General features: G+C 38.5%; 2 protein-coding genes and 2 long non-coding RNA genes across 8 annotated transcripts; all 4 read left to right on the forward strand.

Moving 5' to 3' along the window:
* The first annotated feature begins 9745 nt into the window (after nt 1-9745).
* LOC128651621 (uncharacterized) lies at nt 9746-119996 on the forward strand. 2 transcript variants are annotated; one of them, XR_008401140.1, is made up of 3 exons: nt 9746-9881; nt 119645-119806; nt 119884-119996. It is a non-coding gene; the product is annotated as an uncharacterized LOC128651621 (long non-coding RNA). The 2 variants fall into 2 exon arrangements; XR_008401141.1 differs by lacking the exon at nt 9746-9881 and adding an exon at nt 10510-10565.
* LOC128651623 (uncharacterized) lies at nt 111369-111693 on the forward strand. The gene is made up of 2 exons (XR_008401142.1): nt 111369-111503; nt 111581-111693. It is a non-coding gene; the product is annotated as an uncharacterized LOC128651623 (long non-coding RNA).
* A 23148-nt stretch (nt 119997-143144) lies between the features above and the next one.
* Nucleotides 143145-186788, forward strand: DDX3X (DEAD-box helicase 3 X-linked). 4 transcript variants are annotated; one of them, XM_053706486.1, is made up of 19 exons: nt 143145-143430; nt 152465-152516; nt 154169-154216; nt 156861-156926; nt 157455-157571; nt 165546-165672; nt 166237-166395; nt 166476-166575; nt 167244-167379; nt 167466-167551; nt 167644-167742; nt 167828-167988; nt 175109-175253; nt 175893-176037; nt 176267-176448; nt 182251-182368; nt 182558-182714; nt 183981-184099; nt 184300-186788. In XM_053706486.1, exons 1-19 carry the CDS (start codon nt 143386-143388, stop codon nt 184380-184382), a joined length of 2145 nt encoding a protein of 714 aa, XP_053562461.1. In that variant the 5' UTR covers nt 143145-143385; the 3' UTR covers nt 184383-186788. The 4 variants fall into 4 exon arrangements, with proteins under 4 accessions (XP_053562461.1, XP_053562460.1, XP_053562463.1 ...); XM_053706485.1 differs by having other exon boundaries at nt 143146-143430; nt 154166-154216; XM_053706488.1 differs by lacking the exon at nt 156861-156926 and having other exon boundaries at nt 143146-143430.
* Nucleotides 186789-202515: 15727 nt separating this feature from the next.
* On the forward strand, nt 202516-203169 carry LOC128651624 (calcium load-activated calcium channel). The gene has a single exon (XM_053704630.1). It carries the CDS (start codon nt 202585-202587, stop codon nt 203149-203151), a length of 567 nt encoding a protein of 188 aa, XP_053560605.1. The 5' UTR covers nt 202516-202584; the 3' UTR covers nt 203152-203169.
* The last annotated feature ends 85189 nt before the right edge of the window (nt 203170-288358 follow it).

A 288358-nucleotide genomic window follows, 5' to 3' on the forward strand; every position in this document is an offset into this window, starting at 1 on the left:
ATCCCTTCATCACATATATTAACAGCAGATCAGTGCATTAGATATAATGGAAATGTAACATAGGCTATTATGGTATAACTTATTTCTCAGTAACATGGTTATTATCACAACCAAAGTAGTTATTCTAATAACAAGTCCCTCTCAAGTCCATAGATATGTTCTAATAGTAATGGGCGTCCCATATTTGCATGAGCATCTGAGGGTTTGATATCTTGTACAATAGTCCAAGAGTTCCCTTCCTACTGTAGGGCAATTTTCATTCCATTTCCATTATCCTTAAATATTATGATGAAGTGTCCTAATTTAGACTTAATTCAAACTAGAACTTCTGTCCAATTTGGCACCTCCGTCTTCCAGTATTTGGCTATGGTTATATGAGTAGCAGTGCGCAGAAAGTATTTATATGTGAATTAAATCTATGAATTAGCTCGTGTAGCAATGCCTGTGCCGGGGTGAGTGAGATCCGCTCATCTAATGTGGTACTTAATAGTTTCGAAAGGTCTTGCCATATGGTTTGAACTCTGGGACATTCCCACCACATGTGGATATAAGATCCTAGTATGTTGCATCCCCTATAGCAATTTCTAGAGCTACCCTTTACTAATTCCAGTCTTTCATGTCAAAAATTGCATTCAATATCTGCTACCATTTTAATACCATAGGAAATTTAGATCTAGTCTTTGCCGCTTGAATGGCAACATACAGTCTTGAAATTGCTTTTGTTGGTCTTTGAGATGCCACACATAAGCTTTCTAACGTTGTTCTACATTCACCTGTGTCCGCTGTCCCCAAATACTCCCAGATAGCTGAGGCCTATTGGAAATATATAAAAACCAGTGCATTGGGATGGGATCTAACTTTTGCTGGAGTTGTGTAAAAGTCAATAATTTGCCATTAGTCATCATGTCCACTACTCTATATAGCCCCTTATTCTCTCATTTCTGTATGGGTTGTTTAAATTCTTCATGGACTAAATATTTTAAGAGCATTATTAGTGTCCTTTTAGGAAAGAGCGTTCACATTTCTAGTGTTTGTGACCATTGCTATATGGTAAGTGTGGTAATCCTATTCTGATAATGTTTATCTTTGTGTAGTGTGCCTTTTCTCCAGATGATATTGTCCGGAGTTTCAAATCCCCCCAGTTCTGCTTCTAATGCGGGCCATAGTGTATCTCCCTGTCTCCTACTTAGTATAGAGTTATGTGCCTGTCTTGCAGCTGTATAGTAATCGAGCAGGTTTGGTACTCCTACCCCTCCCAGCTGTCTATGCCGAGTGAGTAATTGATGTGGGATTCTCGCTTGCTTATTATCTCTCAAAAATCTATGTATATCTGCTTGGAGAGTATCCAAATCTTGAGAGTTAATTTTGATTAGGAGGACCCTGAACAAATATAGGAGCTTAGTTAAAACAGTCATTTTGATTGATGACAATCTCCCATACCAAGAAAACCCAAATTTCTTCCACTTCGTTAAATCAGATCGTATTGTTTTAAATAAGGGGATATAGTTAGAAGCGAATAATTTTGAGGAGTGAGTTGTTAGTTTAATCCATAAATATTTTAGTCCTTCTGACACCTATTGGAAGTCAAAATTTGCCTCAATAAGTTTAATAGTATGTTTAGTTATAGCTATCGGAAGGGCTTCACATTTTTTGACATTTATTTTATAACCTGAAATCTCAGAGAACAATTGAAGTGCTTTGTATAAATGGGGGAGCGAGAGCAATGGTTTCGAGATAGTTAGCAACACGTCGTCTGCAAACAAGGTGATTTTATGGTGAATCTTTCCTTTCTCCAAACCAAATATCTCTGATGAGTTACGTATATATGCTGCTAACGGTTCTATACACATTGCAAAAATTAAAGGCGACAAAGGGCACCCTTGTCTAGTATCATTACAAATGTGTATAGTCTTAGATTGGTGTCCAATGACTCTGAGTTGGGCCGTAGGCGAGGAGTATAGATTTTTAATAGCTTCTAAAAATCGCCCTTCAAATCCTAGCCTATCCATTAATGATAGCATGTACTTCCAATCAACTCTATCGAATGCCTTCTTCACATCCAAAGATAGGATCAGAGAAGGCATTCTGCGATCATGAAGAAAATCTATTACTGAGATCATTCTACCTATATTATCAGGGGCCTCCCTATCTTGATCTGGGTGTATAATGGTGGGTAGAATATGTTTTAAACAATTAGCAAGAATTTTAGTAACAATTTTGAGGTCTTGGTTGATAAGGGAGATTAGCCTATAAATGGCGCAAAATTTAGGATTTTCCCCGTTTCGGGATTACCACTATCCTAGCTTGAAGGAGTTCTTTACCCTCCATAATATGATTATTATAGGTTTATTATAGGTAGTGTACATCCCCTTCACTCTCCATCTGTCAGACTGCACATGTCCTCAAAATTAATTGTCCATATTTGATCTTAATCTAGCTCCTCTGGTCTGTAAGAAGATTTGTTAAGCGATTGTTCCCCACATGTGGGGTTTTATTGTTGGGCCTTAAATTGTCACTTCTCCCCAGGGCAAGTGTCCCCAATGGACGATGATGGGAAATGGAAGAAGGATATGACCCGCTGGCACCAGGGTCAGCGGGAAATGGAGAGGATCGTGCTCAATTTACCTACAATATGGCCTCATATTTTTGTTACTACAAAAGTCCCAGTCAACACCAGTGTTCTAGTATCAGAGTATGGACAGACCTGATACGCACTCACACCATCTGTGCACTTTAGGTGAGTTGAGATAAAAGACCTCTTATCTAAGTTTCTTATAAAAGCTTGGGGTTCATGTAGATCACTTTTTTTGTAAATAATTGGGCTTACAGAATGGTATTAGAGGAGGGCCTCTCTATTTCCATGTGTTAAATGTAGTGGCCACCCCCCATGGAGGTCTGCACCTCACGGAGACCTTCAAGCTCAGTGCAACTATCGTGTAGGGTAAATAAGATGTTACCTCACCACTTTTCTTCTGTCGTCTGGTAGGTTTCAACTGCCAATGATTGTACGGGTTCTCCGATGTTAGCTCCGGCCTCAATTCTCTTCTCCTTGCTATGGTGCTTATTAGGCCTCAAAATGGTGGATCTTCCCGCCGCCCGGTATGTGACGTTATATCGGGTCCTCCCGCTATCTGTTGTATCTTCAGATGGGGCAATGCTCACTAAGAGGTGGGCCCACCTAGCAAGTTTCTTCACCAGGACAGCACCAATTTTGCAGCTGTAACAGGGCTTTGGCTCTCTGTGAAGCTATCCGGTGATCCGAGTTCAGCTTACAGATATTTTATCCCCTCTACTGCCATATAAGCACAATTCCATACCAGTAGCTAGTGGGGTGCACTGGAACAAAAACTGCCAGTTCTAGGACTGTTTTAAAGACTTCTAGCTACGGAGCTCAGCCAGAGTGCGTCTTTCTCCTTCACAGGCTAGCTCCGCCCCATCCCACCTATTATATTTTAGAAGATACATTTAAAGTCAAATTTTTATGAAAGGACTTAAAAGGATTTTGAAACTTTTAGCATTCCTAGTATCATCTTATATCATACATGTAATTTGAAATGAACTCTGTAGTTAATTAGATAGATATTTTTGGTGTCTGATCTTATTCCATTTACTATACATATTGTATACTTGTGGATATCACTTTAATATTCAGTGCATGGACTTATGTTTATGATCAATATTAATAGGACATCTTGTTGGTTTATTACATTTATATCCTGATTTGCCGTTAGCCTTAGCCAGTTTAGCCACTTATCAGTTTTTATTTATTTAAATGGAGTTATATTGTAATTTTAATTTAAAGTTAGGGGGTGTTAGGTTTAGGGGTTAATAGTTTAATTTAGTGTTTTGCAATGTTGGGGCCGGCGGTTTAGGGGTTAATAGTTTTATTTAGTGGCAGAGATGTGGGAGGCTGGAGGTTTAGGGGTTAATAACTGTTTTTAGTGGCGGCGATTTCAGGGAGCGGCGTAAAAGGGGTTAATAACTTTATTATAGTGGCGGCGATGTTGGGGAGCGGTGGAATAGGGGTTAATAACTTTTATTAGTGGCGGCGATGTCGGGGAGCGGCGGAATAGGGGTTAATAACTTTTATTAGTGGCGGCGATGTCAGGAAGCGGCAGAATAGGGGTTAATAACTTTTATTAGTGGCAGCGATGTCGGGAGTGGCAGATTAGGGGTTAATAACTTTATTTAGGTGGCGGCAATGTCAAGGCAGCATGTTAGGGGTGTTTAGACTCGGGGTTTATGTTAGGGTGTTAGGTTTAAACGTAACTTTTTTTCCCCATAGACATTAATGGGGTTGCGTTACGGCGATCGCCATTCCTCACTTCAGGTGTAAGTTTAGTTTAGTTTGATGTCTATGAGGGAACGCGTGCACAAGCACGTCAAAGCAGCCCTTGGATTTTATGCGGTATGGAGCTTAACGCCACCATATCGCACACACAAGGAGGCTTTTCAGAAACTCATAATGGCAGCGTTATACTCGTAATCTAGGTGTATATGAGCACACTGTTTATATTAGAACAAGGGAGTTATTTGAAGGTTCTTCGTATTATTATTTATTTGTATAGCGCCACAAAATTCAGTAGCACTGGATTTTGTATTCTAAAACAGATATTAGTTTGAAACAAAATATGGATCAAGGAACCTTCAAATATTAGTCATGAAAAATATATATAACTGTACTATTTGCTATATATTTAAATAAATATAATTACAGACAATTTGATTATAATTAAAAATCGACATGTAATGAAAATAAAGCATTTATTATTATTCTTATTTATTTATAAATCGCCAACAGATTCCGCAGCGCTGTCCATAGGTACAAAGATAAAAGTACAACAGTGATACAATATAATACAATATAAGACAACGGACAAAATTAAACAAATACAGGGGGAATTGAGGGTCCTGTTCCCGTGGGATCTTACAATCTAGATTTAATAACCAAAAGTTAAAACAGCATCATTTACCTTGGCCAGTCTCTGCTGGCTGAGGTCCCAGGTCACCTGCAGGTGAAGCACTGGCTTCTTGCCTGGAGCCTGTGGGTGTCTCCTCTCTGTTTGGTGATCCAGATGAGGCTGGAAGTTTTACAAGTGACCCTGTTGCAGGTGAAGAAAGGATATTCAGATTCAGTAACCTGCATAAAGTCACCTCATAAATAGTGATGTCGCGAATAGTTCGCCGGCGAATAGTTCCCGGCGAACATAGCTTGTTCGCGTTTACCGTGGCGGGCGAACATATGCGATGTTCGGTCCGCCCCCTATTCGTCATCATTGAGTAAAACTTTGACCCTGTACCTCACAGTCAGCAGACACATTCCAGCCAATCAGCAGACCCTCCCTCCCAGACCCTCCCACCTCCTGGACAGCATGCATTTTAGATTCATTCGGAAGCTGCATTCTTAGTGAGAGGAGGTACAGTGTAGCTGCTGCTGATATAATAGGGAAATCGATAGCTAGGCTAGTGTATTCAGTGTCCACTACAGTCCTGGAGGACTCATCTGATCTCTGTGTGATATACCTTTAAATTTGCACATCACAAGTACTTCCTTCCTATTTAAGGAAACACTCTAGCCTCATTCTGGGCCTGAAAATTGAAGTTGTTTCTTCACAGTTCACTTTGTCTCCTGTGAAATAACTTTGCTCTTAGACTTTACTAAGTCTTTCAGGTCCTTAAGCTCATTTCTTACTATATGCGCTGCATATTCTGTTGCTGCCTTTACTCTCTACCGGAACCAGCCTCCCAGATTACTACGCTTACCGGAACTTCTTACTACAGACGCCGAAGTCGCGCTCACACTGAGCGGTCACCGGAGCTCAATCTGCCTGCCTGTCAGCTCCTCTTAGCTCTCTCATACCCACGCTGCCTCAACCTCCCTGGTTACAAGCTAAGTACCGCTCTCCACGCACAAATACTTACCTTGTTATTTTTGCATCAATCCTATATACGATTGCCTTTTTGTATATTAACCTGTCATCTGGAAAAGTACTTTTGATACGTAATTGGGATATATGAGAGTGTGTTTAGACTGTATATATTTTATTGATTGCTTGTGTGAGTGCGTGAAAACCTTGCTTATACATAAAAGCAACAACTTTACCCTGGATATTATTGAACTGCCATTTGAGTGATTTAACCCATTTATTACTCTCAATTTCTCTGTGGTTCTCCTTGTTATATCATTCTTATATCAGTGCCTATCCACATTTTCTTATGTGTTATTGCAAGATATAATTTCATGTATATTAAATCAATTACTAAACTAATGCCTCACCTTATATAACAAGTTGAACAAGTGATTTCTTCTTGCTTATTATAAGAAAAGAGCAACAAAACCTTTATTTTTGTCATAGATTTGTATTCACCATTTAAAGTGATTGTGAATATCACAGAATTTTCAGGCCAATAAAATATAGGACATAACCACTAATAATAAATATGGATCCCAGTGAAATAAAGAATGAAATCACTAATATCAATCAAAAATTGGAATACTTAGCAAGGGCTTTAACTGAATTACAAACAGAAAACAAGGCACTTAAAACACTAGTAAAAGAATGTTTACCTGTGAAAAGTTTAGAAACACCTGAACCACATATTAATTACCCACAAACCTTCACTGGTAAACGAAGTGAATATAGAGATTTTAAAAATGCTTGTAATTTACTTTTCTCACTTAGGCCTAAGACTTATCATTCTGAAAGAATCAAACTGTGCACCACTATCTCTTTCCTCCAGGAGAAGCCCCGCTCATGGGCTAATAGATTTTTTGAGAATAACCATCCAATACTTGATTCTTTGGAAGAATTTTTTCTAGCAATGACATCCTTATATGAGGACTCTCACACTTAGATCACCGCAGAAACAAAACTAAGATCTTTGAAACAAGGAAAAAGGAACGTAGAAGAATACATCACTGAGTTCCAAATGTGGATTGATGATTCTAAGTGGAATGAAATAAGCTTAAAGAATCAATTCAGATTGGGACTTTCTGAAGCGTTAAAAGATGAGTTGTCCCGCTTGGAGATGCCTGAATCTTTAAACGGTCTCATAAAATTGAGCACAACTCTGGATCGTAGACTACGCGAAAGGAAGGCTGAAAGGGCTTCTTTTGATGGAACACAGCGACGTTCATATCATTACACTCCAACCCAGGAAAAGGGTACATCAAATCAAACTCCAATGGAAATTGGAGCTATAAGGGGACCCCTTACACCCGAAGAAAAGGCCAGACGTAAATCTGAAAACCTTTGTTTATATTGTGGGCAAAAGGAACATTCCGTCTCAAACTGCCCAAATCTTCTAAGACAAAAAAAGGGTAAGGTGCATATAAAACATAATATTTTACTCCTTGCTCAAAACCCTCAACTGACTGTTGATCTTTCTTTACAGTGGGATCAGAAAAACATACGATCTAAAGCGTTGATCGATTCTGGGGCAGCCGGAAATTATATTGATATTTCTTTTGTTAAATTAAATAAAATCCCTATTGTTTGCAAGGCACAACCAGTATCTGTTAAACTCATTGACGGCACACACATACAAAATGGTCCCATTACACATCAAACAATACCACTTTTAGTGACTACTGATAAAGGCCATACTGAATATCTGTCCTTTGATTTAATCACTATCCATATGCATACTCTTATTCTAGGATTTTCTTGGCTAAACAAACATAATCCCAGCATTGACTGGTCAAGCACACAGGTAACTTTAGAATCACCATTCTGTTTAAATACCTGTTATCCTTTTCAGCTAATCTCTACCATAGAAAAAGAACTACCAGAAATTTATCAGGATCTGGCAGAGGTGTTTGACTTAAAAGAAGCAGAAAATCTCCCTCCTCATAGGGAGTTTGACTGCCCTATTGATATAATACCAGGGTCTCAAATACCTCACGGTAAAATATACCCATTATCACAAGAAGAGTTAACTTATTTACGCTCTTATCTCGACGACAACCTCCGAAAGGGTTTTATATCACATTCAACATCACCAGCATCAGCTGGAATGTTTCTAGTACGTAATAAAGACGGTACTATAAGACCTATCATTGATTATAGAGCTTTAAATGAAATAACTATTAAAAACAGATACCCTCTACCACTTATACCTGAATTACTAGAACGATTGAATGAAGCAACTATCTATTCCAAACTTGACCTTAAGGGGGCTTATAACCTCATACGTATGAAAGAAGGTCACAAATGGAAAACTGCCTTTAGAACCCGCTACGGGCTTTTCCAATATAATGTGATGCCGTTTGGTCTGAGCAATGCTCCCGCAACCTTTCAGCATTTTATTAATGAAATATTCCATGATCTCATGGACATTTGTGTTATCATATACTTAGATGACATCTTGATATATTCCAAAACTCCCTCTGAACACGAAAAGCACGTAAGATGGGTACTTACTCGTCTAAAGGAACACAAATTATACGCAAAGTTAGAAAAATGCGTGTTCCATGTTTCTAAGATAAAATTCTTAGGTTATATACTCACTCCTAATAAAATACAAATGGATCCTGAAAAGATTTCTGCTATTATTGATTGGCCTATTCCCACCACTGTAAAATCACTGCAACGCTTCATTGGTTTTGCCAATTTTTACCGAAAGTTTATTAAAAAAATTTCTTCAATAGTCAGACCACTAACCCAATTAACCAGTGTTAATCAAAAATTCAAGTGGTCTGACAAAGCACAAGAAACCTTTGATACTCTTAAAGAACTATTCACTACTGCTCCAATACTTTCGCTCCCCAATTTTGAAGCTCAATTCCAACTCGAAGTGGATGCCTCAAACACTGGCATAGGAGCAGTACTTTCTCAAAAGCAAGGTGATGATGGTGAAATTCACCCAATCGCTTTTTTCTCCAGAACATTAACTAGTGCTGAAGTTAACTATAGTGTGGGTGATAAGGAACTTCTGGCTATAAAGAGTGCTCTAGAACAATGGAGACACCTCTTAGAAGGATCAAAACTTCCCTTCATAATATTTACTGACCATAAGAACCTTGAATACTTGAAGAAGAACAAAACTTTGACAGCCAGACAAGCAAGATGGTCTTTATTCTTAGACCGCTTTAACTTCATCATCACCTACAAACCAGGAACTCAAAATACGAAAGCTGATGCTTTATCTAGAATATCAGAAACTTCACCCCATGATCCACCTAATTATACTATCTCACCTGAAAAGTTCATTGGTGTCCTCACACCTATAGAACAAGAAGTACATAATGCCTTAAAAGAAGATACAATACCTCACCAGTATTGTTCCAAAGACCCTCAAACCGGCCTATACTATCATAACAATCAATTATATGTACCCGAGAGTATCAGATCATCAGTCCTCTCACATACCCATGATGATATCATTTCTGGACATCCGGGAATCCAAAAAACCATTGACCTCACCAGACGTAATTTCTGGTGGCCAGCAATGTTCCCTCTAAGGTGCGCGGCAGCGCGGGCGCGCACCTTCCCTCTCTGTGTAGCGCAGGCAGTACATAAGGCCGCGCAAAACACAGGAGGAATGTAGAAAGTTTTTTGTTTTTTTTATTTCAGCACTGCTAGCCTCCAGGAAACGGCATGACAGAGGCACTCTTAAAAGAAAAGGTCCCTCAGGTGAAGCACAGCTTGATTTGTTTCCTGTGTGCTACACTGAGGGGGAGGACCTAAGCTGAATGACAGCTGTGTGTGTAAATCACACAGTGCTGTCAGAGAGCGGGAGAGAACAAACACGGAGGGCAGCAGGCACTTTCAGGGAAAGTTCAAAAGAATGTCAGTAGATGAAGTGCAGCCCTCCTCCTCCGTATAGCAGATACTGGAAGCAGCCGAGTAGGTGAGGGCTGGAGATCTTCGTCACATGCCGTAAGTTTCACAGTTGGCATGATGGTAGCTTTTGCCTGCAGGTAATTCTGTTTCCCATAATGACTGTAAAGCCCTCAAGTACCATAGAGATCTATACCAGGGCCGGCTTATCAATGGGACCAACAGGGTACCACGGCCCAGACGGCACTTGAAAGGGGGCGGCAGTTCACTCAGTGACTATAATTATTATAGTCTGCCGACTGCCGCTCCTGCCTGCCTTCCCCCTCTGTTAGACTCAGAGGCATAAGTGTGATACACTGTCTGTGCACTATGTATATTCCCCTCTGTCGGGCGGCATAAGTGTTAAACGGTGTGTGAGTGTCACCAGGCCCGGACTGACCATGAAAGAATGAGGGCGGCTGCTGCATCTCATAGTAAATAGTTCTGCACTGTATTTGTGTGGGACCGTGGGACGGAAGGGAGAGCAATGAAGACAGGCTGGGGGAAGTTGTTGAAGTAAGCAGCATGTGCACACAGTGCTCGTTACTTCCCTTAATTTTAAACACTAGCTGCAATTTACTTCCCTTAATTTTAAACACTAGCTGCAATTACTTTCAAAAGCTGTCCGCTCCTTCTCTCCCCCTTCTTCCTGCCCAAGCGCGGTTCTGAAATTCCTCCCTTCCGTTGAGACAGCTCACTGCGTTCAGCCACAGGAGAAGAGACTCTGAGAGCAATGATATAGACGTAAGAGAGGCAGAGGTCAGCAGTAAATAAGGATTTTATTGTTAATGGAACAGTTTGTGTGTATGCTGCAGCTCCTTCACAGCAGGGCACAGCCTTTTAACCCCTTTGCTCCTAGAGCAGATGGGCTGCTTAATGTTTATATTCTCTGTTTAGGAGACTGTTTAAATGTGACATAACAGGGGGAAATCTTTCTATTATTTTGCTCTACTCTCCCTCTTATTTCTTCTTTCCTCATCACTCATCTCTCCTTCACTATCTCACCCTCTCCACTCTTATCTCTCCCCCTGTCTCTTGTCTCTCTGTCTCCCACTTTCCCCTTTCACTTTTTTTTAATCATATTTTTCCTCTTCCTCCATTATTTCAATATTTCTGTTTTTTAATGTGGAAGATAACTGTCACCAGTATAGCTTAAAGTAAAAATATGTTACTTTAAGTGAAGATACAGTGCCATTTAAACTTACAATTCAGAATTAAAATTAATACAATGAATTATTATACAGTAGCACACTACACATTCTAGCTCCTAAATTTTGCTAATTTTGAAGAAATGTGTTGTTTTATTTGTCTGAGCATATATGTATGTGTGTGATAGTCTGTGCATATATATATAGATATGCGTGTGCATATGTGTGTGTAAGTCTGTGCATATGTGTGTGTAAGTCTGTGCATATGTGTGTGCATATGTGTTTGTGTGTAAGTCTGTGCATGTGTGTGTGTGTAAGTCTGTGCATATGTGTGTGTGTAAGTCTGTGCATATGTGTGTGTGTAAGTCTGTGCATATGTGTGTGTAAGTCTGTGCATATGTGTGTGTAAGTCTGTGCATATGTGTGTGTAAGTCTGTGCATATGTGTGTGTAAGTCTGTGCATATGTGTGTGTAAGTCTGTGCATATGTGTGTGTAAGTCTGTGCATATGTGTGTGTAAGTCTGTGCATATGTGTGTGTAAGTCTGTGTATATGTATGTGTAAGTCTGTGCATCTGTGTGTGCATATGTGTTTGTGTGTAAGTCTGTGCATGTGTGTGTGTAAGTCTGCGCATATGTGTGTGTAAGTCTGCGCATATGTGTGTGTAAGTCTGTGCATATGTGTGTGTGTAAGTCTGTGCATATGTGTGTGTAAGTCTGTGCATATGTGTGTGTAAGTCTGTGCATATGTGTGTGTAAGTCTGTGCATATGTGTGTGTAAGTCTGTGCATATGTGTGTGTAAGTCTGTGCATATGTGTGTGTAAGTCTGTGCATATGTGTGTGTAAGTCTGTGTATATGTATGTGTAAGTCTGTGCATCTGTGTGTGCATATGTGTTTGTGTGTAAGTCTGTGCATGTGTGTGTGTAAGTCTGCGCATATGTGTGTGTAAGTCTGCGCATATGTGTGTGTAAGTCTGCGCATATGTGTGTGTGTAAGTCTGTGCATGTGTGTGTGTAAGTCTGCGCATATGTGTGTGTAAGTCTGCGCATATGTGTGTGTAAGTCTGTGCATATGTGTGTGTAAGTCTGTGCATATGTGTGTGTAAGTCTGTGCATATGTGTGTGTAAGTCTGTGCATATGTGTGTGTAAGTCTGTGTATATGTGTGTGTAAGTCTGTGTATATGTATGTGTAAGTCTGTGCATCTGTGTGTGCATATGTGTTTGTGTGTAAGTCTGTGCATGTGTGTGTGTAAGTCTGCGCATATGTGTGTGTGTGTGTGTGTGTGTAAGTCTGTGCATATGTGTAAGTCTGTGCATATATGTGTGTGTGTGTGTAAGTCTGTGCATATGTGTAAGTCTGTGCGCGTGTGTGTGTGAAAGTCTGTGCATATGTGTGTGTGTGTGTAAGTCTGTGCATATATATATGTACGTGTGTGTGCATATGTGTGTGAATGTAATATATGTGTGTGTGTGTGTGTGTGTAAGTCTGTGCATATATATGTGTTTAAAGGGACACTCTAGTCAAAATTAAACTTTCATGATTCAGATAGGGCATGCAATTTTAAACAACTTTCCAATTGACTTTTATCATTAAATTTGCTTTGTTCCCTTGGTGGTATTTTTGAAAAGCTAAGCCTAGCTAGGCTCAAACTGATTTTAAACCGTTGAAAACCGCCTCTTAGCTCAGAGCATTTTGAAAATTTTTCACAGTTAGACAGAACTAATTCATGTGTGTCATATAGATAACATTGTGCTCACTCCCGTGTCTGTCAAAAGCACTGAGATAAGGGGCAGTCTGCAGAGGCTTAGATACAAGGTAATCACAGAGGTAGAGATTGGTAGAAGTGTATGTGTGTGTGTGGGGGGGGGCATGGCGCGGGGGGCGGGGCTTCGCTTCGTCGGGGGGGGGGGAGGCGTAATTTTGACCTTGGACCCAGGCAGCACAATGTCTTGAGCCAGCCCTGATCTATACAATAGTTGAATTACAGGTCATATTCCTGGCTTCTCCAATTTAAAGCAGCCTTTGTTATCCACTCTATTTACTAATAAATAATACTAATAGCCCAGTGCAGCAAAGACAAAGAGTTCATCTTACTATTCTTCTGTGTTAACATGTTAGCCTTTATCACCATACTCCCATTCTAAGAGCATGGCTGTCAGTCAAACTTATAACATGCAGATCACTATTTAACCCCTTGGCTACCAGAGAGGATTGCAGTGTATTCCTATACAATGCACTGTAGCCCTTTTTGGCAGGCATGGGGTTAAATTATGCCCACAAGCTGGTCTAGGCATCTCAGGAGATTATGCAGGAGACTGAGGCTTGTCTGTGTCACAAACCAGTTTTTATATACAGTTTGAGCAATAATGTCTGTAGTACTGTGTAATGCTATTGCTGCTTTTACATGAGGATCTATTTAATCAGTGTTGCTTAGCTATATGTGTGTCTGTATATGTATGCATGTGTGTGTGTGTGTATATATATATATATATATATATATATATATATGTATATGTATGTATATATATATATATATATATATATATATATATATATATATATATATATATATGTGTGTGTGTGTGTATGTATATATATATATATAATATACTCAATGCCGCACACAAGCCCTATCAAACCCGCACATAGAAAAAAATAATTGCACACACAGAAAAAAAATTAGAGGGAACATTGGTGGCCAGGCATGAATAAATACATCTATGAATATGTATCCGGGTGTGAGAATTGTGCTTGAAACAAATTAGTTCACAAAAGACCAATTGGTTTACTCACACCTCTGCCTATTCCGGATAAACCATGGAGTACCATAGCAATGGATTTCATTGTTGAATTACCTCTTTCACAACAAAATAACACGATCATGGTAATAGTGGATCATTTAACCAGACTAGCACATTTCATCCCTCTCAAGGGATTACCCACAGCTATAACAACTGCTAGAGTTTTTCTTGACCAAGTAGTTAGATTACATGGACTACCGACCAACATAGTTACAGACAGGGGAACCCAGTTTACATCCTCTTTCTGGAGATCTCTATGTAAACTGTTAAAGATTGACCATCGTTATACGACTGCTTTCCATCCCCAGACAAATGGAATAACAGAGAGACTGAATCAGACCATAGAGCAATTCTTACGTTGTTATATATCACATCTTCAAGATGACTGGTCAGTTTATCTCCCCATGGCTGAATTCACATATAACAATTCATTAAGCGCCTCTATCAAAACCTCCCCCTTTCATGCGACATATGGTTTTCACCCTAACACTATATCTCTTTCTAGTAAAGCAGTAAATTCCCCTGTAGCTACAGAATTTACATCCAATCTCCAAGAAAGACTAAAAGTCCTGAAGTTACATCTGAAGGAAGCAAAAAACTATCAAAAAAGATATTATGATCTAACTCATAGACAAGGCCCTAATTACAAGATTGGGGACTTAGTACTCTTTTCAACTAGGAATCTCAAACTTCATGTTCCAAGCAAAAAACTTGCTAATCAGTTTTTGGGTCCTTTCCCAATCGAACAAGTGATCAATTCCAATGTGGTAAAACTTAAATTGCCTACAGATTATAAAATTCATCCATCTTTTCATATCTCTTTGTTGAAACCATATCCTGTCAAAGTTCGCACTTCTGACTCACCCCCACCTCCTGTTATGGTGGATAACCAGGAGGAATTTGAGGTAGAATCCATACTTGACTCTAGGATAAATAGACATAAATTGGAATATCTCATTAAATGGAAAGGTTACGGCCCAGAAGATAACTCCTGGCTCATTCATTCAGCTGTTCATTTACCCCAGTTGGTCAGGGCTTTCCATAGGAAATACCCCCTCAAACCGCATCTGGAATCCCCAGGGGTGATTCCCTGAGGGGGGGACATGTGATATACCTTTAAATTTGCACATCACAAGTACTTCCTTCCTATTTAAGGAAACACTCTAGCCTCATTCTGGGCCTGAAAATTGAAGTTGTTTCTTCACAGTTCACTTTGTCTCCTGTGAAATAACTTTGCTCTTAGACTTTACTAAGTCTTTCAGGTCCTTAAGCTCATTTCTTACTATATGCGCTGCATATTCTGTTGCTGCCTTTACTCTCTACCGGAACCAGCCTCCCAGATTACTACGCTTACCGGAACTTCTTACTACAGACGCCGAAGTCGCGCTCACACTGAGCGGTCACCGGAGCTCAATCTTCCTGCCTGTCAGCTCCTCTTAGCTCTCTCATACCCACGCTGCCTCAACCTCCCTGGTTACAAGCTAAGTACCGCTCTCCACGCACAAATACTTACCTTGTTATTTTTGCATCAATCCTATATACAATTGCCTTTTTGTATATTAACCTGTCATCTGGAAAAGTACTTTTGATACGTAATTGGGATATATGAGAGTGTGTTTAGACTGTATATATTTTATTGATTGCTTGTGTGAGTGCGTGAAAACCTTGCTTATACATAAAAGCAACAACTTTACCCTGGATATTATTGAACTGCCATTTGAGTGATTTAACCCATTTATTACTCTCAATTTCTCTGTGGTTCTCCTTGTTATATCATTCTTATATCAGTGCCTATCCACATTTTCTTATGTGTTATTGCAAGATATAATTTCATGTATATTAAATCAATTACTAAACTAATGCCTCACCTTATATAACAAGTTGAACAAGTGATTTCTTCTTGCTTATTATAAGAAAAGAGCAACAAAACCTTTATTTTTGTCATAGATTTGTATTCACCATTTAAAGTGATTGTGAATATCACACTCTGCTGTAAGGACAGCACCCCAAAAAGCCCTTTTTAGGACTAGAACATCAGTCTGCTTTTTTTTTTCCGCTGTGTAATCTAATTGCAGTTGCCTGCCTGCCAGCATGTGTGTCAGGCTCACAGCGTATACTGTGCCCACTTGCCCAGTGCCACCACTCATATCTGGTGTAACAGTAGTGTACATTTAAAAACAACAACACTTTTTTGACTGTGAAATAATAGCAGTCAGTTTCCTCCAGTGTCACACCAGTGCAACTCATATCTGGTGTAACAGTAGTGTACATTAACCCCTTAATGACTACAGCACTTTTCCATTTTCTGTCCGTTTGGGACCAGGGCTATTTTTTACATTTCTGCTGTGTTTGTGTTTAGCTGTAATTTTCCTCTTACTCGTTTACTGGCCATTAAATGGACTTTCTAAAGATACCATTATTTTCATCATATCCTATAATTTACTGTAATTTTTTTTTATAAAATATGAGGAAAAAATGGAAAAAAACACACTTTTTCTAACTTTAACCCCCAAAATCTGTTACTCATCTACAACCACCAAAAAACACCCATGCTAAATAGTTTCTAAATTTTGTCCTGAGTTTAGAAATTTCCAAACCATTTTTTTTTTAAAATTAGCGCTAGTTACATTGGAACACTGATATCTGTCAGGAATCCCTGAATAGCCATTGACATGTATATATTTTTTTTTAGAAGATATCCCAAAGTATTGATCTAGGCCCATTTTGGTATATTTCATACCACCATTTCACCACCAAATGCGATCAAATAAAAAAAATTGTTCACTTTTTTCACAAATTTTTTCACAAACTTTAGGTTTCTCACTGAAATTATTTACAAATAGCTTGTGCAATTATGGCATAAATGGTTGTACATTTTTCTCTGGGATCCCCTTTGTTCAGAAATAGCAGACATATATGGCTTTGACGTTGCTTTTTGATAATTAGAAGGCTGCTAAATGCCACTGCGCACCACACGTGTATTATGTCCAGCAGTGAAGGGGTTAATTCGGGAGCATGTAGGGAGCTTTTTGGGGTAATTTTAGCTTTAGTGTAGTGTAGTAGACAACCCAAAGTATTGATCTAGGCCCATCTTGGTATATTTCATGCAACCATTTCACCGCCAAATGCGATCAAATAAAAAATTTTTTAAAATTTTTCCAAATTTTAGGTTTCTCACTGAAATCATTTACAAACATTTTGTGCAATTATGGCACAAATGGTTGTAAATGCTTCTCTGGGATCCCCTTTTTTCAGAAATAGCAGACAAATATGGCTTTGGCATTGCTTTTTGGTAATTCGAAGGCCGCTAAATGCCGCTGCGCACCACACGTGTATTATGCTCAGCAGTGCAGAGGTTAATTAGGGAGCTTGTAGGGTTAATTTTAGCTTTAGTGTAGTGTAGTAGACAACCCCAAGTATTGATCTAGGCCCATTTTGGTATATTTCATGCCACCATTTCACCGCCAAATGCGATCAAATTAAACAAAATAGTCAACTTTTTCCCAAACTTTAGGTTTCTCACTGAAATTATTTACAAACAGCTTGTGCAATTATGGCACAAATGGTTGTAAATGCTTCTCTGGGATCCCCTTTGTTCAGAAATAGCAGACATATATGGCTTCGGCGTTGCTTTTTGGTAGTTAGAAGGCCACTAAATGCAACTGCGCACAACACATGAATTATGCCCAGCAGTGAAGGGGTTAATTAGGTAGCTTGTAGGGAGCTTGCAGGGTTAATTTTAGCTTTAGTGTAGAGATCAGCTTCCCAACTGACACATCAGACCTCCTGATCCCTCCCAAAGAGCTCTCTTCCCTCCCCCACCCCACAATTGTCCCCGCCATCTTAAGTACTGGCAGAAAGTCTGCCAGTACTAAAATAAAAGATATCTTTTTTTTTAATATATATTTTTTAGCATATTTACATATGCTGTTGTGTAGGATCCCCCCCTTAGCCCCCAACCTCCCTGATTCCCCCCAAAACAGCTTCCTAACCCTCCCCCTCTGCCTTATTGGGGGCCATATTGGGTACTGACAGCTGTCTGCCAGTACCCAGTTTGCAAATAAAATGTTTTTTTTTTATTTTTATTTCATTTTTCTGTAGTGTAGCTTCCCCCCCCCAAGACCAATCCCCCACCTGCTCCCAGATCACTTAGATTTCCAAGTACTAAATATTTTGCACCCCTTTCTCCCACTTATAAAAACATTTTTTTCTGTAGTGTAGAGGTTCCCACCCGCTCCTTCACCCTGCACGCGTCCGTCCACCTCCTCCCGTGCACGCGCACACGCCCCTGGCGATCCCGCCCCCGATCCCTCTCTGACAAGGACCGCATCGATGGCCGCCCACCCGCCTCCCACTTCAGCTCCCACCCACCAACGAATACGGCCATCGATGCCCGGTGCAGAGAGGGCCACAGAGTGGCTCTCTCTGCACCGGAGGGGTAAAATTTGTTATTGCAGGATGCCTCGATATCGAGGCATCCTGCAATAACCGGAAAGCAGCTGGAAGCGATCAGGATCGCTTCCAGCTGCTTTCCAAACCGAGGACGTACGCCATACGTCCTCAGGCGTTAACTGTATTTTTTCTGAGGACGTATGGCGTACGTCCTCGGTCATTAAGGGGTTAAAAAAAAAACTAGAAATTTGACTGTGAAATAATAGCAGTCAGTTTCCTTCACACGTGTGCGTTTCAGGGCCTGCCAGGGCACAGTGTCACACCAGTGCAACTCATATCTGGTGTAACAGTAGTGTACATTTAAAAAAAAAAAAATACAATTTTGACTGTAATAGATTGAATAGCAGTTAGTTGTCTGCAAGCGTGTGTGTCAGGCCTACAGCGTCTACTCTGCCAACTTCTGCCATTGCACAGTGCCACTCATATCTGTTGTCACAGTAGCTTGCACGCATAGTACCACTAATCAAAAAAAAAATGACAGGTAGAGGCAGGCCACCCCGCAGGGGCCGTCGTGGTCGTGGTGCTGTTATTCCCTTTGGCCTTAGAATAATGCAGTGCGGTGCGATAAACGGGGAGTTTGGTCTGTCACTGTGAAGCGGGCGTAACCCTTACAATACCTGATCGATACAACATCATACCTGATGTTTTAAAGCACGTTATTCCAAACAATTTAGGAATGTTAGGTGATTTATGCCCTTTATGGATTAAAACCAGACTCTTCATCAACTATGTAATTTTCCATGGGAGTTTTGCCATGAATCCCCCTCCGGCATGCCACAGTCCAGGTGTTAGTCCCCTTGAAACAACTTTTCCATCACTATTATGGCCAGAAAGAGTCCCTGTGGGTTTTAAAATTCGCCTGCCTATTGAAGTCTATGGCGGTTCGCCCGTTCGCGAACATTTATGACTTTATGCTGGACTTTAACTTAAAGGGACATTATACACTAGATTTTTCTATGCATAAATATTTTGCAGATGATCTATTTATATAGCCTATACAGCTCCTTTTTTTAAAACAAAATGTATAGTGTTGCTTACTTTTAAATAACATTCCACTGATTTTTAGACTCCTAACCAAGCCCCAAAGTTTTAGGAGAATACTGATATATACCTACTCCAGCTTGCTCTTGTTTGTGTAAAGGTTCTTTTCGTATGCAGAGGAAGGGGGAAGGGATGTCTGCTTAATTTTTGCTATAGAACAACTTGCAGTGAGTGTTCCAGATAGCCTTTTTAACAGTGCTAAACTGGGAGCTTCTAGGTAAGTTTTTAAATGGTTTTCATGGTATATACTGTCCCTTTAATGTCTGACTTGACCTACAAAAGTGTAATCTGGTTGACTGCCACAAAATTAACAGCTGCAGTGACAGATTCCCAGATTTTGTCCCTCACTGCTTGCTAACCTCCTCGGCTCACCAAACAGACAGAAGTAATTGGGCTACAGGGTGAAGACCAGTACCTAACTTTTATGGTTGGTGAACATGGAGCCAACTATTTTCTTGGCAGAGACCTGACAAAGATGAATATGTGATGTGTTATTTTATATGCACAGCACTTGTTCATGGGACAGGGAATATCAGTTTATAATTAACTGAGGTATTGCATTCATTTTTTTGTAACAATTTTCTTTTTAAAAAATTATCGGCTAGATTACGAGTAGTGCGTTAGGCTCAAAAAGCAGCGTTAGTCGGTCCTAACGCTGCTTTTTAACGCCCGCTGGTATTATGAGTCTTGCAGGTACAGGTGTACCGCTCAGTTTTTTGGCCAGACTTGGAAATACCGCAAATCCACTTACGTAAATTGCGTATCCTCTTTTTTCAATGGGACTTGCATAGCGCCGGTATTACGAGTCTGCCAAAAAGTGAGCGTTAGACCCTCTCCTGTCAAGACTGGTACCGCATTTTAAAGTCAGTAGTTAAGAGTTTTACACTACAACGCTGTAGCATAAAACTCTTAACTAAAGTGCTAAAAAGTACACTAACACCCATAAACTACCTATTAACACCTAAACCGAGGCCCTCCCACATCGCAAACATTAAAAGAAAAATTTTAACTCCTAATCTGCCGAACCGGACATCGCCGCCACTATAATAAATGTATTAACCCCTAAACCGCCACACTCCAGCCTCCCAAACACTAGTTAAATATTATTAACCCCTAATCTGCTGTCCCTAACATCACCGCCACCTACCTACATTTATTAACCCCTAATCTGCCGCCCCCAACGTCGCCGCCACTATATTAAAGTTATTAACCCCTAAATCTAAGTCTAACCCTAACACCCCCTAACTTAAATATAATTAAAATAAATCTAACAAAAAATTCCTATCATTAACTAAATTATTCCTATTTAAAACTAAATACTTACCTGTAAAATAAACCCTAAGATAGCTACAATATAACTAATAGTTACATTGTAGCTAGCTTAGGGTTTATTTTTATTTTACAGGCAAGCTTGTATTTATTTTAACTAGGTAGAATAGTTATTAAATAGTTATTAACTATTTAATAACTACCTAGTTAAAATAAAGACAAATTTACCTGTAAAATAAAACCTAACCTAAGTTACACTAACACCTAACACTACACTATAATTAAATAAATTAACTAAATTAAATACAATTACCTAAATTAAATTATCTAAAGTACAACCCCCCCCCACTAAATTACAGAAAATAATAAACAAATTACAGAAATTTAAACTAATTACACCTAATCTAATAGCCCTATTAAAATAAAAAAGCCCCCCCAAAATAAAAAAAAATCCTAGTCTAAACTAAACTACCCATAGCCTTTAAAAGGACCTTTTGCGGGGCATTGCCCCAAAGTAATCAGCTCTTTTACCTGTAAAAAAAAATACAAACAACCCCCCCAACAGTAAAACCCACCACCCACACAACCAACCCCCCAAATAAAATACTAGCTAAAAAACCTAAGCTCCCCATTGCCCTGAAAAGGGCATTTGTATGGGTATTGCCCTTAAAAAGGCAGTTAGCTCTTTTGCAAGCCCAAACCCCTAATCTAAAAAATAAACCCACCCAATACACCCTTAAAAAAAACCTAACACTAACCCCCTGAAGATTGACTTACTGAGAGACGTCTTCATCCAAGCTGGGCGAAGTGGTCCTCCAGACGGGCAGAAGTCTTCATCCAAGCCGGGCAGAAGTGGTCCTCCAGACGGGCAGAAGTCTTCATCCAGATGGCATCTTCTATCTTCATCCATCCGGCGAGGAGCGGCTCCATCTTCAAGACATCCAACGCGGAGCATCCTCTTCTTCTGATGACTAAAACAAAATGAAGGTACCTTTAAGTGATGTCATCCAAGATGGCGTCCCTTAGATTCCGATTGGCTGATAGAATTCTATCAGCCAATTGGAATTAAGGTTGAAAAAATCCTATTGGCTGATGCAATCAGCCAATAGGATTGAAGTTCAATCCTATTGGCTGATCCAATCAGCCAATATGATTGAGCTTGCATTCTATTGGCTGATTGGAACAACTAGTTAAAATAAATACAAACTTGCCTGTAAAATAAAAAAAAATCCTAAAATAGCTACAATGTAACTATTAGTTATATTGTAGCTAGCTTAGGGTTTATTTTACAGGTAAGTATTTAGTTTTAAATAGGAATAATTTAGTTAATGATAGTAATATTTATTTTGATTTATTTAAATTATATTTAAGTTAGGGGGTGTTAGGTTTAGGGTTAGACTTAGGTTTAGGGGTTAATAACTTTAATATAGTGGCGGCGGCGGCGTTGGGGGTGGCAGATTAGGGGTTAATAAATGTAGGTAGGTGGCGGCGATGTTAGGGATGGCAGATAAGGGGTTAATAATATTTAACTAATGTTTGCGAGGCGGGAGTGTGGCGCTTTAGGGGTTAATATGTTTATTATAGTGGCGGCGACGTTGGGGGCGGCAGATTAGGGGTTAATAAGTATAGGTAGGTGGCAGCAAGATTGGGGGCGGCAGAGTAGGGGTTAATAAATATAATGTAGGATTCAGCGATGTTGGGGGCAGCAGATTAGGGGTTCATAAGTGTAGGTAGGTGGCGGCGACATTGGGGGCGGCAGAGTAGAGATTAATAAATATAATGTATGGTTCGGCGATGTTGAGGGCAGCAGATTAGGGGTTCATAAGTATAATGTAGGTGGTGGCGGTGTCCGGATCGGCAGATTAGAGGTTAATAATTATAATTTAAGTGTCGGCGATGTCGGGGGCAGCAGATTAGGGGTTAATAAGTGTAAGATTAGGCGTGTTTAGACTCTGGGTTCATGTTAGGGTGTTAGGTGTAGACATAAATTTTATTTCCCCATAGGAATCAATGGGGCTGCGTTAAGGAGTTTTACGCTGCTTTTTTGCAGGTGCTAGACTTTTTTTCAGCCGGCTCTCCCTGTTGATTCCTATGGGGAAATCGTGCACGATCACGTTACACCAGCTCACCGCTGACTTAAGCAGCGCTGGTATTGGAGTGCAGTAAACTCGTAATATGGGCCTATATTTTGTTATACAAGTTTGACTTCAGGGGCGTGACCTTATTGTCATTGTCCTGAATGAATACATCTCTAGGACTGCTAACAGGATGTAGTGTATAATGTTACACTGTACATGTAATCAATTTTTACATATTGTAAAAGACAAAGTACACTGACAATGTAATCTATGGGTGGGAAGACATGGGTGTGAAACACATATTGCATTTGTGTGCTTTTTTCAGTAAATAAAGTTATGTCCAAATAACAGTCACCTAGATTACAAGTTTTGTGCTAAACGGTGCGAAACTAACGGCAAAAAAATTGCGTTATTACACTCTCCATAGCGCTGCCATTACTAGTTACTGAAAAGCCTCCTTGTGCTGTGCGTTAAGCTCCATACCATACAAGAGCCAAGGGCTGAGTTTACGTGCTCGTGCACGCTTTCCCCCATAAACATTAATGGGGAGAAAGTGTTAGAAAAAAAAACGCTCACGGAATGGAGATTGCCGTAACGCAACCCCAATGATGTCTATGGGGGAAAGAAAGTTATGTTTAACCCTAACACCCTAACATAAACCCCTAGTCTAAATACCCCTAATCTTCCGCTCCCCGACATCGCCGACACTAATACAATTTATTAACCCCTATTCCGCCACTCCCCAACATCGCTGATACTAATAAAAGTTATTAACCCCTAATCCGCCACTCCCCAACACTAATAAAAATTATTAACCCCTAATCCGCCGCTCCCCAACATTGTCGACACTAATAAAAATTATTAACCCCTAATCCGCCACTCCCCAACATTGTCGACACTAATAAAAATTATTAACCAGTATTCCACCACTCCCTGACATCGCCGACACTAATAAAAATTTTAACCCCAATTCCGCCGCTCCCTGACACCTAAATAAACCTATTAACCCCTAAACCTCCAGCCCCCAACATTGTAAGTACTAAACTAAACCTATTAATCCCTAAACTGCCGGGCCCCCACATAGCAAAACACTAATTAAACTATAAACCCCTAAACCTAACACCCCCCTAACTTTAAATTAAAAGTTACAATATAACTAACTATCTTTAAAAAAAATAAAAACTTACCTGTGAAAAAAAAACTAAGTTTAAACTATAAATGAACCTATCATTACTATTCTAATAAAAAAAACAACTATCAATTAAAAAAATTACGGCTAGATTTAGAGTTTTGTCGGTAACGACCCGCGTAGCTAACGCTGGCTTTTTTCTGGCCGCACCTTTTAAATAACTCTGGTATTGAGAGTTCACAGAATGGCTGTGTTAGGCTCCAAAAAGGGAGCGTACAGGCATATTTAACGCCACTGCAACTCTCGATACCAGAGTTGCTTACGGACGCGGCCAGCTTCAAAAACGTGCTCGTGCACGACTCCCCCATAGAAAACAATGGGGCTGTTTGAGCTTAAAAAAAACCTAACACCTGCAAAAAAGCAGCGTTCAGCTCCTAACGCAGCCCCATTGTTGTCTATGGGGAAACACTTCCTACGTCTGCACCTAACACCCTAACATGTACCCCGAGTCTAAAACCCCCTAACCTTACACTTATTAACCCCTATTCTGCCGCCCCCGCTATCGCTGACACCTGCATATTATTTTTAACCCCTAATCTGCCGCTCCGTAAACCGCCGCTACTTACATTATCCCTATGTACCCCTAATCTGCTGCCCCTAACACCGCCGACCCCTATATTATATTTATTAACCCCTAATCTGCCCCCCACAACGTTGCCTCCACCTGCCTACACTTATTAACCCCTAATCTGCCGAGCAGACCGCACCGCTATTATAATAAAGTTATTAACCCCTAATTCGCCTCACTAACCCTATAATAAATAGTATTAACCCCTAATCTGCCCTCCCTAACATCGCCGACACCTAACTTCAAACATTAACCCCTAATCTGCCGACTGGAGCTCACCGCTATTCTAATAAATGTATTAACCCCTAAAGCTAAGTCTAACCCTAACACTAACACCCCCCTAAGTTAAATATAATTTAAATCTAACTAAATAAATTAACTCTTATTAAATAAATTATTCCTATTTAAAGCTAAATACTTACCTGTAAAATAAATCCTAATATAGCTACAATATAAATTATATTTATATTATAGCTATTTTAGGATTTATATTTATTTTACAGGTAACTTTGTATTTATTTTAACCAGGTACAATAGCTAAAATAGTTAAAATAATTACAAAATTACCTGTAAAATAAATCCTAACCTAAGTTACAATTAAACCTAACACTACACTATCAACAAATTAATTAAATAAAATACCTACAATTACCTACAATTAAACCTAACACTACACTATCAATAAATTAATTAAATACAATATCTACAAATAAATACAATTAAATAAACTAACTAAAGTACAAAAAATAAAAAAGAACTAAGTTACAAAAAATAAAAAAATATTTACAAACATCAGAAAAATATTACAACAATTTTAAACTAATTACACCTACTCTAAGCCCCCTAATAAAATAACAAAGACCCCCAAAATAAAAAAATGCCCTACCCTATTCTAAATTACTAAAGTTCAAAGCTCTTTTACCTTACCAGCCCAGCAGAAAGCTCTTAACTACTGACTTTTTTCTGCGGCTGGAGTTTTGTCGTTAGATTTCTAACGCTCACTTCAGCCATGACTCTAAATACCGGAGTTAGAAAGATCCCATTGAAAAGATAGGATACGCAATTGACGTAAGGGGATCTGCGGTATGGAAAAGTCGCGGATAAAAAGTGAGCGTTAGACCCTTTCCTGACTGACTCCAAATACCGGCGGTAGCTTAAAACCAGCGTTAGGAGCCTCTAACGCTGGTTTTCACGGCTACCGCCAAACTCTAAATCTAGGCCTTAGAAATTTAAAAAACCTAACACTATGAAAAAAAAAAAAAATCTAACATTACAAAAAATAATAAACACTAAATTACGAAAAATAAAAAACTCTAAGATTATAGAAAATAATAAACAAAATTATCAAAAATAAAAACAATTACACCTAATCTAATAGCCCTATGAAAATAAAAAAGCCCCCCAAAATAAAAACACCCACTAACCTAAAATAAACTACCAAAAGCCCTTAAAAAGGCCTTTTGTAGGGCAGTGCCCTAAGTTAAACAGCTCTTTTACCTTAAAAATTACTAAGCCCCCCTAAAATAAACCCCCCATCCAACCAACCCCCCAAAATAAAAATGGCATTTGTATGGGCATTCCCCCTAAAAGAGCATTTAGCTCTTTTACAATTGCCCAAAGCCCTAATCTAAAAAAAAAAAACACCCCAAAAAATGAAACAAAAAACCTAACACTAACCCCATAAAATCTACTCACGGTTTATGAAGTCCAGACATCCATCTTAATCCAGGGGGTGAGAAGTCTTCATCCAGGCGGCGACACCTTCATCTATCTGGGGGGAATCTTCTATCTTCATCCAGGTGGTGCCATTTCAAAATGCATTCCTATAGGCTGATTTGATTCTTCAAATTCAAATTGTCACGCCGCTCCCTTATTGCCGTTAAGGACTACCCTGTCTATCGTGAGTACTGCTTACCTCATTTCTTAAACTCACTTTGTTGTGGGATATTTCCTTATCCTTCCACTTGACGCCAGGATAAGAAGACTACTGGCCAAGTTGGGTCTGATAGGGAAATATCCCACGGGCATTACATTATACTTGGGCCAGGGACCCAAATGAGGTAGCAAGAGCAGTCTCTCTTCAGGGACAGACCCTGGGAACCCATGCCATACACTTGCAGAATTTGGATTCTAAACTAGAGACTATAACCGCTATGCTCTCCTCACTGGTTGCAGAGAAAAATGCTGCTCCTGTTGCCACACAGCTGGTCCATGCTGCAAGTGCTGCAACCTCCTCCACTGTTGCTGGTAGTATACCACAAATACCGTTGCCTGACAAGTATGATGGTACTACCGACTGTAGAGGTTTTCTCAGCCAGTGCAGGCTGCACTTCTGCAATGACCCTCACATCTTCCAGTCTCATCAGTCAAAGGTCACTTTTATCATTTCTTTATTGAAAGAAAAGGCCCTAGCCTGGGTCTCTCCCCTTTTGGAACAGAGTGCTCAGTTCCTGAACAATGCATATACCTTCATTTCTACATTATCTTCCGTATTTGGGACCTCTGGCTGCAGTTCTGCTGCAGAATACTCTCTCTTGGATCTCTGCTAGAGCAATAGATCTGTGGCACATTACGCCATAGAGTTTTGCACCTTGGCACATGAGACCAGTTGGGATGGCAGTGCTCTCAAAGCAGCCTTCAGGAGAGGCCTGCATGAGCGCATCAAGGATGAGCTCACTTATCGTAGTGTTCTATCTTCCCTGGATGAATTCATAACACTTTGCATCTGTCTGGATTCTCTCTTTCAGGAGAGACAAGCTGAGTGAGAGAGAACTTGCAGAATCCTTCCCTCTCGTTCTCCTACCCATCTAGTCACTAGACTATCCTCTACCCCTTCAGCACCACCAGGTACCTCTAAAGAAGAACCCATGGATCTCTCTTCCCTTAAGCCCTCTGAATCTGAAAGACAGAGAAGAAGGAGATTAAGACTGTGTTACTATTGTGGTTCTAATTCACACCAACTCAAGAATCGTTATATACTGTCGGGAAAAGCCAACGCTTAGAGGATAACAGTGGGGTACCTCTAAGCCTGGCTACTACTTATTCCCCTCACTCTTCTCGGATCCTGGTACCTGTTACCCTTACCTTTCTTCAGAATTCTGTCCACGCTCTAGCCTTTGGATTCGGTCTACGCTCAAGCCTTTATTGATTCAGGGGCAGCTGGAAATTTCCTAGGTCACCGCTTCATGATTCACGCAGGGTTGCCTCTTCTTCAGAAAAAACAACGTCTTAAAATAACCACTCTGGATGGCACTCCCCTTGGATCATGTTTAATCCATTTCGAATCAGCACCCCTAACCATGACTGTGAGAGTCCTACATACCGAACAGTTGCAGTTCGATGTCATTCATTCTCCTGCACAACCAGTTATCGTTGGTCTTCCTTGGCTACGTTAACACAATCCTCAATTCGATTGGACTGAGGGACAGTTGGCCTCCTGGGGTAAATCCTGTTTTCACTCCTGCCTGGCTAAGGTTACTCCGCTGCATCACATCCCTATAGACAGCCTTCTGACCCCTTCTAATCTTCCCTCAGTATATGCAGAATTTATGGATGTCTTTGAAAAGAAAGCAGCTGATGTGCTGCCACCTCACCGTCCTTACGACTGCAAAATTTACCTCTTTCCTGGAGCCCCACTTCCTAAAGGGAGAACTTATCCACTCTCCAAAGCTAAAACCAAGGCCATGGAGGAATATATCCAAGAGAGCCTAGCTAAAAACTTTATTCGCCCTCCTCTCCTGCCAGGGCTAGCTTCTTTTTTGTCAGTAAAAAGGATGGTGGTCTCAGACCCTGTATCGACTACAGAGCCCTAAACAACATTACAATCAAGAACCGTTATCCTATTCCTTTGATCACTGAATTATATGATTTTCCAAAATGCTTGCTACTTTACAAAGTTAGATCTACATGGGGCGTACAATCTCATTCTTATCTTCCCAGGACATGAGTGGAAGACTGCCTTCCAACACGAGATCATGGCATTACGAATACCTTGTATTGCCTTTTGGGTTTTGCAATGCCCCTGCTGTCTTCCAAGCATTCGTCAATGATGTCTTCCTTGGCCTCCTTAATCGCACTGTCATCGTCTATTTGGATGACATCTTCATAGTCTCCTCCACCCTTGAGGAGCATCATGAGCATGTGAAACAGGTACTTCTTTACCTCAGAAACAATTCCAGGTCCAATTCATTGGATATGTCATCTCAAAGGAGGGTTTTGCCATGGATCCTACAAAGCTAACCACAGTTCTGGAATGGCCTCAAAGAACTACAGAGATTCTTGGGGTTTTCCAACTATTATTGCAAGTTTATAAAGAACTTCTCCCAAATCATTGCTCCACTCACTGAGCTGACTAAACAAAACAGAGACTGCAAGAATTGGCCTCCTGTAGCTGTGGATGCTTTCTCTCAACTAAAAAAGGTAATTTGTTTTGCTCCTGTGCTCCGCCATCCTGATCCTGACCTACAGTGCACTCTAGAGGTTGATGCCTCCGAGATAGGAGCTGGTGCTGTCTTAACCCAAAAGGACCCTTTAACCTCCAAGTTGCACTCTGTAGCCTTTTTTTTCCAAACGATTTACTCCTGCAGAGAGGAATTATGATGTGGGTAATCGTGATTCGTGAACTCTTAGCCATTAAAATGGCCCTGACTGAATGGCTAGAGGGTACCGCCAACCCCATTCAGATTCCCACTGACCACAAGAATCTGACGTACCAAGAGACTGCTCATCAACGAAATCCTCGTTTTAACTTCAGAGTCTCTTATCTTCCTGGGACCAAGAACAAAAAGGCTGATGCTCTTTCCCGTCAGTTTCCTCAGTCTAATGATGCTTCTGAAGCACCTATCGAACACATCATTCCTCCGTCCTGTGTGCTTGCTCACCTTAACACCTCTTTTCTTCAAAGACTGCAACGTGCCCAGTCTAGAAAACCTCCTGAAGCCCCTCTGGCTCCTGATATCTTCTTTGTACCTCCCAACCTTTGCACTTCCATGCTATCCTGGGCTCATGACAGCAAACTATCAGGACATCCTGATATGACAAGAACCTTTAAACTTCTTTTCAGACATGTATGGTGGCCTATGAAGTCTGACTCTCAGGATTATGTTAAGGCCTGTCAGACTTACGCTGATAATAAGACTCCCAGTTCCTTGCCCCATGGCCTACTCCAACCATTGTCTACTCCCAAACAACCCTGGACACACATAGCAATGGATTTTGTTGTGGACCTCCCCCCTTCTGACCATCATATAGTAATCTGGGTCGTGGTGGATCGATTTTCCAGACTTGCTCATTTCATACCCTTGACCAAGTTGCCATCTGTCCAAGAATTGTCAACCCTTTTTCTGTTACATGTGGTATAACTTTATGGGATACCTGTGAATATTGTTTCTGACAGAGGTCCTCAATTCATCTCTACTTTTTGGAGAGCTTTTTGCAAGTTGATTGGAACCACTGTTTCCTTGTCCTCTGGTTACCATCCCCAAACTAATGGGCTAACGGAGAGAATGAATCAAGATCTCAAGACTTATCTCAGAACCTATGTCAATTCTCTACATACCAATTGGTCTGAATTGTTGCCCCTGGCCAAGCTGGCAAAGAACACTCACTGGCACTCCTCTCTACGATGTTCTCCATTTCAAGCCGCTGCAGGCTATCAACCTTGTGTCTTTCCTCTTTCTGCTCAGCATACAGGGGCTCCTGCTGCAGAACGTCGCTTTACTGACCTCACTACTCATTGGCAACGTATTTGCTCTCAGTTACGTTCAGCTGTCTCCAGATACAAGAGGTTTGCTGATCATCATGGAGCTATCGTTCGTGCCTTTTCAGTAGGTGAATGCGTCTGGGTATCTACCCAACATGTTCGTTTACGTCAACCCTGTCATAAATTAGGGCCTAGGTATATCGGCCCATACAAGGTCCTTAAAAGACTTTCTCCTGTTGCCTACACAGTGGCTTTGCCTAGAACCCTGCACATACACCCAGTTTTCCATATATAACTGATCAAACCTACATCACGAACAGATAGACCATCTCCTCCTCCACTCTTGCTTTATGGTGAACTAGAATATGAGGTTGCTAAAATCCTAGACTCCTGACTCAGGCGTAGGCAACTTCAATACATAGTGCATTGGAAGGGTTACTCTGTGGCGGATCGCTCCTGCATTCCAGCCCTTGATGTGCATGCTCCATCTTTGGTCTCCAGGTTTCACTCTGCTCATCCCTCCAAGCCACGTTGGGGTACCCTTTGTGAAGGGGGCTGTGTCATGCTGCTCTGTCTTGGCAGCAGCTTTGCCTCCCCTAACACTGGCCTCTGATGCCGCTCTCCTGTTTGATGTTCTTGGCGCGAACCTGCGCCTATCTAAGTACCTCTCACTTTATGCACTTTGCCCAAGTATAGGTGTTACTGTGTGTGCTCCTGGGTGCTTATATTTTTCTACTTGATCTTCTGATTGCCTTATCATTACTGAACTCTGCCTGATTGCCTTTTTGTTGCTGACCTCTGCCTGTTCCTGACCATTCTACTGGTTAACCCCTGAACTGCTGGATTGCCTTTCTGTTGCCGAACTCTGCCTGTCTCTGACCATTCTCTGCCTTATCCTTATTGCCGTGAAGGACTACCCTGTCTACCTTGATTACTGCTTCCCTCATTTCTTAAACTCACTTTGATCTGGGATATTTCCTTATCCTTCCACTTGATGCTGGGATAAGAATACTACTGACCAAGTTTGGTCTGATAGGGAAATATCCCATGAACATTACACAAATCAGCTAATAGGATCATAGCTTCTGAAATCCTATTGGCAGATCAAAACAACCAATAGGATGAGAGCTACTGAAATCCTAATGGCTGTTCAAATCAGCCAATAGGATTTCAGTAGCTCTGATCCTATTGGCTGTTTTGAACAGCCAATACAATCTCAGAAGCTCTCATCCTATTGGCTGATTTGAATTTGAAGAATCAAATCAGCCAAAAGGAATGCAGGGTACGCCATTCTGAAACGGCTACCTTGCATTCAACTTCAGTGTACAGCGGTGACCGTATGAAGAGGACACTCCGCGCAGGATGTCTTCAACATCCAGGATAGCTCCGCCCTGCGCCGCCGGGCTGAAGATAGATGATGTTCCCGAGATGGATGAAGGTGTCGCCACCTGGATAAAGACTTCTCGCTGCCTGGATGAAGATGGATGTCCAGACTTCAGGAACCATGAGTAGATTTTATGGGGTTAGTGTTTTTCTTTGTTTTTTTTTTAGATTAGGGCTTTGGGCAATTGTAAAAGAGCTGAATGCCCTTTTAAGGGCAGTAAAATAGCTGAATGCCCTTTTAAGGGCAATGCCCATACAAATGCCCCTTTAGGGGCAATGGGTAGCTTAGGATTTTTAAGAGTTAGGTTTTTTATTTTGGGGGGTTGGTTGGGTGGGGGGTTTACTTTTAGGGGGGACTTAGTAATTTTTAAGGTAAAAGAGCTGTTTAACTTAGGGTAATGCCCTACAAAAGGTCCTGTTAAGGGCTATTGGTAGTTTATTGTAGGTTAGGGGGTGTTTTTATTTTGGTTTTATATGGTTATTAGATTTAATTGTTTTTATTTTTGATAATTTAGTTTATTGTTTTTTCCCCCGTACTTTAATTGTTTATTATATTTTGTAATTTTAGATTTTTTTAATTTATTCGCAGTGTTAGTTTAGTTATGTTAGGTTAATTTATAGTTTAAACTTAGTTTTTTTATTTCAGTATAATATAATAGGATTAGGGAAAGTGAGGGGATTTGTGACATTTAAGCCAAGTGTAGAATTATACACTAAGAGATATAAATATGTTTAAATTACACTTTATTAAACATATATGCAAAGAAAACATTACCATAAGTGTGATGCTGAAAATAGTTTAGAGAAATGGGTATATTGACTTCCAAACTCTTATTAGACTCTTTGTCCAGCATCCACCTATAATTAGAAAGGTGCTACAAATGGCTATTTAGAAAAGTGGGAAAAGGTCACTTCCAGATTCCTAGAACTCAGCAGCCATATATATGTAACATCTCATAAGTTAAAAAATGTATAGAGGGCTTATGGGCCTGGTAGGTGTGTGTCCAATTAGTTAAGTTAGGGATAGGGCTCATGAGCTTGAAATCACAAAATCATACTTATGAACTTGCACCAGTATTCACACTGACTGCAAAAATAAGCTATGTGCTCAAAGGCGTCCTCCTATCTGCGTACTGCTTTGATCTAACAAAGTCAGCCGATTTCTAGCTATAGTCCCTAAACAGTTAACTGCATATTAGCACAACATTCATACAAAGCAATCACATTCATGGGTGCAGACAAGTGGATAATAGCTAAAAGTTCCTCTCAATACCAAAGCTAAACCATGCATGCAGGTGTCTGCTAGAGATACTAAATATATCGTGGTATGATCGATCTTAATATTGTTTATAAATGGTCATCCACCATATTACTAAATAGCACTACAAAACGTTTAAGCACTATATATTAGCCCCTTTATAGGGACTCAACAAAGTATAAAAGGGTCAAAAAGTGGTTTCGATATAAAGTATCTCTTGCGGTAATTATTCAAAAGGAACCGCTGGTGTATTGCTGTATGTATATAGTTGTGGACACGCTGAGTGCCAAGCCCCGCCCGCCGACGCGTTTCCGTCACTAAGAAGTCACATTGTAGTGACGGAAACGTGTCGGCGGGCGGGGCTTGGTACTCAGCGTGTCCACAACTATACATACAGCAATACACCAGCAGTTCCTTTTGAATAATTACCACAAGAGATACTTTATATCGAAACCATAACAACAAAATAGAGGGGGCGCTAAAGGTGCAGGGGTAACTCAGTGCAAAAAATGAATCACTATGCATGGATAATACAGAACAATTCAAATATCACAAGGACCAAACAAAAAAAAATTAAAATAAAAATGAAAAATATATATATGAAATAAAAAAACCTTGAATCCTTGAATAAAGGATAATACAGAGATCAAAGTCTTTCTTTGAAATGTATGACCGGATGACCAGAGAAAATGGGATATACAGTGTTCATATGTGGGCTGCCTCCTCCTCACCGACTGGTCCGGGTATAGCTGAAAAAGTACAAGAAGACAGAGGGGCGCCTCATGTGTGGTATAGTCAGATGGTATGATACAGAACAAACAGAATGGAGCCAAATGAGTACTCACATACTATTGAAGCACACCTATGTGCTGGTAAAGACAAGCTGCAATTTCAGATAGGTGTGACAGCTCACCCTCCAGGCAAAACTGTGTAGCTGGTGAGAGATTAAAAAACAAACAAAGAAAGCACTACATGTGCAGACCATTAAAGGTATAACCGGCAATATCTCTTAGATGATACAAATGGGTACTCACATACTCCTGTAGCACACTTATGTGCTGGTAGAGGCAGGCTGTAACTTTATGACAGGTGTAGCAGCTCACCCTAGATGTAGATTCTTGGTTGTGCAGGGGTGTAGATCCCAGTGAGCAATCAGCAAAGGCAGAAGGTAGGAAAAGAACTCCACTCAGAGTACATTTAAAATAAAATGTAGCTATTTATTAAAAACAAAGATAAAAAAACAACACAGCAGTTGTTTATGATGAGTGGATAAAAGGGTATACAGTGGCACCCCTCAAATGCAACGCGTTTCTCGGTTAGAACCGTTTCATCAGGACCTACACCCCTGCACAACCAAGAATCTACATCTAGGGTGAGCTGCTACACCTGTCATAAAGTTACAGCCTGCCTCTACCAGCACATAAGTGTGCTACAGGAGTATGTGAGTACCCATCTGTATCATCTAAGAGATATTGCCGGTTATACCTTTAATGGTCTGCACATGTAGTGCTTTCTTTGTTTGTTTTTTAATCTCTCACCAGCTACACAGTTTTGCCTGGAGGGTGAGCTGTCACACCTATCTGAAATTGCAGCTTGTCTCTACCAGCACATAGGTGTGCTTCAATAGTATGTGAGTACTCATTTGGCTCCATTCTGTTTGTTCTGTATCATACCATCTGACTATACCACACATGAGGCACCCCTCTGTCTTCTTGTACTTTTTTTATATCAAAACCACTTTTTGACCCTTTGATACTTTGTTGAGTCCCTATTAAGGGGCTAATATATAGTGCTTAAACGTTTTGTAGTGCTATTTAGTAATATGGTGGATGACCATTTATAAACAATATTTAGTATCTCTAGCAGACACCTGCATGCATGGTTTAGCTTTGGTATTGAGAGGAACTTTTAGCTATTATCCACTTGTCTGCACCCATGAATGTGATTGCTTTGTATGAATGTTGTGCTAATATGCAGTTAACTGTTTAGGGACTATAGCTAGAAATCGGCTGACTTTGTTAGATCAAAGCAGTACGCAGATAGGAGGACGCCTTTGAGCGCATAGCTTATTTTTGCAGTCAGTGTGAATACTCGTGCGAGTTCATAAGTATGATTTTGTGATTTCAAGCTCATGAGCCCTATCCCTAACTTAACTAATTGGACACACACCTACCAGGCCCATAAGCCCTCTATACATTTTTTAACTTATGAGATGTTACATATATATGGCTGCTGAGTTCTAGGAATCTGGAAGTGACCTTTTCCCACTTTTCTAAATAGCCATTTGTAGCACCTTTTTAATTATAGGTGAATGCTGGACAAAGAGTCTAATAAGAGTTTGGAAGTCAATATACCCATTTCTCTAAACTATTTTCAGCATCACACTTATGGTAATGTTTTCTTTGTATATATGTTTAATAAAGTGTAATTTAAACCTATTTATATTTTTTTTATTTCAGGTAAGTTTTTATTTTTTTAAAGATAGTTATATTGTAATTTTAATTTAACATTGGGGGGGGTGTTAGGTTTAGGGGTTAATAGTTTAATTTAGTGTTTTGCGATGTGGGGGGCCAGCGGTTTAGGGGTTAATAGGTTTAGTTTAGTAGTTACGATGTGGGGACTGGAGGTTTAGGGGTTAATACTTTATTATAGTGTTGGCAATGTGGGGGGCCGGCGGTTTAGGGGTTAATAGGTTTATTTAGGTGCCGGCGATGTCGGGAAGTGGCGGATTAGGGGTTAATAACTTTTATTAGTATCAGCAATGTCGGGGGCATCAAATTAGGGGTTAATAGGTTTATTTAATAGTCGTGATGTGGGTGGGCGGCAGATTAGGGGTTAATAAGTTTAATATAGAATTTTTGATGCAGAAGGGCGGCGGTTTAGGGGTTAATAGGTAGTTTATGGGTGTTAGAGTACTTTGTAACAGTTTACTTATGAGTTTTGTGAAACATTTTTGTTACACAAAATCCATAACTACTGCTCTCAGATGGCGGTATGGATTGTGTCAGTATAGGCTGTAACGCAAGCATTTTCGCCGGACCGCACAACCTGTAATACGGCGCTATGGAAAATCCTGCACTCAAACGTAATTTTTTTGAGTGCAGAATGGACGTGGCGTTACAGGCTAAAATGCTTGCGGTATAGCTATACCGCCGCGACTCGTAATATGCGTTTCTCGCCATTCCAGCATAATGGCCAATTTTTCTGCATTGAAAGCCGTACCACAAAACTCGTAATCTAGCCGAGTGTGTTTAATAAATGTCCAAAAACAATGTTCCATGTGTAATATATATTACTTAATTTGTATTTTAAATAATTTATCTATCTATCTATCTATCTATCTATCTATCTGTCTGTCTATATTTCCATCTACTTGCAGGTGTGTAACTAATTCATATACAAATAGATCTTAATATTTGTACATATGTATGGATCATGTGTAAAACATGTACACTAACAAGAGATTAAATACATTTGAATGGTTAATTTATTTGATATATAATGTGATGATATCATTATTCGGCCACATTCTGACATATTTGCAAACAGTTTTCAACTGAATTAGCAGCCTGTGACACTGGTTTAACAGAGCTTTTGACTATGGTAAAATATTCACGTGATAATGAAAGTCCTCTTGAAAAAGTTTTGCCGTAGCGAAACGAAACGCGTTATGGTTTTGTGTCCCAAGGAGGCATCCGTATTTTCCTTTGCGCATGCTCAGTGCTGGAAAGCGGACGCCAAGGGACAAGTACCGTAGTGTTTATTGTGGTATGTTTTAATTGTTTCTATCATTATTGGTTTTTACAACCGATTTGTTATATTGACTTTGACTGACATTCATCTGGACATACACTTCTAATAAGTGGTTAAGGGGGCACTAACCAAAAAGGCACCGTAAGAAGCAGTTAAAAGCTTATACGCCTGTCACCTGTTACCTCCACATTACAAACTTTGCAACTTTGAAGTGTAACAGAGATCGGTTCGGAGAAGGACATATCTTTTTACTATACATGCACTTTTATATTTTATATTCTGTGAGTATATTTCTGTAGTAGGGGCTAATAAATTGTGTTTGTAATACACTTGAGTTGGGCTTTGCGCCTGTTCCCTTTTTTATCTTCTATCCTGCTTGAGTGCACAGGTTACAATGAACTTGTAATATGAAGGTGTTTCAGTTTTGCGGTCGTCATTAAAAGCATAGGGAGCTTTAATTACTGCAAATTCGCACACGCAAAGTTGCAATATTTTTTTTTAGCTCGCTACTTGTAATATGGGTTTTAGCTGTAAAAATATCCCTAGGTATACAACAAATTTTCTGACAGTTTTAGAGCGCTAATTGCCTTAGAATTAAGATTTTTGCGCTAATCCGGTTGCACTCATATTACAAGTTGAAAGTAAATTGTTTTCGCTCTAGTGGTAACCTGACAAGTGCAAAAATCTAAAGTTAGAATATTGCATGCGCGTTCACATATTCCCTCATAGAAGTCAATGTTGAAAAAAAACTACCACCCCACTCACACGCAAACACAATCACATGTTCTCAGTTCCGCTAATCCAACATGAAAATATAAATATTTCATATTCCAATGTTCTTCCAATGTTATAAATAAATATTTCTACATATATCTGATGCTATTTTGCACAAATATATATTTATAACTAAATATATACAGTATGTGTGTGTATATATATATATATATATATATAAAAGATTATATATAGGTATAGAAATGTATAGATATATATAGGGATATCTATTAATAAGTACATAGAACATATTCTCCTATGTGCAGAACATTGGAATGTGAAATACTTACAGTAAATACATAGTTAAAAACTTTTATTAAATATGAATATTGCAGAAATATGTTTTTTCGTGTTTTCATTTACTTAAAGGGACACTGAACCCAAATTTTTTATTTTGTGATTCAGATAGAGCATGCAATTTTAAGCAACTTTCTAATTTACTCCTATTATCAATTTTTCTTCATTCTCGTGCTATCTTTATTTGAAAAAGGAGGCATCTAAGCTATTTTTTGGTTAAGAGCTTTGGACAGCACTTGTTTATTGGTGGGTAAATTTATCCACCAATCATCAAGAACAACCCAGGTTGTTCACCAAAAATGGGCCGGCAACTAAACTTACATTCTTGTATTTTAAATAAAGATACCAAGAGAATGAAGAAAATTTGATAATAGGAGTAAATTAGAAAGTTGCATGATTCAGATAGAGCATGCAGCTCTATCTGAATCATGAAAGAAAAAAATGTGGGTTCAGTGTCTCTTTAACTGCAGAGGGCTCTAATGCACTTATATATATATATATATATATATATATATATATACACTGTGTGCACAATTATTAGGCATCAGGTGATGTGTATTTGTGTAACGAGGGAGGGTGTGGCCTTAGGAGATCAACACCCGATATCAAGGCGTGCATAATAATTAGGCATCTTCTTTTCCTCAGGCAAAATGGGCCACAAAAGAGATTTAACTGACTTTGAAAAGTCAAACATTTTAAAAAGTCTTTCAGAGGGATGCAGCACTCTTGAAATTGGTAAGATCTTGGGACGTGATCACAGAACCTTCAATCGTTTTGTTGCAAATAGTCAACAGAGTCGCAAGAAATGTGTTGAGAAAAAAAGACGCAAATTAACTGCCAAAGATTTGAGAAGAATCAAACGTGAAGCTACCAGGAACCCATTATCCTCCAGTGCTGTCATATTCCAGAACTGCAACCTACCTGGAGTGCATAGAAGTACAAGGTGTTCAGTGCTCAGAGACATAGCCAAGGTAAGGAAGGCTGAAACCCGGCCACCACTGAACAAGATACATAAGTTGAAATGTCAAGACTGGACCAAGAAATATCTGAAGACAGATTTTTTTAAAGGTTTTATGGACTGATGAGATGACAGTGACTCTTTACAGACCAGATAGAAAGGACTGAATCAGTAACAGGCACAGAGCTCTACTTTGACTCAGACACCAGCAAGGTGGAGGTGGTGTACTGGTATGGGCTGGTATTATTAAAGATGAGCTAGTTGGAACTTTTTGGGTTGAAGATGGACTCAGAATAGAAGACACTTACTTTAAGCAGTGGTACATGAAAAAGTCTGCATCTTACAAGAAGACCATGATATTTATGCAGGACAATGCTCCATTGCATGCATCAAAGTACTCCACTGCGTGGCTAGCCAGTAAAGGCCTTAAAGATGAAAGAATAATGACATGGCCCCCTTCATCACCTGACCTAAACCCTATTGAGAACATGTGGGCCCTTCTTAAATGGGAGATTTACAGTGAAGCAAAATAGTACACCTCTCTGAACAGTGTCTGGGAGGCTGTGGTTGCTGCTGCACAAAAAGTTGATTGTCAACAGTTCAAGAAACGGACAGACTCCATGGATGGAAGGTTTATGACTGTTATTGAAAAGAAGGGTGGCTATATTGGTCATTGATTTTTTTTTTTTTTTTTGGAAATGTCAGAAATGTTTATTTGTAAATTTTGAGTTTGTTTATTATTCTTACTTTAACAGATTTTTCATTTAGTTGCATAATAATTCTGCACACTAATAGCTGCCCAATAATTGTGCACCTATAGATATTCTTCTAAGAAAGCCAAAACCTCACTTTTACTTTCTTAAATATTTAGGTTTGAGATTTATTAACATTTTGGATTAGAGTACTGTAGTTGTTCAATAATGAAATTAATCCTTAAAAATACAATTTGTCTAATAATTGTGCACACAGTGCATGTCTATATATGTGTACATATATATTTATGTGTATATATAAATACATATATACACATATAAATACATATGTACACACACACACACATATATATACAGGGAGTGCAGAATTATTAGGCAAGTTGTATTTTTGAGGATTCATTTTATTATTGAACAACAACCATGTTCTCAATGAACCCAAAAAACTCATTAATATCAAAGCTGAATAGTTTTGGAAGTAGTTTTTAGTTTGTTTTTAGTTTTAGCTATTTTAGGGGGATATCTGTGTGTGCAGGTGACTATTACTGTGCATAATTATTAGGCAACTTAACAAAAAACAAATATATACCCATTTCAATTATTTATTTTTACCAGTGAAACCAATATAACATCTCAACATTCACAAATATACATTTCTGACATTCAAAAACAAAACAAAAACAAATCAGTGACCAATATAGCCACCTTTCTTTGCAAGGACACTCAAAAGCCTGCCATCCATGGATTCTGTCAGTGTTTTGATCTGTTCACCATCAACATTGCGTGCAGCAGCAACCACAGCCTCCCAGACACTCTTCAGAGAGGTGTACTGTTTTCCCTCCTTGTAAATCTCACATTTGATGATGGACCACAGGTTCTCAATGGGGTTCAGATCAGGTGAACAAGGAGGCCATGTCATTAGATTTTCTTCTTTTATACCCTTTCTTGCCAGCCACGCTGTGGAGTACTTGGACACGTGTGATGGAGCATTGTCCTGCATGAAAATCATGTTTTTCTTGAAGGATGCAGACTTCTTCCTGTACCACTGCTTGAAGAAGGTGTCTTCCAGAAACTGGCAGTAGGACTGGGAGTTGAGCTTGACTCCATCCTCAACCCGAAAAGGCCCCACAAGCTCATCTTTGATGATACCAGCCCAAACCAGTACTCCACCTCCACCTTGCTGGCTTCTGAGTCGGACTGGAGCTCTCTGCCCTTTACCAATCCAGCCACGGGCCCATCCATCTGGCCCATCAAGACTCACTCTCATTTCCTCAGTCCATAAAACCTTAGAAAAATCAGTCTTGAGATATTTCTTGGCCCAGTCTTGACGTTTCAGCTTGTGTGTCTTGTTCAGTGGTGGTCGTCTTTCAACTTTTCTTACCTTGGCCATGTCTCTGAGTATTGCACACCTTGTGCTTTTGGGCACTCCAGTGATGTTGCAGCTCTGAAATATGGCCAAACTGGTGGCAAGTGGCATCTTGGCAGCTGCACGCTTGACTTTTCTCAGTTCATGGGCAGTTATTTTGCGCCTTGGTTTTTCCACACGCTTCTTGCGACCCTGTTGACTATTTTGAATGAAACGCTTGATTGTTCGATGATCACGCTTCAGAAGCTTTGCAATTTTAAGAGTGCTGCATCCCTCTGCAAGATATCTCACTATTTTTTACTTTTCTGAGCCTGTCAAGTCCTTCTTTTGACCCATTTTGCCAAAGGAAAGGAAGTTGCCTAATAATTATGCACACCTGATATAGGGTGTTGATGTCATTAGACCACACCCCTTCTCATTACAGAGATGCACATCACCTAATATGCTTAATTGGTAGTAGGCTTTCGAGCCTATACAGCTTGGAGTAAGACAACATGCATAAAGAGGATGATGTGGTCAAAATACTAATTTGCCTAATAATTATGCACTCCCTGTATATATATATATATATATATATATATATATATATATATATATATATATATGGCATGCAGGAGACAGCACTCTCTAGTCTTAGTAAACAAGTACATTTATTTAGTGACGTTTCGCAGAATGCTCCCCTTCATCAGACCAATGTTACATACAGTGAAACAAACATTTATACCCTCACATAGGACCCTCCCACAGTATAAAAACCACCAAAAACTGTTGCCTAGGCAACCAGTTCATGGTAAACAACACAGTGCAATTCTACACTAAACTAAAATCAGTGAAATTGTACAATAAAAAGACAAAGAGTAACATATATATACAGAGTGGCACATATTTGTCTAATACAGCTTGTACCATAGGCATGATCTAGATATTTATCTTCATATCTAAAAGAGGTGTAAGGCAAGCAACTGCAGCAAAGAGTTGTAATACATTTTAAAATATTGCAACAAAATATCAGGCAAATATGTGACATTGTATCCTAGCCGGATAACAACCATGTTAAACATATGGTAGCAAATATTAGATCCTTAGAACAGCATAATACGACCAGCTGCTCATATCTAAATATGAATGTAAATGCATATGTACTGTAAGTAATCGGTGGAACACATGTAGCAGTAGTCTAGAGCACAAAGAGTACATCAAGTATCCTATGCACACCAACGTCCATGCTGGTGGGTATATCAGCACATAACTATCGCTCAAATGACACTGTACTGCAATAACAATTTTAGGCATATGGACAGTAGTTCAATGATAAATCCAGTGGGGGGTCCCACATAGGGATACCTTTCCAAACACATTGTCACTATTTCCATGCCCAATTCATGTGGGATGATCGTGTAAAGGCTTGCCACATCCAAGCTGGCCAGTACGTCCCCCGGTTGCACATCAGTCAATTTGGTCAGGTAGGTAATCAGTGCTGATGAGTCCCGTATATAAGACCTCATATTTAATACCATTGGCTGTAATATGGAGTCAATGTAAGTTGCCAGGGGCTGGAGTAGTGACCCACGGGCTTAGACAATTGGTCGTCCCGGGGGTTGGTTAAGCTGCTTATGGATTTTCGGTAGTGTGTACAATATTGGTCTGATAGGATATTCAGTAGTCAGCCAGTCTCGTAGGGTGGAATTGATCCAATTCATCTGTGCCGCATGCTCTATCAATGTATCAATTTGTGATTTGTAGGTTAGAGTAGGGTCACAGGGGAGAGCTTTATAGGTGGTGACATCAGCCAGTTGGTTCTAAATATCCCTCTTGTAGTCCTGGTAATCCTGTAGGACTATTGCTCTGCCTTTGTCCGTTGGGTGTATAACAATAGAAGTGTCAGCCATCAGCGTGTGTATAGCCTCCCAATCACTGGAAGTGATATTGTTTCTAAATCTTGTGGGGCTACCCTCACCCAATATTTGTTGAACAATTCTTGTATACGTTTGGATACTGGGGTTGGTAGTAGGTGGATCGAAGGTACTGGGTTTCTTGAAGAGATGTTTAGTGTCACCCAGAGTCTTTCCTTGGAAAAAATCACCCAATTTAAGCTGTCTCTGAAAGCGCATGTTGTCAATGTATATAGTAAAGTCATTAGCCACAGTAGTGGGGACAAACAACAGTCCTTTTCTAAGCACCCTATGTTCATTCAGAATGTGTTTGCTAAGGTTGACTGTCACATCCTCCTCCGCCTGCGTTGGAACGGAGGTCCTCTTCCATACCCGCCCCTCCGGGTATGTGGTCTTCGTCTCTGCCCCTGGAGCGGGTAGTAATCCCTAAAAAAGGCTGTGCACTGTTGTGTGGTATATATGCCCTCACTTTGACCATTGCCCTACATGCTATTGCTAACATTATGTGTATAGGGGCTTGCCGCTCACAACCTATCCTGCGGTTATATTGCGTAGCTGGGGGAGGCGCTTCACATGCGATACGCATGCGCATTGAAGCTAGGTCTGTGTGATACCACTTAGTGGCTCCTGCACTCCACGGTCTGTAACCCTATTAACCAGGGGTCATTTGTTGCTGCTGGATGCAGGTTCAAATATTTACTAAAGGTAATTTTTTCAGGGGTTGCGATATGGGTGTTAGTATGGAAGGCCTCTAGGTGTGATTTGATAAATTCTAGCCACAGTTTGAGCACGTACTACATTTTCTGTACAATCACCCCTGATGACTATGTTATTGCAGTACAGTGTAATTTGAGCAATAGTTATGTGCTGATATACCCACCAGCATGGACGTTGGTGTGCATAGGACACTTGATGTACTCTTTGGGCTCTAGACTACTGCTACATGTGTTCAACGGATTACTTACAGTACATATGCATTTACATTCATATTTAGATATGAGCAGCTGGTTGTAGTATGCTGTTCTGCGGATCTAATATTTGCTACCATATGTTTAACATGGTTTTTATCCGGCTAGGATACAATGTCCCAGATTTGCCTGATATTTTGTTGCAATGTTTTAAAATGTATTACAACTCTTTGCTGTAGTTGCTTGCCTTACACCTCTTTTAGATATGAAGATAAATATCTAGATCATGCCTATGGTACAAGCTGTATTAGACAAATAAGTGCCACTCTGTATATATATATGTTACTCTTTGTCTTTTTATTGTACAATTTCACTGATTTTATTTAGTGTAGAATTGCACTGTGTTGTTTACCATGAACTGGTTGCCTAGGCAACAGTTTTTGGTGGTTTTTATACTGTGGGAGGGTCCTATGTGAGGGTATAAATGTTTGTTTCACTGTATGTAACATTGGTCTGATGAAGGGGAGCATTCCGCGAAACGTCACTAAATAAATTTACTTGTTTACTAAGCCAAGAGAGTGCTGTCTCCTGCTTGCCATATCTTGCTCTTATTCTAGCATGGTTATGTGTGTGTGTGTATATATATATATATATATATATATACACACACACATAACCATCTTTGGTCATGTAAATGCCCTTTGCCTGTTTTTTTTTTTTCTAACACCCGAGATCTAATATATTTGAGCCCTTATAACTTTTGTGAGCAATATCTTTTTCAAATAATTTTTATTAGACAGTGTTATTATGAGTGTACTTTGTAATGTATTTTTTAATGCATTTTATGCAACTTTTATGTTTCGCAAAACAGTTAACCAGAGCTCTGAATTCACGTTAAAGGGACAGTCTAGTGAAAAATTAAACTTTCATGATTCAGATAGGGCATTCAATTTAAAACGATTTTCGAATTTACTTTTATCATCAAATTTGCTTTGTTCTCTTGGTATTATTTGTTGAAAGCTAAATCTAGGTAGGCTCATGTGTTAATTTCTAAGCCGTTGAACTGCCTCTTATCTCAGTGCATTTTGACAGTTTGTGACAGTTAGACACTGCTAGTTCAGGTTTGACATATAGATAACATTGTGCTCACTCCTGTGGAGTTATTTAAGAGTCAGCAGTGATTGGCTAAACTATGTTGACGCTGTGGACTCTTCTTGTCATTGGAAAGAAAAGGGCAGTCTGCAGAGACTTAGAAACGAGGTAATCACTAAGGTAAAAAGTGCATTAATTTAACAGTGGTGTTTATGCAAAACTGGGGAATAGGTAAAGGGATTATCAGACCAAATCTTTTTAAACAATACAAATTCTGGAGTAGACTGTCCCTTTAATGATTCTAGTGTAATTCGCGATTTCGCTCACACGGTCGTGTTTACGCTCAACTTGTAATACAAGCGGCAAGCCCGATGAGCGCAAAACCTTGCGTTAAATACCATATTGCAAACAATTGCGTTTAACTTGTAATCTAGACCTTAATATCTAAGGTAAAAAAAAAATTTGAGGCTATGTTAGAGATAATTTCAAGTTACATTTTTAAAGGGAAAATAAAGTAAAAATTAAACTTCCCTGATTCAGGTAGAGCATGTCATCTTGACACACTCTTAAATTAACTTCTACTATCAAAATGTACTTTGTTCTTAGGGTATCCTTTTTTAAAAAGCATATCCTTTGCAGTAACAATGCACTTTTAGGAGCTAGTTGATGGTTGGTGGCTTTTACACGATTGACTTATCATTGACTGACCAGATGTGTTCAGTTAGCTTCCATTAGTAAATGAATCCTTTTATGGGGGTTAAACAAATAAGGGTTGATTCCAACCCCTTGTTTGATATTATTATTTTTTTATACATACTGTAAAAAATTCTAAATAATCCATAGAATATATAGTATATAGTATGTATAATAATTTAAAAAAAAGTTATTAATATTTTTAAGATTTTATATTTAATATTTCAATTACGCTCATTGAAGTTAGCAATTCTTCATGTGCGCTAACCCAACACTGTGTTAGATCTAAATCGTGAACCCTAATGCGTGTTGTGCATATTTTACATTCCTATGTTCTTCACAATAATGTAATGTTTATTGTTAAATATCTCTCTCTCTCTCTCTTCCTCCCTCTCTCTCTCTCTCTCTCTCTCTCTATATATATATATATATATATATATTTGATTTTGTTAATGCACCAATTAGCAGCAGCTCCCACTAGTGTATGATAAGTGCGTATTCATTTTTTTTTTTAGGATCATACATTGAATGTCCTATAGAATACAAGACCAAGCTTCAAATAAATACAGAATACAAAAACAGGTTTGAGATAAGATAATTGATACAATATGGACATATGAAACCTCCATTTTACGATTTAATGATTTTAAATAAATGACTAGTTTACAGGCCACTCATGGGCCTAGTGATGTAGGTGGAACTCTGAGACTATGGTAGTCATATCTGAGGTCCTGTCGGACCTACTAATGCAGAATAGGGGTGAGAGTATCTGGGTAAATATTAAAGCAAGGTACAATAGCAAAAATTAGAATAATATGTAACCTTATATATATAGCTCATCAGCGGGTAAGCACCGCTAGACGCAATATTGCGCCCGATATGTAGGCAGTCACAAAGATTTGGGGTTGGGGTGTGAGGTGGCGCCAACGGCTAACTGTTTCAGTAAATTATTGACCTGTTCCAATACAGTTATAATAAACCATTAGTCATATAAATGCATTATAACTACAAGTGGCTGATTTAAAGATCGCAATAATAAGATCGCAATAACAGAAGATAGCGGTAAAAATATGTATTTTTAATATCAGATATTAGTACATAGACAAATATAAAATAGTTTTGTATATATTTAAAAAATGCGTGAACGTTCACTATTAATTGCATACATCTAAATTTTATAAAAAAGTTCATAGACACTTAGCTCTGAAATCGATTTAAAAAAATAAAAATAAAAAATGAAATAAACAATGAAAAAAAGTTTTTGTTAGAGAAAAAAATTTGATATTTGATGAAAAAACAAGCAGGTTTCTATGCTACAAAAATTGATGTGTGGCTATAAAACGGCAATGGATACAAAAAAACATTCCAATTTGTAAATAATATAAACTAAGGAATAAGAGTTATTTTGTAGCACTCGCTGTATCGCTGTTATACTTGCAAATTGTTATTTTTGGTATTCCAAAAGTTCTTTTGTTCTTTGTAGAGTGACAAGTTCCTGTAAGAAAGTATAGTGTCCCTTTAAAGCTATATATGGAGATCCGTTCTTTTAAACTAGTATTTACTTCTAATATTAGATACCAGTGCTAAATGTTATTGTTCAGCATTTTAATCCCTTAAATTATGAGGAGATATTCCGTTAATATTCTATGCAGTTGAATTACATTCTTACCCTTTTATTTCAGGCTTAGCTTATACATTGATTGCATGTCACACTTCTTACCGGACAGGAATGGATGTTTGTGAAACAGTTGATCCGTTTTAGGGTTGCTGTATTTGTCACTGTTCGACCGGGCTCGCCCTAATAGTGGCAGCGTCTTTGGACTCGTACCGGGTGCAGTGAACCTGTTTCGGTGTAGGGAATAACTTTTTCCTTCTTTTATTTTCTGTGTTCACTACAGACCACCTCATAATGGCCTCTTCTCATGAACAAAAATCTTTTACCTCCTAACGCCAACTGTGGAACGTGTCTGCTCACAGGTGTGGCGATCCTGGGAGTATCGGATGTCTTTCTAACTGGCCAGTTAGTTCCGGGTTGTTTGCTGGAGCTGTATGCTGGAGCTAGGTCTCTTCATCATGTAGGCAGTCACAGTCCAGTTTCAGGTAAATGTGTGAAGAAGAAAGGCATACGATACACACTCCAAGTGGCCCCTGTTACCAGCTACAGACTTATAATTTGGTAAACTATACAAACCACTTATAAACTAGATCGATAAGCACAGCCTCATCACTTTAAATTTTGCCTAGTATGACCATGTCAAAGTATACAGTTAGGGCGGGACTGTCCTATGCATTATCGGAGGAGCGAAGATAAGGAAGGTAGAGAGAACAATTAAATAATTACTAAGGACAACCGTAGGATTGTGCTATATACTGGGCAAACGTGTCTCTAAAAGTGCAGTCCTGCTTATGTTATAGGTCTTAAGCTATTAAGTAGTTTACGGGGTGGTAGTGTTGTACAGCTTTGGGAGAGCTAAGGTATATTCTAGTCGTGCATGGTAGCCATCATGGGGGCATCTCTACTCAGAGAAAACATGTGCTGTAGCAAGTTTCAGGCATTGACAACTATGTAGGCGAGAAAGAACTTTCTAAACAAGGTTTATGATCAACATTTAAACACCAAATGAACTTAGGAATATGAGCATAACTGTAGGATGTTTAGGAGACAAAATGCTTACAATACAGCAAACAAAAAGGCACAAGAAATATAACTACGCATTTTTAACTAACATCCTGAGAAGAGATAACCTTCTAGCGCACAAAAAAGCATTCTGGGTTATATGAGTTTTATGGCAGAAAGTGAAAGTAGTCCCAAGCCAGCTAAACAGTGTCTCCAGTATGGTAAGAGCCCATCTCAAGCACTCTGCTGCTTTATGTCATTAACTAATACAACAGTGTTATTTCACTTCTAGGGGGAATAAAGTTTATATGCCCTGCAAAAGACAAACTTTTAGTCCAAGCGATTCCTAGCTTCAATGCTCAGTATAGCATTAAAGGGATACAAAACACAATTTTTTTCTTTCATTATTCAGATGCATGCAATTTTAATCAACTTTCTAATTTATTCCTATTATCTATTTTTGTTCGTTCTCTTGCTATCTTTATTTGAAAAAGCAGGAATGAAAGGTTATGAGCCAGCCCGTTTTTGGTTCAGCACCTTGGTAGAACTTGCTGATTGGTTTGCTACATTTAGTAACCAATCAGCAAGCGCTACCCAGGTGCTGAAATAAAAATGGGCCGGCTCTTAAGCTTACATTCCTGCTTGTTCAAATAAAGATAGCATGAGAATGAAGAAAAATTGATAATAGGAGTAAATTATAAAGTTGCTTAAAATTGCATGCTCTATCTGAATTGTGAAAGAAAAAAATTGGGTTTAGTATCCCTTTAAGGGCTATTTCCATGTTAGCCAATCCCACGTCTGGGGCTACAAGAAACAGAGTCACAAGAAGCAGAGTCCGGTAGGTCTTGGAGTTGATGCGGTGGACTCAGAGAAGCCTGTCTGCAAGTGGCAGCAGTTGTGGAATAAAGGGAAATGTGGAGTCGCCATTTCACTCGTCCCCTGACAGTGTTCATTTTCCTAAGGAGCCTTGTATAGTGCTTTCCATGCAGGGCTATAGGAGTAGGTACCGGCTTCACCGGGATTGCTGCCTGATCTGTACACTGTAAATTGTCGGGACTCTGAACAGGGAATGCCTCTTCCAAACTGTCTCCACTAAGGTAGCGTGGTCAGTAGGCTTGCATAGGCAGTGTTGATGAGGCTTCACTCCTCGCCCTCTCCACTGCATGTACCGCTATGTCGCCTAGGTTACTTGGCCCTCGGAGCTCTCGAAGGAGGTCGTCGAATTGGTCATGCAACTTTCTCTCCAGAGCCACCAGTTTGCCTCTGATAATAGCGACGACAGTCCGTGCATCCATACCAGGAGTGGGGGTGTAGAGGAGTGTGCGTATTCATTTTTTACAAGGGATACTAAGAGAACGAAGCACATTTGAAAATAGAAGTGAATTTAAAAGTTTCTTAAAATGACAGGCTCTATCTGAATCATACAATTTTAATTTTGACTTTACTATCACTTACGACCGCTGCTTCTTAACTTAAGTTTCAGGCGGACCTGAAACTTCAGGGGTAGATTGCATCATCCGCTGCTTGATAACTCTACCCCATAAAGTTAAATACATCTGTACACACACACACACACATATATATATATATATATATATATATATATATATATGAGACAAAAAGCGGAAATATATAAAGGCGCTAGGCTGAGGGGGTAAAAAGATATATGTGTACACAAGATAGTATACCTATATCATACTAGAAGGCAATATTCCCCTTAGAGCAAAGAACCAACCATATAGCAGCTGTCCCTTTAAGAGGAGTGTGAAAGCTGCACCAAATAAGAAAAAGAAATCCTCAGTTAGCGCAGCACTTCCCCTCCTCAAAATTATGAAGAAAACAAGAGCATGTGAAAAGGGACTAAGTAGCGCTGGTTGTATAGAAATATAAATAACACAATCAATATGTGTGAAAAAATAGCGTGGAAGATGACAAAGTACACAGCAAATAAATCAGCATAGGGTATATAGAATAATGTTCTCTAAACGTCCCAAATGCTTAAACACTTATGTGATATATATGGATGGTTAGAGAGTTCCAGACTTGAGGTATGTGTGAAGTGCAGACTTACAAGAAAGAACCTCAATTGTATGAGGTAAGTGATCAGCACATCAGGGAATCCCTCTCAGTGGATTTGACTTGGCCCCTTGGGATATTGGAGAAACTTCATACAGCAGGCTTGCCTTTTTCCTTTTTCCTTCTGCTTTCTTGAGTATGGGTGAAACTTCAGGAAGTTAATATACCTTTTCCCTCGGCCTCTTTCAGTATGGATCCTCTCAGGATGGTGTAGAAATTCCGGCTTAATGTATAGGGCCTTCAAACAGCAGGCAGCTGCTCCTCTTTTCGGCAGTGAGGAAGTGATGTTTCACCCATACTCAAGAAAGCAGAAGGAAAAAGGAAAAAGGCAAGCCTGCTGTATGAAGTTTCTCCAATATCCCAAGGGGCCAAGTCAAATCCACTGAGAGGGATTCCCTGATGTGCTGATCACTTACCTCATACGATTGAGGTTCTTTCTTGTAAGTCTGCACTTCACACATACCTCAAGTCTGGAACTCTCTAACCATCCATATATATCACATAAGTGTTTAAGCATTTGGGACGTTTAGAGAACATTATTCTATATACCCTATGCTGATTTATTTGCTGTGTACTTTGTCATCTTCCACGCTATTTTTTCACACATATTGATTGTGTTATTTATATTTCTATACAACCAGCGCTACTTAGTCCCTTTTCACGTGCCCTTGTTTTCTTTATATTTATATATATATATATATATTTATATATATATATATATATATATATATATATATATATATATATATACAGTATACAACAACATTTTAAATTAGGGGGAGATAAAAGGTGAGTTTAAAATCCTCCACTACGCACAAAATCTAGAAAAAATAACTCATTGTGTAGTTCATTAACAAATCTAGACAGGCCCAGAGGCTTGTTTTCCCACTGAAAACCTCTGAATTACACTGTTTCCAATGCAGCAAAGGATTCTGGGTAAGATATGCAAAGTAAGTACACAACACACCTTTTTACTTCAGTCTGCTTTTCAGCAGGTTCCCTTTACGCCAAAGTATTGCTGTTCACACAGCTTATAAACTTAGCTAGGGTTAGTGCAGTGATTCATAACCATCACAGGACAGACTGTTTCATGGTTTTTGCCACTCATCAGCTGGGAGAAAGTTAGAATCACTGCTGGGTGAAGTTGATTCCGGGTAGAATACAACAACATTTTAAATTATATATATATGCATACATACACATATTTAGACATGTCATATACCATATACCTTTTAACCCTTATAAATTTTAAAGATAATGTTTATATGAGTGTAACTATAATTTTGTATTTATGTTGTGTTTTATGCAACTTTTTTAACGCACTAACCTTCACACAAGGATTTCAGTCGCGCTAACTGGACGAGCGTAAAATGCGATTGTGCTCTCACAATCACATTTACTTTTAACTTGTAGTACATGCACTATTTCTGACGTGCACAAATAAACAATATAGTTTGCACACAACATTCTATTTTGGGACATCTGTTTTCTGTAACTACCTGTGCAGTATACCTTGGTTACCAATAATCAAGATGGAACCTCAAGATGTTAAATCCTAATCATGAAGATGTTATTGCCGATAGAAATCTAATTTAAAAAGAAATAACTATAAAATTGCAATCACAAAATTGCGAGTATGAAATAAAAACATACATTCTAAGAACATAATTGCTCCATTACTCCATTTCTAGATGTTGCATTTGTGATTTTGGTTTTCTCATATTTCCTGCAGATCTTATTAGCTGTATACAATATAACATATTTGTCTATAAAATACATATGTAACCTTCTATCATGCCCAATATACTATAGTGATGGATATAGGTTTAATGAATCAACACCATATATTTGTATATACATCTAAAATGGCGTCTGTGGCCATTTTAAAATGTATTGCACATGGGTAACTTAATAAAATTATTCCACATTGTCTTGGAATACTCCCAAACATGCAAAAAAGCCAGTTTTGCATTTTATCAAGTCCCTTTAGGAGAAAATGGAACTGAAAACTTGTTGAAAAGTATTGAGAAAATGAATTGTGATCGCCGAAGTGGGCGCTGTCTTTGATTCATATAGGTGACTTTTCCGATATCAAATCCAATATATTTTCCAATATGAAAATGGTGTTATTGTTTACATTGCGACTGTTCCAATGGAAAAAAAAAAGATTTTTTTGTGTGGGATATAGTGCATTTCCATCTTAAAGTACTTTTTTTTTTTTTTTTAAATCAACACGTTTGGAATCAACCCCATAGTTACTGTTAGTTACTGTATATTCAAGCAATAGTGCAATAATAAAATGCTCTAAAATATTCAAGCATTTTCTTTTTGCACTTTTATGTCCCTTTAAAGCAGTGTTTCCCAACTTGAGTCCCCAGGACCCTTAAAGGGATAGGAAAGTAAAAATCAAATTTGCATGATTCAGATAGAGCGTGTCATTTTAAGACACTTTTAAATTCACTTCTATTTTCAAATGTGCTTCGTTCTCTTGGTATCCCTTGTTGAAAAAGAATATGCACATATCCTACACTAAGGGAAGATATTTGCTAATTAGTGCCTGCCCACATTTATCTCTTCTGATTGGCTAACTAGATGTATTCATCTAGCTGCCAGTAGTGCAATGCTGTTCCTTCAGCAAAGGATAACAAGAGAATGAAGCAAATTTGATAATAGAAGTAAACTGGAAAGCTATTTAAAATTGTATGTTCTATCCAAATCATAAAAAATAAATGTGGGGGTTTTCTGTCCCTTTAGCAGGCCAAATATGAATTATACCTTAACTAGAGCACATGTAAATTAATCAGCTCACCAATCACCTCATTATTTCACCTGTGCTCTAGTAAAGATATGGGGACCGCATTACCAGAAGAGCGCAAATGTTTGTGTGCTAACGATAAGGGGTATATCATGGGTGTTTGTGCTCATCGGGCTTGTCGCTCGAATTATGAGTTGAAAGTAAATGTTAGAAACATTACCGCGACTTCAGAGGTCTGGTTAACATTTTCGTAAAACTAAAAAGTTGCACAATATACATAAAAAATACATTACACATCATAGTTACACTCAATAACAACATTTAATAAAAAATATTCAAAAAACATATTGCACACAAAAGTTATAAGGGTTCAAAGATTTGAGATCTCAGGTGTTAGAAAAAAAAAAAAGACAGACTAAGGGCTTTAGCATTGAGATACATACATATACATGTCTAAAGATGGATATGTGTGTGTATGTATATATATATATATTTATATGTATTTATATGTGTATTTATGAATTTACAGATGTATATACACATATACTGTATACACATAAATACATATGCACATATATAGACATATATGTTAAGTAGATGAAAACATGTAAAATCATATTTATGCAATATTATTTTTAATAAAGGTTTTAGCTATGTATTTACAGTAAATATTTTACATTCCAATGTTCTTGTACATAGCGTATTATGTTCTAAGTATATATAAATAGATATTCCTATATATATCTATATATATATCTATACCTATATATAATTATATATATATATATATATATATAGGTATAGATATATATTGTACCAAAATACCATCAGATATATATAGAAATGTGTATTTATGAATAAATAGAACATATTCTGCTATGTGAAGAACATTGGAATGTGAAATATAAATATTTTCATGTCAGGTTAGCAGACATGAGAATATGCGATTGGGTTTGCGCGAGACTAAGGTGACTTCTATAGGGGGAATATGTGAACGCACACACGATATTCTAAGTTTGGCTTTTTGTGCACGTCAGGTTAGCACTCAAATGAAAACAGTTTACTTTCAACTCGTAATACGAGCGCAACCCGACGAGTGCAAAAAGCTTACTTCTAGTTCAAGCAGGAGTGCTAATTACCGGTCCACTTGTAATCTGGCCCATAATTAATATCTAGCCTGTTAAGGATCCTGCGTTTGGGAAACACTCCTTTAAAGGGACATGAAACCCATTTTTTCCTATTATTTAGATAGAGCATACAATTTTAAAAACCTTTTTCTAATTTACTTCTATTATCAGATTTTCTTCCTTTTCTTCATTATGTTTGTTGAAAAAAGCTCAGGAGTGTGCATGTGTCTGGAGAAAGTTTTGCAAGAATGTTATGCATTTGCAAGAGCACCAGATGGCAGGACTATTTCCTGTTGTTTAGTGCTCCAGACACCTATCTAGGTATCTCTTTAACAAAGAATGACCTGGGAACGAAGCAAATTTTAGAATAGAAATCTGAAGAAAAAAAAAATTGTATGCTCAGTTTGAGTCACAAAATAAACTTTTCGGGATTCATATCCCTTTATGTATGAAAATATTTTTAAGGAAAGATCATTCTTGAAGTATTTACTTTTTCTTGCATCACTCCTTCTTAGATTTTAAAAGTTGACACAGATAAGCAGTTACAATGCTAGCTACAATATTATTAATCAACTAAACATACATTGGTGTCTTTGTGAATTCTATTATGAAAATGAGCCCAGAAAAAATGATCAAATGTTAAAAAAAAACCCCCGTAAAATCACTACACTGTTGCTTATATACTGTATATAGATTTTAAGATTAAAGGTTCAATTTATCAAGCCATGAAAGCTGCTTTTGAGCCAGTGCAGTGCAGCCACACACATGGGAGTCTTCACACACAAGTTAACAAGCAGTAGTCTGCTTTTAAAGTCATTTACCACCTCAGAAGTGAGGAACTTAAAATATCCCGGAGTGACTAGGTCAGGATTGATTGACAAGTCCTGCATGAGAGCAGGGGGAGGGGCGGCACAAGTAAAAACAAGTGCTATAATAAATGCAGGTGGCAAATGTATGTTCATAACATTCTCAGCTGTCTGAGGGCCACCTAATTTTTTTTTAATATCTAGTGCATTTGCACCCAGTCAGGGTATGTGCTTCACTGACAAACTAAGTTATGTTAGTTTAACTTATCAAACAAATATAAAAAAGCAATGAGTTACAGATATATACTCCCACCTGGAACCAAAATACCATGGTTCAGATAGAGCATATAATTTTAAGCAACTTTCCAATTTACTTCTATTATGAAATTTGCTTCATTCTCTTGGTATCCTCTATAGAAGGAGCTGCAATGCAATACTGGGAACTAGCTGAACATATTGGGGGGCCAATGACAAAAGGCATCTACGATCAGCTAATCAGACATCAAAGTAAATTGAAAAAATGTTTACAAGTTTATGTTATAACTGAATAATTTAGGAAAAAAATTGAAGGGGGGCAAACTTTGCCTGCAAAGTGAGTGGACGTCTCTCCTCAGCTCCACTCCACAAAGTGCAAAAACACTTCTAAAAGCTCACTAGCGAGTGTTTGAGGTTCTACCCTAGTCGAGAAGCCCTAAGAGTGCTTTTGATGATGGGGCAGCTCGGGATCTCTTCCACAGGTGGAGGATCATTTGGACCTACCTGACACACACGTGGCAGCAGCCCTCCCAGCGCTACCATGTTTGGCATCATTGACAGTCGGGCACAGACTTTCTAGTGATCAGCCTGCCTTGATGTGCAAGTTAGAAGGGCTGAATTGAATAAAGTGAGGAGCAATGGAGCCTATCCTAGTTTCAGCCCTCTGACACGCTGCAAGGTGGTCCCCCATGAAAGCACTGGCTCCTTCAAAACTTGTCGCGGATCTGAATCTCGAATCCACAGTGAGTACAGTGAGAGGCTCAATCATCTTTTGCTGTTAGTGGGCTACTGTAAGGAAACCCCGGGAGGACAGATTCATGCTTGTGACTTGGGGACCATTCCGGAGCTGAATCTTGTAAGGAAACATTTATAATAGTTTGAGGAATGAGCTCCAGTGTCTGTAGGCCCCAGGAGTCTAGTAAAGACAAACTCTGAGAAGCCGAGGTGATAATATAAGTTTGACTATCTTTAGATACAAGCAATTTGATTGGGAAACCCCATCTGTATTTCAAATTAGCTGATCTTAAAGTTGTTGTAATTTGGGAATATGTCCTCCTTACTATATATGTTACTGTTGTGAGACTTGGCAACGAAATTATACATACTTTTAATGGATATTGGTAAATGCCTACACAGATATAGCACATTTTGTTACGTTGCAGTCTATGTTTTGCTTTGCGAAAATGAGGGGGTTATGTAATGTATGTTTCATGATGCCATTTTTACTTTGACTTTGTATTTTTAACTTTAATTTTGTATTTTACTTTTTATGACCAGTTTTTAATGGCACATTTATGTGTATATATGCTCCATATTGGTTGTTTATTTATATGTTTCATATAGAGGTAGTAAGGGGAGGAATTAGTGACACTGCACTAATCGACCGGATATATGGAAAGCACTCCAACATGTGGAACACGTGACCGCAACTACCTATGATGTCACTACAATCCTAAACAGACATCTAAATTAAACATACACCTCAATAATATAAAAAAATTCATATGGGATGAAGAAATGTGAATAATTCTGGAAAGTATTAGAAGATGAATATTCTAACAAAGTGTAACACTATAATAATAGTAATACAACTGAATGATAATAATATAATGTGAAGTATAAAGTTCCTATTATAAACCTTGTGAAGGTTATGTGTGATGATCGTTAAGTTAATATCATTGCCAATGGGCTTAAAGGGACAGTCAACACCCGCGGTAACTTAAGGCCATACCATAGATCCGGAATAGAAGATGCAGCTACACCGCATCGATGTTGATGAGCTCTAACGGTATTTGAGTAATCACCGAAAATACATAGGCTTACTCCTTGAAAATATGGCTGCCAAACTCCTCCCCCTCTTTCGTCCCCTTCTCTGATGTTTTCAGATGCTCGTTCATTTTTCAAAGGGTGATGGTTCTGCTTTGATAATGCGCATGCGCATTATCTTCTGCACGCTAGCAAACCGACCGAGGATGTCATTGCGATTGGAGGATTCAATTAAAAAGAAGGTTTATACGTAATAGTGGGGGGAGTTTGGCAGCCATATTTTCAAGGAATAAACCTATGTATTTTCGGTGATTACTCAAATACCGTTAGTGCTCATCAACATCGATGCGGTGTAGCTGCATCTTCTATTCCGGATCTATGGTATGGCCTTAAGTTACTGCAGGTGTTGACTGTCCCTTTAAAGGCTCTTATTATAATCCTATATATAATATGTTTATTTGTAAGAGTCTGATTTTCTTTAGCTACTAAATAAATGTTTTGTTGTTGAATAAAGATAAACCCAGAATTTATTAAGGAAGTAAAGGGTGATCTCAATATTGAACTGTTAATTCACTTGAGTGGTTCACACACTTCAGATATTAAACCCAAAACTGTATGATTTAAAATAGACAATAATTAGTGAATAAGTTAGTGCTGCTGGAGATTAGTAAGGGTTAACACAACACTGGATTGCAAGCTGAGGTTTAATATAGTATTGCAGGTCTCCTTTAGGAAAATTAAATTAAATTAACAGACTCCTGATTTGCTGAAGAGATTATATGCAGAGATAATATGATACGCAGCACAGGTTAATGATAATTGAATTCAGAAGCCAACTGACAGACTTACTGTATTGATGTTAGTAGATTTAGTTAAGCTGCACAGGTGTTTAAGCAGTTAGATAAGTGACAGAAATGTTCAATGAGCAATATAGACAGTTCATGTAATAAGCATCAGAGGGAAGAGATGCAGATGTCGACAGTAAGACTTCCGGTTGGGTGGAGCTGGCGTGTGTCCATCTATCGTGAGGAGCTGCAGGCTATCCCTTCCACCCTGTGTGCACCCTGCTGTTGCTGTCTGGGAGTTTCTGACTCAGTAGTCCAGATACTGGACCTCGGCTTTCAAGGTTACGACGTGGAAGTCTTTCAAGGCCGTATCTGCTCTGTCGGCTAGAGCCTCCTTCCTATCCAAACCCTGAGTATTTGTCTGGATTCCATGTGGAATGAAACTTACACTGGCTCATGCATCCAGCGTGTAAGTCGCCGGGAGTTCGAAGTGTAAAAGGCCATCTGGAGATCGCTCGTTGCAGTCCGCTCCTGCAGCTGCCCGGAGGTGTCTGGAACAGTTAGCATTGTCCGGGAGGTGTGAGCAGTCTATGGCTATGAAAAAACTGGAATCCCAACAGGAGATAAGCAAAACGCAAGTACTTTAAGCTTAGGCTATTTACTGGATGCCATTTGAATTTGCCTAACAGATCTGTTGCTGGGGGCTGGGCTCAGCGGCCAAACATAAATTTTAGAGCCTGAGGCTTGGGACGCTCTCCTGATATAATCTGGAGTAAAAGCCACTGGGGAGAAGCTGATCGCTTTCACGTTACACTGTTATACCCTACAGCCAAGAGACACGGTGCATTAAGCCACTGACGGTGCTTCCAAAGTGTTTACAGTGTTCTTAAAGTATGAGCGTTGGCTGCCTACAGCTGGCTATTATATTTTGTAGTACAAACTGTGCTAAAAAAGTGCATATATTGAATATCAACTTTAATGAGTGCTAGTGTCTCTTGAACTACGAATGCACGTGTTCCCTATTAGCTTGAAGGAGCTTTGTTTTTATATTGGAGACTGCATTTTTTTTTTTTTTCAACAGGGAAGAGCAAAACTGTGTTACAAAGGAACTTTTAACACATTCAGGAGTGCCCGCCTTAAATAATATATATACGAACTTTCAGAGAGTCAAGGGACATGTGGTCTGCTGAAATTTATTTTGCCTCTCTGCATATTATATTTATGCCTTGAGTGGTAGACTGGAAACTATTAAATGGTCTGGGTCTCTGTTTTTCATTTTACCTAACTGTTTAGGTTGGCTTTTGTTTACTTGTATAGTTAAGCTGTTGTTAGGAACGGACCACTGTTCTGATGTTAGATAGTTAAGAGCTTACAAAAGTGATACCGTATGCCGAAAAATTCTCTAGGCCAGTTATATTTATTGAGCCTACAGAATTTTAGATCCTATGGTATAAATTTCAGTAAATTCCCCGGGGTCAGCTCAACTAGACCATCATAATTATAGTTTGCTGCTAACAAATTAAAAGTTGGGGTTAGGACAGCACGATATTATTATACCCTGTTATAGGTCATCTCTCTTTAAATTCTATAGAAGTGTTAAGTAGGAAACCTATATATATATATATATATATATATTTTTTTTTTTTTTCTAATTCGAACAGACGTGATGGTATTTCTGCATTTAAGCACCCTAAGACAGTGAACGCCTGAAGTGAGGGATTACATCGTTTTTCCTAATAGAGTCAACTATGCTATAAATTTCTGCCAGAGAACTTGAATAACTGTTTATATTAATTGTCTTAAATCTGGAATAAGATAGTGATTCTGTCTATTAATTTGAGCAGAAAATTTACAGGAATCCTCATATGCCGATAACTGAGTAAAGAATATAACATAATTGGCAGTTCCTGTAGGAACAGGTGGTGATTCATGGTTGAATAACTCCCCCCCAAAAAAACACACACACTTTTCACATTTTTTACCTGGTTTTGTTTGTTTCCTTTTTTTTCTTCGTATTTTTGCTAAAGCACCCCTTGAGCTCACTGCTTTATATCACATGGAAAGATATATCTCACACACCAAACACAACTCTCCATCCATGTCACCGAAACACAAAGATAAGAAGAATACTAGACTAGACAATGTGATACTAGTATCAGTAATGCACCTGAAATGAACACCTCCACCACCCTGAATACAGAAACACCAAACTTGCTTATTCAGATAGCTGGAATAATTAATCCACAATTTGATGCATTAAAGGCAGAGATGATAACTCTAGCAAATGAAGTTAGACAGTTTAATACCAGAATCGAGGAAGCTGAGGCTAGGATCTCAGATGTTGAGGACAGAGTTTATGGTCAAGATACTCAGATGCTACAGAGGGAAATTTCCTCTCATGATAGACCACCATAAGATTTTATTATTCTCAGATTTCTCAGCAGAAACTCTTACGAAATGTAAAGAAATGTCCCCATACTGTTCAAAATTAATAAACGCAAAATCTGATGCAAGGTTAATGTACCCCGCAAAAATCTCAGTAACAGTTAACGGTGAACTTAAAGTCTTAAAAGAAGTACAATTTTTTTTTTTATGAAAGGATTGAATAATATGTTAGAGCCTGAAGTTTGTTAGTTTATTGTCTGATTTTGTTTGTTTTTTTCCCTGAGAGATTATGGTCAAAGTCGATCAATGTATTAAATATGTATATATGCTTGGGAATACACGTTCTCATGTTTTTAGAGGGGGGTTCCTTTTTTTATCCTCTTCTTCTCTAACCCATGGCTAGTGGTGACATAAAATTATTATCATGGAATGTGGGCGGGATCACCTCCCCAATTAAACGGAAGTCTATTTTAAAACAAGCAAAGATATACTCTTTTTGCAAGAGATTCATCTTAAAGCACCAGAAATTCCCAAATTAAAAACCCAATGGGTTGGTGAAGTGTTAGCGTCCCCAAGTGGGGAAAGGAAGAGAGGGGTGGCCATTCTATTTAATAAGAACTTTTTGTACAAGGTTATACAGAGAGAGGTGGATCCGGAAGGGAGGTTTTTAATATTAAAAATTGAGATTAATAATTTTTCATTAACTCTTTGTAATGAAAATAGATAAAAAAAATTCTGGGATAATCTTAGCTCCAAATTATCTATATATTCACAAGAAAACGTAAATATAGCTGGGGACTAGGCTGGATAGGTTCGACAGGGGTCTTAAGACCATGAGAAGTAAGGAAGTTAAGATATTTCAAAAATTTTGCAATTCCCTTGTGGTCAAAAATATATGGCACCTACAGAACCCTGATTTGAGAACCTACACGTGTGAAAAGCCATAAGACGTTTTCAAGAATTGATTTCTTCCTGATTTCCGATAAGTTGTGCGGGATAGATTTAGCTGCTGATATTTCAGAGATAATATTATCAGATCATGCTATTCTATCCCTGGCCATTAAATCTAGCTTAGGGAAAGATTTGAAGAACTTCTCTAACTTTTTTTTCCCCTAAGCATTTCCTTAGCTTCAAGCTAAGTGGACCAAATTTTATAACTTTAACAAGGCTTATATAAATAAAACAGAAATGTTCTGGGAAACTGTGAAATGTTTCCTAAGAGGAGAAATTAAAGCTCATATTTATTTATTTATTTATTTATTTTATTTATAAAATATTTTACCAGGAAGGATACATTGAGATTTCTCTAGTTTTCAAGTATGTCCTGGGTCCACAAAACATTGCATTGATACAATAGGGTACAATAAAATTCAAAAACAATCATAATACACAATAGATGCAAAAATTTTACATAGAACAGGTAAGAAATATATAATCAACCATGACAGGTGCATTCTGTTTTGAGATATGTAGAGAGGGATCTCTTAAAGGATATTAGGCTTGGGGAAGGTTTGAAAGTATGCGGGAGGTCATTCCATAACTGTGGCGCTCGGTAGGAAAAGGAGGATCGAGCTGCTTTGTTTTTGTATTGAGGCAAGCTAAATAATGTGCTGGTACTGGATCGGAGGTTATAGGAGGTGGGAATAGCCGGGGAGAGCATTCTGCTCAGGTAGGGTGGGAGCTTTCCAGAAAGGCACTTAAACACATGGCAGGAAAGATGGAGGGTGCGTCTGGATTCCAGCGTCAGCCAGTTTAGTTCTTTTAGCATGTCACAATGGTGGGTCTTGTAGTTACATTGTAGCACAAAGCGGCAGAACGAGTTATACAATGTATTAGTTTATTAAGGTGAGTTTGCGGTGCAGGTGCGTATACTACGTCCCCATAATCCATGATAGGCATCAGCATTTGCTGCACAATCTTTTCCTTTACTGTAGGGCTGAGGCAAGATTTGTTTCTGTACAGGGCACCTAATTTTGGATAAAGTTTAGATGCAAGTTTTTCTATGTGGAGGCCAAAAGATAGATTAGGGTCTAAGAACAGTATTCGAAAGAGTGGACTGCAGTAAGCATGCAATTGGATTTTGTTTTGATGTGTAGATGGGAATTTTGTAATTTGTGTAATTTAGGCCCAGTTCCAAAGATCATTGTGACAGTTTTGTCAGTGTTTAGGAAGAGTTTGTTTTTTGAGATCCACTTTTCTACCCCTGTGAACTGGTCTTGGAGCACTGCTTCAAGCTGCGGCAGATCAGATTTGTTTGCATAGATTACCGTGTCATCTGCATACATGTGTACAGTTGAGGATTTGCAGACATAAGGCAAATCATTTATAAATAATGTGAATAGTAGGGGGCCGAGAATGGAACCTTGGGGAACACCACACGTGACTGGGAGAGGGAGGGAGTCACTGTTAGAAACAGAGACATATTGTGATCGATCCGATACATATGATCTAAACCAGGTTAACGGACGATCAGCAATACTAGAGTTTTTTTAGTTTGAGCAGTAGTATGTTGGTAATACTCGCATAATTGCATATGGACGCATTTTTCTAAGATTTTTGACAATATTGGGAGCAATGATATAGGGCAATAGTTAGAAACCAAGGTTAACTCCCCACTTTTATGAATATGCACTACTTTTGCAGTTTTCCAGAGTTTAGGTATGTATCCAGACACCAAGGATTTGTTAATTAGGGTTGTGACAGGCTTAGCAATTGCCGGCGCACTGAGCTTCAACAGCATTGCTGGGATCTGATCAGGTCCAGACTGGTTTTTCATTTTAGATTATTAAGGTGTTTCTTTACGACATTGATGGGTACAGGTCTAAAATTGAACTTCTCTATATTGGGTCTTTGCTGTTTTAGTGGGGCCTGATCCACATTTGTAGCTTCAGGATGCGTGCCATTTATTAGTTTGTCAATCAGGGTGGTGGAGCATCCGACAAAATAATTGTTAAAGGCATTTGCTACTTCTAAGGGGAGTTGCAGGTTTTGGTTATCCACATTGACAGTGGAGGGTTGGGAGTGGATTGGTGGATTTTGTAAGTTATTTATGAGTTTCCAAAACTTTCTAGGGTTAGATATGTTATTGTTCAGATTTTCACAGAAATATTGGGCCTTAGCCAATTTTGTTTGTTTAGTGCATATATTTCGCCATTGTCTATATACACAGTGATCATTCATAGAGCCAGTATGCTTGAACTTTGACCACAATGAATCCCAAAATTGGTACATTTGAATGAGGTCAGCTGTGATCCAATTCAAGTGTGCTCCTTTTATTCTCACCTTACGCAGCGGGGCATGTAAATTCCAAACTTGTAGGAGTTCAGACTGAAAGAATTCAACTGCAGAGTCTAGATCTGGGATTAGGTTTAATCTGTGCCAGGGGAGGTTCTTGATGTCATTTAGAAATGATTGAATATTAAATTTTTTGAAGGACCTGGTGGTTTTAACCTTGGGAGAGGCTTTAGTAGCCTTTATTTTGCGCATGCAGTACACTAAGCAGTGGTCACTGAAATTGTTAGGGAGAACACCTGCCTCCTGGATTCGGTCGGGAGAAGTGGTGAGAATCCAGTCAAGCAGGGTATGATTATGGCTTTTGATGTTTATACGAGTTGGGGAGGAGATTAATTGCGTTAGCTGCAAAGATTTAAACAGCAATCGACAACTGTTATTTTTTGGATTCAGCCAATCAATGTTAAAATCTCCAAAACCCAAAATTTCACTTTTTGGGTTTTGAGCTATGGATTCACTAAGGAGCTGTGCTATGTTCGAAATGGAATGCACAGGGGAGCTAGGTGGGCGGTAGATTCCTGCAACAATGATTGATTTACTGCAAGGGATCTCAATTTTGCCAGAAAGGAAATCAAAGGTGGCAGGAGAGCTAGATTTTTGTATGGGGGTGAACTTTGTGGAATTGTCAACATAAATTACAATGCCGCCTCCTCTCTTTGCTCTGTCAATTCTATGGCATGAATACCCATGTATTGCAATGGCAGAGTGAGGTATTTTTGCAGTTAGCCATGATTCAGAGATCACAATGATTTTTGTCTTGTATTGTAAACACCAAGGCCTAGATTTGGAGTTCGGCGGTAGATGGGTTGTTAACGCCACGCGTGTTTATGTCTAACGCACGTCATTGTTTGACTCCGGTATTTAGAGTTAATATAAGACCATCTAACGATGCTCCTAACGCGTGTATGTCACACGCGTAATACTGCCCGCGTTAGACAGTCTCCCATAGAGATCAATGGGAAAGGCAAAAAATTGCTTTTTTCACCTAACACTCGATCTCGCGAGAATACGTACAGCTCGGTCATATGACGCATACCACATCATGCACAACAATAACACGCCGCAAATGTCACAACAACAATCAATCAACAAAGCACACAAGCATTACACATTCACAAGCGGGGGATGTTTTAATAAAATTTTATACGGGGAATACGCATATACTTTAAGATGCGGAAAATCGCAAAATAACAACAAGGATTAAAAAAGATATACATACACTCGAAACAAAATCGCATTCAATATCACTATATATTATGACAAACATACATATACAACACTTCACGAAGAACACACCATCGCAAAATCACATTTAAAAAGAATACTTTTGGACAATGAAAGCTAAAACGAACACTATGACATCATCGCATTCTACACATTCCACAAATACCAACTCTAAATGAGCATGCGCAAATTCACACACTTAATACACATTGCAATAATATTAATTGCTAATAAAGCACACCTGAACACTATTTACAACGGAAATTGGGACATCATTAAACATTTACACAGGGTATATAAGCACCACACAAGCATGGCTTCTTTGACTGTGTTGCTGTTGGGCCTTTGGAGATTGGAGGTTTAAGAATAGAGAGTTTGAGAATTTTTGAGAGTGAGTTAGTGTTAGCGTGAGAGAGTCAGTTGGTAGTGTTAGCGTGAGAGAGTGAGTGAGTTAGTGGGAGTTAGTGGGAGTGGGAGAGAGTCTGTTAGTGGGAGCGTGAGTGAGTTAGTGGGAGTTATTAGTGAGAGTTGTTAGTGGGAGCGTCAGTTAGTGGTAGTTAGTGAGCGTTAGTGGGAGTGTTTGTTAGTGAGAATTAGAAGTAGTGTGAGTTAGCGAGCGAGTGATTTTTCTGTACACTTAACACATTTACACGCAAACACATTCAATACATACATACACTTATCAATAACACTACATACACTCCATACCCCCTACCCCCTCATACTACACTCCATACCCCATTCCTTGTAGTCCCATTCCCTTTCATCCCATTTACTCTTATCCCATACCCCATAGCCATCCCCTAGTTACATTTAGTTTACATATCCTCCTTTTAGTCTTATTCTTTTCGTTTATTTAAATACTCCTTACCCTCTTTGTTTTTTACATCCCTCTCACACTTTAAGCACCTTTTTTGTCTTTTTAGTTCTTTATTTTGACCCCCTTTAATTTCATCACACTCACTTTTTGTTTGATTATTTGGGGTTTAGTTTAGGGAAGAGATGGAGGCCAGGCAGGGGACAGGTAGAGGGGGGAGTAGAGGGAGGGGGAGAGGAACAGGGCAGGAAGGGGGGCAGGAAGCGGGGGTGGAAGCGGTGGGTGGACCCAGCCACTTGGTTCAAGATGACCAAGTGGCTGGGCCCAGTGGCGGTCAGAGTAGGGCTTCACAGTCCGGGAAACAGAGGGCATCGTCACAGGGGAAGGCCAAGGCGACTAGGGAGGCGAGGTTTACGATGGAGGAGAAGGAGGCCCTCGTAGAGGCCTATATGGCCAGGCATAGGATGCTGCAGCACCAAAAGACCACCCCGACTGACAAGAGGAGGCTCTGGAACGAGATCAGGAATGCAGTCAATGCAGTGGGTGGCCGGAACCGAGATATGGATTCTATCAAACATCGCTACCGGGACTGTAAACTGGAACTGAAAAAAAAGTTAAGCCTGGAGGCCCGACATGCCGCAGGGACCGGTGGCGGCCCTGCCATTGAAATGGAGTACTGCCGATGGGAGGAAATGTTGCGGCCCAGCATCTCCGAGGTGGAAGTAGTCGGTATCGGAGGAATCGATACCGGGAACCTGCCACTCTCATCTGACGGTAAGCTCATTGAACAATAATTTCACATACAAATGTATTTCAAGGGACACTATACGCAAACATTTACTTTCATGATTGAGGTAGCGAATACAATTTGACAAAACATTCAAATGTACTTATATTACCTAATTTGATTCATTCTTGAGATATATTTTAATGAAGAAATAGCCATGCACACGGTAAAACAATCACAGGAGGCAGCTATATTCAGCTAACAATCAGCATCTTATAAGCATATTTAGATATGCTTTTCAGCAAAGAATATCCAGAGAATTAAGCGAATTAGATAAGAAAAGTACATTCGAAAGTTGATACAAAATGTATGCTTCTAAATCATGAAAGATAAAACATTGGGTTTCATGTGTTAAGGATCAGATTAATGCTATAACGTTGTTTACACGCATTCTATTACTTTGCGGTTACATCAGTATCTAGGCTATAGGTTAGGTGTGCATTTAAACAGACTGAAAACAAACGCAAAAACATTCACATTGACCACAGATATCACAAACACGGTTTAGAAAAAGCGGAAATAGTATTGATTGTTTGTTAGATTTCAAAGTGGATTAATGATTCTGCATTTGTAATTGTATCGTAAGCTAAGTCATTTAAACCTTTATTTGCAAATATGCTAATATATACATTTCTTTATTTCTTTTTTTTTTTATATACAGAGTCTGGGGACGAGGCAGCACAGCCTCCTGCATCTCCCCGGGATGAGAGTGGTGGTGAGGAATTTCCACTTCGGAGGGAAGAGGCCCCCCGTGACGAACAGCGCACGGGAGATGATGAAGAGGCCCCAGAAGCACAGGAGGATCCCGCGGAACCCGCGGAACCCGAGGTCCCTCAAAGACCCGCCGTGCACGGGTTCAACAAGCACAACAAGAGGAAATAGCGGAGGTGCGGGTTCTACTGGAGTACATAGACCAGATGCGTACCTCCCGGATAGAAAATATAGAAGGACGCCACAGAATACTTGATGGCCAAAATCAAATTATTCAAGGACAAAATGAAATCATCAACATACTGAATCGAATAGAAGAAGGACAAACCAGAATATTTCAGCTTCACCAAGAAATGTTCACTTTTTTCCGGGAGGCGCATGCTGGTCTACCTCCTGTTGCTGGGCCTCTTGTTGCTGGGCCTCTTGCTGCTGGGCCATCTCCTCCTGCCGGCCCATCTCATCCTCCTCAGCCATCTACTCCTCCTCCTCCTCAGCCATCTACTCATCCTCCTCAGCCATCTACTCCTCCTCAGCCATCTTCTCCTCCTCAGCCATCTTCTCCTCCTCATCCATCTTCTCCTCCTCAGCCATCTACTCCTCACCTTGGTCGTCCCAGTACTCTTCCTTCCACTCCTCCCACAACAGCTCCAAGGAGGACTCTTCGGAGTCGGCAGTTGCCTCTCCCAGAGCCTCAGCCCCGTGGGAAGAGGGGAAGGAAGAGGAAGTAAGTATTTTTTTTCATCTTCACTGCTTTTTTTAATTTAATGTGTAATGGATAGGTATGTGATGATGTGGTTTTCATACACTTGTGGACCACACTCTGTATATAATCGACTTCTATGGGACCGGGTCCATGGAGGCAGATTGTTTGCAGAGTGTGGGTTATAAGTGTGTGAAAACCACATCATCACATACCTATCCTTGTTCATGATATTGATTGGTTTCTGTGATGTGATGTCCAAACTGTTTCCCGAATCGCTAAATAAATTACCATAACAATTATCCATGATGGCATATTACTGTTTGAATGCCAATAACACAGCTTAAAGGGACAGTCAGAAAATTATTGATTACAAAGAAAACACTGTATTACGCATTATAAAGTTTGAAACAACAAAACATGGAGAAATACATGTGTGACTTATGTGCTTACCCTTGTATCTATGACTATGAAAAATGACCACTTATTTGTTGTTCATACATAACAACATTTTAGATATCAATGATCAATACATGGTCAATAATATGCTGTATGAGCACAAGGTTTTACATATACAAATGCTATCCAAATGCCCTCTAGTGCTCAAATTGTATAATGATTACAAGCACTCTTCAAGATTGAAGAAATGAGCACACCAACCTCATAGGTTTAGATAGCAAATTTAAATAAACCCAGACAAATGCTCAATTGTTGAGAAACATTTGATATCCTTGATATTACATAATTGACTTTTAGAATAATGAAAAACATTATATTTTTTCTAAACTGTCCCTTTAACAACATTACATATGCTAACACATATTTGAAGCTTGTTGGTATATCTACATGTACTTTGTAAAAAAATAAATATTGAAATCACATTTATATTGACGTGTTAAATAAAGTCTATTTTCTTTAAGAGACATTATTGTGTTAATATTTTATTGTAAAGACATTTTTTTTTAACAATGAATATGGTTTAAAGTCCTTTTAGGAGTGGGGGGGGGGGTGAAAATATGCTAACAATAATATATTTGAAGATTAAACTATGTGGATCTCATACATGATACAAACAACAACATTTGCATTCAAGGGACAGTATCCTATATTTTTAACATAACTGTATGTAATAGACACTACTACAAACAACAAGATTAACATATACTGATATCAATATTAAAAAGCTTCAAACACTTGAAAATAAAATAGGGTTAGCTATATTGAAAATATAGATGAACCACCATTACAACCGTAAAACAACACAATACCCCATCATTAACATATGAAAAGACCCTTTACACAAACTGGAGAAAGCTGGAGATGGTACTCACATGAAACTCAGAGGCTTTGCGAGGAGTCAGAAATTACTTACATTTTCTTAGACCAGAAGAAAAAATAAACGTATTGGTTAAACAATGGACTATCTAACTAGAGACAAAATCCAAGCTTTTGATTTATAATGTGAGTGTCTAATGAACCTTTAATAAAATATACAACGAAATTACATTTAGAAGAAGTCGGCATCATATATTTAGCATATGATAAAGATAAATGCATATTGATTACTTTATTCAAACACAATAGCGCATATTTATTAATTAGATATATTCAACATTAAACACAACATTAATTTTTCAGAAAAAGGAACATATTGTTGACAAACATATTAAACATGGACTGTAGAGATTTGCACTTGCCTAGAAATATCCTATGCATGAAAACATTTTTCTTTCGTTCGTTGATTCAACCAGACATACAGCAAAAGAGAATGTGGTGGTCTTTATCAGCTACGGGTCAACAATGTAACATGATGCAAATAATACATATTCGCAAGCTTTTTAAAATTGGATGCAGTCACAAACGTTTTTAACGTGCACAAATATTGCGGGACTACGTAATCCAATCAGACGTTTTTTTACCTTTACATGTGCCGTCTTAACATGGCGCTTCCTTGATCACGTAAGAACGCCATCCAATGAAAGGCACATTATTGATCACGTAAGACGGCCCAAAAAAAAAGGCGCATCCTTGATCGCGTCAAAACGCAATCCAATAAAAGGCATATTCCTGATCACGTAAGAACGTCAGTCAATACAAGGAATCATTGGACAGCCTGGCAGGTGACGTCTTAAGCAACATGGCGCATCCGAGATCGGTGAAAAACCGCAGACAATACAAGGACTCAGTGACATCTTGGCATATCACTAAGAAACGTATTTATATTTTAGGAACTAGTATGTGTGTAGATTGCTATCTAGGAATGACAACAAATCCTGAATCATCTTTTCGGACTTGACTGTCCCTTGAACTATAGCTATGGTGTATATCTTTAACATTTAAAAGATACACATGAGAAATACATATGCCATTGATGTTTTAAGATATGTTTGGATTGTTGTTGAATAACAATAGTTATACATGTATTGATTAAACGTGTCATTTATTCAAGTTTAATTATTGTCAGCCTACCTATAGCCATATATGGGAGGAGATGTATTTTGTTAACATATTAGTTAACTAATATTCATCATCTAAATTATTTGCATTACACACAGAGATTTATTTGGTTACACTTTTACAATAATATAGATTTGAAAATGAAATACAGGTGCTGTCAACATTACAATAAGATTGCTTATTAATAAAATTATATGTCCTTGTTCTTGTAAAAAGGACAAAAACGCTTTACAAATGGAAATACATTCATTAACAATTGTGATCAACATCACTTAAAGGGACATTATTTTGTTTTTAAAAAGAGCATACACATAGTCAATACTATTTCAATAAAATGAACACTTTACAGGGATTATATCATTGTATCAATACTCAGATCATTTGGTAAAGGTGCATCAATTCATGCAGAGTTTCTAAATACACACATGGATCTGAACATTTAAATATACATATATACACAAATACCAATCTATATATACATATATAAAGAAATTACTATGCTAATCATAATCAGGCAATGATAAAGCTAAGAGAAAATAATATAAAGACAAATAATAAGATTACATTGGAGATGTTAATCTTAAAGTCATTTACTATTGTCTTACATATATGATTTCATTATAACAAATATATTTGGTAGGTCCCTTTAAGGATCAACAACATAAACTAGAGCTTTCAAAAAATAACAGGAAGAATGAGGACAAAGATTTGTGAAATAAAATGTATTTTATTAGTATGTAAGAAAACATACACAACGTTTATAAATAATCAATATATGAGCCATATGACAAGGTAACACAGTGCATCACAGTCCATGAAGAGAGTTGCCAAGGGCCAGCATAGCCCCATTGGAGACACATGGCAAGGTAACACAGTGCATCACAGTCCATGAAGAGAGTTGCCAAGGGCCAGCATAGCCCCATTGGAGACATATGACAAGGTAACACAGTGCATCACAGTCCATGAAGAGAGTTGCCAAGGGCCAGCATAGCCCCATTGGAGACACATGGCAAGGTAACACAGTGCATCACAGTCCATGAAGAGAGTTGCCAAGGGCCAGCATAGCCCCATTGGAGACACATGGCAAGGTAACACAGTGCATCACAGTCCATGAAGAGAGTTGCCAAGGGCCAGCATAGCCCCATTGGAGACACATGGCAAGGTAACACAGTGCATCACAGTCCATGAAGAGAGTTGCCAAGAGCCAGCATAGCCCCATTGGAGACATATGACAAGGTAACACAGTGCATCACAGTCCATGAAGAGAGTTGCCAAGGGCCAGCATAGCCCCATTGGAGACATATGACAAGGTAACACAGTGCATCACAGTCCATGAAGAGAGTTGCCAAGGGCCAGCATAGCCCCATTGGAGACACATGGCAAGGTAACACAGTGCATCACAGTCCATGAAGAGAGTTGCCAAGGGCCAGCATAGCCCCATTGGAGACACATGGCAAGGTAACACAGTGCATCACAGTCCATGAAGAGAGTTGCCAAGGGCCAGCATAGCCCCATTGGAGACATATGACAAGGTAAAAGAGTGCAACAGGCACAACAATAAACAGAAAAAAAGGCCAAATGGCAACAATAAAAATACAAATTCAACATGTGGACGGAGGATTCTTATCTGCCACCATGGAGCATATCCAGATCCTCCACTTACTGGTCATCCTCTTCATTGTCCTGTGCATGTCCAGCTCCAGATTCAGGCCTTGAACGTAATCGCATAATTTCACGCAGAGTCAAGTCCTGAACCCGGAGCTGGGCCTGCATGGTGTCGTTCATCCCTCTCAGGACAGCTGCGTTCCTCAACACGGCCTGCTCTACTCTTGCTATCCCTTCTAGCATGAGCCATGCTGAGTCACAGCCTAAAATAAAATACAATTAAATATTAAGGATAATTACACAACAGACTAAAAAATTTTAATACATACATTGTCATCATAAAGACAAATAATTCTTTACATCAATTAGTTTACATTTATTCTTTACACATGAATTAGGTTATTCAGACAGACAGAAATCATTAAAGGGACATGTTACTCAAACATGTTGTCCCCTTTAATTGGTTTTAGATGATCCACTTATACAGCTTGAGTGTATCAAATCTTGTTAAAGGATTTACATTGTACTTACATCAGCAATTTAAAAATTAAATTTAGACTGTGGTAGGCACACCTATCCTTAAACATTTTTGCATTGAGGACAAGCTGTGTAAACATAGCAACCAGAAGAAATTACATTCCCACTGGGTTAGACAAGAGATAATGTATCCACATTTGTACATAAATTTTTGGATCCAAGTAGTGGTGTTTGGTATATGTAGTGATATCCAATTAAAGGGACACTGAACCTAAATATTTAATGGACTGATTCAGATAGAGCATGACATGACAAATCTTTATAAATTACACATATTCATTATATGTTTTAATTCTCAAGCTATATTTTGAATGCAAGAATGTTGCTTTTTATGGAAGCCAATATTTGTTTATCAACTTTGTTTGTGCATGCTGGTTGATGGATACATTCATCCAACAATAAAGAAATGATGGCCAGATTTATTTTATTGTTTAAACTAATTATAGGAATTACTTTTTTTCAAAAAATATATCAAGAGAATGACGAATAATTCATAAGAGTATTAAATTATAAATTTGATTAACATTGCATGCTGGATTTGAATCACAATTTAACAAATTTAACTTCACTGTACCTTTAAGTATCTTATAAAGTGTATTTAGAATGATACTTACAGCTGTGCCTGGGAAGGACAATCTGACACCCAGGACAATGAAGGTTGAGGCAGGGGGGAGGGATGGTATTGGCTTGGGGAGGGATGTTAATGGCTTGGGGAGTGGTGAGCTGCCGCTCCGGGGTAGGCCGTACAGCTGGGGAGTGGGGAGTTTGGGTCTGGGCAGCTGTACGGGCCAGAATACGGGGAGAGCGGCGAAGGGGGGTGTATGGGCGTTTTTTGGGAGGGACAGGATATGAAATATGGGAAGGGCTGGCAGTGGTCTGGGCATGGTCAGGAGTTTGGTCATGGGAAGGGCTCTGGGTCTGTGCAGGGGTCTGGCCATGGTCAGGGGTGTGTGCATGGGGAGGGGTCTGTGACTGGGCAGGGGCGGAAACCAGATGACCAGAAGTGGTGGATCCATCTGAAAATGTAAAGAAAATATATTAACATCTCATACATCCTGACATCAAATCAACGCATTTCAAATTGATTATGTTTTCAATATACTTCGAAGTGTGTTTGAATTTGTAAACAATTATGAAATGAGGATATGGTATGTATATAGGCACTCAGATGAATATCAATGACTGTCTGTACAATTTGAACCTTATTATTGTGTTTTGGCATGGAATATGCATGTGACATAATGATGGCATGAATTATAAATTTTTAAAAATAAATATACAAGCAGATTTTCATGCTGCCTGATATAGAAAGGGGGCAGTAGTGTATTTGAACAGACAAATAATATTCCTTTTTAAAGGGCAAAAGCTGTAGACTTTTAATGTCTTCAATAAAATGATTTCCATAAAAGAAACATGTTGGAAACATGATAGATATATTTCACATACCATCAGACTCCAAAGCAGCCTCTTCCTCCTCCGTCCCACATGTGACATCAATCTCTGTAAAACATAACATGTTGTGTACACGTTAAGATCAGATATTATAACATATGTTACTGTTGCTCAAATACGCACATCAATGTTGCATTAAAGATATACACACACAAAGTTATGATTTACATCATTTTGATGGAGCATACAAATGACAATAGATTTGTTATTGTCAATGAATCTGAATTTTAATGTATTGTTTGTATTAATGTTAAATTCATAAAAGCATAGTACATAGAACATTTAAGATTTCTCATGTGTGTATCACTTGATGACTGTTGTCAAAAAATCAAATGGAAACAAACATATGTTATACATCTTATGAATAACAAATGTGTAGACTAATAAAGTTGAAATTATTAATCGTTCAATATGAAAAAAAAATTAATATATAATCAGAAGATAAATATTTTGAATTTTTATAATGTTATGCTTCATCAGAATCATGATCATAATATTGATTAGCAATACACCTTCAATTACATATAAATGAGTCAATGGACTTACCAGGAGACCGCAAAGGCGGCTCTATGTCACTGCTGGATTCCTGTGGGCTCACCACACCAACTCTCTCTATGAATGATATAGATATATATTATTAAACACATTTGGGATATCACTAAATCACATCTGTCTAGAATTTTAACATTAATCAACTTTAAAATGTGAAGAATAGAGCAGTCATTACACCAGAAAATGCTTGATTGAATCAAGGGGATTCTGTAAAAATATCTGTATTGAACATATGTTTAATGTCAGACTACATTAGACATCAAATTCATCTCAGATGCTGCTATTGCATATCTAAATATACCCATTGATCAATGTTCTTAACCCTTTAAGGACACAGCTTTCACTTTGCTCAATTGTTTTATGACGGAATAATTCCGTCATATGTCCTTAAGAAGTTACAAGAATACACACAAACCACATATTGAGGAGCATCTGTTGACAAATCTAAACAAACACATGTGTCACATCGAGCCATTTTTGCAATGTACAGTAATCTTGTTTAGGACACAACACATATTTATCACAATACAAAACAAAATTGATTATTACAAATATGTAATCATGGTGCTGTTAGAGTATGCAGATATCTATAAAGTAACTCCAACAGAGAATGTGATTTATATATCAATAGTTTTTAATAAAAAGAATGTAAAGATGAATGAATCTATTTTGTCTTAAAGGGACACTGACATGATTAATTTAAATAATTGATTTCTATGTTCAAACTGTTCAAAATGATTTAACATTGACTCCTATTATAATTAGAATGTTGCTCGATTTTAATCTTAAAGGCAGATAAGCAATATTGGATTCAATAAATATTGTTTGTTGAAGGTATCCACCAATCATCAATAAAAACCCAGGTTGGTCAACCAAAATTTAGATGCACATAAACGTACTTTCTTTATTTTAAAATACATTTAGCAATAGAATATGTCACATATGATGATAGTATTATATTTTTATGTTTATTAATATTGCATACTGTATCTGAATGACAATATTAATAATTGTAGCTCAGTATCCCTTTAATCTAAAATTAAATTGATTCCACAATGTTGTTGTTAATGAATTATCTACTCCATATGTTGATGTCATGAATGGTATTGAGCATGCAATTCAAATCTAATATGTTATTTAAGGATATCCGAATAATTATTTAATTTTCATCTATTAAATAGACATTACATATAAATATTGAACAATGTGTATTTAGTATGTAATGTTCAGTCCATGTTTCTAAGACAAATGTAAATTAAAAAGAGACATACCATACTGTGACAAGCCCTGGCTTGAGGATCCAGCAGCCACATCCATATCTGTAATATATTAAATGAGGATTGCATATCATTAATACTAATCATGCCATGTTTAAAAACTTTACATTAATAACAAATCAATTGAAAAATATTAATCCTTTGGTAGTCCCATGAGTTAATTGTTTCCTCAATTAAATTAATTATAAATATATCCTGGACTCTTATTTTCAATCAGTTGTGTTGTTTACTGTATCTTTAAGAATATCTGCTTGTTATTACATAATCATCAATTGATGGCCATATGTTATAATTTATTTGTATTATTCTTTTTTTATTAGCTATAATATTTAAAATAAGAATACTGTATTCTTCACTAATCTAAGAATTCCCATTTAATTTTGAACAACATGTATAAAGCAATGCCACTTACAGCAAAGCCATGTTAACGTGGATGAGAAATGCCATTTTCGCGATCATTGCGCAATGATTCCAAGCGGAATTACGCATCCGTCATTTGAACAACATGTATAAAGCAATGCCACTTTCCGCAAACCCATGTTAACGTGGATGAGAAATGCCATTTTCGCGATCATTGCGCAATGATTCCAAGCGGAATTACGCATCCGTCATTTGAACAACATGTATAAAGCAATGCCACTTTCCGCAAACCCATGTTAACGTGGATGAGAAATGCCATTTTCGCGATCATTGCGCAATGATTCCAAGCGGAATTACGCATCCGTCATTTGAACAACATGTATAAAGCAATGCCACTTTCCGCAAACCCATGTTAACGTGGATGAGAAATGCCATTTTCGCGATCATTGCGCAATGATTCCAAGCGGAATTACGCATCCGTCATTTGAACAACATGTATAAAGCAATGCCACTTTCCGCAAACCCATGTTAACGTGGATGAGAAATGCCATTTTCGCGATCATTGCGCAATGATTCCAAGCGGAATTACGCATCCGTCATTTGAACAACATGTATAAAGCAATGCCACTTTCCGCAAACCCATGTTAACGTGGATGAGAAATTACATTTCCGCTCTGTGACGCATATTCTGTAGAGCGCAAGAAACATCATTCCTATTTCATGTGTCAATAATCTAAAATCAGATATCTAAACATCATATGTAGTGTATGTTGTGAGATCTGTATAGGTTTAGTATCTGACTATATACACATTTTTTGATTATAAAAAAAAAAATAAGATATTATATGAAGTTGGATAATTACCTGGTTCAGATTCTCTATCATCTCCTCCCAGGCCACCGGACGGAGAAGCATCTGCCCTGTCCCCCGCATCAGGACTTTCAGATCCCGCAGCTGGGAGGGAAGAAGAGGAGGCCGAGGATGGCGAGGATCTAAATCTTTTGGGGACCCGGAGATTGAGGAGCTCGCATAAAGTCACCTCATAAGGGAGTAGGTACAGTTTCCGCGGGGCCTTTCTTTGGCCCCCTCTTTTACGGGCTTGTACCCAGTCCCTTATGAGGTTTACTTTTTTCGATAAACGCAACCTCATATCTCCGAATCTCCTCATGATCTGATCCTGGGTCCTCTGGACGTCACACACCAATCTAACCGCATTGGTGATAGACTCCCAGAGGGCCTTCTTAACAGGCGCATCTGTCGAGCTCCTCTTGTTCCCAAACAGCTGGGGATAAAAGTCCTTGACGGCGTGGACCAGTGCAGCGCTCTCCTCCTTGGTGAACCTGGGAACTGACATGCCTGCCGAGTTGCGTATATATAATATATATTTAATATATAAAAACAAATACACCAGCAGGCATTAGAGAACTGACAAAGATGGCAACGTGTAATGGACTTTTATATGGTGAAGTAAACATGAGATGCACCATGGGACAATTTATCTGTACATCTGATTGGATAAAAGTTTGAAATATTGTTATAATGTCTGTGAGACCATCCTGACTCAAGTTGTGTTTGTGTGATGAACTCTGATTGGCCGTTCCTTAATGTTTCATATCTTAGTAACTTCCTTACACATACCGCTTGGTGGTGCTGTTACTTCATTTTTCATGTAGACTTATTTGTAACTCATGGGCCTGTCATGCGGATATGTGTGACGCAGATTTAATATCCGTGATCCGTTAAATATTAATGATTAAATACTCTTTAAAATCTAATACTGTCACATTATTAAATGTTGTCGACATTTCTCGGTTTAATAACGGTCTGTTTCTTTAATACAAATACACATTTCATATTGTATGTCTTTATTGTTCTTTAAATAAATTTATGGTGAAGTATTGACATTGCTCTATTAAATGTCTTTATAATGCACATTGATTGTGTGCTATTGCGTGACATTAGACTAATGTTTAAAGATTCTAATCTGGTGTTTCAAGATGCGTTTCCCACGCAATATTTATTAATGTTAAAATTCAGGTTTATAAATATTAAACTACAGCTTTGTTATTCGCAAATAAACCTCGAGCTTGTATTTGTCTGAAGTGCTCATATATGTTATTGTGCAATGGCGTCTTTAGTTTTAAAGAGACATTACAAACAATTGTATCAAATGATCTGTAGAGATAGAAGATTGTTTAGACTTTAAAATGTAAATCATTTTCTCTTAGTATTTATATATCCTCAACAGAAGAAATTTAAATGCACATGGTTGAGACAATCACATAAGGCATCTCTGTGCATCCACCAATCTTCATCTACTGAGCCTATCTCGATATGCTTTTCAAGCAAAGTATGTCAAGATAGGAAGATAAGTAAATACACTCTTTAAATCTCTTAAAGGGACACTGTCCAAACAAATTTAGCATTGGTGATTGAGCATGAAATGTTAATCAACTTTATTATTTAATCCGATTATCAAATGTTAACAGTTATCTTGTTATGTTTCTTTGCAAATCAATAATGATATTTTATATTACGCACAATTGTTTAATAAAAACCTGGGTTGTCCTTGACGATTGTTGCATCAATTATTCCAAACAATCAAGTTCTGTCCAGAGTACTGAAGCAAATAAATTAGCTATTTACTGCCTTATTTTTAAAGTAATGATAGCAACATCACAATGAGCATTCATAATATGAGACAAGTTTTAAAGTTGATTAAAATAGAATACTCATTCAGAATGTATAAATCATTATTTTTTTAACTGTCTACCTTTAAGTATATTTTGAGTTCATGCCCCTTGAAAGAAACATTTCACAATAATGCTTAAAATATCATAAACCTAGGCACCTTCCTTTTGATAAATTAGTCTAACATCTGAGTAAAGCAAATTTAGATTAACTTCTAGATTGTTTTACACACTGACTGAAATATATTTATTAAATGAGGTCTTTTTTAGCCTTCAGCGTAGAGGGACATTAAGCTATATGTTATGTATGCATTTTGTATAATATTCTTATATTTGAACAACTTAATATGTTTTGTTATTCAATCATTATATTGTAATTATATATATTCTTGGATTAAATACATCTCTACATAGGCTATTTTGATGCTGATTGTTGTTTGCATATAGATGCCTAAGATATGTGCATTGTTTTTTTTATTTTAACAAGTATATTTAAAGACTGAATGTAATTCTATAGTACTTTCTAAATATGTTTAAATTCTTGTATGATATTTGTAAAAATCTATACAAAATATACTTTGTGAATGTCCCTTTAAGGACCCAAACATTTTGTATTTTGATTTAACATTGACAAAATAAACAAAAGGGGAATTTACATTCTATATAGATATTTGATGTCTAACCCAAGAGGTAAGATTGTAATAAATACATAATATTACTAAGTATAGTTAAATGACTCCACTAGAAAATTACATAGATTAACCTGGCATCCAATAACTACTTTTTGAAAAATATCAAGTTAAATGACCTACCATTTATAAATGTAATAATTTAAATAATTTTTCTAATAATGTTTTGAGATACCTAAGGAAGATACATGATCTTATACAATTATTTTTACATTCAACAACACTGTCACTTTCATGTAATTGAACCACTTCACCTTATTAAATGTTAAAACAATTAAAATTTTACTACATATCCTAAATAATTTTAATATATACATTTTCAATATAAAAGCATTGAAGAATCTGACTCCCCAATTAATGTTATAAAATATATTTTAATATTCTCGGAAGCATTTTATTTTCTAATATTAATGCATTATTTTATCTTATGCATGTGCTTGTCAAATAGCCAACTACCAGTCATGGGAGTCCAAGTTTTATTTATTTACAGATTATATTGATATTTAGTAGAATCTGTTCAAAATAATGTATTTAATAATAAAATGTTTAGTATTAACATGTAAAAATATATTTAATAGAAAATAATTAAATATTCCTGGAAGTCATCAGATGCCAATCTGAAATGACAAATAATAAAAATGGAACAAAGTTAATACACACGTTGTCAAATATTCATAAAATACATTTAAAATCATATGGTGTCTATGCTCTAACTTTGATCAACATTTTTTAAAGATAATTATTAAATTGATTTAAAATTAATGAAATACATACACCATTATGTTGTTGATTAAAAATTCTATTTAAATATCCAAAATTCAAATTATACATAATAATGTATATCACATTTCAACAATATATGTATGCTGAACATAAATCTAATATTTCATGTCCATTCAAATACCTCTATATCAACTATAATATGTATTCCTTTTTCTGATTGTGATCCCTAAATATCTAATGATGAAATAAGTATGACTAATGTATGTAAGCTAACAATAATCAACATTCTTCATGTGATTCTTAACTAGCATGCACCAACCTGGATAATGCATGGTCTTTGAAAGTCAATTCAGGGTTAAACAGTTGATCTTCAATAGGTGTCTTATTCATCAGTTCATTAAATAGAGGACTGGGAAATACCATCTAAAAAAGTACAATCATCTAAGTGTCTGATTGTGATCCATAAATATCTAATTAACAACTAAATATGACTAATGTATGTAAGCTACTAATATTCTACAGTCTTCACTAGCATGCATTGGTACACCAACCTGGACAATGCATGGTCTTTGAAAGTCAATTCAGGGGTAAACAGTTGATCTTCAATAGGTGTCTTATTCATCAGTTCATTAAATAGAGGACTGGGAAATACCATCTAAAAAAGTACAATCATCTAAGTGTCTGATTGTGATCCATAAATATCTAATTAACAACTAAATATGACTAATGTATGTAAGCTACTAATATTCTACAGTCTTCACTAGCATGCATTGGTACACCAACCTGGACAATGCATGGTCTTTGAAAGTCAATTCAGGGGTAAACAGTTGATCTTCAATAGGTGTCTTATTCATCAGTTCATTAAATAGAGGACTGGGAAATACCATCTAAAAAAGTACAATCATCTAAGTGTCTGATTGTGATCCATAAATATCTAATTAACAACTAAATATGACTAATGTATGTAAGCTACTAATATTCTACAGTCTTCACTAGCATGCATTGGTACACCAACCTGGACAATGCATGGTCTTTGAAAGTCAATTCAGGGGTAAACAGTTGATCTTCAATAGGTGTCTTATTCATCAGTTCATTAAATTGAGGACTGGGAAATGCCATCTAAAAAAGTACAATCATCTAAGTGTCTGATTGTGATCCATAAATATCTAATTAACAACTAAATATGACTAATGTATGTAAGCTACTAATATTCTACAGTCTTCACTAGCATGCATTGGTACACCAACCTGGACAATGCATGGTCTTTGAAAGTCAATTCAGGGGTAAACAGTTGATCTTCAATAGGTGTCTTATTCATCAGTTCATTAAATAGAGGACTGGGAAATACAATCTACAAAATAGAAAATCATCTAAGTGTCTCCAATAGGATGTCTCCACAGCCTTATTCTATCAAATAGTTTGCACTTACCATGTGAACATGTCTTTGTATGGTTTTCAAGGTCAGCAGAATTGAAAGATAATGCCAGACATGATCCCATTGGTATACTTCAATTTCAATCTTGGCTTTTTCCCCACTGTCAGTCTGGGCAATCTTCACTGTCAGGCTTCAAATTGTTCCCTTTCAGTCTTTAGATTAAGTCATCTCCCTAATGGAAGAAATATTTTCCAAAAAATTCATACAAGTGTGTGAATCAGTTCTGTACCCCTCTCCCACCCCCCATTTCATAATAAATATCTATCACTAGCTTACTAAGCCTGTGTATGAACCTGTGTTATTTTCTATCAAGTGTGAAGATGAGTCATATTGAGCAGAACAAACCTCTGTGTGACATTGAACCATAGTCATTCTAGAGTATCCCTTTCTGATTGTGTACATTTTAAGTAATGTGTAAACAAAATTCTATTTTTGAAAATGTATGCCATATGATGTATTTGTGTACAATTCATGCCAGCAACAGTCCATACATTTCTACTTACCATCTGATGTCCTCTTTAAAAACCAGGTGGCAAAGACTCGCTATAGGACCCAATGCCCAGAGCATCACCTATATTATGAAAATTAAAAATTATTCTAACATTTGATCAATACTAACATGTTTGCACAATTCTCTACTTGTCATTTCCATAGAGTTCACATCTATTGAAAATACTCCAGTGTAACTTCTATTCTTTACCGTCTAAAGTGGCGGTTGATGACGTCTGCTCTGACATCAAGTCCCTCGTCCTGGAATTCCCCCTCTAGAACAGGATCATCCTCCTCATCTCTGAGGAGGTCTCTGTCCACCGGGACGGCCTGCAGCATCCCAGCCCGCTGTGCAATATTATGCAGGACGCTACAGGCTACAACGATCTTAGCCACCTTCTTTGGGTTGTACTGGAGTGCTCCTCCAGAACGGTCCAGGCACCTGAATCTCATCTTCAGGAGCCCGAACATCCTTTCAACCACCGCCCTGGTTCTCTTATGAGCCCTATTGTAGCGCTCCTCAGACACATCAGTCGGGCTACGCAAGGGGGTAATGAGCCAAGGCCGGCTCATGTACCCAGAATCACCTATAAATTTTGAACAGAACATAATTCAAACAGAATACTTAAACTAGTATATTGTTGTATAAATTTTTTTTTTTAAAAACGATAATCCATATTAAAAGTTGTCAGAAACATCCAAAAAATAAATTTCTATATTATTCTGTATCTTCCCATTTCAGCTAAGACATGCTACATATGCGTATTGTTCTGAAAACAAACCTTGTGTAAAATGCTAACTACATGGTTACATTGCATTCTCTATCTGAACACTTAAGGTAAGACATGCTACATATCTGCATTTAAATAAAACTAGACATTAGCAGAAAGAGACAATGACAGGGTTAAATTGCATGAGATAATATCTTCCCATTTCAGCTAAGACATGCTACATATGCGTATTGTTCTGAAAACAAACCTTGTGTAAAATGCTAACTACATGGTTACATTGCATTCTCTATCTGAGCACTTAAGGTAAGACATGCTACATATCTGCATTTAAATAAAACTAGACATTAGCGGAAAGAGACAATGACAGGGTTAAATTGCATGAGATAATATCTTCCCATTTCAGCTAAGACATGCTACATATGCGTATTGTTATGAAAACAAACCTTGTGTAAAATGCTAACTACATGGTTACATTGCATTCTCTATCTGAGCACTTAAGGTAAGACATGCTACATATCTGCATTTAAATAAAACTAGACATTAGCGGAAAGAGACAATGACAGGGTTAAATTGCATGAGATAATATCTTCCCATTTCAGCTAAGACATGCTACATATGCGTATTGTTCTGAAAACAAACCTTGTGTAAAATGCTAACTACATGGTTACATTGCATTCTCTACCTGAACACTTAAGGTAAGACATGCTACATATCTGCATTTAAATAAAACTAGACATTAGCAGAAAGAGACAATGACAGGGTTAAATTGCATGAGATAATATCTTCCCATTTCAGCTAAGACATGCTACATATGCGTATTGTTCTGAAAACAAACCTTGTGTAAAATGCTAACTACATGGTTACATTGCATTCTCTATCTGAGCACTTAAGGTAAGACATGCTACATATCTGCATTTAAATAAAACTAGACATTAGCGGAAAGAGACAATGACAGGGTTAAATTGCATGAGATAATATCTTCCCATTTCAGCTAAGACATGCTACATATGCGTATTGTTATGAAAACAAACCTTGTGTAAAATGCTAACTACATGGTTACATTGCATTCTCTATCTGAGCACTTAAGGTAAGACATGCTACATATCTGCATTTAAATAAAACTAGACATTAGCGGAAAGAGACAATGACAGGGTTAAATTGCATGAGATAATATCTTCCCATTTCAGCTAAGACATGCTACATATGCGTATTGTTCTGAAAACAAACCTTGTGTAAAATGCTAACTACATGGTTACATTGCATTCTCTATCTGAGCACTTAAGGTAAGACATGCTACATATCTGCATTTAAATAAAACTAGACATTAGCGGAAAGAGACAATGACAGGGTTAAATTGCATGAGATAATATCTTCCCATTTCAGCTAAGACATGCTACATATGCGTATTGTTCTGAAAACAAACCTTGTGTAAAATGCTAACTACATGGTTACATTGCATTCTCTATCTGAGCACTTAAGGTAAGACATGCTACATATCTGCATTTAAATAAAACTAGACATTAGCGGAAAGAGACAATGACAAGGTTAAATTGCATGAGATAATATCTTCCCATTTCAGCTAAGACATGCTACATATGCGTATTGTTCTGAAAACAAACCTTGTGTAAAATGCTAACTACATGGTTACATTGCATTATCTATCTGAACACTTAAGGTAAGACATGCTACATATCTACATTTAAATAAAATTAAACATTAGCGTTGGTAAATAACAAATGGTTAAATTGCATCCTATAGCTGAACATGACGCTAACAGTTAAAAAATACAGGGGCAATTGTCAAAATAATTAACCATGTTGAGCACAAATACTCACCAACGAGATAACCAGGGGGCATTTGTCTTTCCTCAAACTGGCTCCACAGGGACGACAGAGAGAGGATGCGGGCATCATGACAAGCCCCTCCAAAATTCGCATACACATGCATAATCCTCATCCGTGCGTCACAAACATACTGCACGTTGAGGCTATGAAAATGTTTGCGATTTCTGAAGGGCAAGTCATCAATTGGAGCACGCAGCGCAATGTGGGTACAATCTATGGCTCCCAAGACATTGGGCAATTGAGCAATATCAAAGAATTCCCGCTTCAGGCGCCTCCAATCACCATCATTCTGTGGGAATCCTATGTATTGCTTACTGATACGTACCATGGCGTCCAGAAAGTTATCAAACACCACAGAGAATGTACCTTGAGCCAGGCCATGCATGTACAGTTCTCCGGATTGAAAACTCCCGGAGGCCAGGACGTATAGACAGCTTAGCATCTTACTCATGGGGGGAACAGCAGTCCTTATTTGTATACGTGGCTCCAAATGAGGTTTAAGAAGCTCGTAAAGGCCAATGAGCTGTTCGCGATCGAGCCGATACTTATCAAAAACCTCAAAGTCGCTCATGTTTTCCAAGGTGGGTCTCACCCTTTAGACAGGAGGACCTCGAACCAGACGACCCCTTCGTCTCGGTCTGAGCCGCCGAGGCTGCCTGATTCGACCAACAGCTAGTTCGCCAATAGCAGCACCAGCAGCGTCTACCATGTCATCGTCATCCATCTTTCAAAACAGCGTAACAAGGTAAGCACTTGATCTGATGTGGATCACAAGTGATGCATTGGCCATGTTGTTTGGGGGATTTATAGTACGATTAGTCCAATGGTATTGAGTTTGTAATGATTGCTAATTGTATTCACCTGTTTGTATGTGAGCGGCGCGAATGCTTTCAAAGTGGGCGTTGTATTTTTTTGGCTGAAATGTTGTTTTCCGCCAATAAATCTCAATGTGAAAGTGTCAAATATCACACATACAGTGCATGTTCATATGCGTAATTAATATTTCTTAAACGCGATGTTATAGTAACAAGCACACGTCCAGGCTAACATGAATGAAAGTGCATAGTTGTGTATAATGTGATCGATCAATGTTGCTGCAATATTGTTTGTAAACGATAGAGTAACATCTGCCATCTGTAGTATTGTATATATAAGTGATTGCCGAGCTGTCAATATTGTATGCGTCCCTTTAAAATCGCAATAATAATTCTGAACTTCCCATCTGCCATCTGTAGTATTGTATATATAAGTGATTGCCGAGCTGTCAATATTGTATGCGTCCCTTTCAAATCGCAATAATAATTCAGAACTTCCGGCTGTCATCTGTAGTATTGTGTATATAAGTGATTGCCGAGCTGTCAATATTGTATGCGTCCCATTCAAATCGCAATAATAATTCAGAACTTCCGGCTGTCATCTGTAGTATTGTATATATAAGTGATTGCCGAGCTGTCAATATTGTATGCGTCCCTTTCAAATCGCAATAATAATTCAGAACTTCCGGCTGTCATCTGTAGTATTGTATATATAAGTGATTGCCGAGCTGTCAATATTGTATGCGTCCCATTCAAATGGCACTAATACTGAATAACTTCCGGCTGTCATCTGTAGTATTATATATATAAGTGATTGCCGAGCTGTCAATATTGTATGCGTCCCTTTCAAATCGCACTAATACTGAATAACTTCCGGCTGTCATCTGTAGTATTGTGTATATATAAGTGATTGCCGAGATGTCAATATTGTATGCGTCCCATTCAAATGGCACTAATACTGAATAACTTCCGGCTGTCATCTGTAGTATTGTGTATATAAGTGATTTTATATCTGACAATATTGTATGCGTCCCATAAAAATAGCACGAATACTGAATAACTTCCGGCTGCCATCTGTAGTATTGTATATATAATTGATTTGCGATCTGACAATATTTCTTAATTGTCCCATTGAAATCTCCATAATAATGCTGTTCAAAAGTGTGGTTTACGTATATGTTGTATTGTAGTATTGAGTGTTAAAGTTCCTAAAGGGGCGGTACAGTGGTGAATCTGTGATGTGTATGGTTGAATCTTATAATGACGTCATGATATTATTAACCTGCCTATGTAGTTGTGAAATCCTCATTGTGTTGTTGTATTGTGCTACATTGTTATTGTGTGCTGAATAAAATCTAAATGTGTGCTTTGTGGTTGCGTGATGGGTGATACGTGTTATGTACATGTACGTATATATTGTGATTGTGTCCCACATATGCTGACTTCTATATAGCGGTCTGGCATTGTTGTTCCTTCCCATAAAGTGACATCTGTAATCTGGTGTAATGATGTATTTTTTGTAGGTAATTCCTAATGGTTTATTGTGATGGAATCATGATGTTACAAGTACAGTCAAATCCATATGTTGTGTTTTGTGATTCCTGTAGAGAATGTAATGTGTTTGTCCACCATCATTTGAATGCACATGTATGAGTGAATGTTAAAAGTAATATATGTGCATCCATGAGTGATTATGTGTTAAGCCTATGTAAATATGCAGTTGCTGCAAGCATATGAGTTGAATAACTGAAATGCAATAATAAAGGTAAATGAGAGGTGTTTCCCATTGTGTAGTGTTTGTGAATCCAGAAATGTGTATTGAATTTTATTGTAATTTTAAATGTAATTTTATTGAAATAATAATGTGTTACTAGTGATGTGGATTTGTAGTTGATGTAATCTAAAAGTGTGAAACAATTTTATGGTGTTGTGAATATTTAATAATTAAAAAACATAAGTCCACCATAGGGAAATAGTCATTTCTTAATCTATTTATCATAGCTGGGTCTAACGCATGAAATCATGTCTTTTCTAGCGCTGGTATTTGGAGTTTTTCAGTCTACGCTATTTGCGTGCGTTAGGAAAATGAGGGTTTCGCGTGCACGAGCACGTCTTCCCAATAGAAGTCAATGGAGGCTCTAAAGATTTATAATTTTTTTTTTCTAAGACTGGTTTTCCTCGTAAAGTGAGTGACGTCATGAGCTTGTGTGAAAAAGTAACTAAATCGTGTTCTTTTTGTAATAAATAAATATTTTGTGTATGTCATGTGGTGTATATTGTTAGTATGCATCGATGAGTGTATGTTTGTGATAATGTTATTAGTTAGATGTAGGTATATGAGGGTCTTTTCCCGTATGTCCATGTAAGTCAATGGGAAAATGGATTTGTGTGGATTTTTTTCAAACACCCGAGATCTCGCAACTTTAATCCTTTGTATTTTTCAGAAAACAAAATAAATATGAAAAATAAAGATAGTGTAGTGTTTGTATGAGTGTAAGTGTACTTTGTGTAATATTTGTTTTGTGATTCGTGGATGTTTTTTTTGTCGGTATATGTTTACTACTGGGTCTGAGGTGGCGGTAGAAAGGTGAGCGTTAGGTGTATTTTGAGTGGCGGTAAATAAACTCGAAATACCGGAGTGCGTAAGAAACCCGCGTTAGGAGCCTCTAACGCTGGTTTTCACGGCTACCGCCGAACTCCAAATCTAGGCCCAAGCTTGCAGTGCATCGATTTTTGGTAGTAAGCTGCGGATATTACAGTGCACAAAGGAGAGGCCTTTTTTAGTCGGAAGGCTAGGAATGGAATTTGCTGGGGGACCAGGGTTAGACTCTACATCATTTGCAAGGGCAAGTCACATAGGGAACAGGAATTTGGACATAGTTTTTGTTTGGCTATATAGTGAATGGCATACTTTATAATTTTGTGAGGTGGGGGTAGGAGGGTTATTTTTTATAACTCTCCACCAACACTCAGCAGATAAGTTACAGCAACAGAGCAGGCCATGGTGTATGATAATTTGTTTTCCAGTTTGAGGTTGGTGCTTATTGCGGTAATGAAGTGAACAAAATTGGAGTGAGAAAAGGGTTGTCACGAATATCAGTATGGTCATATTTTGATACATGTTAGTGCTATGAGGTGTGTAGATGAAAATAAAACAAAAATAGTACAATATAAAAAAGAAATATATATATATGTATATATATATATATATATACACACTATCGATGTGGGATATATAGCTATTTGTAGGGAGAGAGGGTATGTATTCTAAAGGGTTAAGTGAATGGAAGGATGTGATGATCAGTGTTTGCAGCTGTCAGTTTTGGAGAATGAAAGTTGTGTGGGAGACTATCTATAAATGGGGGAATGATCCTGGGGTGGGTGGGGTGAGGGGCAGGGTGGGAGGGTAACTATCTTCCAAAGGCTACCTTTAGCAGAGGGCTGTGTCAGCTGAGGTGGGTCTGTGAATGTTCTTAAAAGACTGTGGCAAATATACTTTAAAATTCAGCTGGGGAGAGAGATATATTAGTGTTAGATTGGCCTGCAAAAAAAGTTAAGGGAGGGGGTAGACATTTGAGCTAGGGGTCATACAGGCAAAAAACACAGGGAAAGTTCACAAATTAAAGAGATAAGAGAGGCATCCATTGAGGAAAATAAAACCATTAAACAAGCAAGATATATGGTCCATCAATGTGCTCCAATATGCATTTAAAATAAAGAATAAAAAGAATAGCCAATACATATTACAACACACACATTGGTAATAACAGGAAAGAAATATAATGAGATAACTATCTTCCAAAGGCTACCTTTAGCAGAGGGCTGTGGCAGCTGAGGTGGGTCTGTGAATGTTCTTTAAAGGCTGTAGCAAATATACTTTAAAATTCAGCTTTAGCAGAGGGCTGTGTCAGCTGAGGGGGGTCTGTGAATGTTCTTTAAAGACTGTGGCAAATATACTTTAAAATTCAGCTTTAGCAGAGGGCTGTGTCAGCTGAGGTGGGTCTGTGAATGTTCTTTAAAGACTGTGGCAAATATACTTTAAAATTCAGCTTTAGCAGAGGTGGGTCTATGTGTAAATGGAAATGGAAGAGTAAACATAGGGAAACCCAATTAGCTAATGCCCTTAAGAATAGATATAAAGCCTATATTGCTTCACCAAATAAACAAAATTGGGATAAATATATTAAAGCAAAGACAGAAAGAGATATATTTCTGAAACAAAAAACAACTAATGATGAATTGAGGCAGAAAGCATTATATGGAGGCTACACAGGACATTCTGCTAAATATTTAGCAAGAATTACAAAAAAAATATCCAACAATAGAATCCTGGTGGTCCAAATGGGATCTCAGAGATATACTAATAACTGTGATATCAGAAAAGCTTTTCTACTGTTCTACCAAGAATTATATACAGAAAGAGTGGTTGACCCTGAAAATAAAAATACATTTTGGCAAAACATCAAAACCCCAAAGATATCGCCTGATCAATTAGAGGAATTAAATAAATTTATTTCCTTGGAGGAAATAATTAAGCAAAGTATTAAGAATACTAAATTGAATAAAGCGCCTGGCCCTGACTTTCTGCCCGCTGAATTTTATAGGATTTTGCAGGACCAAATAACCCCTGTCCTGTACAAACTGTTTAATGAATATTATCAGGAAAGTAAAGATTGTTCCTATAACTTTACAGTTTCAAATATTACATTGATATTAAAAAAAGATAAAGACCCAGAAAATCCTACCTCTTTCAGACCTATATCCCTACTTAATGTAGACTATAAGTTGCTAGTATTCATCTAAGCCAAGAGACTACAAAAACACCTAGATACTTTAATTCATCAAGATCAAGTGGGTTTCATGACAGGTCGAAGTTCGGTAAAAAACTTACGTAAAGTTACGCTGATATTGGATTGGCTTTGGAATAATCCTAATTCACAGAAGGTACATTGTAAAAACAATCTAGCACTCCTTACTGTCGACGGTGAAAAGGCGTTCGACTCAATATCCTGGGATCATCTATTTACCTCCTTGGATAAATTTGGATTTAAGGATCAATTTAAGCAATGTGTTCATATGATTTACAAGAATCCCTGTTCCTCGCTAATTATTAACGGTGAAATATCTGAAAGATTCAAGCTAAACAGAGGCACTAGAAAAGGGTGTCCTCTCTCGCCACTCCTTTTTAATCTTTCGTTGGAGCCTCTGGCGATCTATCTAAGACAGGAACTGAAAGGGATTCATATAAGGGAAATATTGTGAACTTATTATTATATGCGGATGAACTCTTGATTTTTCTTAGTAATACCTCTCAGAGTATCCCCCACTTAATTCACATTATAGATATTTATATTTCCATTTCGGGATATAAAGTTAACACAACCAAATCTGAATTACTTTGGATTGTTAAAATGCCTTCTAGTTTAGAGAGTCACCCTTTTAAAGACATTCTGACTTTTAAATATCTAGGAATAAATTTTAGCTCTAATCCATTACAGTGGCTTTTTCGATTATTGTAGAAGGAAGCTGGAACAGTGGATGAACTTACCTCTTTCTTTATCTGCTCAAGTTACCTTAATTAAAATAGTGTTATTTCCAACGTTATTGTATTTGCTCCAAAACCTGCTGTTACTATTACTTAGGAAAGACATAAGCCTGTTCAATCGCTTATGCTCGCACTTTATTTGGCAGGGTAAAAGACCACGAGTATCCCTGATAAAGCTAACATAAAGTAAACAGGACGCTGGGATGGCTTTCCCGAATATTCGTTATTATAATTGGGCCACATTATTTAAATATGTGGCTGACTGGATCACAAAGAGGGAGTATGTCACTGCATGGGAAATAGAATCAGATCTAGTTTTCCCTTTATCTTTAAACGCGATTCTGCATTGCCCTGTATCTAAATTACATGTATGATATCATTTGCGAATATTATAAGAGCATGGCATAAAATGTGCCTAGAAGTGCATACTTTACCAGGCATATCGAGTTATTTACCAATCATTGGTAATCCAGAATTTACTGCTGGCTTACATTCTCTGAGTTTTCAAGAATGGAGCAATCAAGGGCTTGTTTATATCTCTCAAGTGGTAGAACCTTTAACGCAGTATATGAAACCCTTTTCCCAACTAGTAGAGGATTTTGGAATTTCGCATTCTGACTTTTTTGCCTACTTGCAATTACACAATTATGTGCAAACGATCAGAAAGAAACACGGATTGTACTGGTATCTCGTAAACCTATCAGTTACTATTAAGAAAGCAGTAGGCGAAATGTGTGCCAGGCGTTCGCACTGCTTCTCCTATATTTTTATAGAAATAATATTCTTAATCGTAATTTTGTTGGCCTTATCTGGCAATGGTGGTGGCTTTAGGGGGTAATTTAACTTTTCTCTGCTACAATAGGTAGCGAGCTTTTATTTTAGAGTACTATAAATGATTCCTGATATAATTGACATATGGTTTGAGAACCCGTTGTAATAAAATACTAGTTTATCCTCGCTGAATTATCAGCATGTTATAGCCGCTCCAGTAATGTAGGTTTACTTATACACTGAATAGCAGATTAAAAGCACCATTGTTCTTATAGAATCACACTTTATGTATCACTATAGATACTTAATTTCATACTATATAGGAGAAGCGTGTGTTAGAGAACCTTTGTGTTTCCCTTGGGAACACAATTTTTTATACTTTATTCTTCACTCCCTTGATTGTGCTGGATGACTCTGTTCTTCATTCATTTTCATTAATTCTAATATTCTTTACGCTTATGATATTTTGGTATCAGACCTATTTAGAAACAATCGTCACAGCACTGATATGTAGCGATGGTAAAACATATTTTTACCTGACAATAAGAGTATTTTTGGTCTGACATAAATCCAATATTATCTGTAAAGCGTTATATATGTAATTATTGTTTGTGCCTATTTTAAATCATGAACATTAAAAGTTATATTTTATATTTCAGTAGTTAGAGCTGTCCTCTCAGTCCATATTACACCTATGTTAAGTTTCTTATTTTAAGCGTGCCGCATAATACCTTCTTTTCTTTACCTTTATTACTTACTATTAAACTTTATAAGCAAGGGAATTATTCCATTTCTAAATTTTATACAGTCCTGATTCGCCATACAGGACAGCAATACTTGAATGGCCTAGCTAATAAATGCAATAAGTTGTTTCCAGAGGTAACATCAGAGGATATACAGTTAAGTTTTTCATTGACCAAAAAAACAAATACTTCTAATGCATGTAAAGAATCACAATTCAAATTGGCCAATATGACTTATATCACACCACAAAAAACGTCGAGATGGTATTCAAAGGCAAACCAATGTTCCAGATGTAGCTCTGATCAGGCGGACCTCCTCCACTGTTTTTGGTGGTGTCCGAAAATACGACAGTTTTGGTCAAAAATCAAATTTTGGCTCAATAAATTCCTGGACCCTCAGTTTATGCTAAAATTTCGACATATGTTTTTCCTTGTTAAGCCGGATAAAAAGCTTAAGAATATTTCTCTTATTAATACTGCAATTATAGTGGGACATATCCTGATTTTAGGGAAATGGAAGCCCAGATCAACGCCAAGTATTGTAGAGTTTATTAAAAGTATAGAGTCACAGATAATAATAGAACAGTATAACCTTTTAAATTTTAATGACCGTCAGATAGAACTTTTCTTTGCCAAGTGGGTGAAGGTTATTCAAACAATGTCAGTTCAATAAAAAAGACAATTGATATATCCCCTCTCACACTCTACTTTTTTTTTCAATTAAACGTTCTTAATGGTAACTTCCCAACATCCTGGTCTCATGGGTAGGGAGAACAAGTGTTTTTTTGTTTTTTTTTTCTTTTCCCCCCGCTTCCCCCTTCTTGGTCGAAGTGATATCTATCCCCTGGGATTGCATTTCTTTTTTAAGATTGTGATAGGAAATATGTATTGATTAGCTTGATTAAGCTCACTAATATTACAATGTATTATATGTATTTGGATTATCTAAGTTAATGTTTACTAAAATAATGTCTGGGAGAAGTTTGAAAGGACATGCAAATTGACTAGATTCTTGTTATAATCTGTCCCTGTTGTTATTGTTTTATGTTTTTTCTTTCCGTAATAATTACTGCAGTAAAAATCAATAAAAAGAAAAAAAAATAAGCATCAGAGGAAAGCTTTCAATTACAGTCAAATGGAAAGTTAATACTGATAAAAAGCAGTTATACTTGCAGATTCCAGAAGAGTGGATCAGAGAGGTAATGGATTAATTCTGCTTTTCATTTGTGGGTTGAGCTGACTTGTGGCGTCTGCTGTAGTGAACGCAGGACGTTCAGGAGGTATGTGCAGTAGCAGGCCCTGATGGATCCATTGGAACAGCATATCAGACTCCAGAGTTGGTTGCAGTAAGGTGGGCACTCAAGTTACACAAACCAGTGCTCAGACCACTCAGAGTGGCAGTGGCGCGTGACGTAGCTGTTGGAGATGTGTGAGTGAAGATTCTGGTCACGTGATGACCTTGAAGCAGCGGAGTTGCAGCAGGAATGGAAGCTGAAGTAGCTGTTAGTCAGGAAGCTTAAAAATATCCCAATGAAGATAGACATGGCTCTAGTGAGTTCACACAGAGAGGATAAGTCCTAATGCTCAAAGGGACAAAATATTCAAGCAGGGATCTAGGCAGGAAGTAACGTTATATAGCACAGGTGAGAGGAAGGGTTAAGAGAGAGAGATTCGTTACAGTATGGCTCTATGGAAAAACCTAACTAAGATTAATGCTGAAAAGAACATTATGATAATAATAAAAAAAAGAAATGGCAATAACTCTAAGAATATAAGGAATTCTAAATGAATATATAAATATAAAAGTGTCTATACTAATAAGTGAAATCTATATCTTTGCATCTAGGATATTTGAAATAAGGTTTGGTAACTTTTTAAAAAATTGCAATAAATATATAAGATGTGTATATGTGCAGTGTTAAAAAAGAACATTTAATGACTATATGTGTTGGTTGTGAAAATGATGTAAAAAATAATAATAAATAAATAATAAATTACCCTACATGAAAATACTAAATATGAGATAATGTCTGTGAAAGATAAATATAATAAAATAAAATGGTGTAGTGCCTTAAGGTGATATGTGAAAAATGTATAATAAAATATGGTATGAAGATCTAGATAGAATACTCATTCTAAAAAGCGGCCAAATTTATTACTTCATTGAGACCAGAGGGAAACAAAGATTGGAATCTGTAGATCCAAAAAGTTTCCCTCTGTCTTAGTTTAATGAATCTATTCTGGCCCTCTCGTCTGGGAATGGTTTCCAATGGAGTGATGGACATGGAACAGGCTTCAGACTTGTGATGTATGACCCAATGTCTGGATACTGAATGTTTAAGGGAACATTTAATAATGTTCCTCAAATGTTCACTCCATCTCCTCCTAATCTTGCAGCTCATGCGTCCCAAATATTGAATCCCACATTTACAAGTCATCACTTATATGGCATAGCTAGAATCATGTGAGATTAGGAGGAGATGAAGTGAACATTTGAGGAACATTATTAAATGTTCCTTTAAACATTCAGTATCCAGACATTGGGTCATACATCAAAAGTCTGAAGCCTGTTCCATGTCCATAACTCCATTGGAAACGATTCCCAGATGAGAGGGCCAGAATAGATTCATTAAACTGTCAGGGTGCCAGGAATCAGACTGAGATGAGAAGTGCAAAAATAATCACACCTTTATTAATAGCAAAAAATAATAAAAAGTCCACAAGTCAAATAACAAGCCAGGAATCAAAACCAGAGCTGGTATTCAGTCGAGCCGAGTCAGGAGCCAAAGCAGGAGATGAGCTGGAATCAGGAACAAGGAGAACAGCAGAGTCAGGAACAAGCCAGGGATCAGGAACCAGGAGGGACGTCAGACAACCAGGTACACAGGAGCTCTCACAAACAAGTCTGAGACAACGCAAGGGCAAAGCATACTGAACAGAGGCCCTTTAAATAATAAGTGATGAAATCACAATTCTGAGACTGCATCCTGTCTCACACGGATGATGTACACCAGTCTGGCCATAAAAGGAAGTGCAGGAAATGAGCAGCATCACACAGTATGCACCAGAGTCAGCAAGAGAGGTGAGTAAAATGGCTGCCAGCAGCACATGGCAAACAAAGCAGGGAAAAAACCCTGACAGTACCCTACCCTCAACGACCCGGGCAGACGCCTACGATCAGCCTGGAACTTTTGGCTCCAAATAGAACGATGAAGGCAATCCTGAATCTGCACCCACATGGAACGGAGTTGCCGGAGATGCTCCTCCAAAGCCAGAATACCCTGAGACATGAATGAATCGGGCAACAAGGATGGTTGAAACCCATAATTCACCATGAACGGGGATAACTTGGAGGAAGCATTAATAGCACTATTACGAGCAAACTCTGCCCAAGGTAACAGTTCAGACCAATTATTGTGGTGATCTGAGACATAGCAATGGAGGAACTGTTCCAGAGCTTGATTAGACCATTCCGCAGCCCCATTGGATTGAGGGTGATATGCAGAGGAGAAGGAAAGCTGCATCCTCATTTGAGCACAAAAGGAACGCCCAAAATCTGGAGACAAACTGGCTACCCCGGTCCGACACTATTTCCTTGTAAATGGAAAGGATAACAGTATTGCCATTGGAAATAGGGAGCTCGACAATGAAGTCCATGGAAAGATGTGTCCAAGGACGCTCACCATTAGCAATAGGTTGAAGAAGACCCACAGGAAGACGTTGAGGAGTCTTATTCTGTGCACAAACTGAGCAGGAGGCAACATACGCAGCAACATCAGAACGAAGACCTGGCCACCAGAATTGTCGAGTGACAGACCAAATCATTTGGTTCTTGCCTGGGTGACCTGCGGCTTTAGGATAGTGGTAAGTGTGCAAAAGTTTAGTTTGAAGATTCTCAGGAACAAAACACTTACCACTAGGTTTCTCAGGAGGTGCATTGGTTTATTCAGCCAGGATCTCCTCCCCCAAGGGAGAAGTCAAATTATTACGTATGGTAGCCAAAATATGGTCAGGAGGTATAACTGGAGTAGGTACAGACTCCTCCTTGGACAGAGGTGAAAGTTGTCAAGAAAGGGCATCAGCCTTAACATTCTTACTTCCAGGCAGGTAGGAGACCACATAATTAAACCGAGACAAAAATAGCGCCCATCTGGCCTGTCGGGGCGACAAACATTTTGCTTCAGATAGATAAGTTAAATTCTTGTGGTCAGTAAGAATGAGCACTGGCATGCTAGTACCCTCAAGAAGATGCCTCCATTCCTTGAGTGCCAAAATTATGGCCAGTAATTCCCTGTCGCCAATTTCATAATTGCACTCCGCTGGAGACAATTTCTTAGAAAAGAAACCACACGGATGCAAGGAACCGTCAGGCGTAGGACGTTGAGAGAAGAGGGCACCTACTCTAGTCTCAGATGCATCGACTTCAAGAACGAAAGGCAGGACAGGGTTAGGATGAGCCAGAACTGGAGCAGCAGCAAAGGTAGTCTTAAGACTATCAAAGGCCTTAATGGCAGTAGGTGCCCAATGGAGTGGATCATTCTCTTTACAGGTCATGTCTGTGATAGGTTTGACCAAGGAAGAAAAGTTTTTAATAAACTTTCTATAGTAATTGGCGAACCCCAAAAAACGTTGAATAGACCGAAGACCAACTGGGCGAGGCCACTGCAGAACTGCAGATAACTTGTCAGGATCCATGGAGAACCCTGCAACAGAGATAACATGACCTACGAAGGTTACTTGAGTCTGATGGAACTCACATTTCTCGAGTTTACAAAACAGGCCGTTCTCTGAAGAACCCGTATAACATCAGGACGATGAGCCTCAAGTGTGGGTGAGTGTATGAGGATGTCGTCTAAGTACACCACAACACACTGTTGCAACATATCTCGTAGGACATCATTAATCGCATCAGAGAGCCCATGAAAGAAGGCTGCAACAAGGGCTTCATTGTTCCAACCTACCTCTGCGGCAAGCGTACGGAACTCAATGGCATACTGAGCAACAGATCTTGTACCTTGCTGAATGGACATGAGTCGTTTAGCAGCAGAGGAGGAGCGAGCCGGGACATCAAATACCCTTCAAAAGGAGGCCACAAATTCAGGGCAATTTGAAATCACAGGTTTATTAATCTCCCACAAGAGATTAGCCCAGGCAAGAGCTGTGTCAGAGAGTAACAAGATGAGAAATCCCACCTTAGCTCTGTCAGAGGGAAACGCCTGAGGTAACATCTCAAAGTAAATGCCCACCTGGTTCAAAACCCCTCTGCACTGATTAGGATTGCCTCCATATCAATGAGGTAGAGGTGCAGAACTGGACATGCTCCTGGTAGGACTGGGTGCAGCAGTGGAAACAGGATCCAAGTGGTGATCCTGTTCATCTATCCTGGAAATTATGGCAGGTAAAGGTGGATTATTAGCACCATCAGGATTCATGGCCCTTGCGTAATGTCAGGGTGCCAGGAATCAGACTGAGACGAGAAGTGCAAAAATAATCACACCTTTATTAATAGCAAAAAATAATAAAAAGTCCACAAGTCAAATAACAAGCCAGGAATCAAAAACAGAGCTGGTATTCAGACGAGCCAAGTCAGGAGCCAAAGCGAATAGTCAGACGAGCCAAGTCAGGAGCCAAAGCGAGTAGTCAGACGAGCCAGAAATCAGGAACAAGGAGAACAGCAGAGTCAGGAACAAGCCAGGGATCAGGAACTAGGAGGGACGTCAGACAACTAGGTACACAGGAGCTCACAGGCAACAAGGATTTGTGTTAACTGAGACTCAAGCTGTAACCAGACTTGCCAACCTCACTAACTGCACTTCTCACAAAATGTGCAGTTGAAAATGGAAGCTCAAAAAACATACAAAGATTGGAGGTGGCGCCTGCGGCCGTCTGACAATTAATAGATAATTATTAATGTATTCCATAGCTATAGACACAAATCTTATTTAAAAATCTTATTTAAAAATGACACTAATGCAAATTGCTATAATTGTAACAAATAATTAAAAGTTTATTGACACATTAAAACCACTAATTCATATATTCTATTTGAACAATTCCCTGGTACATAAAAAATAAATAATTATCTGGTACATAAAAAATAATTAACCCATTAACAGGAATCGCTTATAATTATTTATTTTTTATGTACCAGGGAATTGTTCAAATAGAATATATGAATTAGTGGTTTTAATCTTTGTATGTTTTTTGAGGTACACAGGAACTCTCACAAACAAGTCTGAGACAACGCAAGGGCAAAGCATACTGAACAGAGGCCCTTTAAATAATAAGTGATGACATCACAATTCTGAGACTGCATCCTGTCTCACACGGATGATGTACACCAGTCTGGCCATAAAAGGAAGTGCAGGAAATGAGCAGCATCACACAGTATGCACCAGAGTCAGCAAGAAAGGTGAGTAAAATGGCTGCCAGCAGCACATGGCAAACAAAGCAGGGAAAAAACCCTGACATAAATTAAGACAGAGGGAAACTTTTTGGATCTAGAGATTCCAATCTTTGTTTCCCTCTGGTCTCAATGAAGTAATAAATTTGGCTGCTTTTTTAGAATGAGTATTCTATTTAGATCTTCATACCATATTTTATTATAATTTTTTCACATATCACTTTAAAGCACTACACCATTTTACTTTCTTATATTTATCTTTCACAGACATAAGCTCATATTTAGTTTTTTCACGTAGGGTAATTTATTATTTATTTATTATTATTATTTTTTACATCATTTTCACAACCAACACATATACAGGTAGAAAAAAAGATAAAAGAAGGCGCCAACATAGTGCGGTTACCAATGGGATGGAACACGCTTAGTAAATAATACCAGGTACTCACAGGATGAAAGACACTTGAGAAGTGTCACAGGTGCCTCCTGGACTCTCAGAGTTGTCCAGCTAACTCCCACTCCACTGTGGTGGTAAGGTTCCGCTTGTCTCTACCGATTAGGATGGCTCCGCTAGTGGTTGTGGCTCCCAGCCAGTATTCCAATAGGACTCTCTTGCGGTTTCCCCAAATCCAGCTATCCAGTTAAAATCCGTGCTCTCCGGTGATACAGCAAGGATAAAAGTGGTTTGTGACGGTGGTAACAAACTACAATATTGCCATTAAAAATATCAGAAAAGAAAGTTCGTGGCAGCAAGCGGTGGATGGTGACAGCTTGCTGCCACGAACTTTCTTTTCTGATATTTTTAATGGCAATATTGTAGTTTGTTACCACCGTCACAAACCACTTTTATCCTTGCTGTATCACCGGAGAGCACGGATTTTAACTGGATAGCTGAATTTGGGGAAACCGCAAGAGAGTCCTATTGGAATACTGGCTGGGAGCCACAACCACTAGCGGAGCCATCCTAATCGGTAGAGACAAGCGGAACCTTACCACCACAGTGGAGTGGGAGTTAGCTGGACAACTCTGAGAGTCCAGGAGGCACCTGTGACACTTCTCAAGTGTCTTTCATCCTGTGAGTACCTGGTATTATTTACTAAGCGTGTTCCATCCCATTGGTAACCGCACTATGTTGGCGCCTTCTTTTATCTTTTTTTCTATATAGTATCCACCCCTGGGTCACCAACAGGGATCTTTTGGAGAAGAGCCTGCCTACTGTGATTTGGACATTACGCCCATCATATATGTAACACTTTGAACTTCGATCATTGGGACTTTTTCACTATAATATTTTACAATTCTATCACATTGCTGTGTTCATTATTTACAGTGCCTTGCAGTTTTATCACCTTATTATTTTGGGGTGTTTGCTGCAAAGACACCACTATATTATGTTATCACTTTTAATATCTAAGAAGAATTTATTTGTTTCTTAAGAATTCATTTGTATCCTAATATAATTTGATTGGGGTATTTTTCTATAACGATTTGTATCGTATAGTTTTATATTTAGATTTTTAACACTGTGATTGTGTCTCACTGTCATACAGACAGTGGATTTTCAGACCATTGGCGCACTAATTATACACTAGCACATATACAGGTAGATTATGAGTTATGCGCGATATAGGGAATTTAATGAACGCAAAAAAAGTTGCGTTATTTAACCATCTATAGTGCAGCCATTACAAGTTTTGAAATAGCCGCCTTGTGCGTGCGATATGGTTGCGTTGAGCTCCATATCGCACAAAATACAAGCGCTGTTTTGACGTGCTCATGCACGCTTTCACCATAGACATCAATGGGGAGAGTGGGTCAGAAAAAAAACTAACACCTGCGATCGCGGAATGAAAAGCACCATAACGCAGCCCCATTAATGTCTATGGGGGAAAAAAAGTTAAGTTTAAACCTCACACCCTAACATAAACCCCACGTCTAAACACCCCTAATTTGCTGCCCCCAGCATCGCCGACACCTACATAATGTTATTAACCCCTAATCTGCCGCTCCCGATATCACTGCCACCGAAATTAAACTATTAACCCCTAATCTGCCGCTCCCGATATTGCCGCCACTATACTAAAGTTATTAACCCCTATTCCCCTGCACCCCAACATCGCCCACACTATAATAAATCTATTAACCCCTATTCTGCCGCTCTCCGACATCACCGCCACTAAATAAACTTATTAACCCCTGAACCTCTGGCCTCCCACATCACTACCACTAAATAAACCTATTAACCCCTAAACTGCCAGCCGCCCACAACGCAACAACCTAATTTAAACTATATTAACCCCTAACCCTAACGTAACCCTAACACCCCCTAACTTTAACATAATTAAAATAGAGCTAAATTAAAGTTACAATTATTAACTAAATAATACCTATTTAAAACTAAATACATACTTACCTGTGAAATAAAACCTAAGCTAGTTACAATATAACTAATAGTTATATTGTAGCTAGCTTAGGTTTTATTTTTATTTCACAGGTAAGTTTTTATTTATTTTAACTAGGTAGACTAGTTAGTAAATAGTTATTAACTATTTACTAACTACTGTACCTAATTAAAATAAATACAAATTTACCTGTGAAATAAAACCTAAGCTGCCTTACACTAAAACCTAATATTAGAAGTATGGGCCAGCACTACTACAAAGGTGCTCGTGAAGACTGGGGTAAAAACTGCCTAACCCCTCCAAGTATCCAAAATTCAAAATGTCCACAGCACCAAATATAGTAAACCTTTCTTTATTCAGACATTTATAAAAAGCAACGTTTCGTGACCCAATGTCACTTAATCATGCTATCATGCTATGATTAAGTGACATTGGGTCACGAAACATTGCTTTTTTATAAATGTCTGAATAAAGAAAGGTTTACTGTATTTGGTGCTGTGGACATTTTGAATTTTTGTTACACTAAAACCTAACATTACAAAAAATAAAAAAAAATACCATTACAAGAGCATTCAGCTCTTTTGCTGCCCATTAAAAATTAAAAAATGTCTATTCTAAAAAAAAAACACCCCAAAACGAAAAAAAAAACATTACACAAAATAACAAACGAATTATCAAAAATAATAAAAAGTATTCCTATTCTAATACCCATTTAAAAAACAAACACCCCCTCCAAAAAAACCTAATCTATAATAAACTACCAATAGTCCTTAAAAGGGCTTTTTGTAGGGCATTGCCCTAAGTTAAACAGCTCTTTTACCTGAATTTTTTTTACAAAGACACACTAACATTACAACCCCCCACCCCCCCAAAATAAAACAAACTATTTTAAAAAAACTAAGATACCCATTGCCCGGAAAAGGGCATTTGTATGGGCATTGTCCTTAAAAGGGCATTTAGCTCTTTTGCATTGCCCTAAAAAGGGCATTTAGCTCTTTTATGAAAAGCCCAAACCCTAAACTAAAAAAAAAAACACCCAAAAAAAGTTTAAAAAATCCTAACACTAACCCCCAAAGATCTACTTACAGTTGCTAAAGTTCTACTTGAAGGATCTTCATCCCGGCGTCTCCATCTTCATCCAGGCGTCTCCATCTTCATCCAGGCGGCTCCATCTTCATCCAGGCGGCATCTTCTATCTTTATTCCAGCAGCGTCTTCTATCTTCATCCCGGCGGCGTGGAGCGGCTCCATCCTGAACACATCCGGCGCGTAGCATCCTCTTCATACGTTCGCCGCCGTATACTGAATCTTCAATGCAAGGTACACAATTCAAAATGTCATCCTTTGCATTCCTATTGGCTGATTTGATTTTGTAAATTCAAATCAGCCAATAGGATGCGAGCTACTGAAATTCTATTGACTAAATCAGCCAATAGAATTTCAGTAACTCTCATCCTATTGCCTGATTTGAACAGCCAATAGGATTTCAGTAGCTCTCATCCTATTGGCTGATTTAAATTTCCAAAATCAAATCAGCCAATAGAAATGCAAGGGACGCCATTCTGAATAGCATACCTTGCATTGAAGATTCAGTATACGGCGGCAACTGTATGAAGAGGATGCTCCGCGCCAGATGTCTTCAGGATGGACCTGCTCCGCGCCGCCGGGATGAAGATAGAAGACGCCGCCGGAATGAAGATGGTGCTGTCTGGATGAAGATGGAGCCGCCGGGATGAAGATCCTTCAAGCGGGACTTCAGCAACTGTAAGTTGATCTTCGGGGGTTAGTGTTAGGATTTTTTAAACTTTTTTTGTGTTTAGGGTTTGGGCTTTTCGTAAAAGAGCTAAATGCTGTTTTCAGGGCAATGGGTAGTTAAGGTTTTTGTTAGAGTTAGGTTTTTTTTATTTTGGGGGGTTGGTTGGGTGGATGGTGGGTTTTACTGTTGGGGGGGTCTTTGTATTTTTTTTACAGGTAAAAGAGCTGTTTAACTTAGGGCAGTGCCCTACAAAAGGCCCTTTTAAGGGCTATTGGTAGTTTATTGTCGGCTAGGTTTTTTTTATTTTGGGTGGGCTTTTTTATTTTTATAGGGCTATTAGATTAGGTGTAATTCTTTTTTGTTTTTGATAATTTCGTTTGTTATTTTTCGTAATTTAGTATTTTTTTTTTTAATTTTTATAGTAGTGTTAGGATTTTTTTAATGTGTATTTTAGTTTTATTTAATTGGTAGTTAGTTTAATTTTAGTTTAATAGTTATATTAGTTTAATTGTTAGTTTAAACTTTTTTTTTTTAATTTGACAGGTAAGTTAATTTAATTTGAGATAGGGAAATTGTAATTTTAATATAAAGTTGGGGGGCGTTAGGTTTAGGGGTTACTAGTTTAAATTAGTTTATTGCGATGTGGAGGCTTTCGGTTTAGGGGTTAATAGTTTAATTTAGTATATTTCTGTCATGTCTCTTTAAATCTTCCTCCACCCATTATCAGATACACCCTATTTAAAGCCAATAGTATCACTCCCAAGTTGCCTGAATATTGAAGTCTGTTAAGTTTACCTGTGCTCTTCAGCTCAAGCCTTACCTTTGTTTTGTAGAGAGTTACTATTTTACTCTCTCTGTGCTTAAAGACTTTGTAATTTGTGTCTTAAACCTTAGTATTGCTTTTTACGGAATTACTCTTCAGTTACTTCTTACCGGATCATCCGCACCTGTGTGCTCAGCTGCTTTACTTTACCTGCACGCTGTTTCCATTACAGAGTACTACAGATAGCTCTCTTACTGCTTTGCCTCCAAGAATCTCACCGTAACATCATAGAGTTTGTAACTCAATAACCGCAAGTATGTTCATGAGTGTGTCTTTGCATAAGTCACAACTAACATTCGGCTAGATTACGAGTTTTGCGGTAAGAGCGGCTCGGTACTAACTTGCAAGTTATTGCCACCGCTCACCTCCCTATAGCGCTGTTATTACAGGTTTTCATAAACCTGGCGTTACCAGGCAATATGTTAGCGTTGAGCAAAATTGAGCTCCTTACCGCACTCCTATACCAGCGCTGTTTTGAGCTGGTTTTATGTGCTCGTGCACGATTTCCCCATAGACATCAATGGGGAGAGCCGGCTAAAAAAAAGCCTAACACCTGCAATAAAGGAGCGTAAAGCTCCGTAATGCAGCCCCATTGATTCCTATGGGGAAAGAAAAGCTATGTTTACACCTAACACCCTAACATAAACCCTGAGTCTAAACACCCCTAATCTGCTGCCCCCGACATCGCAGACACCTACATTACACTTATTAACCCCTGATCTGCCATCCCCGAAAACAGCCGCTACCTACATTAAACTTATTAACCCCTAATCTGCCACCCCAACATCGCTGCCACTATACTAAATTTATAAACCCCTAAACCTAACCCTAAGTCTTATCCTAACAACCACTAACTTTAATATAATTAAAATAAATCTAAATAAAAATTACTATCATTAACTAAATAATTCCTATTTAAAACTAAATACTTACCTGTAAAATAAACCCTAAGCTAGCTACAATATAACTAATAGTTACATTGTATCTATCTTAGGTTTTATTTTTATTTCACAGGTAAGTTTGTATTTATTTTAACTAGGTAGACTAGTTAGTAAATAGTTATTAACTATTTACTAGCTACCTAGCTAAAATAAATACAAATGTACCTGTAAAATAAAAGCTAACCTGAGTTACACTAAAAACTAACCTTACACTACAATTAAATAAATTAAATACAATTAAGTAAATTACAAAAACACACAAACACTAAATTATAAAAAACAAATGATCAAATATTTAAACTAATTACACCTAATCTAATAGCCCTATCAAAATAAAAAAAAAACACTAACCTAAACTGCCAATAGCCCTTAAAAGGGCTTTTTGCAGGGCATTGCCCCAAAGAAATCAGCTATTTTACCTGTAAACAAAAAATACAAACAACCCCCCAACAGTAAAACCCACCCCCCACACAACCAATCTCCCAAATAAAATCCTATCTAAAAAAACCTAAGCTCCCCATTGCCTTGAAAATGGCATTTGGATGGGCATTGCCCTTAAAAGGGCATTTAGCTCTTTCTCCAACATAGGTGTGTCCGGTCCACGGCGTCATCCTTACTTGTGGGATATTCTCTTCCCCAACAGGAAATGGCAAAGAGCCCAGCAAAGCTGGTCACATGATCCCTCCTAGGCTCCGCCTACCCCAGTCATTCTCTTTGCCGTTGTACAGGCAACATCTCCACGGAGATGGCTTAGAGTTTTTTAGTGTTTAACAATTTGGATGTTGTTCGCGCTCTAAAATTCTATTTAGATGCTACAAAGGATTTTAGACAAACATCTTCCCTGTTTGTTGTTTATTCAGGTAAAAGGAGAGGTCAAAAAGCAACTTCTACCTCTCTCTCTTTTTGGATTAAAAGCATCATCAGATTGGCTTACGAGACTGCCGGACGGCAGCCTCCCGAAAGAATCACGGCTCATTCCACTAGGGCTGTGGCTTCCACATGGGCCTTCAAGAACGAGGCTTCTGTTGATCAGATATGTAGGGCAGCGACTTGGTCTTCACTGCACACTTTTACCAAATTTTACAAGTTTGATACTTTTGCTTCTTCTGAGGCTATTTTTGGGAGAAAGGTTTTGCAAGCCGTGGTGCCTTCCATTTAGGTGACCTGATTTGCTCCCTCCCTTCATCCGTGTCCTAAAGCTTTGGTATTGGTTCCCACAAGTAAGGATGACGCCGTGGACCGGACACACCTATGTTGGAGAAAACAGAATTTATGTTTACCTGATAAATTTCTTTCTCCAACGGTGTGTCCGGTCCACGGCCCGCCCTGGTTTTTTAATCAGGTCTGATAATTTATTTTCTTTAACTACAGTCACCACGGTACCATATGGTTTCTCCTATGCTATTATTCCTCCTTAACGTCGGTCGAATGACTGGGGTAGGCGGAGCCTAGGAGGGATCATGTGACCAGCTTTGCTGGGCTCTTTGCCATTTCCTGTTGGGGAAGAGAATATCCCACAAGTAAGGATGACGCCGTGGACCGGACACACCGTTGGAGAAAGAAATTTATCAGGTAAACATAAATTCTGTTTTTTCCGCCCAAACCCTAAGCTAAAAAAGCCCCCACCCAATAAACCCCTTTAAGAAACCTAACACTAACCCCTGAAGATCCACTTATAGTTTTTTAAGACCCGACATCCATCCTTAATGAAGTGGCAGAAGTCCTCATCGAAGCCGGCAGAAGTCTTCATCCAAGCCGGCAGAAGTCTTCATCCAGATGGCATCTTCTAACTTCATCCATCCAGCGCGGAGCGGCTCCATCTTCAAGACATCTGGCGCTGAGCATCCTATTCAATCGACGGCTCTTCCAGAATGAAAGTTCCTTTAAGGGACGCCATCCAATCGGAATTAAAGGGTAAAAAATCCTATTGGCTGATGCAATCGGCCAATAGGATTGAGCATAGAATGCAAGCTCAATCCTATTGGTTGATTGGATCAGCCAATAGGATTGAAGCTCAATCCTATTGGCTGATTGCATCAGCCAATATGATTTTTTACCCTTTAATTCGATTGGCTGATAGAATTCTATCAGCCAATCGGAATTCAAGGGATGCCATCTTGGATTACGTCCCTTAAAGGAACCTTCACATTCTGGAAGAGCCGTCGAATGAAGAGGATGCTCCGCACCAGATGTCTTGAAGATGGAGCCGCTCCGCGCCGGATGGATGAAGATAGAATATGCCGTCTGGATGAAGACTTCTGCCAGCTTGGATGAAGACTTTTGCCCGCATGGATGAAGACTTCTGCCATCTTCGATGAGGACTTCTGCCGCTTTGTTGAGGATGGATGTCTGGTCTTCAAAAACTGTAAGTGGATCTTCGGGGGTTAGTATTAGGTTTTTTTAAGGGTTTATTGGGTGGGTTTTATTTTTAGCTTAGGGTTTTGGCAGAAAAAGAGCTAAATGCCCTTTTAAGGGCAATGCCCATACAAATGCCCTTTTCAGGGCAATGGAGAGCTTAGGTTTTTTTAGGTAGGATTTTATTTGGGGGGTTGGCTGTGTGGGTGGTGGGTTTTACTGTTGGGGGTTGTTTGTATTATTTTTTTACAGGTAAAAGAGGTGATTTATTTAGGGCAATGACCCGCAAAAGGCCCTTTTAAGGGCCATTGGTAGTTTATTGTAGGCTAGGTTCTTTTTATTTTGGGGGGTCTTTTTTATTTTGATAGGGCTATTAGATTAGGTGTAATTAGTTTAAATATTTGATAACTTCTTTTTTATTTTGTGTAATTTAGTGTTTGTTTTTGTAATTTAGTTAATTGTATTTAATTAATGTTATTTATTTAATTGTAGTGTAAGGTTAGGTGTTAGTGTAACTCAGGTTAGGTTTTATTTTACAGGTAAATTTGTATTTATTTTAAATAGGTAGCTAGTAAATAGTTAATAACTATTTACTAACTAGTCTACCTAGTTAAAATAAATACAAACTTGCCTGTAAAATAAAAATAAAACCTTAGATAGATGCAATATAACTATTAGTTATATTGTAGCTAGCTTAAGGTTTATTTTATAGGTAAAAATTTCGTTTTAAATAAGAATTATTTAGGTATTAATTGTAATTTTTATTTAGATTTATTTTAATTATATTAAAGTTAGGGTTAGACTTACGGTTAGGTTTAGGGGTTAATAACTTTAGTATAGTGGCGGCGATGTTAGGGACAGCAGATTAGGGGTTAATAACAGTAATGTAGGTTGCGGCGATGTTAGGGACAGCAGATTAGGGGTTAATTATATTTAACTAGTGCTTATGATGCAGGAGTGCGGCGGTTTAGGGGTTAATATGTAGTTTATGGGTGCTAGTGGCGGCGATGTCCGGAGCAGCAGATTAGGGGTTAATAATTTTATTTTAGTGTTTGCGATGCGGGAGGGCCTCGGTTTAGGGGTTAATATGTAGTTTATGGGTGCTAGTGTATTTTTTAGCACTTTAGTTATGAGTTTTATGTTACGGCGTGGTAGCATAAAACCCATAACTACTGACTTTCAGTTTACGGTATGGATCTTGACGGTATAGGGTGTACCGCTCACTTTTTGGCCTCCCAGGCAAACTCGTAATACCAGCGCTATGGAAGTCCTATTGAAAAAGGACTTTTGGAAAGCTGCGGGAGTTACGTTGCGTTACGGCCAAAAAAGTGTGTGGTGCAGCTAAACCTGCAAGACTCGTAATACCAGCGGTAGTGAAAAAGAGCCTTAACGTTGCTTTTTAACTAATACCGCAAAACTCGTAATCTAGCCGATTGTATCATCATACATTCGCTCACTCACGTAATGAACTAAACCTGTTTTGCTTTCCAGTTCAGTCTGTGTAAAGCTGTATTCAAGTTACTATGTTTTGCCTCTTGTATCTGAACTCATACGTATCAAAGTTATCTAACAGTTTTCCTGCATAAATATTGTGACTGTTACAACTTGCTTACGTATCTTAACCATATGCTCTCTGCAGTTCATCTAAGAAGTTTTAAGTTAATTTAGCCTGATCCTCAGTCTAAACTGTTATACTCGATAAAACTAAATTACTCATCAGACTTGTTACAAAAATATTGGGCATATCGAATTGGTATGTTTCATTATACTTCAATATTCTATAACCTAGAAATTTGCTTAGTAACACCCAGATTTATTGACATTTTATCTGGGATTGCTTAGCTAGCTACAAAACCATATTAACTGAACTATAAATTCTTGTTATGAAGGTGTGGGGGGCTTGCGGTTTAGGGGTTAATAGGTTTCTTATAGTGGCGGCGGTGTAGGGCTTAATAACTTTAGTATAGTGGGGGCGATGTGGGCGGACAGCAGATTAGGGGTTAATTATATTTAGTGTTTTGTATGCGGGAGGGCGGCGGTTTAGGGGTTAATAACTTTATTATAGTGGTGACGATGTCGGGGAGTGGCGGAATAGGGGTTAATACATTTTATTAGTGGCGGTGATGTCGGGAGCGGCAGATTAGGGGCTAATTTTAATATCGTGTTTGCGATGTGGGAGGGCCTCAGTTTAGGGGTTAATAGGTAGTTTATGGGTGTTAGTGTACTTTGTAACAGTTTAGTTATGAGTTTTATGTAACAGTTTTGTTGTGTAAAACTCATAACTACTGCTCTCAGATTGCGGTACGGATCTTGTCGTTATAGGGTGTAACTCAAGCTTTTTAGCCTTAATGAAAAACTTGTAAAGGCTGCGCTATGGAAGTCCCATGATAAAACGTCAGTACAGGCTAAAAGGCTTGCGGTACAGTTATACCGACAAGACGTGTAATGGCTGCGTTGCTGTTTTAATGCTGAAATTGAAATTTTTTTCAGCGTCAAAGACGAGCGCACAACTCGTAATCTACCTGAGAGTCATTAAATGTTCTTTTTTTAACACTGTACATATACACATTTCATATATATTTATTGCAGTTATTCAGAAAGTTAACAAACAATATTTCAAATATCCTAGTGTGAGGATTCCAGTCCAGCTTTTCCTTCCTACCTTGGATTTCCTGTTCACCTGGTTACTCCTCTATTTAAGTCATCATTGCACCTTAAACAGGTGCTTAGTTATTTTGCTCTCAAGCTGAAGCTACGCCTGTCTACTGCATGTCTCTAGACAAATCTCTTTCTGGATTACAACACTGGGTACATATTATATATGAAACTTTCACAAGTTTCATTCCCATAGGATTGAACTCTCCTTGATGCTAAATACCAGTTTCAAGCTACAGCAATCTAGCAGCTAAAGGACTTTACTTGCTGTTAAACAAACTGCTCCTGAAAGCTTGAATACTACAAGCAATACCTGCTACTATGGTTTTGCTCTGACCATCCAGTCTCAGCTAAAATAATTGACTCTAAATGCAAACTGCTCTGTGTTGACATGCACACATCCTTGCTTCCAGAAGTTCACTTGTAGTCATAACCTGCTTACCGGGGGAAGCCTTTCACTCAGGAGTTCAGACAGCATTTCAAAAGAATTTACTCTGCACAGGATTGCCTTCAATACAGTCAGTTCACGCCCCCTTTTTGCATCTGCAAACGGATTGGTTCCACACAAGCCTGTTTTGATCACAGTACACACAGGAGCCAGCTCGAACTACAGCAGCACAACAGCTCTGCTTAGTTGAATGCAAGCACTGCTGCAGGGACACAGACCAAGTATTTAAAGGGCAAGTGTTACTGTGTACTTCTCTATTGAGCCAGGTGCTTTTATATTCCTAGCTACAAATCAAGCAGAGTTTTACTTGTCCTATAATTAAATAAATCTGCAAGAAGCTACCTATCCTAACTCTCAGTTGCAACTTCATATACAAGTATAGCAGCTATCTGAATTTAATTTCTATAAAGGCACTAAGTAAACCTGGGCTATAAAAAAAGATAGTTCAGCATTCAAGGTGATACATATTACACATTTTGTCTGCTAGGTCAGCAGTTGAGATCCTAATCTCTATTGCTATCTACATAGCCTGACATAATAACTAAGCCCATACAATGGATCCAGCTGACCTCCCACAAATTGTATATGGGTTATCTCAAAGGGTGGATCAATTAAGTCAAGGTCTCAGGGACTTACAACTTGAGAATGAGACCCTCAGAAAGGTAATTAAGGATTCTATGTCACCAAGGACCCCTACAACCGATCATGCCCCAGAACCTCTGGTATCACCTCCAGATTTGTTCTATGGGGATAGGAGTCATTACAGACACTTCAAGAATGCTTGCCTGCTTATGTTTCACCTAAAGCCTAGGACCTATCCCACTGATCATGTCAAGGTCTTAAAGGGACATTAAACCCAAACATTTTCTTTCATGATTCAGATGGAGAATACTATTTTAAATAACTTTTTAATTTACTTCTAATTTGCTTCATTCTCTTGATATTCTTTACTGAAAAGCATATCTAGATAGGCTCAGTAGCTTCTGATTGGTGGCTGCACATAGATGCCTCATGTGTTTGGCTCACCCATGTGCATTGCTATTTCTTTAACAAAAGATATCTAAATAATAAAGCAAATTAGATAATAGCAGTAAATTGGAATGTTGTTTAAAATTGTATTTTCCATCTGAATCATGAAAGAACATTTTTGGGTTTAATGTCCCTTTAACTTTGATTTCTTTTCTGAGAGCGGAACCCAGGGTCTGGGCAGATTCTCACATCCCTTAATTCATTCCTCACTACCATGGATGAACTGTACTCAGATTCCGATATCCAACTCACTGCTGAAGCAAAAATGAGGCTTCTTAAACAAGCAAACAGACCTGTAGAATCCTACATAACCGAATTCAAGCTGTATGCTACTGACTCGCAGTGGAATGAAGTGGCGTTAAAGAATCAGTTCAGACTTGGCCTATTAGAGGCTATAAAAGACGAACTCGCCAGGACTGACTTGCCTGATTCCTTGGAAGCAGTGATGAAATTAAGCACTCAAATAGACAGAAGGCTTCGTGAGAGGAAAACCGAACGCCTTCATCTCGATGTGGGTTACAAAAAACCAAATGTTCAGCCTGCTCATCCAACTTCATCCACCTATCCATCTACTTCAACAGAAGCCATGGAGATTGGATTTATTCGTGGACCCCTAACCACTGAAGAACGCCTTAGACGCAAGAATAAAGGCTTGTGTATGTATTGCGGCAAGGCAACTCACACCGTCAGGGACTGCCCCATCCTTGAAAAGAATAAAACCAGTAAGTCTTCATTTCATTTGACTTCTCTAGTTGTTCATGATAAACCTCTTCATTGCACCATGTCTCTCTCATTGCAGTGGGAACGAAAATGCTTGAAGAAAGAAGCCATCGTTGATACGGGGGCTCACTCAAATTATATTGATAAGTCACTAGTTTTCTCCAATAAAATACCACTGATTAAAAAAAATCACCCCTGTGTCTATACGTGTTGTTGATGGGTCTGAATTATCCTCAGGGCCGATCACTCACCACACTGTACCTATACTAGTGACAACTTCCACTTCACATCAATAATACATTTGTTTTGATGTTATTGTCTCTCCCCTTTTCCCAATTGTCTTAAGCTTGCAGTGGCTCCAGCTACATGAACCGTCAGTAGACTGGAAAACACTACAGATCAAATTGGATTCTTCTTACTGCCATCAGAGGTGTTACAGGCATACTCCTATGCTACAACTCTCCGAGTGTCACACAGAACAACCTTCTATACCTGAGGTTTACGGCAAATTCTCAGAAGTCTTCAGCAAAAAGGAAGCTGAGTGTCTTCCTCCCAACCGTTCATATGATTGCCCGATAGACCTTAAACCCGGTACAACTCCACCATGCGGACATCTATAACCCTTGTGCCAACCGGAATTGAAGCACTTAAACTACCTACAAGAAAATCTGAAGAAGGGTTTCACCCGTCCATCAGTCTCCTCGGCAGGCGCCGGGATGTTCTTTGTCAAGAATAAAGACCAATCACTTTGACCGATTATAGACTATCATGAATTGAATAAAATAACTAAGAAGAACAGGTACCCTTTGCCCTTGATCCCTGAATTAATCGAACAACTTCATCAGGCTAAGATCTTTACTATACACAGGTGAGTGAGAGTTCAAGGACTAAAGAGGTAAGGTCTATGCAGGAACACACAGGAAACACTGTGCCGGCGCCTCTCCCGGCACAAACCCAGACTTGCAGACCAGGCTGCCCGTTCCAGGTATATAATAAGCAAAAAACTTTCCTTATAGATTGCTCCCAGACCAGAAATAATCACTGTTTAAGGCACAACACAGACACATGAATCAAGGTAAAGCAAATAGATCATACCTTTATTTTGGCATGTTGGACAAACACTCGACAAATGTAAGCGGTGTGACAACCAGGAGACACAGGTGTGTGGAGTGTGACGTCATCTGACGCGTTTCACGCCCTTCTGGCGCTTTGTCAAAGAACTTCATCAGGCTAAGATCTTTACTAAGCTGGATTTACGGGGAGCCTACAATTTGATTTGCATCAGAGAGGGAGATGAGTGGCTCACGGCATTCAGGACTAGTTATGGTCTTTATGAATACCTTGTTATGCCTTTTGGCTTGACCAATGCACCTGCCACCTTTCAATTTTTTATCAATGACATTTTCCGATATTTACTGGACATCTGTGTTGTTGTTTATCTGGATGACATCCTGATATATTCTACCAATTTAGAAGACCACATAAAACATGTAAGTTGGGTTCTCTCCAGATTACAAGTTCCCCGCCTGTATGCAAAACTAGAGAAATGTCTCTTCCATACAGATGAGATCTCATTTCTTGGGTATTCCATCAGCCCTAGAGGCATACAGATGCAGCAAAACAAAGTAGATGCGGTTGCCCAATGGCCAGAACCTACGACTAAGAAGCAGCTAGATCGCTTCCTAGGATTCAGCAACTACTATAGGAAGTTCATAAAGAATTACTCCACCATTGCTAAACCTCTCATACAGCTTACTAGCACTAGCATTCCCTATAAATGGAACACTCAAGCCAACAATGCTTTCCACCATCTTAAGACAGCTTTCACAACTGCCCCTATACTACGCTTCCTTGATTCTACACTCCAATTCATCCTTGAGGTGGACTCCTCTGACTACGCCTTAGGAGCTGTCCTTTCCCAAAGGAGCAGCTTCACTGAACCACTTCACCCTGTTTCCTATTTTTCAAAAACCTTGTCTGCCCCTGAAAGGAACTATCCCATTGGGGAGAAAGAACTCCTGGCAATCAAGAGGGCTTTTGAGCATTGGAGGCATTTGTTAGAGGGTACAGCGTTACTGTGTACTTCTCTATTGAGCCAGGTGCTTTTATATTCCTAGCTACAAATGAAGCAGAGTTTTACTTGTCCTATAATTAAATAAATCTGCAAGAAGCTACCTATCCTAACTCTCAGTTGCAACTTCATATACAAGTATAGCAGCTATCTGAACTTCATTTCTATAAAAGTCACTAAGTAAACCTGGGCTATAAAATAGATAGTTCAGCATTCAAGGTGATACATATTACACATTTTGTCTGCTAGGTCAGCAGTTGAGATCCTAATCTCTATTGCTATCTACATAGCCTGACACCTAGATGCAAAGCTATAGATTTCACTTATTAGTATAGACACTTTTATTATTATCATAACTTTATTTTCAGCATTATACTTAGTTTTTTCCCTAGAGCCATACACATATATAGTATTATAATAGGAGTCTTTAAGCCCATTAGCACTGATATTCACTTAACGATCATCACACATAACCTTTGATCGCAAGGTTTATTGTCACACTACACTGCCCTGGCTGTTGCCAGGGATGCAGCAGTTCCAGTGAGCGTGCGGCGATGACGTCATCGCCGCAAGTCTCTCCCTCCTCTGAAGCCAGTCCGGATCTCCTGTGGCGCAAATCCTGCGCCTATGTAAGTCTTTCACTTACCATCTTCAATGCCCAAGTATAGGTGCTGCTTAGTGTGTTATATTACTTTATGCTGGACTGTTATATTGTTGCTGAACTCTGCTTGCCTGAACATTCTGCCTGCTTAACCCCTGAACTGCTGGATTGCTATACTGTTGCTGTACTCTGCTTGTCTGACCACTCAGCCTGCTTAATCCCTGAACTGCTGGATTGCTATACTGTTGCTGTACTCTACCTGTCTGACCACTCTGCCTGCTTAACCACGGAACTGTTGGATTGCTATACTGTTACTGAACTCTGCCTGTCTGGTCCTTCTATTGGTTTACCCCTGAACTGTTATACTGCTGGATTTCCTTTTTTTGCTGACTCCTGCCTGTTCCTTCTATTGGTTTACCCCTGAACTGCTATACTGCTAGATTGTCTTCCTGTTGCCACCAAGGACTACCTTGCCTACTGTGAGTACTGCTTACCTCATTTTACAAACTCTCTCTGCTCTGGGATATTTCCTATCATTCCACTTGAAGCCGGGATAAGAAGACTACTGGCCAAGTTTGATCTGATAGAGGAATATCCCACAAGCATTACAGTTTATAATGGGAACTTTATACTTTATTATTATTATCATATTATTACTATTATTATAGTGTTATGCTTTGATGGAATATTCATCTTCTGATCATATCCAAAAGTATTCACATTTCTTCATCCCATATGAATTGTTTCTATTATTGAATCAGATGAGACCTGTAAAGGACAAAAAGAGGCGCCACATTGAGTAGTAAAGTTTAGAGCATCCAGCGATAAGAGGGCCCAGAGCCTCTAGCAATGGCAACTCACCAGAAGCAGTGGCACAACCAGACTGCCGTAAAAAGCAGCACGGGACCCACACAGTCGCCTGTAAGACTCAGAGAGGCGTCAGGAAGCGTCCGACGTGAAGACAGGTGACCAGAAGAGCCAATCAGATGTAGCCAATAAGGGATACAGCCAGGTGGAGAAAGCAGTCTCGATAATATCGAAAACAGGAGCAAAGAATAGTATAAAAGTGTAACTTTATTTATTACACTGAGGATAGCGATGCGTTTCTCAGCAACAGAAACATGCGGTTTCATCAGGCTAGATACACTATCAAAATGCTTGCTCCTTAATAAAACGTTAGTTGACCAATCAGATGACTGGTCGGCTGCCACACCTTCTGTGATGTCACATAACACTCATAACGAGTAAGGCTAAATGGCAAGCATCCGTCGATGGGAGAACTAGCAATCAGAATTAAAATACACAATATACTGAACAATATATAAATATGGCTAATTAGAAACATTATTAAAAATTATTAAAAGTGTAACTACACAAAATTATATAACCATACATCTATGTTTGGCAATATAAACATACATGTATGTGTACATATATATGACAAATAATATGAATAATAAAGAACTCATATATATACATCAATTAATCAAACCCAAAACCAATAAAAATAAAACAATCCAATATTAAGGACTATTAAAAATGATAAAAATGAGAACGATCATTTAACTTCTCAAGGGGACCATATTGGCGATAAGGGACAAAAAGGCTCAACAAGATACTATGTGATAGTAGATCAGATATAACCTAAATAGGAGAGAGAATGAGATATCAAAACTAGATATTAGTACAAATAAAATATATTAGAATTCCATAAAGTGATGTACCAATCATAGTGGCCCATAACCTGAAATCACACAGAGCCAAAGAAGGACCCACATAAAATGGTGTAATCACATTATAACATAATCATATTATGGATTATATATAGGATAGCAAGGAGTGCCTTAGGTATATAAAAGAGTGGATCATAAAAGAACCTAAGATATAATCCATAAAAGATTAATGTAACTAACAGTCAATAGATTGCTGAGAGGAATCGTAATTTATAAATAGGCTGCTAGGTCAATATTGAGATTGAGTCCAGTAGGATGCATGCTTTTTAACACATGTATCCAATAAGTCTCCCTCTGCCTTAATCTAAAAAACTGATTGTAGAGATGCGATTTGGGAAGGAATTCTATTGGTGTAATAGTGTAACAGTTAGTCTTTCCAGGATGTTTAAGGTTACAATGTCTCGGGACACTATGATTTTTATAATTATTCTTGATGTTACGTTGATGTTCGGACCATCTAATGCTCAATCTTCTACAGGTACGCCCAATATATTGGATCCCACTGAAACAGGTGAGAAGGTAGACCACATATTTAGAGGAACATGAGATGTGGCCCAAAATGGAATATTGACGGCCAGTGACACTGGATTTAAAAGTCTTCTTCCTATGTGATATATGATCACATAGTTTACATCTCCCAATATTACATTTATAGCTACCATAAGTGTTTTACTAAGGAGCAAGCATTTTGATAGTGTATCTAGCCTGATGAAACAGCATTTTTCTGTTGCTGAGAAACACATAGCTATACTCAGTGTAATAAATAAAGTTACACTTTTGTACTATCCCTTACTCCTGTTTTCATATTATCGAGACTGCTGTCTCCACCTCTTATTGGCTTCATCCGATTGGCTCTTCTGGTCACCTGTCTTCACGTCGGACGCTTCCTGATGTCTCTCTGAGTCTTACGGGCGACTATGTGGGTCCCGTGCTGCCTTGTACGGCACTCCGGTTGTGCCGCTGCTTCTGGTGAGTTGCCATTGCTAGAGGCTCTGGGCCCTCTTATCGCTGGATGCTCTAAACTTTACTACTCAATGTGGCGCCTCTTTTTGTCCTCTACAGGTCTCATCTGATTCATTTATCTACACAAGAGTGAGGCCTTACTACTGACTTGTCCTTCCATCTGTCTGCTGTCACTAGCACAGCTCTTTGGGAATTTCGACATCTCTCCTCCTGAATTTTTCTATTATTGAGGTGTATGTTTCTTTTAGATGTCTGTTTAGGATTGTAGTGACATCATAGGTAGTTGGGATTACGTGTTCCACATGTTGGAGCGCTTTCCATAGATCCGGTTGGTTTTAGGTGAGAGAGATTCCCTATACTCAGGTTTTAGTGTCATATGCCTGAGGAAATGGTGTGTAAGCCGAGAAACGGTTGCATTAGGGGATAACCAATTTGTTAATACCCTATGACCTTTTTATCTTTTGTCAATTAAATTCCCATTTGCTTTTATACAAACCGCTTGGTCCCTGTTTGGCTACATTTACTGCATTACACACAGGAGTTCCAGTTTGCTAGAGAATAGTGAGCTGAAGCACTGTAATCCTTCAGCCTGTCCCTATAAGCACAATTGAGTGCTTCCACCAAATGTGAGTGCCCTGTATGCATATACTGTGATAGGTGTACCTTTTGTAACTACTGATATACACAGGAGGCGCCCTTTTGTTTGCTTTTTCTGCAGGATCGTAAGACTTTCTCAAGGGTATGCTTGCATTGTTCTGTAGAAGTTATACATTGTGTATAATCTCACAACAGTGGTGAGATTGCGCTATTTCTGCATGTCCCACGAGTGGGCTAGTGCAGAAATAGATGTGCAGAGTGGAAGATGCAGAGAGAGACACTATGTGTTCCTCTCTGGATCAGGTAGAGCTGGTGCTGATCATTGGTGGTGTGGGAGGTTTAGGACAGAGGTGGGTGCCATCACTGGAGGGAGGGGTGGGAACGGGTGGGACGGCTACACTGCAGCAAACATAAATGCTGAGAGCGGGAGGGAGAGGGGGGTCTTAGAGTGGAGAGGGGGAATAGAGGAAAGGGGAGAAGATCTTGCAAGGGGGAGATGGGATAAATGAGGGGGGGGGCATCTACACTACAGATTTTTTTTTTTAATAAATAGAAAGAAAAATTGATATAAAACTGGGTACTGGAAGACAGCTGCCAGTACCTAAGATGGCAGAAATTAGTTCGAGGAGGGAGATTTAGAGAGCATTTTTGGGGGGATAAGAGGGTAATCCTACAATGTACAAAAAAAATAATAATAAAAAATAAAAATAAAATGACTAATCTGCATACTGGCAGATTGTCTGCCAGTACCTAAGATGGGGGTGACCAGTGTGGGGGTGAGGGAGGGAAGAGAGCTGTTTGGGAGGCATCAGGTAGGGATCATGGGGTGGGAAGTGTCAGGTGGGATTATATCTACACTAAATATAAAATTAACCTTACAAACTACCTGATTAACCCCTTCACTGACAGAAATAAAACAAGTGTGGTGTGCAGCTACAATTATTACCAAAAAGCAATGGCAAAAGCCATGCATGTCTGCTATTTCTGAACAAAGAGGATCCCAGAGAAGCTTTTACATTCATTTATGACAGCACAAGCGGTATCTAAAAAATTTCAGTGAGAACCCCAAAGTTTGTAAAAAGTTAACAATTGTTTTAATATGATCACATTTGGTGGTGAAATGGTGGCATGAAATATACCAAAATGGGCCTGGATCAATACTTTGAGTTGTCTACTAAATATATATATATATATATATATATATATAGTTTTGATAGGTAAATAAAAAAAAACAAGACCCTATTTCTGTTTAAATACAGTGATGGCAAAAATGCTAAAAAAAAGCTCTGGTTCCACATCCCCTTTGTTCTGTTCCTCCTTGATTTTCTCCTCTATATTCATTAAATATTTTATTAGTGTTCCTCCTATACTGTCCTCCCCTATTACCCCATTCAGATTTAAACTCCCCTTCATTCAAGTAATTATATCAATTCATATTTCTGACCCTTTTTTATCATAATTAGCCCTTTGCCATCTATTAATGGTGTTCTCATAATTACTTCTTTGTTGTATACTATAATCCCCCTTGTATTGGGAATGTACACTACCCATACCAGATACACTTTCAGATTTTTTTGTTTAGTGACTAATCTCCAGTAATCTTACTGTCTTCCTCTGGTTGGTTATCTGTTGTCGCTATACTTTTCTTATAATGATTCTGGTCCCTTACCATCTTTTTACCTTTAATTCTTTGTAAATCTAATTTCTTTTAAGTTGTTCTATAATCTATTTCTGTATATCTTTGTAGTATTGGTCCTCTTTATATTCTTCCAATCTATTGTTTATTTCATTCAAATTCTCATTTCAGAAGCATTCAAAGAGATATTAAGGGCTTTTTAAATAATTTATATAAGTGCAAATGAAGCCTTTTTCAAATGTACACTCTTTTTCCCATGGGACTATATGTAATGTGACATATCTGTCTAAGTATACTGTTTCAGCCTTTGTTCTATTGATTTAGAATGTAAGTCCTAAAGTAATGATCGAGAATGCTGAATGTTCCACTGTTAGATTCATTTTATAATGGGAAGGGTTTGGGTCTCAGTTCTAGATGTTTTATTGGGTACCTAGGCAAGTATGGTTTGCATGCAAAAAATGTCAGTTTTTAGGCTTCTCTTATTTTTTTCTTATGAGGTGAGAAAGTGCAATTTTTTTTTAACATTCTCCCTCACTTTACAGTTGATTATCTGTGATGGGGGCTAGCCATGGAGATTGGATTTATTCGTGGACCCCTAACCACTGAAGAACGCCTTAGACGCAAGAATAAAGGCTTGTGTATGTATTGCGGCAAGGCAACTCACACCGTCAGGGACTGCCCCATCCTTGAAAAGAATAAAACCAGTAAGTCTTCATTTCATTTGACTTCTCTAGTTGTTCATGATAAACCTCTTCATTGCACCATGTCTCTCTCATTGCAGTGGGAACGAAAATGCTTGAAGAAAGAAGCCATCGTTGATACGGGGGCTCACTCAAATTATATTGATAAGTCACTAGTTTTCTCCAATAAAATACCACTGATTAAAAAAAATCACCCCTGTGTCTATACGTGTTGTTGATGGGTCTGAATTATCCTCAGGGCCGATCACTCACCACACTGTACCTATACTAGTGACAACTTCCACTTCACATCAATAATACATTTGTTTTGATGTTATTGTCTCTCCCCTTTTCCCAATTGTCTTAGGCTTGCAGTGGCTCCAGCTACATGAACCGTCAGTAGACTGGAAAACACTACAGATCAAATTGGATTCTTCTTACTGCCATCAGAGGTGTTACAGGCATACTCCTATGCTACAACTCTCCGAGTGTCACACAGAACAACCTTCTATACCTGAGGTTTACGGCAAATTCTCCGAAGTCTTCAGCAAAAAGGAAGCTGAGTGTCTTCCTCCCAACCGTTCATATGATTGCCCGATAGACCTTAAACCCGGTACAACTCCACCATGCGGACATCTATAACCCTTGTGCCAACCGGAATTGAAGCACTTAAACTACCTACAAGAAAATCTGAAGAAGGGTTTCACCCGTCCATCAGTCTCCTCGGCAGGCGCCGGGATGTTCTTTGTCAAGAATAAAGACCAATCACTTTGACCGATTATAGACTATCATGAATTGAATAAAATAACTAAGAAGAACAGGTACCCTTTGCCCTTGATCCCTGAATTAATCGAACAACTTCATCAGGCTAAGATCTTTACTATACACAGGTGAGTGAGAGTTCAAGGACTAAAGAGGTAAGGTCTATGCAGGAACACACAGGAAACACTGTGCCGGCGCCTCTCCCGGCACAAACCCAGACTTGCAGACCAGGCTGCCCGTTCCAGGTATATAATAAGCAAAAAACTTTCCTTATAGATTGCTCCCAGACCAGAAATAATCACTGTTTAAGGCACAACACAGACACATGAATCAAGGTAAAGCAAATAGATCATACCTTTATTTTGGCATGTTGGACAAACACTCGACAAATGTAAGCGGTGTGACTACCAGGAGACACAGGTGTGTGGAGTGTGACGTCATCTGACGCGTTTCACGCCCTTCTGGCGCTTTGTCAAAGAACTTCATCAGGCTAAGATCTTTACTAAGCTGGATTTACGGGGAGCCTACAATTTGATTTGCATCAGAGAGGGAGATGAGTGGCTCACGGCATTCAGGACTAGTTATGGTCTTTATGAATACCTTGTTATGCCTTTTGGCTTGACCAATGCACCTGCCACCTTTCAATTTTTTATCAATGACATTTTCCGATATTTACTGGACATCTGTGTTGTTGTTTATCTGGATGACATCCTGATATATTCTACCAATTTAGAAGACCACATAAAACATGTAAGTTGGGTTCTCTCCAGATTACAAGTTCCCCGCCTGTATGCAAAACTAGAGAAATGTCTCTTCCATACAGATGAGATCTCATTTCTTGGGTATTCCATCAGCCCTAGAGGCATACAGATGCAGCAAAACAAAGTAGATGCGGTTGCCCAATGGCCAGAACCTACGACTAAGAAGCAGCTAGATCGCTTCCTAGGATTCAGCAACTACTATAGGAAGTTCATAAAGAATTACTCCACCATTGCTAAACCTCTCATACAGCTTACTAGCACTAGCATTCCCTATAAATGGAACACTCAAGCCAACAATGCTTTCCACCATCTTAAGACAGCTTTCACAACTGCCCCTATACTACGCTTCCTTGATTCTACACTCCAATTCATCCTTGAGGTGGACTCCTCTGACTACGCCTTAGGAGCTGTCCTTTCCCAAAGGAGCAGCTTCACTGAACCACTTCACCCTGTTTCCTATTTTTCAAAAACCTTGTCTGCCCCTGAAAGGAACTATCCCATTGGGGAGAAAGAACTCCTGGCAATCAAGAGGGCTTTTGAGCATTGGAGGCATTTGTTAGAGGGTACTGAACTACCGGTTATCATTTATACGGATCACCGTAATCTAGAATACCTCCAAAAGAATAAAACTCTTTCAGGAAGACAGGTGAGATGGAGCCTATACTTTAGTCGCTTTAACTACCAGATTGTTTATCGACCAGGTTCTCGTAATGGGAAGGCAGATGAGTTATCCCGAATAGAGAGATCGGAAGAGGAAGCATCAAAGGACCACTCACCTACCTCAATTATACCACCAGAAAGGTTCTTAGGGTTGCTACCACTCTCAACCAAAGCTTTAAAGGAGGCTCTAAGCATCGATAAAGATCTTCCACAAAACCACCTCAGAAAATGATTTGTACTATAACAATTCTAAATTGTACAGCTCTCATACACTGAGACAGGATCTAATCAAACAACATCACGACCCTCCTCTTCTTGGACATCCAGGTATCCCACAGGACTCTTGAACTGATTAAACGTGACTATTGGTGGCCCAGGATGGATTAATCTGTAAAAGATTACATCAGGAACTGCACTGTGTGCATAACATCTAAAGCAGAGAAAAAAACACCATATGGTTTACTTATGTCTATACCGATTCCAGACAAACCTTGGACCCATATAGGAATGGACTTTCTTGTTGATTTGCCAGCAAGTTCCGGTAAAAACACCATATTAGTTGTCACTGATTTACTAACGAAGATGGCTCATTTTGTACCATTCCATAAATTACCTACCTCTACTGAAACTGCCCAGCTCTTCCTTGATTCTACAGTAAGAATATACGGTCTTCCTTCCATTTTAACTACAGATAGGGGTAGTCAATTTACCTCCCGGTTTTGGAAACATTTCAGTAAAGTCCTTCAAATTGACCACCGCTTATCTACCTCATACCACCCTCAAACCAACGGAAAATCAGAAAGATTGAACCAATGGCTGGAGCAGTATCTTCGGTGCTACTGTGCTTACAGACAACATGACTGGTCGACATTCTTGTCGATGGCGGAATTCTCCTACAACAACATGCTGAATACCTCGTCCAAAATGACACCATTCTTCGCCAACTACGCCTACCACCCAAGGTTTTCATTTGATTATTCAGATTCCATCACCAACCCCTCTGTTGATGATCTTACACAGAACCTTGCTGAAAATTTTCAGGTGATACGAAAAAATATATTGGATGCACAAGCCACACAAAAATGCTTCTAAGACTTAAGGAGTTCTTCTCTGTAAAAGGCACATGTTGAGCAAAAAGAAGCTGCTTCTTGGGTGGTAACTAGCCATAGAACAAGCTATTATGCTATTGTTCGTTCCCAGGTTGAGCGCTTCTCTCTTTTTATTTATGCAAATTATGACACTTGGGGAAGTCTCCCTAAGTGTGATGCGGGAATCCAGACGTGGACCCGTTGCTCAGTGTGCCTAGAGGGATATGGCTGCACCTCACTGACGAGGCCCACAATAGGCCGAAACGTGTGTCTGGGGTTTTGCTGTTTCTCTCGTTCAGAGAGGGATTGCCTGGTATTTCGGTGCTGGACTGTACTGTGAAGTCAGGATCAGACTGATATGCTTCAGGAAAGTTCTCTGTGAAAGGCATATGTTGAGCAAAAAGAGGCTGCTTCTTGGGTGGTAACTAGCCATAGAACAAGCTATTATGCTATTGTTCGTTCCCAGGTTGAGCGCTTCTCTCTTTTTATTTATACAAATTATGACACTTGGGGAAGTCTCCCTAAGTGTGATGCGGGAATCCAGACGTGGACCCGTTGCTCAGTGTGCCTAGAGGGATATGGCTGCACCTCACTGACGAGGCCCACAATAGGCCGAAACGTACGTCTGGGGTTTTGCTGTATCTCTCGTTCAGAGAGGGATTGCCTGGTATTTCGGGGCTGGACTGTGAAGTCAGGATCAGACTGATATGCTTCAGGAAAGTTCTCTGTGAAAGGCACATGTTGAGCAAAAAGAGGCTGCTTCTTGGGTGGTAACTAGCTATAGAACAAGCTATTATTCGTTCCCAGGTTGAGCGCTTCTCTCTTTTTATTTAGACTTAAGGAGGAGACCTGCTCCACAATATGCAATTGGAGACAAGGTCTTGCTTTCCACTAAGTATCTACGCCTGCAAATCCCGTGCAAAAAGCTAGCTGGCCCCTTTCCTATTGTCCGCATTATTAATGACAACGCTGTTGTGCTTGATCTACCGTCTTCGCTTAAAATTCACCCCTCGTTCCATGTTTCCTTATTGAAACCAGCTTCTACTGATGAACATCAAACTGTTCTGCTTCCACCTTTACCTCCAGTTTTGGATGAAGAGACTTTTGAAGTACAAGATATCTTGGATTCCAGGCTCTCACAGGGTGAACTCCAATATTTAGTTCGCTGGAAAGGCTTCAGTCCGGAGGATGATTCCTGGGAACCTTACAACTTGAACGCCCAGAGACTCGTCTCGAGGTTCCATAGACGTTACCCTCATAGACCTAAGCCTCAAGCCATGGGACAGCTTGCTTGAGGGGGGGGGGGGGGGTCTGTGAGGATTCCAGTCCAGCTTTTCCTTCCTACCTTGGATTTCCTGTTCACCTGGTGACTCCCCTATTTAAGTCATCATTGCACCTTAAACAGGTGCTTCACTCAGGAGTTCAGACAGCATTTCAAAAGAATTTACTCTGCACAGGATTGCCTTCAATACAGTCAGTTCACGCCCCCTTTTTGCATCTGCAAACGGATTGGTTCCACACAAGCCTGTTTTGATCACAGTACACACAGGAGCCAGCTCGAACTACAGCAGCACAACAGCTCTGCTTAGTTGAATGCAAGCACTGCTGCAGGGACACAGACCAAGTATTTAAAGGGCAAGCGTTACTGTGTACTTCTCTATTGAGCCAGGTGCTTTTATATTCCTAGCTACAAATGAAGCAGAGTTTTACTTGTCCTATAATTAAATAAATCTGCAAGAAGCTACCTATCCTAACTCTCAGTTGCAACTTCATATACAAGTATAGCAGCTATCTGAACTTCATTTCTATAAAAGTCACTAAGTAAACCTGGGCTATATAATAGATAGTTCAGCATTCAAGGTGATACATATTACACATTTTGTCTGCTAGGTCAGCAGTTGAGATCCTAATCTCTATTGCTATCTACATAGCCTGACACCTAGATGCAAAGCTATAGATTTCACTTATTAGTATAGACACTTTTATTATTATCATAACTTTATTTTCAGCATTATACTTAGTTTTTTCCCTAGAGCCATACACATATATAGTATTATAATAGGAGTCTTTAAGCCCATTAGCACTGATATTCACTTAACGATCATCACACATAACCTTTGATCGCAAGGTTTATTGTCACACTACACTGCCCTGGCTGTTGCCAGGGATGCAGCAGTTCCAGTGAGCGTGCGGCGATGACGTCATCGCCGCAAGTCTCTCCCTCCTCTGAAGCCAGTCCGGATCTCCTGTGGCGCAAATCCTGCGCCTATGTAAGTCTTTCACTTACCATCTTCAATGCCCAAGTATAGGTGCTGCTTAGTGTGTTATATTACTTTATGCTGGACTGTTATATTGTTGCTGAACTCTGCTTGCCTGAACATTCTGCCTGCTTAACCCCTGAACTGCTGGATTGCTATACTGTTGCTGTACTCTGCTTGTCTGACCACTCAGCCTGCTTAATCCCTGAACTGCTGGATTGCTATACTGTTGCTGTACTCTACCTGTCTGACCACTCTGCCTGCTTAACCACGGAACTGTTGGATTGCTATACTGTTACTGAACTCTGCCTGTCTGGTCCTTCTATTGGTTTACCCCTGAACTGTTATACTGCTGGATTTCCTTTTTTTGCTGACTCCTGCCTGTTCCTTCTATTGGTTTACCCCTGAACTGCTATACTGCTAGATTGTCTTCCTGTTGCCACCAAGGACTACCTTGCCTACTGTGAGTACTGCTTACCTCATTTTACAAACTCTCTCTGCTCTGGGATATTTCCTATCATTCCACTTGAAGCCGGGATAAGAAGACTACTGGCCAAGTTTGATCTGATAGAGGAATATCCCACAAGCATTACAGTTTATAATGGGAACTTTATACTTTATTATTATTATCATATTATTACTATTATTATAGTGTTATGCTTTGATGGAATATTCATCTTCTGATCATTTCCAAAAGTATTCACATTTCTTCATCCCATATGAATTGTTTCTATTATTGAATCAGATGAGACCTGTAAAGGACAAAAAGAGGCGCCACATTGAGTAGTAAAGTTTAGAGCATCCAGCGATAAGAGGGCCCAGAGCCTCTAGCAATGGCAACTCACCAGAAGCAGTGGCACAACCAGACTGCCGTAAAAAGCAGCACGGGACCCACACAGTCGCCTGTAAGACTCAGAGAGGCGTCAGGAAGCGTCCGACGTGAAGACAGGTGACCAGAAGAGCCAATCAGATGTAGCCAATAAGGGATACAGCCAGGTGGAGAAAGCAGTCTCGATAATATCGAAAACAGGAGCAAAGAATAGTACAAAAGTGTAACTTTATTTATTACACTGAGGATAGCGATGCGTTTCTCAGCAACAGAAACATGCGGTTTCATCAGGCTAGATACACTATCAAAATGCTTGCTCCTTAATAAAACGTTAGTTGACCAATCAGATGACTGGTCGGCTGCCACACCTTCTGTGATGTCACATAACACTCATAACGAGTAAGGCTAAATGGCAAGCATCCGTCGATGGGAGAACTAGCAATCAGAATTAAAATACACAATATACTGAACAATATATAAATATGGCTAATTAGAAACATTATTAAAAATTATTAAAAGTGTAACTACACAAAATTATATAACCATACATCTATGTTTGGCAATATAAACATACATGTATGTGTACATATATATGACAAATAATATGAATAATAAAGAACTCATATATATACATCAATTAATCAAACCCAAAACCAATAAAAATAAAACAATCCAATATTAAGGACTATTAAAAATGATAAAAATGAGAACGATCATTTAACTTCTCAAGGGGACCATATTGGCGATAAGGGACAAAAAGGCTCAACAAGATACTATGTGATAGTAGATCAGATATAACCTAAATAGGAGAGAGAATGAGATATCAAAACTAGATATTAGTACAAATAAAATATATTAGAATTCCATAAAGTGATGTACCAATCATAGTGGCCCATAACCTGAAATCACACAGAGCCAAAGAAGGACCCACATAAAATGGTGTAATCACATTATAACATAATCATATTATGGATTATATATAGGATAGCAAGGAGTGCCTTAGGTATATAAAAGAGTGGATCATAAAAGAACCTAAGATATAATCCATAAAAGATTAATGTAACTAACAGTCAATAGATTGCTGAGAGGAATCGTAATTTATAAATAGGCTGCTAGGTCAATATTGAGATTGAGTCCAGTAGGATGCATGCTTTTTAACACATGTATCCAATAAGTCTCCCTCTGCCTTAATCTAAAAAACTGATTGTAGAGATGCGATTTGGGAAGGAATTCTATTGGTGTAATAGTGTAACAGTTAGTCTTTCCAGGATGTTTAAGGTTACAATGTCTCGGGACACTATGATTTTTATAATTATTCTTGATGTTACGTTGATGTTCGGACCATCTAATGCTCAATCTTCTACAGGTACGCCCAATATATTGGATCCCACTGAAACAGGTGAGAAGGTAGACCACATATTTAGAGGAACATGAGATGTGGCCCAAAATGGAATATTGACGGCCAGTGACACTGGATTTAAAAGTCTTCTTCCTATGTGATATATGATCACATAGTTTACATCTCCCAATATTACATTTATAGCTACCATAAGTGTTTTACTAAGGAGCAAGCATTTTGATAGTGTATCTAGCCTGATGAAACAGCATTTTTCTGTTGCTGAGAAACACATAGCTATACTCAGTGTAATAAATAAAGTTACACTTTTGTACTATCCCTTACTCCTGTTTTCATATTATCGAGACTGCTGTCTCCACCTCTTATTGGCTTCATCCGATTGGCTCTTCTGGTCACCTGTCTTCACGTCGGACGCTTCCTGATGTCTCTCTGAGTCTTACGGGCGACTATGTGGGTCCCGTGCTGCCTTGTACGGCACTCCGGTTGTGCCGCTGCTTCTGGTGAGTTGCCATTGCTAGAGGCTCTGGGCCCTCTTATCGCTGGATGCTCTAAACTTTACTACTCAATGTGGCGCCTCTTTTTGTCCTCTACAGGTCTCATCTGATTCATTTATCTACACAAGAGTGAGGCCTTACTACTGACTTGTCCTTCCATCTGTCTGCTGTCACTAGCACAGCTCTTTGGGAATTTCGACATCTCTCCTCCTGAATTTTTCTATTATTGAGGTGTATGTTTCTTTTAGATGTCTGTTTAGGATTGTAGTGACATCATAGGTAGTTGGGATTACGTGTTCCACATGTTGGAGCGCTTTCCATAGATCCGGTTGGTTTTAGGTGAGAGAGATTCCCTATACTCAGGTTTTAGTGTCATATGCCTGAGGAAATGGTGTGTAAGCCGAGAAACGGTTGCATTAGGGGATAACCAATTTGTTAATACCCTATGACCTTTTTATCTTTTGTCAATTAAATTCCCATTTGCTTTTATACAAACCGCTTGGTCCCTGTTTGGCTACATTTACTGCATTACACACAGGAGTTCCAGTTTGCTAGAGAATAGTGAGCTGAAGCACTGTAATCCTTCAGCCTGTCCCTATAAACACAATTGAGTGCTTCCACCAAATGTGAGTGCCCTGTATGCATATACTGTGATAGGTGTACCTTTTGTAACTACTGATATACACAGGAGGCGCCCTTTTGTTTGCTTTTTCTGCAGGATCGTAAGACTTTCTCAAGGGTATGCTTGCATTGTTCTGTAGAAGTTATACATTTTGTATAATCTCACAACAGTGGTGAGATTGCGCTATTTCTGCATGTCCCACGAGTGGGCTAGTGCAGAAATAGATGTGCAGAGTGGAAGATGCAGAGAGAGACACTATGTGTTCCTCTCTGGATCAGGTAGAGCTGGTGCTGATCATTGGTGGTGTGGGAGGTTTAGGACAGAGGTGGGTGCCATCACTGGAGGGAGGGGTGGGAACGGGTGGGACGGCTACACTGCAGCAAACATAAATGCTGAGAGCGGGAGGGAGAGGGGGGTCTTAGAGTGGAGAGGGGGAATAGAGGAAAGGGGAGAAGATCTTGCAAGGGGGAGATGGGATAAATGAGGGGGGGGGGGCATCTACACTACAGATTTTTTTTTTAATAAATAGAAAGAAAAACTGATATAAAACTGGGTACTGGAAGACAGCTGCCAGTACCTAAGATGGCAGAAATTAGTTCGAGGAGGGAGATTTAGAGAGCATTTTTGGGGGGATAAGAGGGTAATCCTACAATGTACAAAAAAAATAATAATAAAAAATAAAATGACTAATCTGCATACTGGCAGATTGTCTGCCAGTACCTAAGATGGGGGTGACCAGTGTGGGGGTGAGGGAGGGAAGAGAGCTGTTTGGGAGGCATCAGGTAGGGATCATGGGGTGGGAAGTGTCAGGTGGGATTATATCTACACTAAATATAAAATTAACCTTACAAACTACCTGATTAACCCCTTCACTGACAGAAATAAAACAAGTGTGGTGTGCAGCTACAATTATTACCAAAAAGCAATGGCAAAAGCCATGCATGTCTGCTATTTCTGAACAAAGAGGATCCCAGAGAAGCTTTTACATTCATTTATGACAGCACAAGCGGTATCTAAAAAATTTCAGTGAGAACCCCAAAGTTTGTAAAAAGTTAACAATTGTTTTAATATGATCACATTTGGTGGTGAAATGGTGGCATGAAATATACCAAAATGGGCCTGGATCAATACTTTGAGTTGTCTACTAAATATATATATATATATATATATATATATATATATAGTTTTGATAGGTAAATAAAAAAAACAAGACCCTATTTCTGTTTAAATACAGTGATGGCAAAAATGCTAAAAAAAAGCTCTGGTTCCCCATCCCCTTTGTTCTGTTCCTCCTTGATTTTCTCCTCTATATTCATTAAATATTTTATTAGTGTTCCTCCTATACTGTCCTCCCCTATTACCCCATTCAGATTTAAACTCCCCTTCATTCAAGTAATTATATCAATTCATATTTCTGACCCTTTTTTATCATAATTAGCCCTTCGCCATCTATTAATGGTGTTCTCATAATTACTTCTTTGTTGTATACTATAATCCCCCTTGTATTGGGAATGTACACTACCCATACCAGATACACTTTCAGATTTTTTTGTTTAGTGACTAATCTCCAGTAATCTTACTGTCTTCCTCTGGTTGGTTATCTGTTGTCGCTATACTTTTCTTATAATGATTCTGGTCCCTTACCATCTTTTTACCTTTAATTCTTTGTAAATCTAATTTCTTTTAAGTTGTTCTATAATCTATTTCTGTATATCTTTGTAGTATTGGTCCTCTTTATATTCTTCCAATCTATTGTTTATTTCATTCAAATTCTCATTTCAGAAGCATTTAAAGAGATATTAAGGGCTTTTTAAATAATTTATATAAGTGCAAATGAAGCCTTTTTCAAATGTACACTCTTTTTCCCATGGGACTATATGTAATGTGACATATCTGTCTAAGTATACTGTTTCAGCCTTTGTTCTATTGATTTAGAATGTAAGTCCTAAAGTAATGATCGAGAATGCTGAATGTTCCACTGTTAGATTCATTTTATAATGGGAAGGGTTTGGGTCTCAGTTCTAAATGTTTTATTGGGTACCTAGGCAAGTATGGTTTGCATGCAAAAAATGTCAGTTTTTAGGCTTCTCTTATTTTTTTCTTATGAGGTGAGAAAGTGCAATTTTTTTTTAACATTCTCCCTCACTTTACAGTTGATTATCTGTGATGGGGGCTAGATAGGAACCTGAAATTTCTATAGATATAAGTCCTTCTGACTTCTGCTGTAAAAGTTTTGAGTTTAAGATTCCACTGGTTACAGAGCCAGGTCTAATAGAAATCTGGGGAAAAGCCTACTTTATTCATACATTTTGAGGCTTTAGTCTACTGACAAGGCTAGCCATGGTCACAATGTAAATACATTATTTTAAAGTTGTTATCAGGTAAAGCCAATTAGGGATAGATATGTACCAGGGTTAGAATTGAGAAGTACTGTAAGTAGGGTGCATTTTAAGTTCAGAGGCATTTACATTCTCAGGATAACGTGTCCTTCTGTGGAAAAAATAACTTGCAGGGGTAAATTACAGGTATACCAGGCAAAATAATGTATTTCTTTCATATAGGTGGCGAACGTCCACAAGCTGTTACATATGGGATATACATTCCTACCAGGAGGAGGCCAAACCCCAAAAAGCTTATAAAACCCCTCCCACCTCACTCATACTTTAGTTTTTACTTGCCTCCATTGGAGGTAGTTAAAGCATGATGATGTGCTTGATTTGTTCAGTGAAAGGCGCTTCAGAGCATACTGAAGCCCAGTTCCCCTTAGAGTACAGTGCTCGTCAGAGGGATGTAATTGGAGTACTGCCTTATGATACAATGTTTTAACCTCATAGGAAATCCTTCCTAGGCACTCTGTAAATTCGGTCGCAGGGACTTGTCTTTTGCCTCCCTTTACAGATCGACGTTATACTCCTATTCCATTACCTCTGCTGATATGTTTCAGTACTGGTTTGGATGTCTGCTACTAAAGTATGCTTTGTATTTTTAAATAGACACTCACAGCTATGTTTATGGGCACTTTTAAATGTTTAAAAGTTTAACTATGGGCTAGATTACAAGTGGAGCGCTAAATTATCGTGCACCCGTTCGCAGCCACGCAATAATTAACCAGCCATTACAAGTGGCTGGCTATTGCTACCGCGAGCTCTGGTTAATTTTCTAAAAGTCTCTGATGGCATCAGAATGAGGCTTCCATTGGAGCCTATGGAAGCACGCTCTTGTGAGCTTAAGGCTTCCGTGCAATGTGAATGTGAGGTCGCGTTCACATTGCACCTGACTTGTAATACCAGCGCACATTAGCGTGCGCTGGTTTTACAAAGTGGAGCGCAAATATCTCTTCAGCAAAATATTGTGCTCCATTTATAATCTGACACTTTATATGTATGCATTAAATGGGAGTTTTTGGGCATTTCTTTTAAGTCTAGTACAGACTACAGAGTGTTGTTAACCCTTGCACCCACTGAACTAAATCACAAGCTGGCCTGGTGTGGCTAGATTGTGATATATTAGGGACAGTAGAAGGGGTCTGATAACCCTTTCTATGCCAAACAAGAGACTGGCGCAGGGTTGGATAATCCTGGTCGTCACAAATTGATGGGCAGCGGTGTAGATAATTTTTGTTATTAGATTTTAGTGCTTGTGGATTTGCTAGTGTGAAAATCCCAGTACTAAAAAGAAATTGTAACTCATAATTTCCAAAGGCTAAAACTGCATTATATAGTCACACATTGCAAACAGTCCCCTTCCCTATTCTCTGTTTTTCTTTTCTATTTTATTTTTACTATGGCGTTATATTAGCAACAAAGGAAGGAAATGTTGGCACTGTTATACCAGGAGCGAGATATCCCATCCCGTCGAAAGAACAAAGATGGACTAATACAACTTCTTACCGAATATGATAACAGCCAGACCACACGAGCTGACGTCTCAGGAGAGATGTCTGCAGCTGTGGACAGTGATTCATCAGGATCTGGGGATCCTTTGGACTGTTATTTGCAAACTGTTCTGAAACATATGGGCTCAGTGGATGCAATTTTGCGTATGGAGCTGATTGCAAAATTTTATGAGGGACAGGCTGCGGAGGCTGAGAGACAGGCTGCTGAAAGGCAGGCTGAGAGTATCAGCTACAGCTTGTACGGTTGGAGAGAGGGATGGTCTCACCTGTTGTTAGTGAACCTAGAGACCCACCTGTTCCCAGAGTGCGTGCAGAGAATTTTCCCACTCTGGAAAAAGATGGCGATGTGGATGTAATTCCTGCGTAGCTTCGAGAAAGTTTGCAGACAGTTCCAGCTGCCAAGGGAGCAGTGGGCCAAGTACCTTACCCCTGGTGTGAAAGGTCCCGCACTGGAGGCTTTTGCTGAACTACCCCCAGAGTTTGTAGTATTAATAGAAAAAGGGGTGTCTATCAGAGCTAGACTAAACAGCTTCCTATGGCTCCTAAAGGCAAAGGGTCCCTAGCTGACCCTAAAAAAGGGAAAAAAATGATGATAAATGCTAAGGAGCGCCTAATATACAGGGAGTGCAGAATTATTAGGCAAATGAGTATTTTGACCACATCATCCTCTTTATGCATGTTGTCTTACTCCAAGCTGTATAGGCTCGAAAGCCTACTACCAATTAAGCATATTAGGTGATGTGCATCTCTGTAATGAGAAGGGGTGTGGTCTAATGACATCAACACCCTATATCAGGTGTGCATAATTATTAGGCAACTTCCTTTCCTTTGGCAAAATGGGTCAAAAGAAGGACTTGACAGGCTCAGAAAAGTCAAAAATAGTGAGATATCTTGCAGAGGGATGCAGCACTCTTAAAATTGCAAAGCTTCTGAAGCGTGATCATCGAACAATCAAGCGTTTCATTCAAAATAGTCAACAGGGTCGCAAGAAGCGTGTGGAAAAACCAAGGCGCAAAATAACTGCCCATGAACTGAGAAAAGTCAAGCGTGCAGCTGCCAGGATGCCACTTGCCACCAGTTTGGCCATATTTCAGAGCTGCAACATCACTGGAGTGCCCAAAAGCACAAGGTGTGCAATACTCAGAGACATGGCCAAGGTAAGAAAGGCTGAAAGACGACCACCACTGAACAAGACACACAAGCTGAAACGTCAAGACTGGGCCAAGAAATATCTCAAGACTGATTTTTCTAAGGTTTTATGGACTGATGAAATGAGAGTGAGTCTTGATGGGCCAGATGGATGGGCCCGTGGCTGGATTGGTAAAGGGCAGAGAGCTCCAGTCCGACTCAGACGCCAGCAAGGTGGAGGTGGAGTACTGGTTTGGGCTGGTATCATCAAAGATGAGCTTGTGGGGCCTTTTCGGGTTGAGGATGGAGTCAAGCTCAACTCCCAGTCCTACTGCCAGTTTCTGGAAGACACCTTCTTCAAGCAGTGGTACGGGAAGAAGTCTGCATCCTTCAAGAAAAACATGATTTTCATGCAGGACAATGATCCATCACACGCGTCCAAGTACTCCACAGCGTGGCTGGCAAGAAAGGGTATAAAAGAAGAAAATCTAATGACATGGCCTCCTTGTTCACCTGATCTGAACCCCATTGAGAACCTGTGGTCCATCATCAAATGTGAGATTTACAAGGAGGGAAAACAGTACACCTCTCTGAACAGTGTCTGGGAGGCTGTGGTTGCTGCTGCACGCAATGTTGATGGTGAACAGATCAAAACACTGACAGAATCCATGGATGGCAGGCTTTTGAGTGTCCTTGCAAAGAAAGGTGGCTATATTGGTCACTGATTTGTTTTTGAATGTCAGAAATGTATATTTGTGAATGTTGAGATGTTATATTGGTTTCACTGGTAAAAATAAATAATTGAAATGGGTATATATTTGTTTTTGTTAAGTTGCCTAATAATTATGCACAGTAATAGTCACCTGCACACACAGATATCCCCCTAAAATAGCTATAACTAAAAACAAACTAAAAACTACCTCCAAAACTATTCAGCTTTGATATTAATGAGTTTTGTGGGTTCATTGAGAACATGGTTGTTGTTCAATAATAAAATTAATCCTCAAAAATACAACTTGCCTAATAATTCTGCACTCCCTGTATATTAAGGCAAGGATAGTGTGATTTATTAAACAATAATATTAAATAAATGACAAGTTTTACAAATTAATGATACAATTGTTAAAATTCATGGATCCATGATATTACAAACCAATAAAATGATATATAAATGTATAAAAAATGCACAAACTGATAACAATATTATTGCACAAACAAGTGACAATAAAATAATGACAATGATATTGCACAAACCAATAACAATAGTGCAACTCAAGATAAGAAATGTGGAGATCCTAAAGAATATTTATGAATCAAATATTAAAAACAAGTCCTGAGTCATATGAGAAAAGTTCATCAGATGAGTGAATGGTCCTTGTGTATACCTTGAGAGTTCAAAAAATGTGTGTATACAAAGTAGTTAAAGAATGGTACTTTATGTGAAAAAATATGAGTAAGGTACGTTAAAAATGCAAAAATGAAAAGATGCAAAAATACACAATGCAAAAAAATGACATGAAAAATTAAATGATTGGTGATCAAAAAATATTCCAAAAGTGTACTACCATCTAAACGCGTGTGTGATAGTGAGGATCCTGATTATAAAAAGACTGATTGGTTCCTCAGTGACAAAAGTAATCAAATGATAAGCAAACACAAAGTGGTTGAAATCCGGAATTATCCAAGAATTCTGTCATTCATTCATAATTTCTGAATACCTGTGACATTGTGGAACTGAAGTGTTAGACCTGAAGAGCTGAACTAGGGAAAAACTCCTGTTGTGTCACTTCCTCTTTGATGTACAGCTCACAGAGGAGGAGAACTAAGCTTGAAGGAAGATCCGCAGGTGCAGAGAGAGAAAACTAGATGAGTGTCTCAAATTTCTCACAAGGAATTAGATAATTGATAGTACTCTTACTAAGGTTAGGAGATCTGAGGTGTGCCAGTCGGTGCCCGAACTAATTGGGTCCCCTGTGGATGGGCAGGATATATGGGATAAATGGCAGAAGGAAGATGTGTGCTTGTCTGCACCAGTGTCAGAAGAATTCCAACTTCTGTGTGAGGATGTGAAGTGGCAGACTGACTGTGAGAGAGGGAGGGGGGAGAATGTAGCCCCCCCCTATAACAGAAGTAGCAGAGCCCCAGAATCCAGAGTGTGTGGGGGAGGAGGGTACAGAATCCTCTTTGAGGGACCCCCAGAGTGAGTGTGAAAGATTATGGGTGACAGAGACCCCAGTAACCTCAGATGAGACCTATAAACAGACTGCACAAACTAGGGGACAGAGACTGACACAAACTGCAGACACAGGGGGGAGGAGTACAGAGGAGTGTATTTACACAGCCCCACAGTGCCATTCAGCAGATACACTGATAGGTGTGCAGAATCAGAGTCCCCAGCCAACCTCCTACCAACCCTAACAGAGTGCAGGAGTACAGGAATTCTACTCCAGTGGGAGGGCAAGAGCCCTGGGTAGTTAAGCAGCAACTGACAGCACACAATATGTTTAGAGAGCACACAACAGGTAGCAAGACCCTAGGCTCCACAGACACCTCTGTAACAGGGGATGATGTGTTATTCAGGGATAAGATGCAAGCCTTCTTGGGTGAGGTACCTGCCAAACCCAGAGATGCCATATTCCCACAAAAACAGTTGCAGGATTTTACTGCCAGAGAGGGAGTGTATGAGATGGGCCAAAATGTTCTTGTACTAACACCCATGAGGCAGAACAAACTACAGGCTAGAGTGAATAGTGCGTCATTTTTAAATGGAGGGCATCCTGATGGCAAAACTGCTATGCGCACTTTGTCTGGCAATGGCATTATCACCGCAAGGGGAAGCTCCCTTTGATACGCATTGGGAGTGGCTTGTTGCGTCTCTTATTGGGGGAGGTGTCACGAATACCTTAGGATTTAGCTGCTAAGGGGTTAATTCTGTTTAGCCTGGGAGCTAAAAAAAAGATTTGTTTCCCAAGAAGAACTGTGTGTTTGTGTTTTCTTTGATGTGCCAGAACCCCTCAAAAAGTTTCTAAGACCCCTTTCTCCAAATGTTATTGTGTATGCATTGGGTCATAAATCCAGTCAACTGTCAGCTCCAGGACACACAGTGCCTCAGTCCCAGAAACTAATAAGGTCAATAAAAGGACATTGGTACAATGTAAGATGTGTGTTTAAAACAGATTATGACTGTAAATGAAGGTAAATATGACAACCCTGGCATATTTGATATCAAACTGTTTGCACAATGTAACTAAGAGATTTCCTGCCTGCTTATATGAAAATAGATTTACCTAGCAGAAATTATAATGGGTTCTATAATTTCAGGCAAAGACTTAGTTTATTGAAGGTCATAAGACAGGGGGGGGGGTTCTTAGCCCGCCCAGGAGGGTGTGGTCAGGCAACCTGATCTATGGAAAAAAGGTATAAGGGTCTTGTGTTTTAACACTGAAATTGGTCATTCTTACAAGGGAGGCTGTGACAACACAGTAAGGACTCAATTGCTTCATGCCATCTCTCTGGTAACAGATTCCAAAGACTAGTAAAGTATTCAATCTGTTTTTCTCCTTTTTTATTTTAAAAAACTGTTTGCTGTGTGTAATTTTATTTGTAACAACTTTTTTTTATTAATAATGCATTGTGCATAATATTTTGGCATAATAAATAATTCATTTATTAAGATTTGGCCTTTGTCTAATAATTGAACCACGTTACTGAAAGAGACTGGAATATTAGAACTGTATATTTTAGGCTAAACTGTATTCTAAGAGTTAATGTGTAAGTCTGGGTTTTTCCTTATGATTTTCCCTTTAATAAATCATAAGTGGTGGCAGCATAGTTAGTTTAGTGTGGGTGGCATTAAAGGGGAGTTTGGGGCATTTCTTTTAAGTCTAGTACAGACTAGAGAGTGTTGTTAACCCTTACACCTGTGGCTAGATTGTGATGTAGAAGGGGTCTGATAACCCTTTCTGTGCCAAACAAGTGACTGGCACAGGGTTGGATAACCCTGGTTATCACAACTGGATTCTATTATTTCTACTTTTAATAGAGGTAACGGTGCTTTTCTTCCTCAAGATAAAAAGTTTTAAGGAAAATTTAAAGCTCCTAATGGTTTTTGTTCCTTTAATCAGAATAGAGAACAGAAAACTGACTCCTCGCTTAAACCCTCTGGCTCAGTCTGGAGATCCACTTCAAATTAGAACAAATCCAGACAGAATGAGAAATCTAATACCGCATGAAGGTATGGCCCCCAACCCAATATTGCTGGTAGGTTGCAGATTAAACTTTTTCAGAAAGCTTGGTAACAATCTGTCCAAAATCCCTAGATCCAAAACATTATTTCTCAGGTATATCAAAATGGATTAAAAGACCTCCCACAGAAAGGTTCTTTCTAACCCATATTCCAAAACCTCCAATAAGATCTCAAGCTTTTCTTCGATCTATCTCAGAGGGAGTAATTGTTACTGTTCCTTTGTAGGAACAGGGGATGAGATTTTATTCAAATCTCTTCATTGTACCAAAGGAAGAAAGACTCTTTCAGACCAATTTTGAATCTGAAAAACTCTAAAAAAAGAAAAAAATATTGTAAGAATACGAACTTTCAAAATGGAAACTATAAGGACTATTCTGCCTTTTATTTAACAAGGTTACTTTATGTCCACAATAGATTTATAGAATGCTTACCATCACATCTGAATTCACCCAGAACATTACTATTTCCTGAGATTTTCTTATCTAGAAAAGAATTATCAGTTTGTTGCTTTTCCATTTGGTCTAGCTACAGCTCCAAGAATATTTACCAAGGGTCTAAGTGCCCTTTTATCTGTGATCAGAGCTCAGGGTATTGCAGTATTGTCTTGGTACTAGCTCATTCTTTTCATTTAGCAGAATTTCACACAAACCAACTATTGTTAGTATTTGTTACTATTTTGTTTCCAGATATATTCAGCATACATGACTCTTTCCCTGACAGAGATGAATAAAATTGTTATCAGCTTATCTGAACCTTCCTTCTCTCTCTCATTCCCTTCAGTGGCTCTGTATATGGAAGTACTAGGCCTCATGATTGCAGCTTCGGACGCAATTCCATTTGCTTGATTTCATATGAGACCTCTTCAGCTTTGTATGCTGTGCCAATGGTGCAAGGATTATACTCAGATTTCTCAAGTTATATTATTAGATCCCAGTACACACCTATCCCTGATTTGGTGGTTTATTCGCCAGTCTATTATTCAGGGGGCTTCTTTTGATCGTCCTACCTGGTCTGTGATCACCACAGATGCAAGTCTTTGAGGTTGGGGAGCTGTCTGCACAAGGGAAGCAATATTACAAATCAATGTTTTGGAACTCCATGCACTCTTCAGGGCACTTCAGGCTTGTCCTCTATTAAAAAGGGAGCCTTATCTCCATTTTCAGACAGACAATGTTACGGCAGTAGCTTATTTCAATCATCAAGGGGGAACTTACAATTCTCTAGCCATGATAGAAGTATCTTGAATTCTCTTGGGCAGAAATTAATTCCTGTATCACTGCGATTCATATCCCAGGTGTAGACAACTGGGAGGCAGACTACCTCAGTCATCAGTCCCTACATCCAGGAGAGTGGTCTCTCCACCAAGATGTATTCTGATTGTAAAAAAATAGAACCAACCAGAGATAGAACTGATGGCCTCTCATTTGAACAACAAACTTCTCAGGTACCTTGCGAGGCCTAGGGATCCTCAGGCAGAGGTATTAATTATTAATAAAATTGGAACAGTTATTTGTAATTTGAATAGCCCCAGCATGGCCCCACAGGATTTGGTATGCCGACCTGGTTCAAATGTCCAGTTGCCTGCCGTGGCCTCTTCCTAGAAGGCCAGACCTTCTGTCTCCAGGTCCTTTTGTCCATCCAGATCTAAAGTCTCTAAACTTGATGGCATAGAAATTGAACGCTTAGTTCTCAGTCATAGAAGATTTTCTGATTCAGGCTCGCAAGCCTGTTTCTAGGAAAATTTATTACAGAGTTTGGAAAACTTATAATTCATGGTGTAACAACCATGATTATTCCTGGCATTCTTTTAGAATTCCTAGGATTCTTCAGTTCTTGCAGGATGGTTTAGATAAAGGTGTATCTGCCAGTTTTGTGAAAGGACAAATCTCTGCTCTTTCTGTATTATTTCATAGGAAGATTGCTAACCTTCCTGATGTTCGTTGTTTTTTTTCTAGCCTTTAATACAGATTAAACCTGTTATTAGGCCTATTTATCCTCCTTGGAGTCTTAACCTAGTGTTAAAAGGTTTTTCAGGCTCCTCCTTTTAAGCCTACACATAAATTGGACATTAAACTACTTTTATGGAAAGTGATGTTTCTTTTGGCCATCTCTTCTTCTAGAAGAGTTTTTGAATTGTCTGCTCTCTCTTGTGAGTCTCCTTATCTGATATTCCATCAAGATAAGTTTGTTTTTTTTCACTGAGAAATTAAAATCCATAACCCAAGAAATGTACGTCTTTTATGACAAACTCAATATATATGCACAATGATCAAACTAAGACAACTGCCTGAAGGACTATTGTGCCAAATGCAACTTCTAATGAAGCAAAAACGACAAAATGGTAAAATTTAGTAAAGGTATGCAGAGACGACCAAATGGCTGCTTTGCAAATTTGATCAACTGAAGCCTCATTCTTGAAAGCCCAAGATGTGGCAACCAATCTAGTAGAATTAGCTGTAATTATCTGTGGCAGAGGCTGACATGCCTCCAAATAAGCTTTGTGAATCAAAAGTTTCAACCAAGAGGCTAAATAAATAACAGAGGCCTTCTGGCCTTTCTTAGGGCCAGTAAAAAGAATAAACAGACTAAAAGTCTATATGAAATCCTTAGTAGCATCAGAATAATAGTACAATGCTCAAACAACATTCAAAGAATGTAAAGATCTCTCAGAAGCATTTTTTGGATCAGGACACAATAATTTCCCTACTAATGTGTGTGGAAACTTTAGGTAAAAATTGAAATGTAGTCTGCAAAACAGCTTTTATTTTAATCCCTCCCTTTATTGTTACTTGTGGACTTCCATGTCTTGGGTATTAGAGCCCATATGTAACAGCTTGTGGACTCTTGTCACCTATAATAATTTATGTCTTACTTGATAAATTTATTTTTTATATTATGGTGGCAAGAGTCCACAAGCCCCCATGCATTGGGGTTATTTTTTGTTTAAGCACTTCTTTTTTTCTCTGCTCTGAATTTTGGCTTTTACTCCTATGTAACAGCTCATGGACTCTTGCCACCATGATAGAAATTAATGTATCAGGTAAGACATAAAAATTTTTTTTTTTTAAACTACACTTATTCACATTATTTAAAGGGACAGTCTACCAAAGAATTGTTATTATTTTAAAAGATAGATAATCCCTTTATTACCCATTCCCCAGTTTTGCATAACCAACAGTTATATTAACATACTTTTTACCTCTGTGATTACCTTGTATCTAGGAACCTTCTTCCAGCCCCCTGATCACATGACTGTTTCTTATCTATTGTCTTAAATTTAGCATTGTTTTGTGCTAAATCTTAAATAGCCCCCTGTGCCTGAACACAGTGTTATCTATATGACCCACGTGTACTTTCTGTCTCTTTGTGTTGAAAAGAGATTTAAAAAGCATGTGATAAGAGGCAGCCCTCAAAAGCTTAGAAATTAGCATATGAGCCTACCTAGGTTTAGTTTAAACTAAGAATACCCAGAGAAAAAAGCAAATTGGAAAGATTATTAAAATTAAAAGTCCTATCTGAATAATGAAAGTTTAATTTATACTAGACTGTCCCTTTAATATTGAGTGTGGCAGAAAGAACATGGATAGCTTAAAGTTAGAAATAACATATTCTGAATACTTTTGTAGATTAACACAATGGGCTCGATTTGATTACATACAGAAGGTTACTGAAGGACTGATGTTTCACTTTATGAATGTGGCCTTTTAAGCTTTTGGCTGCTAAGCCATTTCTCACCTGGGTGCTAATATTTTATTTTATTTATTTAAAATTTTTGGAAAAAAAAAAAGGTTAGGCGATTACCTATCCAACAGTTGGTCTTGGGGGTCTGTAGCTGCTTAGATGCCTGAGATACAGGCTTCTAAGCAGCATGCCCCCTCTTCCTATACTTAACATTGTTAAGTATAAATAAAGTTGCGTGGTGACGCCATCACGTAATAGCGCGTGTCGTCCCCGCGCATCACGTGAAGCCCTAGCGATGCCTGTCACTCTACAGGCACGATCGCCGGGGTAGGAGCAGTAAGGAGCTCCCAGATCTCCCTCAAGGTGGGAGAGTGTTCATGACGGCTCTGAGCCGTCATTAGCACCAGAGTGAGAAACTCTGTGACGGCTCAGAGCCGTCATTAGCACTCAAAGGGTTAAAGATATTCCATAACATTTCAACAAAGAGATGACATTTTCTTGTGAATACACATATTGAGTGGATCATGTCTGCCAGACTTTGATAAATCGCCCCCGTGTTTCAAGAAAGTGTTCCCCAAGGAATCACAGGTCCTGTTCCCTGGAAACCTCCACCACGGCTTCTAGTTACCAAAAATAGGTAATCACCAATACTCACACACAGCACAAAAAGAAAAGAAAAGTGCTGCTAAAAAAAATCATCTTTAATTCCACATCTTAAAAGCCAAGGAGCATACTTCCTCAATGAATCAGACTGCCCTGATAATGAAAAAAGCTGTATGTGAATCCACTGCAGAAACATCAGCTATATAAAGTTTTAATAAACGGTTACAAGGACATTAAAGATACATGAATTGTATAGAACATTACATTTTAAATAATTCAGGAGCTGAGGAGCATACACGTGTTTTTAACCACCTGGCAGCAGTGTTTGCCACAATATTTACAGTTATATTTTACATGGTTGCAAACACTGCTGCCATAGGTTAAGACATGCAAACTCCTTAGCGCTTATCAGTCTGCCTTGGATTACACTTCTACAAAGGATACTGAAAAAACAAAGCACATTTGATATAAACTGTTACGCGCTATCTGAATTATGAATGTTCCATTTCAACTGTACTGTCCCTTTAACATAAGACAAAAAATACTGTTAATAAAGATATGCGGTTTAAATGGATTCTGATCTCCTTATTCACACAAGCACCAGATGCTTTGAAAATGTTGTCATCGGTTGACATAAACCAAAGCAGAAAATATTTTTTTGCTTTTCCTTCCCCTAGCCACGCGCGCATTACAAAATCACCAACAGTCTACCTAGCGGTTTATCCTTATATGACGTCATGGGAGTTTCGTCATGATGCTGTCTCCCCTTCATGAAGAAAACTGCAAGGAGAGAACGTGCCGGAGTAATCCCATAATTCTACATTCAAGAACAATGCCTAACGGAAAAGATTACAACAACCGTATAGAACGCGAAGACACTTCACCGCGCGCCCTGGCCCAAACCTCCTCCCCTCTGCACTAGCAACGTCATACGTGCGTAATGACGTTTTGCCACACCGTCCCTATATAAGAAGACGGCCCGGTTATCTCGGGCGTTCAGTTGGGAGTATCTTCTCTTACTGATCGCGTCGTTTGTAATTATCTTAGGTATAGGCAGAGAAGAAATAATAATTTTAGTGAATACATTTCTACATTTGATTTGTAACAACACAGTACAAAAAAAACCAGAAGTTTAAAACGCAGATACACCCGCAGTTTGTCAGCGTAGTAACTAAGCCTGTTTCCTGACCGAGAGAATCCGGCCTTTTATTCTTTAGTTATGAGTCATGTGGCCGTCGAAAATGTCCTCAGCCTAGACCAGCAGGTAAGTTTTTGTTTTTTCTTCAGAGGTACCAACTCTTTATGTGGTATGTTGTTTTTGAGAGTCTAAAGGCCGCGCGTTGGCATGTCTCACTGGAGACAATGGAGGCCTAATGTGCTAGTGTGCGCAGTTACATAACACGACGATGCCATGTCTCTTGTTTGTCCTTCCTTCATGCCATCACTTGGCAAGAAAGCGAGAGCGGCGTCACAAACCGGATGAGGCCTAGCTAATGCTGACATCCTCCGTTTTATTTCCTAGTTTCGTATGATCGTGGCTAGTTGCGTCACACGGGGCGTGTAGTGTAGGATGAGTTGATTAATTACCGAGATGTCTTTGTTATAGTGAGATGTTACAATGGATGCGTCTTCACTGGTTCTACGTACTGTTTTGTCAACAATTTTCTAACCGATCTCTGCTATGCGGATAAATCTAGGCCTGGTTGCTGCAGCCTCACAATGGCGGCCTTTGTGAGAGGATGGGGAGGGGACACGTAGCCGGCTTGTTAGTCTGAATAACTGGCCTTTTTCTTCAACATCTTAGAATTCTTAAACTGGCATTGCGACATTCTGATACATTTCAGCTCGATTTATTGCTTTCTGGTTATGCAGTGACTAATCTCTTTCAATGAAGTTAGGTTTTTATTTCCCTCACACAAATAAAAGTTGATGTAATAATACTATTGTTAGACTAATACTGTCGACTATTTTGTATTTGGATAGCAGCCCTTTCGTGACACTCGCAGAGCACTGCCCAACCAATGTTTAATTCGGTAAACTCGTGTATCGGTTTACATAACAAATCAAAGTGGTATTATTGTAATGTCTTAACGATTAGTACTGCAATGTTTAATCGCGTGCGGTTTCCAGGGATATGTTACACATTTTAACGCTGTCACATTAGTTAGCTCCTAAAAAGAAGTTTTACTCCTAATGGAGTAGTCAAGTCAAAATTAAACTTTCATGATTCATATAGGGCAAGCGACTTTAAACACCCTTTCTATATTGCTTTTAGCAAATTTTCTTTGTTTTCTTGGTATTCTTTGTTGAAAGCTAAACACACCTAGACTCAAACTAATTTAACAGTTGAAGGGTGCTGTTTTATCTCAAAGTATTTTGAGATAAGGGGCAGTCTGCAGAGGTTTATATACAAGGTAATCACATAGGTAAAAATTATAATACAATATGTGTTTATGAAAAACTGGGGAAAGGGCAAAGTTAGTTTTATCTTTTTAAACAAAACCATTTCAAGTAGACAACCTTTAAGAGAACATCAAGTGGAACCAACTAAGGGCGCCATGTACTAAATGGCGGGCGGACAGCTTCTCAACTAGCGAAGCTGTCTGTCCGCCTAAGCTACACATGGGCAGCGGATCTGTTGATCCGCTTGCCCGTATGTATCATTACACACTGATCGGAGTGCGTAATGCTCGCCCCTTCAATCGCGCGACCAATAACGTGACTGAAGGTGCTGTCAATCACAGAGAGTGAGCGTGCTCTTGGTGATTTTGCCTCGCCAGTTAAGAGGTGGCGTAGGAAGCAGCGGTCTAATGACCGCTGCTTCTTACACTGCGGGAAGCAGGCTCGCATATGCAAACCTGCCCCGCAAAGGCTCCGGAGCAGCTTTTGCTGCTTTGTACATGGAGCCCTAAATGTTGCTTTTTGGCAGGTACTATTTCAACTGCTCATTTGAAAAAGCCATGGTTCCACAAGTCTGAAAGGAAAAATGTTGTTTAATCATCAGAGTAAAAGGGAACAAAAAACACTTTTTTTTTTTTTTTTTTTTTTTTTTTTAGTAACTCATAATCTGAGTAAAATATCCCTTTGTGGTCTCAGATTACAAAGCACTTAAACAAACTTTTGTTTAGTGGTTCAATTTTTGTTTGATGTAATGTTAGAAATATTAAACACATTTTCTTTTGCAATTCAGACAAAGCAAACCATTTTAAAACATTTCCATTTTACTTCTATTATCAAATTTGCTTTGTGTTAAAGATACCTAGGTACTGGTAGGCATCTGGTGCACTACATGGGAGGAAATACTGCTGTCATCTAGAGATCTTGCAAATGGATAACCCTTTTGCAAAACTGCGGCTATATAGTAACCTGGAAATGGGCCGGCTTCTAAGCGTATGTCACTGCTTATCAACAAGATACCAAGAGAACAAAGAAAAATTGATAATAGGAATAAATTAGAAAGTTGTTTAACCTTTTAATGCTGTTAGGGCGTTTTGTATTCTGTCTGAATTTTGCTGAACTTTAGCGCTGAAGGGCGGAATAGAACGTCCTAACAGCTTAGCTTCCCCGATGGGATTGCGGTTTGGAGGGCGTGCCTAGCATCATAGGGACACCCCCCTGATGTGATCCCATTATTGAATTATCATGATCACATGCACGATCACAATATAGTTGTTCCGATGTAGACACGTTAACCCCAGTACGAAAGTGTTTAAAATTTTATTCTCTGTTTGAATACAAAGAAAATCTTTGAGTTTCATATCTACATACATATTCTGTTTTCATCAATGCATACCAAAAGAACAAATACATTTGAAAATAGAAGTGAATTAACATGTTTTAAGATTACGTTATATATCTGATAATTGCAACTTAATTTTGACTTTCCTGTCATTTTTTTAAAATGTAAATATATAATCAAGATAGTTTTAACACATGCCCTTGAAAGTACCTTTTTGAAAAGGTATGGTTTAAGGGACACTGAACCCAATTTTTTTTTCATTCGTGATTCAGATAGAGCATGCAACTTTCTAATTTACTCCTATTTTTCTTCGTTCTCTTGCTATCTTTATTTGAAAAAGGCATCTAAGCTTTTTTTTTTTTTAGTTCAGTACTTTGGATAGCACTTTTATTGGTGGGCCCCAAGGCAGAACATACAGTGATCTGAGATGTCATCGCAGAAAATGCAGCATGTCTGCAGAAAGAATGGGACACCTGCATGAACTGTCAGCGATTTAACTTTGCAGCACTGATCCACATTAGGCCGTTCTTTTCAAACAGAGATGGGCTCTGGCTGCATTGTGTACATTTTTCTTAACAGTGCATTCAGAGCAAAGTGCTGTTTGAAGTGAACAGTCAAATATGCAGTAGAGCTGCAAAGCAGCAGTGTATTGATTGTTGACATTAGGATGAGTAATGCACCTTTTTTAATTCTACACTTCTATGTTAGCCAAAGAGAAAAAGGAAACAAATTTATTCAAGGGACATTTTATAAAAAAATTTTTTGTCTGCAGCTAATTTGCAATGCAATTTTCAACTACTGCACTATATTATAAAACTTTAAAAATGGCTTTATTCTCCAGTTAACCAACACATTGCAATTGTACTGGTGCTTTAGTGTAACTGCCTAATTTACAATTGAATTTTATTTAAAAATGACCCGCAGAAACATTTTCACTAATAAAATCTCATCGCAGAAAGTGAAAAAATGTTCTGCCTCTGGGTTGGTGGGTGACTTTATCCACTAATCGTCAAGAATAACCCAGGTTGTTCACCAAAAATGGGCCGGCATCTAAAGTTACATTCTTGCATTTCAAATAAACATATCAAGAGAATTAAAGTTTAATATGAGTAAATTAGAAAGTTGCTTAAAATGTCATGCTATATCTGAATCGCAAAAACATTTGGGTTCCATGTCACTTTTTAAATTCAGACTAGAGATCCAATTTTATATATTGCTATTAAAGGACCAATCAACACATTAGATTTGCATAATCAACAAATGCAAGATAACAAGACAATGCAATAGCACTTAGTCTGAACTTCAAATAAGTAGATTTTTTTTATAACAAATTTCAGTTATGTATATTTCCACTCCCCTTGTACCATGTGATAGCAATCAGCCAATCACAAAGGCATATACGTATAGTCTGTGAATTCTTGCACATGCTCAGTAGGATCTGGTGACTCAAAAATTGTAAATATAAAAGACTGTGCACATTTTTTTTTAATGGAAGTAAATTGGAAAGTTGTTTAAAATTACAAGCTGTATCTGAATCATGAAAATTTAATCTGAGTGTCCCTTTAAGCAGTTTGGATGGGGACCTTTTACTGTAAGGATAGTAAGAATATTGATTTCCAATTAATTTGTTACACACAGATTGGGGGGCTAGGATACAATAATCTGTGTAAGGTGTTATAGGGACACTGAACCCAAATGTTTTCTTTCATGATTCAGATAGAGCATGCAACTTTCTAATTTACTCCTATTATCATTTTTTTCTTCGTTCTCTTGCTTTCTTTATTAGAAAAAGAAGGCATCTAAGTTATATTTTTGGTTCAGGACCATGGAAAGCACTTGTTTATTGGTGGGTGAATTTATCCACCAATCGGCAAGGACACAGTGTGTTCACCAAAAATGGGCTGGCATCTAAACTTACATTCTTGCATTTCAAATAAAGATACCAAGAGAATGAAGAAAATTTGATAATAGGAGTAAATTAGAAAGTTGCTTAAAATTGCACGCTCTATCTGAACCACAAAAGAAAAACATGGGTTCAGTGTCCCTTTAAAGTTGTAGCTCGGATACAATGATCTGTGTTAAAGGTGTAGCATATTTATTGCATATCACTTAAAAACCATATACATATACAGCACTATGAAGTTGCGTATAGTAGTTAGTAAAAACAGTTATGGAGATTTTAAAGGCAATTTTCAAACTGTTGAGAATTACTTAGACAGTTAAAAAGCAAAATACACCTTTAAAAAATGTTTTTAAGTGATATGCAATAAATATGCTGCACCTTTAACACCTCTTACACAGATTATTGTATCCTAGCTCCCAATAGGTGAGGCGCTCTGGTTAAATTTCATATACTATTACTTCAGAATTTTAGTTGACCGCTAGATATATCTATCGCATATAGGATTAACTACACAGGCGCTAGGTTTACAGATTTTGTTTTTTTAAAAATACTATTAAAAAGTTTGCACATTCATTAATTTTACATTGAAGCGTGTGTTTGTTTTTTTTTCTTTTCTAATACCAGACCGGCAATCCTCCGCCTGAAGCTCCTCTGTACTTAGCATTACAATGACCAGACCGGCTTTCTCCAATCAATTCGAGCATCGATATGCTAAGTATAGCAGGAGAGGCGGGTGGAGGATCACCGGTCTGGTTTTCGTAAAGAAAAAGGTAAGTATTTTTTGAATGCTTCAATGTAGATTTTAATGAATTATCGGTTATTTGTAGAGCGCCAACAGGTTCCGCAGCGCTATAAGGAATGAAAGTTCACTTGTTTTTAATAGTATTTTTAAAAACCAGGCACTTATTCATTCAATTTTACATTCACTTTAAGTGCATGGCAGTGATTATGTCTACATGCCCAAGGGCCAAGTGTATTCATCAAGGGATGGTTACTATTTTTCAGAAGGAAAATGGCCAAAATGTAAGTATTCACTGTGTAAACTTTGTGTAGTTTAAGGGTGCTGCACTTCAGCTTCTCTTGGGACAGTGGGAAAAAATATTTTTAGAGTTGGAGAAATGGAAGTGAATATGCAACTTATGATTCTGGGCATGCAATTAGTTTGAATTGTCTTCTGTTGTCAAATCCTGTCTTTTTAGCCTTTGAAACATATCTCCTTTCTGGAGCACTACAGAACAGTGTCCATTACAATGTTTTATTTAGTGATCAAGTTACAAATACTCTGAGTACACTTCAGTAATGCAGGAAAAGTGTGGCAAACAATGTCTGCTGCTTGCTGCAAAGGCAGACAGATTCTCTAGCTGGGTACCTTCCAAATAAGTGATCTATAATGTAATAATTTTAAAGAAATCTAAACAGTGTCATTTTACGTTAACTGTGTGCTTATCACCTTTTAGCTCTATGAATCAGTCTGCAGCATTCCTTCATCACTGTTCAGCACATACATGTTTTGATCCAAGTGAAAATTACTGTCCAAACGAGCAAGGAGTATGCATGGACAAACTTCAGTGACATCTACTGGCCAGTTACCTTACCTGCTGATTCACTAATGCACGATTGTCATCCAGTGGTTTTATTATTTTGTTTTAAGATATTACCTACAAATTTTCATTTCTATATATCTATATATCTATCTCTATCCATCCATACCTAAGTTACAGGTGATGGGTTTTCGAAACGCTAGGATTTACCAGTGCAGCAAATAAAAGGGACTTTCAGTCACAAAGTATAAATTACTTCATGGCATGCTGAAAGTTCCTTTATTTGGCTGCCATGGCATGCTGAAAGTTCCTTTATTTGGCTGCAGCGTTCGCCACGCCTCAGGTCGCACTCAGCAGAACACTTTCAATGAGCTGACGTTTTCACCTCTTAGCCAATAGCCGTGCGGACCAACTGGCATTATGCCGGATAGCTAGCACACTATTGGCTAAGATCATCTCAGTGGGAAAAATAGCGTTCTGTTGTGAGTGGCCGGAGGCGCTGAGTACGTTGAACACTGTAGACAAAGGAACTTTAAAGGGACACTCAGGTTTTATTAAATTTTCATGATTCAGATACAGCCTATAATTTTAAACAACTTTACAATTTACTTCCATTAAAAAAAAATGTGCAGTCTTTAATATTTCCTTTTTTTTTTGTCACTAGCTCATACTGAGCATGTGCAAGAACTCAGACTATACGTATATGCATTTGTGATTAACTGATTGCTATCACATGGTACAGGGGGAGTGGAAATATACATAACTTTAAAATGTGTTAGAAAAGAATCTACTACTCATTTAAAATTCAGAGTAAATGCTATTGTATTGTCTTATCTTGCATTTGTTGATTATGCAAATCTGCTGTTTACTGGACCTTTAACCCCTTAACGCCCAACAACATATGGGGTACGTCCTGCAAAAAAATGCAGTTAACGACCAAGGACGTACCCCATACGTCGTTGGTCTTTGAAAGCAGTGGAAGCGATCCTGATCGCTTCCAGCTGCTTTCATGTTATTGCAGTGATGCCTCGATATTGAGGCATCCTGCAATAACTGTTTTTAGCCATCCGATGCAGAGAGCCACTCTGTGGCCCTCTCTGCATCGGCTATCGATGGCCGTTATCGTTGGTGGGTGGGAGCTCATCCAGGGAGGCGGGTGGGCAGTCATTGGTGGAGGAGGGGGTAGGGATCTTGTGCGGGTGCGTACACGGGGTCGCACGTGCATGTGAGATCTATGAAAACCGCATCAATATGCTGTAGATTGGGAGGGTGGGATTTTAAAATTAAGGCATCTGGGAGAGGGTGGGGGGTTGGATGTTGAGGGGGGGCAGCTACACTACAGAAATAAAGAAAATATTTAATAAAATAAAAAAATTAAAATACATTATTATTTTTCAAACTGGGTTTCAAACCCCCAAAAAACTTATTTTAGTACTGGCAGACTTTCTGCCAGTACTTAAGATTGCGGGGACAATTGTGGGGGAGGGAAGGGAGCTGTTTGGGAGCGATCAGGGGGTGGGATGTGTCAGATGGGAGGCTGATCTCTACACTAAAGCTAAAATTAACCCTGCAAGCTCACTACAAGCTACCTGATTAACTCCTTCACTGCTAGACATAATATACGTGTGATGCGCAGCGGCATTTAGCAACCTTCTAACTACCAAAAAGCAACGCCAAAGCCATATTTGTCTGCTATTTCTGAACAAAGGGGATCCCAGAGAAGCATTTACAACAATTTGTGCCATAATTGCACAAGCTGTTTGTAAATAATTTCAGTGAGAAACCTAAAATTGTGAAATATTTAAAGTTTTTTTTTTTTTATTTATTTGATCGCATTTGGCGGTGAAATGGTGGCATGAAATATACCAAAATGGGCCTAGATCAATACTTTGGGATGTCTTCTAAAAATGTATGTATATGTGTGTATATATATATATATGTGTATATATGTGTGTATGTATATATATATGTATGTATGTGTGTGTGTATGTATATATGTATGTGTATGTATATATATATATATATATATATATATATATATAATGTGTGTGTGTGTGTGTGTTAAAGGATATTCAGGGATTCCTGACAGATATCAGTGTCCCAATGTAACTAGCGCTAATTGTGAAAAAAGTGGTTTGGATATAGCAAAGTGCTACTTGTATTTATTGCCCTATAACTTGCAAAGAACATGTAAACATTGGGTATTTCTAAACTCAGGACAAAATTTAGAAACTATTTAGCATGGGTGTTTTTTGGTGGTTGTAGATGTGGAACAGATTTTGGGGGTTTAAAGTTTGAAAAAATTGTTTCTTCCTCATATTTTATAAAAAAAATTTAATAGTAAATTATAAGATATGATGAAAATAATGGTATCTTTAGAAAGTGTATTTAATGGCGAGAAAAATGGTTTATAATGTGTGTGGGTACAGTAAATGAGTAAGAGGAAAATTACAGCTAAACACAAACACCGCAGAAATGTAAAAATAGCCTTGGTTCCAAACGGTCAACAAATGAAAAAGTGCTCTGGTCACTAAGGGGTTAAGCATGAAAGTCCTGTTATATGTTGCACTAGTAAATTATAGCATTTTAAAAACGGGATTTACCATCACTTAAATTTGCAGGTTTCACTGTACAGCATCTATCTTAAAGGCAATTGTGGAGTTGATATGTGCTTTTGAATGCTTTACAAGGGTCCGAATGCAGAAGTAGGTGGCCGCTCGTGCCATTCAAATCCTTTTTAGAGACAGATTTATTCTTGTGAGATGACTACACTGAAGATCTGTGAAAATCCTGATCTTAGTGTGATGATCTTTCACAAGAATAAATCTGGCACCAGGGCTGTCTACTTCCACATTCAGAGCCTTACAAAGGATCCGAATGCACATACCTGAAGTTTAGTAAGGAAATCCATTATTGTCGGTTGTGGTAGTTTAAAGCAGTGCTGCTGGATGAATCGTATAAAAAGATTTAAGTGCTAATGCTTGAACACTTTCTCTTTGCTGAAATGATTAGAAATGCAGCCCTCTGCACCTCCTGAAAAATACAACACACTTAAACTAAATTTTTAGTGTTTGCTGTGCAATAAACTTATACATACATGTCATTCTTTTTGCAGTTTGCTGGCCTAGACTTGGATTCTGCTGACTCTCAAAGTGGTTCATCAACTAGTAAGTAATTGCTAAACACTGGAGCAGCTATCTCCATGAAGAATAAGCACATATATTGTGTTTCTAAAGGGACTTTCTTGATCAAAGATGGATGTTAGAAACACCACATGCTCAAGATAACACAATATCTATGATTGGAGCATACACTAGTCTCCTTATTTGCTCAACAACAGTATCCTCAACTATAAAGGCTCAGTTGCACAATTTTAAAGGGACAGCTGCCCCCCCATTTAATGTTCCATTTGTTCATTTTACCTGCTGGAGTGTATTAAATTGTTCATCTTTATTTTGCCATTTGAAATGGTTACTTTTGCCTGTTGTATCCATATCTAATGAAGATTTCATTACTTAAAGGGACAGTCTACACCAGAATTGTTATTGTTTTAAAAGATAATCCCTTTATTACCCATTCCCCAGTTTTGCATAACCAACAGTTATAATATACTTTTAACCTCTGTGATTATCTTGTATCTAAGCCTCTGCAAACTGCCCCTTTATTTCAGTTCTTTTGACAGACTTGCAGTTTAGCAATCGTTGCCTGCTCCTAGATAACTTCAGGTGCACGAGCACAGTGTTATCTATATGAAATACATGAACTAACACCCTCTAGTGGTGAAAAACTGTTAAAATGCATTCTGAAAAGAGGTGGCCTTCAAGGTCTAAGAAATTAGCATATGAACCTCCTAGGTTAAGCTTTGAACTAAGAATACCAAGAGAACAAAGCAAAATTGGTGATAAAAGTAAATGGGAAAATTGTTTAAAATTAAATGCTCTATCAGAATCATGACAGTTTTATTTTGGCCTAGACTGTCCCTTTTTAAAGGATATGAAACCCAAACAAATTTTTTCTTTTATGATTCAGGAAAATCACTATTTTTGAAGTTTACATTTTTTTTTATTTGTTTTAAATTTGCCTTCTTTCCCATGGTTTTCTTTGTTGAACAGATACCTAGGTAGGTATCTGGATAGCTACATGTGGCAGGAAATGGTACTGCCATCTAGTGCTCTAGCATAAAAATGACATTCTTGCTAAACTGCTGCCATATAGTGCTCCTAAGCTTACGTCCCTGCTTTTCAATAAGATACCAAGTGAAGGAAGAATATTTGCTAATTAGAAGTAAATTAGAAAGTTGTTTAAAATCGCCTGCTCTATCAGTCATAAAATATGGTTTTATGTCCCTTTTTTTAAAAAAAGTATATGAAACCCCAATTGTGTTTCAATTAAAAACAATTTAAAAAACGTTTCCAATTTACTTAGCAAATTTGCTGGTTCCCGTGGTATTTTTTGTTGAAGTTTTACCTATAGCGGTGTCTGGAACACTACATGGCAGAAAATAGGCCAAAACTGCTGTTATATAGTCCTCTAGACATGTATCTGCTCCTGAGCTTACAACCCTGCTTTTCAACAAGATGCTGGGAAAAACAATGTCTTTAGCCTAGACAGCCTTTTATTCTACAAAAATAATCATAAAGGATATATTTCCCATACATTTAAAACTATGCAGCAAGTCAAGTCATTGAATGCAGAGAAAATAATTACTTTGCCCTAGAAAGTGTGATCTACATATTCAAAGTAAAATGCTCTGTTGGAATAATCTAGAATTGTTTGAAATGTTTTTTGTGCATTGATGGACATTTTGTCTTCTTAGAAGGACGTTACATTCCCCCTCATTTAAGAAACAAAGAAGCTTCAAGAAATGGTGAGTTGGGTTTTTTTTTTTTTTTTTTTTTTTTTTTTTTTTTCTCTTTCTCAAATTACATTTGTCGTTTAATGTGACCCTAAAGAGTTCTTTGTAGGCAATTCCCTAACTATACATCTACCAGGCACATTTGCATAAACTTATATAGAGGAAAAAAAGTAATTTTTGATCTCCACACCTGTGCGTTCATAATAATTAGAATTGTTTGCTAGCACAAATGTGTCTTTTCTTTCTGATCATATAACGCATGCACACATTGTTGCTGTGCCAATGGAGTGTGCACATGATCTGTCTAGTAAAATTCCATTAAAGTGGAATTGCATAATCAGCAAATGCTTAAAGGGACATTATACACCCATATTTTCTTTGCAGCATTGTATGGGGCATGTACCGATCATAGTGTAGCTGTTTCTATCTATGAAAAATAAAGGCTAGTATAGTTTATATTAATCCGATCTTTACTGTTTTGGGGTTACTTTCCAAGCCCTTGCTTTTTAGAGGAATACGTTCGGCCGCACTTCCATATGCGCGCGACCGAGACCCGTTAATGAAGAGCGCATGCTAAATGGCGGTGACGTCAGCTCACCTGAAGCACTGCACGGCGTCCATAAGCGCTGCCGTGTATAATTCCTAATTTTTGCGCTGCACTGATTGTGGGACCTGACTCTGTCAACTGGCTTTGAACACAAGCCAAGCACCAGATGCTGTTTCCCAACCCAGATTGACTCACTGACATACAACGAACGATACATGTCCCATACAATGATGGCAATACAATTTGGGTGTATGACTTTGCAGCTCTTATTTTTTGAAGCTGATACTGATTGAATCCCAGATTGACTGACCCGCTGTGACAGAAGCTGTTTAGGGTAATGCATGTGAATGAAGTGCAGTTTTTTCATATGTACACCTACTTTTCATATGCAGAGTGTGTACATATGAAAAAACTGCACTTCATTCACATGCATTACCCTAAACAGCTTCTGTCACAGCGGGTCAGTCAATCTGGGGTTCAATCAGTATCAGCTTAAAAAAATAAGAGCTGCAAAGACACACTCAAATTGTATTGCTATCATTGTATGTTATGTCAGTGAGTCAATCTGGGATTCAATGCGCATGCGGCAAACAATGTCCTGCACGGGCGAGCTGTGCACGTAAGGGCTGGCGCATATTGAAAGGGGAAACTTCATCCGATAATTAGCATATGCGATCTTATTGGTCAATAGACGATATGCAGGCGTTAGTATACTGTTTGTTAGCTCTGCTCTTCTATGAAGGAGGAGCAGTACGGCGACGGACAGAGGGTGATTGTGTAAGTCTAAATTTTAAATTTACCGCTTTTTTAATGATCTGTTTTTGATTACATTGAGACATATTAACTAATTGATATTAAATGTATCCATTACCTATTAGAAATTTTGAGTGCATAATGGCCCTTTAAAGGGACAGTCAACTCCAACATGTTTATAATTTAAAAAGATGGATGACTCCTTTTATTACCCATTCCCTAGTTTTGCACAGCCAACATGGTGATATTAATATACTTCTTCCCCTTCTATGATTCAGAGCATGCAATGCTAAGCAACGTTCTAATTTACTCCAATTATCACATTTTCTTTCTACTTTAGGTATCTTTATTTAAAATAAAGCAGGAATAAATGCTTAAGAGCCGGCCCATTTTAGGTTCAGCACCTGGGTAGCGCTTGCTGAATGGTGGCTCAATGTTGCCACCTATCGGCAAGCTCTATCCAGGGTGCTGATCTAAAAACGGGCCGACTCCTAAAAGCTTTCATTACTGCTTCTTTTATTTGAAGAAAAAAAAGATACCAAGAGAACAAAGAAATTATTAGAAAAAATTAGAAACTTGCTTAAAATTGCATGCTCTATCCGAAGCATAAAAGAAGAAAAATCTGGTTTAGTATCTCTTTAATATACCAAATTTGCAAAGCTGGGGGAATTGGTAGTAAAGCAGTTATCTATATAATTTTAAAAAAAATCTTTCCCTGTCGATTTTGGTGTTAACTGTTCCTTTAATAAAGGCAGTGCAAAAGCACTAAGTCTGAACTAAATGTATTAATTTTTTTCCATGACCAATTTCAAAGTTCAATTTTCTTTCTCCTGTGTAATGGTACAGTCAATCTAAAAAAGAAAATATATATTTTCTTTTTATTTTTGTGTACGGTTTCTGAATCATGAAAGCATAATTTCGACTTTTAGTGTTCCTTTAATATCTACAGACCGCTACCGAATAACAGCATTATGTGTAAGACCTATCTCCATCAGCAGTAGTTGTGTACATTTCTTTTTATTGATGTGGATTTTTTTTTTCTTCCCCCAAAGCATGACTATTACAAAATGCTTCTAGTTTTTGAGATTTGCTGCTTGGTTTTCAAATGTATTATGTCCCCCTAAGCAATTTTGCTCCCCTCCTACTGAAGCATTATATATATATATATATATATATATATATATATATATATATATATATATATATATATATATATATATATATATATATATATATATATATATATATATATATAAATGTATGCATTAATTTGCTTGCTTTGGTATTGTTTGACGTGCCTTAGCCTTGATAGGAACATTGGTGATCCTATGTTTACTGAAAGATTTATTGTCATAGGTTATCCGTGTCAGTACCCAGCTGTAGATGTATATAAGGGCTACGGTGATTGGTCCCAAAGAGCCGGTACGATTACCTATCTTGGTGTGTTGGCTGTGTAATAGCTTGGCCTGCATAAGCTAGTCATTTTGCTGCCTGAGAAATGCAGTGCAATTATACTTAAAACTCAATGATCATTTCTATCACTCTGCAATGTTCAGAGACTTTCTCCACTTGGCCTTATAGACTAAGTTGGGATTTCCTTTTCTTTACTAATAATGTTTTATTTTTTTAATAAACTTAAACCTTGTTGTACAGGTTGGTGCAAGTACTGACATTTTGGCAAATTGCACTGTGGGCTCTCACTGGTTAATTTAATTCTATGAAACTTAATATTGATACTATTAAGTGAATCAAGCCACATTGTATGTCAATTGATAAATATGAATATTATGTTTTTCATGGTTAATAAACATGGCATTAATTGAGCAATGTGACATGCTTGCTTCAGCCTGCTTTTTTAGAGTAGTATGGATTCCTTCTGTGAGCACATCTAGTAATGTTTAGATTTTTTATTTTTTTTTTTAAATATATAAAATATATTTTTGTTGTTAGATTCCAATTGGGACTCTAGCCGTCCTGGTAATGGCTACGTGAATGGGACTCAAGATGACAGAGTGAATGGATATGATCGTGGCTTCGGCACTAGAGGAACTGGTCGCAATGATAGAGGTATAGACTCCTTTGTTTAAACAAAAAAAATAGCCTGGTATCTAATGGATATCAGAAATCGGCATGCACTCATTAATGTTGAAATGTGTAGTATGTAAGAAAGTATACACTGTGTTTTGGCCCTCATTGGAGCCTTTGTGTGCTTGGCATCTTGGTTGTAAATTCTTACAACAGTTATAGGATCCAGGTATGCCTTTTTATGGAAGGTTTGTAGGGTTAGTCCTTAAACTACTGGTTCTCCTGATGGAAGACAATAATCCATTTTGAACTACTATAAAACATTTTTTGAATGCTAAATGGACAGGGAGAAAGTGTTCTGTAAAATGTTCTCTACTTTAATGTAGTCCCAATTATCCATTATAGCTGCTGGAGTGTATTAAATTGTTTGCAAGTAGTTCCTTTATTTTTGCATTTTAAATAGTGCTGCTTGTTCCATCTTAACTGAGAATGTCAGTACTTAACTTAATTTCTCTTGTAAGGTGTATCCAGTCCACGGATCATCCATTACTTGTGGGATATTCTCCTTCCCAACAGGAAGTTGCAAGAGGATCACCCACAGCAGAGCTGCTATATAGCTCCTCCCCTAACTGCCATATCCAGTCATTCTCTTGCAACTCTCAACATAGCTGGAGGTAGTAAGAGGAAAGTGGTGTAATATAGTTAGTTTTTTCTTCAATCAAAAGTTTATTGTTTTTAAATGGTACCAGAGTTGTACTATTTTATCTCAGGCAGCATTTAGAAGAAGAATCTGCCTGCGGTTTTCTATGATCTTAGCAGAAGTAACTAAGATCCACTGCTGTTCTCACATATGTCTGAGGAGTGAGGTAACTTCAGAGGGAGAATGGCGTGCAGGGTATCCTGCAATAAGGTATGTGCAGTTTTAAGTTTTTCTAGGGATGGAATTGCTAGAAAATGCTGCTGATACCGAATTAATGTAAGTTAAGCCTAAGTACAGTGATTTAATAGCGACTAGTATCAGGCTTGCTATCAGAGGTATATACTCTGATTAATGTGCAATATAAAACGTTTGCTGGCATGTTAAATCGTTTTTATATATGCTTTGGTGATAAAACTTATTGGGGCCTAGTTTTTTCCACATGGCTGGCTTGATTTTTGCCTAGAAACAGTTTCCTGAGGCTTTCCACTGTTGTAATATGAGTCGGAGGGGCCTATTTTAGCGCTTTTTTGCGCAGTTTAAATTACAGACACATTCAGCTTCCCTCAGCAGTCCCCTGCATGCTATAGGACATCTCTGAAGGGCTCAAAAGGCTTCAAAAGTCGTGCATTGAGGAAGGTAAAGCCACAGTGGAGCTGTGGAAGTTATTGTGACTGTTTAAAAACATATTTTTCATTTTGTTAACGTTTTTTTGTATTAAGGGGTTAATCATCCATTTGCAAGTGGGTGCAATGCTCTGCTAACTTGTTACATATATTTGGTTGGGAGTGAATAGTGCGCTGGAGCTGTCAAATCCCAAACTCCCTATAAATATAAGCTCCTTCCAGCTTATATATATGTGAATACTTAGAGAAATTTGTATGGATATAGGGGCGTGATACACTTAAGGGATATGGTTTAGATTTATAGGTTACAGAATTTTCCAATATATTACTCAATAATACAAATGTTTACTGACACCAATTTGACCGGTGTATATAAGTGCAAAGAAAAAGTTATGAAACTTAATTATGTGAATATAACCGCGTATGCAGGAAAAAAATAAACCATTTATAGGTAGTACCTTTTCAAATATTATACTGCTATTTATAGGTGTATTGAAAAAAAGATTAGCAAAAAGTGCCTAGTTTTTTATGTAAGTGACGGCGTGTTGCCTATTGAGCCTAAGTGATTCAAAGGAGATGTGTCTCTAATCCATAAGAGTGCCAATTATGGAGATTTTCTATGTGAAAGATTTTTAGTGAAAATAATTTTGTGTAGTTACTATTGTAGATTTCTTATTGTGTACAATCAACTAGAGATTATATTGAAAATTAATATTATGTAGGTGCTATATAGCTAAATACATGAAATTATATATAAACGCATATAAAAAAAACAATTTAAAACAATAACTGTCTTTAGATAGTGAGATAGAATTAACATAAAATTTATTTAAAATGTATTGCTAAAAACATATTCCTCATACATGGTAATTACCACTTTTTGTCAATGTATCTCTGGGACGTCTCCCAGATTTATGTATTCAGATAAACATATAGTGACCCTGTGAATTCAAAACTAATGCACGTAACTAAAAATGAACACAAGTTAAAATTGGCAGAAAGTCCGTTCTAAGATCCCAAAAGGAAGAGAACTCCAAATGTCTATATGGCTTGGAATGGCTCCTATTTTTATATACAGATTGTTAAACTCAAAGCAGTTGGAGTAATAGTTTACTGCTTATAATTTACTTCGTACCGCTCTTAGTGCTATGCACGCGGTAAAATAGGTAAAGACGTAACTGTATATTTGTTGAGAGCAATGTTAGACACTTTTGCTTGGAGCTTTTTCAGTATATGATTTAAAAGCAGTTAGGGTTTAAAACAGTTAAAAGTTCATATGCCGCTCTTGGTGCTATGCACGCGGTAAACCAAATTGCTTGTTATGAACTCCAGAAAGATAAGAATTATTGTACATTCACCTTTTCAATTCAAAATGTCCCAGTTTGTATCAGGTAAGTTTTACTTACAGTTTTTACTGTTATGTTAGACAGCACTATTTTGGCCGCTTACTGTTTCTCCGAGATGTTCTCTCGCTCCGTAGTTTGTCTTCGGCGTCTGACGTCACACTCCTCCGTGGGAGGTCGTCTTGTAATGGCAGTTAGATCGCTGTTCCGTATACTGGCACTTTGTATTCCTTAGTGAGAAAAACAACTGCACTTAGTGCTTATGCACGCAGTTGATTGTGGAGATCCTTAGCTATTCCCCAAGTAGTTGATGGGATAGAAATGTAAAATTGAATAACCCGGGTTTATTTATTAATCTGTATATTCAGATATATTGTAAATGTAAGTTCATAAAGTCACACAGCTCGACGCGTTTCGCTCTTTTCAGAGCTCTGATAAGAGCGAAACGCGTCGAGCTGTGTGACTTTGACTCCCGCTCAAGGGACTCACGCTAAAATGGCGCCAAGTACATCAAAGACGCCCATAGCGATTACTTTGCAGGACATGGCGGCAATCATGGATAATACCCTGTCAGCGGTATTAGCCAGACTGCCTGAATTTAGAGGAAAGCGCGATGGCTCTGGGGTTAGACGTAATACAGAGCGCTGGATAAATACTAGACTGGATAAATACTATGCAGTGCTGGTGTGTACTGATGGTTTTTCCAATACCTAAAAGGTTTACAGAAATTATTAAGGAGTGGGATAGACCCGGTGTGCCGTTTTCCCCCCCCTCCTATTTTTAGAAAAATGTTTCCAATAGACGCCACCACACAGGACTTATGGCAGACGGTCCCTAAGGTGGAGGGAGCAGTTTGCATTTTAGCAAAGCGTACCACTATCCCTGTCGAGGACAGTTGTGCTTTTTCAGATCCAATGGAAAAAAAATTAGGTTACCTTAAGAAAATGTTAATTCAACAAGGTTTTATCCTGCAGCCCCTTGCATGCATTGCGCCTGTCTCTGCTGCGGAGTTCTGGTTTGAGTCTCTGGAAGAGGCCTTTCAGACAGCTACTTAATTGACTGAAATACTTGACAAGCTTAGAACACTTAAGCTAGCTAATTCTTTTGTTTCTGATGCCATTGTTCATTTGACTAAACTAACGGCTAAGAATTCTGGATTCGCCATCCAGGCGCGTAGGGCGCTATGGCTTAAATCTTGGTCAGCTGACGTGACTTCAAAGTCTAAATTACTTAGCAATAATTTCCTTCAAACCAGGCCCTTGAAGGGAATGTTGACATTACTGGAGGTAAGGGTCATACCCTTCCTCAAGACAGGGCCAAATCAAAGGCCAAACAGTCTAATTTTCGTACCTTTCAAAACTTCAAGGCAGGTGCAGCATCAACTTCCTCTACTACAAGACAAGAGGGAACTTTTGCTCAATCCAAGCCGGGCTGGAAACCTAACCAGTCCTGGAACAAAGGCAAGCAGACCAGAAAGCCTGCTGCTGCCTCTAAAACAGCATGAAGGAACGGCCCCCTATCCGGTAACGGATCTAGTAGGGGGCAGACTTTCTCTCTTCGCCCAGGCTTGGGCAAGAGATGTTCAGGATCCCTGGGCGTTGGAGATCATATCTCGGGGATATCTTCTGGACTTCAAAGCTTCCCCTCCTCAAGGGAGATTTCACCTTTCGAGATTATCTGTAAACCAGATAAAGAAAGAGGCATTCTTACGCTGTGTGCAAGACCTCCTAGTTATGGGAGTGATCTGTCCAGTTCCACAGTCGGAACAGGGACAGGGTTTTTATTCAAATCTGTTTGTGGTTCCCAAAAAAGAGGGAACCTTCAGACCCATTTTGGATCTAAACAAATTCCTCAGAGTTCCATCGTTCAAAATGGAAACTATTCGGACCATCCTACCTATGATCCAGGAGGGTCAGTACATGACCACAGTGGATTTGAAGGATGCTTACCTTCACATACCGATTCACAAAGATCATCATCATCGGTTCCTAAGGTTTGCCTTTCTGGACAGGCATTACCAATTTGTGGCTCTTCCCTTCGGGTTAGCTACAGCTCCAAAAATCTTTACAAAAGTTCTGGGATCGCTTCTGGCGGTCCTAAGACCGCAAGGTATATCAGTGGCCCCTTATCTGGACGACATCCTGATACAGGCGTCAAGCTTTCAGATTGCCAAGTCACATACGGACATAGTTCTGGCATTTCTCGGGTCACATGGGTGGAAGGTGAACGAGGAAAAGAGTTCTCTATCTCCACTAACAAGAGTCTCCTTCCTAGGGACTCTGATAGATTCTGTAAAAATGAAGATTTACCTGACAGAATCCAGGTTATCAAAGCTTCTAAAATCTTTCCGTGTTCTTCATTCTATTCCGCGCCCTTCAGTGGCTCAATGTATGGAAGTAATCGGCTTGATGGTAGCGGCGATGGACATAGTGCCATTTGCGCGCCTACATCTCAGACCGCTGCAACTATACATGCTCAGTCAGTGGAAAGTGGATTACACGGATTTGTCCCCTCTGCTAAATCTGGATCAAAAGACCAGAGATTCTCTTCTCTGGTGGCTATCTCGGATCCATCTGTCCAAAGGTATGACCTTTCGCAGGCCAGATTGGACAATTGTAACAGATGCCAACCTTCTAGGTTGGGGTGCAGTCTGGAATTCCCTGAAGGCTCAGGGATCGTGGACTCAGGAGGAGAAACTCCTCCCAATAAATATTCTGGAGTTAAGAGCAATATTCAATGCTCTTCTAGGTTGGCCTCCGTTACAACCCTGAGGTTCATCAGATTTCAGTCGGACAACATCACAACTGTGGCTTAAATCAACCATCAAGGGGGAACCAGGAGTTCCCTAGCGATGTTAGAAGTCTCCAAGATAATTCGCTGGGCAGAGACTCACTCTTGCCACCTATCAGCAATCCATATCCCAGGTGTAGAGAACTGGGAGGCGGATTTTCTAAGTTGTCAGACTTTTCATCCGGGGGAGTGGGAACTCCATCCGGAGGTGTTTGCTCAATTGGTTCATCGTTGGGGCAAACCAGAACTTGATCTCATGGCGTCTCGCCAGAACGCCAAGCTTCCTTGTTACGGGTCCAGGGACCCAGAAGCGGCACTGATAGATGCTCTAGCAGCGCCTTGGTTCTTCAACCTGGCTTATGTGTTTCCACCGTTTCCTCTGCTCCCTCGACTGATTGCCAAAATCAAACAGGAGAGAGCATCGGTGATCTTGATAGCGCCTGCGTGGCCACGCAGGACCTGGTATGCAGACCTAGTGGACATGTCATCCTTTCCACCATGGACCCTGCCTCTGAGACAAGACCTTCTACTACAAGGTCCTTTCAATCATCCGAATCTAATCTCTGACTGCGTGGAGATTGAACGCTTGATTTTATCAAAGCGTGGCTTCTCAGAGTCACTCATTGAAACCCTTATACAGGCACGAAAGCCTGTCACCAGGAAAATCTACCATAAGATATGGCGTAAATACCTTTATTGCTGTGAATCCAAGAATTACTCATGGAGTAAGGTTAGGATTCCTAGGATGTTGTCCTTTCTCCATGAGGGTTTGGAAAAAGGATTATCAGCTAGTTCTTTGAAGGGACAGATTTCTGCTCTGTCTATTCTTTGTCAGGCTTTGGTTAGAATTAAGCCTGTGTTTAAACCTGTTGCTCCCCCATGGAGCTTAAACTTGGTTCTTAAAGTTCTTCAAGGGGTTCCGTTTGAACCCCTTCATTCCATTGATATCAAACTTTTTATCTTGGAAAGTTCTGTTTTTGATGTAATACGCTTAGCCTATGAGACTGCTGGACAGCAGCCCCCTGAAAGGATTACAGCTCATTCTACTAGAGCTGTGGCTTCCACCTGGGCATTTTAAAAATGAGGCTTCTGTTGAACAGATTTGCAAGGCGGCGACTTGGTCTTCGCTTCATACCTTTTCAAAATTTTACAAATTTGATACTTTTGCTTCTTCGGAGGCTATTTTTTGGAGAAAGGTTCTACAGGCAGTGATTCCTTCCATTTAAGCCTGCCTTGTCCCTCCCTTCATCCGTGTACTTTAGCTTCGGTATTGGTATCCCACAAGTAATGGATGATCCGTGGACTGGATACACCTTACAAGAGAACATAATTTGCTTACCTGATTAATTTATTTCTCTTGTGGTGTATCCAGTCCACGACCCGCCCTGTCTTTTTAAGGCAGGTCTAAATTTTAATTTAAACTAGTCACCACTGCACCCTATGGTTTCTCCTTTCTCGGCTTGTTTCGGTCGAATGACTGGATATGGCAGTTAGGGGAGGAGCTATATAGCAGCTCTGCTGTGGGTGATCCGCTTGCAACTTCCTGTTGGGAAGGAGAATATCCCACAAGTAATGGATGATCCGTGGACCAGATACACCACAAGAGAAATAAATTTATCAGGTAAGCATAAATTATGTTTTTTCTATAGCCAATACTTAACATAGCAGAGAAAACACATTGCCAATGGGGATAGGAAAGAAATAAAAATGTTAATTTTCAGTTGTCTTTAAGGACCTGATCAAAAACACAATTACATGGAGAGAAATCCTAGTCCTTTGGGGCTTATTTTTGAACATTTTTATCTAGATTGTAAGTTCCCACGGGAATAGGGCCCTCAATTCCCCCTGTTTTTTTTTTTTTTTTTTTTTTTTTTTTTTTCTGTAAAATGTTGTCGTATTGTTTCTCCATTGTACTGTTATCCTTGTACCCATGGGCAGCGCTGTGGAATCTGTTGGCGCTTTATAAATAAAGAATAATCATAATTGCACTGTATTTCTCTTGTTCATATCCATAACTCTGCCTAGCAAGATCAACAGCTCTCAAACAAAAAAAAAAAATGCCTTTTTAAAATTATTTGAGGAATTTCAAATGTAAGTATAGTATGTGTATAGAAAGTTATAATCAGGGGATCTGATGTCTCTACAAAGCCCATTTGTTGGGTTTTGTCTAAATACAAACACGGCACTTCAATTTACAAAAATGTGCATAAATGAGCTTTTCCTCATGCATTTTATACTCTGCACCTGGTATAAGTGATTAAAATTTGTTTCCACCTTTAATAAATTTCTACAGTACACTGTTCCTTTTTAAGATTAGTTGAAGCCTTATGTATATGGACCTAGATGGTTTGATAGTGCCCTACATTTAAAGAGGGTATATATATATATTGGCTTTGTGGTTTAATTCAAGTAAATAAACACAATAAAACGTGGATGTTTATTACCTTTTTGTATGAGACCATTTAAAATCTGCAAGTTTAGTTGCAGTGATTTTAATGTTTTTTTTTTTTTTATTGTACAAAATATTAAATATAACAGCTGGTACTTCCTTATTCCTTAGCTTCCTATGACAGAGAGAACTCTGGTTGGAATTCAGGCAGGGACAAAGATGCATACAGCAGCTTTGGTTCTCGTAATGACCGTGGGAAATCAGGTTTATTTAATGATAGAGGAAGTACATCCAGAAGGTAAGAAATGTTCTTTTAACATTACTAGTCATTAAATTAAACAAGTCAAATGGGCCTAATGCATCCTAAATACTCAAGCACTATTAAACTACTCTGCATTGTTTTGTTAAGGCTTTTTTTTTTTTTTTCTTCTAATTTTCTTCAGAATTATTTTTTTTTTTAGATGCCTAAATAAAATTGTAAGTTTCTTTAGTATTTATTTTTTTTCTTCATGATTTGGTTGTTTAAACAACTTGTTTTGTGCACGCAAGTAAGGTGAAATCCCTTTCCTCTGCATATAAACCTGAGGGTAGTCCTGGTGTGCTGTTCTTGCACCTTGGCCACAACTGCATAATCTGGTAAACCACCTAATGTACTCAGGTAAGAGCTCAGTATACCACAGGGTTGGTCTGCAGTGGTAAGGGGATATTTTTTTTGTATGCAGGAACTGTGTAAACTTTTTTAGGTGTCATACTCCATTTTTTAATTTTATTCTAAAACGTTTTACTTTCAGAGAGAGCTTTAACTTGATGCCCTCAGAAGTCAACTCCATGTCTTAACCTATTTTGCTTCTTGCCTGTTTAGATCTGATGACCGTCGTGCGGATGGTTTTGATAGTACTGGCAGTCGTGGGGGGGACAGAGGTGGCTTTGGTAGATTTGGTGGTAACAGCCGTTGGTCAGATGAGAAAAATGATGAAGATGACTGGTCTAAACCTCTTGCCCCAAATGATCGTGTAGAACAGTAAGTATCAAATATTTTTATGTGACCCTTATTTTTTACTTACTTTACTACATTACAAACTAATTTCCTTCTCCCCACAGAGAGCTCTTTTCTGGAGGTAATACAGGCATTAACTTTGAAAAATATGATGACATTCCTGTTGAAGCAACAGGCAATAACTGTCCTCCACATATTGAATGTGTAAGTATTTTAAAACTGAAACAATCCATCTTAAAATGGTTGTTAATTTTGTCTCATTAATGATGCATCTGATATATTCTTCCTTTTTAAAATGATTGTGTATATAGCAGAAGTGTCGATAATAGCTGCCAATAATTTACTTGGCATATCTTTTAAACTGTGTTTTGAAAAGTATTTGAACAGGAGCATGCATATTTCAAAGAGCAGAACTGGCTTGCCGAGACACATCTCTCCACAAGTGGAGATGTTGTATTTGTCTATCAGCTAACGAACATTAGTAGAAAGTGGAAGAAATCCTAGAGCGCTTCAACTTTCATATACTTATAGCTAATGCTATATATTTAAGACAAAAATAAGTAATACACTTTGAAGAAGCTGTTTACTTCCTGTGTACCAACCAACCTCCCCCCCCCCCCCAAGTCTGTCACCCCTTATTTACACAGCACTAAGAATACAAATAAGTTCCTTTAAAACCATATTATGAAGTTTGCATTATTGCGCAATGTGAGATAGTATGGAATCTATTGCTTTTCTCTTGCTTGACTTAATATTTGTTATACTGTCTTAAGCTCCAAGCTTTAAAGATCTGTTGCCTTTACAGAAAAACACTTGAGGGTTTGTGGTGGTTATATCAAAGGGTGCTGTTTTTAAATAACTTGTCTTTTCAGTTCCAAGATGTTACTATGGGGGAGATCATTATGGGGAACATTCAGCTAACTCGTTACACTCGACCTACTCCAGTTCAAAAACATGCAATTCCTATCATCATTGATAAGAGAGATCTGATGGCATGTGCTCAGACAGGTATGTGTTTTTGTGGGGGTTTTTTTTGGTGTTTTTTTTCCCCTTTCTCTCTCATCATAAGACCATTACTACTTGTCTTTTTGTAGGTTCTGGGAAGACAGCAGCATTTCTTTTGCCAATTTTAAGTCAAATCTATGCCGAAGGTCCTGGTGAGGCACTTAAGCACTTAAAGGTATTTAAAAGTTATATACCAGTTTGGATATGGGCGTATGTTTACTTGATGTATTAATGGTTCTTTTTTTTTTTTTTTTTTTTTTATTGCAGGATAATGGAAGGTATGGTAGACGCAAGCAATTTCCATTTTCCCTTGTTTTGGCTCCAACCAGAGAACTGGCCGTACAGATTTATGAAGAGGCTAGAAAGGTAGCAATTTTTTTACCTATTAAATACATACATATATGTATGCAAGCATGTATGTATTATATAATTATTATTTTTTGTTTTTAAGTTTGCTTACAGGTCAAGAGTTAGGCCGTGTGTTGTATATGGTGGAGCTGATATTGGTCAGCAGATTCGTGATTTAGAACGTGGCTGTCATTTACTTGTTGCTACTCCTGGTCGTCTTGTTGACATGATGGAGAGGGGAAAGATTGGCTTGGATTTCTGCAAGTATGAAAATTCTTTTATTTCACAAGGGATCTTTTGTCAAAACATATTAAAGGGACCTTAAAGTGCTGTTTGCTTCTCACTATGCTATTTATATTGGGTGCGCCATATTGGAGCTTGTACCTTGTGACAGAAGCAGTACATATTTACAGGTCTTGAGACATTATCTTATTGTCAAGCCTTACCAGGAGCTGTATCCTTTTTTTTTTTTTTTTTTTTTCCCTCTAAATATTTATGCAACTTTTAAAGGGATAAAGAATTCAAAATAACATGCTTCATATAGAGCATTTCATTTTTAGACAGTTGTAAAAAATGTATTTTTTTTAATTGTATGTTCTGACTTATGAAATAAATGTTGGCGGTTTCGTGTCCCTTTAAGCTCTTAAGCTGCAGAAATATATAAAGCTTCAGCTCCATTTTATGTGAGCTAAAACAAAGTGCAATCAACTATCAAAAAGTCAGCAACATCCCTGATCTCTAAATGTGCATCACTTGGTCAAAATGCATGAATAAGTGTTGATAGGGTGCCCAACATGTAACTGTGGTGACCACCCAGTAGCACATGTAAAGGGTTAAACTTACAACAGCTCTGAATGGAGCTGCAGACACAAGGGCATAACGGCATGGTGAGTAGTAACCAATCTATAAAGTTATTTTGTAACTGATTTCTGAGTAGCATGTCCTTAAAGGGACATTAAACACTAAATACATGCTAGATAGAATGATGCATTCAAAGAAAAGATTAGTCCATGACTAACATGTAGATGTATTATTTAAAGTTTCATTAGCTGTTTAAAAAGTGACAAAATAAGTAAAGTTTTAGTGTCTATAAAACACTGGGAGCTGCCATGTTGTAACTTGTGTTACCTTCTCTGCTGTGGCCAATTAGGGGCAGTTATAAATAGGTCACTAGAGTGTGCAGCCAATGGTTGTGCTGGATTTTAAGTGTTCTGCACTTCCATTTCTAACAGGAACTGAAAAGCTCACAATTTCAGAATGGAATTACAGGCAAAGAGGAAAAAATAAATAAAAATATATTGTAGATTGGATATATATATATATATATATATATATATATATATATATATATATATATATATATATATATATATATATATATATATATATATATATATATATATACAATTTATCTTTTTATATTACCATCTCAAAGTGTTTAATGTCTCTAAAGGGACACAGCCCAAATTTTTGTTCTTTCGTGATTCAGATAGAGCATGCTCCGGTTATAAAATTTTATTAATTCTCTCATTATTTCAAAAGCAAGAATGTAACTTTAGATGCCGGCCCTTTTTTGATGAACAACCTGGCTTGTTCTTGCTGATTGGTGGATTAATTTAACCGACCACTAAACATGCTGTCCATCGTTCTGAACTAAATAAAAAAAATAGCTTAGATGCCTTCTTCAAATAAAGATGGCAAGAGAGCGAAGACAGTGATAATAGGAGTAAATTAGAAAGTTGCTTAAATTTGCATGCTCTATCTGAATCACGAAAGGAAAAAATTTGGGTTCAGTGTCCCGTCGCCTAGTTTTTAGTAAGTAAAAAAAAAAAGCAAAACGCAACAAACGTCAATTGAGCCAGCTGTTGCTGTTAGGACTTGTTTTGTTAATTTATGATATATTTAATTTCCTTTGGTAGTTAAACTTTTTTTTTTTTCTTCTTCCCAACCGTGGTCCTAAAGTATCCCCAACAGGCCATGTTTTCTTTATTTAGGAGCAACAATTGCTCTATTTTACTTTTTTGTTAACATTTACAATCGCCATCTACTTGTCACTTGCGTTTCACACAGTTTACATTTTGTCATTCTTTTCACATTAGTATAGATTGTACCTCTGCCACTCACCTTTGTGGCCCTTTCTGTGTTGTCACAATGTCCTTTATCTACTACAGTCCTACCGAACACACACCTCACTTTAGCATTGCTGCTCACCAATTACATTATAATATATTCCATCCACACTTTGAGTCTCCTACTACTTTGGAGAAGAACTTGATCTCCAGCCACTTTCTTTTTTTTAATAGTTCAATATTTGCTTCTGGGTTTCGTTAAGGCTGCTCTTGTGATGTCACTCGTTCTAGGATTTTTTTAACGCATTGTAGACACACCCCTCTATTCTAGATCACTATGTATTTAATTAGACATGTCTACGTTGTGTGACTCCTTATGTTGAGGGTGAAAGTGATCTAGTGTAACTCTTGCTATATTTGCAGTTCGACATGAATCCTTTTCAGCTCTGCATCCAGACACATACTTCCACCACACCAGTATTGCAACATTGCTCTATTTATATACTTCAACTGTTAATATCTCCTTTCTCCCGATTATACCATTCATGAGTTTGTTTTTGTTTTTTACCATCAACAGAAGTAGACCATGTCTTTATTTCTTATACTCCTTATGAATTTTCATTTGATTATACCAGTCACTTTCCGTAACTTTACAGCACACTGTCTCATATCTATTTGTTTCATTCAATATACCAAATGTCAATATCTTTACTGATTGGCATATCGATGTTTGTATTTTTTCCTGTGTAAAGGCTTATCCCATTTTATTTTTATTTCATTGTGGAATATAATTACTCCATTATAGGGACAACCAATGCCATTTTCGCAGTTTGGAAGATGTAAATTCTCCAGACCCCCATGTGATAACCAATGAGACCTTGGCTCTTATACACGCCCTTTTTTTGTCACCAGTAAGGTTACTAGTATTGTGTGATGTCTGCCATCTTACATCCTATAAATAGCTGACAAGGTGGCTGCTCCGTCTTTGATAAAGCCTAACGGCAAAACATGTTAGGGGGAGAGAGAGAATCAGGGGATTCTCGTTTTTTACTAGCAAATCTTTCTTATGCAGCTATTACTCCGATAGTTTAAGTGGACCAAGTGTCTAAGCATATTCTATCCAGCAAGCGGGCAGTGTCTTAGAGACACTAGCGTAATACCGCTATTTAATTTATTGACCTTTTGTTGCAACCATCTAGTTAATCACTTTTGGGAATGATTGATTCTAGAGACTAATGTAGTGTAAAGCAACGTCAAAACAGTTGCACTCCTTTGGGCACAAGTATAGCTGTGTCCATCCCTGGAACCAGTTTTTAATCACACTATTTAGGTTATCATTTACCACTTAGTTTATATCGTAAATGCAACGGTTGTCCTATATTATTCAGGTCAACACGTGCTAATTAGTCTGCTTTATAAGCGGACCGGTTATGCCAGTACATACAACACTAAATGCAGGTAGTGTCTTAGACACTAGCACAATACCGCTATTAACTTTGGGTGTCAGTACAACTATCTTTCTACTCTCCAATAATAACGGGGACTAGGACTTTGCTGTGCATTAGATCGTATTAACTCCTAGATCCTGACAACTTACGATTTATAGACTAAGACAGCTACATCTATTTTAAGTATTCTAAATATCAATTTTTACATTATCTCCCTTCATTCTACAATTTAGATTTGGTGGGCAGTGTCCTAGTGACACTAGCATTACACTAGTCTTATTTGATCCTGCCCCTTGTAGCAATACTATCACCACAAATACTAGTGGAGATTTATATACTGCAGAATATCATTTTCCATAGCATGAATCTGTTCAGCTTTTTCTCCATGAGCCTGGTATATATAGTAAGGCAATTGATAATGTAATATTAATAAATGGCAGGCAGTGAATTAGAAATTCTAGAGTGTCATTGTTGCATTTCTGCTGTTCTCTCCTGGCTATCACTAGCAGATGTAAAGATATGATTATGATCTGGAGCACGCTTTTTCTATAACTTAGTGATAATAAAGTACACCCTGGCTTTAATTACCACTACGGTCACTTTCATTATAAAAAGTGCTCCTTCTTGCCTTTATATCCTCAATTTGGGAGAATCTATATATTTATAGTGCTATGATTAATCCTACACTCACGACGAATATAAGCTTAGCACTATCTTGCCCTATACTGTTTGTACCCTCCAAGATATTCCAGTCATCTGGTACCTGTGCACATAGCCCTACCCACAGTGACAATCACAGCTCATCCACATATTCTTACGCAGTACTCAGAACTTTGTAAACAATTGAGGTTATTTTTATTTATAATCTATTCCCTCTCTTCACATTGAGGGTGATCGTAACTTATGATTTAACTCATCTTAATTACACCTTAACTGTCCCCGATATCCTATGATGTACCATACGACTCCTTAGTTAAATACATATTTGGTTATCATATCAGTTGACCTTTGGGTTTATCGTTGCTGGCTTTGATAGGGTTCACCCGAGATCCACTAATACTCTCTGTACCTATGAATGCCATTATACCATCTGTCAGCTTTTTATAATCACTTACATATTTTGACTGGTAGTGACATTCTAGTTTAGCTGCATATGTTTTGTGTTTTTAATGGATACATTCTTTATTAAATTTTATTAAAAGGTTAATTTTTTTTATTTATTTTTTTAAATGAATTTTTATTCAGTTTTAGAATGTAAGGTAACACTTGGGGACACGCAGGACCCTGTTCAAACATAAACGGACAAAAAGAATCGGACATGCAGGTCAGGTTGCAATAGCTGTCAAAACATTGATACATCATAAGTAAATTGCAGGGATTTGTGGTGAAAATAATTCACCAATATTGAACCCTAGTGTGGGCTCGGAACATATGGGGGGGAGGAGGAGGTAATGCTTATAAATTAAATTTTAATGTTCCAAAGAGCAAGTCAGGAAAAAATTGCTGTACTATGTAGTAATGGATAGGTCCATATAGATTGAGAGCAGGTTCTGCCAACATCTAGGGATGTGGGCAACGAGGAAAAAATTCCAGAGACAAGTGAGATGCAAATTGTACCTAGTGCACACTGTACGTAGCACCCACTGTAGCCCACACTGAACCTAGCATTCATTGTACCTAGCACACGTTATACCTAGCACACGCTGTACTTAACACTCTTTTGTGCCTAGCACATGCTGGTACCAAGCACACGCAGCACCTACAGTACCCTACCCACACGGAACCCACCACACCCAATACCTAGCACAGACAGAACCTAGCATATATAGCACCTAGCACACACTGCGCCTAGCATTTATAGTATCTAATACCTCAATAAATCTATATAGTATAGAGTCAACCACATAAATAACTTGGGTTTCAAATTTTGAGTATAGTGGTCCTAACCAAGAAAAGGTAGTAAATATTGATTAAGTGCCCAAAAACAGTCGTAAAAAGAAAATATGGAGCTTGTAACTAGCGACCTATATGTAAACTTAGATCATTAGACCCACAGAACAGTCAGTCAACACTCTAAGAATGAGTCTAGGGATAAAAGGTTGTATCAGATTTGATATATTATGTATCCTGCATGACATTGTTTATGTTAAGATCATCTGTCTTTTTTTTTTGTTTGTAGTGGCTAAATGTAAATAAAAAGAATTTATTAAAAAAAAAAAAGTTACATGGCCATACTCTTGCCAAGCTTACAGCAGTATGAAACTGTGCTTATCCTGCTTCCTAATAGTTCAGGTGCAATGAGTAGTCCCGTATTGGTTTAGTATGTTTAAGAAGCTGAGTTCCAACAGAGACCTGGCTATCATTTAGTACAGAAATGCGTCTCTTCAGTATGTAGAGGTCTGCAGCCGGTGTAAATATTTCCTGAGCCAGATGATGCCGTATTCTCCTCTTGAGGTTGGCCGCTACCCACACGTGAGGAAATGTCGCAGGGCCAGGTGTCCCCAGTTTTTTTCCTGCCTTGGCTGGAAGTTGTGAGGTTGCTGCTGTTCTCACACCCTATGCCGCATGTTTTTTGATAATTTAGGCATCCATATAGTTATCGCGACTGTTGAGCGATCAGGTTGTCTCTTCTGGTCTAGAACTAGCAGGCGTTGTCAAACACTCAGGTATGTCTATGTGCCGTGAGCTGCAGCTATCAAAATATAGGTGCTGGTCTGGCTTACTATTAGCCCGGAATGGTGCGGCAGCACCACTGTCCTGAGACCATCTTGCAACGACTTCCCAGGATAATCCATGATGAGCTTAGACGGTGTGCAGGGAGATAGTTATGTAGAGAGCTGTCCCCGATTCCTTGAGTTCTTTTAGAATGCATTTGCACGGGGCTCCCTTTGGTGCAGCCATGCTGTTTCTCGGCCGGCTCCTCCACCCCAAGCTGAGTGATTTTTATAGAGTCCCAATAAAGATCGAAATTTCTGGGGGTGATTAGGTTATAGATTGAGTGTCCTATGGATGCTCAGACCATGATTCAATTACAGCATATAGTGGCTTTTACTTCATTGTGCGAGTGTGCTAGTGCGCCATACCTGTAGCAGAGTCTGTGCCAGATCGTTGGCGTGGTTTCACCAAATAGGAGCAGACAGTCTCTCAGTGATCTAATTCCCTTCGCGGCACTCTCGGATTCCCCCTGAGTTATTATGCTGCTTAGTGTGACCGCTATGCTGGGAACGCTCCATTATGTTGCATGATGTCAGACACGGACGCCATTACCTTCCATGATACTAAGTAGCACTATTGAGCGTAGTGAGCACCTCCGGATCCACAAGTAGCATAGTTGTGATCAGCAGGGTTTCTGGTGCTTACTGTTACTCTAGTCTCCTTCTGTAATGGGAAGTTATGTGCATTTTTGCCCCTTTTTGAATTCCACTAACAGAGCTGATGACTTATGCGGCCATTTTAGCCGCCGCCGGCTCCGCCCCCAGTAAAAGTTAATTTTTTATTACCTTGTCCATTTCTTACACTTGCAGGCTATCCCTTATTGATGACAATGAGTTGCTGAGTGCTAGCACACGCTTTTCGTAGTGTGACTGACAATCTCTGTTTCATGTTTTCTTTATAGCTGATCTTGAGCACAGGTGAAATAAGCTGATTAGTAAACATGATTATTTTACATGCTCTCGTCAAAGGTAATCCTGAAAGCCTGGCCTGTTGGAGGCCTGTGGTTAGTTTTGAAAACCAGTGTTATAGACGGATCATTCTAAAGCTGTAATTTCTTTATAAAAGTGTGTTTTTTTTTTTTTTTTTTTTAACATTTTCATAACACATTCAATACAGTTATATTAAATTTAACAAAATACTTTCTTTTTGCAGGTATTTAGTACTTGATGAAGCAGACAGAATGCTTGACATGGGTTTCGAACCTCAGATTCGGCGAATTGTTGAACAAGACACCATGCCACCTAAGGGTGTGCGTCAGACAATGATGTTTAGTGCAACATTCCCCAAAGAAATTCAGGTATAGAAGTGTTGAATTTTAAGTTTTAAGGAAAATTGATAAACTTACCTTTCTATAGCCACCTGAGGATCATGAATCAGTTTGGGGTATAAAGGTGCCAGAAAAGAGAAAATAAAGGGAAGCCGCCTCAAAAATTACAGGCGTATTTGTGGACTCTCCCTGCCAGGAAAGAAAGGAATTAGTCTGTTAAGCATACATTGTTTTCTTTCCAAAGGCAGGGAGAATCCACAACTTCATTCCTTACTGTTGGGAACCAATACCCAAGCTTTAGAGGGCACTGAAGGAAAAGGTCTTAATGTTTTTAGTATGTGCATCCATGCTGCTCATCTAATATGTAGTTAAATATATTGCTCATTACATTTTGCTGTATTTTCAGCATATATAGTTTGATATTTTTCATGTCCTGAGTGCAAGGATCATTATGTTAAATATTTTTTTGGTTCCTTTGGAGTGGACCTTGATCCAGTGCATTCTATACACATTGTTCTGGATTAGATTAGACTATTAAAGTACTATCCTGATATTTTGTGTGTGCATCCATAACCTCTCAAAAAACAAATGGCTGTCAGATGGCATTCTGAAGTGTGTGTTAGGTTTTTTTTTACCTAAGCTTACTAGGATTTTTTTTTTTCCTGTCAGATTCTTGCTCGAGATTTCTTAGAAGAATACATCTTCTTGGCTGTAGGCAGAGTTGGTTCAACATCTGAAAATATTACTCAAAAAGTAGTTTGGGTTGAAGAGATGGACAAACGATCATTTTTGCTCGACCTCCTTAACGCAACTGGTAAGTCTGGCAGAAAACCCCTCCTTTTTGATAGTAGTTTTTTTTTTTTTTTTTTTTTTTTTTTTTCTGCAGCCTTTCGGCTAAAATTATATAACTGGTTTGTCTCCCTTATTGAAACAAGTCTGCTTGTGTGTTGTGGGGTTAATTGAATATTTATATAAAGGGGGCATGTTCTCGCAAATGTAAAGACATCCCTAACTTTTAGTTTTCTATGTATTTCTATTTTTAGGAAAAGATTCCTTAACACTGGTATTTGTGGAGACAAAGAAAGGTGCAGATGCCCTTGAAGATTTCCTGTATCATGAAGGCTATGCATGCACAAGTATCCATGGTGACCGATCTCAAAGAGACAGGGAAGAAGCACTTCACCAGTTTCGTTCAGGAAAAAGCCCAATCTTAGTTGCCACTGCTGTAAGTAATGCAATTTTTATTCTTTTGTTCAGTGAATTTGGGGAGTGTTAGAAAATCTACCTTGTGTTGACCCTTTGTAAAGGTGTATGACAAAGTTGAAGTTTTTTTTTTTTTTTTTTTATTGTATGCTTTTGACTGGTTTGTCCACCTTTTTAGAGTTATGGGAGTTTATCAGCCAGTTAGTAAATGTTTTAATATCCATGCTTAAAGGCAGATCATGCTGTTATTTGAGATGTCAAAGCAGAAAATGCAGCATGACAAATGTTGCTCCACTGTTCTCTTAAAACATTGCTGTGACTCCTGAATGTAAGACGTTCTTGTGAGCAAGGAGTTACTCAGTTTACCTTATGAATTGTGATTTTTAGACCAAGTGCAAAGGAAACCAATTTTGTTAGACAATTTAAAAACAAAAATTTCCTCTCTGCAGCCAAATTGAAATGCAGTTTTCTAATGACACGATGAGACCACGGATCATCTAATAACTATTGGGATTAGCACTCCTGCCCAGCAGGAGGCGGCAAAGAGCACCACAGCAAAGCTGTTAAATATTACCTCCCTTCCCTCCAACCCCAGTCATTCTCTTTGCCTACGTTAGAGCAAGGAAGTGGTAAAGTTAAGTGTTAGAAAAGATTCTTCAAGCAAGATTTTATTATTTCTTTTTAAAGACACGATGAGTCCACGGATTTCATCCTTGTTGGATTACGCCTCCTGGTCAACAGGAGGCGGCAAAGAGCACCACAGCAAAGCTGTATAAATAGCTCCTCCTCATTCTCTTTGCCATCTCCTATCTTACAACACAGGCAAAGTGAGGTATATGTATGTATGCATGTATGTGTGTGTATATATATATATATATATATATATATATATATATATATATATATATATATATATATATATATATATATATATATATAATCTCCTACGCATTCTTAACTCATGCTGATTGTAGTCCACAGGGCTATGGGAGGGAGAGGACCTCTGAAAACCTGCTGGACTGCCATGCTGTCACACAGCATTCAAGGTAAGTGCTAACAGTAAAGTTTATAAGCAGATGGACTCTTACTATATTCACTGTTTGCCTTGTGTGTCACAGGGTTATGTGAAAATACATGATGCAGTATATTCTGTATTTCATACTTGCTCCTGGTGCCTGTACTAAAGCATGGTGACAGGGAGATTACATGGATCCTTGTGTGTCACTGGGGTATGTGAAAATATATTCTGTTTTTATACTTGCTCCCGGTGCCTATACTAAAGTATGGCGACCGGAAGATTGCATAGAGCCCTGTTTGCCACAGTGGCATGTGTCTATAATTTATACAGTATGTTCTGTTTTTTTGTTTTTATATATAAATCGTTCCCTGTGCCTAGACTAAAGAGAGGCGACCGGGAGATTGCATGGAACTATGTTTGTCATAGTGTGGATGTAAACAACGCCGTATGTTCTGTGTTTGATACTTCGCTTCCGGTGCCTATTCTAAAGGAAGGCGACCGGGAGGTTGCATGGAACACTATTTTTCACAGTGATATGGATACATAATTAACGCAGTGTGTTGTGTTTCACTGTGTCACAGTGGTACGTGTTAATAGCAGCATGGTGTGAATTTGTTTATTTACTTGGCTCCCGGTGCCTATTCTTAAGCCAGACGATCGGTTGATTGCATTGCAAACTTATTGTCCCAGGGGACTGTTTCACAAAGTGCACATCTTGTGTCCTGACAACATGTTCTTTTATTGCTCCCGGTGCTTATACTTCAAAAAATAAAAAAAATGGCGACTGGGAGTTGACTTGGGTAATGCCCACGACGGGCGGAGCTTGGCGCCGTGTTTGTGTACACTGCTTTTTAAGCGGGAGAAGTCTGGCATGGTGCCCTGTGTAATACACTTCCTCCTCTCTTCCGGTTATCGGAAAAGTTAGGAGCAATTTTTGACAGAGTATTTACGCTTAAGACAGCGCTATAGTGAACACATTGTGATGGCTGCCTTTCATCTCAGCTGGGTCTGGCTGAGATGTACAGGTGTTTAAGATTCCATATTTGCATGTGCCTCACGCTTTTTATTTTATCATTAATAAATGTGTTCACATCACCATTTACAACAGTACCAGTGGTTAAATTGTATGTTAATAACATTCAACATATAAGTATCTGCCTTAACTGGTCAGTTGGATTGAGGAGGGTTTCAAATGTCTTATGACACACATGCAGTGCCCTGCAGTTCCTCAAACATTCCATTTGGAGTTCACACAGCATCGATATGTTTAGATCATGGCGATATCTTGAATAAAGTAACGTTTATAAGATTAATAAAGTTACCTTTAAAATTTAAAGAGATGGTAACTTTTTGTGTTACTTTTTGTTGTGAAATCCCAACTGTTCATTTGGTAATTCGTCCTGTGATATCTCAGGATGGATCAGAACGCCCTGTTATGGGTACCTTGTTTTTAGGATGGATGCCATTGTGGTATTGCCAATCCTTTTCTGTATTTTCTTTGAGAGATCTTTGTCTTGCTAAAGATAATCTTGTCCAAGCCTGCCACTTTGTAAGTGACGCTGGTCAAGGTATGCTACAAATTCCTTAAAAGTCCACATGTGGTGCCCTGCATTTCCTCTATTATATTTGGGGGCTATTTGGTTTTTGGCAGCCTGCTATGTGCATTGCCGCCGTCTCTAGGGCGGCGGCATATGAGGTTGCTGCGCTATCTGAGGCCCTCGGGTCTGAGACTTCTGGATGAGATCCAAGTTATGATAAAGGCTGTCTAACTTATAATTGCCTTTATTTAGGGCTCTTCCCTTCAAGTTCTCTAATTGGGAGCGAAGATCTTGAGGTTTTTCTATCTTGGGTCGCTGAGCTTTCTTGTTGAAGACCTGGTCTGCAGATTTGTCTTCTGAGTCTAAGCTTTTAGCCATTCCATACAAAGGGAAGACTTTTTTTTGTTCGGACTTGATTTGTAGAAAATTATTGCTGACATCACGGGAGGTTAGGATCATCTTCTCCCGTAGAAGATTCCAAGAGGAATGAAGGAGTAAGGTGACTAACATTTCTCATTTTTGTAGTTTTCAAGAGAAGCTTTTCCTACTCGGCAGGAACGGTCCAAATCTTCATGGGAATCAAACTAGTTTTGGATCAAGGGTAAACAGTCCAAGCAGTTGACTAGCAATTCCTAGACAGTAGGAAGGGTGTACCCCCGATCCGGTGGCAGACTTCCTTCTTTGTTCGACGCCTGGGTTTGGTATGTCAGGATCCCTGGGCACTGGAAATATGTCTCAGATGCAATCTGGAGTTCAAGGTTTTTCTTCCTGGAGGAAGATTATTTATTTTTTAGATTACCTGCAGATCTGATGACGAGAGGCGTTCTTACATTGTGTCAGAGACCTCTCCAGGCAGTGACTATTCCTGTTTCAATTTTTGAGCAGGGACTGGAATGTTCCATTCTATTTGTGCTTCTCGAAGAAGAGGGAACCTTCAGGCCAATTCTAGACTTCAAGAGTCTTAAGTTCTCAGGGTACCATCCTTCTAGAGCTATTCGTTCCACCCTTTGTGACCACGGTGGATTTCTAGGCTGCGTATCTGCATGTTCAGTCACAGGGATCCTCAAGTTTTTCCGGTTGCTTGTCTGGATAAACACTACTAGTTTGTGGTTCTTCCTTTCAGGCTTGCCACAGCCTCCAGAATACTTACAAGTGTCTTATTGGGATGCCTTCTAGTTGAGGCACCGTCCTTTTAGCTAGCAGGATCCCTCAGTTCTTCCTGAGATCTCAAATGGAAGATGAATTTCATAAAGGGTTCCACACTTAGGAGTGATTTTCTTAGAAACCTTTATAATCTGTCTATGCAGATATTTCTGACAAGTGTCAGGAAATCAAAGATTATTGATTCTTGTCTGGGCCTTCAGTCCACTCGTCTTTCAATGGCTCGGTGCATTGAGTTAATTGGGCTGATGATCGCTTTCATCTCAGGGCTCTGCTGTTGAGCATGCTGAGACATTGGGGCGGAAGTTATTGGGACTTTCCCCCCTAGGCTTTTACTGGAGCAGGAGACAAGGGCCTCTCCAAGGTTTATCTATAGTTCACTTCTTTCAGGGTACATGTTTTCACAGATCCTCTTGGGTGATTGTGATGACTGAGGCCAGCCTCCTGGGGGGGGAGGGCAGTCTGGGTCGTCCTAAAGGTTCAAGGATTACGGACACAGTAAGAGTCCGTTTTTTTTTTTTCCCATGATCTACGATCAAAATAACGTCTGTGACCTGCATCAATCAACGAGATATGAGGATATTCCTTGACGGAGGTTACCAGATTAATTCCTCGAGCGGAGAATCATTCTTGTCTGTCGATGTTCCGCATCCCGGAGTTAGTTCTACTGGGAGGCAGATTTTCTGAACAGGCATATCTTTCCTCCAACCGAACGCCAAGTTTTCGGGCTACGGGTCGAGATCCAGGGACCCCAGGCAAACTGATAGATGCTCTGGAGACCCCTTAGACTTTCAAGCTAGCATACCTGTTTCCTCCGTTTTGTTCTTCTTCCTCTAGTAGTTACTCGGTTCATACAGTAAAGGGTCTTGGTGATACTGACAGCGCCGGTCTGACCTTGCAGGATTGGTATGCAGTTCCGATGGAGATGCATCTCTACTACCATGATGGTTCCCGTCGTGGAAAGTCCTGATTCAGGGGTACTTCCTTCACCCGAATCTAGTTTCTCGGCAGCTGTCTGCTTGGAGGTTGAACACTTGGTTTTATCTGAGCAATAGTAATTAGATGCTCCATGGACTCGTGTCATTAGAAAGAAAACAAAATTTATGCTTACCTGATTTATTTATTTCTTGACACAAGTCCACAGCCTGCCTTATTTATTTTTTTAAGACGGGCATTTGTCATACTATAAACCTGACACCTCTGCACCTTGTTGCTTCCTTTCTCTCCTTTTTACTTCGGTCGAATGACTGGGGTTAGAGGGAAGGAAGGCGATATTTAACAGCTTTGCTGTGGTGCTCTTTGCCGCCTCCTGCTGGGCAGGAGTGATATTCTCAATAGTAATTAGATTATCCGTGGACTCATCGTGTCAAGAGAAATAATTTTATCGGGTAAGCATAAATTTTGTTTTCTTTTGCTGCAATATTATAAAGCTTTTAAATGGGTTTATTCAGTTAAAGGGACAGTTAACCCAAAAATTTTCTCCCCTTTTAAATTATTCCAAATGATCCTTTTTACCTGCTAGTGTATTAAATTGGTTACAAGTAGCTCCTCTACTCCTTTTCAGCCTTTGAAATAGCTGATTTAGCCTGTAATATCGCCACCTACACTGAACAAATTAATACTGGAGTATAGGCTATTGAATAGCCTAAGTAAACACAGCCAGCATAAGAGATTACACTCTGTGGGATGCAGGATAGTTAAGTAATGATCATTTTCCATTGTTCTCTCTATGTATTGAGCTTTGGTGTTCCAGCCAAATAAAAGATAAGGAAGCAAGTCTGTTTACACAAACTTAGAACATGAGATCTGATATCACCTTTAAGTTCAACCCATTGTAATAGGCTGTGGTTTCAAAGCACAAAAATCAGCTACTTCATATACACAAATAAGCATGAAAATGCAATTTCTCAAATATTTTATACTCTGCAGTTGGTATAACAAGTCATTTAAAATACATTAATGGAAAAACAATTTTACAGTGTACTGTCCCTTTAATAAACACACTGCAATTAAGCTGGTGCTTTCAGTGTAACTAATTTACAATTCTAACTTCTGGCTCTAGATATCCATGTAAACCATGTTCACTTGTATTTAAATTCTAACTTAGGTTGCAGCAAGAGGACTTGATATTTCAAACGTGAAGCATGTCATAAACTTTGACTTGCCAAGTGATATTGAAGAATATGTCCATCGTATTGGCCGTACTGGTCGTGTCGGTAACCTTGGTAAGTATAAACAGCTGCAGGAATTATTTGCTTTTTGAAGATCTCTCTCCTTTCTCTTCTCTCGTCTGTCTGTGTCTCTGTCAAATTAATACACATTTTGTTTCATTTAACTTGTAAACTATTTTGATCTGATAATTCTCAGGTTTTTTTTTTAATTATGTGTGTAACTTCTAAAATGATTATTTTAAGGTCTTGCAACATCATTTTTTAATGAAAAGAACATAAATATAACAAAGGACTTACTAGATCTTCTTGTGGAAGCTAAACAAGAGGTACCATCTTGGCTAGAGAACATGGCTTATGAACAACACCACAAAACTAGCACTCGTGGAGGACGTTCAAAGAGGTATGTGGAGAGAGATAGATACTGTATGTCTTAGTTGGAACTGATGTATTACACCGGAATAATATATAGTATTTCTTTCTAATGACACAAGTCCACGGATCATCTAATTACTATTGGGCTATATCACTCCTGCCCAGCAGGCGGCAGCAAAGAGCACCACCGCAAAGCTGTTAAATATCACCTCCCTTCCCTCCCACCCCAGTCATTCTCTTTGCCTATGTTAGTGCAAGGAAGTGGTGGTAGTTAGGTGTTAGAAAAGATTCTTCAAGCAAGATTATATTTTTTAAGTAGTGCAAGATTGTGCTGCTTTGTCCTAGGGTGTAGCCGTAGTCCATATCGGTCTATTCAGTACCTAAAATAGTTTCTGACCAGAACATTAATCAGGAGATTGTTGTTCCTTCCTTGTGTCCTAATCCTTCTCAGAAGGAACGGTTTCTGCACAATCTGGACCTGGTACGTGCATTAAAATTCTGTTTAAAGGCGACTAAGGGACAAAAAGCTACGGCTACGTCTTTGTGGCATACGTTTTGCCTATGAAACTGCTGGACAGCAATCTCCAGAGTTATGGATCATTCCACAAGGGCTGTTTTCTTCCTCATGGGCATTTAAAAATTAAGCTTCTGTGGAACAGATTTGCAAGGCTGCAACTTGGTTCTCTTCCCACTTTTTCAAAATTCTATAAATTTGATACTTTTGCCTCAGCTGAGGCCGCTTTTGGGAGAGAGGTTCTAAAAGCCGTGGTGCCTTCAGTTTAGGTTCCCTGTCTTGTCCCTCCCTTTTCTGTGTACTCTAGCTTGGGTATTGATTCCCAATAGTAATTAGATGGTCTGTGGACTCATTGTGTCGTAAGAAAGAAAGAAAGAAAACATTTATGCTTACCTGATGATAAATGTATTTTTCTTGACACGAGTCCACGGCCACCCTGTTCTTTAGACAGGGTGTTAGTATAAACTTAAGACACCCTTGCACCTTGTTGCTTCCTTTCTCTCCTTTACTTCGGTCGAATGACTGGGGTGGGAGGGAAGGAGGCGATATTTAACAGCTTTGCTGTGGTGCTCTTTGCCGTCTCCTGCTGGGCAGGAGTGATATATCCCAATAGTAATTAGATGATCCGTGGACTCATCGTGTCAAGAGAAATAATTTTATCAGGTAAGCATAAATAGTTTTGTTTTTTTACAAGGTCCATGCACACATTTTCAGTTTAAATGTGACAATAGTGCCTTTATAGATGTGCAAAAATATATTTAACGCTGTTATTTCTCTTAGCCGGTTTAGTGGTGGGTTTGGTGCCAGAGACTATCGTCAGAGTAGTGGCACTAGTAGCAGTTTTGGCGGCAGCAGCAGCCGTGGAAGCAGAAGCACTGGCAGCAGAGGATTTGGTGGAGGTAAGAGAACCTAATTTCTGACCCTGTTTTATTTAAAATAGCTAAAAATATGGACTAATCCAGTAGTTATGCACACTTGTATTTTTTTTTTATTTTTTTTTAATGTTGCAAGATGGTATAGCAGGGAAATAAGTAACTCGACATTTAGATTTTTAATTTCTTGGGCAGTAGTTTTATCAGCTTTTTTTTCTTCTCTATAGGTGGATATGGTGGCTTTTACAACAGTGATGGCTATGGTGGAAACTATGGTGGAAGTTCCCAAGTTGATTGGTGGGGCAACTAAACCTGTCGGCAACAGATGACTCAGCCAAACAAGCTAATATGGAAACCACATGTAACTTAGCCAGACTATACCTTGTGTAGCTTCAAGAACTTGTACATTACCAGCTGTGATTCTCCACTGAATTTTATTTTCAAGGGAGCTCTGGGCCACAAAAAACTAATAGGATCAAGCCCTACTCTGGAGGTGTTGAAGATTTCAGTGCTGTAGTTTTGGATTTACTCCCAAATCCACCCCCTTCCCAACAACTGCATTTATTTTGACTGAGAATAATTTGCTTGTTAATGTACTGTGCCTTTAACTTTAGACAACCTTTTTTTTTTTATTTTGATGTCCTGTTGGCTCAGTATTGCTCAAGATATAAATTGTTATGACAAAATAAATTTATTGAACTTGGGCGAAATCAAACCTTGGCACACAGGTGTGATACAACTTAAAACAGGAATCGTTTCATCCATGCATTAATATTACAATGGAAAAACTTGTGCAGTAAGCCTGCATTAGGGCTTCTGTTTTGTCATTTTGTGGCAAACAAAAATATCCATAATGCATTTCAGAAGGCATAGTTTCTAATGTGGCAAACTGTACAAAGTTCTGATTTGCTCACTCTATCCTGGAAAAGGTACTTAGAACCTGAAGTCTCTTTAAGCCATTCCAGTCACAAAAGCTGTATGAACTGAATCATACATGTTAAGCACTGTTTTTCAAAGAATGCAATTAAATAAGCAATTCCTTTTTAACAATGTTTAGGCAGATCAGTAACTTGTGAGCTAGCTAATTATGGGCCAAACATTACAGGAACTGTTTAAAGATCTGAAACTTGAAATAGTTTTTAGAAATCATTAAATTTTTACAAGCCTGTAATTTGAAATATGGCAGAATGGCTGACCACAGCAGTATGGGGTTCTGTGACAGGCCTGGCTGATTATGGTCTAAACGCATGCTAGTGTTAATGTTTTTTGGTCAAGAGGGTATGAACAGAAAGAATTATGCAGCAGGCTTTATTTTAATGCAGATTCACCTTACTCTGTTCAAGCTGCGTTGAGGGTTCAAACATACTTGGCTTACAGTAGACTTTGTAACATGGCTCCAGAAGAGTAAATTGAAATCTTAAAATTAAAGGTGGAAAATGTACATTAACTGCACAAGGTGTCAAATCTGCTGAGTGTGTGCAGTTTAGTCAGTTTTAGTTGCATAGGTTTCCATTGTATTTAGTATGTCTATGCTAAATCTGGCCAAAGACTAATTTCCCACCTCTAAAATTGCCTCTGCCACATTTGCTCACGCTCTGTGGTTAAATTAGTGGCATAGGAGTGGCAGTTCTATATATATATTTTCTTTTTTAATAAAGTGCAATAGATTTTTCAAGTGTATTGTGCCTTGCTCTAACTTTTGTAGGTGCACTTGACAGTATTGAGGTCATTTTGTTATGGTGCTATATTAAAAAAAAAAAAAAAATAGGTGGCCCTTTGTACATTTTTGCCCATAACTTTTTACAAAACATATTTTATTGCACATACAGAGAATTTTTATATAAGTAATGTGTGCGTGTCCTTAACCTCAAATTTTGTCTTGTATAGATGGCAGAACACTTAAATGAGCATGATCTAAGACTTATTTGGGACCATGGGATTGATATCAGGGGAAGGAAAACTATTTTGCACACAGTGGACTTCTAGATACTTTTTTGCTGCTAGTTTTGTGTAATATTTATTGAACATTTTGACAAATATTTATTTTTGTAAGCCTAAGTGATTCTTTGAAAGTTTAAAGAAACTTGACCAAAAGACAGTACAAAAACACTGGCACTTGAATGTTGAATGTCAACGTATGCGTGAAATTATATATTTCGGGGTAGTGTGAGCTTTTAATGTTAAGTCATATTAAACTCTTAAGTCAAATTAAGCAGACCCGGTATTGGCAGTTCAGCCATAACTTTCTGGAGTAATTTGAAATGAAATTGGCAAATTTAAATTAAACATGCCAAGGTTTTGATACACTTGTCTTAAGATATTAATGAAACACTTCAAAACACTGATATGAAGTGTCCAGATTCTCAGATGTTGTGTGAGTTTTGTTTAGTTGTGTGGTTATTTTTTTTATTTTCTGTGAATGTCTGGCACATTGCAATCAAAACATGTGGTCATATTTGTCATTGATATTGGTGACTTGTGTCTTCAAAGATTACATTTGAGCAAGTATTTTGGCAGCAATACCTTTTTTTTTTTTAACACTAAGGTTTAAAAATACAAAATTAATATGCAACAAATTGATTCATACTTGCTAAATGTTAAGATTGATGGCCAAGCCACTCTAGTTTAGTAACTGCTTATTGTATTAGTTTAGATGCTTGGCACTGCATGTGCTGTGCATTACTGATTTTATTAAAATAAAAGTTGAACTGCAAAACTGTGTTGTGTCTTTAATTAAACTAAAAGATAATCCTATTAGGTGCAATAAACCAATTTAAAGGGACGCAAACGTCAAAGGACCATTCTAGGGAAAAAATGACATGCTCTGTTTTGTTAATAGTATTTCTTTCCAATGGCATGGAGAGTCCACGATTCAATTTATTACTGTTGGGACATTACACCTGGCCACCAGGAAGAGGCAGACAGCCCAGCAAAGCTTTTTTCTTTGCATACATGTTTTGTAGATGCATTTATAAAGCCCATACAGTTTATATATATATATATATATATATATATATATATATATATATATATATATATATATATATATATATATATATATATATATTATATATATATATATATATATTAGTTTTGCTTATTTTTAAAGTTTTAGGAGAATACCGACTTATACCTACTACAGCTTGCTCCTGTTTGTGTAAAGCCTTTTCATATGCAGGGGGAGGGAGTGTCTGCTTTTTCCCACTTGCAGTGGGTGTTCCAGCTACCTATTAAAAACTTAGAAGCTTCCAGTTTAGCTCTGTTAAATGGTTTCATACTGGATTTTTAGATCAGTATCTATCCATATTCTTTATAGTAGTTTCTGTTACATTCACTTATATGAATATTGGTGTATACTGTCCCTTTAAGTATCCCTCCCACTTCCCATACTCCTAGACATTCTTTGCCTCTAACAAGGAGGAAGCAAAGATGGTGCTCTAAAGATAACCATTTATCCTTACCTGATAAATGTATTTCTTTTACAAGGTATGCTGAGTCCATGGATTTCATTCTTATGGGATATCGCCTCTTGGTCAGCAGGAGGAGGCAAAGAACACCACAGCAGAGCTGTGTATATATATATATATATATATATATATATATATATATATATATATATATATATATATATAGCTCCTCCCTTCCCTCCCACACTAGTCATTCTCTTTACCTGTTAGTGATAGGAAGAGGTAAAGTGAGGTGTTTAGATTCTTCAAGAGTTAATTATTTTTTGTGTAGTGCCTAAGTGTGCTATTTTTGTTTTAGGTTGTAGCCTAGACCAGATCAGTCTCCAGTTACGAAAATATTTCAGATTTAATAAATGGGATAGATCCTCTATTATTTAATCCCCTTGGGTGTAGACAGTCAAGTTCAATAATCTATTTGGATTCCATAACATTGCTAACTATCGGCTAGATTACAAGTTTTTTCAGTAAGGCTGTGCGGTGCCAACGCTTTTTTTTTTCTTTACCGCTCCCTTAAGCCAACGCTGGTATTACGAGTTTTCTGCAAGCCAGCGTTGGCCTCAGAAAAGTGAGCGTTGAGCAAAATTTTGCTCCACATCTCTAATACCAGCGTTGCTTACGGTAGTGGTAAGCTGGCAAAACATGCTTGTGCACTATTTCCCCATAGGAAACAATGGGGCTGAGCTGGCTGAAAAAAACAAAAACCTAACACCTGCAAAAAAGCAGCGTTCAGCTCGTAACGCAGCACCATTGTTTCCTATGGGAAAATGAAATTTATGTCTGCACCTAACATGAACACTGAGTCTAAACACCCCTAATCTTACTTATTAACCCCTAATCTGCCGCCCGCTATCGCTGACACCTACATTATATTAACCCCTAATCTGCCGCTCTGGTCACCGCCACCACCTACATTATACTTATGAAACCCTAATCTACTGCCCCCAACATCGCCGACACCTACATTATTTATATATATGTTAACCCCTAATCTGCCCCCCAACGTCACTGCAACTATTAAATTTATTAACCCCTAATCTGCCAACGTCAATTCCACTATAATAAAGTTATTAACCCCTAAACCTAAGTCTAACCCTAACACCCCCCCCTAACTTAAATATAATTTAAATTAAACTAAATAAATTTACTACTATTAAATTAATCCTATTTAAAACTAAATACTTACCGATTAAAATAAACCCTAAGCTAGCTACAATATAACTAATAGTTACATTGTAGCTAGTTGAGGATTTATATTTATTTTACAGGCAACTTTGTATTTTAACTAGGTACAATAGTTATTAACTATTTAACTTCCTAGTTAAAATAACCATTTAATAAGTACAACTTTACCTGTAAAATAGATCCTAATCTAAATTGCAATTACACCCAACACTATACTATAATTGCCTAAACTACCTACAATTAATTAGAATTAAACTAAATTACAGAAAAAAAAACTAAATTACAGAAGAAAAAAAAATACAAGCATTTTAAACTAATTACATCTAATCTACTCCCATTAATAAAATAAAAAAGCCCCCCAAAATAATAAAATTCCCTACCGTATACTAAATTACAAATTGCCCTTAAAAGGGCCTTTTGCGGGGCATTGCCCCAAAGTAATCGGCTCTTTCACCTGTAAAAAATACAATACCCCCCCCCCCAACATTAACCCACCACCCACCCAATCCCCCCTTTAAAAAAAAACCTAACACTAACACCCTGAAGATCACCCTACCTTGAGACGTCTTCACCCAGCCGGGCACAAGTTGACCTCCAGAGGGGGGATCATCCGATCCGGGCAGAAGCGGTCCTCCAAGTGGCAGAAGTCTTCATCCAGACGGCATCTTCATCCTCCTGGAGCGGAGTGGGTCCATCTTCAAGACATCCGATGCGGAGCATCCTTTTCATCCGACGGCCGAATGACTTGTCCTTTAAGTGACGTCATCTAAGATGGCGGCCCTTGAATTCCGATTGATAGAATCCTATCAGCCAATTGGAATTAAGGTAGGAAAAATCCTATTGGCTGATGCAATAAGCCAATAGGATTGAAGTTCAATCCGATTGGCTGATCCAATCAGCCAATAGGATTGAGCTTCAATCCTATTGGCTGTTCCAATCAGCCAATAGAATAAGAGATCAATCCTATTGGCTGATTGCATCAGCCAATAGGATTTTTCCTACCTTAATTCAGATTCAGCCAATCGGAATTCAAGGGACGCCATCTTGGATGACGTCACTTAAAGGACCAGTCATTCAGTCGTCGGATGAAGAGGATGCTCCGCATCGGATGTCTTGAAGATGGACCCGCTCCGGAAGGATAAAGATGGATGCCGCCTGAATGAAGACTTCTGTCGCTTGGAGGACCTCTTCTTCCCAGATCGGATGAAGACTTCTGCCCCTCTGGAGGACCACTTCTGCTCGGCTGGGTGAAGACGTCTCAAGGTAGGGTGATCTTCAGGGGGTTAGTGTTTTTTTTGTAAGGGAGGATTGGGTGAGTTTTAGAGTAGGGCTGGGTGTGTGGGTGGTGGGTTTTAATGTTGGGGGGGGGTATTGTTTTTTTTTTTTTTAAACGGGTAAAACCTGATTACTTTGGGGCAATGACCCGCAAAAGGCCCTTTTAAGGGCTATTTGTAATGTAGTATAGGGTAGGGAATTTTATTATTGGGGGGGGCTTTTTATTTTATTAGGGGGATTAGATTAGGTGTAATTAGTTTAAAATTCTTGTAATTCTTTTTTTATTCTGTAATTTAATGTTTTTTCCCTGTAATTTAGTTAATTTTAATTGTAGTTTAGGTAATTAGTTTAATTATAGTGTAGTGTTAGGTGTAATTGTAATTTAGGTTAGGATTTATTTTACAGGTAAATTTGTACTTATTTTAACTAGGTAGCTATTAAATAGTTAATAACTATTTAATAACTTGTACCTAGTTAAAATAAATACAAAGTTGCCTGTAAAATAAATATAAATCCTAAGCTAGCTACAATGTTAACTATTGGTTATATTGTAGCAAGCTTAGGGTTTATTTTATAGGTAAGTATTTAGTTTTAAATAAGATTAATTTATTTAATAGTAGTAATTTTTTTTTTTTTTTAATTTAAATTAGGGGGGGTTAGGTTTAGGGGTTAATAAATTTAATATAGTAGCGGCGACGTTGGGGTCGGCAGATTAAGGGTTAATAAAATGTAACTAGTGTTTGCTAGGCGGGAGTGCGGTGGTTTAGGGGTTAATAAATTTATGTGGCGGCGATGTCTGGTCGGCAGATTAGGGGTTAAATAATTTTATAGTGTTTGCGATGTGGGGGGGGCTTCGGTTTAGGGGTTAATAGGTAGTTTATGGGTGTTAGTGTACTTTGTAGCACTTTAGTTAAGAGAATTATGTTACGGCGTTGGCCCATAAAACTCTTAACTATTGACTTTTAAATGTGTTAGAAGTCTGGACAGGAGAGGGTCTACTGCTCACTTTTTAAGGCGACTTTAATACCGGCGTTAGGAAAATCCCATTAAAAAGATAGGATACGCAATTGACAAAAGGGGATTTGCGGTAAGCTAAAATTGCGGAAAAAAGTGAGCGGTAGACACTTTCCTGCCTGACTCGTAATACCAGCGGGCGTTAAAAAGCAGCGTTAGGACCCCTTAACTCGTAATCTAGCCGTATTGAATACAAATGGATTTTTGAACTTGACTGTCTACACCCAAGGGGATTAAATAATAAAGAGGATCTATCCCATTTATTAAATCTGAAATAATCCATTTGGACAAGGGAACATAAGGGGAACTTATTACATCAAGGGTTTTTTTTTTTTAGGCTTCAGTGCTCATATACACCTAGTCGGGTATATGCATGTATTTTCATACTAGCCGTACACAGTTGGGTGCAAGATGACACGACAAACAGCAGCCTACTCGCTATTCATTCAGGTGGACTACATTATGGAATTTCTCACTGCCTAACATCTAAAGCAAGTGTCAATGTCTATTAGACTAGTAAAGATTACAACTCCTCCACCCCCAAATAGGGTGTAATATTCCATTGCCAACCTTTTTATATTTAGAATTGGATACACCAATCTGTTGTGATAGGTATTTTAGACAGCATCCCGTACTAGTTTTTTTTTTTTACAAAGGAAGCTCTGACATAATAGGTAGTATAATATACCAATCTACATTCCAAATCTTTTCTGTGGGGTATACTAGACTAACATTTTATAATCTGTATATATGGGTAAAAATCTGTTACACATATATAATGTATTGAATATACATTCTACTTCATAATGTCTCATCCACATTACTCATATCCTACTCTAATACACATCAGAAGCCTAGAATCTGACAGATGTCAGCAGAGACATACAATATAAGAGTTATAATAGAGATGCACAATCTCAGAGACATAGTATTATCCAGAGAATATTTTTTGAAATACACTATCTCAGATTACATTGGTCTAGTAAATGCAAGCTCATATGTTTTTCCTTTTTCTAATCCGTTTTTAACACATTTCATGTAGAAATGTTTTCTCCAACATTGGTGTGTCCGGTCCACGGCGTCATCCTTACTTGTGGGATATTCTCTTCCCCAACAGGAAATGGCAAAGAGTCCCAGCAAAGCTGGCCATATAGTCCCTCCTAGGCTCCGCCCACCCCAGTCATTCTCTTTGCCGTTGCACAGGCAACATCTCCACGGAGATGGTTAAGAGTTTTTTTGGTGTTTAAATGTAGTTTTTATTCTTCTATCAAGTGTTTGTTATTTTAAAATAGTGCTGGTATGTACTATTTACTCTGAAACAGAAAAGGATGAAGATTTCTGTTTGTGAGAGGAAGATGATTTTAGCAGACAGTAACTAAAATCGATTGCTGTTTCCACATAGGACTGTTGAGATGAAGTAACTTCAGTTGGGGGAAACAGTTAGCAGACTTTTCTGCTTAAGGTATGACTAGCCATATTTCTAACAAGACCATGTAATGCTGGAAGGCTGTCATTCCCCCTCATGGGGACCGGTAAGCCATTTTCTTAGTCAAACAAACAAAATAAAGGGCTTATTATGGCTAAAAAACTGGTAGACATTTTTATGGGCTAAATCGATTGCTTTATTTGGGCATTTTATTCAGATTTAGGCTGACAATTTGCATTTATAATCTTGGGGAACGTTTATTAAACGGCAGGCACTGTGTTAGACACCTTTTCCAGTCAGGGGGCCTTTCTAGTTATAGACTGAGCCTCATTTTTGCGCCATTACTGCGCAGTTTTTTGAGAGCAGGGCATGCAGATGCATGTGTGAGGATCTAATAATTGCTGGAAAAGCTTCTAGAAGGCGTCAATTGGTATCGTATTCCCCTCTGGGCTTGGTTGGGTCTCAGCAAAGACTATAGCTGGGACTGTATAGGGGTTAAATTTATAAACGGCTCCGGTTCCGTTATTTTAAGGGTTAAAGCTCTGAAATTTGGTGTGCAATACTATTAATGCTTTAACACACTGTGGTAATTTTTGAACAATTCCTTCATACTTTTTCACATATTCAGTAATAGTGTTTTCTGTTTAAAATTTAAAGAGACAGTAACGGTTTTGTTTTAAAACGTTTTTTGTGCTTTGTTGACAAGTTTAAGCCTGTTTAACATGTCTGTACCTTCAGATAAGCTATGTTCTATATGTATGAAAGCCAATGTGTCTCCCCATTTAAATTTATGTGATAATTGTGCCATAGCGTCCAAACAAAGTAAGGACAGTACTGCCACAGATAATGAAATTGCCCAAGATGATTCCTCAGATGAGGGGAGTAAACATGATACTACATCATCTCCTACTGTGTCTACACCAGTTTTGCCCACGCAGGAGGCCCCTAGTACATCTAGTGCGCCAATGCTTATTACCATGCAACAATTAACGGCTGTAATGGATAACTCCATAGCAAATATTTTATCCAAAATGCCTACTTATCAGAGAAAGCGCGATTGCTCTGTTTTAAACACTGAAGAGCAAGAGGGCGCTGATGATAATTGTTCTGTCATACCCTCACACCAATCTGAAGGGGCCATGAGGGAGGTTTTGTCAGATGGAGAAATCTCAGATTCAGGAAAAATTTCTCATCAAGCTGAACCTGATGTTGTGACATTTAAATTTAAATTAGAACATCTCCGCGCACTGCTTAAGGAGGTGTTATCTACTCTGGATGATTGTGACAACTTGGTCATTCCAGAGAAATTATGCAAGATGGACAAGTTCCTAGAGGTTCTGGTGCACCCCGACGCTTTTCCTATACCCAAGCGGGTGGCGGACATAGTAAATAAGGAGTGGGAAAAGCCCGGCATACCTTTTGTTCCCCCCCCTATATTTAAGAAATTATTTCCTATGGTCGACCCCAGAAAGGACTTATGGCAGACAGTCCCTAAGGTCGAGGGGGCAGTTTCTACTCTAAACAAACGCACTACTATTCCTATCGAAGATAGTTGTGCTTTCAAAGATCCTATGGATAAAAAATTGGAAGGTTTGCTTAAAAAGATTTTTGTACAGCAAGGTTACCTTCTACAACCAATTTCGTGCATTGTTCCTGTCACTACAGCAGCGTGGTTCTGGTTAGAGGAACTAGAAAAGTCGCTCAGTAGAGAGACTCCATATGAGGAGGTTATGGACAGAGTTCACGCACTTAAATTGGCTAACTCTTTTATTTTAGATGGCGCTTTGCAATTAGCTAGATTAGCGGCGAAAAATTCAGGGTTTGCTATCGTGGCGCGCAGAGCGCTTTGGCTAAAGTCTTGGTCAGCGGATGTGTCATCCAAGACAAAATTGCTTAACATCCCTTTCAAAGGTAAAACTCTATTTGGACCAGAATTGAAAGAGATTATTTCAGACATCACTGGGGGAAAGGGCCACGCCCTTCCACAAGATAGGTCTTTTAAGGCTAAAAATAAGTAATTTTCGTCCCTTTCGCAATTTCAGGAACGGACCGGCCTCTAATTCTGCATCCTCTAAGCAAGAGGGTAATGCCTCACAACCCAAACCAGCCTGGAAACCGATGCAAGGCTGGAACAAGGGTAAGCAGGCCAAGAAGCCTGCCACTGCTAACAAAACAGCATGAAGGAGTAGCCCCCGATCCGGGACCGGATCTAGTGGGGGGTAGACTCTCTCTCTTTGCTCAGGCTTGGGCAAGAGATGTTCAGGATCCCTGGGCGCTAGAAATAGTTTCTCAAGGTTTTCTCCTGGAATTCAAGGAACTACCCCCAAGGGGAAGGTTCCACATGTCTCACTTATCCTCAAACCAAATAAAGAGACAGGCATTCTTACATTGTGTAGAAGACCTGTTAAAGATGGGAGTGATACACCCAGTTCCAATAAAGGAACAAGGAATGGGATTTTATTCCAATCTGTTCGTAGTTCCCAAAAAGGAGGGAACTTTCAGACCAATTTTGGATTTGAAGATCCTAAACAAATTTCTCAGGGTACCATCGTTCAAGATGGAAACCATTCGAACGATTCTACCCACTATCCAGGAAAGTCAATTTATGACTACCGTGGATCTAAAGGATGCGTACCTACATATTCCTATCCACAAAGAACATCATCAGTTCCTAAGGTTCGCTTTTCTGGACAAGCATTACCAGTTTGTGGCCCTCCCATTCGGGTTAGCCACTGCTCCAAGGATTTTCACAAAGGTGCTAGGGTCCCTTCTAGCGGTTCTAAGACCGAGGGGCATTGCAGTAGTACCTTACTTGGACGACATTCTAATACAAGCGTCGTCCCTGTCAAAAGCAAAGGCTCATACGGACATCGTTCTAGCCTTTCTCAGATCACACGGATGGAAGGTGAACATAGAAAAAAGTTCTCTGTCTCCGTCGACAAGAGTTCCTTTCTTGGGAACAATAATAGATTCCTTAGAAATGAGGATTTTTCTGACAGAGGTCAGAAAATCAAAACTTCTAAGCTCTTGTCAAGTGCTTCATTCTGTTCCTCGTCCTTCCATAGCGCAGTGCATGGAAGTAGTAGGGTTGATGGTTGCAACAATGGACATAGTTCCTTTTGCACGAATTCATCTAAGACCATTACAACTGTGCATGCTCAAACAGTGGAATGGGGATTATACAGACTTGTCTCCAATGATTCAAGTAGATCAAAAGACCAGAGATTCACTCCGTTGGTGGCTGACCCTGGACCATCTGTCCCAGGGAATGAGCTTCCGCAGACCAGAGTGGGTCATTGTCACGACCGACGCCAGTCTAGTGGGCTGGGGCGCGGTCTGGGAATCCCTGAAAGCTCAGGGTCTATGGTCTCGGGAAGAGTCTCTTCTCCCGATAAACATTCTGGAACTGAGAGCGATATTCAATGCTCTCAGAGCTTGGCCTCAACTAGCAAAGGCCAAATTCATAAGGTTCCAATCAGACAACATGACGACCGTTGCATATATCAATCATCAGGGGGAACAAGGAGTTCCCTGGCGATGAAAGAAGTGACCAAAATAATTCAATGGGCGGAGGATCACTCCTGCCACTTGTCTGCGATCCACATCCCAGGAGTGGAAAACTGGGAGGCGGATTTTCTGAGTCGTCAGACATTCCATCCGGGGGAGTGGGAACTCCATCCGGAGATCTTTGCCCAAATAACTCAATTATGGGGCATTCCAGACATTGATCTGATGGCGTCTCGTCAGAACTTCAAGGTTCCTTGCTACGGGTCCAGATCCAGGGATCCTAAGGCGACTCTAGTAGATGCACTAGTAGCACCTTGGACCTTCAACCTAGCTTATGTATTTCCACCGTTTCCTCTCATTCCCAGGCTGGTAGCCAGGATCAATCAGGAGAGGGCCTCGGTGATCTTGATAGCTCCTGCGTGGCCACGCAGGACTTGGTATGCAGACCTGGTGAATATGTCATCGGCTCCACCATGGAAGCTACCTTTGAGACAGGACCTTCTTGTTCAGGGTCCATTCGAACATCCAAATCTGGTCTCCCTCCAGCTGACGGCTTGGAGATTGAACGCTTGATTCTATCGAAGCGTGGGTTTTCAGATTCTGTGATAGATACTCTGGTTCAGGCCAGAAAACCGGGAACTAGAAAAATTTACCATAAAATATGGAAAAAATATATCTGTTGGTGTGAATCCAAAGGATTCCCATGGAATAAGATAAAAATTCCTAAGATTCTCTCCTTTCTACAAGAAGGTTTGGAGAAAGGATTATCTGCAAGTTCTCTAAAGGGACAGATCTCTGCTTTATCTGTCTTACTACACAAAAGACTGGCAGCTGTGCCAGATGTTCAAGCATTTGTTCAGGCTCTGGTTACGATCAAGCCTGTTTACAGACCTTTGACTCCTCCCTGGAGTCTAAATCTAGTTCTTTCAGTTCTTCAAGGGGTTCCGTTTGAACCTTTACATTCCATAGATATTAAGTTACTATCTTGGAAAGTTTTGTTTTTGGTTGCAATTTCTTCTGCTAGAAGAGTTTCAGAGTTATCTGCTCTGCAGTGTTCTCCGCCCTATCTGGTGTTCCCTGCAGATAAGGTGGTTTTGCGTACTAAGCCTGGTTTTCTTCCTAAGGTTGTTTCTAACAAAAATATTAACCAGGAGATAGTTGTACCTTCTTTGTGTCCGAATCCAGTTTCAAAGAAGGAACGTTTGTTACACAATTTGGACATAGTCCGTGCTCTAAAATTCTATTTAGAGGCTACAAAAGATTTCAGACAAACATCTTCCTTGTTTGTTGTTTATTCTGGTAAAAGGAGAGGTCAAAAAGCGACTTCTACCTCTCTTTCCTTTTGGCTTAAAAGCATCATCCGATTGGCTTATGAGACTGCCGGACGGCAGCCTCCTGAAAGAATCACAGCCCACTCCACTAGGGCTGTGGCTTCCACATGGGCCTTCAAGAACGAGGCCTCTGTTGACCAGATATGTAAGGCAGCGACTTGGTCTTCACTGCACACTTTTGCCAAATTTTACAAATTTGATACTTTTGCTTCTTCGGAGGCTATTTTTGGGAGAAAGGTTTTGCAAGCTGTGGTGCCTTCCGTTTAGGTAACCTGATTTGCTCCCTCCCTTCATCCGTGTCCTAAAGCTTTGGTATTGGTTCCCACAAGTAAGGATGACGCCGTGGACCGGACACACCAATGTTGGAGAAAACAGAATTTATGCTTACCTGATAAATTACTTTCTCCAACGGTGTGTCCGGTCCACGGCCCGCCCTGGTTTTTTAATCGGGTCTGATTAATTATTTTCTCTAACTACAGTCACCACGGTACCATATGGTTTCTCCTATATATATTTCCTCCTGTCCGTCGGTCAAATGACTGGGGTGGGCGGAGCCTAGGAGGGACTATATGGCCAGCTTTGCTGGGACTCTTTGCCATTTCCTGTTGGGGAAGAGAATATCCCACAAGTAAGGATGACGCCGTGGACCGGACACACCGTTGGAGAAAGTAATTTATCAGGTAAGCATAAATTCTGTTTTTTACATCTATCAATTTTAACGTACGCATATGAGCTAGACAAGCAACAGCTCACTCTAATATATATATTAAATATATATGTTGCTAATACATTTTTCATTCAAGTAATTTGCGGAGCACTACTGACTATATTGAACTGTCAGAATTTAACTGAAAACTTGTGCTGCATATCCATCCAAATTGACGAAACCGCAAGTGAGGGAACCAATACTTCCGGTAGTCTAAACAGGAAATGACATAATGTCATTTCCGGTTAACCGATGTTTCATCAACAGCTATTTTCAGATACTTACTATTAAGTGATCTCTGAAGGAATCATAGTAAGATGGATAAGCAGACAAGTATTCAATTGTGAAAAAGAGAAAGTAAAAAAGAAATAAACGGACACATAGAAACAGATATACTAAACTTTTTGGATTTCCTTTTCCGGTATAGAACTTCCGGTTTCGGCAATTATCACAGTTTTTGGTGCCAAAATAGAGGCGAGATGATTGGTCACTTAAAGATATAAAAGAAGCATTTACACCATACCATATTATATTCTTGATAAAGGCCCAATATAGGGCCGAAACACATTGACAACTTATGGTGAGCTTCATTTTAATTATTCACACTTGTTTTTAGCATTATTGCACTATGTTGTTTTTTATTTACAGGAATTCTGAATTTATGCATTAAGGGATATCTTGGATAACTCCGGATCTCCACCAAACACCTTTTTTTCCACTCTCTAAAGTTTATATTACTGAGGATTCAACTAAGACACCTTCACTACATTCAGGATCACCACTTATACTTTGAGTATACATTTAGAATACATTCTCATCAGTTTAACCACTTCTTTTTTCACATATTTTACACGTATTTGAAATACCATTTTTTACGTTTTTATACATTTTACCTTTTGTATATATATTTTTTCACTTTTTTATTTTTCACCCTCAAGGTGTAATACAGGACACGATCACGTTTTCATCTTTTGCTAAATCACCTCATATGACTTATCCTATGTTACTATTATTTTGATTTGCATTTTTCATTTGAGATTCAACAGTTCGAACAGATCACTTCTTGATCATTAATTGACAAATTCCTGTTAAACATAAATCTTTTATAATTGTGTATTTTATTTACATTTTACGATTTTTGTGTACAGCATGGATCCATGACATTTTTGTGTATACATTTATTTGCTATTAAATATGTTTTAAACAGATATGTTCTAATTGGTAACCATTTCCTTTGCCTTACTACCCATTAGGCGCTCCTTCAGCTTAATATACTATTTATATGTTACCTATAGCGTCCATCTTTACACTTTAAAAATGGACACATGAGAAATATATATGTCAGGGATGTTTTCAGATATTTTTAAAGATTTATTTGGAATAAGAATAATGACATGTATTTATCATATGTGTCACTTATTCAAGTTGAAATATGGTCAGCCTACCTATAGCAATATAGCGTTGGATAATTAAAGAGAAACAATAATAAGAGAAAGATATTAATCATCTAAAATATGCACATTACACACAGTGATTTCTTTTGTTAGACTACTACAATAAGATATAAGTTAAATTGGAATACATGTGCTGTCAGCATTCAAATAATAGTCTGTTTTAAAAATATTATATGTCTATGTTGATGTAAAAAGGTAAAAAAATACATTAGAAATGCATATCCATTCCTTAGGAATTGTGGTCAGCATCACTTAAAGGGACACGAAATACAAAGAATTAAGTTCAGGATTCACAGAGAGGATACTATTTCCATCAAATTTGCATAGATTATCTCAGTTTAATAATCTTGGGATCATTTGTTAAAGGTGCATCAATTCACGAATAGTTTATAAATTAACACATGGATGAGCTAACAACAATATATATATATATATATATATATATATATATAAAACCATCAATCAACATCTAGAACCTCAGTTCTCTGCTAATCATGATCTTGCAAAGATAAACCTTTCTGCAAAGTATATAAAAAAAAAATGAAGCCAATTAAATAAGAGATGTAAATATTATATTTCAGGAAAATTTTATTATATATCTGAATCATGAAAGACCATTTTTGATTTCATGTCCCTTTAAGGATTAACCACATAAAATATAGATTTTAATAAATGACATGAATAAAGAGGACAACTAATATATTAATGACATTTATTTTATTATGATGTCATAAAACATAAAGAAATAAGATAACATTACAAAAAGTCATATTGATAAATCAGCCCAATTGGAGCCATCTGACAAGGTGCCATAGTGCATCACAGTCCTTGGAGGGAGTTGATAAGGGCCAACACAGCCCCATTGGAGCCATCTGACAAGGTGCCATAGTGTATCACAGTCCTTGGAGGGAGTTGACAAGGGCCAACACAGCCCAATTGGAGCCATCTGACAAGGTGCCATAGTGCATCGCAGTCCTTGGAGGGAGTTGACAAGGGCCAACACAGCCCCATTGGAGCCATCTGACAAGGTGCCATAGTGTATCACAGTCCTTGGAGGTAGTTGACAAGGGCCAACACAGCCCCATTGGAGCCATCTGACAAGGTGCCATAGTGTATCACAGTCCATGGAGGGAGTTGACAAGGGCCAACACAGCCCCATTGGAGCCATCTGACAAGGTGAAAGAGTGCAACAGGCACAACAACTAAGTAAAAAAAAAAAAAAAAGGCCAAATGGCAATAAATAACAAGAAACATAGAACAACATGTGGATGGAGGAGTTAGTAGTGCTCCCTCCGGCCATCTCCGGAGCCTCCACTTATGGGGCATCAGCATCACCCTCATCGTCCTGTGCATTTCCAGCTGCGTCTTCATGCGTTCTATAAGCAAGCTAAGAAGCCGCACCTGGAGACGCATACTGTCATGGATCTTTCCCTGCAACTGAGTGTTACTCAGCATAGTCTGCTCTATGCGTGCTAGAGCCTCTAGTGTTAACCCTGCTGAGTCACAACCTAAACAAAATTAAAAAATAAAAATTAATAATAATTACACAACATAATAAAAAGAGAGCAAAGAGACATTGTAATAATTACAATAAAAATCAGTATAATTAAATATGCTAGATATAAGATTGACACATTAAATATGTTGTTCAGAGATAAACCATTAAGATATTAAGACAAATCAAAACTAGTGATGTCGCGAATAGTTCGCCGGCGACATAGCATGTTCGCGTTCGCCGCTGCGGGCGAACATATGCGATGTTCGATCCGCCCCCTATTCATCATCATTGAGTAAACTTTGACCCTGTATCTCACAGTCTGCAGACACATTCCAGCCAATCAGCAGCAGACCCTCCCAGCTCCTGAACAGCAGCCATTTTAGATTCATTCGGAAGCTGCATTGTTAGGGAGAGGAGGGACAGTGTAGCTGCTGGTGATTTAATAGGGAAATTGATAGCTAGGCTAGTGTATTCAGTGTCCACTACAGTCCTGAAGGACTCATCTGATCTCTGCTGTAAGGACAGCACCCCAAAAGCCCTTTTCATTTTTTATTTATTTTTATTTTTTTCCTGTGTAATTAATTGCAGTTGCTTGTCTGCCTGCCTGCCTGCCAAGCCACTTGCCCAGTGCCACCACTCATATCTAGTGTAAATTAAAAAAAAAAAAACTTTTTTGACTGTGAAACATCAGTCTGCTAGTGTAATCTAATTGCAGTTGCCTGCCAGCGTGTGTGCCAGACCCACTTGCCCAGTGCCACACCACTCATATCTGGTGTAACAGTAGTGTAAATTTAAAAAAAAAAAAACTTTTTTGACTGTGAAACATCAGTCTGCTAGTGTAATCTAGTTGCAGTTGCCTGCCAGCGTGTGTGCCAGACCCACTTGCCCAGTGCCACACCACTCATATCTGGTGTAACAGTAGTGTAAATTTAAAAAAAAAAAAAACTTTTTTGACTGTGAAACATCAGTCTGCTTGTGTAATCTAATTGCAGTTGCCTGCCAGCGTGTGTGCCAGGCCCACTTGCCCAGTGCCACCACTCATATATGGTGTAACAGTAGTGTAAATTTAAAAAAAAAAAACTTTTTTGACTGCTAAACTTCAGTCTGAAAAAAAAAGCAACAAATCCAGCGCAACCGGTAGCAGTGAGACTCAACACAGAAAGTAAATGCAAGGTAGATGCCTGTTTATTTAGATTATGTTAGGAATACTTCATAAGCCATATATTTAAAAAAAAAGGCAAAATCTCCAATACGTTAACAGCAAAAGACAGGCAGCAGGACAGGGAATAAGAATGGTCAAACGCGTTTCCTTATGTTGCTACATAATCATCCTCAGTGACCATGCCTATTACCCACAATACAATGCTTTATATACATGGCTGCTGGTCAATCACAGCAGTTAAGGGCTAATTACTATATAGCCAATCCCAAAAAAGACAGGATAATGTGGGCAGGGCGTGCCACTGAGGTTACAATGTCTAAACTAAAAAAGATTGTGCATATATAATACAAATAAATAATAAATACAAAAAATGAAAAAATTGATACGGTACTATAATAAAAAAACAACATAGTTGGCGGCTGAGGCCTAGTCAGCCTGGGTGGAAGTGTGAGAGTTGCACGGTGTGAGGGTAACTAGAGCTGGCTGCACAATGAGTACCATGTTCGCAGACACAGTGCTCATTGTCTTCATCTCAGTGTGCACCGCGCTGCTGGCGGAAGGTATCACATGGGTCCTAGTTTACAGAACAGAAAAGTACAAGAGATTAAAGGCAGAAGTGGAAAAGCAAAGTAAAAAATTGGAAAAGAAAAAAGAATCCATAACTGAATCTGCCGGACGCACGCAGAAGAAGAAAATAGAGCGACAAGAAGAGAAGCTGAAGAACAATAACCGAGACCTGTCTATGGTCCGTATGAAGTCCATGTTTGCCATTGGATTTTGTTTTACAGCATTGATGGGCATGTTCAACTCTATATTTGATGGGCGCGTAGTGGCAAAGCTTCCCTTTGTTCCCCTGTCTTACATTCAGGGGCTATCCCACAGGAACCTGCTGGGGGAAGATTACACAGACTGCTCCTTCATCTTCCTGTATATCCTGTGCACCATGTCCATCCGCCAGAATATCCAGAAGATGCTGGGTCTAGCTCCCTCCAGAGCAGCTACCAAACAAGCCGGGGGGTTCCTGGGACCCCCACCCCAAGCTGGGAAATTCTCTTAATTCACTTGAAAAGGACAATATCAGGCCCATTTATCAAAGGGCTTGCGGACCTGATCCGACACTGCGGATCAGGTCCGCAAGACCTCGCTAAATGCGAAGAGCAATACGCTCTCCGCATTTAACATTGCACCAGCAGCTCACAAGAGCTGCTGGTGCAACGCCGCCCCCTGCTGACTCGCGGCCAATCGGCCGCCAGCAGGGAGCTGTCAATCAACCCGATCGTATTCGATCGGGTTGATGTCCGGCGATTCCTGTCCGCCTGTTCAGAGCAGGCGGACAGGGTTATGAAGCAGCGGTCTTTAGACCGCTGCTTCATAACTTGTGTTTCTGGCGAGTCTGAAGACTCGCCAGAAACACGGCCCTTCAAGCTCCGTACGGAGCTTGATAAATGGGCCTGTATGAGATGAACACTGCCACCTGTCCCTTTGCTAATCCTTATACAAGAACACTCAGACTGCAACCTGCACTACAGATAATGACGTTTCATCAATTCCTCTTTGTGATCTCTCCAGAACAAGAGAATGTGTCCTCTTCTTGTTGCACTAGCGCTTTGGCTGTACATAGCTTAGTGCGTACCCTGCACATCAGTTGCCTAGATTGTTATTGTCATAAATCTCTGCAGTGACGCACATTTTTATCAAGATTTTCTTATAGTTCATCGTATGTTATTCAACCTGAAACCAGTATTCATTTCATGGGCTGTGGTATTGTTTTGAATCAGTTGTTTGCTTCTTTAGTTTAAAAATCATACAAAGATTATAGTTTCCAAAAATATACTCTACATCTCTCCATCTGCAACACAGATTGTGCCTATTCTCTTTAACAGCCTCATTCTAGAGATGGGCGAATGTTTCTAAAAAATTTAAAATTAATTTTGATGCGTTCGTTCAAATCGAATTTCGAATGTTTATATAACATTCTATTTTCGAATTTTCGTTTTCGAATTTTTCAATAAAATTCGAAAATATTCATTTGCATAATGGAATGTTTAGCTATGTATTTATTCAATTTCGAAGTGTAATATTCGAATGCTACATTCGAAATAGTATTTCTAGTTTAATACTGTATTTTATAAATGTAATATTCGAATGTCACATTCGAATTCAAAAGTTACATTCGAAAACTGTAAATAACATTCGATAATAGAATTTTTAAGAATATTCGTTCTTATCAACATTCTATTATGTAAATCGAATTTCTACAATAACATTTGAATTTGAATATAAACTCATTCGCCCATCCCTACCTCATTCCTGTGATTTCAATGTATTTGGTTTCTGAGACTGTGTGACTATCTAGGCTTTTGGCAGCAATTTTCAAAAACAAAAAAAATATAAAATTTTAATTTTACTTATACAGATATATTTTCTCCTGGTCCTGCAAGTGGAAATCATTTTAAACGTGGCCCCTAGTATGTTGAACAGCTGGGTTGGATATTCATATTATCATGAAGTTTGTGTTATCAAATGTATTATAAGTACCACCCACTTCTAAAATAAGAAATGTTAGTTATTGTAGAGACTTGCAGTGGTCTTTATAATAATAATATAACGTTACAGCGATTCCTGAGATTGAAGAAGCATTCGTGGTCAATGCAGGAGCCCAAAAACGCAATTTTACTTAAAATGCCAACTGCAGAATGGTACGGAAGTCGCCACTTTTTCTTTACTCCGGAGATTGTTAAAAATATTAACTATTTACTTTTCCAATTGTAGAGTCTGTTTAATGTCACAAAATTCTATAAATTATGGCAAATGTAACTTTTTTGGGTGTGTTTAGTTTGTTTTATTTTTTTTAAGTAAAAAGTATGCATAGCTAAAAAATGCAATTCACTTGTGTGGTCAGCAGAGTAAGAGTGTGTGTGTGCATTTAAAGCATTTAAAAAAAATGAAAATTTAATTTATAGCCTGGATTACCACAAGGAATATTGGAAATCTGAAGATCATCTTGTGCTTTATACTTCACCACACAGTTTTTGCTGTTAAGGGGACATTATCCGCTAGATTTCCTTTGTATAAATGTTTTGTAGATGATCCATTTATATAGCCTTTTCAGCTTTTTTTTTTTTTTTTATTTATTTTTTTATAGTTTTGCTTATTTTTAAATAACATTGCACTGATTTTCAGACTCCTAACCAAGCCCCAAAGTTTTTTAGAATACTGACGTATACCTTCTCCAGCTTGCTCCTGTTTGTGTAAAGAGGCTTTTCATATGCAGAGGAAGGGGGAGAGTGTCTGCTTTTTTTTTTTGCTGTGAATGTCCCAACCTAACCTTTTCAACAGAGCTAAACTGGGAGCCTCTAAGTAAGTTTTTAAAAGGTTTTATATTGAATGTTTATATCAGTATCTGTGCATATTCTTCTTTATAGCAGTGTCTATTACATGCAGTTATATGAAGGCGGGTGTATACTGTCCCTTTGATAGCAATAATAGTGCTGAGTACACATTGCCCAGTAAGCAGAATTTACTAATTTATTGAGGTCAATAACTGTATTAAAAAGATTGAAATGTGTGGTGGGAGAAAAACCAAGACCCAGAGACAAAACCTCAATCTGTGTTTTAGATAGAACAAAGGAAGACAAGTTAATGACATTATCAACATTCATGCATATTTCTGGAACTGTGTGGCTCTCTTCCTCTGTGGGTACCGCCTGAGCTTGGGTGTTAGATCCTGACTTTGATTTCCATGATCGTCCTCGTCCCCCTCTGCGTATTTTTTTCGGCGTGCAGTGGATTGTTTGTGGCCCTTCCCGTTTTTTGACTGTGACAAAAGGATACTGATAAATTTAAACAATTGAAATTTATCACTTCCTATAGCATGGAATATGGGAAAATTTGTGATATAATCAGGAAGGCACTTCCTATTCTGACCACTGATGACAGCTTGGTTGATATTGTCAAAGAGGGTGTTTGTTTCGTGTCTCGTAGGGCTCAGACCCTTGGGAACATACTGTCTCCCTCTATGTTGTCACAACAACAACCACAAAGAAACTGGCTCTCTATTAAACCTGTTTTTTTCAAATGTTGAAGTAGCAGATGTAAGTCTTGTGCCTATGCGTCTTTTGGCACTAGTTTTACATCTACTAACAACCATAAGATGTTTGACATTCGTGAATATATGACATGCAATTCTTGCTATGTTATATATCTTTTGACCTGCAGGGGGTGTTTCAGGCAGTATGTAGGACAAACGACACGTGCGTTAAAAGATCGCTTTCTTGAGCATCTACGCTCAATTGATGATCCAGAGTCCACTACCCCCATCTCCCTGCATTTCAAAAAACATCACAATTCCGACAGCTCACTGCTGACATTCCAAGCGATCCAACTGATTCCCAGACACCCAAGAGGTGGTAACAGAGGCATAGCACTCAGTAAAAGAGAGGTATATTGGATCTTTCAGTTGGGCACTAGGGTGCCAGCAGGTTTAAATTTTGATTGGGACGTTAAACTATTTGTAGATCAATAGAGTTTCAATATTTATTTATTTTTATTTTATTATTTTTTTACTTCTTCTGCTTTTTGTTTTTCGTGCATTAGTTCAATTTTCAGATTTATTCTATAGTGGTACTATATTAACATAAATAAGTAGTGTATTTAAATTTACACATATATGTACCTGTCATTTTATTTTGACAGGCAAATATGTCTTTAATGAGCTTGTACTCATATTAACTATGTTGTTTTTTATTATAGTACCGTATCAATTTTTTCATTTTTTAATTTTTTGTATTTATTTGTATTATATATGCACAATCTTTTTTAGTTTAGACATTGTAACCTCAGTGGCACGCCCTGCCCACATTATCCTTTCTTTTTTGGGATTGGCTATATAGTAATTAGCCCTTAACTGCTGTGATTGACCAGCAGCCATGTATATAAAGCATTGTATTGTGGGTAATAGGCATGGTCACTGAGGATGATTATGTAGCAACATAAGGAAACGCGTTTGACCATTCTTATTCCCTGTCCTGCTGCCTGTCTTTTGCTGTTAACGTGTTGGAGATTTTGCCTTTTTTTGAAATATATGGCTTATGAAGTATTCCTAACATGATCTAAATAAACAGGCATCTACCTTGCATTTACATTCTGTGTTGAGTCTCACTGCTACCGGGTGCGCTGGATTTGTTGCTTTTGTTACTGTCAGTGAGCGTGGATGGAGCGCTCTGTTTTCCCTTGCACCGGAGCAGCTGAGTGAATGTGTACACGTCACCACGGACGTCAAGCAAGAGGGTGTGTATACTACGTGAAGAGCGTCACGTGATCGGACACACACGCTGTTAGTGTTTGAGCGCTTCCCTAAGCTGCAAATAAACATCAGTCTGCTTGTGTAATCTAATTGCAGTTGCCTGTCTGCCAGCGTGTGTGCCAGGCCCACTTGCCCAGTGCCACACCTCATATCTGTTGTAACAGTAGTGTTATTTTAAAAAAAAAAAAACTTTTTTGACTTTGAAACATCAGTCTGCTAGTGTAATCTAATTGCAGTTGCCTGCCAGCGTGTGTGCCAGACCCACTTGCCCAGTGCCACACCACTCATATCTGGTGTAACAGTAGTGCAAATTTAAAAAAAAAACTTTTTTGACTGTGAAACATCAGTCTGCTTGTGTAATCTAATTGCAGTTGCCTGCCTGCCAGTGTGTGTGCCAGGCCCACTTGCCTAGTGCCACCACTCATATCTGGTGTAACAGTAGTGTAAATTTAAAAAAAAAAAACTTTTTTGACTGAAACATCAGTCTGCTGTGTAATCTAATTGCAGTTGCCTGCCAGCGTGTGTGCCAGGCCCACTTGCCCAGTGCCACCTCTCATATCTGTTGTAACAGTAGTGTAAATTTAAAAAAAAAAAAAACTTTTTTGACTTTGAAACATCAGTCTGCTAGTGTAATCTAATTGCAGTTGCCTGCCTGCCTGCCTGCCAGCATGTGTGCGAGGCCCACTTGCCCAGTGCCACCACTCATATCTGTTGTAACAGTAGTGTAAATTTAAAAAAATAAAACTTTTTTGACTGTGAAACATCAGTCTGCTAGTGTAATCTAATTGCAGTTGCCTGCCTGCCAGCATGTGTGCCAGGCTCACAGCGTATACTGTGCCCACTTGCCCAGTGCCCCCACTCATATCTGGTGTAACAGTAGTGTAAATTTAAAAAAACAAAACTTTTTTGACTTTGAAACATCAGTCTGCTAGTGTAATCTAATTGCAGTTGCCTGCCAGCGTGTGTGCCAGGCCCACTTGCCCAGTGCCACCACTCATATCTGGTGTAACAGTAGTGTAAATTTAAAAAAATAAAAACTATTTTGACTGTGAAACATCAGTCTGCTTGTGTAATCTAATTGCAGTTGCCTGTCTGCCAGCGTGTGTGCCAGGCCCACTTGCCCAGTGCCACCACTCATATCTGGTGTAACAATAGTGTAAATTTAAAAAAAAAAAAACTTTTTTGACTGAAACATCAGTCTGCTTGTGTAATCTAATTGCAGTTGCCTGCCAGCGTGTGTGCCAGGCCCACTTGCCCAGTGCCACCTCTCATATCTGTTGTAACAGTAGTGTAAATTTAAAAAAAAAAAAAAAACTTTTTTGACTTTGAAACATCAGTCTGCTAGTGTAATCTAATTGCAGTTGCCTGCCTGCCAGCGTGTGTGCCAGGCCCACTTGCCCAGTGCCACCTCTCATATCTGTTGTAACAGTAGTGTAAATTTAAAAAAATAAAAAAACTTTTTTGACTGTGAAACATCAGTCTGCTAGTGTAATCTAATTGCAGTTGCCTGCCTGCCAGCGTGTGTGCCAGGCTCACAGCGTATAGTATGTCCACTTGCCCAGTCAGTCTGCTTGTGTAATCTAATTGCAGTTGCCTGCCAGCGTGTGTGCCAGGCCCACTTGCCCAGTGCCACCTCTCATATCTGTTGTAACAGTAGTGTAAATTTAAAAAAAAAAAAACTTTTTTGACTTTGAAACATCAGTCTGCTAGTGTAATCTAATTGCAGTTGCCTGCCTGCCAGCGTGTGTGCCAGGCCCACTTGCCCAGTGCCACTTCTCATATCTGTTGTAACAGTAGCGTAAATTTAAAAAAATAAAACTTTTTTGACTGTGAAACATCAGTCTGCTAGTGTAATCTAATTGCAGTTGCCTGCCTGCCAGCGTGTGTGCCAGGCTCACAGCGTATACTGTGCCCACTTGCCCAGTGCCCCCACTCATATCTGGTGTAACAGTAGTGTAAATTTAAAAAAAAAAACTTTTTTGACTTTGAAACATCGGTCTGCTAGTGTAATCTAATTGCAGTTGCCTGCCTGCCAGCGTGTGTGCCAGGCCCACTTGCCCAGTGCGACCACTCATATCTGGTGTAACAGTTGTGTCAATTTAAAAAAATAAAACTTTTTTGACTGTGAAACATCGGTCTGCTAGTGTAATCTAATTGCAGTTGCCTGCCTGCCAGCGTGTGTGCCAGGCTCACAGCGTATACTGGGCCCACTTGCCCAGTGCCCCCACTCATATCTGGTGTAACAGTAGTGTAAATTTAAAAAAAAAAAAACTTTTTTGACTGTGAAACATCAGTCTGCTAGTGTAATATAATTGCAGTTGCCTGCCTGCCAGCGTGTGTGCCAGGCTCACTGCGTATACTGTGCCCAGTGCCCTCACTCATATCTGGTGTAACAGTAGTGTAAATTTAAAAACAAAAAACTTTTTGGACTGTGAAACATCAGTCTGCTTTTTTGTTTCAGGCTCACAGCTTATACTGGGCCCACTTGCCCAGTGCCACCACTCATATCTTGTTTAATAGTAGTGTAAGTGTACATTTAAAAAAAAAAAAAAAACTTTTTGGACTGTGAAACATCAGTCTGCTTTTTTGTTTCAGGCTCACAGCTTATACTGGGCCCACTCACCCAGTGCCACCACTCATATCTTGTTTAATAGTAGTGTAAGTACATTTAAAAAAATAAAAACTTTTTGGACTGTGAAACATCAGTCTGCTTTTTTGTGTCAGGCTCACAGCGTATACTGTGTCCACTTGCCCAGTGCCACCACTCATATCTTGTTTAATAGTAGTGTAAGTGTACATTTAAAAAAAACAACAACTTTTTGGACTGTGAAACATCAGTCTGCCTTTTTGTTTCAGGCTCACAGCTTATACTGGGCCCACTTGCCCAGTGCCACCACTCATATCTTGTTTAATAGTAGTGTAAGTGTACATTTAAAAACAAAAAAAACATTTTGGACTGTGAAACATCAGTCTGCTTTTTTGTTTCAGGCTCACAGCTTATACTGGGCCCACTTGCCCAGTGCCACCACTCATATCTTGTTTAATAGTAGTGTAAGTGTACATTTAAAAACAAAAAAAACTTTTTGGACTGTGAAACATCAGTCTGCTTTTTTGTTTCAGGCTCACAGCTTATACTGGGCCCACTCGCCCAGTGCCACCACTCATATCTTGTTTAATAGTAGTGTAAGTACATTTAAAAAAATAAAAACTTTTTGGACTGTGAAACATCAGTCTGCTTTTTTGTGTCAGGCTCACAGCGTATACTGTGCCCACTTGCCCAGTGCCACCACTCATATCTTGTTTAATAGTAGTGTAAGTGTACATTTAAAAACCAAAAAAACTTTTTGGACTGTGAAACATCAGTCTGCTTTTTTGTTTCAGGCTCACAGCTTATACTGGGCCCACTTGCCCAGTGACACCACTCATATCTTGTTTAATAGTAGTGTAAGTGTACATTTAAAAATAAAAAATAAATTTTGGACTGTGAAACATCAGTCTGCTTTTTTGTTTCAGGATCATAGCGTATACTGTGCCCACTTGCCCAGTGCCACCACTCATATCTTGTTTAATAGTAGTGTAAGTGTACATTTAAAAACAAAAAAAACTTTTTGGACTGTGAAACATCAGTCTGCTTTTTTGTTTCAGGGTCACAGCTTATACTGGGCCCACTTGCCCAGTGCCACCACTCATATCTTGTTTAATAGTAGTGTAAGTGTACATTTAAAAACAAAAAAAACTTTTTGGACTGTGAAACATCAGTCTGCTTTTTTGTTTCAGGCTCACAGCTTATACTGGGCCCACTTGCCCAGTGCCACCACTCATATCTTGTTTAATAGTAGTGTAAGTGTACATTTAAAAACAAAAAAACTTTTTGGACTGTGAAACATCAGTCTGCTTTTTTGTTTCAGGCTCACAGCTTATACTGGGCCCACTCGCCCAGTGCCACCACTCATATCTTGTTTAATAGTAGTGTAAGTACATTTAAAAAAATAAAAACTTTTTGGACTGTGAAACATCAGTCTGCTTTTTTGTTTCAGGCTCACAGCTTATACTGGGCCCATTCGCCCAGTGCCACCACTCATATCTTGTTTAATAGTAGTGTAAGTACATTTAAAAAAATAAAAACTTTTTTGGACTGTGAAACATCAGTCTGCTTTTTTGTGTCAGGCTCACAGCGTATACTGTGCCAACTTGCCCAGTGCCACCACTCATATCTTGTTTAATAGTAGTGTAAGTGTACATTTAAAAAAAAAAAAACTTTTTGGACTGTGAAACATCAGTCTGCTTTTTTGTGTCAGGCTCACAGCGTATACTGTGCCCACTTGCCCAGTGCCACCACTCATATCTTGTTTAATAGTAGTGTAAGTGTACATTTAAAAACAAAAAAAAAACGTTTTGGACTGTGAAACATCAGTCTGCTTTTTTGTTTCAGGCTCACAGCTTATACTGGGCCCACTCGCCCAGTGCCACTACTCATATCTTGTTTAATAGTAGTGTAAGTGTACATTTAAAAACCAAAAAAACTTTTTGGACTGTGAAACATCAGTCTGCTTTTTTGTTTCAGGCTCACAGCTTATACTGGGCCCACTTGCCCAGTGACACCACTCATATCTTGATTTATAGTAGTATAAGTGTACATTTAAAAATAAAAAATAAATTTTGGACTTTGAAACATCAATCTGCTTTTTTGTTTCAGGCTCATAGCGTATACTGTGCCCACTTGCCCAGTGCCACCACTCATATCTTGTTTAATAGTAGTGTAAGTGTACATTTAAAAACAAAAAAAACTTTTTGGACTGTGAAACATCAGTCTGCTTTTTTGTTTCAGGCTCACAGCTTATACTGGGCCCACTTGCCCAGTGCCACCACTCATATCTTGTTTAATAGTAGTGTAAGTGTACATTTAAAAACAAAAAAACTTTTTGGACTGTGCAACATCAGTCTGCTTTTTTGTTTCATGCTCACAGCTTATACTGGGCCCACTTGCCCAGTGCCACCACTCATATCTTGTTTAATAGTAGTGTAAGTGTACATTTAAAAACGAAAAAACTTTTTGGACTGTGAAACATCAGTCTGCTTTTTTGTTTCAGGCTCACAGCTTATACTGGGCCCACTCGCCCAGTGCCACCACTCATATCTTGTTTAATAGTAGTGTAAGTACATTTAAAAAAATAAAAACTTTTTGGACTGTGAAACATCAGTCTGCTTTTTTGTTTCAGGCTCACAGCTTATACTGGGCCCACTCGCCCAGTACCACCACTCATATCTTGTTTAATAGTAGTGTAAGTGTACATTTAAAAACAAAAAAAACTTTTTGGACTGTGAAACATCAGTATGCTTTTTTGTTTCAGGCTCACAGCTTATACTGGGCCCACTCACCCAGTGCCACCACTCATATCTTGTTTAATAGTAGTGTAAGTACATTTAAAAAAATAAAAACTTTTTGGACTGTGAAACATCAGTCTGCTTTTTTGTGTCAGGCTCACAGCGTATACTGTGCCCACTTGCCCAGTGCCACCACTCATATCTTGTTTAATAGTAGTGTAAGTGTACATTTAAAAAAAAAAAAAACTTTTTGGACTGTGAAACATCAGTCTGCTTTTTTGTTTCAGGCTCACAGCTTATACTGGGCCCACTTGCCCAGTGCCACCACTCATATCTTGTTTAATAGTAGTGTAAGTGTACATTTAAAAACAAAAAAGAACGTTTTGCACTGTGAAACATCAGTCTGCATTTTTGTTTCAGGCTCACAGCTTATACTGGGCCCACTTGCCCAGTGCCACCACTCATATCTTGTTTAATAGTAGTGTAAGTGTACATTTAAAAACAAAAAAAACTTTTTGGACTGTGAAACATCAGTCTGCTTTTTTGTTTCAGGCTCACAGCTTATACTGGGCCCACTCGCCCAGTGCCACCACTCATATCTTGTTTAATAGTAGTGTAAGTGTACATTTAAAAACAAAAAAAACTTTTTGGACTGTGAAACATCAGTCTGCTTTTTTGTTTCAGGCTCACAGCTTATACTGGGCCCACTCGCCCAGTGCCACCACTCATATCTTGTTTAATAGTAGTGTAAGTGTACATTTAAAAAAAAAAAAAACTTTTTGGACTGTGAAACATCAGTCTGCTTTTTTGTTTCAGGCTCACAGCTTATACTGGGCCCACTTGCCCAGTGCCACCACTCATATCTTGTTTAATAGTAGTGTAAGTGTACATTTAAAAACAAAAAAAACGTTTTGCACTGTGAAACATCAGTCTGATTTTTTGTTTCAGGCTCACAGCTTATACTGGGCCCACTTGCCCAGTGCCACCACTCATATCTTGTTTAATAGTAGTGTAAGTGTACATTTAAAAACAAAAAAAACTTTTTGGACTGTGAAACATCAGTCTGCTTTTTTGTTTCAGGCTCACAGCTTATACTGGGCCCACTCGCCCAGTGCCACCACTCATATCTTGTTTAATAGTAGTGTAAGTACATTTAAAAAAATAAATTTTGGACTGTGAAACATCAGTCTGCTTTTTTGTTTCAGGCTCACAGCGTATACTGTGCCCACTTAACCAGTTCCACCACTCATATCTTGTTTAATAGTAGTGTAAGTGTACATTTAAAAACAAAAAAAACTTTTTGGACTGTGAAACATCAGTCTGCTTGTGTAATCTAATTGGAGTTGCCTGCCAGCGTGTGTGCCAGGCCCACTTGCCCAGTGCCACCACTCATATCTGGTGTAACAGTAGTGTCAGTTTAAAAAAATAAAACTTTTTTGACTGTGAAACATCAGTCTGCTAGTGTAATCTAATTGCAGTTGCCTGCTTGCCTGCCAGCGTGTGTGCCAGGCTCACAGCGTATACTGTGCCCACTTGCCCAGTGCCCCCACTCATGTCTGGTGTAACAGTAGTGTAAATTTAAAAACAAAAAACTTTTTGGACTGTGAAACATCAGTCTGCTTTTTTGTTTCAGGCTCACAGCTTATACTGGGCCCACTTGCCCAGTGCCACCACTCATATCTTGTTTAATAGTAGTGTAAGTGTACATTTAAAAAAAAAAAAAAAAACTTTTTGGACTGTGAAACATCAGTCTGCTTTTTTGTTTCAGGCTCACAGCTTATACTGGGCCCACTTGCCCAGTGCCACCACTCATATCTTGTTTAATAGTAGTGTAAGTGTACATTTAAAAAAAAAAAAAAAACTTTTTGGACTGTGAAACATCAGTCTGCTTTTTTGTTTCAGGCTCACAGCTTATACTGGGCCCACTCACCCAGTGCCACCACTCATATCTTGTTTAATAGTAGTGTAAGTACATTTAAAAAAATAAAAACTTTTTGGACTGTGAAACATCAGTCTGCTTTTTTGTGTCAGGCTCACAGCGTATACTGTGTCCACTTGCCCAGTGCCACCACTCATATCTTGTTTAATAGTAGTGTAAGTGTACATTTAAAAAAAACAACAACTTTTTGGACTGTGAAACATCAGTCTGCTTTTTTGTTTCAGGCTCACAGCTTATACTGGGCCCACTTGCCCAGTGCCACCACTCATATCTTGTTTAATAGTAGTGTAAGTGTACATTTAAAAACAAAAAAAACATTTTGGACTGTGAAACATCAGTCTGCTTTTTTGTTTCAGGCTCACAGCTTATACTGGGCCCACTTGCCCAGTGCCACCACTCATATCTTGTTTAATAGTAGTGTAAGTGTACATTTAAAAACAAAAAAAACTTTTTGGACTGTGAAACATCAGTCTGCTTTTTTGTTTCAGGCTCACAGCTTATACTGGGCCCACTCGCCCAGTGCCACCACTCATATCTTGTTTAATAGTAGTGTAAGTACATTGAAAAAAATAAAAACTTTTTGGACTGTGAAACATCAGTCTGCTTTTTTGTGTCAGGCTCACAGCGTATACTGTGCCCACTTGCCCAGTGCCACCACTCATATCTTGTTTAATAGTAGTGTAAGTGTACATTTAAAAACCAAAAAAACTTTTTGGACTGTGAAACATCAGTCTGCTTTTTTGTTTCAGGCTCACAGCTTATACTGGGCCCACTTGCCCAGTGACACCACTCATATCTTGTTTAATAGTAGTGTAAGTGTACATTTAAAAATAAAAAATAAATTTTGGACTGTGAAACATCAGTCTGCTTTTTTGTTTCAGGATCATAGCGTATACTGTGCCCACTTGCCCAGTGCCACCACTCATATCTTGTTTAATAGTAGTGTAAGTGTACATTTAAAAACAAAAAAAACTTTTTGGACTGTGAAACATCAGTCTGCTTTTTTGTTTCAGGGTCACAGCTTATACTGGGCCCACTTGCCCAGTGCCACCACTCATATCTTGTTTAATAGTAGTGTAAGTGTACATTTAAAAACAAAAAAAACTTTTTGGACTGTGAAACATCAGTCTGCTTTTTTGTTTCAGGCTCACAGCTTATACTGGGCCCACTTGCCCAGTGCCACCACTCATATCTTGTTTAATAGTAGTGTAAGTGTACATTTAAACACAAAAAAACTTTTTGGACTGTGAAACATCAGTCTGCTTTTTTGTTTCAGGCTCACAGCTTATACTGGGCCCACTCGCCCAGTGCCACCACTCATATCTTGTTTAATAGTAGTGTAAGTACATTTAAAAAAATAAAAACTTTTTTGGACTGTGAAACATCAGTCTGCTTTTTTGTGTCAGGCTCACAGCGTATACTGTGCCAACTTGCCCAGTGCCACCACTCATATCTTGTTTAATAGTAGTGTAAGTGTACATTTAAAAAAAAAAAAACTTTTTGGACTGTGAAACATCAGTCTGCTTTTTTGTGTCAGGCTCACAGCGTATACTGTGCCCACTTGCCCAGTGCCACCACTCATATCTTGTTTAATAGTAGTGTAAGTGTACATTTAAAAACAAAAAAAAAACGTTTTGGACTGTGAAACATCAGTCTGCTTTTTTGTTTCAGGCTCACAGCGTATACTGGGCCCACTTGCCCAGTGCCACCACTAATATCTTGTTTAATAGTAGTGTAAGTGTACATTTAAAAACAAAAAAAAACTTTTTGGACTGTGAAACATCAGTCTGCTTTTTTGTTTCAGGCTCACAGCTTATACTGGGCCCACTCGCCCAGTGCCACTACTCATATCTTGTTTAATAGTAGTGTAAGTGTACATTTAAAAACCAAAAAAACTTTTTGGACTGTGAAACATCAGTCTGCTTTTTTGTTTCAGGCTCACAGCTTATACTGGGCCCACTTGCCCAGTGACACCACTCATATCTTGATTTATAGTAGTGTAAGTGTACATTTAAAAATAAAAAATAAATTTTGGACTTTGAAACATCAATCTGCTTTTTTGTTTCAGGCTCATAGCGTATACTGTGCCCACTTGCCCAGTGCCACCACTCATATCTTGTTTAATAGTAGTGTAAGTGTACATTTAAAAACAAAAAAAACTTTTTGGACTGTGAAACATCAGTCTGCTTTTTTGTTTCAGGCTCACAGCTTATACTGGGCCCACTTGCCCAGTGCCACCACTCATATCTTGTTTAATAGTAGTGTAAGTGTACATTTAAAAACAAAAAAACTTTTTGGACTGTGCAACATCAGTCTGCTTTTTTGTTTCATGCTCACAGCTTATACTGGGCCCACTTGCCCAGTGCCACCACTCATATCTTGTTTAATAGTAGTGTAAGTGTACATTTAAAAACGAAAAAACTTTTTGGACTGTGAAACATCAGTCTGCTTTTTTGTTTCAGGCTCACAGCTTATACTGGGCCCACTCGCCCAGTGCCACCACTCATATCTTGTTTAATAGTAGTGTAAGTACATTTAAAAAAATAAAAACTTTTTGGACTGTGAAACATCAGTCTGCTTTTTTGTTTCAGGCTCACAGCTTATACTGGGCCCACTCGCCCAGTACCACCACTCATATCTTGTTTAATAGTAGTGTAAGTGTACATTTAAAAACAAAAAAAACTTTTTGGACTGTGAAACATCAGTATGCTTTTTTGTTTCAGGCTCACAGCTTATACTGGGCCCACTCACCCAGTGCCACCACTCATATCTTGTTTAATAGTAGTGTAAGTACATTTAAAAAAATAAAAACTTTTTGGACTGTGAAACATCAGTCTGCTTTTTTGTGTCAGGCTCACAGCGTATACTGTGCCCACTTGCCCAGTGCCACCACTCATATCTTGTTTAATAGTAGTGTAAGTGTACATTTAAAAAAAAAAAAAAAACTTTTTGGACTGTGAAACATCAGTCTGCTTTTTTGTTTCAGGCTCACAGCTTATACTGGGCCCACTTGCCCAGTGCCACCACTCATATCTTGTTTAATAGTAGTGTAAGTGTACATTTAAAAACAAAAAAGAACGTTTTGCACTGTGAAACATCAGTCTGCATTTTTGTTTCAGGCTCACAGCTTATACTGGGCCCACTTGCCCAGTGCCACCACTCATATCTTGTTTAATAGTAGTGTAAGTGTACATTTAAAAACAAAAAAAACTTTTTGGACTGTGAAACATCAGTCTGCTTTTTTGTTTCAGGCTCACAGCTTATACTGGGCCCACTCGCCCAGTGCCACCACTCATATCTTGTTTAATAGTAGTGTAAGTGTACATTTAAAAACAAAAAAAACTTTTTGGACTGTGAAACATCAGTCTGCTTTTTTGTTTCAGGCTCACAGCTTATACTGGGCCCACTCGCCCAGTGCCACCACTCATATCTTGTTTAATAGTAGTGTAAGTGTACATTTAAAAAAAAAAAAACTTTTTGGACTGTGAAACATCAGTCTGCTTTTTTGTTTCAGGCTCACAGCTTATACTGGGCCCACTTGCCCAGTGCCACCACTCATATCTTGTTTAATAGTAGTGTAAGTGTACATTTAAAAACAAAAAAAACGTTTTGCACTGTGAAACATCAGTCTGATTTTTTGTTTCAGGCTCACAGCTTATACTGGGCCCACTTGCCCAGTGCCACCACTCATATCTTGTTTAATAGTAGTGTAAGTGTACATTTAAAAACAAAAAAAACTTTTTGGACTGTGAAACATCAGTCTGCTTTTTTGTTTCAGGCTCACAGCTTATACTGGGCCCACTCGCCCAGTGCCACCACTCATATCTTGTTTAATAGTAGTGTAAGTACATTTAAAAAAATAAATTTTGGACTGTGAAACATCAGTCTACTTTTTTGTTTCAGGCTCACAGCGTATACTGTGCCCACTTAACCAGTTCCACCACTCATATCTTGTTTAATAGTAGTGTAAGTGTACATTTAAAAACAAAAAAAACTTTTTGGACTGTGAAACATCAGTCTGCTTGTGTAATCTAATTGGAGTTGCCTGCCAGCGTGTGTGCCAGGCCCACTTGCCCAGTGCCACCACTCATATCTGGTGTAACAGTAGTGTCAGTTTAAAAAAATAAAACTTTTTTGACTGTGAAACATCAGTCTGCTAGTGTAATCTAATTGCAGTTGCCTGCTTGCCTGCCAGCGTGTGTGCCAGGCTCACAGCGTATACTGTGCCCACTTGCCCAGTGCCCCCACTCATATCTGGTGTAACAGTAGTGTAAATTTAAAAACAAAAAACTTTTTGGACTGTCAAACATCAGTCTGCTTTTTTGTTTCAGGCTCACAGCTTATACTGGGCCCACTTGCCCAGTGCCACCACTCATATCTTGTTTAATAGTAGTGTAAGTGTACATTTAAAAAAAAAAAAAAAACTTTTTGGACTGTGAAACATCAGTCTGCTTTTTTGTTTCAGGCTCACAGCTTATACTGGGCCCACTTGCCCAGTGCCACCACTCATATCTTGTTTAATAGTAGTGTAAGTGTACATTTAAAAACAAAAAAAAACTTTTTGGACTGTGAAACATCAGTCTGCTTTTTTGTTTCAGGCTCACAGCTTATACTGGGCCCACTTGCCCAGTGCCACCACTCATATCTTGTTTAATAGTAGTGTAAGTACATTTAAAAAAATAAAAACTTTTTGGACTGTGAAACATCAGTCTGCTTTTTTGTGTCAGGTTCACAGCGTATACTGTGCCCACTTACCCAGTGCCACCACTCATATCTTGTTTAATAGTAGTGTAAGTGTACATTTAAAAAAAAAAAAAAAACGTTTTGGACTGTGAAACATCAGTCTGCTTTTTTGTTTCAGGCTCACAGCGTATACTGGGCCCACTTGCCCAGTGCCACCACTCATATCTTGTTTAATAGTAGTGTAAGTGTACATTTAAAAACAAAAAAAAACTTTTTGGACTGTGAAACATCAGTCTGCTTTTTTGTTTCAGGCTCACAGCTTATACTGGGCCCACTCGCCCAGTGCCACTACTCATATCTTGTTTAATAGTAGTGTAAGTGTACATTTAAAAACCAAAAAAACTTTTTGGACTGTGAAACATCAGTCTGCTTTTTTGTTTCAGGCTCACAGCTTATACTGGGCCCACTTGCCCAGTGACACCACTCATATCTTGATTTATAGTAGTGTAAGTGTACATTTAAAAATAAAAAATAAATTTTGGACTTTGAAACATCAATCTGCTTTTTTGTTTCAGGCTCATAGCGTATACTGTGCCCACTTGCCCAGTGCCACCACTCATATCTTGTTTAATAGTAGTGTAAGTGTACATTTAAAAACAAAAAAAACTTTTTGGACTGTGAAACATCAGTCTGCTTTTTTGTTTCAGGCTCACAGCTTATACTGGGCCCACTTGCCCAGTGCCACCACTCATATCTTGTTTAATAGTAGTGTAAGTGTACATTTAAAAACAAAAAAACTTTTTGGACTGTGAAACATCAGTCTGCTTTTTTGTTTCATGCTCACAGCTTATACTGGGCCCACTTGCCCAGTGCCACCACTCATATCTTGTTTAATAGTAGTGTAAGTGTACATTTAAAAACGAAAAAACTTTTCTTTCATGTAATTAGCAAGAGTCCATGAGCTAGTGACGTATGGGATATACATTCCTACCAGGAGGGGCAAAGTTTCCCAAACCTCAAAATGCCTACAAATACACCCCTCACCACACCCACAATTCAGTTTTACAAACTTTGCCTCCGATGGAGGTGGTGAAGTAAGTTTGTGCTAGATTCTACGTTGATATGCGCTCCGCAGCAAGTTGGAGCCCGGTTTTCCTCTCAGCGTGCAGTGAATGTCAGAGGGATGTGAGAAGAGTATTGCCTATTAGAATGCAGTGATCTCCTTCTACGGGGTCTATTTCATAGGTTCTCTGTTATCGGTCGTAGAGATTCATCTCTTACCTCCCTTTTCAGATCGACGATATACTCTTATATATACCATTACCTCTGCTGATTCTCGTTTCAGTACTGGTTTGGCTATCTGCTATATGTAGATGAGTGTCCTGGGGTAAGTAAGTCTTATTTTCTGTGACACTCCAAGCTATGGTTGGGCACTTTGTTTATAAAGTTCTAAATATATGTATTCAAACATTTATTTGCCTTGACTCAGAATGTTCAACTTTCCTTATTTTCAGACAGTCAGTTTCATATTTGGGATAATGCATTTTTTGATTTATTCATTTTTTCTTACCTTCAAATTTGACTCTTCCCGGTGGGCTATTAGGCTCGCGGGGGCTGAAATGCCTCTTTTTTACGTCATTTTTGGCGCGGACTTTTTTGGCGCAAAATTCTATTTCCGTTTCCGGCGTCATACGTGTCGCCGGAAGTTACGTCATTTTTTTGACGTTATTTCGCGCCAAAGATGTCGGCGTTCCGGATATGGCGTCATTTTGGCGCCAAAAGCATTTAGGCGCCAAATAATATGGGCGTCGCTTTAGTCTCCTCAATTATTTAAGTCTCATTTTTTATTGCTTCTGGTTGCTAGAGGCTTGTTCTTGGCATTTTTTCCCATTCCTGAAACTGTCATTTAAGGAATTTGATCAATTTTGCTTTATATATATGTTGTTTTTTCTCTTACATATTGCAAGATGTCTCACGTTGCATCTGAGTCAGAAGATACTACAGGAAAATCGCTGTCAAGTACTGAATCTACCAAAGCTAAGTGCATCTGCTGTAAACTTTTGGTAGCCATTTCTCCAGCTGTTGTTTGTATTGATTGTCATGACAAACTTGTTAAAGCAGATAATATTTCCTTTAGTAAAGTACCATTGCCTGTTGCAGTTCCTTCAACATCTAAGGTGCAGAATGTTCCTGATAATATAAGAGATTTTGTTTCTGAATCCATAAAGAAGGCTATGTCTGTTATTCTCCTTCTAGTAAACGTAAAAAATCTTTTAAAACTTCTCTCCCTACAGATGAATTTTTAAATGAACATCATCATTCTGATTCTGATGACTCCTCTGGTTCAGAGGATTCTGTCTCTGAGGTTGATGCTGATAAATCTTCATATTTATTTAAAATGGAATTTATTCGTTCTTTACTTAAAGAAGTACTAATTGCTTTAGAAATAGAGGATTCTGGTCCTCCTGATACTAATTCTAAACGTTTGGATAAGGTATTTAAAGCTCCTGTGGTTATTCCAGAAGTTTTTCCTGTTCCTAATGCTATTTCTGCAGTAATTTCCAAAGAATGGGATAAATTGGGTAATTCATTTACTCCTTCTAAACGTTTTAAGCATTTATATCCTGTGCCGTCTGACAGATTGGAATTTTGGGACAAAATCCCTAAAGTTGATGGGGCTATTTCTACCCTTGCTAAACGTACTACTATTCCTACGTCAGATGGTACTTCGTTTAAGGATCCTCTAGATAGGAAAATTGAGTCCTTTCTAAGAAAAGCTTATCTGTGTTCAGGTAATCTTCTTAGACCTGCTATATCTTTGGCTGATGTTGCTGCAGCTTCAACTTTTTGGTTGGAAACTTTAGCGCAACAAGTAACACATCGTGATTCTCATGATATTATTATTCTTCTACAGCATGCTAATAATTTTATCTGTGATGCCATTTTTGATATTATCAGAGTTGATGTCAGGTTTATGTCTCTAGCTATTTTAGCTAGAAGAGCTTTATGGCTTAAAACTTGGAATGCTGATATGACTTCTAAATCAACTTTACTTTCTATTTCTTTCCAGGGTAACAAATTATTTGGTTCTCAGTTGGATTCCATCATTTCAACTGTTACTGGTGGGAAAGGAACTTTTTTACCACAGGATAAAAAATCTAAAGGTAAAAGTAGGGCTAATAATCGTTTTCGTTCCTTTCGTTTCAACAAAGAACAAAAGCCTGATCCTTCATCCTCAGGAGCAGTTTCAGTTTGGAAACCATCTCCAGTCTGGAATAAATCCAAGCCAGCTAGAAAGGCAAAGCCTGCTTCTAAGTCCACAAGAAAGTGCGGCCCTCATTCCAGCTCAGCTGGTAGGGGGCAGGTTACGTTTTTTCAAAGAAATTTGGATCAATTCTGTTCACAATCTTTGGATTCAGAACATTGTTTCGGAAGGGTACAGGATTGGTTTCAAGATGAGACCTCCTGCAAAGAGATTTTTTCTTTCCCGTGTCCCAGTAAATCCAGTAAAAGCTCAAGCATTTCTGAAATGTGTTTCAGATCTAGAGTTGACTGGAGTAATTATGCCAGTTCCAGTTCTGGAACAGGGGATGGGGTTTTATTCAAATCTCTTCATTGTACCAAAGAAGGAGAACTCCTTCAGACCAGTTCTGGATCTAAAAATATTGAATCGTTATGTACGAATACCAACGTTCAAAATGGTAACTGTAAGGACTATCTTGCCTTTTGTTCAGCAAGGGAATTATATGTCCACAATAGATTTACAGGATGCATATCTGCATATTCCGATTCATCCAGATCATTATCAGTTCCTGAGATTCTCTTTTCTGGACAAGCATTACCAGTTTGTGGCTCTGCCGTTTGGCCTAGCGACAGCTCCAAGAATTTTTTCAAAGGTTCTCGGTGCCCTTCTGTCTGTAATCAGAGAACAGGGTATTGTGGTATTTCCTTATTTGGACGATATCTTGGTACTTGCTCAGTCTTTACATTTAGCAGAATCTCATACGAATCGACTTGTGTTGTTTCTTCAAGATCATGGTTGGAGGATCAATTTACCAAAAAGTTCTTTGATTCCTCAGACAAGGGTAACCTTTCTGGGTTTCCAGATGGATTCAGTGTCCATGACTCTGTCTTTAACAGACAAGAGACGTCTAAAATTGATTGCAGCTTGTCGAAACCTTCAGTCACAATCATTCCCTTCGGTAGCCTTATGCATGGAAATTCTAGGTCTTATGACTGCTGCATCGGACGCGATCCCCTTTGCTCGTTTTCACATGCGACCTCTTCAGCTCTGTATGCTGAAGCAATGGTGCAAGGATTACACGAAGATATCTCAAACAATATCTTTAAAACCGATTGTTCGACACTCTCTGACATGGTGGACAGATCACCATCGTTTAATTCAGGGGGCTTCTTTTGTGCTTCCGACCTGGACTGTAATTTCAACAGATGCAAGTCTCTCGGGTTGGGGAGCTGTGTGGGGATCTCTGACAGCACAAGGAGTTTGGGAATCTCAGGAGGTGAGATTTCCGATCAATATTTTGGAACTCCGTGCAATTTTCAGAGCTCTTCAGTTTTGGCCTCTTCTGAAGAGAGAATCGTTCATTTGTTTTCAGACAGACAATGTCACAACTGTGGCATACATCAATCATCAAGGAGGGACTCACAGTCCTCTGGCTATGAAAGAAGTATCTCGAATTTTGGTTTGGGCGGAATCCAGCTCCTGTCTAATCTCTGCGGTTCATATCCCAGGTATAGACAATTGGGAAGCGGATTATCTCAGTCGCCAAACGTTGCATCCGGGCGAATGGTCTCTTCACCCAGAGGTATTTCTTCAGATTGTTCAAATGTGGGAACTTCCAGAAATAGATCTGATGGCGTCCCATCTAAACAAGAAACTTCCCAGGTATCTGTCCAGATCCCGGGATCCTCAGGCGGAGGCAGTGGATGCATTATCACTTCCTTGGAAATATCATCCTGCCTATATCTTTCCGCCTCTAGTTCTTCTTCCAAGAGTAATCTCCAAGATTCTGAAGGAATGCTCGTTTGTTCTGCTGGTAGCTCCGGCATGGCCTCACAGGTTTTGGTATGCGGATCTTGTCCGGATGGCCTCCTGCCAACCGTGGACTCTTCCGTTAAGACCAGACCTTCTGTCACAAGTCCCTTTTTCCATCAGGATCTGAAATCCTTAAATTTAAAGGTATGGAGATTGAATGCTTGATTCTTGGTCAAAGAGGTTTCCCTGACTCTGTCATTACTACTATGTTACAGGCTCGTAAATCTGTATCTCGAGAGATATATTATAGAGTCTGGAAGACTTATATTTCTTGGTGTCTTTCTCATCATTTTTCTTAGCATTCTTTTAGAATACCGAGAATTTTACAGTTTCTTCAGGATGGTTTAGATAAGGGTTTGTCCGCAAGTTCTTTGAAAGGACAAATCTCTGCTCTTTCAGTTCTTTTTCATAGAAAGATTGCTATTCTTCCTGATATTCATTGTTTTGTACAAGCTTTGGTACGTATAAAACCTGTCATTAAGTCAATTTCTCCTCCTTGGAGTTTGAATTTGGTTCTGGGAGCTCTTCAAGCTTCTCCGTTTGAACCTATGCATTCATTGGACATTAAATTACTTTCTTGGAAAGTTTTGTTCCTTTTGGCCATCTCTTCTGCTAGAAGAGTTTCTGAATTATCTGCTCTTTCTTGTGAGTCTCCTTTTCTGATTTTTCATCAGGATAAGGCGGTGTTGCGAACTTCTTTTGAATTTTTACCTAAAGTTGTGAATTCCAACAACATTAGTAGGGAAATTGTGGTTCCTTCATTATGTCCTAATCCTAAGAATTCTAAGGAGAAATCGTTGCATTCTTTGGATGTTGTTAGAGCTTTGAAATATTATGTTGAAGCTACGAAATCTTTCCGTAAGACTTCTAGTCTATTTGTTATCTTTTCCGGTTCTAGAAAAGGCCAGAAAGCTTCTGCCATTTCTTTGGCATCTTGGTTGAAATCTTTAATTCATCTTGCCTATGTTGAGTCGGGTAAAACTCCGCCTCATAGGATTACAGCTCATTCTACTAGGTCAGTTTCTACTTCCTGGGCGTTTAAGAATGAAGCTTCGGTTGACCAGATCTGCAAAGCAGCAACTTGGTCCTCTTTGCATACTTTTACTAAATTCTACCATTTTGATGTATTTTCTTCTTCTGAAGCAGTTTTTGGTAGAAAAGTACTTCAGGCAGCGGTTTCAGTTTGAATCTTCTGCTTATGTTTTTCGTTAAACTTTATTTTGGGTGTGGATTATTTTCAGCAGGAATTGGCTGTCTTTATTTTATCCCTCCCTCTCTAGTGACTCTTGTGTGGAAAGATCCACATCTTGGGTAGTCATTATCCCATACGTCACTAGCTCATGGACTCTTGCTAATTACATGAAAGAAAACATAATTTATGTAAGAACTTACCTGATAAATTCATTTCTTTCATATTAGCAAGAGTCCATGAGGCCCGCCCTTTTTTTGTGGTGGTTATGATTTTGTATAAAGCACAATTATTCCAATTCCTTATTTTATATGCTTTCGCACTTTTTTATCACCCCACTTCTTGGCTATTCGTTAAACTGAATTGTGGGTGTGGTGAGGGGTGTATTTGTAGGCATTTTGAGGTTTGGGAAACTTTGCCCCTCCTGGTAGGAATGTATATCCCATACGTCACTAGCTCATGGACTCTTGCTAATATGAAAGAAATGAATTTATCAGGTAAGTTCTTACATAAATTATGTTTTTGGACTGTGAAACATCAGTCTGCTTTTTTGTTTCAGGCTCACAGCTTATACTGGGCCCACTCGCCCAGTGCCACCACTCATATCTTGTTTAATAGTAGTGTAAGTACATTTAAAAAAATAAAAACTTTTTGGACTGTGAAACATCAGTCTGCTTTTTTGTTTCAGGCTCACAGCTTATACTGGGCCCACTCGCCCAGTACCACCACTCATATCTTGTTTAATAGTAGTGTAAGTGTACATTTAAAAACAAAAAAAACTTTTTGGACTGTTAAACATCAGTATGCTTTTTTGTTTCAGGCTCACAGCTTATACTGGGCCCACTCACCCAGTGCCACCACTCATATCTTGTTTAATAGTAGTGTAAGTACATTTAAAAAAATAAAAACTTTTTGGACTGTGAAACATCAGTCTGCTTTTTTGTGTCAGGCTCACAGCGTATACTGTGCCCACTTGCCCAGTGCCACCACTCATATCTTGTTTAATAGTAGTGTAAGTGTACATTTAAAAAAAAAAAAACTTTTTGGACTGTGAAACATCAGTCTGCTTTTTTGTTTCAGGCTCACAGCTTATACTGGGCCCACTTGCCCAGTGCCACCACTCATATCTTGTTTAATAGTAGTGTAAGTGTACATTTAAAAACAAAAAAGAACGTTTTGCACTGTGAAACATCAGTCTGCATTTTTGTTTCAGGCTCACAGCTTATACTGGGCCCACTTGCCCAGTGCCACCACTCATATCTTGTTTAATAGTAGTGTAAGTGTACATTTAAAAACAAAAAAAACTTTTTGGACTGTGAAACATCAGTCTGCTTTTTTGTTTCAGGCTCACAGCTTATACTGGGCCCACTCGCCCAGTGCCACCACTCATATCTTGTTTAATAGTAGTGTAAGTGTACATTTAAAAACAAAAAAAACTTTTTGGACTGTGAAACATCAGTCTGCTTTTTTGTTTCAGGCTCACAGCTTATACTGGGCCCACTCGCCCAGTGCCACCACTCATATCTTGTTTAATAGTAGTGTAAGTGTACATTTAAAAAAAAAAAAAAACTTTTTGGACTGTGAAACATCAGTCTGCTTTTTTGTTTCAGGCTCACAGCTTATACTGGGCCCACTTGCCCAGTGCCACCACTCATATCTTGTTTAATAGTAGTGTAAGTGTACATTTAAAAACAAAAAAAAACGTTTTGCACTGTGAAACATCAGTCTGATTTTTTGTTTCAGGCTCACAGCTTATACTGGGCCCACTTGCCCAGTGCCACCACTCATATCTTGTTTAATAGTAGTGTAAGTGTACATTTAAAAAAAAAAAAAACTTTTTGGACTGTGAAACATCAGTCTGCTTTTTTGTTTCAGGCTCACAGCTTATACTGGGCCCACTCGCCCAGTGCCACCACTCATATCTTGTTTAATAGTAGTGTAAGTACATTTAAAAAAATAAATTTTGGACTGTGAAACATCAGTCTGCTTTTTTGTTTCAGGCTCACAGCGTATACTGTGCCCACTTAACCAGTTCCACCACTCATATCTTGTTTAATAGTAGTGTAAGTGTACATTTAAAAACAAAAAAAAACTTTTTGGACTGTGAAACATCAGTCTGCTTGTGTAATCTAATTGGAGTTGCCTGCCAGCGTGTGTGCCAGGCCCACTTGCCCAGTGCCACCACTCATATCTGGTGTAACAGTAGTGTCAGTTTAAAAAAATAAAACTTTTTTGACTGTGAAACATCAGTCTGCTAGTGTAATCTAATTGCAGTTGCCTGCTTGCCTGCCAGCGTGTGTGCCAGGCTCACAGCGTATACTGTGCCCACTTGCCCACTTGCCCAGTGCCCCCACTCATATCTGGTGTAACAGTAGTGTAAATTTAAAAACAAAAAACTTTTTGGACTGTGAAACATCAGTCTGCTTTTTTGTTTCAGGCTCACAGCTTATACTGGGCCCACTTGCCCAGTGCCACCACTCATATCTTGTTTAATAGTAGTGTAAGTGTACATTTAAAAAAAAACAAAAAACTTTTTGGACTGTGAAACATCAGTCTGCTTTTTTGTTTCAGGCTCACAGCTTATACTGGGCCCACTTGCCCAGTGCCACCACTCATATCTTGTTTAATAGTAGTGTAAGTGTACATTTAAAAACAAAAAAAAAACTTTTTGGACTGTGAAACATCAGTCTGCTTTTTTGTTTCAGGCTCACAGCTTATACTGGGCCCACTTGCCCAGTGCCACCACTCATATCTTGTTTAATAGTAGTGTAAGTACATTTAAAAAAATAAAAACTTTTTGGACTGTGAAACATCAGTCTGCTTTTTTGTTTCAGGCTCACAGCTTATACTAGGCCCACTTGCCCAGTGCCACCACTCATATCTTGTTTAATAGCAGTGTAAGTGTACATTTAAAAAAAAAAAAAAAACGTTTTGGACTGTGAAACATCAGTCTGCTTTTTTGTTTCAGGCTCACAGCTTATACTGGGCCCACTTGCCCAGTGCCACCACTCATATCTTGTTTAATAGTAGTGTAAGTGTACATTTAAAAACAAAAAAAACTTTTTGGACTGTGAAACATCAGTCTGCTTTTTTGTTTCAGGGCTCACAGCTTATACTGGGCCCACTCGCCCAGTGCCACCACTCATATCTTGTTTAATAGTAGTGTAAGTGTACATTTAAAAAAAAAAACTTTTTGGACTGTGAAACATCAGTCTGCTTTTTTGTTTCAGGCTCACAGCTTATACTGGGCCCACTCGCCCAGTGCCACCACTCATATCTTGTTTAATAGTAGTGTAAGTGTACATTTAAAAACCAAAAACACTTTTTGGACTGTGAAACATCAGTCTGCTTTTTTGTTTCAGGCTCACAGCGTATACTGTGCCCACTTGCCCAGTGCCACCACTCATATCTTGTTTAATAGTAGTGTAAGTGTACATTTAAAAACCAAAAAAACTTTTTGGACTGTGAAACATCAGTCTGCTTTTTTGTTTCAGGCTCACAGCTTATACTGGGCCCACTCTGCCCAGTGCCACCACTCATATCTTGTTTAATAGTAGTGTAAGTGTACATTTAAAAATAAAAAATAAATTTTGGACTGTGAAACATCAGTCTGCTTTTTTGTTTCAGGCTCATAGCTTATACTGTGCCCACTTGCCCAGTGCCACCACTCATATCTTGTTTAATAGTAGTGTAAGTGTACATTTAAAAACAAAAAAAACTTTTTGGACTGTGAAACATCAGTCTGCTTTTTTGTTTCAGGGCTCACAGCTTATACTGGGCCCACTTGCCCAGTGCCACCACTCATATCTTGTTTAATAGTAGTGTAAGTGTACATTTAAAAACAAAAAAAACTTTTTGGACTGTGAAACATCAGTCTGCTTTTTTGTTTCAGGCTCACAGCTTATACTGGGCCCACTTGCCCAGTGCCACCACTCATATCTTGTTTAATAGTAGTGTAAGTGTACATTTAAACACAAAAAAACTTTTTGGACTGTGAAACATCAGTCTGCTTTTTTGTTTCAGGCTCACAGCTTATACTGGGCCCACTCGCCCAGTGCCACCACTCATATCTTGTTTAATAGTAGTGTAAGTACATTTAAAAAAATAAAAACTTTTTTGGACTGTGAAACATCAGTCTGCTTTTTTGTGTCAGGCTCACAGCGTATACTGTGCCAACTTGCCCAGTGCCACCACTCATATCTTGTTTAATAGTAGTGTAAGTGTACATTTAAAAAAAAAAAAAACTTTTTGGACTGTGAAACATCAGTCTGCTTTTTTGTGTCAGGCTCACAGCGTATACTGTGCCCACTTGCCCAGTGCCACCACTCATATCTTGTTTAATAGTAGTGTAAGTGTACATTTAAAAACAAAAAAAAAACGTTTTGGACTGTGAAACATCAGTCTGCTTTTTTGTTTCAGGCTCACAGCGTATACTGGGCCCACTTGCCCAGTGCCACCACTCATATCTTGTTTAATAGTAGTGTAAGTGTACATTTAAAAACAAAAAAAAACTTTTTGGACTGTGAAACATCAGTCTGCTTTTTTGTTTCAGGCTCACAGCTTATACTGGGCCCACTCGCCCAGTGCCACTACTCATATCTTGTTTAATAGTAGTGTAAGTGTACATTTAAAAACAAAAAAAACTTTTTGGACTGTGAAACATCAGTCTGCTTTTTTGTTTCAGGCTCACAGCTTATACTGGGCCCACTTGCCCAGTGCCACCACTCATATCTTGATTTATAGTAGTGTAAGTGTACATTTAAAAATAAAAAATAAATTTTGGACTTTGAAACATCAGTCTGCTTTTTTGTTTCAGGCTCATAGCGTATACTGTGCCCACTTGCCCAGTGCCACCACTCATATCTTGTTTAATAGTAATGTAAGTGTACATTTAAAAACAAAAAAAACTTTTTGGACTGTGAAACATCAGTCTGCTTTTTTGTTTCAGGCTCACAGCTTATACTGGGCCCACTTGCCCAGTGCCACCACTCATATCTTGTTTAATAGTAGTGTAAGTGTACATTTAAAAACAAAAAAACTTTTTGGACTGTGAAACATCAGTCTGCTTTTTTGTTTCAGGCTCACAGCTTATACTGGGCCCACTTGCCCAGTGCCACCACTCATATCTTGTTTAATAGTAGTGTAAGTGTACATTTAAAAACGAAAAAAACTTTTTGGACTGTGAAACATCAGTCTGCTTTTTTGTTTCAGGCTCACAGCTTATACTGGGCCCACTCGCCCAGTGCCACCACTCATATCTTGTTTAATAGTAGTGTAAGTACATTTAAAAAAATAAAAACTTTTTGGACTGTGAAACATCAGTCTGCTTTTTTGTTTCAGGCTCACAGCTTATACTGGGCCCACTCGCCCAGTACCACCACTCATATCTTGTTTAATAGTAGTGTAAGTGTACATTTAAAAACAAAAAAAACTTTTTGGACTGTGAAACATCAGTATGCTTTTTTGTTTCAGGCTCACAGCTTATACTGGGCCCACTCACCCAGTGCCACCACTCATATCTTGTTTAATAGTAGTGTAAGTACATTTAAAAAAATAAAAACTTTTTGGACTGTGAAACATCAGTCTGCTTTTTTGTGTCAGGCTCACAGCGTATACTGTGCCCACTTGCCCAGTGCCACCACTCATATCTTGTTTAATAGTAGTGTAAGTGTACATTTAAAAAAAAAAAAAAAACTTTTTGGACTGTGAAACATCAGTCTGCTTTTTTGTTTCAGGCTCACAGCTTATACTGGGCCCACTTGCCCAGTGCCACCACTCATATCTTGTTTAATAGTAGTGTAAGTGTACATTTAAAAAAAAAAAAGAACGTTTTGCACTGTGAAACATCAGTCTGCATTTTTGTTTCAGGCTCACAGCTTATACTGGGCCCACTTGCCCAGTGCCACCACTCATATCTTGTTTAATAGTAGTGTAAGTGTACATTTAAAAACAAAAAAAACTTTTTGGACTGTGAAACATCAGTCTGCTTTTTTGTTTCAGGCTCACAGCTTATACTGGGCCCACTCGCCCAGTGCCACCACTCATATCTTGTTTAATAGTAGTGTAAGTGTACATTTAAAAACAAAAAAAACTTTTTGGACTGTGAAACATCAGTCTGCTTTTTTGTTTCAGGCTCACAGCTTATACTGGGCCCACTCGCCCAGTGCCACCACTCATATCTTGTTTAATAGTAGTGTAAGTGTACATTTAAAAAAAAAAAAACTTTTTGGACTGTGAAACATCAGTCTGCTTTTTTGTTTCAGGCTCACAGCTTATACTGGGCCCACTTGCCCAGTGCCACCACTCATATCTTGTTTAATAGTAGTGTAAGTGTACATTTAAAAACAAAAAAAACGTTTTGCACTGTGAAACATCAGTCTGATTTTTTGTTTCAGGCTCACAGCTTATACTGGGCCCACTTGCCCAGTGCCACCACTCATATCTTGTTTAATAGTAGTGTAAGTGTACATTTAAAAACAAAAAAAACTTTTTGGACTGTGAAACATCAGTCTGCTTTTTTGTTTCAGGCTCACAGCTTATACTGGGCCCACTCGCCCAGTGCCACCACTCATATCTTGTTTAATAGTAGTGTAAGTACATTTAAAAAAATAAATTTTGGACTGTGAAACATCAGTCTACTTTTTTGTTTCAGGCTCACAGCGTATACTGTGCCCACTTAACCAGTTCCACCACTCATATCTTGTTTAATAGTAGTGTAAGTGTACATTTAAAAACAAAAAAAACTTTTTGGACTGTGAAACATCAGTCTGCTTGTGTAATCTAATTGGAGTTGCCTGCCAGCGTGTGTGCCAGGCCCACTTGCCCAGTGCCACCACTCATATCTGGTGTAACAGTAGTGTCAGTTTAAAAAAATAAAACTTTTTTGACTGTGAAACATCAGTCTGCTAGTGTAATCTAATTGCAGTTGCCTGCTTGCCTGCCAGCGTGTGTGCCAGGCTCACAGCGTATACTGTGCCCACTTGCCCAGTGCCCCCACTCATATCTGGTGTAACAGTAGTGTAAATTTAAAAACAAAAAACTTTTTGGACTGTCAAACATCAGTCTGCTTTTTTGTTTCAGGCTCACAGCTTATACTGGGCCCACTTGCCCAGTGCCACCACTCATATCTTGTTTAATAGTAGTGTAAGTGTACATTTAAAAAAAAAAAAAAAAACTTTTTGGACTGTGAAACATCAGTCTGCTTTTTTGTTTCAGGCTCACAGCTTATACTGGGCCCACTTGCCCAGTGCCACCACTCATATCTTGTTTAATAGTAGTGTAAGTGTACATTTAAAAACAAAAAAAAACTTTTTGGACTGTGAAACATCAGTCTGCTTTTTTGTTTCAGGCTCACAGCTTATACTGGGCCCACTTGCCCAGTGCCACCACTCATATCTTGTTTAATAGTAGTGTAAGTACATTTAAAAAAATAAAAACTTTTTGGACTGTGAAACATCAGTCTGCTTTTTTGTGTCAGGTTCACAGCGTATACTGTGCCCACTTACCCAGTGCCACCACTCATATCTTGTTTAATAGTAGTGTAAGTGTACATTTAAAAAAAAAAAAAAACGTTTTGGACTGTGAAACATCAGTCTGCTTTTTTGTTTCAGGCTCACAGCGTATACTGGGCCCACTTGCCCAGTGCCACCACTCATATCTTGTTTAATAGTAGTGTAAGTGTACATTTAAAAACAAAAAAAAACTTTTTGGACTGTGAAACATCAGTCTGCTTTTTTGTTTCAGGCTCACAGCTTATACTGGGCCCACTCGCCCAGTGCCACTACTCATATCTTGTTTAATAGTAGTGTAAGTGTACATTTAAAAACCAAAAAAACTTTTTGGACTGTGAAACATCAGTCTGCTTTTTTGTTTCAGGCTCACAGCTTATACTGGGCCCACTTGCCCAGTGACACCACTCATATCTTGATTTATAGTAGTGTAAGTGTACATTTAAAAATAAAAAATAAATTTTGGACTTTGAAACATCAATCTGCTTTTTTGTTTCAGGCTCATAGCGTATACTGTGCCCACTTGCCCAGTGCCACCACTCATATCTTGTTTAATAGTAGTGTAAGTGTACATTTAAAAACAAAAAAAACTTTTTGGACTGTGAAACATCAGTCTGCTTTTTTGTTTCAGGCTCACAGCTTATACTGGGCCCACTTGCCCAGTGCCACCACTCATATCTTGTTTAATAGTAGTGTAAGTGTACATTTAAAAACAAAAAAACTTTTTGGACTGTGAAACATCAGTCTGCTTTTTTGTTTCATGCTCACAGCTTATACTGGGCCCACTTGCCCAGTGCCACCACTCATATCTTGTTTAATAGTAGTGTAAGTGTACATTTAAAAACGAAAAAACTTTTCTTTCATGTAATTAGCAAGAGTCCATGAGCTAGTGACGTATGGGATATACATTCCTACCAGGAGGGGCAAAGTTTCCCAAACCTCAAAATGCCTACAAATACACCCCTCACCACACCCACAATTCAGTTTTACAAACTTTGCCTCCGATGGAGGTGGTGAAGTAAGTTTGTGCTAGATTCTACGTTGATATGCGCTCCGCAGCAAGTTGGAGCCCGGTTTTCCTCTCAGCGTGCAGTGAATGTCAGAGGGATGTGAGAAGAGTATTGCCTATTAGAATGCAGTGATCTCCTTCTACGGGGTCTATTTCATAGGTTCTCTGTTATCGGTCGTAGAGATTCATCTCTTACCTCCCTTTTCAGATCGACGATATACTCTTATATATACCATTACCTCTGCTGATTCTCGTTTCAGTACTGGTTTGGCTATCTGCTATATGTAGATGAGTGTCCTGGGGTAAGTAAGTCTTATTTTCTGTGACACTCCAAGCTATGGTTGGGCACTTTGTTTATAAAGTTCTAAATATATGTATTCAAACATTTATTTGCCTTGACTCAGAATGTTCAACTTTCCTTATTTTCAGACAGTCAGTTTCATATTTGGGATAATGCATTTTTTGATTTATTCATTTTTTCTTACCTTCAAATTTGACTCTTCCCGGTGGGCTATTAGGCTCGCGGGGGCTGAAATGCCTCTTTTTTACGTCATTTTTGGCGCGGACTTTTTTGGCGCAAAATTCTATTTCCGTTTCCGGCGTCATACGTGTCGCCGGAAGTTACGTCATTTTTTTGACGTTATTTCGCGCCAAAGATGTCGGCGTTCCGGATATGGCGTCATTTTGGCGCCAAAAGCATTTAGGCGCCAAATAATATGGGCGTCGCTTTAGTCTCCTCAATTATTTAAGTCTCATTTTTTATTGCTTCTGGTTGCTAGAGGCTTGTTCTTGGCATTTTTTCCCATTCCTGAAACTGTCATTTAAGGAATTTGATCAATTTTGCTTTATATATATGTTGTTTTTTCTCTTACATATTGCAAGATGTCTCACGTTGCATCTGAGTCAGAAGATACTACAGGAAAATCGCTGTCAAGTACTGAATCTACCAAAGCTAAGTGCATCTGCTGTAAACTTTTGGTAGCCATTTCTCCAGCTGTTGTTTGTATTGATTGTCATGACAAACTTGTTAAAGCAGATAATATTTCCTTTAGTAAAGTACCATTGCCTGTTGCAGTTCCTTCAACATCTAAGGTGCAGAATGTTCCTGATAATATAAGAGATTTTGTTTCTGAATCCATAAAGAAGGCTATGTCTGTTATTCTCCTTCTAGTAAACGTAAAAAATCTTTTAAAACTTCTCTCCCTACAGATGAATTTTTAAATGAACATCATCATTCTGATTCTGATGACTCCTCTGGTTCAGAGGATTCTGTCTCTGAGGTTGATGCTGATAAATCTTCATATTTATTTAAAATGGAATTTATTCGTTCTTTACTTAAAGAAGTACTAATTGCTTTAGAAATAGAGGATTCTGGTCCTCCTGATACTAATTCTAAACGTTTGGATAAGGTATTTAAAGCTCCTGTGGTTATTCCAGAAGTTTTTCCTGTTCCTAATGCTATTTCTGCAGTAATTTCCAAAGAATGGGATAAATTGGGTAATTCATTTACTCCTTCTAAACGTTTTAAGCATTTATATCCTGTGCCGTCTGACAGATTGGAATTTTGGGACAAAATCCCTAAAGTTGATGGGGCTATTTCTACCCTTGCTAAACGTACTACTATTCCTACGTCAGATGGTACTTCGTTTAAGGATCCTCTAGATAGGAAAATTGAGTCCTTTCTAAGAAAAGCTTATCTGTGTTCAGGTAATCTTCTTAGACCTGCTATATCTTTGGCTGATGTTGCTGCAGCTTCAACTTTTTGGTTGGAAACTTTAGCGCAACAAGTAACACATCGTGATTCTCATGATATTATTATTCTTCTACAGCATGCTAATAATTTTATCTGTGATGCCATTTTTGATATTATCAGAGTTGATGTCAGGTTTATGTCTCTAGCTATTTTAGCTAGAAGAGCTTTATGGCTTAAAACTTGGAATGCTGATATGACTTCTAAATCAACTTTACTTTCTATTTCTTTCCAGGGTAACAAATTATTTGGTTCTCAGTTGGATTCCATCATTTCAACTGTTACTGGTGGGAAAGGAACTTTTTTACCACAGGATAAAAAATCTAAAGGTAAAAGTAGGGCTAATAATCGTTTTCGTTCCTTTCGTTTCAACAAAGAACAAAAGCCTGATCCTTCATCCTCAGGAGCAGTTTCAGTTTGGAAACCATCTCCAGTCTGGAATAAATCCAAGCCAGCTAGAAAGGCAAAGCCTGCTTCTAAGTCCACATGAAAGTGCGGCCCTCATTCCAGCTCAGCTGGTAGGGGGCAGGTTACGTTTTTTCAAAGAAATTTGGATCAATTCTGTTCACAATCTTTGGATTCAGAACATTGTTTCGGAAGGGTACAGGATTGGTTTCAAGATGAGACCTCCTGCAAAGAGATTTTTTCTTTCCCGTGTCCCAGTAAATCCAGTAAAAGCTCAAGCATTTCTGAAATGTGTTTCAGATCTAGAGTTGACTGGAGTAATTATGCCAGTTCCAGTTCTGGAACAGGGGATGGGGTTTTATTCAAATCTCTTCATTGTACCAAAGAAGGAGAACTCCTTCAGACCAGTTCTGGATCTAAAAATATTGAATCGTTATGTACGAATACCAACGTTCAAAATGGTAACTGTAAGGACTATCTTGCCTTTTGTTCAGCAAGGGAATTATATGTCCACAATAGATTTACAGGATGCATATCTGCATATTCCGATTCATCCAGATCATTATCAGTTCCTGAGATTCTCTTTTCTGGACAAGCATTACCAGTTTGTGGCTCTGCCGTTTGGCCTAGCGACAGCTCCAAGAATTTTTTCAAAGGTTCTCGGTGCCCTTCTGTCTGTAATCAGAGAACAGGGTATTGTGGTATTTCCTTATTTGGACGATATCTTGGTACTTGCTCAGTCTTTACATTTAGCAGAATCTCATACGAATCGACTTGTGTTGTTTCTTCAAGATCATGGTTGGAGGATCAATTTACCAAAAAGTTCTTTGATTCCTCAGACAAGGGTAACCTTTCTGGGTTTCCAGATGGATTCAGTGTCCATGACTCTGTCTTTAACAGACAAGAGACGTCTAAAATTGATTGCAGCTTGTCGAAACCTTCAGTCACAATCATTCCCTTCGGTAGCCTTATGCATGGAAATTCTAGGTCTTATGACTGCTGCATCGGACGCGATCCCCTTTGCTCGTTTTCACATGCGACCTCTTCAGCTCTGTATGCTGAAGCAATGGTGCAAGGATTACACGAAGATATCTCAAACAATATCTTTAAAACCGATTGTTCGACACTCTCTGACATGGTGGACAGATCACCATCGTTTAATTCAGGGGGCTTCTTTTGTGCTTCCGACCTGGACTGTAATTTCAACAGATGCAAGTCTCTCGGGTTGGGGAGCTGTGTGGGGATCTCTGACAGCACAAGGAGTTTGGGAATCTCAGGAGGTGAGATTTCCGATCAATATTTTGGAACTCCGTGCAATTTTCAGAGCTCTTCAGTTTTGGCCTCTTCTGAAGAGAGAATCGTTCATTTGTTTTCAGACAGACAATGTCACAACTGTGGCATACATCAATCATCAAGGAGGGACTCACAGTCCTCTGGCTATGAAAGAAGTATCTCGAATTTTGGTTTGGGCGGAATCCAGCTCCTGTCTAATCTCTGCGGTTCATATCCCAGGTATAGACAATTGGGAAGCGGATTATCTCAGTCGCCAAACGTTGCATCCGGGCGAATGGTCTCTTCACCCAGAGGTATTTCTTCAGATTGTTCAAATGTGGGAACTTCCAGAAATAGATCTGATGGCGTCCCATCTAAACAAGAAACTTCCCAGGTATCTGTCCAGATCCCGGGATCCTCAGGCGGAGGCAGTGGATGCATTATCACTTCCTTGGAAATATCATCCTGCCTATATCTTTCCGCCTCTAGTTCTTCTTCCAAGAGTAATCTCCAAGATTCTGAAGGAATGCTCGTTTGTTCTGCTGGTAGCTCCGGCATGGCCTCACAGGTTTTGGTATGCGGATCTTGTCCGGATGGCCTCCTGCCAACCGTGGACTCTTCCGTTAAGACCAGACCTTCTGTCACAAGTCCCTTTTTCCATCAGGATCTGAAATCCTTAAATTTAAAGGTATGGAGATTGAATGCTTGATTCTTGGTCAAAGAGGTTTCCCTGACTCTGTCATTACTACTATGTTACAGGCTCGTAAATCTGTATCTCGAGAGATATATTATAGAGTCTGGAAGACTTATATTTCTTGGTGTCTTTCTCATCATTTTTCTTAGCATTCTTTTAGAATACCGAGAATTTTACAGTTTCTTCAGGATGGTTTAGATAAGGGTTTGTCCGCAAGTTCTTTGAAAGGACAAATCTCTGCTCTTTCAGTTCTTTTTCATAGAAAGATTGCTATTCTTCCTGATATTCATTGTTTTGTACAAGCTTTGGTACGTATAAAACCTGTCATTAAGTCAATTTCTCCTCCTTGGAGTTTGAATTTGGTTCTGGGAGCTCTTCAAGCTTCTCCGTTTGAACCTATGCATTCATTGGACATTAAATTACTTTCTTGGAAAGTTTTGTTCCTTTTGGCCATCTCTTCTGCTAGAAGAGTTTCTGAATTATCTGCTCTTTCTTGTGAGTCTCCTTTTCTGATTTTTCATCAGGATAAGGCGGTGTTGCGAACTTCTTTTGAATTTTTACCTAAAGTTGTGAATTCCAACAACATTAGTAGGGAAATTGTGGTTCCTTCATTATGTCCTAATCCTAAGAATTCTAAGGAGAAATCGTTGCATTCTTTGGATGTTGTTAGAGCTTTGAAATATTATGTTGAAGCTACGAAATCTTTCCGTAAGACTTCTAGTCTATTTGTTATCTTTTCCGGTTCTAGAAAAGGCCAGAAAGCTTCTGCCATTTCTTTGGCATCTTGGTTGAAATCTTTAATTCATCTTGCCTATGTTGAGTCGGGTAAAACTCCGCCTCATAGGATTACAGCTCATTCTACTAGGTCAGTTTCTACTTCCTGGGCGTTTAAGAATGAAGCTTCGGTTGACCAGATCTGCAAAGCAGCAACTTGGTCCTCTTTGCATACTTTTACTAAATTCTACCATTTTGATGTATTTTCTTCTTCTGAAGCAGTTTTTGGTAGAAAAGTACTTCAGGCAGCGGTTTCAGTTTGAATCTTCTGCTTATGTTTTTCGTTAAACTTTATTTTGGGTGTGGATTATTTTCAGCAGGAATTGGCTGTCTTTATTTTATCCCTCCCTCTCTAGTGACTCTTGTGTGGAAAGATCCACATCTTGGGTAGTCATTATCCCATACGTCACTAGCTCATGGACTCTTGCTAATTACATGAAAGAAAACATAATTTATGTAAGAACTTACCTGATAAATTCATTTCTTTCATATTAGCAAGAGTCCATGAGGCCCGCCCTTTTTTTGTGGTGGTTATGATTTTGTATAAAGCACAATTATTCCAATTCCTTATTTTATATGCTTTCGCACTTTTTTATCACCCCACTTCTTGGCTATTCGTTAAACTGAATTGTGGGTGTGGTGAGGGGTGTATTTGTAGGCATTTTGAGGTTTGGGAAACTTTGCCCCTCCTGGTAGGAATGTATATCCCATACGTCACTAGCTCATGGACTCTTGCTAATATGAAAGAAATGAATTTATCAGGTAAGTTCTTACATAAATTATGTTTTTGGACTGTGAAACATCAGTCTGCTTTTTTGTTTCAGGCTCACAGCTTATACTGGGCCCACTCGCCCAGTGCCACCACTCATATCTTGTTTAATAGTAGTGTAAGTACATTTAAAAAAATAAAAACTTTTTGGACTGTGAAACATCAGTCTGCTTTTTTGTTTCAGGCTCACAGCTTATACTGGGCCCACTCGCCCAGTACCACCACTCATATCTTGTTTAATAGTAGTGTAAGTGTACATTTAAAAACAAAAAAAACTTTTTGGACTGTGAAACATCAGTATGCTTTTTTGTTTCAGGCTCACAGCTTATACTGGGCCCACTCACCCAGTGCCACCACTCATATCTTGTTTAATAGTAGTGTAAGTACATTTAAAAAAATAAAAACTTTTTGGACTGTGAAACATCAGTCTGCTTTTTTGTGTCAGGCTCACAGCGTATACTGTGCCCACTTGCCCAGTGCCACCACTCATATCTTGTTTAATAGTAGTGTAAGTGTACATTTAAAAAAAAAAAAACTTTTTGGACTGTGAAACATCAGTCTGCTTTTTTGTTTCAGGCTCACAGCTTATACTGGGCCCACTTGCCCAGTGCCACCACTCATATCTTGTTTAATAGTAGTGTAAGTGTACATTTAAAAACAAAAAAGAACGTTTTGCACTGTGAAACATCAGTCTGCATTTTTGTTTCAGGCTCACAGCTTATACTGGGCCCACTTGCCCAGTGCCACCACTCATATCTTGTTTAATAGTAGTGTAAGTGTACATTTAAAAAAAAAAAAAACTTTTTGGACTGTGAAACATCAGTCTGCTTTTTTGTTTCAGGCTCACAGCTTATACTGGGCCCACTCGCCCAGTGCCACCACTCATATCTTGTTTAATAGTAGTGTAAGTGTACATTTAAAAACAAAAAAAACTTTTTGGACTGTGAAACATCAGTCTGCTTTTTTGTTTCAGGCTCACAGCTTATACTGGGCCCACTCGCCCAGTGCCACCACTCATATCTTGTTTAATAGTAGTGTAAGTGTACATTTAAAAAAAAAAAAAAACTTTTTGGACTGTGAAACATCAGTCTGCTTTTTTGTTTCAGGCTCACAGCTTATACTGGGCCCACTTGCCCAGTGCCACCACTCATATCTTGTTTAATAGTAGTGTAAGTGTACATTTAAAAAAAAAAAAAACGTTTTGCACTGTGAAACATCAGTCTGATTTTTTGTTTCAGGCTCACAGCTTATACTGGGCCCACTTGCCCAGTGCCACCACTCATATCTTGTTTAATAGTAGTGTAAGTGTACATTTAAAAACAAAAAAAACTTTTTGGACTGTGAAACATCAGTCTGCTTTTTTTGTTTCAGGCTCACAGCTTATACTGGGCCCACTCGCCCAGTGCCACCACTCATATCTTGTTTAATAGTAGTGTAAGTACATTTAAAAAAATAAATTTTGGACTGTGAAACATCAGTCTGCTTTTTTGTTTCAGGCTCACAGCGTATACTGTGCCCACTTAACCAGTTCCACCACTCATATCTTGTTTAATAGTAGTGTAAGTGTACATTTAAAAACAAAAAAAACTTTTTGGACTGTGAAACATCAGTCTGCTTGTGTAATCTAATTGGAGTTGCCTGCCAGCGTGTGTGCCAGGCCCACTTGCCCAGTGCCACCACTCATATCTGGTGTAACAGTAGTGTCAGTTTAAAAAAAATAAAACTTTTTTGACTGTGAAACATCAGTCTGCTAGTGTAATCTAATTGCAGTTGCCTGCTTGCCTGCCAGCGTGTGTGCCAGGCTCACAGCGTATACTGTGCCCACTTGCCCACTTGCCCAGTGCCCCCACTCATATCTGGTGTAACAGTAGTGTAAATTTAAAAACAAAAAACTTTTTGGACTGTGAAACATCAGTCTGCTTTTTTGTTTCAGGCTCACAGCTTATACTGGGCCCACTTGCCCAGTGCCACCACTCATATCTTGTTTAATAGTAGTGTAAGTGTACATTTAAAAAAAAACAAAAAACTTTTTGGACTGTGAAACATCAGTCTGCTTTTTTGTTTCAGGCTCACAGCTTATACTGGGCCCACTTGCCCAGTGCCACCACTCATATCTTGTTTAATAGTAGTGTAAGTGTACATTTAAAAACAAAAAAAAACTTTTTGGACTGTGAAACATCAGTCTGCTTTTTTGTTTCAGGCTCACAGCTTATACTGGGCCCACTTGCCCAGTGCCACCACTCATATCTTGTTTAATAGTAGTGTAAGTACATTTAAAAAAATAAAAACTTTTTGGACTGTGAAACATCAGTCTGCTTTTTTGTTTCAGGCTCACAGCTTATACTAGGCCCACTTGCCCAGTGCCACCACTCATATCTTGTTTAATAGCAGTGTAAGTGTACATTTAAAAAAAAAAAAAAAACGTTTTGGACTGTGAAACATCAGTCTGCTTTTTTGTTTCAGGCTCACAGCTTATACTGGGCCCACTTGCCCAGTGCCACCACTCATATCTTGTTTAATAGTAGTGTAAGTGTACATTTAAAAACAAAAAAAACTTTTTGGACTGTGAAACATCAGTCTGCTTTTTTGTTTCGGGCTCACAGCTTATACTGGGCCCACTCGCCCAGTGCCACCACTCATATCTTGTTTAATAGTAGTGTAAGTAAATTTAAAAAAATAAAAACTTTTTGGACTGTGAAACATCAGTCTGCTTTTTTGTGTCAGGCTCACAGCGTATACTGTGCCCACTTGCCCAGTGCCACCACTCATATCTTGTTTAATAGTAGTGTAAGTGTACATTTAAAAACCAAAAACACTTTTTGGACTGTGAAACATCAGTCTGCTTTTTTGTTTCAGACTCACAGCTTATACTGGGCCCACTTGCCCAGTGCCACCACTCATATCTTGTTTAATAGTAGTGTAAGTGTACATTTAAAAACAAAAAAACTTTTTGGACTGTGAAACATCAGTCTGCTTTTTTGTTTCAGGCTCACAGCTTATACTGGGCCCACTCACCCAGTGCCACCACTCATATCTTGTTTAATAGTAGTGTAAGTACATTTAAAAAAATAAAAACTTTTTGGACTGTGAAACATCAGTCTGCTTTTTTGTTTCAGGCTCACAGCTTATACTGGGCCCACTCGCCCAGTGCCACCACTCATATCTTGTTTAATAGTAGTGTAAGTGTACATTTAAAAACAAAAATAACTTTTTGGACTGTGAAACATCAGTCTGCTTTTTTGTTTCAGGCTCACAGCTTATACTGGGCCCACTCGCCCAGTGCCACTACTCATATCTTGTTTAATAGTAGTGTAAGTACATTTAAAAAAATAAAAACTTTTTGGACTGTGAAACATCAGTCTGCTTTTTTGTGTCAGGCTCACAGCTTATACTGGGCCCACTCGCCCAGTGCCACCAGTCATATCTTGTTTAATAGTAGTGTAAGTGTACATTTAAAAAAACAACTTTTTGGACTGTGAAACATCAGTCTGCTTTTTTGTTTCAGGCTCACAGCTTATACTGGGCCCACTTGCCCAGTGCCACCACTCATATCTTGTTTAATTGTAGTGTAAGTGTACATTTAAAAACAAAAAAAAAATAACGTATAGCACTGTGAAACATCAGTCTGCATTTTTGTTTCAGGCTCACAGCTTATACTGGGCCCACTTGCCCAGTGCCACCACTCATATCTTGTTTAATAGTAGTTTAAGTGTACATTTAAAAACAAAAAAAACTTTTTGGACTGTGAAACATCAGTCTGCTTTTTTGTTTCAGGCTCACAGCTTATACTGGGCCCACTCGCCCAGTGCCACCACTCATATCTTGTTTAATAGTAGTGTAAGTGTACATTTAAAAACAAAAATAACTTTTTGGACTGTGAAACATCAGTCTGCTTTTTTGTTTCAGGCTCACAGCTTATACTGGGCCCACTCGCCCAGTGCCACCACTCATATCTTGTTTAATAGTAGTGTAAGTACATTTAAAAAAATAAAAACTTTTTGGACTGTGAAACATCAGTCTGCTTTTTTGTGTCAGGCTCACAGCGTATACTGTGCCCACTTGCCCAGTGCCACCACTCATATCTTGTTTAATAGTAGTGTAAGTGTACATTTAAAAAAAAAAAACTTTTTGGACTGTGAAACCTCAGTCTGCTTTTTTGTGTCAGGCTCACAGCGTATACTGTGCCCACTTGCCCAGTGCCACCACTCATATCTTGTTTAATAGTAGTGTAAGTGTACATTTAAAAAAAAAAAACTTTTTGGACTATGAAACATCAGTTTGCTTTTTTGTTTCAGGCTCACAGCTTATACTGGGCCCACTTGCCCAGTGCCACCACTCATATCTTGTTTAATAGTAGTGTAAGTGTACATTTAAAAACAAAAAAAACATTTTGCACTGTGAAACATCAGTCTGCTTTTTTGTTTCAGGCTCACAGCTTATACTGGGCCCACTTTCCCAGTGCCATCACTCATATCTTGTTTAATAGTAGTGTAAGTGTACATTTAAAAACAAAAAAAAAATTTTGGACTGTGAAACATCAGTCTACTTTTTTGTTTCAGGCTCACAGCTTATACTTGGCCCACTCGCCCAGTGCCACCACTCATATCTTGTTTAATAGTAGTGTAAGTACATTTAAAAAAATAAAAACTTTTTGGACTGTGAAACATCAGTCTGCTTTTTTGTTTCAGGCTCACAGCTTATACTGGGCCCACTTGCCCAGTGCCACCACTCATATCTTGTTTAATAGTAGTGTAAGTGTACATTTAAAAATAAAAAATAAATTTTGGACTGTGAAACATCAGTCTGCTTTTTTGTTTCAGGCTCACAGCGTATACTGTGCCCACTTGCCCAGTGCCACCACTCATATCTTGTTTAATAGTAGTGTAAGTGTACATTTAAAAACAAAAAAAACTTTTTGGACTGTGAAACATCAGTCTGCTTTTTTTGTTTCAGGCTCACAGCTTATACTGGGCCCACTTGCCCAGTGCCACCACTCATATCTTGTTTAATAGTAGTTTAAGTGTAAATTTAAAAACAAAAAAAAACTTTTTGGACTGTGAAACATCAGTCTGCTTTTTTGTTTCAGGCTCACAGCTTATACTGGGCCCACTCGCCCAGTGCCACCACTCATATCTTGTTTAATAGTAATGTAAGTGTACATTTAAAAACAAAAATAACTTTTTGGACTGTGAAACATCAGTCTGCTTTTTTGTTTCAGGCTCACAGCTTATACTGGGCCCACTCGCCCAGTGCCACCACTCATATCTTGTTTAATAGTAGTGTAAGTACATTTAAAAAAATAAAAACTTTTTGGACTGTGAAACATCAGTCTGCTTTTTTGTGTCAGGCTCACAGCGTATACTGTGCCCACTTGCCCAGTGCCACCACTCATATCTTGTTTAATAGTAGTGTAAGTGTACATTTAAAAAAAAACAACTTTTTGGACTGTGAAACATCAGTCTGCTTTTTTGTTTCAGGCTCACAGCTTATACTGGGCCCACTTGCCCAGTGCCACCACTCATATCTTGTTTAATAGTAGTGTAAGTGTACATTTAAAAACAAAAAAAACGTTTTGCACTGTGAAACATCAGTCTGCTTTTTTATGTCAGGCTCACAGCGTATACTGTGCCCACTTGCCCAGTGCCACCACTCATATCTTGTTTAATAGTAGTGTAAGTGTACATTTTAAAAAAAAAAACGTTTTGCACTGTGAAACATCAGTCTGCTTTTTTGTTTCAGGCTCACAGCTTATACTGGGCCCACTTGCCCAGTGCCACCACTCATATCTTGTTTAATAGTAGTGTAAGTGTACATTTAAAAACAAAAAAAACTTTTTGGACTGTGAAACATCAGTCTGCTTTTTTGTTTCAGGCTCACAGCTTATACTGGGCCCACTCGCCCAGTGCCACCACTCATATCTTGTTTAATAGTAGTGCAAGTACATTTAAAAAAATAAAAACTTTTTGGACTGTGAAACATCAGTCTGCATTTTTGTGTCAGGCTCACAGCGTATACTGTGCCCACTTGCCCAGTGCCACCACTCATATCTTGTTTAATAGTAGTGTAAGTGTACATTTAAAAACCAAAAAAACTTTTTGGACTGTGAAACATCAGTCTGCTTTTTTCTTTCAGGCTCACAGCTTATACTGGGCCCACTTGCCCAGTGCCACCACTCATATCTTGTTTAATAGTAGTGTAAGTGTACATTTAAAAATAAAAAATAAATTTTGGACTGTGAAAAATCAGTCTGCTTTTTTGTTTCAGGCTCACAGCGTATACTGTGCCCACTTGCCCAGTGCCACCACTCATATCTTGTTTAATAGTAGTGTAAGTGTACATTTAAAAACCAAAAAAACTTTTTGGACTGTGAAACATCAGTCTGCTTTTTTTGTTTCAGGCTCACAGCTTATACTGGGCCCACTTGCCCAGTGCCACCACTCATATCTTGTTTAATAGTAGTGTAAGTGTACATTTAAAAAAAAAAAAAACGTTTTGCACTGTGAAACATCAGTCTGCTTTTTTGTTTCAGGCTTACAGCTTATGCTGGGCCCACTTGCCCAGTGCCACCACTCATATCTTGTTTAATAGTAGTGTAAGTGTACATTTAAAAACAAAAAAAACTTTTTGGACTGTGAAACATCAGTCTGCTTTTTTGTTTCAGGCTCACAGCTTATACTGGGCCCACTCGCCCAGTGCCACCACTCATATCTTGTTTAATAGTAGTGCAAGTACATTTAAAAAAATAAAAACTTTTTGGACTGTGAAACATCAGTCTGCATTTTTGTTTCAGGCTCACAGCGTATACTGTGTCCACTTGCCCAGTGCCACCACTCATATCTTGTTTAATAGTAGTGTAAGTGTACATTTAAAAACCAAAAAAACTTTTTGGACTGTGAAACATCAGTCTGCTTTTTTGTTTCAGGCTCACAGCTTATACTGGGCCCACTTGCCCAGTGCCACCACTCATATCTTGTTTAATAGTAGTGTAAGTGTACATTTAAAAATAAAAAATAAATTTTGGACTGTGAAACATGTCTGCTTTTTTGTTTCAGGCTCACAGCGTATACTGTGCCCACTTGCCCAGTGCCACCACTCATATCTTGTTTAATAGTAGTGTAAGTGTACATTTAAAAAACAAAAAAACTTTTTGGACTGTGAAACATCAGTCTGCTTTTTTGTTTCAGGCTCACAGCTTATACTGGGCCCACTTGCCCAGTGCCACCACTCATATCTTGTTTAATAGTAGTGTAAGTGTACATTTAAAAAAATAAAAACTTTTTGGACTGTGAAACATCAGTCTGCTTTTTTGTTTCAGGCTCACAGCTTATACTGGGCCCACTTGCCCAGTGCCACCACTCATATCTTGTTTAATAGTAGTGTAAGTGTACATTTAAAAACAAAAAAACTTTTTGGACTGTGAAACATCAGTCTGCTTTTTTGATTCAGGCTTACAGCTTATACTGGGCCCACTCGCCCAGTGCCACCACCCATATCTTGTTTAATAGTAGTGTAAGTGTACATTTAAAAAAATAAAACTTTTTGGACTGTGAAACATCAGTCTGCTTTTTTGTTTCAGGCTCACAGCTTATACTGGGCCCACTCGCCCAGTGCCACCACTCATATCTTGTTTAATAGTAGTGTAAGTGTACATTTAAAAAAATAAAAACTTTTTGGACTGTGAAACATCAGTCTGCTTTTTTGTTTCAGGCTCACAGCTTATACTGGGCCCACTTGCCCAGTGCCACCACTCATATCTTGTTTAATAGTAGTGTAAGTGTACATTTAAAAAAAGAAAAACTTTTTGGACTGTGAAACATCAGTCTGCTTTTTTATGTCAGGCTCACAGCGTATACTGTGCCCACTTGCCCAGTGCCACCACTCATATCTTGTTTAATAGTAGTGTAAGTGTACATTTAAAAAAAAAAAACTTTTTGGACTGTGAAACATCAGTCTGCTTTTTTGTTTCAGGCTCACAGCTTATACTGGGCCCACTTGCCCAGTGCCACCACTCATATCTTGTTTAATAGTAGTGTAAGTGTACATTTAAAAAAAAAAAAAAAAACGTTTTGCACTGTGAAACATCAGTCTGCTTTTTTGTTTCAGGCTCACAGCTTATACTGGGCCCACTTGCCCAGTGCCACCACTCATATCTTGTTTAATAGTAGTGTAAGTGTACATTTAAAAACAAAAAAAACTTTTTGGACTGTGAAACATCAGTCTGCTTTTTTGTTTCAGGCTCACAGCTTATACTGGGCCCACTCGCCCAGTGCCACCACTCATATCTTGTTTAATAGTAGTGCAAGTACATTTAAAAAAATAAAAACTTTTTGGACTGTGAAACATCAGTCTGCTTTTTTGTTTCAGGCTCACAGCTTATACTGGGCCCACTTGCCCAGTGCCACCACTCATATCTTGTTTAATAGTAGTGTAAGTGTACATTTAAAAACAAAAAAAAAAACGTTTTGCACTGTGAAACATCAGTCTGCTTTTTTGTTTCAGGCTCACAGCTTATACTGGGCCCACTTGCCCAGTGCCACCACTCATATCTTGTTTAATAGTAGTGTAAGTGTACATTTAAAAACAAAAAAAACTTTTTGGACTGTGAAACATCAGTCTGCTTTTTTGTTTCAGGCTCACAGCTTATACTGGGCCCACTCGCCCAGTGCCACCACTCATATCTTGTTTAATAGTAGTGCAAGTACATTTAAAAAAATAAAAACTTTTTGGACTGTGAAACATCAGTCTGCATTTTTGTGTCAGGCTCACAGCGTATACTGTGCCCACTTGCCCAGTGCCACCACTCATATCTTGTTTAATAGTAGTGTAAGTGTACATTTAAAAACCAAAAAAACTTTTTGGACTGTGAAACATCAGTCTGCTTTTTTGTTTCAGGCTCACAGCTTATACTGGGCCCACTTGCCCAGTGCCACCACTCATATCTTGTTTAATAGTAGTGTAAGTGTACATTTAAAAATAAAAAATAAATTTTGGACTGTGAAAAATCAGTCTGCTTTTTTGTTTCAGGCTCACAGCGTATACTGTGCCCACTTGCCCAGTGCCACCACTCATATCTTGTTTAATAGTAGTGTAAGTGTACATTTAAAAACCAAAAAAACTTTTTGGACTGTGAAACATCAGTCTGCTTTTTTGTTTCAGGCTCACAGCTTATACTGGGCCCACTTGCCCAGTGCCACCACTCATATCTTGTTTAATAGTAGTGTAAGTGTACATTTAAAAAAAAAAAAAAAACGTTTTGCACTGTGAAACATCAGTCTGCTTTTTTGTTTCAGGCTTACAGCTTATACTGGGCCCACTTGCCCAGTGCCACCACTCATATCTTGTTTAATAGTAGTGTAAGTGTACATTTAAAAACAAAAAAAACTTTTTGGACTGTGAAACATCAGTCTGCTTTTTTGTTTCAGGCTCACAGCTTATACTGGGCCCACTCGCCCAGTGCCACCACTCATATCTTGTTTAATAGTAGTGCAAGTACATTTAAAAAAATAAAAACTTTTTGGACTGTGAAACATCAGTCTGCATTTTTGTTTCAGGCTCACAGCGTATACTGTGTCCACTTGCCCAGTGCCACCACTCATATCTTGTTTAATAGTAGTGTAAGTGTACATTTAAAAACCAAAAAAACTTTTTGGACTGTGAAACATCAGTCTGCTTTTTTGTTTCAGGCTCACAGCTTATACTGGGCCCACTTGCCCAGTGCCACCACTCATATCTTGTTTAATAGTAGTGTAAGTGTACATTTAAAAATAAAAAATAAATTTTGGACTGTGAAACATGTCTGCTTTTTTGTTTCAGGCTCACAGCGTATACTGTGCCCACTTGCCCAGTGCCACCACTCATATCTTGTTTAATAGTAGTGTAAGTGTACATTTAAAAAACAAAAAAACTTTTTGGACTGTGAAACATCAGTCTGCTTTTTTGTTTCAGGCTCACAGCTTATACTGGGCCCACTTGCCCAGTGCCACCACTCATATCTTGTTTAATAGTAGTGTAAGTGTACATTTAAAAAAATAAAAACTTTTTGGACTGTGAAACATCAGTCTGCTTTTTTGTTTCAGGCTCACAGATTATACTGGGCCCACTTGCCCAGTGCCACCACTCATATCTTGTTTAATAGTAGTGTAAGTGTACATTTAAAAACAAAAAAACTTTTTGGACTGTGAAACATCAGTCTGCTTTTTTGATTCAGGCTCACAGCTTATACTGGGCCCACTCGCCCAGTGCCACCACCCATATCTTGTTTAATAGTAGTGTAAGTGTACATTTAAAAAAATAAAACTTTTTGGACTGTGAAACATCAGTCTGCTTTTTTGTTTCAGGCTCACAGCTTATACTGGGCCCACTCGCCCAGTGCCACCACTCATATCTTGTTTAATAGTAGTGTAAGTGTACATTTAAAAAAATAAAAACTTTTTGGACTGTGAAACATCAGTCTGCTTTTTTGTTTCAGGCTCACAGCTTATACTGGGCCCACTTGCCCAGTGCCACCACTCATATCTTGTTTAATAGTAGTGTAAGTGTACATTTAAAAAAAGAAAAACTTTTTGGACTGTGAAACATCAGTCTGCTTTTTTGTGTCAGGCTCACAGCGTATACTGTGCCCACTTGCCCAGTGCCACCACTTATATCTTGTTTAATAGTAGTGTAAGTGTACATTTAAAAACAAAAAAAATGTTTTGGACTGAGTCTGTGAAACATCAGTTTGCTTTTTTGTTTCAGGCTCACAGATTATACTGGGCCCACTTGCCCAGTATCACCACTCATATCTTGTTTAATAGTAGTGTAAGTGTACATTTAAAAAAATAAAAACTTTTTGGACTGTGAAACATCAGTCTGCTTTTTTGTTTCAGGCTCACAGCGTATGCTGTGCCCACTTGCCCAGTGCCACCACTCATATCTTGTTTAATAGTAGTGTAAGTGTACATTTAAAAAAAATTACAGGCAGAGGCAGGCCACCCTGCAGGTGCCGTCGTGGTCGTGGTGCTGTGATTCCCTTTGGCACTAGAATAATGCCCAGTGTTCAGAGGCCACGTCCCATGAACTCGAAAAGTTCTGAGGAGGACATAGTTGACTTTATAACACAGGACACCCAATCTTCTATAGCTTCCGCTCCGAACCTTGACGCACCATCCTCCTCCAGCTTATCTTCGGGCACCTCTCAAGTTACCACTCGCCCGCCTGCTGCCACCACCAACACTAGCACCACAGCCGCTTCACTTGATCTGTCAGAGGAGTTTTTTACACATCAGTTGGAAGAAATGAGTGATGCGCAACCATCATTGACAGAGGATGTAGATAACAGTGATATGTCTCAGTCAGGCAGCATCACAGCAATGGACGTACGGTGTGATGATGATGATGATGTTGTACCCGCTGCTGCTTCCTTTGTTGATTTGTCAGATACAAGTGAAGCGGTTGAAGATGACGATGCATCCGTGGATGTCACGTGGGTGCCCGCTAGAAGAGAAGAAGAATAGGGGGAAAGTTCAGATGGGGAGACAGAGAGGAGGAGGAGACGAGTTGGAAGCAGGGGGAGGTCGTCGCAAGGAGCTAGTGGCACAGTCAGACAGCATGCATCAGCACCTGGGGTCAGCCAGACAGCACGCCAATCAACGCATGCTGTTGCCACCACCAGAATGCCGTCCTCGCAAAACTCAGCAGTGTGGCATTTTTGTGTGTGCCTGCCTCTGACAACAGCAATGCCATTTGCAACCTGTGCCAAAAGAAACTGAGTCGTGGGAAGTCCAACACCCACCTAGGTACAACTGCTTTGTGAAGGCACATGATCGCACATCACAAACACCTATGGGATCAACACATGAGTAGAAGCAGCACACAAACTCAAAGCCGCCATCCTCCTCCTGGTCCAGCATCTTCAGCCACTTCAACCACTGCTGTCCTCCTTGCCCCCTCTCAACCATCTGCCACTCTGTCTCTCTTCCGGAGCAGTTCCTGCTCATCTACCCACAGTCAGGTGTCTGTCAAGGACTTGTTTGAGCGTAAGAAGCCAATGTCACAAAGTCACCCCCTTGCCCGGCGTCTGACAGCTGGCTTGTCTGAACTGTTAGCCCGCCAGCTTTTACCATACAAGCTGGTGGAGTCTGAGGCGTTCAAAAAATTTGTAGCTATTGGGACACCGCAGTGGAAGGTACCCGGCCGAAATTTCTTTGCACAAAAGGCAATCCCCAACCTGTACTCGATTGTGCGAAAGGAAGTAATGCCATGTCTGGCACACAGTGTTGGGGCAAGGGTCCATCTGACCACTGATAGCTGGTCTGCAAAGAATGGTCAGGGCAGGTATATCACCTACAGTGTGCATTGGGTAAACCTGCTGACGTGGCTCTGCAGAGGAGGAGTTGGTGACACCGCCACGACTTGCAGGCAGGCCTTTTGCCACCTCCTCTACTCCTCCTACTCCATCCTCTTCCATAACCTCGTCGGCTGATTCCTCTTCTGCTGCTGCGTCTTGCTCCACATCAACGGCACCCCCCCAGCTCCGCAGGTACTATTCCACATCCCGGATACGGCAGTGTCACGCCGTCTTGGGGTTGACTTGCCTGAAAGCAGAGAGTCACACCGGACCAGCACTCCTGTCTGCCCTGAAAGCACAGGTGGATCAGTGGCTGACTCCGCATTAACTGGAGATCAGCAAAGTGGTTTCTGACAACGGAAGTAATTTGGTGGCGGCATTGAAATTGGGTAAGTTGACACATGTGCCGTGCATGGCACATGTGTGTAATCTGATCATACAACGCTTTGTGCATAAGTACCCAGGCTTACAGGACGTCCAGAAGCAGGCCAGGAAGGTGTGTGGCCATTTGAGGTGTTCCTACACGGCCATGGCGCACTTTTCCGATATCCAGCGGCGAAACAACATGCCAGTGAGGCGCTTGATTTGCGACAGCCCGACACGGAATTCAGCACTCCTAATGTTCGACCGCCTGCTCCAACAAGAAAAAGCTGTTAACGAGTATTTGTATGACCGGGGTGCTAGGACAGCCTCTGCGGAGCTGGGAAGTTTTTTTCCCACGTTACTGGGCGCTCATGCGCAATGCCTGTAGGCTCATGCGTCCTTTTGAGGAGGTGACAAACCTAGTCAGTTGCACCGAAGGCACCATCAGCGACATCATACCATTTGTTTTCTTCCTGGAGCGTGCCCTGCAAAGAGTGCTGGATCAGGCCGTAGATGAGCGCGAAGAGGAAGAGTTGTGGTCACCATAACCACCAGAAACAGCCTTATCAGCATCGCTTGCTGGACCAGCGGCAACGCTGGAAGAGGATTGTGAGGAAGAGGAGTCAGAGGAGGAATGTGGGTTTGAGGAGGAGGAGGAAGACCAACCACAACAGGCATCCCAGGGTGCTCGTTGTCACCTATCTGGTACCCGTGGTGTTGTACATGGCTGGGGGGAAGAAGATACCTTCAGTGAGATCACTGAGGACGAGGAACGGGACATGAGTAGCTCAGCATCCAACCTTGTGCAAATGGTGTCTTTCATGCTGTCGTGCCTGTTGAGTGACCCTCGTATAAAAAAGCTGAAGGAGAACAACCTGTACTGGGTGTCGACGCCACTAGTCCCCCGGTATAAGCATAAAGTGCCTGAAATGTTACCGAATTACTGCAAGTCGGAAAGGAAGCAGCAGTTCAAAAATAAATTAAAAAGTATGCTTTACACAGCGTATAAGGGTGATGTCACAGCACAACGGGAATCTAACAGGGGAAGAGGTGAAAGTAATCCTACGACTCCCACAACCACGCCGGCAAGGACAGGACGCTTTACAGACATGTTGTTGATGGAGGACATGCGGAGCTTTTTAACTCCTATGCATCGCCACAGCCCTTCGGGGTCCGCCCTCAGAGAACGACTCGACCGACAGGTAGCAGACTACCTCGCCTTAACTGCAGATCTCGACACTCAGAGGAGCGATGAACCCCTTGACTACTGGGTGTGCAGGCTTGACCTGTGGTCTGAGCTATCCCAATTTGCGATAGAACTTCTGGCCTGCCCAGCTTCAAGTGTCCTGTCAGAAAGGACCTTCAGTGCAGCAGGAGGTATTGTCACTGAGAAGAGAAGTCGCCTAGGTCAAAAAAGTCTAGATTACCTCACCTTTATTAAGATGAATGAGGGATGGATCCCCAAGGGACTGACATTTGGCGATACATTAGAGTAAAAAAGGCCTGATGAGATGAGCTGCCTTGGGCTAAAAATGGTCCACACGCTGCTGACTTGCGTTACTTATCCGCCACCAACTAGGGTTCAAGCCGCAATGTTTTAGGGCACTTTCTGCCTGGGAAACAAACATCAATTTTTCTTGCCGCTGCTACAGCAGCGACTGCAACAATAACTAATTTTTCAGGCATGTGTACATGCCTAATTTTTCTGGCCTCTGGTGCAGCACTGTGGCTTCAAAAACCAAACCAATAAAAAAGGCACATAACAGAGATTAAACTGATAGGAATAGTACTACTTAACACACCACTCCTATCTGGTGGCACATAAGATTGCACACGCAGAGCCCCAAATTTGAAGTAGGAGGACTGACCAAGCATCTTTTTTCATCTCCCAGTTCCTAAAATCCATGCCATATACACGTCCCCTGATAGCGGACGGAACAGGGATTAAACTGATAGGAATAGTATTACTTAACACACCTTATAATAATGCAGAGAGAGGCAACGCAGAGAGAGGAGTCTGAAGAAGAGGAGTCAGAGGAGGAAGGTGGCTTTGAGGAGGTTGAAGACCAAACACAGCAGGCCTCCCAGGGGGCTTGTTGTCACCTTTCGGGGACCCTTGGTGTTGTACGTGGCTGGGTGGAGGAAGAGACCTTCAATGACATCAGTGAGGACAAGGAACGGGACATGGCTAGCTTGGTATCCAACCTTGTGCAAATGGGGAGTTTGCGGTTGTTTGCGGTGCGTTAAAGGGACAGTCTAGGCCAAAATAAACTTTCATGATTCAGATAGAGCATGTAATTTTAAACAATTTTCCAATTTACTTTTATCACCAATTTTGCTTTGTTCTCTTGGTATTCTTAGTTGAAAGCTTAACCTAGGAGGTTCATATGCTAATTTCTTAGACCTTAAGGCCACCTCTTTCAGATTGCATTTTAACAGTTTTTCACCACTAGAGGGTGTTAGTTCACGTATTTCATATAGATAACACTGTGCTCGTGCATGAGAAGTTATCTGGGAGCAGGCACAGATTGGCTTGACTGCAAGTCTGTCAAAAGAACTGAAAAAAGGGGCAGTTTGCAGAGGCTTAGATACAAGATAATCACAGAGGTTAAAAGTATATTATTATAAATGTGTTAGTTATGCAAAACTGGGAAATGGGTAATAAAGGGATTATCTATCTTTTAAAACAATAAAAATTCTGGTGTAGACTGTCCCTTTAAACGGGGAGTTTGGTCTGTCACTGTGAAGCAAGGGTAACCCTTACACTACCTGATTGATACAACATCATACCTGATGTTTTAAAGCACGTTTTTCCAAACAATTTAGGAATGTTAGGTGATTTATGCCCTTTATGGCTTAAAACCAGACTCTGCATCAACTATGTAATTTTCCATGGGAGTTTTGCCATGGATCCCCCTCTGGCATGCCACAGTCCAGGTGTTAGTCCCCTTGAAACAACTTTTCCATCACTATTGTGGCAAGAAAGAGTCCCTGTGGGTTTTAAAATTCGCCTGCCCATTGAAGTCAATGGGGATTCGCCCGGTTCGCCGGTTCGTGAACTTTTGGGGAAGTTCGTTGTACGTGAACTGAAATTTTTAGGTTCGCGACATCACTAATCAAAACCCTATCAATCTTGAAAAATATATTTATTTGGTTTATGACACTGTGAAAATGGCAGTGATACCAAATCAAAAATATTGGCATATATACATAATAGATATCCAACATCTAGTCAATATCATTTAGATATTAGAAAATGTGGATGTTGATTTAACAAAATGAAGATCGGAAACATTTACATTAATCAAATAAAGAATATGTTTATAAAAAAACATTTTAAATTCAAATTTAATTTATGTATAATTAGATCAGTATTTAAGAAAGTATGTTATAATGTTGATTTGTAATGATACTTACATCGGTGGCTGGGAAGGACAATCCGACACCCAGGACAATGAAGGTGGGGACTGTGGTAAAAGTCTTGAGGGGGAGGGATGGGGCTGCCGCTCCAGTGGAGCCTGCACAGCTGGGGAATCAGGGGCCTGGGGATTTGGTGGCTGTGCAGGTGGGGGAGCTGGATGGGTGGCAAAATGGGGGGGGGGCAAGGGCTCTTTTTTTGAGAGGGACAGGACAGGATTAGGAAGGTCCGGGAGTGGGTTTTGGCTGTGGAGGGCAGGGAGTGGGTTCTGGCTGTTGAGGGCCGGGAGTGTGTTCTGGCTGGGGAGGGGCGGGAGTGGATCCTGGCTGGGGAGGGGCGGGAGTGGGTCCTGGCTGGGGAGGGGCGGGAGGCTGATGCCCATAAGTGGAAGGTCCATCTGAAATATAGAACAAAAATATATATACATACAGGTATATTATATTAAAATATATTATTATCTTGCAAGAAATCAGGAATCAACATTATTTAAAGTCCGGATTCTTGTTCTCCTAAAATATTTAGACAAAGTCCCAATAATGACTATGTTTTAAGTTACTGATTGATTTGAATCAAATATAATTAATAAGAAGATTCAATTGATCCTTTAAACTCTGAATGTTCACTGTTATTTTTCATTTAACATTTCATAAATACATTCCAAATCATATTTTTCAAAGTCAACATTATGTGCTAATATTTATGATTTGATAATATATTTATTTTTTGGACAATATTTTTGTATGTATTTGAGATTGAAATGCAATAGAGTTATTTTAGACACATGCCCGTGGGTTTGTTTATGAAAATACAACAATTGAATAATATTGGGAGTGTGTAATATGATCAAATTTAAATGGCCACTACATATAGCCTTTGAAACCAGGTAAACCCTGATTTACATATCTATTTAGGTGATTGCCTTTGGAATCTTAAATTGACTAATTTGAAGCTTGATGCTTCAAACAATTACTATTCTGAATATATACACAGTAGATACTACCGTTCATATTAAATATAATCTTCTATATCTGATGTTCTTTTTTAAAAAAAATATATCTTTTATATTAGGATTAAATGTATGTCATCCCAATACTACTAGACACATTCTGAAATGCATGCTTTATTTCTGAGGAATATTAATGTTTGTTTGATTGAAACAGTCTACACATAATATTTTTGTAAAAACATTTACATATCATACATCATGAAATTAAATGAATTAATTTCAATATGATTATATTTGATGTATACTTAGAAGTGGTTTTGAAGTTATAAACAATGATGACATAATGATATGTTCTGCATCTATGCACTCAGATGAATAGAGATGACTGTCTGTACAATCAGAATATGCTTATTAGGGGTTGCATGGAATATGCATGTAACATCATGATGTCTGTCATTATTTACAAATCATACATAAATTTAATAAAAATTAAAAACATGTTCATACTGCATGATATATAAAGGGGGGGGGCAGTAGGGTATTTTAAAAATAATGGAAGAATATATTTTAAAGGGACAAAGCTGTAGACTTTTTTTGTCAAGATTATGATTTATAAACAATAATACATGTTAAATGCATGTTATATATATTTGACGTACCATAAGACTCCAAGGGAGCCACTTCCTCCTCCATCTCACATGTTGTTCCAGCAATCTCTGTAAAACATAATTAGTGATGTCGCAAACCTAAAATTTTGCGTTCGCGAACGGCGAACGTCAACTTCCGCAAATGTTCGCGAACCGGGCGAACCGCCATTGACTTCAATGGACAGGCGAATTTTAAAACCCACAGGGACTCTTTCTGGCCACAATAGTGATGGAAAAGTTGTTTCAAGGGGACTAACACCTGGACTGTGGGATGCCAGAGGGGGATCCATGGCAAAACTCCCATGGAAAATTAAATAGTTGATGCAGAGTCTGGTTTTAAGCCATAAAGGGCATAAATCACCTAACATTCCTAAATTGTTTGGAATAACGTGCTTTAAAACATCAGGTATGATGTTGTATCGATCAGGTAGTGTAAGGGTTACGCCCGCTTCACAGTGACAGACCAAACTCCCCGTTTAACGCACCGCAAACAACCGCAAACAGTCTATTTGCACAACCACGAGATCGATAGATTTGATAGATAGATACATAGATTACATAGATCAATAGATGCAATATACATTTGATAGATACGAATTACATAGATCAAAAGATGCAATATACATTTGATAGATACGAATTACATAGATCAAAAGATGCAATATACATTTGATAGATACGAATTACATGGATCAAAAGATGCAATATACATTTGATAGATACGAATTACATCAATAGATGCAATATACATTTGATAGATACGAATGACATAGATCAAAAGATGCAATATACATTTGATAGATATGAATTCCATAGATCAATAGATGCAATATACATTTGATAGATACGAATTGCATAGATCAATAGATGCAATATACATTTGATAGATACGAATTCCATAAATCAATAGATGCAATATACATTTGATAGATACGAATTGCATAGATCAATAGATGCAATATACATTTGATAGATACAATTGATAGTTAGATAGATTTGATAGATAAATAGCTAATTTGAAAGATATATAATTTCCCAGACAGAGAATTACAAAGACGTGCGGTCTGTGACCCATGGTAAGGTTACTTCCTTTTGCACAATTGAGTATACCAGTTGCAGAGGTTCTGACCCTGCATTCTGGCTGCACCTTTCCCTGCAAGCGAGATCTGTTACAGAGTCTGTGGGCCTGAATGCAAAGAGCTGGCCTGCCTGAAAAGAGCAGCAAGGCAGATCAAAAGATGCAATATACATTTGATAGATACGAATTACATAGATCAAAAGATGCAATATACATTTGATAGATACAAATTACATAGATCAAAAGATGCAATATACATTTGATAGATACGAATTACATAGATCAAAAGATGCAATATACATTTGATAGATATGAATTACATAGATCAAAAGATGCAATATACATTTGATAGATAGGAATTACATGGATCAAAAGATGCAATATACATTTGATAGATACGAATAACATAGATCAAAAGATGCAATATACATTTGATCAATACGAATTACAGAGATCAATAGATGCAAAATATATTTGATTGATACGATTGATAGTTATATAATTTCCCTGACAGAGTATAACAATAAGACATGCGGTCTGGGACCCGTGGTGTGTTAAGTACTAAGTAGTACTATTCTTAGCAGTTTAATACCTGTTACTCCCCCTATCGGGGGAGGTCTATATGGCCTTGATTTTCGTAACAGGGAGATGGAAGAAGATGCTTGGTCTGTCCTCCTACTTCAAATTTGGCTGGAACACAAGTGGCTGTCACAAAACAGTCCGGCCACGAGATCGATAGATTTGATAGATAGATCCATAGATCAATAGATACAATATACATTTGTTAGGTACGAATAACATAGATCAAAGACACCGTACGTCCATGTCTGTAATGCTGCCTGACTGAGACATATCACTGTTATCTACATCCTCTGTCAATGATGGTTGCGCATCACTCATTTCTTCCAACTGATGTGTCAATAACTCCTCTGACAGATCAATTGAAGCGGCTGTGGTGCTAGTGTTGGTGGTGGCGGCAGGCGGGCGAGTGGCACTGGTCACTTGAGAGGTGCCCGCAGCTAAGCTGGAGGCGGATGGTGCGTCAAGCTTAGGAGCGGAAGCTGTAGAAGATTGGGTGTCCTGTGTTAGCCATTCATCTAGGTCCTCCTCAGAACTTTTCGCGTTAATGCACATGGCCTCTGAACATTGTGCATTATTGTAGGGTCAAAGGGAATCACAGCACCACGACCACAACGGCACCTGCGGGGTGGCCTGCCTCTGCCTGTCATTTTTTTTTTAAATGTAGACTTACACTACTATTAAACAAAATATGAGTGGTGCCACTGGGCAAGTGGGCACAGTATACGCTGTGAGCCTGACACAAAAAAAGCAGACTGATGTTTCACAATCCAAAAAGTTTATTTTTTTTAAATGTACACTTACACTACTATTAAACAAGATATGAGTGGTGGCACTGGGCAAGTGGGAACAGTATACGCTGTGAGCCTGACACAAAAAAGAAGACTGATGTTTCACAGTCAAAAATGTTTATTTTTTAAATACTTAAACTACTGTTACAACAAATATGAGTGGCGCCACTAACTTGGCAAGTGGGCCTGGCACACACACTGGCAGGCAAATGCAATAAGATTGCAATAGCAGACTGATGTTTCACAGTCCAAAAAATTTTTAAAAAAAATATTTACACTACTGTTACAACAAATATGATTGGTGGCACTAGATGGCAAGTGGGCTTGGCACACACGCTGGCAGGCAGGAAACTGCAATTAGATTACACTAGCTGAATGATGTTTCACAGTCCAAAAAGTTTTTTTTTTTTAAATATTTACACTACTGTTATAACAAATATGATTGGTGGCACTAGATGGCAAGTGGGCTTGGCACACACGCTGGCAGGCAGGAAACTGCAATTAGATTACACTAGCTGAATGATGTTTCACAGTCAAAAACGTTTTTTTTTTAAAATATTTACAATACTGTTATAACAAATATGATTGGTGGCACTAGTTGGCAAGTGGGCCTGGCACACACGCTGGCAGGCAGGCAGGCAACTGCAATTCGATTGCACTAGCAGACTGACGTTTCACAGTTCAAAAAAATTTTTCAAAAATATTTACACTACTGTTATAACAAATATGATTGGTGGCACTAGTTGGCAAGTGGGCTTCGCACACACGCTGGCAGGCAGGCAACTGCAATTAGATTACACTAGCTGAATGATGTTTCACAGTCAAAAAAGTTTTTTTTTTTAAATATTTGCAATACTGTTATAACAAATATGATTGGTGGCACTAGTTGGCAAGTGGGCCTGGCAAACACGCTGGCAGGCAGGCAACTGCAATTAGATTGCACTAGCTGACTGATGTTTCACAGTCAAAAAAGTTTTTTTTAAAATATTTACAATACTATTACAACAAATATGAGTGGTGCCACTAACTTGGCAAGTGGGCCTGGCACACACGCTGGCAGGCAGGCAGGCAGGCAGGCAACTTCAATTAGATTACTCTAGCAGACTGATGTATCACAGTCAAAATTTTTTTTTTAAATATTTACACTACTGTTATAACAAATATGATTGGTGGCACTAGTTGGCAAGTGGGCCTGGCACACACGCTGGCAGGCAGGCAGGCAACTGCAATTAGATTAAACTAGCTGACTGATGTTTCACAGTCAAAAAAGTTTTTTTTTTAAAAATATTTACACTACTGTTACAACAAATATGAGTGGTGCCACTAACTTGGCAAGTGGGCCTGGCACACACGCTGGCAGGCAGGCAGGCAACTGCAATTAGATTACACTTTCTGACTGATGTTTCACAGTCAAAAAAGTTTTATTTTTAAATATTGACAATACTGTTATAACAAATAAGATTGATGGCACTAGTTGGCAAGTGGGCCTGGTACACACGCTGACTGGCAGGCAAGCAGGCAACTGCAATTAAATAACACTAGCAGACTGAAGTAAAAAAATATTTAAAAAATTTTTACACTAATGTTACAACAGATAGGAGTGGTGGCACTGAGGATGGAAGTAGGCACAGTATATGCTGGGAGCCTGACACAAAGGCTGGCCTGGCAAATAAAATTAAATAACACTAGCAGACTGATGTAAAAGTTTTTTTCCCCAAAATTTACACTAATGTTACAACAGATAGGAGTGGTGGCACTGAGGATGGAAGTAGGCACAATATATGCTGGGAGCCTGACACACAGGCTGGCACTAGTGGCAGGCTGGCCTGGCAACTAAAATTAAATAACACTAGCAGACTGATGTAAAAGTTTTTTTTACAAAAGTTACACTAATGTTACAACAGATAGGAGTGGTGGCACTGAGGATGGAAGTAGGCACAGTATATGCTGGGAGCCTGACACACAGGCTGGCCTGGCAACTACAATTAAATAACACTAGCAGACTGATGTAAAAAATTTTTTTTTTTTAAATTTACACTAATGTTACACCAGATATGAGTGGTGGCGCTGAGGCTGGCAGTGGCAGGCTGGCCTGGCAACTGCAATTAGATTATACTAGCAGACTGATGTAAAAGTTTTTTATAAAAATAATTACACTAATGTTACACCAGATATGAGTGGTGGAAAACAGAGCAATTAGGCACAGTATATGCTGTGGGCCTGACGGAAAATGAAATTAGATTACACTAGCAAACTGATGTAAAATGTTTTTTTTTTTTAATTTACACTAATGTTACACCAGATATGAGTGGTGGCACAGAGCAATTAATCACAGTATATGCTGTGGGCCTGGCACACAGGACTGATGGAAAATGAAATTAGATTACACTAACAAACTGATGTAAAAGTTTTTTTTTTAAATTTACATTAATGTTACACCAGATATCAGGGGGGACACAGAGCAATTAATCACAGTATATGCTGTGGGCCTGACACACAGGCCTAATGGAAAATGAAATTAGATTACAATAGCAAACTGATGTAAAAGTTTTTTTTTTTTAAATTTACACTAATGTTACACCAGATATCAGTGGTGGCACAGAGCAATTAATCACAGTATATGCTGTGGTCCTGACACACAGGCCTGATGGAAAATGAAATTAGATTACACTAGCAAACTGATGTAAAAGTTTTTTGTTTTTTTTAAATTTACACTAATGTTACACCAGATATCAGTGGTGGCACAGAGCAATTAATCACAGTATATGATGTGGGCCTGACACACAGGCCTAATGGAAAATTAAACTAGATTACACTAGCAAACTGATGTAAAAGTTTTTTTTAAAAAATTTACACTAATGTTACACCAGATATCAGTGGTGGCACAGAGAAATTAATCACAGTATATGCTGTAGGCCTGACACACAGGCCTGATGGAAAATGAAATTAGATTACACTAGCAAACTGATGTAAAAGTGTTTTTTTTTTTAAATTTACACTAATGTTACACCAGATAACAGTGGTGGCACAGAGCAATTAATCACTGTATATGCTGTGGGCCTGACACACAGGCCTGATGGAAAATTAAATTAGATTACACTAGCAAACTGATGTAAAAGTGTTTTTTTTTTAAATTTACACTAATGTTACATCAGATATGAGTGGTGGCACAGAGCAATTAATCACAGTATATGCTGTGGGCCTGGCACACAGGACTGATGGAAAATGAAATTAGATTACAATAGCAAACTGATGTAAAAAAATTTTTTTTTAAATTTACACTAATGTTACACCAGATATGACTGGTGGAAAACAGAGCAATTAGGCACAGGATATGCTGTGGGCCTGACGGAAAATAAAATTAGATTACATTAGCAAACTGATGTAAAAGTGTTTTTTTTAAAATTTACACTAATGTTACACCAGATATCAGTGGTGGCACAGAGCAATTAATCACAGTATATGCTGTGGGCCTGACACACAGGCCTGATGGAAAATTAAATTAGTTTACACTAGCAAACTGATGTAAAAGTGTTTTTTTTTTTAATTTACACTAATGTTACATCAGATATGAGTGGTGGCACAGAGCAATTAATCACAGTATATGCTGTGGGCCTGGCACACAGGACTGATGGAAAATGAAATTAGATTACAATAGCAAACTGATGTAAAAAATTTTTTTTTTTAAATTTACACTAATGTTACACCAGATATCAGTGGTGGCAAAGAGCAATTAGGCACAGTATATGCTGTGGGCCTGACGGAAAATGAAATTAGATTACACTAGCAAACTGATGTAAATTTTTTTTTTTTTTTAAATTTACACTAATGTTACACCAGATATGAGTGGTGGCACAGAGCAATTAATCACAGTATATGCTGTGGGCCTGGCACACAGGACTGATGGAAAATGAAATTAGATTACACTAACAAACTGATGTAAAAGTTTTTTTTTAAAATTTACACTAATGTTACACCAGATATCAGTGGTGACACAGAGCAATTAATCACAGTATATGCTGTGGGCCTGACACACAGGCCTAATGGAAAATGAAATTAGATTACAATAGCAAACTGATGTAAAAGTTGTTGTTTTTTTTAAATTTACACTAATGTTACACCAGATATCAGTGGTGGCACAGAGCAATTAATCACAGTATATGATGTGGGCCTGGCACACAGGACTGATGGAAAATGAAATTAGATTACACTAGCAAACTGATGTAAAAGTTTTTTTTTTTAAATTTACACTAATGTTACACCAGATATGAGTGGTGGCACAGAGCAATTAATCACAGTATATGCTGTGGGCCTGGCACACAGGACTGATGGAAAATGAAATTAGATTACACTAACAAACTGATGTAAAAGTTTTTTTTTAAATTTACACTAATGTTACACCAGATATCAGTGGTGACACAGAGCAATTAATCACAGTATATGCTGTGGGCCTGACACACAGGCCTAATGGAAAATTAAATTAGATTACAATAGCAAATTGATGTAAAAGTTTTTTTTTTTTAAATTTACACTAATGTTACACCAGATATCAGTGGTGGCACAGAGCAATTAATCACAGTATATGATGTGGGCCTGACACACAGGCCTAATGGAAAATGAAACTAGATTACACTAGCAAACTGATGTAAAAGTTTTTTTTTTAAATTTACACTAATGTTACACCAGATATGAGTGGTGGCACAGAGCAATTAATCACAGTATATGCTGTGGGCCTGGCACACAGGACTGATGGAAAATGAAATTAGATTACACTAACAAACTGATGTAAAAGTTTTTTTTTTAAATTTACACTAATGTTACACCAGATATCAGTGGTGACACAGAGCAATTAATCACAGTATATGATGTGGGCCTGACACACAGGCCTAATGGAAAATGAAACTAGATTACACTAGCAAACTGATGTAAAAGTTTTTTTTTTTTTTTAAATTTACACTAATGTTACACCAGATATCAGTGGTGGCACAGAGCAATTAATCACAGTATATGATGTGGGCCTGACACACAGGCCTAATGGAAAATGAAACTAGATTACACTAGCAAACTGATGTAAAAGTTTTTTTTTTTAAATTTACACTAATGTTACACCAGATATCAGTGGTGGCACAGAGCAATTAATCACAGTATATGCTGTGGGCCTGACACTCAGGCCTGATGGAAAATGAAATTAGATTACACTAGCAAACTGATGTAAATTTTTTTTTTTTTTAAATTTACACTAATGTTACACCAGATATCAGTGGTGGCACAGAGCAATTAATCACAGTATATGCCGTGGGCCTGACACACAGGCCTGATGGAAAATGAAATTAGATTACACTAGCAAACTGATGTAAAAGTGTTTTTTTTTTAAATTTACACTAATGTTACACCAGATAACAGTGGTGGCACAGAGCAATTAATCACTGTATATGCTGTGGGCCTGACACACAGGCCTGATGGAAAATTAAATTAGATTACACTAGCAAACTGATGTAAAAGTGTTTTTTTTTTAAATTTAAACTAATGTTACATCAGATATGAGTGGTGGCACAGAGCAATTAATCACAGTATATGCTGTGGGCCTGGCACACAGGATTGATGGAAAATGAAATTAGATTACAATAGCAAACTGATGTAAAAGTTGGTTTTTTTTAAATTTACACTAATGTTACACCAGATATGACTGGTGGAAAACAGAGCAATTAGGCACAGGATATGCTGTGGGCCTGACGGAAAATAAAATTAGATTACATTAGCAAACTGATGTAAAAATTTTTTTTTTTAAATTTACACTAATGTTACACCAGATATGAGTGGTGGCACAGAGCAATTAATCACAGTATATGCTGTGGGCCTGGCACACAGGACTGATGGAAAATGAAATTAGATTACACTAACAAACTGATGTAAAAGTTTTTTTTTTAAATTTACACTAATGTTACACCAGATATCAGTGGTGACACAGAGCAATTAATCACAGAATATGCTGTGGGCCTGACACACAGGCCTAATGGAAAATGAAATTAGATTACAATAGCAAACTGATGTAAAAGTTTTTTTTTTTTTTAAATTTACACTAATGTTACACCAGATATCAGTGGTGGCACAGAGCAATTAATCACAGTATATGATGTGGGCCTGACACACAGGCCTAATGGAAAATGAAACTAGATTACACTAGCAAACTGATGTAAAAGTTTTTTTTAAAAAATTTACACTAATGTTACACCAGATATGAGTGGTGGCACAGAGCAATTAATCACAGTATATGCTGTGGGCCTGGCACACAGGACTGATGGAAAATGAAATTAGATTACAATAGCAAACTGATGTAAAAATTTTTTTTTTTTAAATTTACACTAATGTTACACCAGATATCAGTGGTGGCAAAGAGCAATTAGGCACAGTATATGCTGTGGGCCTGACGGAAAATGAAATTAGATTACACTAGCAAACTGATGTAAATTTTTTTTTTTTTTTAAATTTACACTAATGTTACACCAGATATGAGTGGTGGCACAGAGCAATTAATCACAGTATATGCTGTGGGCCTGGCACACAGGACTGATGGAAAATGAAATTAGATTACACTAACAAACTGATGTAAAAGTTTTTTTTTAAAATTTACACTAATGTTACACCAGATATCAGTGGTGACACAGAGCAATTAATCACAGTATATGCTGTGGGCCTGACACACAGGCCTAATGGAAAATGAAATTAGATTACAATAGCAAACTGATGTAAAAGTTGTTGTTTTTTTTAAATTTACACTAATGTTACACCAGATATCAGTGGTGGCACAGAGCAATTAATCACAGTATATGATGTGGGCCTGACACACAGGCCTAATGGAAAATGAAACTAGATTACACTAGCAAACTGATGTAAAAGTTTTTTTTTTTAAATTTACACTAATGTTACACCAGATATGAGTGGTGGCACAGAGCAATTAATCACAGTATATGCTGTGGGCCTGGCACACAGGACTGATGGAAAATGAAATTAGATTACACTAACAAACTGATGTAAAAGTTTTTTTTTTAAATTTACACTAATGTTACACCAGATATCAGTGGTGACACAGAGCAATTAATGACAGTATATGATGTGGGCCTGACACACAGGCCTAATGGAAAATGAAACTAGATTACACTAGCAAACTGATGTAAAAGTTTTTTTTTTTTTTAAATTTACACTAATGTTACACCAGATATCAGTGGTGGCACAGAGCAATTAATCACAGTATATGATGTGGGCCTGACACACAGGCCTAATGGAAAATGAAACTAGATTACACTAGCAAACTGATGTAAAAGTTTTTTTTTTTAAATTTACACTAATGTTACACCAGATATCAGTGGTGGCACAGAGCAATTAATCACAGTATATGCTGTGGGCCTGACACTCAGGCCTGATGGAAAATGAAATTAGATTACACTAGCAAACTGATGTAAATTTTTTTTTTTTTTAAATTTACACTAATGTTACACCAGATATCAGTGGTGGCACAGAGCAATTAATCACAGTATATGCCGTGGGCCTGACACACAGGCCTGATGGAAAATGAAATTAGATTACACTAGCAAACTGATGTAAAAGTGTTTTTTTTTTAAATTTACACTAATGTTACACCAGATAACAGTGGTGGCACAGAGCAATTAATCACTGTATATGCTGTGGGCCTGACACACAGGCCTGATGGAAAATTAAATTAGATTACACTAGCAAACTGATGTAAAAGTGTTTTTTTTTTAAATTTAAACTAATGTTACATCAGATATGAGTGGTGGCACAGAGCAATTAATCACAGTATATGCTGTGGGCCTGGCACACAGGATTGATGGAAAATGAAATTAGATTACAATAGCAAACTGATGTAAAAGTTGTTTTTTTTTAAATTTACACTAATGTTACACCAGATATGACTGGTGGAAAACAGAGCAATTAGGCACAGGATATGCTGTGGGCCTGACGGAAAATAAAATTAGATTACATTAGCAAACTGATGTAAAAATTTTTTTTTTTAAATTTATACTATTTTACACCAGATATGAGTGGTGGCACAGAGCAATTAATCACAGTATATGCTGTGGGCCTGGCACACAGGACTGATGGAAAATGAAATTAGATTACACTAACAAACTGATGTAAAAGTTTTTTTTTTAAATTTACACTAATGTTACACCAGATATCAGTGGTGACACAGAGCAATTAATCACAGTATATGCTGTGGGCCTGACACACAGGCCTAATGGAAAATGAAATTAGATTACAATAGCAAACTGATGTAAAAGTTTTTTTTTTTTTTTAAATTTACACTAATGTTACACCAGATATCAGTGGTGGCACAGAGCAATTAATCACAGTATATGATGTGGGCCTGACACACAGGCCTAATGGAAAATGAAACTAGATTACACTAGCAAACTGATGTAAAAGTTTTTTTTTAAAAATTTACACTAATGTTACACCAGATATCAGTGGTGGCACAGAGCAATTAATCACAGTAAATGCTGTGGGCCTGACACACAGGCCTGATGGAAAATGAAATTAGATTACACTAGCAAACTGATGTAAATTTTTTTTTTTTTTAAATTTACACTAATGTTACACCAGATATCAGTGGTGGCACAGAGCAATTAATCACAGTATATGCCGTGGGCCTGACACACAGGCCTGATGGAAAATGAAATTAGATTACACTAGCAAACTGATGTAAAAGTGTTTTTTTTTTTAAATTTACACTAATGTTACACCAGATAACAGTGGTGGCACAGAGCAATTAATCACTGTATATGCTGTGGGCCTGACACACAGGCCTGATGGAAAATTAAATTAGATTACACTAGCAAACTGATGTAAAAGTGTTTTTTTTTTAAATTTAAACTAATGTTACATCAGATATGAGTGGTGGCACAGAGCAATTAATCACAGTATATGCTGTGGGCCTGGCACACAGGATTGATGGAAAATGAAATTAGATTACAATAGCAAACTGATGTAAACATTTTTTTTTTTAATTTACACTAATGTTACACCAGATATGAGTGGTGGCACAGAGCAATTAGGCACAGTATATGCTGTGGGCCTGACGGAAAATGAAATTAGATTACACTAGCAAACTGATGTAAAATGTTTTTTTTTTTTTAAATTTACACTAATGTTACACCAGATATCAGTGGTGACACAGAGCAATTAATCACAGTATATGCTGTGGGCCTGACACACAGGCCTAATGGAAAATGAAATTAGATTACAATAGCAAACTGATGTAAAAGTTTGTTTTTTTTAAAATTACACTAAGGTTACACCAGATATCAGTGGTGGCACAGAGCAATTAATCACAGTATATGCTGTGGGCCTGACACACAGGCCTAATGGAAAATGAAATTAGATTACAATAGCAAACTGATGTAAAAGTTTTTTTTTTTTAAATTTACACTAATGTTACACCAGATATGAGTGGTGGCACAGAGCAATTAGGCACAGTATATGCTGTGGGCCTGACGGAAAATGAAATTAGATTACACTAGCAAACTGATGTAAAATGTGTTTTTTTTTTTAAATTTACACTAATGTTACACCAGATATGAGTGGTGGCACAGAGCAATTAATCACAGTATATGCTGTGGGCCTGGCACACAGGACTGATGGAAAATGAAATTAGATTACACTAACAAACTGATGTAAAAGTTTTTTTTAAAAAATTTACACTAATGTTACACCAGATATCAGTGGTGACACAGAGCAATTAATCACAGTATATGCTGTGGGCCTGACACACAGGCCTAATGGAAAATGAAATTAGATTACAATAGCAAACTGATGTAAAAGTTTTTTTTTAAAATTTACACTAATGTTACACCAGATATCAGTGGTGGCACAGAGCAATTAATCACAGTATATGCTGTGGTCCTGACACACAGGCCTGATGGAAAATGAAATTAGATTACACTAGCAAACTGATGTAAATTTTTTTTTTTAAATTTACACTAATGTTACACCAGATATCAGTGGTGGCACAGAGCAATTAATCTCAGTATATGCTGTGGGCCTGACACACAGGCCTGATGGAAAATGAAATTAGATTACACTAGCAAACTGATGTAAAAGTTTTTTTTTTTTAATTTACACTAATGTTACACCAGATAACAGTGGTGGCACAGAGCAATTAATCACTGTATATGCTGTGGGCCTGACACACAGGCCTGATGGAAAATTAAATTAGATTACACTAGCAAACTGATGTAAAAGTGTTTTTTTTTAAATTTACACTAATGTTACATCAGATATGAGTGGTGGCACAGAGCAATTAATCACAGTATATGCTGTGGGCCTGGCACACAGGACTGATGGAAAATGAAATTAGATTACACTAGCAAACTGATGTAAAAGTTTTTTTTTTTAAAAATTACACTAATGTTACACCAGATATCAGTGGTGGCACAGAGCAATTAATCACAGTATATGATGTGGGCCTGACACACAGGCCTAATGGAAAATGAAATTAGATTACAATTGCAAACTGATGTAAAAGTTTTTTTTTTAAATTTACACTAATGTTACACCAGATATCAGTGGTGGCACAGAGCAATTAATCACAGTATATGCTGTGGGCCTGGCACACAGGACTGATGGAAAATGAAATTAGATTACACTAACAAACTGATGTAAAAGTTTTTTTTTTAAATTTACACTAATGTTACACCAGATATCAGTGGTGACACAGAGCAATTAATCACAGTATATGATGTGGGCCTGACACACAGGACTGATGGAAAATGAAATTAGATTACACTAGCAAACTGATGTAAAAGTTTTTTTTTTTTTAAATTACACTAAGGTTACACCAGATATCAGTGGTGGCACAGAGCAATAGCAATTAATCACAGTATATGCTGTGGGCCTGACACACAGGCCTAATGGAAAATGAAATTAGATTACAATAGCAAACTGATGTAAAAGTTTTTTTTTTTAAATTTACACTAATGTTACACCAGATATGAGTGGTGGCACAGAGCAATTAGGCACAGTATATGCTGTGGGCCTGACGGAAAATGAAATTAGATTACACTAGCAAACTGATGTAAAATGTTTTTTTTTTTAAATTTACACTAATGTTACACCAGATATGAGTGGTGGCACAGAGCAATTAATCACAGTATATGCTGTGGGCCTGGCACACAGGACTGATGGGAAATGAAATTAGATTACACTAACAAACTGATGTAAAAGTTTTTTTTAAAAATTTACACTAATGTTACACCAGATATCAGTGGTGACACAGAGCAATTAATCACAGTATATGCTGTGGGCCTGACACACAGGCCTAATGGAAAATGAAATTAGATTACAATAGCAAACTGATGTAAAAGTTTTTTTTTTAAATTTACACTAATGTTACACCAGATATCAGTGGTGGCACAGAGCAATTAATCACCAGGGCCGGACTGGGACATCAGACCAGCCCTGGAAATTTATATGGCCCAGCCCCGCCCCGCCCCGCCCCTTCTGACTCAGTCCCGCCCCATTTGGGTCAGCTCCACCCCCTCTGGCTCCGCCTTTTTTTACTGCCTGCTCTAAGTTAAAAGCATAGCATTCTTGCATCATAAAGAACATTATATCTCACAGAATATGAAGTATATATATATTAAATATATATATACTTCATATTCTGTGAGATAATGTTCTTTATATGCAAGAAGAATTCTTCTAACTTAGAGTAGGCAGTAAAAAAAAAAATCTTAAATCAAAATCCCTTTCAGGATTATTAGTTTCCAGTAATGTCCGGTGATCTCATCTGATATGTCTGTCTGTATTGCATAGTTACAATTTACAAACACAAACCTCCTTACTTTATGAACTGCTTTTTTTTTTTTTTTCAGTAGAAAAAGAAACACTTCATGCAGGCCTGAAGAGTAAATTACCGAGAAGCTGCTATGACTAAGAAAGAAAAAATGGCAGACTGTTTTATATAAGCATCATGGCATCTACACTTCATGCAGATATATTCATTTATGGTGGAGATATATTTATTCATAGTGTTTTTACTTTGAGCATTTTTGCAAAAGCAGGTGTTGGGCTACATTCTCTAGTCTAGATTATCTAGAGAATTTAGCCCAACACCTGCTTTTGCAAAAATGCTCCAAGTAAAAACACTATGAATAAATATATCTCCACCATAAATGAATATATCTGCATGAAGTGTAGATGCCATGATGCTTATATAAAACAGTCTGCCAGATTTCTACATTTTTGACATAGTCAGTAGTATGTCTTCTACAGTTCTACTGGACTTCACAGTCTCAGTCACTATACTATCTTCACAATCTGTTCACAAGTCAACACTTCACAAAAAGTTAATCACAATAATAATATACAAAAATATATATAATATACTGTATACAAACATGACTGAACAGGTTACCTTACCAAATAATGATGATGTGCCTGCCCCTGCTCTGCTTCTGCCAATGCCAGCCTACTGCAGTGCTGTCCAAAGTTGCAGCCACTCTCTTCAGTACAGTGGCAGTGCTTGTTGTCCCTCCCTGCTGGCTCTCCCTCTGTCCACTGCACTGACTGCTGGGCCACTAGATAGCACTGTCACATGTGACCACTGACCCCACATGGCCTGCTGCAGTGCTGCTTGTCTACTCCAGCTCAGTGCTCACTGCTCACATACTGACGCTGCGACGCAGGCACCCAGCCGCTGCTGCTCCCAGGCTGAGGCTCCCGCTCCCTTCACTATGTCATGTGGTGCGGTGAGTCATCTTACTTGTTGTCGTGACATCAATCACAGCCACTGGCCCGCGGCCCGCACCACCTCCTGACCGGTCTGCATAATGAGGATTCCTAATCCTGACCTGAATCCTCCTGAGACTGAGTCCTCCTCCGCTGGCCTGCCTGTGAGACATAGATACTGAGACAGTACAGTACTGAGCCTGTGACTGACTGTGTGAGACTGTCACTGAGACAGACACAGACTCAGTCACTGTAGAGGTCTCAGATGGCAGGCTGGAAAGTGACCACTGACTAAGGTCTTAAACTCTTAGGGTTAAGTAACAGCGGAAACAGCCTGCACCAGCGGCTGCAGCACCAGCCGCTTTGTTTAATTTGCATGCATTGCAGAGGCAGCGGGCCACCAGCGGCGAGGGGGTTAAATAATTTGTAACAAAGTAGAAGTTTAATAAAAAAATTTTTAGTCTACACTGTCTCACTGCTGCAGCTTTAGTGGGGAGTCTGAGTTAGTCAGTGTGTACAGGACGGTGGACCGCAATACAGGCCTGATGGAAAATGAAATTAGATTACACTAGCAAACTGATGTAAATTTTTTTTTTTAAATTTACACTAATGTTACACCAGATATCAGTGGTGGCACAGAGCAATTAATCACAGTATATGCTGTGGGCCTGACACACAGGCCTGATGGAAAATGAAATTAGATTACACTAGCAAACTGATGTAAAAGTTTTTTTTTTTTAAATTTACACTAATGTTACACCAGATAACAGTGGTGGCACAGAGCAATTAATCACTGTATATGCTGTGGGCCTGACACACAGGCCTGATGGAAAATTAAATTAGATTACACTAGCAAACTGATGTAAAAGTGTTTTTTTTTAAATTTACACTAATGTTACATCAGATATGAGTGGTGGCACAGAGCAATTAATCACAGTATATGCTGTGGGCCTGGCACACAGGACTGATGGAAAATGAAATTAGATTACACTAGCAATCTGATGTAAAAGTTTTTTTTTTTTTAAATTACACTAATGTTACACCAGATATCAGTGGTGGCACAGAGCAATTAATCACAGTATATGATGTGGGCCTGACACACAGGCCTAATGGAAAATGAAATTAGATTACAATAGCAAACTGATGTAAAAGTTTTTTTTTTTTTTTAAATTTACACTAATGTTACACCAGATATGACTGGTGGAAAACAGAGCAATTAGGCACAGGATATGCTGTGGGCCTGACGGAAAATAAAATTAGATTACATTAGCAAACTGATGTAAAATTTTTTTTTTTTTAAATTTACACTAATGTTACACCAGATATGAGTGGTGGCACAGAGCAATTAATCACAGTATATGCTGTGGGCCTGAGACACAGGCCTAATGGAAAATGAAATTAGATTACAATAGCAAACTGATGTAAAAGTTTTTTTTTTAAAATGTACACTAATGTTACACCAGATATGAGTGGTGGCACAGAGCAATTAATCACAGTATAGCCTCACACACAGGCTGACAGGCAGGCAAATGCAATTAGATTACACACACAAAAAAAGACTGAAGTTTTAGCCCTAAAAAGGGCTTTTTGGGCTGAAGTTCTAGCCCTAAAAAGGGCTTTTTGGGGTGCTGTCCTTACAGCAGAGATTAGATGAGTCCTTCAGGACTGTAGTGGACACTGAATACACTAGCCTAGCTATCAATTTCCCTATAAAATCACCAGCAGCAGCACTAACCCTCCTCTCACTAAGAATGCAGGATCGTAATGAATCTAAAATGGCTGCTGCCCAGGAGCTGGGAGGGTCTGGGAGGGAGTGTCTGCTGCTGATTGGCTCAAATGTGTCTGCAGACTGTGAGATACAGGGTCAAAGTTTCCTCAATGATGATGAATAGGGGGCGGATCGAACATCGCATATGTTCGCCCGCCGCGGCGAACGCGAACAAGCTAAGATCGCCGGGAACTGTTCTCCGACGAACTGTTCGTGACATCACTAAACATAATATGTTGTGTACATGTTAAAATCAAATATTATAACATATGTTACTGGTGCTCAAGGGCACACATCAATGTTGCATTAAAGAGATACTGAACCAAAGTTAGGAATTGCATCATTTTGATGGAGCATGCAAATGAAATAAGCTTTGTAATTATCGATGAGTAATAATTTAATTTTAGTGGCTGGATTTTGAAAATATTCACAAAAGCTGAGTACATATAACATTTAAGAGTTCTCTCATGTGTGTATCACTTGATGATTGTTGTCTAAATATATACTAAATAGAAACATGTGCTAGCTATGTTCTGAAGCACAAAGGTGTAGACTAAGAAGCTTTGAGATCTTAATCTTAAAATAATAAAAAGAATATATATATCATCAGATGAGTATATTATATTTTTAATTCAAATGGAATGCTTCATCAGAATCATGATCATAATATTTATGAAAAATACACCTTTAATGACATATGAATGAGTCAATGGACTTACCAGAAGCCTGCAAAGGCAGGTCACTATCAGTGCTAGATCCCTCTGTGCTCGTCACAATAACTAGTTCTATTAATTATATAAAAAAATATTAGTGAACACAGTTTGGACATCAATACATCACATTAGTCTAAGATATTCCAAAGAATATACTTAGAAATTGGAAGATTAGAGCACTAATATGAACAATAAATCTATGATTTAAAGAAAATTATGTCTTTCACATATGTTGGATTTCTTACTATATTAGACAGTCAATTCTTCTCATATGAATCAATGGCATATCTTAATATAACTATTGATCCCTGTTTTAAAAACAATACACACACACAACACTTTGAATAACAACTGGTTAAAAATAGAACCTAATCCATGTGTCACATAGATCCATTTGTGCAATGTACAGTAATCTGTTTTAGGACACAACACATATTGATCACAATGCAAAACATAATATATTTGTAAAACTATGTCATCATAGTGCTGTTAGAATATGCTTATCTATATAAAGGTAGTGTGAAAGATGTGATTTAGATATCAATATAACAGTGTAAGGATTAATGAAGATATTTTTTATTAAAGGTAAACTGAACGCACATTTTTTCTTTCGTGATTCAGATTGAGCATGCAATTTTAATCAACCTTATAATTTACGCCTATTATCAATTTGTCCTCATTCTCTTGCTTTGAAAAATAATTAAGCTAAGCTAAGCTATTTTTGGGTTCATAACCATGGAAAGCACTTGTTTATTGGTGGGTGAATGTATCCACCAATCAGCAAGAACAACACAGGTTGTTCCCCAAAAATTGGCCGGCATCTAAACTTACATTCTTACATTTCAAATAAAGATACCAAGAGAATGAAGACAATTTGATTATAGGAGTAAATGTTAAAGTTTATTAATATTGCATGCTCTATATGAATGACAAAAGGCACATTTTGTGTTCAGTGTCCTTTTAATATTAAATCTTAAAATATCTTTATTTGACAATGTCAATATTAATGAATTGTCTAGTCCATATGTTGATGTAATGAATGGGATGGAGCATGCAATTACAATCAAATATATAATTTCAGGATATCATCAAAAATCTTTATTTATCCTTCTCTCTTAAAGGGACATGAAACTCCAAATGTGTAATTGTATTAATTTCCATTAATATATATATATATATATATATATATATATATATATATATATATATATCTGGGAAATGAATCACTAATATCATATTAATACAAATATAAGAATTAAAAACAAGACACATATCAAGTCAACATCCAAGAACAACATATTGCAATTATCTGATCGACAGCATTTAAATGTCTATATATTAAAAATATGTAAATAACCTATAAAATAGATAATATTAAATAACTACTTGTTATCCGGTAAATGAATGGCACTTGGTACAAGCGGATTCAAGTTAATTAGGATTTAACAGAACTTCACTATATTTTTTTAGTACTTGCACAATCCTCAAAATAGAAGAAGTCACTCCTAACACTATTCACTGAATAATTAATACAAATTGTTCTATTGTATTATATCTAGGCACTATATTTTAGATTGCTCATTATTGCTCACTTTAGATTCACTCCTAACATCATCACTCTGGATGTTTTATGATTCAGCATTCAGATAGGCTACTCAGCATACTGTCAAAATCATATGAAAATAATCATAATTACAAGCACCACCAAATCACAAATCTTAAGATTAGTAGAAATGACACTTCTCTTCATACAATCAATAACTATTAGAATATCACAAAGGTCACTTTTGAAAGTTTGTATGTGCACGAAAGTCACAATTATTCCATTATATTTTATTTCATTTCACTTTTATTATATAATTTTTTCAATATCCTTTACTATTATTATTTTTTATTTTCTCTTATCTCACACTAATTTACATAAAACAATATTTTTATTACTCATCATCCATTCTCTATGATAATGCTAACACTGTTTTATTTATTTTTCACTCTTACTTCACTGACAACCAACCAATATAACTCAGCCACATATGAGTTATATTACAACAAATACCAGTAAGTGCAAAAGTAAACATTCATCCGTTACATAACAAAATAAAATAGTCTGGATTTTTCCCAAATAAAATACATGTAGCAACATAGTTGCATTCGCAATATTGAAAACGATCCTTACTGAGCGTCAGCAATATAAAGGTATCATGATTGACACATAACCTTACTAACAATAAAATGAGAATTCAACTGTCTCTGAATGACATCTGGACTAACCAATGAAAACATACCTAAACTCTGTTTGAAATAAATTAAAAGAGAGAAGCGCTCAACCTGGGAACGAACAATAGCATAATAGCTTGTTCTATGGTTAGTTACCACCCTAGAAGCAGCCTCTTTTTGCTCAATATGTGCCTTTCACAGAGAAGAACTTTCCTGTAGCATATCAGTCTGATCCTGACTTCACAGTACAGTCCAGCCCCGAAATACCAGGCAATCCCTCTCTGAACAAGAGAAACAGCAAAACCCCAGATGTACGTTTCAGCCTATTGTGGGCCTCGTCAGTGATGTGCAGCCATATCCCTCTAGGCACACTGAGCAACGGGTCCACGTCTGGATTCCCGCATCACACTTAGGGAGACTTCCCTAAGTGTCATAATTTGCATAAATTAAAAGAGAGAAGCGCTCAACCTGGGAACGAACAATAGCATAATAGCTTGTTCTATGGCTAGTTACCACCCTAGAAGCAGCCTCTTTTTGCTCAATATGTGCCTTTCACAGAGAACAACTTTCCTGTAGCATATCAGTCTGATCCTGACTTCACAGTACAGTCCAGCCCCGAAATACCAGGCAATCCCTCTCTGAACAAGAGAAACAGCAAAACCCCAGACGTACGTTTCGGCCTATTGTGGGCCTCGTCAGTGAGGTGCAGCCATATCCCTCTAGGCACACTGAGCAACGGGTCCACGTCTGGATTCCCGCATCACACTTAGGGAGACTTCCCTAAGTGTCATAATTTGCATAAATTAAAAGAGAGAAGCGCTCAACCTGGGAACGAACAATAGCATAATAGCTTGTTCTATGGCTAGTTACCACCCTAGAAGCAGCCTTTTTTTGCTCAATATGTGCCTTTCACAGAGAAGAACTTTCCTGTAGCATATCAGTCTGATCCTGACTTCACAGTACAGTCCATCCCCGAAATACCAGGCAATCCCTCTCTGTTTGAAATAAGTAGGCGTGAATATGAAACCAATAAAAATAAGCATTTTTTGCCGCCTCGCATAACCCCCTCTGAGGAAGCGTATGTGAAATGCCGCGTCAGGGGTTTCTAATTTTTAACCTGCTCTCCAATAAGTTAAAATATAAATTATGTTGTGAAAATAGAAGTTGGTGGCACATATAGTCAAGTAATATCCAGTGACTATTGAGTATAATAGATACAATTTCAGCAATGTGGTTAAAGAACAGTTAAAGGCACGCTAGTGCCAATAGGCTATAATCACACCAAGGTAGTAATGGTAAAAGGAGTAAAATAATTATAATTTGTTCCGGTTAAGAAATAATTACAACCAAGTTGAAAGTACTAATTACATTTGATATTTACTTTTTAAAATCGCTTATAGCATAAAAATATAGCGATACAATCCTGTAGCAAACAACAGAGATAACAAGTTAAAAACCGCTCATAAGAGAACAAGTTCTAGTCAATTCTGAGAATAACAACAGTTGCTGTATTAACAAAACAGCAGAGCACTTATATTCAACTGAAAACCGCTTATATGAGAACAAGCTCAAAGTAATTCTAATAACAATAGTCACTGTATTAACAAAACAGCGGAGCACTTGTATTTAACTTTCTTAAAAATATACCAACTTATAAGACATAAACAGAAAACCTTCACGGGTTTAAAAACTATTATAAATAGGGAGAAAATAAGGAAAAGTAGTCCTTATAAAAAGAAAGGGAATTCAGCACTCTCATATACACATTTAAAGAGACAGAGATATAAATATCTCAAGGTATCAACCTTAGTATTAAGATAAATAGAGCAGAGTGTGGAGCCAGGTGGAAACCCAGAATAAAGACTTGACAACTAGCATGCTTGCAAGGCACTCATATCTTTTATATTAGGATTAAATGTATGTCATCCCAATACTACTAGACACATTCTGAAATGCATGCTTTATTTCTGAGGAATATTAATATTTGTTTGATTGAAATGGACAGTCTACACATAATATTTTTGTAAAAACAATTACATATCATACGTCATGAAATTAAATGAATTAATTTCAATATGAGTATATTTGATGTATACTTAGAAGTGGTTTTGAAGTTATAAACAATGATGACATAATGATATGTTCTGCATCTATGCACTCAGATGAATAGAAATGACTGTCTGTACAATCAGAATATGCCTATTGGGGGTTGCATGGAATATGCATTTAACATCATGATGTCTGTCATTATTTACAAATCATACATAAATTTAATAAAAATTAAAAACATGTTCATACTGCATGATATATAAAGGGGGGGCAGTAGGGTATTTTAAAAATAATGGAAGAATATATTTTAAAGGGACAAAGCTGTAGACTTTTTTTTTTGTCAAGATTATGATTCTTAAACAATAATACATGTTAAATACATGTTATATACAGGGAGTGCAGAATTATTAGGCAAATGAGTATTTTGACCACATCATCCTCTTTATGCATGTTGTCTTACTCCAAGCTGTATAGGCTCGAAAGCCTACTACCAATTAAGCATATTAGGTGATGTGCATCTCTGTAATGAGAAGGGGTGTGGTCTAATGACATCAACACCCTATATCAGGTGTGCATAATTATTAGGCAACTTCCTTTCCTTTGGCAAAATGGGTCAAAAGAAGGACTTGACAGGCTCAGAAAAGTCAAAAATAGTGAGATATCTTGCAGAGGGATGCAGCACTCTTAAAATTGCAAAGCTTCTGAAGCGTGATCATCGAACAATCAAGCGTTTCATTCAAAATAGTCAACAGGGTCGCAAGAAGCGTGTGGAAAAACCAAGGCGCAAAATAACTGCCCATGAACTGAGAAAAGTCAAGCGTGCAGCTGCCAAGATGCCACTTGCCACCAGTTTGGCCATATTTCAGAGCTGCAACATCACTGGAGTGCCCAAAAGCACAAGGTGTGCAATACTCAGAGACATGGCCAAGGTAAGAAAGGCTGAAAGACGACCACCACTGAACAAGACACACAAGCTGAAACGTCAAGACTGGGCCAAGAAATATCTCAAGACTGATTTTTCTAAGGTTTTATGGACTGATGAAATGAGAGTGAGTCTTGATGGGCCAGATGGATGGGCCCGTGGCTGGATTGGTAAAGGGCAGAGAGCTCCAGTCCGACTCAGATGCCAGCAAGGTGGAGGTGGAGTACTGGTTTGGGCTGGTATCATCAAAGATGAGCTTGTGGGGCCTTTTCGGGTTGAGGATGGAGTCAAGCTCAACTCCCAGTCCTACTGCCAGTTTCTGGAAGACACCTTCTTCAAGCAGTGGTACAGGAAGAAGTCTGCATCCTTCAAGAAAAACATGATTTTCATGCAGGACAATGCTCCATCACACGCGTCCAAGTACTCCACAGCGTGGCTGGCAAGAAAGGGTATAAAAGAAGAAAATCTAATGACATGGCCTCCTTGTTCACCTGATCTGAACCCCATTGAGAACCTGTGGTCCATCATCAAATGTGAGATTTACAAGGAGGGAAAACAGTACACCTCTCTGAACAGTGTCTGGGAGGCTGTGGTTGCTGCTGCACGCAATGTTGATGGTGAACAGATCAAAAACTGACAGAATCCATGGATGGCAGGCTTTTGAGTGTCCTTGCAAAGAAAGGTGGCTATATTGGTCACTGATTTGTTTTTGTTTTGTTTTTGAATGCCAGAAATGTATATTTGTGAATGTTGAGATGTTATATTGGTTTCACTGGTAAAAATAAATAATTGAAATGGGTATATATTTGTTTTTTTGTTAAGTTGCCTAATAATTATGCACAGTAATAGTCACCTGCACACACAGATATCCCCCTAAAATAGCTATAACTAAAAACAAACTAAAAACTACTTCCAAAACTATTCAGCTTTGATATTAATGAGTTGTTTGGGTTCATTGAGAACATGGTTGTTGTTCAATAATAAAATTAATCCTCAAAAATACAACTTGCCTAATAATTCTGCACTCCCTGTATATTTGACGTACCATAAGACTGCAAGGGAGCCACTTCCTCCTCCATCTCACATGTTGTTCCAGCAATCTCTGTAAAACATAATTAGTGATGTCGCGAACCTAAACTTCTGCAAATGTTCGCGAACTGGCGAACCGCCATTGACTTCAATGGACAGGCGAATTTTAAAACCCACAGGGACTCTTTCTGGCTGCAATAGTGATTGAAAAGTTGTTTCAAGGGGACTAACACCTGGACTGTGGCATGCTGGAGGGGGATCCATGGCAAAACTCCCATGGAAAATTAAAAAGTTGATGCAGAGTCTGGTTTTAAGCCATAAAGGGCATAAATCGCCTAACATTCCTAAATTGTTTGGAATAACGTGCTTTAAAACATCAGATATGATGTTGTATCGATCAGGTAGTGTAAGGGTTACGCCCGCTTCACAGTGACAGACCAAACTCCCCATTTAACGCACCACAAACAACCGCAAACAGTCCATTTGCACAACCACGAGATCGATAGATTTGATAGATAGATACATAGATTACATAGATCAATAGATGCAATATACATTTGATAGATACTAATTACATAGATCAAAAGATGCAATATACATTTGATAGATACGAATTACATAGATCAAAAGATGCAATTTACATTTGATAGATACGAATTACATAGATCAAAAGATGCAATATACATTTGATAGATACGAATTACATCAATAGATGCAATATACATTTGATAGATACGAATTACATAGATCAAAAGATGCAATATACATTTGATAGCTATGAATTACATAGATCAATAGATGCAATATACATTTGATAGATACGAATTCCATAGATCAATAGATGCAATATACATTTGATAGTTACGAATTGCATAGATCAATAGATGCAATATACATTTGATAGATACGATTTCCATAGATCAATAGATGCAATATACATTTGATAGATACGAATTGCATAGATCAATAGATGGAATATACATTTGATAGATATGATTGATAGATAGATAGATAGATTTGATAGATAAATAGCTAATTTGAAAGATAGATAATTTCCCAGACAGAGAATTACAAAGACGTGCGGTCTGCGACCGATGGTAAGGTTACTTCCTTTTGCACAATCGAGTATACCAGTTGCAGAGGTTCTGACCCTGCATTCTGGCTGCACCTCTCCCTGCAAGAGAGATCTGTTACAGAGTCTGTGGGCCTGAATGCAAAGAGCTGGCCTGCCTGAAAGGAGCAGCAAGGCAGATCAAAAGATGCAATATACATTTGATAGATACGAATTACATAGATCAAAAGATGCAATATACATTTGATAGATACGAATTACATAGATCAAAAGATGCAATATACATTTGATAGATACGAATTACATAGATCAAAAGATGCAATATACATTTGATAGATATGAATTACATAGATCAAAAGATGCAATATACATTTGATAGATACGAATTACATGGATCAAAAGATGCAATATACATTTGATAGATACAAATTACATGTATCAAAAGATGCAATATACATTTGATAGATACGAATAACATAGATCAAAAGATGCAATATACATTTGATCGATACAAATTACAGAGATCAATAGATGCAATATATATTTGATTGATACGATTGATAGTTATATAATTTCCCTGACAGAGTATAACAATAAGACATGCGGTCTGGGACCCGTGGTGTGTTAAGTACTAAGTAGTACTATTCTTAGCAGTTTAATACCTGTTACTCCCCCTATCCGGGGAGGTCTATATGGCCTTGATTTTCGGAACAGGGAGATGGAAGAAGATGCTTGGTCTGTCCTCCTACTTCAAATTTGGCCAAAACACAAGTGGCTGTCACAAAACAGTCCGGCCACAAGATCGATAGATTTGATAGATAGATCCATAGATCAATAGATGCAATATACACTTGTTAGGTACAAATAACATATATCAAAAGACACCGTACGTCCATGTCTGTAATGCTGCCTGACTGAGACATATCACTGTTATCTATATCCTCTGTCAATGATGGTTGTGCATCACTCATTTCTTCCAACTGATGTGTCAATAACTCCTCTGACAGATCAAGTGAAGCAGCTGTGGTGCTAGTGTTGGTGGTGGCGGCAGGCGGGCGAGTGGCACTGGTCACTTGAGAGGTGCCCACAGCTAAGCTGGAGGTGGATGGTGCATCAAGGTTAGGAGCGGAAGCTGTAGAAGATTGGGTGTCCTGTGTTAGCCATTCAACTAGGTCCTCCTCAGAACTTTTCGCGTTCAGGGCACGTGGCCTCTGAACACTGTGCATTATTGTAGGGTCAAAGGGAATCACAGCACCACAACGGCACCTGCGGGGTGGCCTGCCTCTGCCTGTCATTTTTTTTTTTAAAATGTAGACTTACACTACTATTAAACAAAATATGAGTGGTGCCACTGGGCAAGTGGGCACAGTATACGCTGTGAGCCTGACACAAAAAAAGCAGACTGATGTTTCACAATCCAAAAAGTTTATTTTTTTTAAATGTAAACTTACACTACTATTAAACAAGATATGAGTGGTGGCACTGGGCAAGTGGGCACAGTATACGCTGTGAGCCAGAGAAAAAAAAGCAGACTGATGTTTCACAATCCAAAAAGTTTATTTTTTTTAATGTACACTTACACTACTATTAAACAAGATATGAGTGGTGGCAATGGGCAAGTGGGCACAGTATACGCTGTGAGCCTGACACAAAAAAGCAGACTGATGTTTCACAGTCAAAAATGTTTATTTTTTAAATATTTAAACTACTGTTACAACAAATATGAGTGGTGCCACTAACTTGGCAAGTGGGCCTGGCACACGCTTGCAGGCAAATGCAATAAGATTACAATAGCAGACTGATGTTTCACAGTCCAAAAAGTTTTTTTTTTAATATTTACACTACTGTTACAACAAATATGATTGGTGGCACTAGTTGGCAAGTGGGCATGGCACACACGCTGGCAACTTCAATTAGATTACAGTAGCAGGCTGATGTTTCACAGTCCAAAAAGTTTTTTTTTAAATATTTACACTACTGTTATAACAAATATGACTGGTGGCACTAGTTGGCAAGTGGGCTTGCACACACGCTGGCAGGCAGGCAACTGCAATTAGATTACACTAGCTGAATGATGTTTCACAGTCAAAAAAGTTTTTTTAAAAATATTTACAATACTGTTATAACAAATATGATTGGTGGCACTAGTTGGCAAGTGGGTCTGGCACACACGCTGGCAGGCAGGCAACTGCAATTCGATTGCACTAGCAGACTGATGTTTCACAGTCCAAAATTTTAAAAAAAAAAATATTTACACTACTGTTATAACAAATTTGATTGGTGGTACTAGTTGGCAAGTAGGCTTGGCACACACGCTGGCAGGCAACTGCAATTAGATTACACTAGCTGACGGATGTTTCACAGTCAAAAAAAGTTTTATTTTAAAATATTTACACTACTGTTACAACAAATATGAGTGGTGCCACTAACTTGGTAAGTGACCCTGGCACACACGCTGGCAGGCAGGCAACTTCAATTAGATTACACTAGCAGACTGATGTATCACAGTCAAAATTCTTTTTTTAAAAAAATATTTACACTACTGTTATAACAAATATGATTGGTGGCACTAGTTGGCAAGTGGGCCTGGCACACACGCTGGCAGGCAGGCAGGCAGGCAGGCAACTGCAGTTAGATTAAACTAGCTGACTGATGTTTCACAGTCAAAAAAAGTTTTATTTTAAAATATTTACACTACTGTTACAACAAATATGAGTGGTGCCACTAACTTGGCAAGTGGGCCTGGCATACACACTGGCAGGCAGGCAGACAACTTCAATTAGATTACACTAGCAGACTGATGTATCACAGTCAAAACATTTTTTTTTAAATATTTACACTACTGTTATAACAAATATGATTGGTGGCACTAGTTGGCAAGTGGGCTTGGCACACACGCTGGCAGGCAGGCAGGCAGGCAACTGCAATTAGATTAAACTAGCTGACATGTTTCACAGTCAAAAAAGTTTTATTTTTAAATATTGACAATACTGTCAATATGATTGGTGGCAACTGTCAATATGATTGGTGGCAACTGCAATTAAATAACACTAGCAGACTGATGTAAAAGGTTTTTTTTTTTACAAAATTTACACTAATCTTACAACAGATAGGAGTGGTGGCACTGAGGATGGAAGTAGTCACAGTATATGCTGGGAGCCTGACACACAGGCTGGCACTAGTGGCAGGCTGGCCTGGCAACTAAAATTAAATAACACTAGCAGACTGATGTAAAAGTGTTTTTTTTTACAAAGGTTACACTAATGTTACAACAGATAGGAGTGGTGACACTGAGGATGGAAGTAGGCACAGTATATGCTGTTAGCCTGACACACAGGCTGGCACTAGTGGCAGGCTGGCCTGGCAACTACAATTAAATAACACTAGCAGACTGACGTAAAAAAAAAAAATTAAAAAAATTTACACTAATGTTACACCAGATATGAGTGGTGGCACTGAGGCTGGCAGTGGCAGGCTGACCTGGCAACTGCAATTAGATTACACTAGCAGACTGATGTAAAAGTTTTTTATAAAAAAATTTACACTAATGTTACACCAGATATGAGTGGTGGCACAGAGCAATTAATCACAGTATATGCTGTGAGCCTGACACACAGACCTGATGGAAAATGAAATTAGATTACACTAGCAAACTGATGTAAAATTTTATTTTTATTAAATTTACACTAATGTTACACCAGATATGAGTGGTGGCACAGAGCAATTAATCACAGTATATGCTGTGAGCCTGACACACAGGCCTGATGGAAAATAAAATTAGATTACACTAGCAAACTGATGTAAAATTATTTTTTTTTTAAATTTACACTAATGTTACACCAGATATGAGTGGTGGCACAGAGCAATTAATCACAGTATATGCTGTGGGCCTGGCACACAGGCCTGATGGAAAATGAAATTAGATTACACTAGCAAACTGATGTAAAAGTTTTTTTTTTTTAAATTTACACTAATGTTACACCAGATATCAGTGGTGGCACAGAGCAATTAATCACAGTATATGCTATGAACCTGACACACACAGGCCTGATGGAAAATGAAATTAGATTACACTAGCAAACTGATGTAAAAGTTTTTTTTTTTATAATTACACTAATGTTACACCAGATATGAGTGGTGGCATAGAGCAATTAATCACAGTATATGCTGTGGGCCTGGCACACAGGACTGATGGAAAATGAAATTAGATTACACTAGCATTCTGATGTAAAAGTTTTTTTTTAAATTTACACTAATGTTACACCAGATATCAGTGGTGGCACAGAGCAATTAATCACAGTATATGCTGTGGGCCTGACACACAGGCCTAATGGAAAATGAAATTAGATTACAATAGCAAACTGATGTAAAAGTTTTTTTAAAAAATTTACACTAATGTTACACCAGATATCAGTGGTGGCACAGAGCAATTAATCACAGTATATGATGTGGGCCTGACACAGGCCTGATGGAAAATGAAATTAGATTACACTAGCAAACTGATGTAAAAGTTTTTTGTTTTTTTTTAAATTTACACTAATGTTACACCAGATATCAGTGGTGGCACAGAGCAATTAATCACAGTACATGCTGTGGGCCTGACACACAGGCCTGATGGAAAATGAAATTAGATTACACTAGTAAACTGATGTAAAAGTTTTTTTTTTAATTTACACTAATGTTACACCAGATATGAGTGGTGGCACAAAGCAATTAATCACAGTATATGCTGTGAGCCTCACACACAGGCTAACAGGCAGGCAAATGCAATTAGATTACAAAAAAAAAACAAGACTGAAGTTTTAGCCCTAAAAAGGGCTTTTTGGGCTGAAGTTCTAGCCCTAAAAAGGGCTTTTTGGGGTGCTGTCCTTACAGCAGAGATTAGATGAGTCCTTCAGGACTTTAGTGGACACTGAATACACTAACCTAGCTATCAATTTCCCTATAAAATCACCAGCAGCAGCACTAACCCTCCTCTCACTAAGAATGCAGGATCGTAATGAATCTAAAATGGCTGCTGCCCAGGAGCTGGGAGGGTCTGGGAGGGAGTGTCTGCTGCTGATTGGCTCAAATGTGTCTGCAGACTGTGAGATACAGGGTCAAAGTTTCCTCAATGATGACGAATAGGGGGCGGATCGAACATCGCATATGTTCGCCCGCTGCGGCAAACGTGAACAAGCTAAGATCGCCGGGAACTGTTCTCCGGCGAACTGTTCGCGACATCACTAAACATAATATGTTGTGTACATGTTAAAATCAAATATTATAACATATGTTACTGGTGCTCAAGGGCACACATCAATGTTGCATTAAAGAGATACTGAACCAAAGTTAGGAATTGCATCATTTTAATGGAGCATGCAAATGAAATAAGATTTGTAATTATCGATGAGTAATAATTTGATTTTAGTGTCTGGATTTTGAAAATATTCACAAAAGCTGAGTACATATAACATTTAAGAGTTCTCTCATGTGTGTATCACTTGATGATTGTTGTCTAAATATATACTAAATAGAAACATGTGCTAGCCATGTTCTGAAGCACAAAGGTGTAGACTAAGAAGCTTTGAGATCTTAATCTTAAAATAATAAAAAGAATATATATATCATCAGAGGAGTATATTATATTTTTAATTCAAATGGAATGCTTAATCAGATTAGATTACACTAACAAACTGATGTAAAAGTTTTTTTTTTAAATTTACACTAATGTTACATCAGATATGAATGGTGGCACAGAGCAATTAATCACAGTATATGCTGTGGGCCTGGCACACAGGATTGATGGAAAATGAAATTAGATTACAATAGCAAACTGATGTAAAAGTTTTTTTTTTTTAAATTTACACTAATGTTACACCAGATATGACTGGTGGAAAACAGAGCAATTAGGCACAGGATATGCTGTGGGCCTGACGG

Source organism: Bombina bombina, chromosome 3, assembly GCF_027579735.1.
Source record: "Bombina bombina isolate aBomBom1 chromosome 3, aBomBom1.pri, whole genome shotgun sequence".
NCBI lineage: Eukaryota > Metazoa > Chordata > Amphibia > Anura > Bombinatoridae > Bombina > Bombina bombina.

Bases quoted from the DNA above. Each gene is read 5' to 3' on its own strand.
- DDX3X (XM_053706485.1), top strand. From the start codon at position 143,386: ATGAGTCATGTGGCCGTCGAAAATGTCCTCAGCCTAGACCAGCAG. The intron at 176,038-176,266 runs GTAAGTCTGGCA...TTCTATTTTTAG, and splicing joins CGACCTCCTTAACGCAACTG to GAAAAGATTCCTTAACACTG. The intron at 184,100-184,299 runs GTAAGAGAACCT...TCTTCTCTATAG, and splicing joins CAGCAGAGGATTTGGTGGAG to GTGGATATGGTGGCTTTTAC.
- LOC128651624 (XM_053704630.1), top strand. From the start codon at position 202,585: ATGAGTACCATGTTCGCAGACACAGTGCTCATTGTCTTCATCTCAGTG.